Genomic DNA, 288,358 nt, shown 5'->3' with positions numbered 1-288,358 from the left:
TATTTCCTTGCTTCCCATTAGCTTCCTGAATACCATTACAACTTTTGCCTCACTGTCCCACTGACGATCTAAGGTAAAATAAACTAAACTAGGATTTCTTTAAATACATTTTTTTTTTTCAATTTAACACCTGAATAATGAAACTGCTTCTCTCCCATAAACAAAACAACAAGGAAAGCATCTCCTCGCAGCTCAACTCCCTCCATGGAGCTATAGTATGCCCACTGAAATTGTGTATGAATGCATAAAACCCTGCCAGAGGGTATATAGATTTTGTTTATCTTGATTCCTTTTGTTGTGTTTTACAAATTGTTCAAGGCCCGGTGGGCCCAGTTTTTGAGAGAAGAGAGGACTTTTGAGTCTTTCCGAATCCTCATTTTTGAGTAGGGGGAGGCTACCAGGAGATTACTTCAGCAAAATCTCCTTCATATTTGTCCAAGTGGGTGTGCAGTATCCCTGGGCTCTGGAAATCCAGTTTATAAGGCTACCTATGCCAGTCGAGGTTCAAAAACAAAGCTGAGGGTGGAAAAATATCCAAAAAGTTTCAAAGGCAAAAGCTGCTGTCTGAAGTTTTCTAACATTTCTGTAGGAAGTAGTGAGGGAGTAATGCTGAGAATACCCTGGAAATTATACAAAGGCGACTTGAAAAGCTCCAGCATGTCAGTTTTCAAAAATCCTCCTGAGGCTGCGAGACTGTGAATTCTCATGTATGTTGATTTATGCAGTGATTTGCTTTGACCCCAGGGAAAGCTGCTTTATGGTTTGGACATCTATGCCTACCCACCTTCCCACCTATCTGCAAGAATCACCAAACAAACGTGCAAAGGGAAAATAAATGAAGAAGAAAGGGAAGCAATCAAAAAAAAAAAAATAACTACTCAATTCAAAAGTTAAAATATATTTTTGTCTCCATCTGAGCATTCCATGCACAGTGGGCCATATATTCTATCATAAACTTTCTTCAAAGCTGATTATTTTTCTATGTATGTGTCTATACTTAGGTTAAAAAAAAAAAAAAAAAGACGTGGTCAAAATGAATGCTCCAGTAGAGACCGAGAAGGGTTTTGCCTGAACAATCTTCCCCTACCCTCTTGGTCTACCCAAATTCTAACTGTCTTTCAAACCCAGTCTAATTTGCATACTTTCTAGAACATTTCCTGACTGCTCTAATTCACAACTTGGCCATCTTTAAAGTCCCTATATTGCCTATTAATGAAACACATTTTGATAAATAATCAAGTTATGACTAGCTAACATTAACTTCACTTTTTAACTTTGTTATTTTAAATTTTTGACTATGACTTACAGTGACAATTACATTTTTAGGCTTCTTGGTCATAAGATTTAAACTTCTGTAATAGAGTTTGACTCAATTTTTTGGTCTTTAATTATAGGCAGTTTTTAAGCCTCACTCCTCTCTCCTCCTTATTCTACCTTACATCTGAACAAACTGGTAAGAAAAACAAGGTGTTCTCTTTTGTGCCAGCAGGAAATTCAAATCATTAAACTCCTGCTCATACACAAGCACCATCACATGGGCCCCACCCCTTAATCATAATAAAAACCCCAAGCCAGTCTTATTCCCTTGTTCACTCGAGCTATTTCAAACCAGCTTAGGCAGTGTGTTCTGTTCTACTCAGAGAACATTATTATGTAAGTTATAAACATTTTTATAATCTCTTAGGGTGTGTCTAAAAACATCTGGAAAATATATGGCTTGAGTTTATCCTTCCTGTGTAGAGCGATTACAATATCTTCCCTGGTATCTAGTCTGAGGACGATGCATAAAGAGAGTGTTCAATATTTACTTGTTTAATGCCCAGCTGAATGAGTTGCTTTCCCTTCAATTTTCTTTAGCAAGCTGGAACCCAAACTGTGATGAGGGGATATTAGTCAGTTATTCACCTCATTCCTCAGGTTACCCAACTGCTAAATGGGCAATCAAAATAGGCTTTTGGTATTTTCTTTAAAAGCGATCATATAATAGAAGAGAAAAACTAGGGCAAATATTCAAAATGCGGGCTTCTCATTATACTGATTTCACTGCTTATGCCTTGAACCACACACATGCTCAAAACCTCTTGATGCCCCTCACCCACCTGATAGGATACCTTCCCCATAAGCTTACACTTGGCATCTGAATCTTTCAGTCAGCACTCCCAGAAGCTACTGGCAATCAATTAAAGACCAACAAGATAGAGAATATGTTTGCCATGTTGAGTATAGTCCCAATTTTAAGGTGTAGTAAAACAATTTTGTATATAAGAGTGAAGACACATGAGATGGAGGTTGAAATTACTCACATGTCCACTGCAAAAATATATCTTTATTAATAGTCATCTTTTACACTTTTTCATTTAAAAATACTAATATACATTTGTGTAATTACTTATTTATAACCTATCTCTTTTGAAAATAATTTGAAGTGTCCTTATTATTATTATTATTATTATTATTATTATTTTATTGTTAGATCTTCACCCACAACCCCAGGAGATAAGTCAGTTGAATTTGACATACATGGCTGCTGAGAATTGCAGAAGTCATGACTTGCCCAGGATCAAATTGTTAACTTTCTGGTCTTTGATTCCAAGGCAATAATCTTTCCATTACGTTGCACTGTTTTCTCAGTACGAACACCAACATGAAAAGTAAGGTATGAGATGTCTAATATGCAAGTTATATGGAAAGCGTAAGTCATGTAGCTACCTATTTTCTGTTCATATAATGCTTATGGCATCCATTTCCTGTTGATATGAATACTCTCATTACTTGGCTAAGTAGCATGAGTTTCAGTGGCTCCCTGTTGAACTGGATGAGGATGTCTTATGCAAAAACAAAAACAAAATCCTATACAAAGATTCCTATTATAAGTTCCTTCCTATTAAAAAAAAGTATGTGTGTGTGTGTGTGTGTATTTCTTCTTCAGAAAGCTAGAGAACTGAAATAGAGGGAGGACGAGGAGAGGGAGAGGAAGAGAGAGAGAGGGACACACACATATATATACACACAGAAGAGAGAGAGAGAGGGAAATGGAGGAGAGGGAACGGGAAGAGAGGGAGAAGAATGGGAGAGGAAGTTTGTAGTACTTTTTGTCTTGACTAATATTTATGCAAACCTCTTCCTCTCAGTTATCTATGTGAGGGAGATTGATATGAGTGACTGAAGTAATCCTAAATCAAACCTAAAAACAAACAAAAATAACAAACAAACAACAAAAAGAACCCATGTATTTTGATCTCGGTCACTTAATAACTTAATATAAATAAATTTCACAATGAGCAAAGGAAGTTACATTACATTAATTCCCAGGATAAGAAGTCTATGATTGGTAAATTTGTTGACAGCGCTATGCAATCATTCTAGATTAGATAAATCAACTCAAAATGATTTCAGTGTTTTAACCAAGTTCTGGGTAAACACTATTCTTAGATTTAAATATCAACTCCCTGGGGGTTACAAATCAAAAGACAGATACCAAATCTCTCTTGGCTGTTACTCTGGTATCCAACCATCTTGTCCTTCTCTACACTGAACTCATCTGGCCACCATCTACTGCCCATGGCTGGAAACTACTTTCCCTGCTCTGTGCATGCACTGGACTGGTTCATGCTTTGGAGGAGTTGGTTAATGATAATGATAATGATTTAGATTGTAGTGGGCAGTAAATATACAATTTTTGATCATTAAGTGGTTTCATGAAGGTAGGAGATTGTTTATTAACTGTGTGGGGAAAGGAAGGTGATTGAACCATGCCAAAAAGTACATGCAAAGAAAATGAAAACTGAAAATAATAAAACAGTGGGTTTTATACTTGGAATGTCAACAGTGGGTAAAAAACAAAAGGAAAGAATAAAAACTTGATTCCTTGGCAGGAAAATTACATGTATGATGTAAATATGACAAAGCCAACACATTTCAAAATGATACAAGGAGTGAATTACAGAACTCCTCTTGGGTCAATGTTTTGACTATAATAAAGGCAGGAATACCGAGAGACTGCTGAAACTACTAGCCACAATCATTAGATTATGGTCTCTTTATTTGGAATGAAAACTATACATTTTTAAAACTATGATTATTCAGATAGACCATGTATTTTGTTGCCCTACCTACATTAAGGTTATATTTGCAGAGGATATTAGATAAAGTGATATGGCAAATGCGACTGATAAAATGGGGAAAAAAAAACCCAAAACTCAAGTCTTTGATCTCAGTTTGTATATCTGAAATGCTGAAATATAAAGCTAGAAAAATTACATTTGTACATTTTCTGCATTTCGCTTTACTTCCTAATGTGACTCTAACATCCATTAGTACGTGGCTGTATTTCATAGCCAAGAATCACCAGGGCCTTACAAGTAGAAGATGCCCAGTAAATGTCTATAGGTGTCAATGCTGTCAGATACAACTTTTTGGATTAAGTTTACTAATATCTTCAGGACTGCAAGGATTTTATTCATCATTTTTTAATAGCTGTGACAGATTTAGGGAAAATTCCTCTGCAGCCAAAGGAACCACTCACTACTCAGGATGTAACCTCAAGACGCAGTGATAACATTATACATTTTCAGAGGAGAATTTTAAAGCTGTCTTTGCTGTTTCAGAATTCCAAAGTAAATACTCAGAGAAACATCTCATTTTAAGGAACCTCTGCCCCCTAACCTTACTTAGAATCTGGCAGTTGGGGGTGTTCAAGCACATCCATCCAAGCTACTAGTTCTCAAAAATGCAGTGCTTCTCAGAAATGCAGATTACTGACCCCACAGCAGGAGACCCTGAAGAATCTGCTCAAAGTGAGTCTGATGTGAGTAACTGATGCTGAAACAAACATCAGTCAAGACTGTTTGTAAGTGTCTTTGAATCACTGGGGCAATTAGAAAAATAGTAATGCTACTGTCCACCCCAAAGTTTGTAATTTACTTGGCTCACGGAGCATTCCTCCCATCAACTTTTTAAAAGCCCCAAAGGTGGTTCTAAAAGGCAGTGAGGGTTGAGAATAATTCCACTGAATGTCCATGCCTCCTGACAGCCAGCACTATCTCTCTGGAAAGAATTTCATTACCTAAAACACAGAAACATCTGTCTCTGTGGAATCAACACTCTTAATTGGATAGGTGCTTAAATAATGAAAGATAACTTCATGGAAAGGGGCTGCTGAGGTGTAAGGTACCCCCATGAGAAAGCAGCCTTGAGAAACCAGCCTCCTCTCTCACAAATTAAGCCCTGGAGAGCTAGTGTGACTGTTTGCCTTGATCTAACCACCACTGTACCCTCTTCTGCCACCACTGAATGATCCTAGGCTGGCTGACCACACCCCTAACCTTCCTACTTTGTTATCTTTGTCTCAAGGGCTTCATCTTTGCACAAATTCAGGAGGACAATTAAATTATGTAGTGCCAAAGGTTCTGCTCAGGCAGTGAGGTTTTTTGTTTTTTTGTTTTGTTTTCTTACCTCCTATATTAATCCTCTCAAGCTTTTACTTAGAGATTCTAACCTCCTTAGCAGGTCTCCCACAGGCTACTGAACTCATCTTGTCTGAGTCCACAGGGGAGGTAAGGCTGGCCAGTCTTTGCCCCTTCCTCTAACTTTGCTTGACTGACCATAAAGCAGGTCATCACTCTTTTGCACCTAAACTACTGCTAATATATCTAACCTTGTCCCTTTTACTTTGACTTCTCTTCCAACCTACATCCTTTCCATTAGTCAAACTTATTAAACACCACCTTTTATTACATCTCTAGCTTTCTCAAAAATCACTGAGACCCTGTTTAACTATATATGCTAAAGTCACACTCTCTTTGTAGCCTGAGAGTTGATACTCCTTTTATGGAGACTCATTCTGTTCCTCCAGCCAAGACTTTCCTGAAAAAACGGTGGCCTCATTCCTACTGTCCATCAGAAACACTGAGGTTCATCTTTCCTCACTCACATGCTTGCCCCTTGAAGCACATTCTTTCCCTTGTGCCTGATAGAGTGTTACTAACCCTTCAAGACTCTGGTCATGGTCCACTTGCTCCATAACACTTCTGATCCCATTCGTCCACAGTGACTTTTAAAGACCCATAACACTTGTTTTCTTACTATTTATTTAACTTATAATACTCTATTCTGTGTTCAGTTCTCTGGACGTGGCCCTAGTGATTTGCTTGATACAATGTTTTGCTGGCACTAATATATACTGAGGAAGGAATTTCTAACTCACTAACTGGCAAAGACTATATAAAAGTTAAGCCAAATAAAGTTCTGGGGAAACTTGTAGTTAAAGCTAAAGGAAAATGTTATGGTTGTATGATAATATATTTTCATCTGTCATTATTCAAGCCCCAAATGGAGAGTCTAACCAGGAAATGTGTTTTTCTAAACAAAGGAAACTGACCTCATGCAATTACCTCTCCTCTCTCTATGCCCACACTGGGCCCAATGAGAGGTCTGAGTTCAAACACACAAAAAGTGCTTTGAAATGTCACTTGTTCACATCTGAGAAAATACTGCCTTCTTTGCCCCCTACCAGTGTAATCAACTGTAATTTCAAATCAATATCTTGCCTCACGACAGATTGCTTTGTACATCCAGTCTTCTTCTTGTTCTTTTTCTGCCTCATTACTTATCTCCTTCACCTACTGATATTAGTTGTTCCAGATACTAATGCAATTTTCCTGGCAGTGTAAAGTAGATTCAACTCCTTGACAGTCAGATCTGAGTTTTCCAGCATGTTATAGAAAACATTTATTTTCTGGTTATTTGTTCTAGACTTTCAAGTACATTATTAAACTCGGAAAATAGGAACTCATCTTCATATTGAGGTGGGGATGCTGCTCTAAAGATTTCTGCTGATCCCGCACAGAGTCATTTCAGGGTGAAAGAGCATCTAACTCTACTATTTTAGGACATATTGGGGATAAGCCGAAAAAAGGATTATCTTTTGCTAAGTTGATCTTCTGCATTTGCATTATTTACTATTGTCTAAATATGTGTGGAAACACTGCCTTTCTTTCCTTGAAGAATTTCTCATCCACTTCTCAAGTTTTATTGTGGTCTTGAACTGATTTGGCATTTTCTCAACACTGATATTTTCTTTCCTGGGATAAGTTCTTCCTTTTCCTCCATAACCAAATCCTACCTGTCAACAGGATCAGCTCAGTCTTGCCTCCTTCATGAAGCTTTCCCTGATTACTCCGTCTTTCATTCATTTTTCCCTTATCACAACCCCTGCAGTTATTATGGGACTTCTCTCAATCCCAGGGTTTAACATTTGATCATCCTGCCTTATCTTGTTCTTTTTTTTTTTTTTTTTTTGAATTTTTAATTTATTTATTTGACACAGAGAGAGACAGCCAGAGAGAGAGGGAACACAAGCAGGGGGAGTGGGAGAGGAAGAAGCAGGCTCCCAGCGGAGGAGCCTGATGTGGGGCTCGATCCCAGAATGCCAGGATCACACCCTGAGCTGAAGGCAGACGCTTAACGGAGGAGCCACCCAGGCACCCTGCCTTATCTTGCTCTCTGTCACATACTTTATGTCTGTTTTTCCATTTGAACTATGTTTTGCTTACCCAATCATCAGTCACAGTCCTGTCAAATTAGTATCTGTTGACTTTGTGCATTGGTACATAGCTCTATAGTTATTACACTAAATTAGCATTATTATGCTTTATATTTATTTCATGGTCCTAAAATAAATATCAAGCTCACTGAAGGCAATAAATAGTTCCTTCTTAAATATCTATTCAATCCTACTGATTTTTCTCTCCCTCCACTGTTTTACCTTCATCTAGACTACATCATCTCTCATCATGAGAATCACAACAGCCTTCTAGAAGGTTTACCTATACTTATCTACTATATTCCCCATCTTGTCTCTGGAGGAAAATTCAGAAACAAATTTGACTCTATTCCCTCCCTGTTTAAAACACTTGATGGACAATATGAATGAACACATTCTAAGTGAAATAAGTCAGACATAAAAGGACAAATACCGTATGATCCACTTATATGAGGTATCTAAGGTAGGCAATTTCATAAAGACAGAAAGTAGAATGGAGATTACCAGGGGATGAGGGAAGGAGGGAAAGGAGAGTTACTATTTAATGGGTACAGAGTTTCTGCTTGGGATGATGAAAAGGTTCTGGAAATGGATAGTGTTGATTGAACAACATTGTGAATGTGCTTAATGGTACTGGAATGCATGCTTAAAAATAATTAAAATGCCAAATTTTATGTTATATGTACTTTATCATGATATAAGTTTATTAAATAATTAATTAACAACAATAACAAAAAACTCAGAGTTCTTCCCAAACTTTTAGGATAAAAAACATATATCTTGTCATAGCCTTAAACCTTGGATGGACTGGGTTCTATGTACTTCTACAGTCACCCTCCATGTCTATACTAAAGAGTCTGTGGATCACTTCTGGTCTGTCAAATATGCCTTGCTTCTTTCCATCAAAGAAGCTTCCCACACAATGCTCCCTATTTCTGGAACATTGCAAACAACACGTTCTGAACACTGCCAGCTCTGGGATGGCCAGTACAAATCCCAGTTCCATTAGTACTACCTCAAAGAAGCCTTTACTGAGTATCCATTGCAGACTAAACCCCTCTATGACCCACACTTTGAGCACCATGACATTCCCCTTTGTAGCCCTGGTCACACTTGTAATTGCATTTCACTGCTGTACTACCATACCAGTACCATACCATACCAATGAGTACTGACTGGTTCTTCCCCTAGACTGTACATGCCAAAGGATCACGGAGACATCTCTTATTTTGCTTCCATGTAGTGTCTGCCATATGGAAGAAGCCCATTAAATATATATTAAATGAGTGAAGCTAAAGATTTTATCATGTGCTCCCTCTTTTTTTTCTGTGGAAGTCCTAGCTCCTGTTGGTATGACAGCAAGTAGATCATTTTTACTGGATCTTAATTTCCAAAATGTAAAATAATAAATATAGAACAATTTTTTTCTTCTAACTCTAAAAAGTGAGATACAGAACTGTTTTTGGGGGGGCAGAGTCTGCTTCTTGATCTCACTTCTCAGGCAAAAGCTACAAAGAAAAGAAAGGGCATTCCCAGCAACTTGTCTGCACCCAGAAGTTTGTGCATAAGGCACAATGATCACAATAGTCATAATTGTAAAGTGTTAACAATGGCTACAGCAATGCCTAACACATACATATTGCTTACTACATGCAAGGAACTCTTTTAGTTGTCATGACAATGTTGTCAGGTTATTGCCACTAGTAATTAGCGGAGCTAAGATTTAAATGCACCAGCTCAGATCTAAGTCCAGAAGGGAAAAAACATTTATCTATATATCTCTTTCCATTCAAAAATGTTTGGGCATATATAAAAAGAATACATAAAATGAGGCAAATGTGTTTGAGAATGTTCTCTAACTCACCATGTAATTCCATTACATTTTAAGGAATAATTATTGCTTATCTAACTCAGTTATGAATTAATCCATTGTTCAGAAATAAATATTAGAAAATGTATTAAGCACCTAATATATGCCTAGCCACTGTGGGCTAGAAATAGGCATATACCTAATCTCTACCTTCAGTGAGCTTATAAAACAAAGTTGGATAAATTGGATTCTCACATGTGAAACAACTGGAACATACAACAATATATTGTAATATATGACCAAATGCCATATGAGAGGCAGCATATATGGAGGTTTGAAAACACAACCTATGGTCTTAGTTTTGTAACTTTGATGTGTATAATATCATATTACCTGTGTGACATGGATACATTTCTCTGTCCTTGTCTCAGTAACACTGCACAAGTATTCATGCCAAAAACTTAATTTTTAAATCCTTAATGAAAAGCACTCAACAAATATAAAATATTGCCAGTATCACACTATTTGCAGGCTGACAAATCTACTGTGGCAGTTCTATTTTCTACACGTCTACATTTTGAATTTTGATATCCATTTTTGCACTTCCCAAGATCAGGAAGCGGGTGGCAAGACCTTTTCCACATTTCTGAAATAAAGTCATCCACAATTAAAATGGTTTACTGGAAACAGATGGACTTCCCACAGAGATTAACCCAATTATCTTTGGTTTAAGAGCCAGAAAAAGCCATAAGAACATTATCTTACAAGACAAGAATTTTATCGTGATGCCAATCTCATTACATGAGTGAATGGAGGTGTTTCGTGATAGTTTCCCCGCATAAATATTCTTAATAGATTTAGTTTTTCAAACTCTTGGCTGCTCATTATTTTCAAATGAAAGAGCTTGACAGATGAACAGTGTTGTGTATTATGGAAAGCCAGAGTTCCCTCTGCAAAAATAAGGGAACTACCCTCAGATAGCAGGAAGAGCTTCACTACCATACATCCTCCTAAAAATATTCGAACTTGTGTTACCTGTATTTCTCTTAGGAACAAAGCTTATAGGGCTCAGTTATTTTTTGTATTTGTAAAATACAAATATTTTAACAGTAATAGGCCAATCCTAAAACTATTTGAAACTTCAAGGTGCATCCAATTAAAAAAAAAAAATTCCCTCAAGGAAAGATTGAATTTTTGCTACCATTTTTTTGGAGGGTGGGGGTATGGGGGTATGGGTGCCAACTGTTAAAAATGAAAAGCTAGACTCATAAAGAGTACTCTTTATGTTTGTCTATTCTTTATGTTTGTCTTCATATATTCAATAAATATGCATATTTATATATATGATCAAGTATATATGAGGCAGGAGAAAAAGCCTGTGTTTCATATCAAAAGGGAGAACTGATTTGTCTATAATGTGACAAGATGAGATGACCAAGCATAAAAGAGAACCAACTTTGCATCTAAAACTGATCTTCAATAGTGGAAAAAGAATGCACTGGCCCTTTAGGAACTAAGATATGAATGAGTTTTTGTACCATCAAGCTGCTGATTTCTAGTTGTGATAGTACTACAACAAGCAGAATTTCTACGTCAGCATTTCTAAAACTGGTGCCATTAATACCAATCACATAGAGTTTTGTAAGTACCAAATAAGATAATGTCTAAATATTTTACAAAATATAAAGTGATCCTGTAAATGGTTGATGTTGTTGGAGTGATAGATAATTCTCTCCTTCCCTCACTCAGGGCTTGCTTATACATTGGGTATAGTAGGCACAGTAGCTAAGGTACATAAACACTTTAAGGGGCCAGTGAAGTGTATAACGGACATTTATTTTAAATCAGAAGAAAAATGAATTAACAATAATAAATATACAACAATGAATCTGTTCTGGGTTAGTATATTCATTTTATACCAACAGAGTCAATAAATATAATGCATATTGTTGGTCAATTGTTTTTGTTTTGTTTTGTTTATAAAATGGAGGAAGAGGCTCACAAAGGCAAACAAATTTACGGCACAAAAAAGTGGGACCCTGTCCTCACTCTATTTGAAAATAATTTATATATTTGGAGCAGTCTTACTTCTTCTTTTTCTTTTAAGATTTATTTATTTATTTATTTATCTTAGAGAGAGAGAGTTTGCAAGCAGGGGGAGGGACAGAAGGAAAGGGAGAGGGAATCTCAAGCCAACTCCCCGCTGAGCATGGAGCCTGATTCAGGGCTTGATCTCATAGTCCTGAGATCATGACCTAAGCCAAAATCAAGAACTGGACGCTTAACCTACTGAGCCATCCAGGCACCCCTGGAGAAGTCTCACTTCTGAACCTCTCAGAATTTCTACGTTTCTTTCAGCCTGGGATGGAGAAGAGTCAGATGTGAAAATTCTACATTCACACCTGGAACGAGGGCAGAAACACATACTAACTTTCCCAAAAATGTAGGTAAGAAGAGTTCTCCCTGAGATAGTCTGATGGTTCTTGTCTCTAAGTAAGAGTGGGACCAAAAGCATAATTCATTCATTCTTTTTTGAATCATGTAACTTTCTTGGAAACACTTGATCTTTCTTGGCCAAGGATTCTCCATTTGTTTATTTGTTTAAAGTTTAAAATGAGGACTAGATAATGACAGTTTGATTTTGATTGCTTTCTGTTTCCATGTAGGTTTCACTGGTGCTTTGAAATGAGTCTGTTAAGTTTTCCCTAAACTATATAGTAGCTGACCACTATCTACTATCTGTCTGCTCTACTACCTATCCATCCATTATTCATCTCTTTCTCTCTCTTGCTTTCTCTTTATTTACCTATCCATATATGTCCATCTATCTATCATTTAATGATCTATTTAATTTTCCTGGTTTAATGTAGAGTAATATGTAAGAAGTAAAATAAGAAATACTGCACAAAACCATTTATAGGTATATTTTCTAAAAAAAGAAACTCATATACCCCCCAAATAACACTAAAATTTTAAAAATTTAGTGGATGTGTACATTTTTAAGGTTATAGATGAAACACATAAAATTGGGTAATTATGGAAGAGATGAAAGGGGACAGAAGACAAAGGAAAAAATCAAATAAAATATAACAAGATCAGGTTCTTACATTCTTACACCATAAATAAATGAACACAGTATAAGTTTTAGTGTCTCTACTGGGTCTTGAGAATAATAAGAAAGAAAGATAGTATTGTGAGTCAGAATGGGTAAGGATTACTTCAGAAAGAATGCAGAATTTGAATTATGTCTTGAAGGAGAACTGCAATATGTGGGCATAAAAGGAGGAACAAGGTATGATTCATGAAAGGGAAGACCAGAGCAAAATCTGAGGGGTGGGTCAGTGTAAAGAAGGTTCAGGGGCAATTACTAAATGTATTGCCATTCCAAGTATGAAAATGGAGCCCCAGGAACACTGTGGACAGTGAGAGTGGCATTAGAAAGGGCTTGTCATCATTGTGAAACCATAGGGCTTTTTCAAATAGAGCTTTTGTGGACAGACACATAGATAATGGGGATGTTAAAATGGGCCATGTCTTTTTTCTGAAGGAAAGGGGAAAAAAATCTGCAATCCTTCCTCTCCTCTTGCTATAACAATTCGGGGAAAGAAAAGAAGTCTATCATTCAACTGATTCCAGGGAAAAAGACAGGCAAGGTCATGTCCTCTCACACAGAGAGATACAGCCGCAGAGAGACCTGGCCTGTGATCTGCTCCCCATTAGGGTGGTGTGGCTTCTCTTAATAGGGCCCTGATCATTTTTCAAGTAGCAAATCTGTCCAGCAGAAGGCGGTGAGCTATTGTTATCATTTATTCTGATCCATGGAACCCAGTTGATAAAAAGGTTAGAAATGCCACCTCCAGACATGTACTACATCAGATGTGCTTAAAACTGCAATTCAGATGGAGCTCCAAATAGTTTCTGCCTCTCCTTGTCATCTCTTGGGCAGGAATAATAACCTACAATAACAGCAGCCTTTTTTGCTTCTAGGTTAGTACTAAAGGAATGAATATAATTTACAACCTATTTAGAAATACACATATCTACATACAATAGCAATACAATAGAATGCCTATAAATATATTGAGCTGATCAGTATGAATTAATACCGGATATTATGAGAAATGAAATAATCAGGAAGAGAAAGTAAGAAAGAATAGACTTTTATTTAAATTTCACATATTATATGTTCTATTCTCGTCCTCTCCTATTTTTTTTTCTTTAAAACACACTGACCTCTCTTAAACTTTAAATTATTAACTACTTAGATATACATTCCACTGTACACAATAGAAAATATATTTTCTAGGAGTTAATTAGTATTTTCTACTTTATATATACGTTCTCTTTCTCCCAAAACATTTCCTAAATCCAAGAACTTGTTCTATAAATTATCTTTATTATGATTCCTGGAGATAGGAGTAGGCAAAAATTGAAGCTTACATAATACATTTTTCTACAGTATCACATACTCATTTCATAAGCATTTATTCCTAATCTATAATGTTGTCTAGGTCCATTTAGCGTGAATATTATGCTGAATTCTGCACTATCTTGTCATTCCTTGAAGAACATATACTCCAATGGCTGACACTAGACTAATAAAGTAGAACAGAACTATATAAGAGAGCAGGCAATAGATTGAAGGCTTATGAAAACACACAAAACCACCTGATTAACAAGAAGCAACCAATGTAATCAGATTGCTCAGAAAACTGCCACTTTCTGCTTGGTATTGTTGCTCCACAAAATGTCAATAAAAAAGAAGCTGACAAAAGAAAAGAAATACAGAAATAAAAGAAAAAGGAAATAATGTTCTGTTGTCAGCGCACTGCTTACCCAATCTTGGACACTTTCTCTATTTCTGCAGAGATGTGAATTGGATGTTACAAGCACTAATCCTCAACCCCAATGGGGTCTTTAGTCAACTACGATTTAGTTACCTTAGGCAGACTGGTCAACCAAGGCCTCACAATGAAATCAGATTCTTTAGGAAAGATATACAAAACAATAGTTGAAATCCAGTATAAACAAACAAATAACACAAGCCCCAAACAAACTAAAACAATATAAACAAAACAAGGGCAGCAGGCAAGTAAAAACATTGAAAATAATAAATAAGGTGGAAGCAGATACCCATTCATACATACAAGAACTGGATGCCTTCCTGTGTGATCCCTGCCTAACTCTGAAGAATTCCCTTTCTCGGGAGCTGGATCTGGCTAATATACCCTAAGGAATTTTCTGGAACAGAAGCTTCTATGTTTCTGACTCCATGGTTTTTTTGGTGATGGGGGTAGTGGTACCTGGTCTGGTTTATGTTTTGTTTGCTGTTTCTTATTGCTTTTATTTCTTATTTTTATTTTATAACTGGCTGTTAGAATTCTGTATTGCTGGATTCTACCCCTAGAAGGTTAGAGGGCAGAACCCCCAGCATGGAAGTGATGTTAGAAGCTAAGGAGCTTTCAGATGCCAGTTGATACAATCCATGAAGGTTTTATTAGTTTCCACAGGAAGTCAGTCAGTTCCTACACTAATCTGGTTTATGTCCACTCGTATTTTCTAGAAGAACACAGGATTACGCCAGTTAGGTTATATATAAGATTTGATCACTTAACCATGGTAAAGCACTGTGAATGCAAACTAGAAACTTATTATGTTAAGTTTGTATTGAGTGGGTAGCTGTGGAAATAATAAAGGAAGGAAGAGACTGTATATGCCCCCAAGTTATAATGAGAATATTTGATATTGTTTTTCTTTCTTTCTTTCTTTCTTTCTTTCTTTCTTTCTTTCTTTCTTTCTTTCTTCTTTTTCTTTCTTTTTCTTTCTTTCTTTCTTTCTTTCTTTCTTTCTCTTTCTTTCTTTTTTCTTTTTTTTGTGGGTGTTTAAGGAAACATACAGGAAGTAGCAAATCCAAGGTCTGGGGCTGAGACAACCTGGAAAAAGCCAGCAACAATGACTGAGGAAAATCAAGAAGAGCTGAGATTTTAAGAATACAAGCAATTCTGTTTTGAGATTGATGTCAAACTGAGAGATACAAAAATAAACTGGGAATGGAAATTAACAAATTTAGAAAAAAATATGAAGAAAGTTAAACTTGATCTAATATGTGAAAGAAGGAAACTTGATTCACAGCTTGAAAGTTATGTAAAACTCATGTATGTTGTCTTAGAGTCAAAAGTGAATCAAGCTTATTAGGGACTGGGAGTCACAGTATCCTTCACTATAAACTTTTTCTTCGTTGAATCCTTACTGAATCAAAATTGGAGTAAAGAGTGGTAGAGACAAGACTTAGTCAGTAAGGAGATGACAGTAAGAAGAGAGCCTACGTGGCCTCTGCTGAGGAGATTATTCTGTATGAAAACCTAGTAATGCCTAAATCATTAGCAAAAGTTAAAAACTACAGTCATCAAATAACGTATAATTTTTCCACTTTGTGTGTTGGATGAAGGGGAGAGAGACAGGAGCTTTGTAAATGGCTATGAATAAATTAAAATTGTTACATTTTAGGTATGCTTTTTCAAATTCATATGACTAGTTATATTAATAAATATCTCCCATAAAAAGTGAGATCCATAGTCCTGGAGCCAGAAGAAAGCATCAAAACAAATATTTCTTAATTAGATTCTTGGCTTTACCAATGACACCCTCTACTTCCTTGGAAAAGTCATGTAGATGGCTGGACTCCATTTGTGACAAGGTAATAAGAACAATAATACATACTTAGAAAACTCCCATGAGTGTTTGAAGAACTAATTAGCTAATATTTGCCAAGTACTTTGAAGATGGGAAGTGCTAAATAGTATTACTATGCCATGCTTGTTGAAGACTAATGAGCTCAGAGGGAGATGGTCCCACCAAATACAAGCTTTCTGGAAAGAGCATAGCATCCTTCCTCCTCCTCAAGTAGGAGATGAGAATAACATGCATAAATCATCTCATCAAACACCTGAAACATGGTAGGTGCCCCTGAAATTGTAGCAATTATCACCATCACCATCACTATCCTCATCACCCTTGCTCTGCAATCAATGTCCTACTGATGCTGGAATTTGTTTGAATCCAGCTGTTGAAATAATCAATAAGGTATGCAAGAAAAACAGCAATATTTTTTGAAAACAGAAAAAAAAAGTCTTTAGTAAATCAACTTGTTCTATCTCAATAATACTTAAATTTATTGTTTTCTACACTTAGAATCCAGAATTCCGGCTGACAGGGGTAACTGACCTCTATGTTGGCACCCTATAGATACAGCCTGCAGCATATTTTATTCTATAGTCCATACTGTTTTTGGTAAGATTTTAAAGTATTTTAGGAATTAGGTCTATACTGCTACTGTCCATCACTTTAGAAAAGTATGGACCTGAACTCTTGCTCAAAATGCAATGCACAAAGTGAAGAAAAACACAGATTACTGGTCCTGGGAGATTCCCCAATCTCCAGACTGTCAGCCCCATCTGAGGACTGATCAAGTCACACATTGTGTTGATTACTGCCCACAGATTTCTTTATCTTTCACAATCTGGCTCCCTCCTCCACTACTCAAGACACTCATTGTTTGGTTTTTGACGCTTACAATACCCTTAGCTGTAAAATATACTTTTCTCTTTTTTTCTAATTCGCCATCATTCTCAATCTTCCTGTGCCCTTAAACATATCTTTTTTCTTTCTCTGACATTCTTGTTTCTATCGCCGTTCCTTCTCTGTTTCTTCCCATACTTTAATATAGACATTTCCTAAATATCTATCCCTGTTCCATTTTTTTGTCCTTCTGCACTGACTATATAAAAAAAATATAATCCATTCTTAAAAACTTAAAATCACCTGTATGGGAAATGCTACAACCCTAAGCTATTTCTTGAACTCCATCTCTAATATTTCACAAAAACTCTTTATCTAGGACACTTTGCAAACTTTTTCAACTCAATATATTTAAGAGTGAGTATATAATTTTATCTACAAATTCTTTCTTGCTTGCATATTCCCTTTCATGTAATGACACAACACTCCTTCCAGGATCTCAGATTTAAACTCTCATCTTTGTATCATTTTGATTTTTTCCTTCTCCTTTTCTATAACTTTGTCTCCAATTCAATACTTTCAGCCTTCCTTGTCTGCTTTCCATTTTAACCACCTGAGTAACATTATTACCTCTTTTTTATTGTGTCCTTTCAGTGGTTTCCTGACTGGTAAACCCACTTCCAATCACTGTGCAGTTCTATTCATCTTACGCTTTCTTCCCATATTAATCTTCCTCAATGGGGAACTTTAACTATGTTTTTCCTTCTGGGTCAAAAATGCCATGGGCTTCTATTACCTTTGTTCTTACTTTACCTCCCATATACCCTTTGCTCTAGGCAAACTAAACTCTTTTCTGTATCCTGGAAATCTTCAGGGTTGTGGCCATTCTGTGCCTTTCTCTGGGTGTTCTACCTGCTTAGAATTTTCTAACCTTTTCTCTCTACATCTCAATTTGTATTCATTCTTCAAGGTCATGCTCAAGAGCCATGCTCCCTGAAACTCTACCATAAATCTACTCATTGGGAAATAATGACTCTTTACTCTAAAAAGCCTGCTGGGTAGCCTTGGCTAGTCTATTGTAGCCACAGTGGGGGGGGGGGGGGGAGGAATCCTGGATTTTTTTTGTCCCAAAGGTATGGACTGCATGAACCTCTCTTCAGTTGCAGTTGCATAATTCAAATGCAGATCTAGGTTTTGGTTGGGATTATAAAGTGTAGACTATTAAGCTTGCTTAGATTTAGGTTTTAAAATCCAGATATATCTAGCCTAACCAAAAACAGGGTGTGCTCTTGAGTAAGCAGTGGAGGCCAAATACCCAGAAAGCAACACACACTTGTTTGATTATACTTGTTTTCTTTGTGGATGTACCTTTCCCAGTGTTCTTGCCTAAATAGTGACGGTAGTAGTGGTGGCAATTATGGAGGGGAAGGGAAAGGAAGAATAGGAGATGTCAGATTATTTGGTCAAAGGTAAACTTTTTTCTTCTTGGCTTTCTGCAATTTAGCATCATCCTAAAATAACAAATTATCACTGGCACTCATTAAGAGGCTCTGTTGTTTCTTGATAATGTTGAGTGGCAAGCATGTGGTAATGGGAAAAGACATGACTGGTATAGATTAAATCTTCAATAAATAACTGCCAAATAAATTAATAATCTTCCCCATTTATTTTTCCACTGTGGTTAGGGCAAAAGCAAACAACACCTGGAAAATAACACTGGATTACCTTAAACTGAGTCAGCTGATTACCTCAAAAACATCTACTATTTTGGATGTGTTCTCCTTTTTGGAATAGGTCAATGTAGCTTGATCTTCAACTATCAATTCTTCTAATACACTTTTTCTTGGTTTCTCATTTATCTTGACCATCAAAGGCTCTTTGGTTCCTTTATTTGGCATGGGAGGCTTTCTTACCTTTGGAACTTTGCAAATTTCAAGTTAGTTTTGTGTCACGATCCTCTTTACCCTAGAGTATTTCATTCTTCCATAGGACATCAAAATGCATAACTCAATAAATTATATCTTTATGTGTTATATATAATACATATATACACACACGTGTATACACACATATATATGTATATATGTGTATGAAATATGTATATATACACACACACATATGTATTTCTGTGTTTAAAATTTCACAGAATTCTGTATCTGAAATAACTAAGGAAGTAGAAATGGGTTAGTGGGTGATGGGGGTTTCTTCCACCACTATTAGAAGGGCAGCCTACCACACAGGTGGTAAAATAAATTTCGAAGGCCACTGAGCATTCAGTGTTTGTTCAATTTATCATAATTATAATAACACCTGGGTCCATTGATTATATATTCACTCACAGAATCTGGTGGGGGAAGAAATGCTTCTGTGATCATTTGGAGGATTTTACACTGATCTTAAAATATTTTATGGAACTTAAATCAACTCTCTTGTTTTACAGATGAGGAAACAGAGGGCCTAAGATGTAAAGTGAATACCTTAAGGACACAGAGCCCATTAGGAGCAAGTCAGGAATATAGAACTGGAAATTATTTTAAAATGCAGGCCTGTACTATTCTCAAGGCAGTTTACTGAATTTAGAGTAACCAAATAGGATTGGCTGTGGTCATGTCGTTCTAAATACTAGTATCACTGAACTATTCAGGAGAGATGACCTGGCTAATGGTCATGCACCTGGGCCTTTCTTTGCACATGCCATTCATGACACCTGCATTCCCTTACATCCCTTTTCTGCCTGATGAATTACAAGAAAATCCCCAAGTCCTAGATCTAATCCCCCCTCCTCTCTGAAGGCTCCCTAGATTTCTAAGACAGAATCGATTGTTCATCCCTAGTGGTTTCATAGCCCTGCCTGACATCTCTACTGCAATATTGTGTCATTATGATTTGTACTTGTATCGTTACACTAATGGACTTTCAAATCCTTGAGATCAGAGGCCTTGACCATCACATTTATTAATTTCTCCAACTAAACTCTGGCTAGTACAGAGCAACTGCCCAAAGTATACTTGCTAAATGAAAGCACTGAAATTAAAAATGAGAATAATTAAAAGAGATTTTTATTATTATATTATTCTGCCACATGGTTTGCCTGTTGTACCCATATACACATACTGTAAATCTAAGCCACTAATTGGGAGTTACTGGTGAAGGAGTAAGGGAGAGAAATACCTATTTTCTTTTTCTTTCCTTCTCTCTTCTCTTTTCTTCTTTTCTTTTTTCTTTTCTGGTATAAATATCTTAGAAGTGGACCAGCATGAATGTTAAGAAATTAGAGGGACACATCAAAAGATTTGGGTCATATCTTCATTACATTTGACAAGTCCTTTGCCCTTTCTGTTTCTCAGTTTTCCAAAGTCTCAAATGGGAATAATGCTAATGTCTCAGAAATATGTAATGAAGGAGAAATTAGATATTATACATGAGGCCATTTAAAAATATAAAGAAGGAGTGATCATTAGGCTTTTGTTAAGATGACCAAGACTGTAATGATGATAATGTACTCCAGAAGATAAGGAAAAAGTCATGATCTGAACCTCTAACACTACCCTTTTTATTCAGCACTAAAATTTCATCAATAATTTTACTGAATATCACTGCCCAAGAACTTCTGATTTCTTTAGTTATTAACAACCCTATCATTTAATATTTCATTTTGTTCAATTGTTGTCTTATGAACATGTGGAAGTTGTCATTTTCTACAGTAGACACTGGTAAGAATCTGGGCTCTGAATAGGGCTGTAAATTTACTTGGCTCTGTAACTATATGTACACTAAAAAAAAAAAAAAGCTCATTAAATCTTAGACACTATCTGTCAAATGGGAGTAATAATCAAAGATGCCTTATAGGGTTCTTTTTATAGTAAAATGAAATATTGATGGCTTTGTATAACACTTGGCACTAAAGTAACTAATTAAAAGAAAAAAATAAAAAGTAAAAGATTGTTATCTACAACCTTATTATATATCTAGAATATCTTCTGTATCTTCTGTTATCTACCATCATAGTAGAAGTTTTAATACTATAACAACATCTTTGAAATACTTGCATAGTGAGGAAAGCACGGGATCTGGAAACAGACCCAAGTTCAAATACTGGTTCTCCCTTCTACTAATGTATAAACTGGATGATAAGTGAAATAAATACTACATGACAGTGTCCAGATAAAATAAGCAGTATATGGGATCACTTTATACAACATCAGGGACATAATAATAATAATAATAATAATAATAACAACAACAACAACAAATACTGTAATAATAGTAATATTTAACACACATGTGGTGAGACTTATGATTTCAACTTGTAGTCTAAACACTGTACATATATTAGCTCGTTTATTTCATGCAACAACCCATTTTACAGATAAAAGAACTCAGGAACTGGGAGGTTTAGTGATTTGCCTGGAGTCTCACAGCTAGCAAGTAGGGGATCCACATTCAAAGCCAAGTCCTCAGACCCCAGAGTCCATGTAGGCAGTGAACACTATGTTGTTATCCTCCCAATAAATGATAGCTGTAATTGGTTGAATCTCCTGCAATATTCAAATATTCATAGAAGGGCTAGCCCCAGCCTAGTTCCTATTCAGGTAAAGCATTCTGGAGAGTCCCTTATCAGTAGGGATTAGATGGACCTGAAGTAGAGGGCTGCCCAAATGCTCCAGAGTTAGGGAGAGATGAAATGGGGGCTGGGGGGGGGGCGGAGGTGGGAAGGTTACAAGAACCCAAAAGCTAACTTTGTATTCTAATTTCTCTCACTCTTCACTATTATTTACCCCCACAGATTAGAAAGTAAGTGAGAGCCTTTCAGACTGGGACAAAATAATTCTCATAGAATTGGCCTAAGAAGCCATATATCAGCCCTAAGCACCTGACTCACCCCTGAGATGTGGCCATGGACACAGTGGGACCAGTTCTTACCTTCTCCATCTGCCCAGACACTGAACAGTTTGTGGAAGAGAAGTGGAGGGATGTAGGAAGAACAGGCAAGAGTCAGAAGTTGGCCATAGACCATTTAGAATAGAATATTCCCTGCCTCAGTATTTGTGGTTTTTATGTTCCCCTATTCCTATAATTGAAATATTGTCCCTACAATGAAGAGTCCGGGGCAGAGTGCTTTGCCAGCTGAACATGCAGTCTACAAGAGAACAGCGGGCTCTATCCCGGCGTGAGCCCAGGCAGCACTGCAGAGTTGGGTTGAGGTCCGCTGGCCCCTTGCCAAAGGGTCCAGTGCCTCGGCCACCGTCTCTGGTTTGCTCCAGAGAAGCAGGGGCAGTGTAAGTATTGAGGCAACTTCAACAATAGGCCGCCCACGGATAAGTGCAAACACTGGTCTCCATGATTAATATAGATTTTCAAAATACTCAGTTCTTGAGGGAAAACACATTATTAGTGGTAGGAGCAGCCAGAGGAATAATAAACTATTTAATTTGAGTTTGCTTTTAGGTTCGAAGCCCATGCACTAACACAGCGCATTCTTACTGATGTCTCTCGCTCAGGTTTTCACTTCTTTAGTGGTGACCTGCTATTCAGTCTATTAAATCTCCTTCCTAAATCCCCAAACTCATTCGAGGCCTCCATCACTTTCTCCCTCCCCCCTCCTGTCTTCAAATCTACCTTTTTAAAGCCCCTTTTCTTCCATTTGTTCTCTAAACAAAACTCTGCAGCCGTTGCCACACTTCCTTTCCAGATGCTGCTAACGACAAATTATTCCCCATGGGTTTTAGCTAGGATTTCACCCCTGTTCCATTTGGCTCTAAGGACACATTTGTTGAACTCAAAAGCCTTTTAACTGCCGTTGTTTTTTTTCCCCTCCTCGGGAAAACTCATAACAGCACACTGTTTCTCTCCCCAGAGCAACTGACAGGCCCCAGAAATAATGAAACATTGAAAAAAAAAAAATCTATCAAGCAAAGCTTTGATAGTTGACCTATTTGGTCACTGTCTTTAACAACAACTTCATATTATTTTTCTTTTCTACTTTTTGTTTCATTTAAAGATCTATATTTATATTCATCTGGTAAATAATAATGATAGGTCACCATCTGATCAATACTGAATTACAGTGATCCTGAACTTCAACTGAATATTGATTTATGTTTTAAAAATCTGAATATTTGTTTTATAAATACTGAGCTGTGTTTTAATAACTGTTTTTCCCCCAATGTTCTCACAGTATTGTGAATAGATAACTCTATAAAAAGTTCGTTGTTGTTCCTGTTGTTATGTATTCATTTTGTTTTGTTTTGTTGTTCTGCATTTTAGGTACAGAACAAAAAGAAAACCATAATAAGGAAAGAACGACTTACTTGAATAAGAAATTATTGGAAATAGAGAAGGTGCTGTTCATGTTCACCTTCTGCTGTCATGGTTCTGTGCAGCTCCTATTACTTAGCTTTTATTTTCTGATGAAAACCTCACTCACAAAATTTTAGCAGTCATATTAATTTGCCTATAACTGGAGGGAGGGCTAAAGCACAAACCCCAACCGTAGACATAATATGGATCTGTGACCATGGGCTTACGGATTCTGATATAGCCGGATATGATCCTGCTGAGTGACAAATTCAGGGCCTGAGGTCAGTATTGTCAGATACCTGGCTTTTTCTCTAGGGTTAGAACATTCAATCATATATCATGTATACAATGGGCAATGATAGTATGGTTGTATCTTAAAGAATATTTAATTAAAATATCTGTAACCTAAGCCCCAGAGATTTCCAGAAATGACATGTTGTTGACCACAGCAGAATGCTTCATACAGATTGAAAGAAGACTAAGAATGAGAAATTGGGTGTTGTGTTCTATATTCTTCTTTTCTTTCTCTTTAATGCAAGCCCCTGGAAAAAAGAACTGTGACTTCCATGGTCAGTGTTGGCTGTTATTTCCATTGAGCCTAGAACAGAGTTCTGTCACAACAAACATTCTGTAAGTGTTGATTAACTGACACAAAGGAGAAGAGTAGTATCACTGCTAGTATCACTGCTAGAAGAGTAAAACTTGGTGATGGCCAAGATAAAACAGGCAAGTTAATCACCAAAGGGAATAAGTTAGAGCTTCTAGTGGCATAACAGAACAGAAACTTGCAAAGGGAGTCCCTGATTGCTTTAAGGATTATTAGTCTCTTCCCCTTACTTTGGGTCACATAGAAGCACAAATACGGTAGATGCTCAACCTACCTTTGACACACCGACTCTTAAGTTTATCTCAATAGTCTTTTTCTAAGGTGAGTGCTTCGATTTTCCTAAAAAACTTTGCAACTTGATACATATTAATTATTATTTATTCTAATGACTTCCCAGCACCAGAAAGTTATAAGAAGACAGACTGAATTAATATGAAAACAACCTCGAACACTTTAAAAACATTAAAATGCTTTAAAATATCTTAAGACATCTCCCTCACTGGAAGCATTCAAAGAGAGCATGAAAACCTTATTAGGGATGAACAGAAGTCTGTGGTATAATGAGGGGTTAAGTAACCTGCAAAATCTTTTCAAAATCCCACAATTCTATAAGCCCCAATTAGTCCAACCTGAAATATGAATGTTCTAAGGTATGATTCACCACTCCTTATAGCCCCACAGTACAATGAAAATATGTAACCTTCAAAAGTCCTGCTTTCACCCCTTATTTTTACTTGGGGGGGAAATGGTTCAATGGCTGACTCCTAAGGAAATGGCCTAGGACAAGGAACAGCAAGGTTTTATGAAGAAAAAAGGGATAAATGGAAAGGTCTGGATTATGTACTTAAAACTTTTTTAATGAACAAATGGATTTTACAAAACCTCCTGAAACATAAAGTACATGAGAGGATGGTAGATTGATACCCAGGGATGCAGATGATATTAATGTGTTCAGAATCAGGAGTCCATAAAAATATACGTATTCAAGCAATTCAAAATCAGGTAACTACTGAACACTTTATGAAATAACAGTAACATGTTAGATCCTTGGGACACAAAGATGATTTGAACAGGGTCCATCATTAAGATATCCATAGTCTAGCGGGGAAGTAACATATGAAAAAAATTCACTGGAGTATTATCCACTCACCATGGTACCCCAAGTGGTGGTAATAGTGTATGTGACATGTAATGGTTGCTCAAAAAACATTTGCTAAATGAATGAAATGCTAAAATTAGGCACAAACATGGTCTTGTGGAAGCAGTAGTAAGCCTAATTAAGAGCCAGAGGTATTCTTTAAAATGGAAGCAGTGTTTGAACTGAATCCTAAAGATAAGTTGGAGTTTGATAATAGAAGAGAAAAAAAAAAAAAAAAGGATTCTGAGCAAAAGGAACACTGTGTGAAAAGGCATGGGAGTTTGAAAGTACACATGAATTAAAATGACAGCAAAAATTTCATTAGAACTGGACCATCGATACAGTAAGGGCAGGGGCATAGCTGAGGTTAAAGGGATAAGACAAGGTTACCTGGTGAGAGGTCTTGAATAATGTTAAAATTGGATTTTTAGTTGAAATGCAGTGTAGAATTGTTTGCACATGATTAGGAGCTGCACTGGTCACAGCGAACAGGGGTTAAATGTGTCTAATGTAGCAAGATGGTGGCCATTACAGCTATATTTGCTGTCATTTGAGTTCTCTGCAGGCCACCTGGGCTACACTGAAATTCCAATCAGCATAAGGATCTCATTTATATACTAGTGATATGGCAGTGTGCTCAGATCCATTCTATCAGATTTTGCCTCACATCTTGTCATTGTTATTTTATGAAAACAAAGCTGGAATATGGCAATCTCTTGTTCAAAACCATGAAGGGGTCTCTGTGGCCTTCTGAGTACACTGCAAACCCCTTGACATGGCTACTCCTAAACAAACCTTTTCTGTCTCATTCTCACCAATGGCCCCTATATAACAAATTCGTACATTGCTTCTTTGTCCAATGATGAAAAAACAGGTGTCAAAGGATAATATATTTCTCAAATATAAATCCTTCTGTAAACTCCCCAAATCCCACAAAAATAGTCTTTTTTTCTACCCCAGTTTATATAAACAGGCGCTTCTGTCACAGTTGTTCCGTTAAGCCATCTAGAGGCCTTCTGTTGTAAGCCATCCCACATCACTGAGGACAGATAAGTAAATGTGTCCACTGTTTCCTGGACACTGGACAGTTATTCCTAAGTATGAATAAAACAAGGTGAATATAGAAAGCTCCGATCCAGACATATGGATGAGTCATTTTAAAGAAGCAAATCCTGCCTTCTAGGCAAGGTATAGACACCTGGAACTCCCCTGAGCCCCCTGTCTTTTTCTTTTGTTAGGAGAAAAGTACATTCCTGGTTTATCTCTCTAATTAAATAGCAACTTCTTCCACAGCTCTGGAGGTGGTTACATCCGAAAGCAATAAAACCCAGGATTCCTTCACTCAAAGAATCCTCCTAGTTATCTGTCTTCTAGGTCACATATCACAGGAGTAACCCTTAGGGCTGAATTTTTAAAAGGCAACCAGGCTTTTCCTGTGAAGATGACAGGTGTGTTATGTATTACATTGGACAATGACATAAGAATTTCCAGCATGAAAGACTCCTCCTATCCTGTTCTACCCTCTTGAAATGATCAAAGGTTTAAAGAATATTCATGTCCAATCCCTTAATGGTGCTGAGGCTGAAATATATGTGGGGATACCCAGGAGATTTTAAAAAAGTGCTGCGAGTAAAGTTCTCACTGTCAAAGCGTGGTAAAGCTTGAGTGTGGGATGATGTTCTTGAAGTGAAGAAGAAAGTTCAAGACTGATATTGGCTCCCCACAATTGCCAGGAAGTTGAAACTTTCTAAGTTCTCAGGCACTGTTCATGGACTTTTACCAAGATCTACCCTTAAATATTGTTTCTTAGAGTTTTTCCTGGCTTCTGAGAGCAGGCTAGGATTCCCTTTTACATGCTCTGACATGCACTAGTTTCCAAGCCATGTACTTGGATAGATTGTAAACTTCATGAGGGCAGAAACTCTCTCTACCTTGTCTGTCAGCATCAAACACATGGCATATGATAAGCACTTAAATTCTGTTTGACAAATGAAGTATTAAACAAATTAATGATGTAGGTAGGTTTTCCAGTTAACCATAGCTATTTCCAGCTTGGGATAAGAGGGAAACAATTTTTTTTTTTCCCCTAATAGAATCTCTAGCATGATTTTTTGTTCTATCTGTAACATGAAAATAAAAGTGCATTACCACCAAAGATATTGAGGGCACCTTTGGACATAAGCTACACAGTAATCAAGAGGTCATCACTTCAGAATGACCACATGATTCACATAAAGCTTTACCTATGTGTTCTCTCTTCCCCACATGGGATTTTTAAAAGTCCCCAAAAGTTTGATCTAACCAAGGGTTTCCTATAATTCGGGACACTAGAAATACCTTCAACTCATACATACCCAACTGGGGATCAGACATAAACCATCATTGATAAGAACCCAGCTCTACCCCACACATACATAGCTCAAGGGGCTGGCTGGTGTTCATGAAAGCCAGGCTAAAATTTTCCTTCTAGGACCTTGAGTAGCTGCAGCTTCTTCATTTGCCTATAATTCTGTGATTGCTTTAATTGAATTTTTTGTTTTGTTTCTTAAAAACACTTGAAAAGAGATGCTCCATATGGAATTCCTCCCTTTATTTCTGTATTTTAAAAAGTCTGAAAAATTGTATGGATTTGCTTATCGAGGAATAAAACCTCTACTAAAACCTAGACATTTGTCTATTCTCATCAATAATTACATTTACTGCTACAGAAAGATTCTACTTCATTGTGGGTTTATTGAGTCAAACGACACAATTATTTATTGTATTTAGAGAATAAAAATAAAAAACAATTAAAAAAGCAAATTTTGTGATATATTCAGGGATTATCTAGCAGATGAATCCTCTGAATCTTTAGAATCTCTACCAATAACCTCGATAATGAGAATTGTAGAGCCAGATTTAGAGAAAGTGGATTTAAAATTTCAGATTTTTGAGGTGAGGAAACTGAGGAACAAAGATATTATCAAGTTGAACAAAGTTTGCTAAGTTATTTTCAGCTTCGCTAGCACTGAAAATCAGATGATGTCCCACAATATCCAACGGTTATGAGGCTATGGAAAGTTCAGTGAGTCTTTACCAGATGCCTTTGTATGAAATGCTTACCCTTGCACTGACACTGATGTCTCCAGGGTGGCTACCAGAAGGCCCTGCATCCTAGGCCTCCACCTCCACCTCTTCTTTCCTTCTTTCCACTCCTTGGTACCCTTTATTTTGCATTCCTGTCATGCTGGCTTTCCACAGTTCTTGGAAAGCCCTAATCACCTGGCTCCCAGAACAGCAACATGCTCTGCTTAGAACCTTCCCTCAGTGCCTCTCTTGATCTAGTCAATGCTTAGTCATTACGTACATCTCCATTCTTTCCAAACATTTTATATCATGGTATAAGTAGAAAATGATAAAAAGAGCAAACGAACAAACAAAAACACTAAAGCAAAATGAGAAGACTGCTCACAGTAGGGGTAATTTTCTCTGGATCTTCATCCAGCCTTAATCCTATCCAGTCACCCTGAGAGCAAAGGATCAAATTCTGGCCACATCTTTAACTCATTTATGCTCCACAGCCCAGAGATAGGAAATACTGCTAACCATTCATCCCTCTCTACTATGTCAAAAACAAATTATACTGTCTCATGGCTTCTTATACCTCTTTGTATTTCACAGAGACAGGACTTTAACTTTAGGCTATCAAGCTCATGGAGGCAGGGCCACTGCCAATTTCTACTCACTGTTTTAGCTCTAGAAACTTTATGTTCTTAGTAATTATTGAATAAATTAATGAAAGGTCAAAAAACCCAGGGTCCTACAATGAATAGATGGAAGATGTGGAATAAAAACCCAGTATGTCTAGATTTACAGACAATATCATCAAAACTATACTGCTTCTACTCCAAAGTTTTAAAAAATTATTAGAGAAACAATAAGATATATAGTTTCAATATGAATTTTTACAATCTGGTTATTCTTCAGTTATTTTGGAATTTTGGATAACCAGAACACACCATCTGTGAATATCTCCAGCCCTCAATATGTACTTGTACAATTTAGTTTTGCTTTCTCCTGCGTCCCAGGCAATGTGCGCATCTACAAAAATGTGTGTCATGAATAACTCACCAGGCATGCACTTCTGTCCATCAGTAATTGGACTTTATTAGTAGCAGCAATCACTAAGCAAGTGTGATTTATATCCTTTTCTCCAAGTCTGAAGACTGGCTTTATTGGAATTTACTCCCAGAACTCCTACTTAGCCTCAGTATGAAGTATGGAAAGTTTACCCTTTTTGCCCTCCTCACCCTCCCTGTTTTTCTGCATGATTATTCTGTTGAGAATAGATCTTCTCCAGGCCCTAAACCACTCCAATCCCAACCATTCTATCAGTACTCTCCTGCTCTCTAAATCTGACTATGACAGCAGAAAGAAATATATAGGTTAAGGTGTAGATGACTGATTAACATAAAACAAACATTTTTAAAGAACACATTAAAAAGACAATGCTTAATACAAAGATGTAAAATGGACTGAAATCTATTATGGATTTGTGCTCATTATGGAGACTGGTTTAGGGATTCATTTTGGGGTCTGGGGCTGCTTCCCTAATGCCTGTCAAATCAAACTGCACCAATGGTTGACTACCAGAGGCCACATCAGTGCTATGCATGTCCTAGAGATAATAAAAAATCTTGCAGTGCATTCCCCAGACTCTTCAATAGAGCTCAGATCCACTGTATTCCTTCTTTGTCTATTGGTTACTTTCAAATTCTCTTTTACACTTTAATTAAGCTCCTTTTGGACTCTGAGGAGTTAAAGAGCTTTGCTGAAGAATAATGACAGAAATGAGTAGAAAAGGAAAAACTCCTTTTGAAGAGAACTTTTTCTGCTTTCTTTTTATTATCATTATTCCATAGGAATTCCAGCTGTATCCATACTCTGTGTCTACATATACACATGTGGGAAAAGGGCAAAGATGGATGTTGGCATGAGCAGAAAATGCTCCTTGGGGTAATGAGATAACTTTAATAAAGGCCATTATGTTTAGGGATGAGCATATGTGTGTGAAAGAGAAAGAAAAATAGAGACAGAAAGATTGCAAAAGGAGAGATGAAAAAGATTAAGACAAAGAATGAGAAAAGGGGAGGGAAGGAGGAGAAGAGAGGGAGAGAGCCAAGGATGGGGGAGAAGACAGAGAAAGAGAGGTTAGCACTAGCTCACCTGGGATGCCCCGAATGGTAAATTTATAATAAGGAGATGAGGCTGCTGAATGATTTACTGTTAATCCCATAGCAAGAGCAGGAGGAGGTGAAGGAACAAAGGTTTACAGTCCCTTTGGAGATTTGTTTCATCTGCACATCAGCCCACAATTAATGGCCATTTAGCTGTTGTTCTCCTGCTGGACACTGGTGGATTGATTCAGTAAATAAAAGTGACAGAGCGATGTCCCACGGAGGCAGACGGCAGAGTCTCTGCACCTGTTATTTGTGAATCTCCGCTTGCCAGGTCGTTGACCTTTAGAAGCTGGTGAAAATTAATAAGTGAAAGCACAAAGCTGCTCGCTTAAAAAAAAAAAAAAAAAAAAAAAAAAAAAAAAAAAAACGGTCAGAGGACCCAGGCAGCAGGTAGGCTACCTTTCTTAAGAACTGGCCAGTAACCTCTGAAGAGTTATCACCTCCTAGTCTTCAGACCAGCAGCCTCCATGGGAGGTGAGACTACTGGTCAAGCACCTCTCAGCCAGTTTCACAAAGTGGTCCAAGAAGGCCCAGGGAAGTGGAAACATCGAGATTCTCTGGCAATCGAAAACCACAGTTCATCCTGCCCGTTTAGGGTTCAGCCTGCCCTGTTCTTCCTTGAGGCAGTCTGGGGGTAGTTGGGGGTGGGTGGTGAGTGGCCCAGCCAAACTGGGCTGGCATATCTGAGCAGCTGTGCTTGGCATGGCTATCTGGTGAGCAAACAGCTGCAGTGGGTAACTGATCATTTGCAAATAGTTAATGACAGATTTGTCCTTTGTGTTCACTGCCATAGGAGGGGAGGAAAATAAACGGGAGGGAGAGTCAGGCCAGGGGATTTTATGGCTGCTGCTACTGCAACTGCTGTTGTTATTGTGGTTGTTTCGAAAGTGATAGGAAGGTCAACTGAAGTTAACAGGGTTTGCTTCTTTCCTGGGCAAGCTGCTTCCAGATCATAGGCAGTGGGCAGACCATGGTGGTCAAGGAACATGAAACCTATAAGGCCTAAAACAGGATGTGTCAACCTGGTATACTTTTATTTTCTTCTTTCTTTATTTCTCTCTACTCCCATATTTTTTTGTAATTTGGCTTTTGTTTTGTTATTTATTTCTCAGTAAATTGCAGTCATTTAGCAAGCATAATTAGCCTTTGTTTGCCATGCAGATGAGGAAAGGGCTGGATTTAGTTAAGTGAGTTACTGAGCATTAAATAGTGCACTTGATCCACCTATGAGTGTTAGTTGAGGGATTATAAAAGACATCTGCCCTCATATGCCCCTAAATAGAGTCTCAGTATTAACAATGCATTCATCTGAGTTAAGGCAATCCAGGTTTATAGAGTCTTCCTTTAAATGGCTCATTCCACTGGGATGCAACTCACTTGTTTTGCTGTAGTGCATCTAACCCATCAGCTGGGCCTAGAAACCCTGTCACCAAAACATGTGCTGAATCTGGGCACTTCCATTTCCACTGCCATCAAACTAGCCAAGTCATCAATGAGTCTTCCCTATATTTTTTGCATTATGCTCCTAACTGGTTTCACATTTTTCCTCAATTACCTCTCTTCCATCTTCCTCCACCAGTAACCAGAGTGATCCTTTAAATCAAATCATGCCATCAGCTGAAAAACCTCAGCAGTTCTCCCAAGTACTTAGAATAACATCCAAATTACTTACCTTGACCTGCAGCCTGAACCTTAACTCTTCTACTTCCTAATCTCAACCTGCTCACTATTCTCTAGCCCCTCACAGGCTTTCTGGCTATTCTTTTAACATAGAACTTGTTCCTTCCTCAGCAGCTTTGACCTTGCTATTTTCTCTCCCTGGAGTTCTCTCCCCAAGATGTCCACTTGGCTGAATCCTTCTCAACATTCAGGCCTCATCTCAAATATCATTCTAGGGAAAAGGCCTTCCCTGACCACCCTGTGTAAAACAGACTTCTCCCTGCAGTTACTCTTACAATGCCCTGATTCTCTGAGTATCCCCAACCTGAGAAAAATACATTACACAAAGTGAGGTTCAATATGTCCTATGTAATGAAGAAAGTAATAAAATTAGGAAAATTACCTTATTGGAGTTGAACAAAACTGGCACTGAAGGATGGAGAAAAATAATTAATCCTTCTCATGGAAAGCAAGCAAGGAGGGGAAAGAAGGAAGATCTAGGATATGGAATGTATCAGAAGGAGGTGGGTGTAGAGGGGGGCTGGCTATGAACCACATTGAGAGGAGGAAAACTTAGAAGTCTGGGGGCCTTCAAGAGAAATATATAATGTGTAAGAGGAGATAAAAGGTGAGAAGCAAGCAGAAATAACATGTGAGAATCACTAACTTCTTTTTAAGTACAGTTTTTGTGTTATTTTGTTTTGTGTGTGTGGCAAAAGTAATGTATATTCAAACCTTAAGTGTTGAATGGCTAGTCAGTCCTTCTTACTAAGCCAGAGTTAACAATCTCTAGGTTATGAAAAGTATAAAAAAATATCCAAGTTGTTTTCCAGACTTCTTCAATCCCCAATTTTCCATGTTCTTTAATGGCATTATCAACCAACAATCTAAATGGGAATAGGCTCATAAAACCTGTCCCAAGCCAAGAAGGATGGGATCATTTCATGGCTTACAAGTAGCTCAACTGCATCATCTACCCCAAAGTGCCCTTAAAAGTAGTTGTGAGATCCTGGCTTTCTAGTTCAATAATGCCAGATGGTTTATAGAACCCTAGAGAAAGTGAGAAGCATCTCTGTAAGCCTCAGAGCCTAATATCTGGTAATTATCAAGGCTAACTCAAGAATACGTATAGATGGAAAAGTAATTTTTTAAAATCCAAATCAGCTGAGGGCTGAGCTCATAAGAAAACAGAGTAGGAAATTATTTATTCTATATAATATATGATGTGTAATAAATTTTTCAACTATTTCATTATTACGGATACACTGACAAACTACACACTCACACACCCACACATACCTACATCAAATAACGTTTATTATCATACTATGATTTCCCCTGAGAATGCTGGGAATCTGAAGGTTTTGATTTGGCTTGAGCAATGTTTAAAGGCTTTATCAACCACAGATTATCAGGGAGTTATTTTGAAGGTAGCTGAGGTGATATGTAGATACAGTGAGCTGACATGAGGAGATGGGACCTAGTGATTTTTTAGTAAGAAAATATATTCCAAAATATGGCAGGAAATAAGCATCTTTAAAGTTTCTGCTTTAATATGTATGGGGTAGGACCTAAAAATGGGCATTTCTAACAAGTTTCCAAGTGATGCCGGTGTTGTCATTTTCTAGGTTCCAGACCTTAAGAATCACTGGTCCTAAGTTCTAACTTGACAAATGAGGTAACTAAAACCTAGAAAGACTTAAAGTTTCTGGAAAGATTCAAATATATGCGGGATAAAAGCATTTATCCCACAGATATTTATCAACCATTCATTAGTGCTAACCATTCATTAGGAATGTTCTTCCTATCCTTCCCACTAATAGAATGTGGCACGGTGACCACCCAAAATTTTGAGAAGTCTATTGTGCTTTTGCTAAATGCCCTGTATGGATACTTTTAGAGGACTTCCTTACATCTTTCAGGTTAAGTAGGGGAAAAACTGGCACCTGGTTACTGACCCTAGTGGCCTGGCCTCCTACCATTGACTCATATGCAGACGGACATGTCTGTGCTCTGCCTGCTCCGGCTCCAGTACATTCTCCTTTCTTGGATGCCTCCACCTTGGCTAGGGAATTTGGTTGACAAAAGAAACTTTGTTTAACTTCCTCTTTGAATATATTGTCCTTGTTTTTTATTGCAGAAAACTTAGTCAGAAAACTCGGCTAAGAGCAAAGAATATGACCCAGAGCCCCAGATGTGTGATAATTTCCCTCCCTATAGAAATCTGTAGAATGACTTGACAAGTAGCTGGGCAGGTTGGGGCACTTGAATTGGCCCCCAGTGGAAAGAACATAAAGGCAAGGTTGTGGTCAGCAGAGCTTATGCCTAACTAGGGAAAGTGCATCCAAGGAGGCATCACTGTGGGGTTTCCTATTAGGATAGCTCCAGACAACAGGTCAATTATTTCTCACTCAGATGCTGAAACCAGAGGAAGGGGGAGATCAAAGGGTTACAGTAAGAGGTTAATGACTGAAATAAGTTTAACAAATAAAGAGAAAAAAAATGTTCTCTACACACAGCATGGAGTCAACCCGTAAGAGTCACTTTAAGAGTAGGTCACAGAGTCAAATGCTCAGAGCTGTGCTGTAGAAGGGCTGGGCAATTTTATAATGAATAATGGCATTTATATAATATGATGGGTTAGAGCTGGAAGCTGAGGGCTACTAAGATCAACAGTAAGTACTGACCCCACCACCCATGAAAGAGTCTTATTGTTTTTTGACCAGAGTAGGAAGCTCAGTGTTCATGCAGGCTTATCTCTAGATCTGCATTAATCTGCTCTCATTACCCAGGCTTCCTTTCTGATTAGCGGGAGGTCAAAGAATCTGGACTTGGACATGCTGACTATATGGCCGACTGACATGGGTGGCAGGGGCAGCACAGCCTTCGGACTTAAGTTAGAGAAAGTCTGGGTCAATGTCCTTACGGGCTTTACAAGACTTCACTGACAAACTGCAGGGTTGGGATCAGCTGATTGGAGTAAGGTGGGATTCTTTACAAAAGTCTTCCAGAGCAAACGAGTTTGCACGAGACTCTGACACAAGTATTCACATACTTTGACACAGAGAGAGGGACTGGAGTGGAGTGTGTATGTCTTTGTGTGTATCGTATGCATGTTGCGATTGGAGAATGAAGAAGTAGTTTACCGAGAAAGAATCAGAAAACTAAAAGCATTAGAGCAATGACAAAGGTGATGCTGCTTTTGTTTTTGAAAAGCAAACGGGGCCTTACACATCCATAGGAGTATTGTTCTTTAAAAAATGTGAACCTGAGAGGATGTACATTTCTCAATATCCTACTTTGTTCCAAAGATAATTGGAATGCCTCTTTGGATGTTGCCTTCAGAGGTGGTAATGTGTTGCTTTCAAATATCCCTTATTATAACGAAGTTTCAACTTCTTTTAAAGATAGACTTAAATGGAAAAAAAAAATCTGTTTATCCTGTCTCTCTCTTAAGATTGGGATGAACTTGGGCAAGTCACTTACCTTCTGTGTGCCTTAATTTTCCCCATCTGTAAAGTCAGAATAAAATAGTTATCTGCCTCCTAGACTCTTGGGGAAATTAAATGAATTAATATGCTTTAAAGCCTTCAAATAGTGCCTGTAATATAGTAAAGCAAAACAAAACACTCTGTAAAAAGTTAGGTAATACTAGAATTGAGACTGTTGAAAAAAATACAGGTAATGAAACTGAGCAGTACATTTTTTGGTGCAAAACAATGAGGCATATGTCATGAGACACAAACTTTTGGCATTTATGTGTATAGCACCACTCTCCTCACTATTTTTACCAGAGCCTCTTCTCCTGACTTAAACATCACCTTAAAGGGTAAAAAATTCTCTAGCTTGGGGGAAAATACTCCCAACTTTGCAAATTTATACTCAATACCCTCTTCAAATTCATTTGGGAAACAGCTTCATGGGATGCTCAGAATTCAAATTTTTCCCTTTTCTCACAGATAATAACATAAAATTCAGCAGAAAACAAGCTTATTTGTTGTTTTTGCTTCTCTTTAAAAGCCACTGTGAGTTAAGCAGACCCACTATTTAAAAACTTATCTACCATGTAAAAAGGAGCCAAAGTCACTGTCTCCATTTTGTATAGGGAATTCAAAAGAATGTCCTCTATGTTTAATGAAGTATTGCTAGGACAGAGGGCTAAATCACAAAATTTCAGTTGTCCAGGCTACTAAACACCTTAGCAAATAACAATTTAAAACCAATGTAAATCTCATAAGCAGTCAGCTATTTTATATACATGTACATACACAGTTTAAAGAGAGAAGTAAAAATAAACAACTTAGATGAAATTTGGCTGGCTTTATAGTATATTCTGACCTAATCTCCTGCAGTAATAACTTCAAATCCAGCCTAATAGAATAGCATGAGTAACAGCATTTTATCCCAATTAACTCAGCTTGGCACTAAATAAGCTTGGGTATCTTCTATAAAATTTTAAATACTTCCTCTTGACCACCTGCACACATTCTCATGATTTGCAGTTATTTGATTTTAATGTTTTTATTTTGTTTCATTTCATTTTATACTTTTGCTTTCTAATAGAGAGGGATGAGAAGTATGGAGTGGGAAACTGTTCCAAATATGCCCTAAATCCCATTCCCTTTGTATAGCTCTAAGTTTACTCAGTGGGAGAAACAATTGGTGAGGGCTGCAGAACTGAATCATGCTTTTGCTAACCCTTCCTCTTTCCTTTTTAAAGCTAATATATGAAAATTTGGCAAACAAACCTCTTACGAAATTAAAAAAAAATGATTTGGGCACAAAACTTTTGGGATACAGACTGCTAAACTTAATGGTCTGTAGTATCCTTCATGAGAAAGGAAGTCAGTATCCTAGAACCAAGCAAGGATACAAGCTATAGAAACCAACACAGAAAGAAATCACACTACGACTTTTCCCAATTTAAAGAAATGTCAAAGGCAAACATATAAATGGAATGCAATCAATATGAGTAATAATAAATAACTATCATGGGTACTAAACTTTCCATCAAAATTTTGTTTTAGCGTTCTGACATATTCCAACATTTAAATAATTCTAAAACTTTTAAAACATATAAACAGGGATGAATTCAAGTACTGTTGTTTTGTTTTGTTTGCAGTGGGTTGGAGGGTGGGTAGGTGTCGAAAAGATGAAAGAATAACACACAGACAAAAAAATATTAACATGTCATAGCATGCTGGCAAATTTTCCAAAAATAATTTCTACATATTTGAAGATTGCATATGTTAAATACAAAAGATATTAACTAACCCCTGTGAAGCTGATCCATTGCATTTATACTTAACTTTTCACTAAGTATTTGAAGGAAGATGATTTTTTTAAAAAATCCAGAATGTTATGGCGCTGATATCTTTCCAACGTTTTACTAGTTTAACAAAGACTATCTACCAAAATGCCAGCAAAATACAGCATTTATATATTTAATGTTTAAATTTGCCCCTCTAAACTTTTAGGCGTTTACTATTGTTTCTGTGAGCTAGTTTGTTATGGAATGGATCAACATGGAGAAATTAGGAAAAGAAATTGAGAACAAAGAATAGAATATTCTCTGTTGCCTCCAGTTTTCCCTCTCTGTATTAATAAAGCAATAAAACCCAGTGTGGAAGAAATGAACACAGGTAGGCTGGAATCTGAGTCTTGACTCTGTACTGATTGGTTATGTAATTCTGAACAAGAAAAATAACTTCTCTGAGCCTTACTTTAATTCTGCTTAGTATGTGGGTTTGGAACCTAACATTATTACTCTTTCACATTTTAATTATGAAACATTCCAAGAATATAGAAAAGTATACCAAATGATATTTCAATCATAGACCTACTACACATATTTAACAAATGCTAATATTTCCTTTTATAATCTGTAATCATAAAGTCGATCAATTTTAACTTTACAACTCAAAGATTTTTAGCAAATTTGCAGAGTTACATAACCATCACCAAAATCCAAGTTTAGAATATTTTCATTACTCCCCAAGCAGCCCTTAAATGCCTTTCATAGTCAATACCCAATCCCAGATGTGCTTTTTCTGGGCATCTCATCTGTGGAATCATACAGCAAATGACCTTTTGAATCTGGCTTTTTCTACTTAGTACAGAAATCAGCAAACTGCAGCCCTCAGGCCAATCCTACATGACTGCTGTTTTGTAAATAAAGTTGTGTTTCCAATAGCTGTACCCATTCGTTTCTATATCTATGGTTACTTTCCTGCTATAAGGTCCGAGTTGAGTAGCTACAGCAGAATTTTAAAAATATTTTTGCAACAATATTAATATTTGAGATTTGTCATCAGTTTTATTTTGTGTTCATTCCCAATGTTTTTGTATTCAAGGTATAATTATTTTATATAAGAATTTGGAAGTTTTTATTCTTTTTCTCCTCTCTGGATTATCTAGTATTTCTAGAATTGATAGCATTTACCTATAGAACTATTTATGGAATTTGTTTGTGAGAAATGTCTTTTACAGCATAGTTCCTCAAATTTTTTTTTCTGGTTATTTGTCAGTTTAGATTATCTCCACTAGGGTTAGTTTTGACAATTATATTTTCCTAGAATGAAATCCATTTCATCTAGATTTTCAAACGTATAAGTAGAATTATACAAAAGAATTAGTGATAATTTTTTATAAAGAGATCCCTTTTTGTAGTTTATTCAAAATTTCTCTGTTCAATTTGTATATTCTCTTATTTTGTCACTATTTAAACTAGAATTTTGTATTTGGTTGATTTTTAAATGTCATCTTTTGATGAAGTTGTTAAATTTAAGCTTTATGTTTTTCTAGTCATAATGTCCGCTTTTGTTTTTATTAATATATTCCTTCTGCTTCCTTTTTGTTTGATATCATGTTCTTATACAGATTTTTGAGTTGTATAGTTAATTTATTTTTTTACTCATTCATACAGATATTTAATGCTAGGAATTTTCTGCTAAGCATTACTTTAGCAATATCCCATAGATTTTAACAAGACTATTTTATTGCCATTATTTTCTAGAAATTCTGACATTTAGTTTTAATTTTCCTTTTTTCTCCAGAGTGCTTTTTTTTTAAAGATTTTGTTTATTTGAGAGAGAAAGAGAAAGCATGTCCGCACAAGCAGAGGGAGCAGGAGAGGAACAGGGAGAGGCAGGCTCCCCGCTGAGCACGGAGCCCACCATGGGGCTCTATCCCAGGACACTGAGATCATGACCTGAGCCAGATGCTTAACCGACTGAGCCACCCAGGTGCCCCTCCAGAGGGTTTAATAGAGATTTTATATAGTTTTGGAAGAAAGACATTTAAAATTTGCTGTTAATTACTATTTTTTTTTTCTGATTGCTATTTTCATTTTTAATATATTAAGGTTTTCCTTGTAGTACAAGAAGAGCGGGAATTATTTGTAAATATGTTCACATATACCAAAAAGGAGGTGTACTCTCTATTTTTGGATTTTTAGGTTTGCTATATATTTAAATGATATCAGAGGAATTGAATGGAAAATAATTTAACATGAAAAAATATATTGATATAATCCAAAACATGAAAAGGTTTAAGGCAAATGACTATAAGATGGCTTCAGGAGATATAGAAAACTATTTGATAAAGTCCAGATACTTTCATGTAAAACAACATATATCCGTCAATATAGCAGGAAATAAATTCTTAATATGGGAAAGGGTATTTACTATTTTTAACTGTTTTATTTATTTTTTAAAATTTTATTTATTTATTTTATTTGAGAGAGAGTTAGAAAGAGAGAGACTGTGTGCCAGGGGAGGGGCAGAAGGAGAGGGAGAGAATCTCAAGCTGACTCCACGCTGAGGGCAGAGCCCAACTTGGGGCTCAATCTCAGGACTCTGAGATCATGACCTGAGCCAAAAACCAAGAGTTATGTGCTTAACCAACTGAGCTACACAGGTGCCTGATTTTCAACTATTTTAGATACAACTTGCTTAATCACTCTCGAATTTGTCATTATTACTATGTGTGTTTTTTTTAATTTTTACATCCAATAATATATATTTGGTACAATAATGTCTTCATTAGTATAACTGCTTTAGTTCACCCTCACTTTTGAGCATGATTATTTAGTAGAATTCAGAAATGAAAGGATCACTCACAAGTTTAAAAATTGATTCTAATGCAAATTATCCTACAACTTAATTGCTCCCTCTTCGGAAATAATCTCTTTCTGTCTCTGATGCATGATAAATTTTCAGGATTTCTTTTTTGGTTTGTTCCTTCTTTTGTTTTGGGTTTGGCCTTCGCAATTTTTACACTGCTATTTTATGCCACTATGGTGCATGATGGGGAAAAAAAGAAACCCAAAAATCTTGGTATCCACCCAAATCTTTTATTTCCTGCTTCTATGGAAATAATATTACAGCCATGTATGGATAGTTCATATTTCCCAGCTTTCCTTGCAGTTAAGTATGGCTAAGAGACAAATTTCTCTACAATAGAACAGTTTTTAAGAAAGTAGGTATGGTAATGTACAGCACTGTGACTATAGTTAATGATTCTGTATTGCATATTTGAAAGTTGCTAAGAGAGTAAATCTAAAAAGTCCTTATCACAAGAAAAAAAAGTTATAACTATGTATAGGGACAGATGTTAACTAGACTGTGTAGTTATTAAAGAAAAAAGGAAGAAGAAGAAGGAGGAGGAGGAAGAGGAGGAGGAAAGAAAAAAAGTAGGTATGTCTTCAAGAACGTAGCTATGGATGGCAATAAGTCTGTGCAAAGGTACAGAAACTACAAAAGAGCAGAATTAAAAGTCTATAGATTGCCACATAGCAGAGAGCCACTCATAAACCTAAGAACATTTCTGGATGGTTTTGTGAGGAGAAATAAGCTACAAAAAGTTTGAGCCATTATATTTTAGGATTTATTTATAGAGCACATTAATCTACCCTAACTAATAAAATGTATTTACATAGGAATTGTTTTTATTTATCCTATTCAGAACTCACCGTAATATTTAATATGAAGACCCATGTTGTTCTTTAATTTTTTAAAAGTTGTAAACCACTATAATTTCAAACACCTGTCCTTCATTCTCTTTAGCCCCTTCTATGAGTGTTTTAGAACATGTGTTCAACTTCCTCCTTTTCTTCTCCAGGTCTTCTAACTACTTAATTTGAGACTCCTCAAAAGTAGAGTTAGAGACAAAGTGTAAATAAATTGCAACTGGTTTGTTAGAGAATGGTTCCCCAGGAAACATGAATAAGAGTGAGGAAAGCATGGGATTACAAAGGGAAGTATTAGGGACTGAGTTGTGTCCCACCACCAAAAAAAAAAAAAAAAAAAAAAAAATTATATGTTGAAGTCCTAACACCCACTACCTCAGAATGTGACTGTATCTGGAGCTACAGCCATCAAGTAATTAAGGTAAAATAAGATGGATGGGACCTAATGTAATATGGGACTGATGTCCTTATAAGAAGAAGAAATTAGAACAGTGACACGGTATTATTATTATTATTATTACTACTACTACTACTACTACTACTACTACTACTACTAGGGCTGCCATAACAAAATACCACAGACTGAGTGGTTTAAACAACAAAAATGTATTTTCTCACAATCTTGGAGGTTAGAAGTTCAAGACCAAGGTGTTGGCAGCTTTGGTGTATTTAGAAAGCTCTCTTCTTGGCTTGCAGATGGCCTCCTCACTGTGTCCTCACATAGGATTACCTCTGTATGCATAGATACCTGGTGTCTTGTCTCTAAATTTCATTTACTGGTTGACTGATTGATTGATTGATTGATTGAGAGAAAGAGAGAGCTCGTGGATGAGCTAGGAGGATGGGCAGAGGCAGAGGAAGGGGGAGGAGAGCAGCAGACTTCCCGCTGAGCACAGAGCCTGACACAGGCTCCATCTCTTGACCCTGAGGATCATGACCTGAGCCGAAACCAAGAGTCAGATGGTTAACCAACTGAGCCACCCAGGTGCCCCATAAACGTCCTCTTTTACAAAGACACCAGTCAAGTTAGATTAGGGCCCACTCTAATGATCATATTTTAACTAAATCACCTTTTTAAAGGTGCAATCTCCAAGATGCAGTCACATTCTGAGGCACTGGGAGTTAGAGCTTCAACATATGAATTTTGGGGGACACAGTTTAGCACATAAAAGACATACACAGAGGGAAGACCATGCAAAAACAGTGGAAGAGGATGGCCACCTACAAGTTAAGGAGAAAGGCCTTAGAAGAAACCAACCCTACTAACACCTTGATCTTAGACTTATAGATTCCAGAATTGTGAAAAAATAAATTTCTGTTGTTTACACCACCTAGTCTGTGGTACTTTGTTATGGCAGCCACCACTGACTATTACAGGAAGGAAGCCAATACCCGGTGAAATCATAAGCAGATTACCACTGTAAACAACAAAAGCTCAATACTGTTAGGAACTACAAAGGAGGCATTGTTGAACTTGACCCAAAACATGGGGTATTTATCTACCAAGCCACTTAAAATATATACTGAAGTGTCCTCACAAGGACATTAGTTCCTTGACACTTGCAGCATTTTCTGTGTATGATCTAGGTACACTGTAGGAGCCAAGAATGCCCTCAGGCAAAGAGCCACAGGAAATTGCAATTAAAAAAAAATTACCCACATAAATGAATAGTGTTTGTGAAGGAGATGTAATGGTGGACTGATAGTGTAGGCTTCACTACTCTCTAAATGTTTCATTAGTTTATCTTTCTGTTGCGTTTGGGTAAATATTCAACTATTACCAAATCTGTCTTATAATTCTCACCACAGCTATTTTTTTAACTTTGTTCATTACAAGAATAATATAACTGATAAGGAAATTCAGTTGTTTCTGTGGCATGCAAAGTAAGAATGTAAAATCAATACTCCCCCCAAATAGATAAAATATCTATAAATGTAATGGTTAACCCTATTTTCACAAAAGAATGAATATTATATCTAAATTTATAAAAAAGGATAAAGAATTTTTACAGAGAAAATTACACTTAAATACAACATAAAATATTCTCAAGACATAATATACCATGTATATACCATGCATACAGTTCTTACTACTATAGTACTTACTTACACCTAGAATATATCAAGAATATCAAGTAAGAGTCTGGAGTAGGTCCTAAACATATGTATAATAATAAAATAAAAATAGGTAGCTGATATGAATCCTCAATTGCAAATGAATGATAACAAAATGCTAGATTCATATTAAGGAAATGAAGATATGACTAACAGTATTTTAAAAATTAATGAAAATTATGACTGATAACTTATACCATTTTTGTCTAATATCAGGCAAAACAGCACCACTACTATAAATAGAAATATATCAGAGCCAGTGAGGGCACTGAAAAATCCTAGGTAACGTGCCATATAATATACAACTTATGAACTGTTTATATGAATATCATTTCACCCATACAAATTTAACCTAGGGAAGGTTAAGCATGTCTTTTGATTTGATAACTCCTCCCTTACAATTCATCAATAATAACATATCAAATAAATCTAATTATTTCTCACATCTCTCTTTTTACAAGCTGAAAAAGCAAATTCTTATGATTTTCCAGGAACCTTCTGGGATATCTAAAGGACAGTTTTAAATGCAAAAGATATCCTTTAGGATTTTATTGGGGGAAGGCAAAATACCAAAAGTTGTCAGGAGATTTGGACACTTGATTAATATAGCATCATGGGTTGCTATGCAATAATACTTTTGCCCATTTAACCAAAGTGACAATAAAATATATTTTTTAAAGTAATATGATTTTTAAAGAGCCATAGTCTTTCCTAAATGAACAATTTCTGCTTACTTAAATAATCAAGGATATAATAAAATAAATATAAAGCATAGAGAGTTATTTTGGTAGGACACAGAATCTCTGTAATCTAGGCAGATGACATAGAAGGAAAAGTAGATCTTTTATAGCCTTTTTTAAGGGCAGACCGATTGTCCAAAATTATGTATTTATTTTAACAGAGAGAAAACCAGATTCTAGTTTTCATTAGTATAATATTTGATATTAATGCTCTTTCTGAAAGTCTTAAAAGTAAACCCATCAGAGCATGGCCAACTTTGACCATAATAAGTAAAACTGCCTTTTCACAAACCGTGTAACTTTCTATGTCTATATACATCTTTTACAGTACAACTTTTCAAAGTGGCAAAATAAGCATATGCATTATGAGACCTAAAAATATATAGCCACTCTTCACTAATAAAAATGAAGCAAAATATATAAACTTAAAATTATAATTAGCAATTAATGTTTCAGTATTCTATCTTACAGATATAAACCGAGTATTGATTTACTAACTCAATTTAGTATCACTTCAAGTTTTTCGGTTACCCAAACATCCTCAAAATTATTTTCAAGCTGACATATTTCAAAACACAACTGTTATTGAAATAAAATGTATCAGAATACTGATTCTATTTAGTTTCACAAATTTACATTTTTAAAAATCTTAAACATTTAGTAAAAGTAATGCTAGCTTATTCAATCAGTAAACCTATATAAGTTTAGAAATAAACCAAAGTAAAAAATAAATCTGGCAATTATCTTTAACCCCGACAAATCAGACAAGATACAGCTGTTATTATTATGTTTATATTAAACTAGTCTCATTTGCCAAAGATTCACCTAAATTATATAAACTTGAATTCTTAAAAACATTTCTGAATTATACGAATAATTTTTATTTTTCACATTGAAAGTATTGGAAGTTTAATATCTTTATTTTCCTGGAAATTTAGGAATATTAAATTAACATTAATAATTATTTATTTCTATACTAATTAGAACATAACTCCTTTAAAAGATTATATAATTTCTTGGGAAATACTTTTAGAGGTGTATATATACTATACATGAGTATAAGGGGAGGTAAAGGTCTTTCTGAGTTATAGACTTAGAAATATACAGAGGTACAAAGAGGAAGTTTATGACTTCAATTCTAAAATTTAGCCATGGATCAAGTATAAACCCATAAATACAAACTTATCCATCCAGATATACATTTCTTGGTGGGCATAAAATTCTTATTTGAACTCAAAATAAACAAACAAAGAAACAAAAAAGACTAACAAACCAGATCCTCTTTCTCTCAACAGATAGAACACCTTTATAGACTGTCAATCTATTTGCAAATATTGCCAAACGATTGGATAATGAAGCCAAAAAATGCTGGTGCCAGAAATCAAGTAATCAGAAGGAATCAAAATCAATTCCTTGTCATGAAGCAGATGAAGAAAAGTCAGGAACACAGGATAAAAAGCTGAGCTCACAGTTGAGCCCCAGACCACCCCAGTCAGGGACAAAGCAAAGGGACTCCAAGATGCCTCATTACCTAGACTGAGTAGGGCTATAAAACCAAGGGCCAGACCTACCTGAATCCTGGCACCACACCAAGACAAACTGCAACAGACAATTAAGGAGATCTTTTTACTCAGGCTGTTACAATAGAGAGAATATTCATTAATGAGCAACTTCTCAAAGAAAGAGAGCTCTTTCTGGAGTCAGGAGGAAGAACAGAGATAGGCCTTTCTCTGAATATGTAAGAGCAGCATAGTCCTTTGTAGTTACCCATTTCTTAGAACACAAAAAGTGCAAGTATTCCTTGACAACTGCTCTTTTCTGGGAATATGAGTCAGTTGAAATTCAACATTGTTGGAGTTTTATTTCTTCATGTAACACTGAATTTTCAATTGTGTGCCTTTTTGGGTGATATTGTTTATTCTTTGAAAGTCCTGTATGCCATAGTATATGAAAGTTTCTTGACACAGACATTTCTTAACTGTATCAACCTGGGTCCAGGGGTTTTATTCACCAAAGAACATTTTTAAGATTAATTTATTGGCTTTGGTTTACTCACTGCATAGATAGCATAAACTCAAATCAAAAGCAAAGCAGTGCAATGTCCTGGGGTTTCAATTTCTTATTCTTTTTTTTTTTTTTTCCTCCTCCTCTTTCCTTAACATTCAATTCCTAAGATAAAAAAATAAAATGCAAACTTGCTTGTATCTTTGCAAATCTCCTTGTATAGAGTTCTCTATTAGAAATATTCTGCAGGTGGTATTCCCTGAGAAAAGGTTTATTAAGGAGTTCTAGAAACAACACTGGTTGAAGGGAAGAGAAGGCAGGATCAGGCAGAGGGAGGAGTCAAGCTATGCGTTCCTTTCAGAAGACTTGGCTGCTCCTGTAGGAGTTCTGAGGTGGGATGATTCCACAAATTTGTTTTTCAGTTGAGAAGCCAGGGGCTGGCTCTCTGCCCTTATGCACAGCCACTGGACATGGGTGAGCCCAGGAAACAAGCACGAGTTTGAAAGAAATGTCTCTCTTCACCTGAGGAAATCCCCAAAGGAGTCCGACAGGTGAGGGCTATCTACTGTAGCAGGGTAAATAAATCTAATACCTAGGGGGATCTCAATAGTCCAGTGCAGTGTCCACAAAGTATTTTCCCAAAATGATGGGGAGAGTTTGGAGCCCTGGGATTTACACAAAAGATTTAGTTCTAATTGAATCACTCTGCTCTGGTTCAAGCTCCTATTTCCTGCCCCTTGTGTGGGAGTGGTAGAATCCTAGTCTATAGTGTTTAAGCCCTAGAGTTTATTGCAAATGTTAGGGATATCAGCTTCTCCTTAATGCTTTGTCTTGATTTCCCCCCTTCAATTTTAGCATCTTGGTATTTTTATTTCTTGAGAGCTCAGCTCTAAATTTATATTTCATTCATAGTTATTTTTTATAGTATCTTTCAGATGATTTTATTACTTTGTGTTCCTAGAGTTCTAAAACTCCATCTTGCTGTGTGGACTGTATGCCATTAACTCTGTTTCTTGGTAGATATTGTATTTGTTGCCTGTGAATCATTTCCTGTATTTTCAGTCAGAGAGAGTCTGTCCCCATCAGCTCTTTCCACCATGGTGATCAGTTTTTTCTTAACATAACAATGTTTACCTCTGACACGTTATGATTTTAATTGTGAAATGCTACTCAAATTTCCTTTTCTTGCCAAAGGATTCCCTCAGAAGTAATGTGCCCCATAAAGTTTAGCAGACACAATATTTTAGAGATTTTTACTGGTAAAACCAGAATTTGAAGTTTGTATGTTTGATCTTGACATATGCAATTACTGCTAAATAGGAAATCTCTGTAACATCAACATCGATTTTAAGTAAAACAAACAAACAAAAAACAAAAACAGGGCACTATTTATCTCAAAACCAAGTTAGTGTTAAGTCATAATCACATTTATTATCTATTCTTTGTATACACTGTTATGTATGACACCTGTCTTTGCGAATAAAATCCATAATCCTGGAGAGCAGATAATGTATTTTCAATTTTCCTTAGTCTCACCCACATTATTTGGGACAAAGCCCAAAAATATATGGGTATTTAGTCCTTATGGAGTCACAGAAAGATGTAGAGAGGTGAGAGGGAGAATGCCAGAGTGAAAGGTTGCCAGATTCATTGGCAAGCATCTTGGCAAGATCTTACCCGGGAGGCAGCATGACAGTAGATTCTGAATCAGAGGGACACAGGTTTTCATCCCAGCTCTGTTGTGCACTAACTGTATAACCTTGGGCAAGTGCTTAAAGTTCTTTAACCTCACTTTTTTTTTTTCACCTGATAAATGCAGTTAATAATACCTAACTCATGGGTTTTGTGAATATTAAATGTGATATGAATATAAATCATTTATAGCATCTCGACAGAATTAGGCATTGTAGAAAACATACAAAAAACATGTTTCCTTCCTTTATAGCAGTGTTGCCCCATGCATGTCCCTAATTGCTGTACCCAAATCAACTCAAATGCTGTTAAAAATTTAGATTCTTTGACACACTCCCCATTTTGTATCAAAATCTTTGTGGATTAAGTCTGGGGAATCTACCAACCCCAACAAGGTGAAACCCCACCTGGATCAAAATAGTGAGGGCTAGAATAAAACTCTTTTTTGGTTAAAAAAAAAGTTAGAGAGACAGAGAGAGAGGGAGAAAGAGTGAGAGAGTGAGAGGGATCGAGATATGTGTAGGCAGACAGCAGAAGAGGTCAGCAGGAAGTCCATGACCAGTGATCACCTCTGCAGGACCAGAGAGAAGAACTGAATGGCTGAGCCCCTGCTGTTACTTGGCTCACTTGCTAAACAGCCCTGCCCAAGGCTGAAGCCTGGTCCCTAACAATCCCAGGAACAATTTGGAAATTAATATAATTGGTGTTCCAATGGATTTAAAACAATTTTGTTCCATTGTGTTATTTTGGCTTTTTGAAAAGTTTATTTACTGGAAAAATTCTTTATGGATGAAAGACAGGGATGAATAACAGAAACTGCAGAGAGAAAACTGAGTATTCCTCTGGAATACCGCAAACAGTGTGAAAATATCCAAACCATTCTCTCTGGAAGTGATGCTGCTTTTGTTTCTGGCCTTTATACTATTCAGGGTAACATTTTCCATTATGGAATATCATCCTGACTGAGCTCACTCTTCCACAACTATACCTTTCTAACTATAGACTACAATACACCTAACACCATAGCTTTCCTTCAAACTATAGTAGGTTATAACAATGCAAAATACTAGTGTGCTATAGTCAAGCTGAACCTTAAAGCCTGCCTCTAAGACAGGGATAATGCTTCCTGAACATGAACAAGGGAAGAAACGGGTTTCTATTTCCAATATGTTATTAGATGTTTCATAGGTACTAAATAATTGAGTAGCAACGAATCTGATAACTTACTCAACAAGAGGTGTATTCAATGTTATTAAAAGCCAGCGCACAGTCTTACTGTGCACACAACTCAAGAGAGGTGCAAATGAAGACTTAAACAAACAAACTAACTCCTGTTCTTGGAGCTCTGTCTTGCCTGATTAATCAGTGGAGATCTGGCCCTCACTACAATTGCCAAGAACCTTATAGCAGCACAAATCATCCCATCAAAATGCAGAACAAGCAACAATCAGACTTAGGAGGCTGATTTCTTCTAAGCCAGTGGACAGTGACAATAAGGGTGGTTTTGCCATGCTGAGAGCCAAATAATCGGCTGCTCACCTCCTACCCTACTCTCCAAATGTGTTTATATCACTAATGAAAATGAGTCCAGAGACTTCCCATGGGCCAACATTTTGCACATCTGAAAAACACTATACAATTCAGCTTGAGCGACAACTCTCCTCAGACATCACACAGGGCTGCTGGAATAGGAGTAGAAGCTTGCAGGTCAAGAGAGGCATGAATTCTTAATGCCCCAGGAGTCCAAGGACAGAATAGCAGGGGCAGTTTCATGTTCAATTATTTATCAAGTTCATTTATAAAAATAAACCCAATATCTAGACCAGTTGGTGCATATGAGAGAGTAGCATGTTTATCAATAAATAATATGGACAGTTTAGCTCTTCACAAAATTTTCCTCCCCTTATAATCTTAAGGATAAAACCTGACTCAATCTGGCAGCATACATGTCTGGTGCCATATATTTCTACTTTATGAATAGAGCCGCAAGCCACAAATATGCATGGGGTATAAAATCACCACCCATATATGAAGAAAACTTACTTATTCTTCTAAATTAATTTTTACATAATAATAACAATGATAGGAACGTCAATTTAATGAATGCTTATATAAGTATATTTCAAGTAATATAAAGAGAAAAATATACCAACTATATGCATATACATGCATACCTACTTACATGTATTTTTAATCCTCATTATAACATTGTAAAGGAAGATATAATATTCCCATTTTTCAGATGAGGATTAAGATATTAAGTATTTTGTCCAAAATCAAATAATAAGGGAGTAGCAAAGCTGAGATTAGATCCTAGTACTTCACATTATTTAACATGAACCTAGTTTTTGGTATCTTTAGCTGTACAGGCTAAGAGAAGGTCTCTTATATTTGGGAGGATGGGTCAAACATCACATTACCCTCATGTTTAACTTGTGGGTAGTAATAATAATACTGATTTATATTCTCTTTTGTAGTTTATAAAATACTTTCATGTATAACACTCATTTAGTTAAAAGTTGTTAAAAGTATCTATAGTGTGCGAAGTACTGTGTCATATGCCAGATATACAAGTGGGCGGAGAGATGACCCCTTCCTTTTTAACTTAGTGAGTGAAGAGCTATGATAACTATTATAATTAAGATGACTATACACAGTACTAAAGAAGTGAAGTAAGTGTCCAATAAATTATCTTAGTGGTCAGGAATCCCTTCCTAATACCTTGTGCTACGTTTTATAACACAAGTGGGCACTAGATAAATAAGAGGACGGATGTGGGGAGGAAAAATAAACAACTTGAACATCACATATAGTTTGTGCCACACAAGTGTGGCATAGGATAATGTCTTTATTCAATTGCAAGCGATGATTCTGACTTGAACAAAGTTTGCCTATATGGATGAAAGCAGGCAATGAAACTAGAGGTAACCAGAAGCAAGACTTTTTAAAATGTGATTAGTAAAAGAAGTTTGGGATTTGAGCTTTGTCCTGAGGAAACTTTGATGTAATTTACTTATTTATTTTTTTTAATTTGATGGAATTTAAAGAGATTGTGGGACATGGCTAGATCTCTGCTTTAGAATGATCATCATGACATTACTGTACAGATAAAGCAGGTGAAGATCGGAGAGCACAGTGAAAGAGTTGTTTGAAATAAGGAATCAAGATAGAAAGTTACTGTATTCCCTACAAGAATAAAAGTCTTTTTTTAAGGTAGTGCAGAGGAATGCCAAGGAGTGGACAGGCATCTGATAACCTTAAGACTGTAACATCACAGTTATGAATGAATGGCTGTGGAGGATTGCATGAGAGAAGGTATTTTTGTCATAAGCTTCTGGCCAGGGAGACTGAAAGAATGGTCACATTCTACGTTAATGAGAACATCAGGACAATGGTTTTGTGAGGTATGGAAGCCAAGTCGATATATTACTGTCATTTACATATAAGGAAACTAAAACCTCAGAAAACTGAAGCTAGGGTGGTCTACTATGCTATGCTGTTTCCATTTAAATTTAGTCCAAATAAGGTGAGAAGATACTTAAATGACAATATGTCTAAATAGATTTGTTTATGCTCACAAGTCAGTGGATGAATACCTTGTGATAAAGTCAGCACGATCAAACTTAAATTACTTCTAAGAATCTATAAGATACAAAGTATAGTTCAAAGAAGCACTAACCAATTCTAGAATTCTAGAATCATCTTTATTCATCTGAAGTTAGAGATAGAATACATTGAAAAAAATCCAAACCTTACCTATATTAGGAGGGAATGAGACGGAAGTGGTACTACAAACCATTAATCACATCAAAGATTGCCTTCCTCTGCTTTGGCTACACTTTTCCTGTGAATTTATATATATATATATATGTATATATGTATATATATGTATATATGTATATATATATATATATACATATATACATATATATATATGATTTTTAAGGGAACTAAAGCAATGATAATTTATCAAGCTAAGATATATTGACCCTCGGTCCAATCTCCTTAATTGAATAATAAGATGAATTTAAGAGTTATACCACACAATCTTTATTCCTTGCCTTTAAAATTCTTCTGATTTTACAGAAGAGACAGAATATATTCCATTCAGAATGAGATAGGTGAGCAGAAGAGAGAGGCAGAGGGAGACATTCAATGAGGTTGGCATAGAGTAAAAATTGGCTGATCTTAGAAGCCCTAGATTCTAAGAATGCAGCATCCACGAATGACCCTCATTAGAACCTAGTAAGGTGTCAAGGAGCCAGGATGGATTCAGGAAGGTCATCCTTGTTTCCACAGACTACTTTTGCTAAGATACCCTTAGCAAGTGACAACTTCTCAGCAATTAGATACTATTATTTGGTATGTATGTGTTAAAAACAAAGAAAGGTCATTCCTAGATGAGGAAAATACAAAATGTATTTCCTATATGTTGGTTTTCTGATCAATCTTTGTTCTTCATCCTTTTTATTTTATATACAGCAAAATAATTTTCTTTGGCTGTGCCATTCTGTAAGATTTAACACATGATCAGATTTTTGAAACCAACTACCATAATCAGGATGCAGAACAGTTACATTACCCAAAATAATTCCCTCTTGCTGCCCCTTTGTACTCAGTCCCTATCCTAAGGCCTGGCAACTGCTAATTTGTTCTTTATCCCCAGAGTTTTCTCTTTTCCAGAATATCATATAAATGGACTCATACAGTATGTAACTTTCTGAGACTAGACTCCTTTAGTCAACATAAGGCTTCTGGGATTCACACATGTTACATGTATCTATGCCTCATTCCTTTTTTGTTTTGTTTTGTCTTAAGAACAGTTTTACTGAGTTTCTAAGACCACACAATGCCTTTATTTAATGTGTACAATTCACATTTTTTGGTACAGGTTTTTGCATGAACATGAATTTTCATTCCACTTGGATAAACACCCAGAAGTAAAATCTTGGGTCAAATGGTAAATATAGGTTAAATTTTATAAGAAACTGCCAAATTCCTTTCCAAAGTGAATATATCATTATACATTCCCACCAGCAACATATGAAATTTCAGTTACTTCTTATTCTTGTCAATATTTGGTATTGCTAAGGGTTTTTAAAACCATGATAAAAAGTGGTACAATTTATAGCTTTTACTTTCATTTTCATAATGATAAATTATGTTGAGCATCTTTTAATATGCTCATTTGTCATTTTTATATATTCTTTGGTGGTCTTTTCAAACTTTTCCCCCATTTTTTATTAGACTGTTTACTTTTGAATTATGGAGTTCTAAAAATATTTATATGTAACCTGAGTACAACTCTTTTGCCTGATAGGAGATTTGTAATGTTTAAAAAAGACTTTGTTTATTTATTTGAGATAGAGAGAGTACATGAGCAGGGGAGGGGCAGAGGGACAAGCAGACTCCTTGCTGAGCCTGCCATGGGGCTCAATCCCAAGACAGGACCAATCCCAGGACCCTGAAATCATAACCTGAGCCGAAGTCAGAGGCTTAACTGACTGAGCCACCCAGGTGTCCCACAAATATTTTTATCCGATATGTAGATAGTCTTTTCATTCTGACAACGTCTTTTGCAGACAAGAATTTGTTATTTGAAATTTGATGTTCAATTTTCTAATTTATATTTTACAAGTTTTTCTTTTGATTTCATATAAGAATTATTTATCTAACCCAATGTTGAAGCTATTATTATTTTCTTTTTTATAACTTTATTATTTATATTCTATATGATCTATTATGATCTGAGTTTATTTTTGTGAAAGTTTTGAGCTCTAGATTAACATTTTTTAATTCTTTATTTTTTCATTTGAATGTCTGATTGTCTCAAAACAATAATCAAGAAAAGTCTTTCTCTATCAAACTGCCCCTGCATTTGTCAAAAAACAATTGAGCATATTTTTGTGGTTCTAATTCGAGAACTTTATTGTGTTTCATTGATCTTCCACAGTGCTACACTATCTTGAGTATAGAAGTTTTATTAAATAAAAAGCGTTAGCATGAGTGCTCTTATTTTGTTCTTTTTCAAAAATTCTTTGGACTGTTCTAAATTCTTTATTCCCCACATAAATTTTAGAGTCAGCTTATCTATATCTATTATTTTGTTATTATCATGACCTGTAACATACCTATATATAATAGAAATAGAAACTATATCTATAAATAATGTTATTCTCTTTTCCTTTTACTTATGTTATACTGTACCAGAAAAGGGTAATGTCCACTTCGATCATCCCTCTCTCACCTAAATTACCTCTTTCTTCCCTAGATCTAACTACTGTTTTCAATTTTGTGTGCATCAGTTATATTATTGATTATTGATTATCTATGCCTTTATATACAGATGTATGTGCCACATATAGTATTTGATGTATGTGTGTATATACATATAATCACGCATTATCACATATATAGTTGTAGAGTATTCTTCAACTTGCTCTCCACTTCCTCTAATATTGAAATCTACCTATATGAATATAAGCCCTAATATTGAGCTCTATCAATATGAATATATCCTACAACATAGCAATCAAACCATATGAATATATACATATATATTATAGACATTTAAGTTATATATGTGTGTGTGTGTATCCGTAGTCTTTCTAAGGATTTTTAATCTCTTTTCTTTTGCCATTCAACAGAGAGAACATCAAAAGAGAACATACTGGAGTTTCTGTCTCCCATCCCAGAATGTGGAGACAGGAGTGTCCCTCCCACTCGTGCAACGTAACAGAATTCGACTAACTTCAAGTTAAGGTTTTTCCCCAAACCACGGAGAAACAATCATTTGTGTCCAAAATAAAAGCAGGTATCTTTCCTAAGTGCACAGAAACTGGGGGACTTTCTCACCTGGAGTAAGTTTAACTTGACACTGGTAGGACAATTTCAGCTATCATATTTGACAACTTTGTGAAGGCACAGTGTGGGCTTTCAGGAGAGTCTGAAACCCCTGGGGCAGAGAAAGTGGAAGAGTCACATCATGCAGGGTCTTTCTCTAGGAACACCCACTGTGTGCTCAAAGAAAAGATCAGAAAGAGCCCTATAATATTTATGTGGTATAGACTTAGAGAAAGAAAACAACAGCTGGGCTGGAGGAACAAGAAACTCTCCTTGTATTATTTTCAAACTCTCCTACCAAACAAGTGTTGTCTGTGGAAGGAAGAGCAATAAGCACTGCTAGGTTTAGAGCATTGGTAAATCCTCTTTGCAGTTCAAGAAAGGGAACAAGTAGAAACTCCTTACTCTTGGGAGAAAAAGGATTTACACACTGGGCCTAACCAGAAATATTCCTGCTAAAGCAGGCAATATGCTCACAATATCCACTATTTTTTATTAGATGGATTAGTCAAAGATACAGATAAAAAAAATTACAAGCTAATGAATTGGGAAGGAAGAAATACAACCAACTGGTGTGCCAGAGCCTATCTATACTTGGTTACACTGGGTGCCTAGATGCAATGGTTAAATTTTCAGGAACTGTCTGAGCTTCTTCTTAGACACATGGGTGGTGGGAAATCAACCAAAGTTGAATTTACATCATGAAATTTGACAAATCCTACAAATCAGGATTCAATGTTTGTTTAACTTTCCTGATAGTCAGTTGATAAAATTTTGCCAGCACACCATTCAGCAGAACTATCTCCGTTTAAAGATAATATAATAGTATATCTAGAAAATCTAAGAAAATAAATGATAAAATATATAAATAATAAGTGAATTGTGTAAGAAAGCAATATATAAAATTAACCTACAAAAATAAATAATCTTCATATGTAAGAATAATAATGAACTAAAAAATACAATGGAAGAGAAAACTCCACTTATATTGATAACAGTAAATTAAAAACTTAGAATAATAAAAAAGTAAAACCTATTTGAAGAAAACTTTGAAACATTACTGAAAGCTGGAAATATAGACTTGAATAGAAGAAAGATGTGTTTTTTTCTTGAATGAATTTTGATTTTCTCCAAGTTGATATATAAATTTAATACAAATTTAGTAAAAATATCAAAGACTTTTTTTAAGTAGATCAATTGATTCTTTTTTTTAAAAAAGATTTTATTTACTTATTTGACAGGGAGAGAGAGCACAAGCAGGGGGAGCAACAAAGGGAGAGAGAGAAGCAGGCTCCTGCTGAATAGGGAACCCGACATGGGGCTTGATCCCAGGACCCTGGGATCATGACCTACGTCGAAGGCAGACACTTAACCGACTGAGCCACCCAGGCGTCCTGATAAATTTATTCTAAAGTTTATATTAAAACATAAACCTGGGAGTGCCTGAGTGGCTCAGTCAGTTAAGCAGCCACCTTTTGATTGCACATCAGGACATGATCTCAGGTTCTGGGATCAAGCCCCATGTTGGAATCTGCTTGAGATTCTCCCTCTCCCTTTGCCCTCTGACCCTGAATTTGATCTCTCTCTCTAAAATAAAATAGAACTTTAGGGGCGCCTGGGTGGCACAGTGGTTAAGTGTCTGCCTTCGGCTCAGGGCGTGAGCCTGGCGTTATGGGATCGAGCCCCATATCAGGCTCTTCCGCTATGAGCCTGCTTCTTCCTCTCCCACTCCCCCTGCTTGTGTTCCCTCTCTCGCTGGCTGTCTCTATCTCTGTCGAATAAATAAATAAAATCTTAAAAAAAAATAAAATAAAATAGAACTTTAAAAAAAAAACCAAAAAACATAAACCAGAAAGAATATCTAGGAAAAGAAGAGTAATGAATAAAACTAATCTTGTTTTATATTAAAATAATAAAAATCCCCTATAATTAAGCCAATGTGTTCCTGGAAGTTGGATAGACAGGTCAATAGAACAGAATCAAGAATCGACATGTAGATTTAAATACATATAAATATTTGGCATATAGTAAAGATGCAGTTTCAAATAACTGGGAGAAATATAGTCTTATTAAGAAATATTAGTCTTCCCAAGGCTGGAAATGTGTCAGAAAGCAAGAAAGTGCTCAGAAACTAATGGAAACATATAAAAAGAGGTAAACACTTGCTGCATCTGCGACAATTTGAAGCATTAAAAATAATGATGGTAATGCTCATAACACTAAATAAATCTAAAAACATATATGTGAGTCACACACATGCTATCAAAGAGAAAAGAGATTAAAAATAAGGAGAGAGCTCTGAATTTAAAAAGATTCACAGTTAGTAAATGTAAAACAAATGCCAAAATTAGAAAAATCACTGTGCCACACTTACCCTCCCTCTACCCATAAGATTAACTGTTTTTCAGGCCTGACATATTAATAGACACTAAAAACCATTGGTTATTTGGGAAGAACACTTTAACACAGTCTCAAAATATAACTCCACAGATTCCTTTTAAATTACAATGAACAATGGTATTATTATTCTGGGAATTTCTGACAGATGCTACTTTTAAAAAGCAATCAATTTAAGTATGATCAGTAGCAAGAAAAAAAAAATGAAATTACAAGCCTCCTAATGTGATAAAATAGGAAGCACATAATATCTATGAGGACCTTTGTTTTAAAAATGTTTAACCTAGATGTCAGAATGAAGAAACAATCATTTCAGACAAGTTAAAAAGATAGGACATTTTACCAACAATTTGTCAGAATTCTTCAAAAAATAGTAAAGTTATAAAAAACAAAAACTACTGGGGTACTGGTTGAGATTAAAGGAACATAAAGAAGCTTGACAACCAAATACAAATACATGGACCTTGCATGGGTTCCAAAAAGAGCTATATAGATATAAATTGCATTTTTTGAACAATTGATGAAATATGAATATGAAAAATATATTAGAATCTGTGGATCATATTGAATGTCTTACATATAGTAATGTTAACATGGTTATGTAGAACATTATATTTGTACTTAAAAACAATATAATAAAGTATTTCAAGATAAATGATCTTGTGATTTATTTTTAAATGGTTCACCAAAAAGAAAGAGAGAGAAGGATCACAAATATGGCAAAACTTTAACAATTACTGAATGTAACTAAAATGTAGATAGTTCTTTTGGGAGGGATTAGTGTGGTTTTACTTTTTTTATTTTTATTTATTTATTTAAATTCAATCAGCCGAGGTATAGTACATCATTGGTTTTTGATATAACGTTCAATGATTCATCAGTAAATGTAGATAGATCTTAATTAAACTATCTTTTCAAAATTTTTGTCATTTTGGCATTTGTCAAAAAAATGGAATTAAATATTTTAAAATACATCTCACTGTTTTTTTTCCCAGAAATTTAAAATAAACAAACAAAACACTTGAATTGACAGATTGAAAGACATAACATATCCCAGAAATTAATGACACAAAATAATTAACTAACAAGTCAGATCTTCACAAAATCCTGGATTCAGGGGTAAAGAAAAGTTCTTAGAAAATCCTGACAGAAGATAAAGAGAAAACAAAGTCTGCTATCAAATAATAATATTCATCCCTATAAAAAATGTAGTAAAGCCTAGAAATTCTTCAGGAAAAACAATAATAACCCAAAGTTTATACGTAACCAAAGAACAATTTAAGTATAAAGGTAAAAGATAAGCATATTTAAAGATTCAATATAGTTGGAACAAATACTTCCTTCCAAATACCAGAATATAAAAGTGAATCAGCCAAGTAATAATAGAAACAATGGCAAAAGGACTGGTGCTCAGTATTGAACTCTAATTAATGTAAAACTAAGACTAACACAAGAGTGGGCAAGAGAAGATTAATAAACAGAAAGATAATACAAGTTTCCTTCACTATCTGACAGTAGAGTATTCCCAAGAAATCTTTTGTAAGCCAAAATGGCATGAAGCTAAGAAGCAATTACCATTAATTTATATGGAAAAAGTCTTGAACATTCCCAGACCCAAAAAATAACCTCTCTTAGGCTTTTCTGATATCTTAGGACACATCTTGTTAATGGATGCATCAAATCAATTGAGATAAAACATACATGTTCATAGGCACAATTCAAAATTCCGGCAGCTTGATGCTGAGATGTTGAGTGCTCTTGGGGAACAGAGCTTGGTGTGGACACTCTTCCTGTTTAGGATGTGAGCTTGCTGCAAAATAAATGCTGAATACTTTCTTTTCTTTCTTTTTTCTTTGTTTCATAAAAGCAGAACTCCTATCAGGATTTCGTTTGGTTAGTGAAAACAGGTACCGATAGACCGTTCATAAATGTGAAGTGGTGTAACACAAACATTCAAAAAAGTAGGGATACCTCTGTATGAAATGTGAGGGTCAAAAATGGCATGAAAATTATAAATAGATATACTGGAAGATAGAAAGAAAACCACAAGAAATACCATAATCAAATAAAATTGGGTAATGGAACAGAAAGTAGGAATAGAGGATCAAAATTCAAATACTGGAATTTATCAGAATAAGCACAAACATACTCAACAATACAAAGGAAACACAGACAACATACTAAAAAGACAAAGCACATCTGCATACCAAATAATTAATAAAAGTAGAATGAAAAAATATAAATAATTATGATTAAACATTCATGCCAGTAAATATAAATGTTCTAAGCTTTACCACAAAAAATGATTTTCAGAATTGATAGAGCATAATTCTTAGAAATCATGAATTCAAGAGATTCTGTAAACCTCAGGACTTTGGAAATGTTAAAAGACAACAGCATGGGAAAAAGCCTACTCACAAATGAAAATGAAAGCAGTGAATGAAATCATTCTATCAGAAAAATAGAATTTAGGTAAAAAGAAAATGTTTTAAAAAATGGAGTAAGCTTTACAATGACAAGAGTATAGTACACAAGTAAGATTGATTAGTTATGATGATCTGTATAAGAAATAACATAGTATCACGGGGCGCCTGGGTGGCACAGCGGTTAAGCATCTGCCTTCGGCTCAGGGCATGATCCCGGCGTTATGGGATCGAGGCCCACATCAGGCTCCTCCGCTATGAGCCTGCTTCTTCCTCTCCCACTCCCCCTGCTTGTGTTCCCTCTCTTGCTGGCTGTCTCTATCTGTGTTAAATAAATAAATAAAATCTTAAAAAAAAAAAAAAAGAAATAACATAGTATCAAAATTCATAAAGCAATATATAGAGAGATAGACAAAAACACATTAGATGGCTTTAGTTCACCTCTCTCAATTCTCAAAAGATAAGAAGGAATAAAATAAGATCAAAACAATGATATAAAACTATATAAGATCAAAATAACATGTTAATATGGTAGCTGTAATTAATTATATTGAACGGCATTTTTTAAAACCAGAAAATACAAGTATTGACATAATAGTGAAAAACTGACCCATATTAAACCACAGAAAAAACTTTAGAAGTCTTCAAAAATAGAAATAATACAGAGTTTATGCTATGATCAGAGCTCATTAAAGCCATAAGTTAATAACAAACAACAATAACAAAAAAATGTATACCATATCAAAATGTTTAAAAAAAATCTTAAAAATTATTTGTGGTAATCAAGAAATCAAAAATGAATTTCATAATAGCTAGAAAACAAGAAAAATAAACATATTAAATAGCAGAACCTATAGAATACAGTTAATAAATACATATGGCCATAAATATTTTAATAAAAATTGATATAAAGTGGCATGTTAACCTACTTGCATCCACAGATAGGTCAAACTGGCAGAAAATCAACAAGGAGATGGTGTCTTTGGGTGACACATTAAACCAGATGGACATAACATTCCATCCAAAAACCAAAAGAATATACATTCTTTAAAGTGCACATGGAACATTCTCCAGAATAGATCATATGTTAGGCCACAAAACAAGCCTTATTAATTTAGGAAGATTGAATTATACTATATATCTTTTCTAACCAGAATGGTATGAAACTAGACATCAATTTCAAGAAACAAACTGAAGAAACACAAATATGTGAACACTTAACAATATGATCCTAAACAACCAATGGGTCCATAAAGCAATCAAACAAATTTAAAAAGAATAAGATAAATGGAGACAAATGAAAATGCAAACACAATGGTTCAAAATTCTGGGGACACAGTAAAAGCAGTTTTAAGAGGGAAATATATAGTGATATAAGCCTACTTCAAGAAACAAGAAAAAGTTTGAGTAAACAATCTATTATTACACCTAAATTAACTGAAAGAAGAATAAACAAAACCCAAGATGAGTGGGAGAAAGGGAATAAAGATCAGAGCAGAAATAAATGACATAGAAACAAACAAACAAAAATCAATGAAACCAAGAGCTGGTTCTTTGAAAAGATAAACAGAATTAATAAACTCTTAGATTCATCAAGAAAAAAAGAGAAAGTACCCAAATAAATAAAATAAAAAATGAGAGAGAAGTGAAAATTGACACCACAGAAATACAAAGGATTATGAAAGAATACTACAAAAAATTATATTTCCACAAGTTGGACAACCTAGAAGAAAGGTGTAAATTCCTAGAAACATAGTCTTTCAAAAACTGAATGGAGAATAATTAGAAAATCTGAACAGACCAATTACTAGCAATGAAATTGCATTGGTAATCAAAAAACTATCAGAAAATAAAAGTACAGGATCAGATGGACTCACAGGTGAATTCTACCAAACATTTAAATAATTAATACCTATTCTCCTCAAACTATTTCAAAAAATAGGAGAGGGAGGGAAGCTTCCAAATTTATTCTATGAGGCCAGCATTACCTGATAACCAAAACCAGACAAAGACACCACAAAAAAAGAAAACTATAGGTCAGTATCACTGATGAACATAAATACAAAAATCCTCAGCAAAATATTAGCAAACTGCATTCAATAATACAATAAAAGGATCATTCACTATGATTAAGTGAGATTTATTCCCAGGATGCAAGGATGGTTCAATATTTGCAAACCAATCTGTGACACTACATCAACAAAGGATAAAAAAATGAAGGATAAAAATCCTACAATCATCTCAATAGATGCAGAAAAAGTATTTGACAAAATTCAACATCCATTTATGATAAAAAAAAAAAAAAACACTCTTAACAAAGTGGATTTAAAGGGAACATATCTCAACATAATAAAAGCCATATATGAAAAACCCAAAACTATCATCATACTCAATGGTGAAAAATGAAGAGCTTTTCCTCAAAGATCAGAAATAAGAAAAGGATGTCCACTCTTGCCACTTTTATTCAACATAGTACTGGAAGTCCTAGCTATAGCAATCAGACAAGAAAAAGAAGTAAGTGGCCTCCATATTGGTAACGAAGAAGTTAAAATGTCACTATCTGCAGATCACATACAATACACAGAAAATCCTAGACTCCACTAAAAACAAAACAAAACAACAACAAAAAACTACTAGAAGTAACAAATGAATTCAGTAAAGTTGCAGGATACAAAATCAATACCTAGAAATCAATAACATGTCTATACATTAATAATAAAATAGCAGAAAGAGAAATAAAAAAAAATCCAACTTACAATTGTACCAAAAAGAATAAAATACCTAGGAATAAATTTAACCAAGGAGGTGAAAGATCTGCACTCTGAAAATCATAAAACACTGATAAAAGAAATTGAGGATGACACAAACAAATGAAAAGATACTCCATGCTCATGGATTGAAAGAATTAATATTGTTAAAATGTTCATATTACCCAAAGCAATCTACAGATTCAATGTAATCCCTATCAAAATACCAAGGATTTTTCACAAAACTAAAACAATTAATCTATCTGCATAGAACCACAGAAGACTCCAAATAGCCAAAGCAATCATGTAAAAGAAAAACAAAACTGGAAGTATCACAATTCCAGATTCCAAGATATACTATGAAGTAATCAAACAGTATCGTATTGGCAAAAAATAAAATAAAAAAATAATAATAAAACAACAAAAACAAAAAGTAGACAAATAGATCAATGGAATAGAATAGAAAGCCCAGAAATAAGCCAATGCTTATATCATCAATTAATCTATGACAAGGAAGGCAAGAATATACAATGGGGAAAAGACATTTATTAAAGTCTCTTCAATAAATGGTGTGGGAATGCCATATGTAAAAGAATGAAACCGGGCCACTTTCTAGCATCATACACAAAAATAAATTCATAATGGATTAAAGACCTAAGTGTGAGACATGAAACTATAACAAGTCTAGAAGAGAACAGAGGCAGTAATTTCTCTGATACCGAACACAGAAATATTTTTCTAGATTTGTCTCACAAGGCAAGGGAAACGAAAGTAAAAATAAACTATTGGAACTATATCAAAATAAAAAGATTTTCAACAGTGAAGGAAACCATCGACAAACAAAACAAAACAGCAACTTATTGAAAAGTAGATATTTCCAAATGATATGTCTGTCCTATAAGGAGTTTATATCCAAAATATATAACAAACTTATACAACTCAATAGCAAAAAATAACAAAAAAAAAAAAATCTGATTAAAAAAATGGGGGACCTAAATAACATTTTTTCCAAAGAAGACATACGGATGGCAAACAGGCATATGAAAAGATGCTCAACATCACTAATAATCAGGGAAATGCAAATCAAAGTCACAAGATATCACTTTGTACCTGTGAGAATGGCTAGAATCAAAAAGAAAGAAATGCTGTTTTGTTGGTGAAGACGTGGAGGAAAAGGAACACTTCTACACTGTAGGTAGGAATGTCAATTGGTATAGCCACAGTGGAAAACAGTATGGAGGTTCCTCAAAATATTAAAAATAGAAATACCATAGGAATCAATAATTCTACTACTAGATATTTATCCGAAGATAAGGAAAACATTAATTCAAAAAGATATATGCACCCATATGTTTACTGCAGCATTATTTACAACAGCCAAGATATGGAAGAGATCAACGTCCATCAATATGTGAATGGATACACACACACACACACACACACACACACACACACACACACACACACACTGGAATATTACAAAGCCATAAAAAAGGACAAGATTGTGCCATTTGTGACAACATGGATAGACTTGGAGGGTACTATGCTAAGTGAAATAAGTCAGACTGGGAAAGACAAATACTATATAATTTCACTCGTATGTTGAATCTAAAAAAAAAAAAAGCAAATGAATAAACAAAACCCAGAAATCTATAAATGCAAAGAAAAACTGACAGTTGACAGAGGGGAAGGGGGGATGGGCAAAACGGGTGAAGGGAAGTAGGAGATACAGTTATGGAATAAATAAGTCATGGGAGTAAAAGGCCCAGCATAAAGAATATAGTCAATGATATTGTAATAGCATTGCATGGTGACAGACGGTAACTATACTTATGCCGAGCATAGCATAGCACATAAACTTGTTGAATTACTATGTTGTACACCTGAAACTAATATGACATTTTGTGTCAACTACACTTGAATAAAAAAAAATTGATTTAAGCATTTATTATATAAAGTCTTAGAAAACTAATTATATGTTACAAATAGAAAAAAATCTCATATAAACAAAAAAAATCATATATTAACACCAAAGTTAATGAATTAGAAAACAGAAAATCAATCACTTTGGTTCTTTGGAAGACCTAATAATACAGACTTCTCAACAGGGTTACTATTGGTGTTTTGGGCAGGAGGTCATTTGTTTTATGAGGCTTTGTGATGCTAAATGAAGAAGTAAATACCACTAAATATCACCCCCTCCGCCCCGTAGTTGTTGTGACAGTCAAGAAGTCCTACATATTTTCAATGACTTCTGAGGGAGGGAGTTCCCTCAGTTGAGAACATTAAGATAAATGTTTTGATAAAATAATAAAGATCAGAGGGACAGCTGATGCATTAACAAAATAAACAAATTTAAGAAAATAATCAGAGATACAGATACAAAGACAAGAAAATTAATCCATGTGTTAGTTTGAGTTTGACCAGAGGCAGGTTCTCAGACAAGGATTCTGGTACAAGTAGCTTATTTGGGAGTCTCATAGCATCGGTAGCATAGAGAAAAAGCAAAGAGAAAACAGTCTACAAAGAACTTCATCAAGACAGCTATCACATTGGGGTGGTAACTAGAGCTTTATCTGAGAAACAGTTTAAAGCCCAAGCTTCAGATTTACCTCACACATGTGGTGAGGGAACTGGAATACATACACACTGACTTCTCTCAATCATTGTCTGAATGGTGCTCCCAGCAGCTATTAATTAACTCCTAGGCATTTCTAGGCTCCATTCCACAGCTTAGACAAACCTTCATGGAAAAAGATGCAAATGATGACCAGAGAAGTACTGAGGGATAGAGGCAGGGTATTATATGGCTGCTCAATAGACAACTTTGTTCAAATCTGCATAAGAATGTGAGAAATACGGATCATTTCCAGGAAAAATATAAAATTATTAAAGCTGAACCTCCAAAATAAAATCTTAAAAGACCAACTGCCATAGAGAAAAAGGAGAAAATAGTCAAGCAATTTACTACCCCCATTAACAACTCCTAAACTTAAAAACAAAACAAGAAAAATAGACTCCAGTTTCAAAAGAACAATTTAACCAAATCTTTAAGGAACAGATAACACCAATATGATTTAAAAAGAGTGTAGAAGAAAAGCAAAGAGTCAGAAAAGCTTCTGAGTAAAGCAAAGAAGATATCAGTGAATGCAAAGAGGTATTATGTTCCTGGTAGGTATACTCAGCTTCCTAAACATGGCAATCTCCCCAAGTAATCTATAAATTTAACTTAATCCCAATTAAAAAATATAGCACAGTAATTATCAAGAAAAACTACAGAAAAGTAAAAGAAAAATAATGCAGAAAATTTTAAAGCATTAATAGCCAGGAAAAATATGAAGGTAGAGAATAATGATTTGTGACTCTATCATAAAATATCAAAACACCTTGTAATTAAAATTGGTTGTTATTAGCAGAATAGGCAGACAAAGAAAGAAATGAGAATGCCTGGAAATATACAAATGATCATGCACACACATATATTCATATACACATACAATTACATACATATATACAAGCATATGTATACATAGCGTATACATAGCATATACATAGCTAGAAGTACATAACCATGCATGTATAAATAATTAAAATTTGTGTGCTGGTAAATGTTTAACAACAGGTTCACAGAGGAGAAAAATGTCTTGATTTTTAGCATTTGCCAATTTTTCTGTAATGTAAAAATTTCCACCATGGCAAAATCCAAGCTATAAATATGATGTTACCAAATACAGAACTGGAAAGAGATGTGTAGTAGCAATCATTATACAGTATTTCTATCATACCCTTCTATGGATGTAACCTCAAGAGCATTAGTAATAGTAAAATATTTAGAAAGAGATGAGTTTTTAATATTTATTACTTCTGTCTTTCCTTATTTTTTTAATTACTTGTTAAATTTTAGGCCAATATAATTTAATTTTAATAATGACTTTGCTTAAAAACTGGCTTTATAAGGCTTGGAAATTTAATAATTTGCTCCTCAGAACCAGTACAAACCACATCCAGCATATCACAACATACACAGAAATTTAGGATGTGATGATTTTGAGAATAAAATGAGCTATTATATGTAAAGTGTTAAGGGTAGGCCTGGCACATAGTAAATGTTCTTACATACTAGCTTTTACATTACCATTTGGTGTATGGTAAAGATGGCATTTCAAATTACTAGAAAAATAGATTATTCACTGTATGGTTCAAAGATATAATTGACTGGTCATCTAAAAAATAATTATCTTGATTTCTATTTCAAGTTAACACTAAAATAAAGTCCAAATGATTAAAAATTTAAATGTAAAAACAAACAAACATAAAAGTATTAGAAAAACATAATAGCTTTCTTATTGTGTTCTTGGGATGTGGAAGAAATTTGGAAGTACTGTCTCTCCAGAAGCCATAAAAGGAAATATTTATGAAATTCAATTCCATAAAAATCTAAATTTTGTGAATAAACCACATATAAAGTGAAGAAATAAAACAAATTATAAAAATGCTTGTAACTCATTGCAAAATGGGATTAATTTTCTTGGTAATTTTTAATATATAAAGTGATTTCCTTAGTATATATGCTGCTGAAGTGAGCACTAAAGGGATTTCTTAAAAATCAGTAAGTAAAACTCCAACAAACCAGTAAAAAAAATGGGCAATGAAACAGTTCAAATTCACATTAAAACAATGATATACTATTCATAACCTACCCAACTAGAAAACAACACACTGCTTTATTACTCAGTGTTGGTGAGATTACCAGACGAGTATAATTTGACAACATTCAACCAAATTTTAAAAAAGAAAAACATGCATGCTGTTTGACCTAGCAGATGTAATTCTATTACATTATCCTACAAACATCTTGTTATAAAATATAATTTATAAAATATAAAATTTATGTAAGAATAAAATGTAATTTACATAAGAATGTCCTTTGCACATTGTTGATCATAGCAAAAGATTAGAATCACATAAGTATTACATTCGCATAATGGAATTCTATGTATTTACTAATGAAGTGGGGGGGGGGTCGAAGCAAGGTGGTGGTAGAGTATGGAATCTCATTTCATCTGGTCCCTTGAATTTAGCTAGACAACTATCAAACCATTCTGAACACCCATGAAATCAGCCTGAGATGTAAGAAAAAAATATCTGGAACACTACAAGTAGAAGAGTGACTGCTTTTTGAAAGGTAGGAGTTGTGGAGATGTGAATCTGGGGGAGTAATCAGAAGATAAACAGAGGGAGGAGGGAGTCTCCATAAGCCAGCTACTGGAAAGTGATATAACCCTAGAGGCAAAATCAGAACCCTTAGAAGTCTGCTCCAGTGAGAGATATCCCTGTCTGAAAGGCGCTCAGGGGATTAAAAGGCAGAATTCTAGGTGAGTCAGCGCGGTCTCAGGATCCCAGGAGTCACAGAACTAATGGGGGTAAAATGGTAGCTGGTAGAATGCCCAAGCAGGGGAGCAGGGAAACTCGTTACCCTCAGTGAGCCCGGGAGGGGACTCTCATCTCGGGTCACCATAAACTGCCAGCTGGACCGAATGGATGACCACTGTCCTCCTGGGCACCCTGCAAAGGACTGGAATATTTGGACCATCTGCCATTCTCTGGGAGGGGCAGAACGGGTGCACCCACGAATGGGCAACAGCTCTCAGGGCAGCAGCCTGTAAAAGACAGTCATGCCCAGGAGTGGCAGACCAGGTATGTGCATGATCCTGTGACTGCTCTCAGCCCCAGGGCACTACAAAGGGCAGTAACATGGGACCCTCGGACTCCCCCTAGTTGGATTGCTGTAGGTACGCACCACAGAAATCTGTGGAGTTAGGCACAAACAGAAGTGAAGACCTTTTGCCCCACATTTTACTGAAGAGGGGGGACCACGATCTTTCGGCTCTGGGGCTGGAGATTAGGGCATGGCCATTTTTATTTTGATCCTCTAAAGAGGCACAAAAAGTCATCAGGGAACAAAAGCCACACCAAGGACCAGCTTACACTGAGCCCAGCCCCCAGGCAAATGGCAGTGAAACTCTGCCCAGGTAAAGACACCTGAGAAGCAGTACAGCAGGCTCCTCACCCAGAAGACCAACTGGGAGAACAGGTGCACAACTAGTTTATGGATCCCATAATATGGTAAAACTCAAGCGCTAAAGGAAAATAGTATCTAGAACTTGAGGTTTTTTTCTCATGATTTGTTTATCTTTCCATCCAAAATTTTCCATTTTTTTCTTTTTTTCCCTTTTTGACTAGTTTCTTATTTTATCAACTCTTTGTTTTTAAGTAACTTTTTACCTTTATTTTTAACATCTACATTTTACATTCATTTTGGGCCTTTTTTCACTCTATTCAATTTTATTTTTGTATATAAACAAGTTTTGCTTTCTTTCCAATTTTGGGATTTAGCGTTTTCTAACACAGAGACCAAAATTCACTCAGGAACAAGTGGATCACTCTGCTTTGTCAATCCTGTGAGATAATATTCTCTCTTCCCCTGCCCCCTTCTTGTTTTGTTTTGTTTTGTTTTTGTTTGCTTTTCTGTTTTGGTTTCTGACTGCTTTGGATTTGTCTAGTGTGTATTTTGCTTGGGTTGCGGTTGATATTTTTGATTCTGCTCACTCGCTCATCCAGTCTTCTCTGGGCAAAATGACTAGAAGGAGGAATTCACAACAAAGAAAGAACCAGAGGTAATGTTCTTTGCCACATATCTAATTGATATGAATATAAGTAAGATGTCAGAGATGGAATTCAGTATAATTATAAAGTTAGTAGCTGGGCTTGAATAAAGCATAAAAGACACTAGAGAATCTCTTAGTGCAGAAATGAGATCTAATCAGACCAAAATTAAAAATGCTATAACTGAGATGCAATCTAAATTGGATGATCCTAACAGGTTGAATGAGACAGAAGAGGGAGTAAGTGATGTAGAAGATAGGCCGATGGAAAGGAAGGAAGTTGAAGAAAAGAGAGAAAAACAACTAATAGCCCATGAAGAAAGGCTTCGAGGAATCAATGATGCCATGAAATGTACCAATGTCAGAATTATTGGGGTGCCTGAGGGTGAAGAGAAAGAAAGAGGGTTAGAAGGTATATTTGAGAAAATCATAGCTGAGAACTTCCCTAATCTGAGGAAGGAAACAAACATTCATGTCCAAGAGGTAGAGAGGACCCCTCCCAAAATCGATAAAAATAGATTAGCACCCTGACATATAATATGAAGTTTGCAAATTTTAGAGAATAAGAGAACACCCTGAAAGCAGCTTGAGACAAGAGGCTCCTTATCTACAGAGGAAGGAACATCAGACTAACATCAGACCTATCCACAGAAACCTGGCAGACTAGAAAGGGCTGGCATGATATCTTCGGGGTACTAAAGAAGAAGAACATGCAGCCAAAAACACTTTATCCAGTAAGGCTGTCATTCAGAATGGAAGGAGAGATAAAGAGCTTCCAGGACAGACAGAAACTGAAAGAATATGTGGCCACTGAGCCAGGCCTGCAAGAAATATTAAGGAGGATCCTATAAGCGAAGAGAGAGCCCAAGAATAACATAGACCAGAAAGAAGCAGAGACAACCTATAGAAACAGGGACTTTACAGGCAATACAATGACCTTAAATTCATATACTTCAATAGTTACTCTGAATGTAAATGGGCTAAATGCTCTAATCAAAAGACACAGGGTATCAGATTGAATAAAAAAGCAAGACCCATCCACATGCTGTCTACAAGAGACTCATTTTCGACCTAAAGACACATTCAGTGCAATCTCTATCAAAATACCATCTACATTTTTCACAGAGCTGGAACTAACAATCCTAAAATTTGTATGGAATCAGAAAAGACCCCCAATAACCAGAGGGATGTTGAAAAAGAAAACCAAAGCTGGGAGCATCACAATGCCCGACTTCAAACTATATTACAAAGTTGTGATCAACAAGACAGCATGGTACTGGCACAAAAAGAGACACATAGATCCATGGAACAGAATAGAGAGCCCAGAAATAGAGCCTCAGCTCTATGGTCAAATAATCTTTGACAAAGCAGGAAAGACTATCCAATGGAAAAAAGACAATCTCTTCAATAAATGGTGCTGGGAAAATTGGACAGCCACATGTGAAAGAATGAAATTGGACCATTCTCTTACATCATACACAAAGATAAAATCAAAATGGATGAAAGACCTAAATGTGAAATAGAAATCCATCAAAATCCTAGCAGAGAACACAGGCAGTAACCTCTTTGACCCTGGCCACAGCAACTTCTTACAGGACACATCTCTAAAGGCAAGGAAAACAAAAACAAAAATGAACTATTGGGAGGGACTTCATCAAGTGATAAAGCTTCTGCACAGCAAAGCAAATAGTCAACAAAACTAAAAGCAACCAACAGAATGGGAGAAGATATTTGCAAATGATATATCAGATAAAGGGCTGGGATCCAAGATCTATAAAGAACTTATCAAACTCAACACCCAAAAGACAAATAATCAAGTCAAGAAATGGGCAGAAGACATGAACAGACATTTCTCCAAAGAAGACATACAAATGGCCAACAGGCACATGAAAAATTTCTCAACATCACTTGTCATCAGGGAAATATAAATCAAAACCACAATGAGATACCACCTTACTCCAGTTAGAATGGCTAAAACTAACAAGACAAGAAACAGCAAATGTTGGCAAGAATGTAGAGAAAGGGGAACCCTCCTACACTGTTGGTGGGAATGCAAACTGGTACAGCCACTCTGGAAAACAGTATGAAGTTTCCTCAAGAAGTTAAAAATAGCGCTACCCTATGACCCAGCAATTGCACTACTGGGTATTTACCCCAAAGATAGAGATGTAGTGAAAAGGAGGGGCACCTGCACCCCAATGTTCATAGCAGCAATGTCCACAATAGCCAAACTGTGGAAGGAGCCGAGATGTCCTCCAACAGATGAATGGATAAAGAAGATGTGGTTCATATATACAATGGAATATTTCTCAGCCATCAGAAAGGATGAATACCTACCATTTACATCAATGTGGTTGGAACTCAAGGGTATTATGCTAAGTGAAATAAGTCAGAGAAAGACAATCATCATATGGTTTCACTCATATGTGGAATATAAGAAATAGTGCAGAGGATCATAGGGGAAGGGAGGGAAAATTGAATGGGAAGAAATCAGAGAGGGAGACAACCATGAGAGACTCTTGACTCTGGGAGACAAACAGGATTGCGAAGGGGAAGGTGGATGAGGGGATGGGGTAACTGGGTGATGGGCATTAAGGAGGGCACGTGATGTGATGAGCACTGGGTGTTATACACAACTGATGAATCACTGAACACGACATGTGAAACTAATGATGTACTATATGTTGGCTAATGAATTAAAAAAAAAAAGAATGAAGCACCTTCCCATGTAATTATATACAAAGATTTATAAGATTTACTGCTCACTATAATAATTCAAAGTTCTAGATAGTATACATAACTTGCTACTATTTGTATACATATATGTTTATATATACACGTAAGTTATATATATACACATATGTACATATATGTATGTATACAATGTGTATATATATATATATACACCTTTATATGCACAAATTATCTATGATCATACACATGTGAACTTGTAACCTAGGTTAACTCCTAGAAGTAGAACTAGATGACATGGGAAAACAATGGAAGGAAGACCTAATCTTTATGTTGTACAACTTTTTCATCTTCTGAATTTGATATTGTGATTATTAACTCTTTAAAAGTCAGTAGAATAATTTTAAAAATAGATGGGAAACCCACTTGGACTAAAAAAAATTAAAAGTAAATTAAGTAAAAGAAAATTGGGTGGTTATTCTGGGTATTTTCAGAAGTATCTGTATATTGCTCCATAAATGCAATTTATCTTGAGATAAAAATCTTGCTTGAAAATTCAGCATTGTTTATTGCCTTTATGGGTAAGAATTTCCCATTATTGTTGATGATCAAATACAATGACAGTGATGTCCTAATGTTCAGAAGGCATAATTCAGTTTGGGGACAGTTAACTTTTCTCTCCAGAATTCTCTGTGCAAATCTTAACATGAGCAGAATTGATTTAAATGTAATATTACCAAGAGGCAAAGAAGAGACTTTATGGTCTCCACAAGTACTCTTACTGTGTAATGTTGTATTTTGTAGCACAGATTATATACTTAGAAGTTTAAATTCAGGGAAAAATAAATCAAAACTCCATCACTACTGGCTAATGGAAGGAACCCCATCTGGTGAATTGGTCAAATGTAAATTGCAAGCCTACGTCCATTTCTATTTCCATCATCATGTAAAAAATCATATCATGTAAAAAAAATAATCACATCATGTAACTAAGAGATACATCATCACAGTCAAATCTCCCCCAACCCCACCAACCCAGGTGTAAAAGCTACAGTTGTTTCCATTTAGTACCAAGTAGTTAGAATTAGAGCTAACATAATTCCGAGATTAGGAGAAAAATTCTCAAAGGTAGTTATTATGATTAAAAACATTAATAATAGAATTTGATTCTCTTCATAAGCTCATTTTTCTCTATTCTCATAAATGAATTTTTAAAACACCATCTGATTTTCTTAGGCATCATTCTATCAAAACGACATATTACTTTGTGGAATTAATGAAAAGCAACAGTTCCAACAGATGAATAGGGAATGTCCAACAAATCGGAATGGACAAGCTGGTTTAAGCAAAAATAAGAATTGTCCCAATCTCATTTTTATCCTGGTGAATCTTAATTAGACTTATGGTAAGCTGCATTACTGTTAATAAGGATTAATGTCATAGTGATAAGCAGAGCATACAAATCAATAAATGCTGCCGTATCAATATATGAACAGACACACAAATAGCCATTTCAGTTCTTAACAGTGAACTCATTATAAAGTTAAATATTTGCTATGCTAAGGATTTGAAATACCTTGAGAAGCAGGGGGAGTCATACTTGTACTAAAGGGCAGTGCAGTGAAACTTCACAGATAAATGTAACCCTTAAATGATTTACAAACTTGCCCATAGGGTTATTTTGCAACTCTGACACAGTTTGGAGTCTTGTCCTTAGTTATTTTGGTAGTAGAATGATGATTAGCCAATCAATCAAATGAGTTTTTATTAATTATTACTACAGATTGAGTATTGAGTTGTTTCCCTCTCTGAGGGAATAGAATAGTCACTTGAGGTTATAGTATTGCTAAGGAGGAAAATGAAAAAGAAAACATAAAACAATTATAAAGTAACATGTATCCTTTAGGGTTAAATTTGGATTCAAGGAAAAAAGAGCTAAAAAATAGTGACTTAAACAAGAGAGAAATCTCTTTTCAAAAGAAAGTAAACGGGGGCTATGTGTTCCCTGTGGTAGAAGGAATCCAGGAGCTTTCCAGTTCTCTACTCAGTCATCCCTTTGATTTGGTCCCGAATTTCTTGGTCCTGGAAGGGTCCAGTTCCAGGTAGTAGATGGTGTGAGAAAGTAGAAGGGTATGCCTCTTTACTTTGAGGAAGTTCCTTGAAGTTAACATACACTATTTCTCCTCAAACCTCATTGAACCACACATAGTCACATGGTCCGATAAACCTGCAAAGAGTTTGGGAGATGTAATCTTCACCTGGTTAACAATGTAAATGAATAAGAATTGAAGGCTGTGTTACTAAGGAACACAAGGAGAATGCACATCAGGAAGCAGCAGCTTTATGTATATTTCATCAGTTTTTCCACTAACATCCTTTTCTTTGTTGCAGGATCCAGTTTAGAATATAACATAACATTTAATTGTCATGTCTCTTTGATGTCCTTGAATCAGTGACAGTTTCTTTGCATTTGTATGTAATGAACTTGAATACTTTTGAAGGGTAATTATTGGTCATATTATTTTGTAGAATGTCCTTCTGTTTGGTTTTGCCTGATGTTTTCTCTAGATTAGAGTGGGGCTATAGATATTTGTGAAAATATCTCAGAGATGAAGAGCCCTTCCAATTGCATCATATCTGGAAATACGTATCAAAATGACTTATTCCTGGTGATATTAATCTTGATCACGTGGTTGTGGCGGTGTCTGCCAGAATGCTCCATTATAAAGTTACTAATTTTTCTTTCCATACTCTATTCTTTGCAAAGGAGACACTAAGTCCAGCTCACAGTAAAAGAGAGAAGAACTAAGCTCCACCTCCTGAAGGGAGGAGTACCAAATAATTTGTGAACATAGGTAAACTACCTCAGTTATTAATACATATTATGGGAAATTACTTTAAATATATGCAAATTTCCTAACTCCCCTTCAAATGTCACTTACTAATTTTAGGTTTCATCAGTGGATCTTGCCTGAAGTAATTATTACTGTGATGTTCTAATGATGTTTTCTATTTCTCTCATTCCTTAAACATTTATTTATTGAAATTCTTCTGGGAGGAAGGTTGTCACATAATAATTATTTAATTTTTATTTAATTATTCAATTATTATTCAATCATCAATTTATGTAAGTATATGTTCATGTATATTTCAGTTATAATCCAGTGCTTTCCATATTTACTTTGTTCAAATTATTGTTGCTTTAGCCACTGAAGTTCTTTCAGATTGAATCCCATGTCCTTTTGATATAACTTCTCCTTTTTTATTTGCACTTCCTTAACTTCTGGAACTACTAGATGCTGCAGAATAGTCTGATAAAAGTTTTCTCTGCCTAAACTCTAGAATTAAACATCTGTGGTTCCTTTATTTTCTAACCAAGATCTGAACACTGAATGTACTTTTGCTACTTGGGTGTTACTGCTTCTAGTCTCTCCATGGATAAAGATAGGACATATGTATGTTTACCAATCTATATATCCACACTCTAATCCAGCAATGCAGGGTTCACTATTGTCTTCTGTCCCTGCTTATTTATAACTTCTATGCTGACAGTGACAAAACTGACTCTTATTATCAATAAATTGTTTCCTCGTTTAACCCTGGTAAACAGAGTAAACAGGTAAGATAATATGAGATTTACTAACCTATTCCTCTGTGAAAAGCAAATTTACCAATTGGAGTAGAGTGTTCATATATATGGTTATTTTTTCATTTAGCCTTACCGTATCCAGTCAGAACACTGTTTACCAAACTGATTTAGTTGAGCTGCTTTCCCCCCATCCTTTCAGTAAAATCATGCCATATATTTGCAATTCAGATAGTCATTTGTCATAGTCCACACTCTATTCGAAGAATCCCCAACAATCTGGTGACTTGTTTTATTTCTTAATTTGTATACAGTAAATTTCACTGTTTGTCATGTGTACTTCTAAGGGTTGTGACAAATGTGTCAAGTCACAGTATGAAACAAAACTATTCCACCACCAAAAATCCCCTTTATTACTCTTTTGTAGTCAACCTGTTTGTAGTCCAACCTGACAACCACTGGTCTGTCATCCATTCTTAAAGTTTTGCCACTTTCAGAACGTCATATAAATGGAATCACATAATATATAGTCATTTGAGTCTGGCTTCATTCACTGTGAAAAATATATTTATGATTCATCTGTTTTTGTGTGAATCAATAATTTGTTCTGCTTTATTGCTGAGTAGTATTCTATTATATGGATGTAGCAATATGGGTACTCATTCATCTGTTCATCTGAGTAGAGAAAGGTTCTCTCTCTCATTTTCTGTTAGAGATTATTTAGAATTGGTATCATTTCCCTCTCAAATATTTGAAAGAACTCACCACTGAATCACTGAATCCATCTGGATCTTTTAATTTATTTTTTAATATTTTTAGCTATAAATTCAATTTCTTTAATAGACATAGGATATATCAGGTTAGTTATTTCTTTTTGAGTGAGATTTGATAGTTTGTTTTTCAAAAAAGTAGCTCATTCAATCCAACTTGTCAAATTTATGTTCGCAATGTTGTGGCAGCATTCTCTCATTATCCTTTAATGTTTGTGGGATCTGTAATGATGTTTCCTCTTTCTTTCCTAATATTGGTAATCCATGTCTTGTCTCAATTTTGTCCTGATCAACCTGGCAATAGAGTTCTTAATTTTGTATATCTTACAAAAAAAAAAAAAAAACAAGTTTTGGGGTGTCAAAGATTTCTTTATTGATTTTCTCCTTTCTATTTTATTGGTTTCTGTTTCATTTTGTGTGCTCGCCTTCTTTCTACTTCCTTTGTTTGTCTTGTCTTACTTTCCCTCGTATTTCTAAAATAAGCATTTATTTTCACAACAGCTTAAATTTTGCTATTGTATCTTTGATGTTAATATGTTTCTCACTGCTCTTAATATTTTATCATTCTAATATCTTCTATCTCTTTGTTTCTTTTGCTAAGTCACCTGTAAATCTTACTACTATAATTTTGATGATTGACTCTCCATTTCTGTTTAGTATTTTCTTTTGTGTTTGGATTTTAGAAATTTTATTATGTATGTTTTTTCTATTTATTCTTCCTGGGGTTTGTAGTAATTATTTAATTCATGGTTTGAAGTTGTTTTTACTTTTGAAAATTCTCAGACATTTTGTCTTCAAATATTGCTTCTGCTCTCTCTCCTTTTCTTCTCATACTGAAATTGAGTATATGTTACACCTTTACATTGTATATCTTATGTACTATCACAATGTTATTTATTTATTTCATTCCTGTGCTTTATTTTGGATATTTATATCTCATCTATCTTCCACGTCACTAATTCTCTCTTCTGTTGCATCTAATTTCTCACTTACCCTATCATTTAGTTGCTACTTTGTTACTTGTGTTTTGTTTTTTTTCAATTCTAAGATATCTATTTTGATCCTTTTTGTAGTCTTAACTTCTCTGAAAAATTCTTAGTCTATACTTTTAGTTTCTTGCGTATAGTAAGTATAATTATTTTAAAGTCATATCTAATAATTCCACTATTTAAATGACTAAATTTCTCTCTATTATCTGTTCTTTCTTCTAGGTTTTGATAATATTGTTTCATCTCCTTAAACACTTGATTATTTCTGACTGACAGCCAGATATTAATTGTGAAAAAAGAGATAATTTCAAGAAGCAGATAATAGTATCTTCTTGTAGACATCTCAAAAACATTTACATTTCTTTTTTTTTTTTTAATCTTATAGATATCTAGCAATGCTAATCAATGTGAATTAAATCAGAGATATTTTTCTAATCTGGATTTCAATTCCTAAAAGAGATTATCTCTGTTCTATATTCATTCTTACCACATAGACCCACAGCCCCCTCACTCCCCAGTGTGAGGCCCTAAACTTTAGTTTTTGACCCCAGCCTCTTTAACTCATCAAATTTCTGTTTGGTTTCTCAGCCTTTCAGTTTCCTATTTTTGGTATTGGTCAATACCTTAAGAAGTAGTAGCTTCAAACACTTGTTTCTCCGTGCTGGATTTTCTTTGTCTTCTAGATCTTGGTCCTGCAATTTTCCAGTATTTTGACAGTTTCCCTGTGCCTTTAAAATGTATGTTTAAAAAATATTTTGTTGAGATTTTATAGTCCTTACTGAAAAAACTGATCCAAATTACTTACCCCACTATTATTAGAAGCAGAATTTTACATATAGTATGTTACAAATACATATTATTTTTCTTCCTAAAGTGTTATTTGAGTGTTTAACTTTATCTTTATCATACAAGGCAACAGTCCAAGTATATATCAACCCCTACACTTTTCTACCATTCCAATCTCATGTTAATATATCACATGGAGGGGCACCTGGGTGGCGCAGTTGTTAGGCACCTGCCTTCAGCTCAGGGCATGATCCTGGCATTCCGGGATCAAGTCCCACATCGGGCTCCTCCACTAACAGCCTGCTTCTTCCTCTCCCACTCCCCCTGCTGTGTTCCCTCTCTCGCTGGCTGTCTCTCTGTCACATAAATAAATAAAATCTTTAAAAAAAAAATTAAAAAAAAATATATCACATGGAATTTTAGTTACAGAATTTTACGGAAAAATTAACCCCAGAATTGCTATTTTTATCAAAAATAAATTATATCCATTTTTAACCATTGTTTTCTGTAGCCTATTTTTCCCTTACAGTTTTACCTTTCTAGAATTTGACATTAATAATTCTTACAGTTAAAAGCTAGAGACAGGGAAAATTTTTCAATTTTTGTCTTCCTTTAAGTTACTATTTTATCCTTATACTTGGACAAATAACTTAGGGGGATGTGAGTGTCTAGGCTTAAAGTTTTTCTTTTAACACTTCAACTATAGGGGCACCCGGGTGGCTCAGTCATTAAGCATCTGCCTTCAGCTCGGGTCATGATCCCAGGGTCCTGGGATCAAGCCCTGCATCAGGCTCTCTGTTCAGTGGGAAGCCTGCTTCTCCCTCTCCCACTCCCCCTGCTTATGTTCCCTCTCTCGCTGTGTCTCTCTCTGTCAAATAAATAAAAACCTTTAAAAAACAAAAAAAAAACCACCCCAAAACACTTAAACTATATATATATATAATTACATATATTTATATATTATATCTATATTGTATATATTATGTTTTGTATATATTTTATTTATTACATGTATTTTACATATAATATATATTTATATATATTATATGTACATACATATATACAATACATATAACACATATTTCTATTTATACTATATATAATTTATATTATATTGTATACAAAATATACAATTTATATTGTAAATATAAATATCTTTTATGTTATATATATACATGTGTGTGTGTGTATATATATATATATATATATACACACATATACACACATATATCTCTACTCTGACCTATTTTTATTTTCTTCTTTGACTCTGAGGTTTTAAAATGTGATTTGGCTATTAGTATTTTTTGTTTTTTGTTTTTTATTTTCACATGTCACTTGGAGATCCCTGTCAATTAGGCTACTTCTATCTTGATGCATTTCTTGGTAGTTTTCAAATATTATTCTTTTCTACCCTTATGGATATGTATTAGATTAATATTGGCATTGAAATGTATATCCTTAACTTTTTTTCATATTTTTTATTTCTCTATTTCTACTTGATTCATTTTTGTGCTATTCTTTCATCTTGTCTACCATAATTTAATATGAGACTTTCCTTGTTCTATTTGCTCTTCCTATTCCATCAACTGAATAAATACATGGAAGTTTATCTGTTGTGTTCTTCTACTCACCTATTCAGGGTTTTACTGTTGTTGTTGTTTACATCACCTATAGCATCTTTGAATTTTAAGGTATCAAAGTGATTATTTTTAAATTACTTATTCTTGATTTAGACATATTCTCTTTCTTATCACTCTGTGTATCTACCACATCTCATGCTTAGTTTTACTCATTTTAAATCCTTGCATAGTTATTCAGTTAGATCCTTTACTAGGGTACAAGTTTTTCTTATAATTTTCTCTTTCAGAGTATCAGTTGTTTTTAGATATCTTTTGGTTCCTCTATGTGAGCTTACGCATGTAACTTAAGCAAACCTGTAAGAATATCAGTTTCGTCTTATGAAGTGTGCCTGGACCATGGAATAAAATCGACTGGCAGGGCAAGTTGTCCTAGTTGAGTTCAAGAATATTGCAGAAAGGAATGCATATTATCATATGGATGCCTGCACTAGTGGTTCTTTAAGATCAACTGCTTCTCATTCTTACCAGGGAATCTCATCAAATAAGGCATGGCTCCAATGCTGTATCCCTAGTTTCTTCCAGACATCATGAAATATTATTAAAACTGCTTTTCTTTGGGGGATCAATGTACTTTGACCTGCTTAGTCCGACTGCAACCACTATAGAATCCCCACTGCTGTTAGTTGACTATTAGGCTCCTCATATCAAAGGCCCCTCTGCCTTTTCCACCATATAAAGAAAACTTATAGCATGTATTTATCATACTATCTTGCAACTTAACTCATGAATCTAGGATGTTCTTTTATGCATAGCTTTATTCATTCCCACAAATGTCCAATCATATTGCACACTAAATCCTGCACCTCACTGTAAATTATGAAATTGTGCCATTAGGCTTATTCATAGTTTTATATAGTAAATATTTGTAAAATGTCTGTCTGGTATTCAGGTTAGGGGCTGTACCCTAATTAATCTGACAGATTCTTAATATATTAGTTGACAATTTCATCTTCCAGAAAGCCAAGGAACTGAGAGGAAAACCATGGCTCTAGCCCTAATTATGCATAGTACGGAGGAATAAGTTGGTGAAATGGAAATGATAGGGACCTTGGGAGAAAGTAATCAAGACAACTTTTAAAGCCTGATAGCCAGGGAAGAAATAGAGATTTTACCTTAGACTTACAAAGACAAACTGCAAACTGTTCAAATAAATGGTAGGTAACTTTACATATCTTTAATTTAAAAACAAAACAAAACTCAAGGGGCACCTGGGATGCTCAGTTGGTTAAGCATCTACCTTCAGCTCAGGTCATGATCCCAGGTCCTGAGATCAAGCCCCATGTTGGGCTCCCTGCTCAGCTGGGAGTCTGCTTCTCCCTCTGCCCCTCCACCTCACCCTGCTCATGCTTGTGTGCTCTTGCTCTCTCTCTCAGATAAATAAATAAAAGCATTTTTAAAAAAACCTCAAAAGAGTAACAAAATTCTCATGGGTAGATCTGTGATTATTCTACTAAATAGTACAGAAGACCCCTTTTAAATGATACTCTCAAGAAGAATGAATTGGGAATAGCTTATGAGGATAATGAAGTTCTAAGATTTTTAAAGATCGTGTTCCACATCGCAAGAAGAAAAGCAACAAGATAATTTTAGAAGAGGGTAATATGTATCTGTCTGATATGTGCAGATATGTGTCTGAATGTTGTCTTAAATGTGCATTAAATGATGTTGAAAAAGATGAAGCTCAAAATGAGATAATTGGGGCTGAAAAGTCTTGCATCTCCGAAATTTGATCCTAGATATATGTTCAGAACATGAACATTTTAAAAAATGATCAGCAATAAAAAAGACACATAAAAATATAAAGATGATTAGAAATAAATAAATTTTATTGCACAAGGGTGAGATAATCATTTCACTGATCTTTTTTCTAAATATATTTTTAAAATTACTTTTTAAAGCATATCTGTCTAAACTTTACCTTATTTTGATGTCTATTCTTGATTGTTTTTGCCATCTGAATTGGATTTTATTTTTGATCTAGTGTATTTATTGAAAGATGATCAATTCACCTCTAGGTAGATATTAGTTTTTGTTAAATTCTTTTGAAAATGCCTTTCGTGGGAAGACTCAGTGCTGAGAGCTAATGTGACTACTTACAGAACACAGATGCTTTACTTCTGCTTCAAGGCTTTAATCTAATAGAGCTTTGGTGCTTGTCTATGATTCCTTTTAGCATTAACTCTTCCTTTCCATTTTCACTTTCTTCTAATACAATGAATGCCAAGATTTTTAAGTTGTGTGTTTATGACTGTAACCACGTTTTTCTGGTATCACCAAAATCTATTTGGTCACATACTTGAGGAACACTCACAATGTGGCACTAAAGACAAAATAGATGCATTTGGCTTTACAGTGTATTAGAGAAAAAGAAATGTGAAGAAGCCTATTCTATAACTTTTGTTGATTGGGCTCTCACTATTTAGGATTACTCTAAGGCCATGCTTTGTCATTTGTTGGGTGATCTGGCTAGAATTTATTTGAAATGTCTCTATGAACAGAATCTTTATCTAGGCTTCCACCACATTATGGATCCTGGGAAAGGCAAACTGAAGAAAAGGTCTATTTCATTAATGATTCCTGCTTATAAACTATGAAATAAAGTCTCCTTTGATGTCATCTTTTACCATTTTTTTTTTTCTGGAAACTTCTATAAGTCAAGGATTTAAAGAGGCAAGTTAGGCTTCATGCATGACAAGATTTTTTTCTCTTGCCTGATTAAAATGAGAGAAAGAGAGAACCCTGAGAGTATTTTTAATACATCTTCCCCTGACACTGCATAAATCTAGGAACATTTATATGCTAATCAAGTCAAAATAGGAATTATTAGTGACTGGAGAGCCCCAACATGGCTGTTATTTTCCCATCAACATATGATAACAGCTCTGACGCTGAATTAAGGAGCTGAATATTATATAAGCCCCAAAAGGTTATAGTACATGACAGGTTTAAGCAATATTAAAACCTAGAAACACTGCCCCACCTATTACATATTTATTTGGTATTACAAATTGTAAATATTTAAAAATACACAAAGATACAGTGTGAGTAAATTCTTAATGTTTAATGAAATTATTCATGATATACAAAGAGTCAAATAACTCAACAAATACCATGAAGGTTAATGCATGCGAATGAATCTGAAGAGTCCAGCAATGAGACTAACACACTGTGTTCTTTCCTAAGATGATCATACAATGGAATTAAAGTAACCTGATTTTCATGGTTAAGGATATCTCTGGGGATAAAAGAAAGCAACTTTCACTGAAAATCTACTAGCAGCTAATCAAGATCCAATGTCAGGTGTTCATCTCACAGGCTAGAATCCACTGATACTTTGTACTGTTCACATTTTAATACCTTTTAAAGAGAGAAACCTGGTACCTTTTAAAAGTCAATATATTTAGCTTGTCTTTTGGCAGTTTATTTTCACCTCTTAAGAGGTCAGCTGTTGGTTGGGAAGATCTATCACATATAATCTCAGATGAGCTAATGATGAGAAATTCAAGAAAAAGCCAACAAAAAGAGCTGGTGTAATGGGCCCAGTGGGGACATTTTTACTTTGATTTCTAGGGTTTCTAGTGTTCTTATTTGTAATGATCACAAATCATAATACAGCAAGGCTAAATTTACACTTCCCATTTTTAATGCTGCAATGCCCACACAAGAAAAACCTTGTCTGCAATGAATGGGTAAGAAGAATTTCCCTGGCAGACTCAATTTGCATCTACATTCAAAATGCCATTTTCAAGTTCCTATCCTAAGTAGCAATAGCAAAATTGCTCTAATGTTTACGGAGCCTTAAGGAACTGAAACAGACAAGACAATTATGAATAAGGTTTCAGCTAATGCCCTGTGAAAAGTTCAATATTTATAACACAAGATGAAAATTATTGGAAAAAATATTGGTTGAAAATGGAATGTTATAGCTATCCCCAGATAGTTTAATTGCAAGAATTTCACCTTTTCAATATTCATCCATCTATCTACCCATCCGTGCATTCTGACTGTGTACACACATACACACACACACACACACACACACACACACACACACACATATATATATAATCAGAATTCTTATTCTTTAATTGGGAAAAAAATAATGTTTATGTAAAACTCCACTTTCTAGAATCAAAACAGTCATGTTGTATCTACATGTGTTTTTCATATTTTCTAAGAAGATGCATCCCTTATCATTCAATTAGGTATATGTTATTTTCAATGTAATAAAATTAATATACTTTCTCTTAAAAGAAACATTATTGATTAGCAAAATTCTCACTTAATTGGAGAATAAGTTTATTTTTTGAATGCCAATCAGACAGAAGTTACTTAGGTTTCATTAAATAGGTAAGATTTTATGAATCTTTTGAGACACAGTTTTCTTATTAAAAGGAAGACAGAGACTTGATTTTATGTAAGACTTGACTGGTTTACCAAAAGTTATCTATCATTTCCTTAAAAAAACAATAAAATATGGCTTAAGATTCCATCTAGTCTCTACATTTTTCAGGTGAGTTACTGGGTATTTAGTGTAGATTTTATAATTATTTGATTACTAGTACTTGGGTAGATACAACTGGGAAGACCTATTCCCATCCCATTTGATGACTTCTTTAGCTCCCTATGTAATATACAAATAAGTAGGTACAAATAAATATAAACTCGAAATGTTGGGATTTGGTCCAGGGGCCAGACAAATTTGAGTTTGAATTTACTTGCAGAAACTACCAATCATAAGGAAGCCAATTCACTTAATCATTCACAACCTCGGGTTTCTGATATACAAAGTAGCAGTAGCAATACTACATCACTTACAGACTTGCATTAACTAAATTTCTAACAAGTACAGGGCTTGGTTTCTAAAAACAATGCTATAAATGGTCAATTGATGTGCTAATACTTTGGTAATGGTCAATAATTTTACTGAAAAATGGATTGTGAAAATTAGTCATACTGCCTGTGGACTCAGCAACAGGAAGTTGGTTCCACAATGCCAAGCAGAATGTAATAAGCAGTCATAAAGATCATTTTTTATCCTCAAACTTTTCCTAAATCCTGAATATTTAAACCAATATTATTCTGTACAGTTAGATGAAAACTCAGAATAAAGTTTTCTAAATGTTGCAAAGAATAATCCTGTCATGTTACAAATGTTTTCTGTACTGTTCCCTACTATACTTCAATACCTAGCAGAATCGGAGGTACAAAGGAAGTACCAAAAAATATTTGTGGTATAAATTAATTGAACAGAGAATTTTTTTTCATGGGTTAGTCAACCAAGGATGTGTTCTGTTTTTACTTAATATTCAGAGTATAAATCAGAATGAGATTAAAGTCCAATCTTTTGTGGGGCTCATACATAAACAAAAAGAATGATTAAAAACTTCCAATAGGGCCAGCAACACCTATTAGATACATTTCTGAAAAGTTAGCCCAGCATTCAAAGTGCTTCACAATTTATCTTTTGCTAAATTTTTAATCCTTATTTCCTACCATTGTACCACATCCAATGCATACTATTTTATCAGACCAACATTCATTTCCTCTGTGACTTTCAGCCATGTTTTACTTAGTACGCAGAACACCCTTCTTAATTCATGTATATAGAAAAACTGCTTTCATAATTAAAAGTCCAGATAAAATATCATTAGTTCTATGAAGACTTTCTAAGTTCCTGCTGAAAATTAATCATTCCCTCTTCTATAATGCCATAGGCATTTGTACCTATATCTAATGTATTTATTATTACATTTTATTATAAATAGTTTTATTTGTAATTGGGACATAGCCATAAACTCCCTTAAGATAGGATCTTTGTTGATATGTTCATGTTTGCACATCCTGCACTTAACATATTTACTGCTATTTAATTTTGGTTAATAAAGTTTTTGATTCACTGAATTAGATTCAGAAAGAGGAGAGAAGTAGAAGGGAATGGAAAATGAAGTAATACTTCAACATTTTACAACTCTAGATACTCAACTAAAATTCTGGTTGCTTGCAGGATGATTCAAATTCAACCTTTTTCAATTAAATTGTGAGTTTTAGTGGGTAAATAACCACTCCATCATACTTTTCAGCAACAAGGTGATGGGATTGAAATGTAAATCGGGGCATCCATCACACTTCCTGCTGTTCATGGCAAAAGATCCTGCACCTCTAGATTTCTCAGAGTAATGGATATGTCCTTGTTGTCTTTCTCTTTACTGAAGGAAAGTGTAGCTTTGCTCTGAACAATATTCTCAGCAATTGAAAGTCATTAAAATTAAAAATAGTGATGAAAGAAACGAGCAGAAATAAACAATGAGCAATCTACACACTAAAAACAGTGACATAAGGTGGAGAATAATGGAAATGAAAAAAAATATATAATGATGACTGGTTGACAGATTGCTGTCGTTTTACTCTCTGGGGTTTTGTCACAACCTTCAGTAGGGAGATAACATTGAACATCTGGTGGACAACCAGTGCGGAACCTCAATGAAGCTGAGCGTGTGCAGTAGAAGAGGAATGAGCTTGGGGCTGTGGCTCATCTCACACATATCTAAGAAAATAAAATGAGCCAAGATAGTATTAAATAATAACAGGTACCTTCTAGGAAAACATTTGAATTATGATATACAGATCTTTCTCTGGCACCAAACAGTACAAAAACCAACTGAAAAATGCTACTCTTGTTTTTGTCATATTAAAGCTATCAGACCTTGGGCAACATTTAACTTCAGTAAGCCTTAGTTTTCTCACCTATAAAATATGGAAAGTAATAATTCTCAATATAATAAGTTCTACTATTCTATCAATTAAGATGATATTGTTGTCTATGTTTTGCAAACTGCTATATTAAGATAAGATAACCATTGCTTTTTTTTTCTTGTAATTATGTTATCACCCACCGCTTTGCTTGAATGTATATAGTTATGTATTTATTGGTGTTTAAAAACTAGTCTCTTATATTAAACATCTTTGTTATTTAGTGGCCTCAGCTGTCTTTCCATCAGCAACTTCAATTTTACTCCAGGTTTTCCTGACTGATTTTTCTGATCCCTTCTAGCTGCCATTACCTATCATCAGTTGTGTCCTAGTATAATAACTGGCTTCTCTGTCTCTTGGGGGGAAACACGGATTTGTAGCATTTCATGATTTCTTTTAGTGTAAACCCTCCCACTGTGACTGACTTCAAGCTACCCACATGACATGCTACAGAGCTGGAAGACTTGTGCACAATCATTTCTCACCAGCTGGTAAGAGTTACTCTAGCATACCACTGCCTCATACTCAATACAAACTAATTTTTCCTAAGACTCGATGAAAAATTGGGAACTTATCTAATTTCTTTCTCAACTTGCTGTCTCTGAAACAAATAAACTCTTTCAGGTTTTTATCAGAAAATGCTGAAAAATAACTGAAAACTAGTGAGAATAATAAATAATTCAATATAATAGGTACCAAGTTCCAAAAAACTTGAAGATAGTTGTGTCTGAATTTCATTCAAACATAAATTAAACCAGGCGAAATTTTGCTGAAATACCTGGAGCCAGATGTTTCACTGAGTCCCCCAATGGATAAAGACCCTGACTGTTTCTGGTGCCTTGATCACTGTGTATCTCTACCAGTCCGAATTAGAGCAATCTGCCTAATGAGAAATCTGGTTCCAGGGCAAAACAGGAAATTAAGCTTAGTATTGGCACTGAGTGGTCCAAAAAGGACGGAGTTCTGTTTGACCTCTCAGCAGTTTTCACTGAGAGAGCCTCAGGAGACAGAACCTAGAGAGAGGGGCAACCTTCTCACAAAGAAAATGCCCTCCTGTGTGAGGACAGTGATGAGCCTCATCTCCAAGCTGTTCTAATGTATGGTTCATTCTGTTTTCTATCAGTAACTCCCTAACACAACTTAACCTACCTCCTCGGTCAAGAAGAGAGTTTCCTATGCAGACTTCAAAAATTTCTACTCCAGAATTTAGGTGAATGATCTTGACTTTTGGTAGCATTTTTCACCTTTATTATGGCCTCTTTTTACTATAAGTCCTGGAATTTTTTCCATCATTCCTATTTGACTTCTTTTTGCTCAATTTTCTTTTGAAACTTAAAGAAACATTTTCTCATGAAACATATTCAAAAGCCAATTATTAAGGTTGACTCTAGCCTGTGTATATTCTCTCTAGTGACTTCTTTGGCAGGCATGATCACTTTTGTGTTTCTTTGCATCACATTTTCTCTATGGAACATGGAATAGATGTCAGCACCTTAAATCCTTAAAGATAATGAATCTTTAGGAAATCCCCACTATGATTGTTTTTCCTTTATTTTCAGGACATATATGAATGGCATAACATACAACTAGTGAGTAGTCAGAACTTTCTTGATCTGTCCTTTGAGTTCCTTTCCTTTTCCAAGCTGAGCAATTCCAACTCTCCCACTACGTACTCCTCTTAGAGGCGGCTAAACATCATCACGTTAGATGCAACAGAGATGAAACAGACTATATTTCCCCCTAGAAGAGCAATTAAAAATTTGCTTTATGCAAATAGCATTTTGTGTCCAGGACTAAATGGCAAATATATTGTTAGTTCAGACTCTAGACAGTGGAGCACAGAAATGGCACACCTTCTCCTGATCGCCAAAGACCAAATGGAGATAGACTTTACTAATGTAATTTTGCTCCATGGAAGCCCTTTCTGGCTCACTTCCCACAGAGTAGCAACCGGAGATGAATCACAAGCTGGCTTTACCAAGAACACAACAGATCACATCCTCTTCTTTATATTTCTGAAATGAAGCTAACAACTCTTGTAGAATGCAAAAATCTTAATGGATACAACTTTTTATACAAAAGTATCAAATATCCCATTGAATTTACCCATCTCCCATTGAGAGGCATGGGAGATTGTGTTTCATTAGAACAATCAAGAATGAATGTGGCAGTTAAAGCAGCCAACTTTTTTTTAACTCCTTGTGGTCTGCTTCTGAATCTAGATAAAATAAAAGGGCAAAAATTTTATAAAACTTTTCCTTCCAACTTACACTTTCATGATTTTGCTTTAATCATTCAATACTTAAGCATTTATCATGTCTAATATATTTTTAAATTTTGAAACTCTGAAGCTTTATGTTCACATATGTTTTCTCATTGGATCCTTGCAATAAACCCTGTGAGGAAACTTGGGCAGGCACTAATATGGCCACTATTTAATGCAAGAAGGAGCCCACAATCAAAAGCCACCAATGCTAAATTCAAATTCTAAGCTTCTTTGTAGATGTTCAAACTATAACTTGGTTTTAGGTGTTTACTTCTCTTTTTAGTGTATTGATTCTACTGACGACCTCACATGGGAGGCTGTTCTTAAGCTATCTGGTACTGACTTAATTATTCATCTACGTGAAATTTTGCACATTCATTTGACTTTAACTTTGAAGCAATCCCATTTTCTGAATGCTGGTAAAATCATCCACAATATACACTTTAAATTAAGAGCACCCAGCGGACAGTGAAAGTTGATGAGCTTTTATAGAAATTTGGGAAATTTGTAGCCATAAAAGTAGTATTAGGGGAGCATCTTTCTTGACCTAGAATATGGCAAAAAAACAAGAAAAGGAGAATGGTGTGTTTTCTCTCCACTGTAGTCAAAAGATGTAATGCCTATTCCTTCTATAGAGTATTATTTAGAAGATTGATAAATACATTAAAAATGTTTATCTACTCAATAATCAAAGGAAGAGAAATTAAAACACCATAAAATAATATTTGTAACTTTCAAACTGATGATCTTCAGAGAAAAGGGCTATGTCTATTATCCTTCAAGCTGTGAAGAAAATTTATATAGTAAAGAATCACCTATTTATTGATATAGTTGAAAATTCTGGCAAGAAAACAAGTTCTACCTAGTAATATATAGATTTTCAATAAATAATTTCTGATTGGTTAATTATAGTACACTTCTACTCAAACAATTAGCCATCTCAGAAATATTTGTTGATTTTATGTACTTGGGAGGATGATGTATACTCAAAAACATCAAATAAATATACAAAGCAATAAATAATAATTATACATGCATGATATGGGTAATAGTATTCTAGGTTTTTAGAAGAGAAAAAAATTACACACGGACAAGTGGCCAGAACAGGCCTTTCTGTCTGAGTGATATTTGCTGTTTTTACAAGGGACAAGGGTACAGAAAGAAATGAAGAGGGAATTCCAGGGGTAACACAGCTACTGGGGAAGGAATGTGGGAATATTTGAAACACAGTGCATAGTTAATTTGAGTGAATGGAGCATTTGAATATGACAATGGATAGGAGATAAAGAACTTTTCCTTCAAACTTACTCGTGCACCATCATTATCCTACCTCTAATGTGTTATTGATGAGATTTTAAAAATCCATGATAAAAACATGAGCGCCTAGATTCTTCTAGTTTAGTTTATTTAAATCATGACCTTGAGTAGTTTCATGAGTGGAAACCTAAATCATTTTATTTTCAGTAATTGAATCTTATGTTGAAAATTAACTGAGTGACTTTTCATTTCATCTATTCTTAAACTAAAAAAATATGTATGGCAAGGATTGCAATGAGAAGCTATTTGAATGGCCAGTTATTCCTAAAAGAGCTCAATAAGTTCAAAGTGACTATTGCCACAATGTATCATTTATGTTTATATTTACTTTCTGCCTTGGACTTGATTGTATTTAAGTGCTTTTCGGATCTAAAGTATGTGCCTCAATACTTCCTTCAAATATACTTCAGATTATGCAATAAAATTAAATCCAGCTGCCCCACAGAATGAACCTTAGTGCTAGAGAGAACTAAGGCTCTTAGTGCTAAGGGCATTTCTGCCCCCTGGAAAAATGAGGATATTTAGAGCAATGCATTCTTCCCTGAGATGCTACTGTTGTAATTATCAACGTGAAGCTTTTTGTTTCAAAGATTCAGCATATTTAAATATAGTTAAATTTGTAATTTGTTTTGTTTTCTTATACTTTCTGAATCTTCCAAATGACCATACTCACAAAGAAAATAATGGCAGAAGCTATAATGTGTATAAAATAAGCCTATTCTTTAAACTCCCAGGTACAGTACATTTTAAATTATCCACAGACCCAATCCAGTGTCATTTTTCATGAATTTCAAATGCTTCCAGCTTGGTTACTAGCAGCTTTTATATAATCTCTACTCTTAGATCATTTCTTATCATCTGTCTAAGGAAACAGTATTCTTCAAGACAAGAGTGATCTCCTCCACCTACAACCAAAGGCTTTTTGACACCAGGATTTCTTATAATATCTTTCCTTCTTAGAAATTCTTTTTTTCTCCTTTATTTGGTAGGAACTATGCACTTTCAATGCAGAGGCCTCTCTACTCCGCTGCATCCAATACTGATAGAATCTATTGTTTATAGATACACAGCTCTTCAGAAATATATGAGAACGACTTAATGTAGTAGTTTCAACTTTGCATAATATTGCATTTTATCTCTAATTAACATTATGAAACTTCTGAATCATCTTATATCTATTACATCTTATCTTCATGGGTAGCTATCATATAATCCACATTGATATCAATGCCTTGTTTCCTTTACTTCCTAAATTACATGTCTATGAAGAGATCTGTCCATTTTTGTGACCTTCTTTCTTGCCCTAGCTGCTTATAATTCTGGAGACAGTAGATTCATTTTGTCCTCTAACTAATAAAACTGTGCAGGTTACTTATTGTTACATGATAAACTAACTCAGTGACTTAATATAATGCCAATACTTGGTTTTATTTACAAATTTTCAATTTGGGCAGGTTCAGTAGGGATGACTCATCTCTGCTTTACATGACATCAGCTGAGCACTTTGACTGAGGCTGAAGTATCTATTTTCAAATGGTTCATGCACATGTCTGGAAAGCTGGTATTGGCCATAGCTGAGAGCTAGGCTGGAGGTCTTCGTTCTTCTGCAAATGGGTTTCTCCATGGGTTTTTAGAGCTTCCTTGCAACACAGCTGCAGTACTCCGAGTCCTATGATCTACAAGAAAAGTTATCTAACCCTACATATATAGCACATAATGAGACATAGAATAACTATGGTAGACCCTCCCATTGAGAAAGGGAAGAATTAGGACATACATAAAAGGCACTGGTTCATAGCATTTCTGAAACCTAGCTAGGCACATGCTGTCAGTTCACTGATTAGTGCTCAATCTTGTTCCCTGGAAATGATTCACCATGGTGCTTGGCTCTTTACTATGAATCCTTTACTTTCTATCAAAAATATCCCATCTTTTCAGGTAAGTAGTTTCTTAAGCTTCTTTGGATATAGTAAATTAGGGGCTCCCAAATCTCTTTTAATTCTGTACTATCTCTATACTTTTCAGTCCATGCTAGCTAATTAATTAAAAATTGGCAGTTTCTGTGAATCATATTATAATTCACTCCATTAGATAAAATCTATCAGTGCAAATCTCATCAACACAGGCTCTTAATTTTGGGCCCCAACGAGGCTACTTAACTCTATTACTTAAGTCCAAGGCACAAATTTAAAACCATTAGAAGCTGTATTAGGCATTCCCTTAAATGTTTCTGAGGTTGGGGGAAAAACAAAACAAAACAAACAAAAAGCATCTTATAATCATATCATAGAAGCTTTTAACATTAGGCAATCCTAATCGAGTATTACACTGGGTTTGGTATTTGCCCTGAAGTCATGTCTAACTTTGAGAGTCTATTTTCTGGTAGAGATCAGAAATGGGAAACAGTTCTATTTTGAGCCTTAAACTTCTGGTTCCTTTATATTTCCTCTAAATTCTGCTCAATAACTTAACAGTTCCTTCAATTCTCTCCTCATAGTTTATCCTAGGCAGCTAGAAAAAGTCAGTCAGCAATTTCTATGTTCTGTTCTAAAAATCTAACCAGTGAAATCCATGAATTCATTAGGTCTCCTCTGTATCTCCAATGATGCCACAGGCAATAGTATTGACAAACATATAGCCACTTCATAAAGGGGAATCTCTTATGTCTAGCCTCCATTCCACATGTTTTAGGTTTTTGTTACAGTGGTACTCCATTTCCAGGAACCAGTTCTGTTCCAGTTGTCCACTGCTTTGTGAGAAGCATTCTCAATGCTTGATTTCAAACAGTGATTTTACTTTATCTGATCATTCTGTGGCTTAACTTGTACAGGGCTCAGTTGACATTGAGCTGATAGCCAGGTGATCCACTGGGTACCTAATGGCTTCACTCATATGCTTAGCATCAGAGTAGCGATGGCTGAAAGAATGGGCTGATCTGAGCCTCTCTCCCTTTCCATGTAGTCTCAAGGCATTTCTAAGTATTGTCATCAGGGTAGCTGGACTTCTTACTTGGTGGCTTAGGACTCCAAGATAGAGTGTTCTGAGAAACAGTAAGTACTTACTTAAGGACTAGACCTAGAAAAACGGCACAGTATTACTTCTGCTATATTCTCTTGGTGAAGCAGTCATGGAAACTGCCCAGATTCAAAGGCAGGGGACATAACCACCGCTGCCCCCCACCCCCAACCCCATCATCTCTCAATGGGAACAGTATCAAAGAATCCATGGCTATCTTTAATCTACCACAGAGAATACACACATACCAATATAATTCCTAACAAAGGTCTTTCAAAGAGGATTGATTTAGCTTGTACAATCATCCATAAGCCTACAAAAAAAGGTGGCAGTCTGGGTTATACATCTGCATGCATTTTTACTGGAGAAGATTAAGAATATATTTTGATCACTTAAGTGTTTTCCCTTTTTTTTCCCCTCAAAAATGACAAATATTTGAGGGGAAAAAAACATAACTTTTAGGTGGTAACACTTGGAAATTTCTATTTTACTTGATTTTTGGACATGTGCCAAAAAAAAAAATATCCTTAATACACCTTTTGTTCTTTGTCTCTTTCTCCTCATGGCTCTCCATTAACTATAGGAAAACTTTCCCAATCTTCTTACTCTGAAGGTCCATATTCATTTTCTCTGATCATTTCATTTTTTACGCTTTCACCTCCTATTAGTTTCTCTAAGGCTGACAAACTTCATATGTTATTCTTTGCTGCAAGCTAAGAGATCTGTCTCTTCCTGAAACTTTTGATCTGCTATCTCTTGCCTTGAAACCATCAAGCCTGCTGTTTTTATATCTTAATTGGTTTTCTTAATTTACCCATATTTATTCCCTAAAAGATGGCAGGATAATTTTTTCAATTTCCTCCAACTCTTACAGATTTCACAACGTTTGCATTTATACTATACTTTAAAAAAGGCATATTTCTTTTCATTTCCAATATTTCCTAATAAGGCTGCATTAACTTTTGCTCTGTTTCTCTCTAATACTTGAGCGTATTAACTTTTACTCTGTTTCCTTCTAATACTTGAGCATGATGACTATATAGATGAGTAAAAAAAAATGTAGAGCAGAGAATCTTATTTTTTTCCTTGTTAAAAAAAAGTTTTGCCTGACCAAAGCTTTATTTTCAGATGTTATTGGTTTCTTTTTTGTCTTGAACCTTAGTTTATCAAATCTAGAAATTGTGTGGGATTCTTGACCTACTATAATCCGGAAATATATTTAGACTGGGCTAAATGCTTCGGAAGAAAATAAGACTATGACCTCCTCTGAACTCTGTCCTATTTGTAGAATAAAAGCAAAGAGCAGTGCAGAAATGCAGAAACAATGACAGAAAACCTCTGAAGTAAACCTCAACTCAAAAAAACTTTTCTATAGATAGGGAAAGCCCATTTTATGTTATATTTTTTTCAAGTCCTCTATGGATTACTTCACTGTAATCCAGTATAATGTTATCAAGGACCAGAATAAACTGTTTTATGATTATTATATCCAGGCTGTGAGACTGGGACTAGAGAAAGGGAAAAAAAAAAAAAAAAAGCTAAACTAACCCTAAAAAAAAAAAAAAAGTCAAATTTCCTTTAAGGATTGTTGTCATTGGATGATAATGGGAATCAAAAGGAAAGGTCACTGTTTCATGAGACTATTTTATGTTATCTCTTTTCCCTGATAACACACATATGCACATACACACACACACACAGACACATTTACACATATACTTGAAATGTTTAAGTTAAAGAATAAGGAATGCTTTTATCATTGTCATCAACATTAGAAATTCATTAAGGTATGCAAAGGACACATTGCTGAATACTGAGGATATGCTATTGTCAGGATAGAAATTAAGAGACATTTGTTGAGCATTTGCTGAATGCCCAACCTTATGCCGGGCATGTTCATTTGTGTTACCTTCATTATAATATGGCAATATTATACAGAAAAGAAACAGAAAGAGTTTGCCAAATAAATAATATAGATCATAAGTGACAAAATCTATAGAAAGTCAAAAGAAGGTTACCTTGATGAGTACTTACTCATAAAATATAGATTTTATAAGAAGGAAATGAAGCAATGCAAAATACCAAACTGAAGGGAATGACATTAGTTTGGACCCCACATAAGTCTGCTGGAGATCAAATGGTAGATCTTATTTTTTTTTTAAGATTTTATTTATTTATTTGACAGAGCTAGAGACAGCCAGCGAGAGAGGGAACACAAGCAGGGGGAGTGGGAGAGGAAGAAGCAGGCTCTTAGCGGAGGAGCTGATGTGGGGCTCGATCCCATAACTCCGGGATCACACCCTGAGCCGAAGGCAGACGCTTAACCGCTGTGCCACCCAGGTGCCCCGGTATATCTTATTTTTGAAGCAAGACCAGGGCCAAGAGAGGTGCTTCCTCACATTATGCCACACAAGATCTTCTTCTGGAACCTAAAGAATACTTTCTTCTCTTCCAGTTGAGCTACTAAGGCAATGATCTTCAGAAGACGATGTTAATCCCTGGATAATTGTATTTGTCAGGAGATAGGAGACGCCCTGAGGTAACTACTTTGACTTGCTAGTGTCAGGATTCTAAATCTTACCTTCATTTCTACCTACAAAACTTACTTTTGTGCAGTCATACTTCTCTTTTATTATATAATGTACCCAGATAGACTTTTATTTTTATAGCTGCCATAGGGACTATGCTAAGAAAATTATAATATACTGCATTATACCACATGAGGGGTGGTAAACTATGGCCCACAAGCCAAATCCACTGACTGTTTCACACAGCCCACAAGGTAAGAATATTTTTTACATTTTCAGATGGTTGAAAAAAATCAAAAGAATATTTCACAACACTTGAGAATATATGAATTTCAAATTTCAGAGGCCACAAGTAAAGGTATGTGTGTGTGTTTCAAACAAGGCCATGCTCCGCTGTTTATCTATGGTCTATGGCTTCATTTGTGTTACTACAGCAGAGCTGGATAGATGGGACTGAGCTATATGGTCCACAAAGCTGTATTTGCATATTTACTATCTGGCCCTTTACAGAAAAGTTTGCTAACACTTGTAAGGCATATTCAAGTGATTCTCTCAAAATTGAAAATGTTCCTAAACTAATTTGCAATGTCTACCTTAGACAATGGAAGGCCTTAATGAATTCTTCACTGGAGTTGGGTTGAGGGTACTCTCAGACATAGAACTAATTCTTGCACTTGTGGACACCTCTGGTGACAGTGACTTTGGGATCTATATATTTGTCAATCAGGTGAAAACATGAAAAATTGGTTTGGAATAGAATACAGACTATTTTAAAGTTTCCTTTTGAATCTGTATAAATTGACCAAAAGGAACGGATTGATGAGGATTCTAAATTCAGTGAGAGGAAACGTTATCAATAGTTTTGCAATAAATTTCCCAGAAACATTGATGTTGGTGGAAAACAACAGTATTTACTTCTAAAAACAAAACAAAACTAAACAAACGCGCACGCGTGCGCACACACACACACACACACACAAACCCTTTTGTTTGCTGACTTCAAGGCATTGCTCTAGGAAGCTTTTAAACTCCCCTGTTTTAGGTAGCATGCTTTTACCTAATGGCATAAACAGGATACTTTCTCTTAGTTCAAAAGTGATTATAGGGGTGCCCGGGTGGCTTAGTCGTTAAGCGTCTGCTTTTGGCTCAGGGCGTGATCTGGCATTCTGGGATCGAGCCCCACATCAGGCTCCTTTGCTGGGAGCCTGCTTCTTCCTCTCCCACTCCCCCTGCTTGTGTTCCCTCTCTCACTGGCTATTTCTCTCTCTGTCAAATAAATAAAATAAAATCTTTATTAAAAAAAGTGATTATATCCATTTCCTTGGGTGTGTTGCCTCCTCAAATTGCTTCTAATTCACCAGTCCTTGATCATTAGAATTCTCTTATTTCCCACAGGACTGAGATTCTGAACCTAACTTCCTAAAATAATTTGCCTATTGGAAAGATGTCCATGGGATGCTCAGATAGCATAGCCACCAAAGTCACTTTGGAATTTTCAACTGATATCATAACAAAACAATTTTGAAGAGACAGGCTGCCAAGCAACCTTAGAAAGTAGCACTGCCAGGGATCCAGATAATATCAAGGTGACATTTGTAAGTACAGAAAAAGTAGTACAATGAGTTCACATATTAACCACTTATGAAAAGAATGTTGTGATGTTGCATTTCCAACCTCCAAACAAATTCAAAAAAGTAAGTAAGCCCAATTATTGTAAAATAAATCAGATCACTACCATATATTATTATAATGTAGAGATAATGAGGGATAATAAAAATAGCTTATCATATTTCTATCTTGTTCATCTCAAACTAGGTAGATTATCTCTAAGTTCCATCAACTTATCCCACCATTCATTCATTGGTTCTCATTCTTTCTTCTGCCTGGAATTATTCACACTTTCCCTTTTCTATTATATACAACAAGATGGCTCTCAGACAATTGGGAACAGCTAGGGATTAGAAAAAAACAGAACCAAGTGGTAAATCAAAAGGGCAATTGTTCAGGTCAGGTTCTAGGCACGGGTAGGAAACTCAATAAAAATAATCTTGAGTAAAAAATTTATACTAAATAGAAATAGAGGTAAGAAGACAAGTTTAGGTAGGAGGAAGGATTAGGGATGACCAGAGAGTTGGTTCAGAAACATAATCAAGGAAGTCCAGAAGAAAACTACAGTAAGGACAAATGGACTTGAAGTTTACACATCAAGAGTGCAGATTCTCCCTTTGTAAATTCCCTGTATGGGCCTGGCAAATTCCAAAGAGTAAATTTTGTTGAGGCCTGCCTCTTACTTATGCTGAGGGACTTGATAAGCATTCTATTTAATTTTTTTTTCCTAGTAGTTTTGACAATTTTCTTTCTCTGATATATCATAAGATGCTCTCACATTCCAGACGCCTGACAAACAATGGTAGGATAACCCTTATGCAAGAAATGCTTTGCAGTTGTGTTAAAGAACATGGGCCTACAGGAAGACTAATTCTGCTACTTAGACTTGGAAAACTATTTTCCATTGGAATATTAAACTTAAAAAGAAATTTTTCTCATAATTACTGTACTGGAAATTATAGTTATTATTTAGTAGACTCAATATAGTGATTCTGAAATTAAACATCGTATCTTAAACTTCTGGCAAAAAAAATGGTGAGACATTTATTATCTTCTTCCTCAAATTAACTATAACAGAAATGCTATTTGAGAACTACCCTTCTTGTCAGATTATAGTAAAAGTGATTCCACATTCTGTGAAGCTTTTAGAGTCTGATTTGTGTTACTATGACATATAGGCTGGGGGAGGTGTTGGAGAGGTGGCTATAATTTCAAGGATGCTTCTGACCTTGAATTATTCTTTTTTATTCTACTTCTGGCCAGCACTGCATCTTCAAAATTTGAAACTGGGCCAAATACATGAATTAACAAAAATATACCAAAAGCCAAAATGCACTCACACCAAGCATCCATGAGATGGTAACTTTTTTCCAATTGAGGGAAATCATCTTGCTGGTTCTTCTCACCCTCTTTCATTTTCATTTCTCTACCTGCCTCCTGAACAAATCATCTCTTCTTAGCTCCTATTCCTAAAAGTACATATCAAAACACACTTGTCCAAGAAAGAGATTGTTAAAAAAAGTAAAATGATCTGCCTACTTTACGACACTCTGAGCTCTAGATGAAGCCACACTACTAGAAAAAGAAAAAGAAAACAAAAATGTATACAACAATAATATGTACAAGAAACAAAGATATGGTCACAACCTCAAACCATAGTGAGCATTGATTTATATAGCAACATCTGAACATGTCAAGGGATCTATGCTTGCATAGATTTTGAGAAAGATTCAGATATCCCTGCAATCAAAATAGGTCACTCTCCTAGTTTCTACAGACAACACTGTTCAGTATGGTGGTGCTTCTTGACTTGGGTGAGCTGGAAGAGAACAGAGTAATGCCTTAGAGGGAATTGAGATAGGTGAGATGAACCAACGAGCTGAGAAGTAGCAGAGCTAGAACTTAAACCAAGTTCTGTCTGGTACTGGGTATACATTCCTTCCACTTAAAAAGAAAATGGAAATTGGATGCAAGTGTCATCTTTTAGTTTCTATTTAGGTTATTAATGGCTGAGTTTTCACATATAGAAAACTGACTTTTGCCTGCTGAATGTCTAACTCTTTAGTTGTCTACCTCTTAAATGTGTTTAACTCTGCTTAACTCTTTAAAATGGTGTTACGAATGATGGCGGTGATTATGATGGTGGTGGTGATGATAACGAGGTGACAGTTAATAAGACTATGTTCACATATTTTATTGAGATTGTAAAATCTATCTTTTTGTTTAATATACAATTCAACAAGGTAGATATTACTATTGTTTTCCACTTTGTGGATGAAAAAAGTAAGGCCTTATAAAGATTACATATCTTTCTAGGATCATACAACAACTAAATGGCAGAGCAACTTCCTGATCTCAAGTCAACCTGACACCAAAAAGCATCTTTCTTAACACTATGTTAGGCTTCTACTTGCAGGTAAACCTTCGTTACTCTGATGCAAATAAGGGTTCATCTTATCCATTCAAGCTACCTAAAATTTATGTTGTCACCTCATATCTCAAAAGTCTTTACTAATTCCATTATGTTGGAAGAATTAAGAATAAATCCTATAGTTTTATTCTTAAGATATTGCACAATCTAAACTTGGCCTTTCTCTCCCTTTGATCCCATTGTATATACCTTCTGATACAGTCAAATGACCCTTTCACTGTTTCCTCAGGGCACTGTGCACACTTTTAGCTTGGCAGTTTTTCCTTACACCTTGTATTTTATCCTGAATAGTCTCTATTCTTGTTTTAAAATACTACACAGTCTTAATAATCTAGTTTTATAATCCCTCCCTTCCAAGAATTTTCATAGGCTAATCCATCCTATTATTCCACCCCTGAAATTACAGCATTTAATATCTCTGTTACTCTTTAGTTCCACTTAACTTCATAGAGCCTCAGGAATTATAAACATCTTATAGTGTTATTTAACTTTAAGAAATATATAAAAATTCAATTCATTTTTCAATTATAACCTGATTGAGGTTGGGGACACTGTTTTATGTATCTAGTCTTCCCTGTAGCATCTAGCACTATGGCTTTTTCCAGTGAATGAAGCATAATGATTTGTTGATTTAATTTTATATACAGAATATATGAGTTCAGAATTTGTAGGAAAAAAAATCTGTATTTTCAAATTTATATTTGTTAAAAGGTAAATATAACATTGCATTTGCTTAATTTTAGCAGCAAATTAATTTTGAAAAGAAAAACAGGTTATTAAGATTGTGATTATATTATATCATTATAATATTTGTAGCAGACGGCTTCTGGCATGGCTTCAAATAATCCCTTACTCTAGATATTCATGTCCTATGCACTTCTCTTCCCCTTAAGTATGGGCTAGATATGGTGTCTTGTTTCTAATGAATAGAATATGGTAAACGCAATATGATGTCACATCGGTGATTCATTTATATAAGACTGTGACTTTCATTTTGCTGGTAGACTTGCTCGCTTGCTGGCTTTGATGAAACAAACTGTCATGTCATGTCATAGAGGCCCATGGGGCAAGGAACTGAGGTCAGCCTCTACCAATTGCCAGGAATGAAATGAAGCCCTCAGTCCAACAGTCTACAAAGAATTGAATCTTCCTAAAAGACAGGTCAGTAAGCTTGGAAGTGGGTCCTTCCGCAGGTGATTTATAGATGAGAACCCAGCCCTTGACTACAGTATTGCCAGAGACTCTGAAGCAGAGGATTCAGCTAATCTCTTCCTGCGCTCTTCGCCCACAGTAACAGAAATGATACATGTGTTGTTGTTTTAAGTCATTAAGTTTTGAGATATCTTATTCATTAAACAACTTTATTTCTTTCACATATATTTGCATGGCTTAACTTCCATAAAACCTATAACTGAAACTTTTAAATCTTGATTTGTTGCAGTCCATATTCTCTGCCTGAGCAAGAGTATTATCAGCCATATATTTTGATTCTGAGTAAAACTGAGAAGAGTTTATACCTGTTATATCTCATTTCAAAGTTACAAAAATGCTGTGAGGTAGATTGATAAGGGGAGACAGATGTCTATATTATTGCCATTTTTAGAAGACACTAACACTAATAAAGGGTTAAGGTGTATAGAAAAGAATGAACCATATGTCTATAAAGTGAAGGTGAAGGTGAAATTATATTTTAAGGTATTCACATCCTATGAGCAACTGCCTCTTTCACAAATGTTTTTGGCTTCTCCTACTCATTAATGGAAAAATATACAGAAAGAAAATGGACTATAATTGTGTGTGTGTGCACATGTGTGCACATGTGTGCACATATGTATAGCTAAAACAGCATCATCATCGTTTTATTTGAGAATATTGCACTTCCCCTAAGTGTAAGCATCTAGCCTTCCACTCTCCAGGGAACTGAAAGAATCAAACCATTTGCAGCATGATAGGCTGGGTGAAATTTGAGATTCCCACAAATGATTTGTTCTCCTGAGACTAACCCAGCATTGTTGCAGATAAAGGCTGAAATGAAATATCTGCCCCTCCCTGGGTAACTATGTAAAATCACAGAGGAGTGCCAAGGAAGACTTTGTAGTTTTCCCCAGCATTTGTTTTCACAACTTTTTGTGCCACTGAGCAAATATTTAACACAGAGAAAAATAACAGCAATTTGTCCTAACTAGTAAGAAACTCAACATGTGATGCTAAGTTATACTAGCTTTCTGGAGACTCAACATATTGAGTTAATAATGTGTGTGTGTGTGTGTGTGTGTGTGTGTGTTCTTACACACTTAAATCAACAAAGAGTATATAACCTCAATTTAGGTATTTATAAAAAATGCCAGAAAAAAGTATTAAAACTAAAAAAATATTAAATGCAGCATATATGTATATGTATGTATATATGTGTGTATATACAGAAAATATATAAACAAATTATGTGTGTGTGTGTGTGTGTGTATATCTCCAATATGTTTTTTTTTAAGATTTTTGTTTATTTATTTGTCAGAGAGAGAGGCAGAGACAGAGCACAAGCAGGGGGAGGGGCAGGCAGAGGGAGAAGCAAGCTCCCCGCTGAGCAAGGAGCCCAACGCAGCACTCGATCCCAGGACTCTGGGATCATGACCTGAGCCAAAGGCAGACGCCTAACCAACTGAGCCATGCAGGCGTCACTCCAGTATGTTTTTTAACCAATAGTTCATTTATTAATCCAGACATCATTGCTGGGGCTAAATATGATCAAGAAATGACAAAGCTCTCTGGAACCTTCAAGGACTCCTTAAGCACTAAGTAATGAGGAATCAGTACTAGTGTGGAGCTGGCCATGTGAGATATGGGCAGACACGATGTACTTCTTGGGTCTTACATTAAAGGGCTCAAACCCAACAGTATCATTCCCTTTCAGCATTATTTCTTACTCTTTGTCCTGGAAAAACTGTTTCTAAAATAATAACCACCTCCCCATCTACCTCCCCCCAAAAATTATATGTTTAAGTCAGATTTCATGCTTTATTTCTTTGTTTTTTCTTATGTTAAGGGTAGGACCTATAACATATGTGTTTTCTACATTGGATCATGCCCTAAATTATTCATTCAGCAATTACTTTATACCTTCTCCAGTACTTAGAGAGCCTTTCAGAGGGACAGCAGTCAAATTTGGGAAGGTGGTTTTGTCAGTACTTAAAACAGTAGCCATTATGCTGAGAATTTTCTACTTTACACCCTACTCAGAAAATGATTAAAATAATTAAATTCTGGATTGGACCTCAATTTCTTACTTACTGCCTGAATTATGATAATCCCTGCAGCTAGCTATACCTTCATTTTATGGGAGAAATAGTTCCTACAAATGATCAATTTTTGTACATCGTCTCATAATTTATTGCTCTGTGAAAATCTACTCTTTGGAATAATTTCTTTTGGAAATTCTATCTGATGAATAATTATTTTCAACTTATTTTGTGTTTAATGATCTATGTATTAGGGGACTCTAGCTACTATACAAACAAATCCTCACATATGTTAGTTTTAACGAAATAAAAGAGTAACCTCTTACTTAGGTAAGGGTCTGACGTAGGTGTTTCTTGTTTGCAGGCAGCTCTCCCCTGTGGGTTGTGACCCAGAGACCCAGTATTCTTGTACTTCTTGGTTCCACCTTCCCCTACTGACTTGTGAGTTCTGTCTGAATGCCAGTCAGTGGCTGATATGAGAAACAGGGAAGAAGGTATACCTCCATTCCACTCCTAGCCACATGGTTACCCCTGAATACAAGGGAACTGGGAAATATCTCCAGCTGTGCATCTGCTTCCTGCCACAGCTCGTTAGGGAAAGAAAAATATGGGATGGGAAATACAAATATTTGAAAGTCACTAGCTCTCTCTGTTTTTAAACTTCATCCCACAAACATGAGTATTCAATTGTATACATTCTTATACTGGATTATACTTAATTTTCTTGGTGCTTGATGGTTTCTGTAGGAAATTACAAGCAGCTATAAGGCAGGAACCATGATTTACTCAAGGTACCTCATACAGTCTGGGGCTTGCTGAAGGCACTTTCCATTACTGATAGAGAAGCCCCACCCTTCTAATCCTTTGTACTCACACCGTGTACCTAGGCTTCAATGGCAAGTGGCAGCTAACAAGTTATTCTCTCCATTCTAACGAGAGAGTTGTATTCTCCTCAAAAACCTTGAGTTTACCCATGGTAGTCTTCAAGTATTCTGGCTAATAACTCCACAGCTCCTAGAATTCCAAGACAAAATTGCCATAAGCATGTGCTCAAGTTGTCAAAGTATAGGAATGGCACACAAAGTCTTTGTGCTTGTAGTAGGTGTAGTTTGGTTTGGTTTTGTCTTCTAATGAAATATGTGCATAAATAAGGCAAAGGGAAGTTTCTGCATTATGATCATAATGTTACTAACAAACATACTTTGCATTTTCATAGTGTTTGTAGAGTGTTTTTTACTTTCAAGGCACTTCCATGGTGTTTATTATATTTACTTTTTAAAACTATCTGGTGCTATAGGAAAATGTGTATTATTATCTCCAATATAGTATGAAGACATTTTAGCCCAGTGTGGACAAGTTAATTTCTCATATTAATATAAATTAGTGCTGACACTAATACTAGAATGATGTTTTTGGGTTCACGAACTACTTGTTTTTCGCAAAATGCAACAAATTATGAGCTCTTTGACAGTAGGGTTATATGTGCTTCAATTTTCATTACCTATTTGTACTTTGAAAAAACATGTTTTAATTAAAGAACCTATGTGTATGCGGACAGTGGTGTTAGTGATTACAGTTTAGCATGTCTACCACCCATTTGATTTTTCACCTTTCCCCTCATGGGCACCCAGAACACATCTCCTCTTGAATTACTTTAACAGGTCCAAGGAGGACATGAATTACAATACTGTGAATATATCCAGTGTTATTTATAACACAGAATTTTCTTGCTGCACTATGGGATGGTTCCTAGATTTTTTTTCTCTTGACCTGAATGCTAAGATCAGGAATGTGTCCTAAATATTTTAGTACCCTTTAGAACTTTATTATAAAAGTATAATCAAATTGGGAAGTTTTCTCTCTTCTTAAATTGCAATGATTTTTTTTGCTTAATGAGTGCCATGTGTTTACTCTTCCTTTGTGAAGTAAGACTTATCTTTAATGTTCTAATTTTAAATTGAGTTTCAAGAGAGCCTCAGCTTGTTAATTAGTCTTCCAGGATTCAGTGGTCAAGGTTGTATTCCCTCAAGCCAATCCCTTCACCATTTTAGAAGCAGCAGTTGTATTCTCCTCTCAGCCTTCATTTTCCAGACTAAGAGTCCCTAACTCTTTAGACTGTTCCTCTGAGGATATGTTACACACATAAATCAGGTTTCCAAGGAAGCTAAAAGAGGTAATTATTATTTGCATTTTGGGCATTTAAAAACTCAAAGCTCAGAGGTGAGGATACTTAATTCTAGCTACTTCACCAAATTATAAATTTCTCTTGGGAGCACAGTTCCTTCTGTTTGTTTTATCTACATCTTTACTCCTTAAGATTCTGGCGATACAACCATACAAATAACCCTGACTCTAGGGTTCTTAATAAAAAATACATTAGGACCCACCAATTTACTAATCCCAACTCTAGTTTCTAGGTCCATTTTAGTCAAGGAAAGTACACTTGTACTATTATCTAGGGGATTATATTACCAAAAGAAGGAGAATTTTTGGAACACTGAGGTGACAAATTTCCTTTTGCCTTCTACATTACAAAAAAGTATTTTCATCTGAATTATATGGATCCACACCCACCTCTCTTAGGTTAATAGGTACAATTCAGGTATACTGAGAATAATCATCTTTCCCAACCTGAATGGTTTCCTATGGTTTAGTTGCTACCAAAGGACAAAGCAGAAATGCTTTTCAAGGTCTTTTTTAGAGTTTAAACCAAATTTAAACCATTTTTTTTTTCTTCTTTGGCCTGAAAGTTACATTTTAATTACAGTGCAATAATTTGAGGAAGACTGGTAATAGGGAAAACTTTTAGACCTTTTGTTCTTTAGTGCAGTCAAGGGAAACCTCATTAGAGAGGATTTTCTTAGTTAGCAGGGCTTCGAGGTTAATGAGCTGTGAGTGATAATATATAGTAGTAATCCCTCCTGGCAGTAACAGGTTGTATTTTATACATTCCTTAATCTCAATAGGAAAGGAGGTGATGGGAGAGGGTGAGAAGGAAACCAATTTAAGGGGCCTGGGGATGTTCCAAAAATCCCACTCCTGGTATGAATCATAATTGAAAACTTCACATATTTAAACCTGAGAAGCTGAAAGATGAGTGGGTAAAAAACATTTCTCCATAAACTGATTTTGGTGACAAAATGGTGTCCTGCTGTGATTCCAAAGATGCACTGAATGAGGTTCCCCAAATCTGGCATCACCAAGGCTAATTTCCTTTTGATGTCACAAGAAAGAGCCAGCAAAGTTTAGAGTCATATATCTTGGATCAGTTTGATAGAGATGATGGACAATGAAACTAGAAGAGGGCAGTGTTAATAAGGGGATGTCCCGAGCTGAACGCAATTTTGGCGGTACGATTTATATGACATAATTCCGCAGTGGGTTAGCTCTGAAATGGACTGAGATGCTTCATCCGGTGGCCTTATTTTCAGAGTCAGTATAGTGGTCCTTAAGAACTTTTTATGCTCATCCTATTTGGCACTTTCTTTGTGTTGGGAACCCTCTAGAAATCAATTCAGTTCACACCTTAAGTTTAAAGAGACAGAACTGCCTTTCCGAGCAAGGTTCAGATTTCAATTGGCTGAGCCACAACGTCATCATATTTGTGTGACATTAGATGCCTTTATGAAAAGAAAGCAAAGGAAAGAAGGAAGAAGGAAGTTCCCCTTCTCCTCCTTTGCTAGGTTCGCTTTCATAGGTTTGCATTTTAGAACTGCCATCAATTATTTATACTTTCAAAGAAATAAAGTTCAAAATCCTTGTCCTGACATTCAAGGTGATCCATGATTTGATACTAATTGTTCCATTTTATTTCCCATTTCTTTCCTTTGTTAGAAACAAGCTAGAATACTGATTTTCTCCCAAACATACAAAGCCCTTTTCCACCTTCACTCATTAGGTTACTGTTGCCTGGAATATTCTCCTTCACTTCTAGTTATCTGCCTCCTATTCTTTAGGATCTAGTCTAAAAATAATCAATCAATAAAATAAACCAATATACTTACATTCTCATGAAATCTTCCTTATAATTCTATTTAGAAAAAAGAGAAAAAAATTCTCCCTTCATTATCTCATGAAGTACTCTTCTTGTGGATACGTATGAAGATATTTTGGGGAAAAAATTGAAAGTGCTTAATGAGTCAAAGGCACTTCTCAACTTACTGGTGTTAAAGCTCCTTTTTCATAAAATAAATGGTATTTTAACACTGAAAACTTAAAAAAAATCATCTTAGAACAAAAGACAAATTTATGATTCCCATAGATTTTATATCATGAAAAAACAAACGTATCTTCCTTCCTTTCTTCTTTCCTTACTTATTTTATTAAATTTTATTCATTTGTTCGTTCATTGATTTTACCATGAATGTATGAAGATTTAACTACTCTCCAGTCTCCTGCAAGATTCTTGGATGAGTTTCTTAGAGAAGAAAATTTATCAAGCTGAGAAATTACTGAGAACATTATCAGTGTTTCTCTCCCTTGGTATGTCTTGGAGAAACCCTGCCAAATACTTCTTCAAATATTTGAAGCCCCTTGTTGAGGCTTCACATTGACAGAAAATTCCTTTTTTTGTATATTTCTAAGAATGTGATAAGACAAAAGCTTTTTTTTTTTTTTCCAGCCCACGGCTAGACACAAGAGACACCAAGAACACTCTATAGATTGAAATGCATGCCTACTTTGCTTTACTCAAGGAGACTAGTGAGTATCAGGGTCTGTCAGGGCCCTCTATCCTGCACTCCAGCTACTCTTACTCAAATCTCCGGAATGCAGGGCTGAGCCTGACTATGCTATGCTTCTTTATCTTTCTAAGACCTAAATTACAAAATCAATTGCTGGTCTTCTACCATTTACTTGAAGTAGCTCTTCTCTTTCAAACCATAGAAAACCTTCTTTATAACACTCAAGAGTTTATATTAACTCTGAGTTATTATCTCTGTTTTTCCATGTTGATTTGGGACTTTTGGTGATTTCTAAGACACACCTGTAAGTGACTGCTTCAGCAGGAGTTGGATCGATGACTTAGTCATTTAATTTTACAACCTTTCTTTTGTGTTCTCAGTATTTCCTGGGTCAGGATTTAATTGGGAGAATAGGCATTGATTGTTCCTTTGAAAGGAAAATTATAGATCAATAGAAAGTATATATATATATATGCCATTTTTCTACAGTTTTTAATGGGATACAGTTTTTGAGATGAAAATCTGGATGGTTAGGGCAATTTCTTCCTTTTTCCTCACAGTCATAATTTTGACCTTTTTGGTGCTCAAGAATAAAAGAAAAAGGTTTAGTACGCTTAAATTAAATAACATATTCTACACAAATCTTACATTCTTGATTTAGAAGAATCTCTCTTTAAGAGAGGGACATTTTGGCAATGGGATAGAATTTTGTTACCATTGCAGGCATGTCCTTAAAGAATTCTTATTCCTTCAACCACTCTTGGATAAAGTAGTTACCTAGCATTTTATAAGAAAAAATTTAAAAATAAGTTCCAGAACACTTCCTAGCAGTTAATGTTAATAAGATCTTGCTCCTTCAGTAGATCAACAGAATATTTTACAGGGTACTGTATATTGCTGAGCACACTGAGAGTAACTGCTAGAAGCCACACTTCACCAGAACTCAAAAGACTGGTAAGTACAAAACAGAAGAGATAAAGACATGTATGAAGCTTCCACATGACCTTAAAAACTGTGTATGTTCTACCTATAATCCTTTTCTTTAGATTCCTGTATCTGTTGCCATGCCTTTTATCATAAATAAAATCTCGTAGATACTCTATACACGATATATTTTTTTCTTTTATTCATTGATTAAGTTTGAATACTGATCTTGATGTCACCTTAACTTGAAGTATAAGAACAAATATGGTTGGAAAAGGGAAGGATGCCAAGGGTGAGCCCATTGTGCTATTGGTTCTGGGCCAAATGCTTCAGGTTTATCTTAAGCCTTTTCCCCCTCCAGTGGCAATAAAACTATTACCAGAGTGGTTTTCTTAGACATAGAGGAAATGAACCTATAACATTTCTTGAAATTAATCCATTCCCAAATTTTGTTGTATTTACTTTACTTAAATTACCAGCATTAACAATTAATCTGTTCCCAAATGCCATTTGGAATCATGTCACTAAGTTTTCTGGATTAATTCTAATTTTATTTTATGTATTTGTTTTTGAAAATACTGCTAACACTGTATATAATGAACTATTAACGTAGAATTACTTGAGTTCTCTTTGATTCAATCCTCTTATTTACAAAGTGTCCATCTATTCTGTTCTAAATCACTTACCAGGTACTACAGCGAAGTAAAAGAAATGTTAAATGTAATGATTATTGCTAAAGAAAGAGATCTGGTCTTGAGTCCGGGTTTTAGAAAGGATTTCTCCTTCCCATGCTCGACTCATACTAACCCATAATCAATTCCTTTCATCCTGCTCTCCAGAATATATTTCCATTTCTGTTACTTCTCTACAGCTCTATCACTGCCATGCTCATTCGCACCACTAACACTCTTTGCCAGGACAAAATAAATAGTTTCCTGAATGTCCTACTTTATCCTATATCTGCCTTCTCTGCCCTATAGTATTTGTGTACCCAAATAACCAGTCATCTTTAGAAATTTTCAAAATAGATCATGGTCTCCCAGTGCCTTAAACTTTCCAGTCATTTAAATTAAAATCCTAACTCCATTCTTAGGCTCCATGATTGTTCTTCTGACCTCATAGCCTATAATATTGCCACTTAGTATGCACAGTGTCACTTCGGAGCAAGTCAGAATCTCTGGGATGAGGCCCAGGAATTGATGCATTAATAAGTCCTCCATGTGATCCTGATGCATGCTAGAATTTGGGATCATTGTCCCATAACCTTTTTTCCCTTGTTGGGTATGCTCCAACCCTACAGGATTTCTTTCTTCTCTTTGAACCAGTGAATCCAATTCTGTTTCTTTAACCCTCTATCTGCTTGGAATGTATCTACCCCTGAACTTTGCATGGCTTTCTCCTTGTCAGTCAGGTGCCTACTAAATGCTATGCCTTCAGAAATGTTCCCCTGACTATGCTATCCAACACTGTTCTCCTCATCCCTCTCTTCTACATTAAGTTCTTGTTTTCTTTCTTTTTTTTAAGTTTTTACTTAAATTCCAGTAAGTTAACGTACAGTGTAATATTAGTTTCAGGTGTACAATACAGTAATTCAACATTTCCATACAACACCTGGTGCTCATCACAACAAATGAACTCCTTAATCCCCGTCATCTATTTAACCCCTCCACCCACCCACCTCCCTTCTGGTAAATCAGTTTGTTCTGTCTATAGTTAAGAGTCTGATTCTTGGTTTGCCTCTCCCCCCCCAAAATATGGAATGCTTCATGAATTTGCATGTCATCTTTGCACATGGGCCATGCTAATCTCTGTATCATTCCAATTTTAGTGTATGTGCTGCCAAATCGAGCATGGTTCTTGTTTTCTTAATAATGCTTACTACTAATTCGTCTTGTTTCTTTGTTTATGTATCAGTCGTGATATTAGACTGGAACTGAGGTCCTAAAAATGAAAAAAAAACAAGATAGCCTAAAATGGGGTAAAATACTATATACAGCACTTGTAATAGAAGGTTAGAGAAAATTAGTTTGTACCTTGGGAGATTATTTCAGCTCCAGTGTATAAAATAAGTTTGAGAGGCCTAGAAAAGGGCTGTGTGATAGAAAGTTTGAGTGTGGAGGAGGCTGATGTGTTCTGGGTCTCACTCCTTTTATTAGGTAAGGACAGTCATTTTTTTTTTTTTTTTTTTTTTTTTATCCTCTGGCAGAGGATCCCACAGAATTCTCTTTGAGAGTTACTATGTGTTCCCTGCAGTGTGTGGGACTTTGGATTTATGTCTGAGAGAATCTCAAGTGTGAGAGATAAGCTGGTTATCTATTCTGACAGTGAAGCGAAAGAAAGGAAAGTGGTTGGCTGCCTTGGGCAATCTGTGCTCCTACACTTTGAAGAGGAAAAGGATGCATGATAAGCACTTCCTTTAGGCCACATGGTGTTCCCTTAAATCCCACCCAAAAGTTCTATGAGAAAAGGCAAAAGAACTTAGCAGAAAGAACCAAAAGGTCCTTGTGAATGGCCACAGGCTAAGGAAGATCCTTTGAACAACCAGATGTAAGAGAATTTATCAACCACATAAAGGGAAAAACAGGTCTCCCAAGAGTCTACTCGAGCAAGAGTCAATTTTACCAACCTGCCCAGCCAAGATAGAATGAACTATGTCACATTATTAGTCAGACAAGGACTCCACTCACCATTCTGCTTCTCCCTTTCTAGTTCTGATCCTGGAAGGATCAGCATAAGTCAAAGTTAACAAACTGGAAGAAGAATAAGCTATTCACAAGCCAGGGTCATGCAGATACCAGCTGCAGTGCAGATGATACTCTTCCTCCATTATGAAGGACTTGGCCTGCAGCCTACTGGGTTAGTAAAGAGGAGTAACCATAATATTGAATAAAATGTAGGCTTTGATACATACTGTATTTGGACTTACTAATTATCATAAGGTCTGATATATATATATATATATATATATATATATCTCGTCATGTTATCTTCAAACAGGCATAATTTTAGTTCTTCCTTTCTGATTTGCATCCCCCCCTTTTTTTTTCTTGCCTAGTTGTTCTAGCTAGGACATCCAGTACTATATTGAATAAAAGTGGCAAGAGTGGCATCCTTGTCTTGTTCTTGAACTTCGAGGAAAGGCTTGTAACTTTGCACCACTGAGTCTGATGTTCGCTGTGGGCTTGTCATAAATGGTTTTTATTACATTGAAGTACAATCCTCCTATATGTTGTTGAGAGTTTTTATCATGAAAAGATGTTGATTTTTTCCAATACTTTTCCTACACCTATTGAAATGATCATATAATTTTTATTTTTCATTCTACTAATGCGATATATCACATCTATTGATTTATGTATATTGAATCAGCCTTGCATCCCAGGGCTAAATCCCACTCGATCATACTGTATGATCCTTTTAATGTACTCTTGAATTTAGTTTGTTAGTATCTATGTTCATCAGGAATATTGGCCTATAATTTTATTTTCTTCTAAGTGTCCTTGTCTGACTTCTGAATATATATTGGAAGGAAACAAAAATTAGTGTCCTGAAGAGATATTTGTACTCCAATACCTATTGGTATATTCTAAATGTCCTCCCATAGTTAAATGCATTAAAAAATGTGAGACACACACACACACACACACACACACACACACACACACACAGAGGAATGTTATTCAGCCATAAAAAAGCAGAAAATCCTGCCCTTTGCAACAACATGGATGAAACTGGGGGGCATTATGATAAGTTAAGTAAGCCAGACAGAGAGACAAATGCAGCATGACATTACTTATATGTAGAATATTTTTAAAAATTATAATAATAAAGCCAATTTCATAGAACCAGAGAACAGAATGGTGGTTCCCACAGCTTGGGGGTGCGGGGAGAATAGGGAGATATGATAAGAGGGACTTTTATTATGTAGAAAGCACCCCAAATCATGGAAATTAACCTATATTTCACTCAAGATAAGAGACTATATTTAAAGGGACACAGTGAAATACAAATAGTTAATATGCTTTCCAATTACATTCTATGAGAATAGGACTTGTTCAACATATAGGTTGTACTTACTTTCTGCTCAGCCATATCACCTAGGAACAGGGATCTCATCTATTATTTTGTTCACTAAAGTATCCTTAGCACAAGATCATGTCAGCTATTAAGGAGAACTTAATAAATAGTAGTTAATGAATGAATAAATTAAAGAAAAAATTCAAAAAAGAAAATACAACTGGTAGACTGGGGTTAAATTACGACTCTACCATTATGTTACTGTCATAATTACTAAGCCTCAGTTAATTTCGTACTAGAAATTAAATAAAAGCACCTACCTCTGAGGTGATCATAGGAATAAAATAAAAAGTGTGTATAAAATGTTTAGTACAATATCTGATCCATAATTATTATATGACTATAATACTTTATTTTAGGAAATAAGACATCTACATGAATAATATTATGTTAAAACATAAAAGCAGTAAATCTCTTAGTGATTAAAAAGTGATGCCAGATTCAATTTCTGAACATTTCAAAATAGAATTTGTAGACTTGGAGCAGAGAACAGAGGTATTAGGAAGGAGACAAGAGAAACACCCCAGGTGTCTAGTAATGCTGTGTATATAACCATCAGAGTTCATACTTTTATCATCTCACACCTAATTAACTCATCAGCTTCCTAAGTGATCTTGATGTCAGCCCCTACCATTTTATTTTCTTCAAAATATTGCTTCAATAATGGCACTCCCATAACAAAATATTAACCACAAAAAAAAGCAAAAACAAAACAAACAAAAGCCAATCAAAAATGTCCCACAGAAAGACTCTGTACAGAACGAAGTCAAACGCCCTTTTGTTGGTGTTCTAGACCTACTGGAACAGGCAGAATGTCCAACTTCAAGTGTTAATATTCCTTATCAAGAACGTTCTTTGAGTCGTATTCATTTCTTTACCGCCCCTTGAATATACGACAAACATTGATCACTTGAAGTGTGTGTTCATTTTGTATTCTCTTCAGGGAAAGATCTTCTCCACTCTTCGCCTGTTCAAATTGCCTCCTTCTTCAGAGTTCAGCTCAAGTCATCCCTCCAGGGTTCACTCTCTCCTCCCTTTGAAAAGCCATTCCTCTAATTGGTTATAAAGCTCTTTTTCCATTTATCACATGCATTGGGACACCTTGTTCATTGTGCTTTTATATAATCATTTCATTCTTGTAGTTTTGTTATGTAGAGCTCATTATTAATTTTTTTACATATTTATTTTATAGCTATTATTAAGAAGAATATAAATGCTTTGATGATAGACACAATATCTTTTACTTCTGTGTATCCTGCCCAGCAACTAATACAATATTGTGCACATGATCTGTTTTATAGAATTCTGCTGTGATGTGGATATTGTGCATCCTGGTTGTTTAGAGTAGTGTCCATGTTAAAGCTGTCACTATGTCTTATCAAGGAGACTGATACCACCCACCCCTTGAAGCTTTGGATCACCTTAAGGAAAACCAGAGGAGATGTATGTTCCACAATCACCCCAGCCAGAGTAAGGAGCATCGTCTTAAAATATTGACTTATCCTGAATCAGTAATGAGAATATTTCTAACTGAAAAGGAGTTGAGTATTATTTGAATTTTTCTTTATAATTTAATTGGCTTGCAAGTATGAAGAAAAAATGGGAGTTCGACCAAAAAAAAAAAATTACACTGGTCACATAACCCCAAATAGGCTCTAAGATAGACAAGGGGGGATAAGAAGGGGTTCAGGTCATTTATAATACTTAGAATGAATTCTTTAAACATCTCTGATAGAACCAGTTGAAATAAATTTGGAAATAAAGTATAATATTACCACACAGTTGTATTGTTGGTGACAAGAGAGCTAAAAAAATACAGAAAAAATAACTGGCTGGTAATATTTTAAAGGGTAACCAATACTCACCAGCAGCTGCAGTAAGACATTAAGTAATAGAGCACAGTAATGTTAACTGCTCTCCTGGTAAGAGTGGTAAATGAAATAAACCTCAGCATCCAGGGTATCATTAATCTATAGTGAATAATGGCAGTGGTAGTGTAAGGAGATTAAAAAGGGCATTGTAAACATTTGTGGCTGTATAATATACAAATTAAAAATGTGAGAACGCTTGCAGCTGCATAATCTACAAATTAAAAAGTGTAATAGCATGGCATTAATTACTGGCTGATCAATTCCCCCATAATTGCTGGCATGTAGATGAACAATTATAGGTCCGAAATGTTATTTGAGAAAGAGACATTGACCTTGGAACTGTAAGGAATGATACTCTGTTATAAGGTAATACAGGATCCTATCAAACTCAGTTCCAATATTTGTAGCAGCCGCCAGCTCAGCACAGGGCTGTAATCACCACACTATTTCTTTCGATTATGGTGCCAGAGGGGTTACACATTGTTTTCTCTTTTTGAACGGAAACACCCAGTGACCTTCAGCCTTCGGAAAATGGGACCATCAGGCCTCATTTCCAAGTTCAAACAGTTTTAATAAAAATGAAATAGCAGGAGATAATGTACTTTACCCTTCTAGGCCAAAAGAACAGTTTAGAAAGTTGGAAAGACAAACTTCGTTCAGATGTGAACATTCCAACTGGGACTGTGGCTAAACGTTTCCAGACCAACCATTTTCAAGTTTACCACTGATAGTTAAGTAATCAAGGACTCAAATATTTGATTGATATTGGAAATCAGAACATTCACCTCTATTCATTTGCCCTCCTTAATAACAGATGACATAACAAAGCTATGGTCTTGTTGACAATTTACTGTTATGACAACCAAGAAGATAAGTGAATTGAGGTTCGGCAGAGCAGTTGCTATATCAGACATGTGGTTTCAACTGAAGCTAGCTCTGTGAGTGCCATTTCTGACACTGAATTGCAACTTCACATCCAGGAGTTACCAACACTCTCAATCCCCTTCATTCATTTACTACATGTGGCAATCTGGATTTTGCTCACTCTTCTTCTATTAAAATTGTCTTCATCCAGATCACAGTAAGTGCCAGCTCCAAAGGCCATTTTTCACACCTAATCTCATCTGACCTTCTTGTGGAATTGGACTCTACAAACCACTCCCTTTATCTAGAAACCCTTTTTTTTTGAGTTTTGTTGACCCTCCTTCATGGCTGCCTCAGTTTTTATACATTATTGGCTTCAGTGATACTAACATTATCAACTTCATTCCTCTTCTTTCCCTCCATTCTTTCCCAGTGCAGTTCCATCTACTCCTAACATATCTGAGGGCTAAATCTCTGGTCCAGACCTCTCTAGGCCTCACAGTCTACAGCCAAAACCCTACCAAGCATAAAGAAATGGAAGGCTCAGCCCCTCAGATCCTGCATGTGCACCCTCACACCAGACATGGAGTTAAAATTACCCCGTCTCCTGTTCCCCTGATTGTGACTGACAGCCACAGTGCCATGCCCACCCCATTTTTTAAGCTCCCATACCCCTCGTGCCAAGTCAGTCATCATCGCGTTTATATCGTCCTCTATTTTTTTCTTGAATCTTTCTCTATCATTCTATCGTTGTTCTCTTTGTCCTTTTTCCACTGTTTTTGTCATAGCTTCATAATTTCTTCCTCCTCCACTTTAAGTACTAACTGCCCACTACACACGTCTTTCAGCTCATTCCCTATAGGGCTATCCACAGCTATCACTGACCCACTTGTAACTTTTCAACTGCTCTGTATCTCTACTGAATAAAGCCAAGCCTTTCATCAAGACCTCTGATTCCTTCCATAAACTGGTCCCTGATTAATTCTCCAACTGCACATGCTACTGCTTTCTAATCTTGCATGTTTTATCCAACAACAATTAGTTACAATAATAAACTCTTTCAACAAGGCCAGCTTTATTAAACCTCCAGGCCTTTGCACATACTGTTCCCCCTGCCTGGATTCCCACTCCCTCCCCTGTCACCTTAAAGAGTTTTCATTGTCATTTTTCAAGGATCAATTTAGAGATAATTTTCCCTCAGAATCCTTCTTTGTCACCCTCAATAGAGCCATCCTTCTCTCATTTCCTTATCCCCACAGATACTTTCATTACACTTCTCAAAATGTGCTGTTTGTCTAAATGGCCATTCCCCCTCTCCTGTGTCTTTGTAAATGTGCTTCCTATCACAAAGCCTGACATCTGGTAGGCACTCAGTAATTTTTATTTTATGAATTGTACTGAAGTTGGTAAAACTGAAAGAAGTGCTTGAAAATTAGAAATAAAAAGGTAGACAAACCGCTCCTCCCTTAGAAGTACTTTGCTGATATTAAAGCAGTCCCAGTAAAGATAACAAAAATAATAATAGTAATATCACATACTAATACTAGTAATAGAGTAACTAGTCATAGTAATACAAATGTTAATTACTTCCTATGTACCAGATGTTGTGCTTCTTCTTTTTTTTTTCTTTTTTGGTATGAAGTATCCCATTTGAACTTGACAACAGATAAGATAACTGAAACTCTAAGTTAGAGAGTTTAAAAAAAAAAAAAAATCCTGTTCAGAATCACACTGTTAGAAAGTAGTAAAGCTAGGAGTCGGTCCATAGCTATCCAATTCCAGAGTCTGTTCTATTAACGATTAATAATCCCTCCCCCCTCAATCCCCTCTTCCCAGTACTAGTTAAATTATATTTTCATCGAACAGCTAATTTTTTTATTGAAAATACCAAAACAACATGTTATTTTCGATTTGTTTAGACCCAGAACATTTATGTCTGTATAGATATACTCCTAGCCTACAGATATTCTTTTAAAAAAATTCTAAATACCTTGAAAAGAGACTGACCTCAATGAAACTTCCATTTGAAGCATTTTAAACAATAACATATCACACATACACACCAAACAAATTTTCAAATAGTACCAGCTCTTTCTCCCAAAGTAATATTCATCAATTTCTCCACTTGACTGTTCCATCTATTCAATACAATTATGGAGACTTGAAATACACAATAGATATTGATTCAGTTTCTCATATGAGACCATTTAAAAATAAGAACTTGGGAGGACATTTTGAGTGAAACCATTTACATAAAAAATAAAATCCTGGCATATAGCTTGAGGTCAGTCTTAAAAGAAGCCATAAAACATATAAAATTAAAGAAGCATTTTCAGGAACTTTTAATAGACTTTCCCCTTTGTGCTAATCAAAATAATTAGCATTTCTATTATTCCTTTGGAATCTCACTATAGAACTCTTTGCTAAAAAAGAAATTCAGTGGTTTAAAAAATGATTAGCATTTATATTATTACAGGGGCAACACATTAGAACATTATTTCCTACAAATTAGAATTCAGAGTTATGAAGGCTAGCATTTCTACCACTATGCTGGAAGTTTATGTAAACTTACTCACCATGGAAAGGAATCCACTGTGGAGTTCATGACACTGGACCTACAGAAGAAAAGAAAAATGGAAAAGCAAAAGTGAGAAAAGAGTGCTTTTAAAGTATCAAAATGAACTTGTTATAAGGTGCACTACCTACAGACTAGCCTTCAGTGAACCCTCAGTATGGCCCCAGAACGTAGTTCTATGGGACCAGCTGCACAATCTTGCTTCTGCTCTAGAGAAACAGAGCATTAATAAATCTAAAGAGCAGGAGAGGAAGAATGTCAGACTTCCAGTTCTTTATTGATTTCTCCACGGGAAATATTTTAAAGAGAAAAAAAGGTCAAATTTAGAAAAATAATGTGTTGTTTAAAAAAATCATCAGGTAATCTGATTATTATAATTAAATACTTTTTATTAAAAAAATCTGTTTCAGTGAACAAACTAAGTCAGTTTGAGTGATACAGTGTAGATACAATTTCCATCAAGAAAATGACAGTTCTTCATTTCCAAGGCATCTTTGCTTTTGATTTGCTTAGTCTTTTAATACATTAGAAACACTTAGAAACGTCTCTATAAGGTTTTCTAGTACCTCTCCATGTTCCTTTACATTAATCAGGTCACCAGAGAAAGGCCCAGACTATTCTTCTTTCCCTGCCCTTAACCAACTAAGATGCAAAGAGAAGGTGCATGGACAAGAATGGATCAGGGTCAAGGTCACTGAATGGAACAAAGTATCAGAGTTACAGTCTGTCTCTCTTTTGGGGTACCGTCCTCTAGCTTCCTTTTTCAACTACCCTAAATCAGGGCAACATGGGAGAAGCCTTCACCTGCTTCGGCAATAGGGAATATGAGAAAGATCTGGGAGAGGCTGCCTGTGCTAGGGTCATAACGAACTCTTTTATCCCCCCAAAATTGTTCTCTTCCCCTCTTTTGATTTTTTTAAAATCACTTTTTGTTTTGAAATAATTTTAGACTCATAAGAAGTTGCAAAAATAGTACAGAGAGTTCCCAAACTTCCCATGATGCAACATCTCATATAACCAGAATACATTATTGAAGCCAAAAAACTGGTTATTGGTATAATACTATTAACTAAACTATAGATCTTATTTGGAGTTCACCAGGACTTACATGCATAAACTTTCTGGGTGGGTATAGTTCTACAAAATTTTATCACATGATAAATTTGTATAATCACCACCACTATCAGGAAAGTAAAGTGTTCCATTTTGTCTTTCTTTTTTTTTTTCCTGAGATTTATTCATTTGAGAGAGAGAGCAAGCAGGGGTGGGGGGAAGGGTAGAGGGAGAGAGAATTTCAAGCAGACTCTGCATTAAGGGTGGAAGGGGGGAGGGGGCTCAATCTCACAACCCTGAGATCATGACCTGAGCCAAAACCAAGAGTCAGACACTAACCAACTAAGCCACCCAGGTGTCCTTAAAATGTTCCATTTCTATCACAGAAAAGAAACACCCTCTAGTTACCTATTAAAAGTCAAATTCTTCCCCAACCTTAACCTTAGTAACCATTGTTGTAATATAGTATTCCCTTCATTTCTCCCTCCCGTCATTTCTTTTTTCCTTTATTCTTTCCAGGCCACCAAAATCTTTTCCCAGGTTGTTAAATGGTCTCTCCATTGTCTTTTGTCTTGTCTTCCACCAAGCTAATTCCCACACTGCAATGTGATAGAACTATTTAAAATACATGTGATCCTGTCATACCACTATTTTATACCCTCTTAGTGACATCTTCAAAGTTTCAGGAAAAATTGTGAATTCCATATTTTTTAAAGGATTTTATTTATTTATTTATTTATTTATTTTAGAGAGTGAGAGAGCATGAGCAGGGGGAGGGGCAGAGGGAGAGAGACAAACTCAAGCAGACCTCAGGCAGAGCCCTATGTGGGACTCCACCTCACAACACTGAGATCACTACCTAGCTGAAAGTAAGAGTCAGATACTTAACCAACTGAGCTGCTCAGGTGCCTGCCCCTGAATTCCTATTTCTTCTCAATTTAGCCCTTCTCTACACCTCTTTCATGATCTCCTATTACCTTCTCCCTTTATATGCTGAATTCTAACCCTACAGAAGGTCTTCCATTTTCTCAGTTGGATTACATCCTCTCTGAACCTTCTATCTCTTGCACATGCCAACTACACTTCAAGGAACATGCTTCTCTCTCTCCTTTTATCTGAATGATTCCTAATCTTACTCAACTTCTACTTCTCAACTTCTATTTTATTTCCTCAAGAAATTGTTCTCTCACCCTCCAAGTTTGTGTTAGGTACCCCTTCCATCCACCCTCATAAGACCTTGTACCTTTCCTGCCATAACATTAATGAAACCCCATGTTCCAAGTGCCAATTTAATTGTCTGTATTCTTCATTTTGCTGTAAACCATAAGAGTGGGACTATAGCTAGCCCATTCATAATACTATCCCCAAAGTCTAATTCAGTGACTGAAACACAGAAGATGTTAATAAATGTTTGTTGAATGCATTAGTGAGGGATGTAGTCTGTCTAGTCCACAGATGGAATGGGCAATAACTATGGAAAAACATGTGGGACTAAAGTGCTGATATGATGGGCAATGGGGGACAAAGTTAACATTTTTCCCACCACTACATTTTTCCATGTGTTAATACTAATTATATATGTGGTGATAATCCTTTACAATTATGATCTCTGCTAGGTCACATTTTAGATCACCATCTCAAAATGTTGAATAAAAGCATACAGTATAATAATTCTTAAACTGCCTGCACCCAATTTCCTGTTGTGAAGGAACACCTCAATGAAGCTTACCTTCTCAACTGCTAGTATATTGACATCACATTTGTGCCAGGTTGGAACAGAATGAAATCCACATATTACTAAATTTGTGAACCCAGTCCTCATCCTCAATGTGAGTCAATAAAGTTAGAAAGCCTTTCACTTCGGAATACAAAACACCTCATTGCACATTTCATATTCCATATTTCTAGACCAACTTATTAGAGATGCGTACACCATTTGCTGTTGCTTTGTGACACTGGCAAATGCTTTTAAATCTTCTAAATGTTTTTTTTAAAATGTGTGAAATGTGTTCTTTTCAAGGACGTGAAAGTGAACTGAGGCCAAGTGGCAGTGGGCGTGTTGGCTATAAATCTACTCAATACATAAATATATGCATATTGAATTTTTCATCACTAGGCCGACTATAAAATATCTACCTTGTTGAATGTGTTATTTGTAATGTGCAAAGTTCGCTAAGAGAACCATAACTTTTGCATTCTTATTTTGTTCCGTGACATGCAAAAGTGAGTTTATTTTTCCAAAACATAAAACTAGACTTTTGTGAATATTATACCACACCAGATTAAGAGCTAGATGTAAAGAATATTTTAACTATTCAAGAATAGATTTTGGTATATTATTTTATGTTAATTGTAAAGATTTTTTTTTTATTTTTCAGCATGCTTAGAGTTTACCAAATTTTATTGTTCCTTTAATCTTCTGAATGAATGTAATAGATATGGTAATCATTTTTTTAAATATTTAATGTAAAAATGATCTATTTGCGCATGCTATACATCTATACTCCCCATTATACATGTCTGTATAAACGCTGAAATTTGTAATATTTAGACATTCAGTAGATGAACTGGTCTACTATGGTTACTTGCCACTTGACTCCTTATAAAAAGCAAAAAAAAAAAAAAAAAAAAAAGGCTCTTATTTCAGTTAAGCAGGTCTCCAAGAAGTTGTCTCCTCTTAAATAAGTAAAAAGATAAAAAAAATCAGTGAGGACAGAACTGTCCTTTGGAGAATGGACCTTGTCTTTAGGTTTTTGTAATCTACAACTGATTTAATAAGATTTATTATTTTTATGATTTATGACACACTACTTGTAGTTGAGAAATAATTCAGCATTATTCTGGACAGGATATGAAAAATGACTTTTTTTAGCCTTTAATAGAAGCTTATTCTGCTACTCTTTTAGGCAAAGAAATAAGACTGCTAATCTTAGGCACTATTTCTCTGCAGATGGTACTGGTCAGATCTCGTTCCTTTGGATGAAAATGTGAATTTTATACCTTTATTATAGTAAAAGGATTGAGCTGCAACTTAAAAAGGAGTATATGTTTCCAGGTAAATGGCAAACTGTTTGACTTCCACTCTGACTACAGTACTTGCTAGAAGCAGTTTTTTTCATAGTTGGATATGAAAAATAAGAAAGACTCAAAATGCATAAATTGTAGCAGATGCTTCCTTAACTTACCTTAGTGAAATAATTTTGATGGGTGGTTATGAATTTGTAAGTAATGTTTACTTCTGAAATGCCATAATTGCTTTTGGAACTATTTGAGGCATTTTGAATTGTATCTGTTTTTATTGTAATATGGAATTGTATTGCCATTTTATGAAGTGGCATCTTTTTGATGCATGGAAGTTCTGGATACATTTGTTATCCATCATGAGGAAACCAGATAAGTAAATATTACAACTATAACTGAAATGCTTCTTTTTTACATGAATAAATGAAAACCATTTTGAATCTGAAGGCAGAAACACTCTATCTGCAGACTGACAAATTGCGTATTTGTTTGGTTTCAAAAAACTAGTGTCTGGCTTCTATACTGTGACTGAGAGAAATGTCTGTCTCCTGCATGACAGAACCCCCGAGATGGAGGAGCTCTCTTCTTTGCAGAGGTGGAAGAGGTCAACTGAATGGACCGTAAAGAAAAAGGGCCCTTGTCTATACAATTACTTTTGAAAGGAGTAAGACCACACAGTCTTCCCATCTGAAATGTGGTAGCTTATCTATACAGCTACACTCCCAAATCCCTCTCAGTTCTCTAATATTTTCTATAAACATTTATTGAACACATAACTTTGTGTAAAATATCAAGAATTAGTTTGCTGTTAAGATTCTTTGACCACTTGTAACATAATTATGTGATCAATCTACCTTTAATATAACTCCCAAACATTGACCATGTAGAGTAATATACGTGTGTTTTAACCTAAAGATTAAACAGACAGACTTGGATTTCTAAATCACTAAAAGAGTGCAACTAGCCTTTGGAGAAAGAGCTACCTCACAGAAAACTGGTCAAGTGATTCAAATAATCAGGTGTTTAACTTCTGACATGTACTAGAAGTTAAAAGAGCTTTTCTGGGAGGCACACTTGAAATTAATTACAAGATAAGGATTATATCCAGTACAATGACTCGTTCTTGTTAAGGAATGTTTGGACAATATACAAAACAAGTCATATAATGCAGACATTTTTGTTGTCAGATAAGACGTGGATCGGGTAGATGACTGGCCACAGGGATAATTAAAGCAAAGGGAATGGAATACCTTTGAAGACAGAGAGACCATCTATACCAGTACTTCTCAAACTTCAATGTGGATATAAATCTCCTGGGGAATTGTGATAAAATCCAAACTCTGATTAGGAATTTCTTGGGTGGGACCCAAAACCATGTTTTTCCAACAAGCTCCTCAGTGATGCCAATGGCACTGGACTATTGACCACACTTAGAAAAGCAAGATTATAATGTTACAAAGAACCCAGTGAGGAGCGCAAAATGAGTTAAGTAAATTTGACATAGAAACTTTGTTCCATTTTCTTTGCTACTATTCCAGTGTCCATCCACAGTCAGAGTTTATCTCTGTATTGATGACAATATCAAATCCTTATTCTTCAAGTGCAATGGCATTATTACTTTACTTTTTCTTAGGCATGGCTTTATTCATTCATACAAAAACAGAAGATTAAAAACAATGTTATTACCATTTTCAAAAGGAGGATCAAAGAACTTATTACAAACTACATAGACCGGTAAAAACAATCTAACTTCCGGACACAATACTAGAAAATTATTAAAGAGCTGGCTTGTAAGTGCCTATGAAAAGGCAGGTCCCTCTGAGCATTTACTAAGCACAATCACGTTCCCATAGCCTACTTTTTTCTGGCAATAGATGTGACAGGTATAGATTTCCACAAGACATTTGACAATTTCTCTATCACTGAATTTAAGAAAAAACTTAAAAAATACAGATTAAATGCAAGAAAATTTGTTTTTTACCAATTATTATTTGAAAAACCATATAAAAATGAGGCTGATTAATTGACTGAGGTATGTTGGGTAGAAGTTTCTAAAATTAGACTAACGGGCTATGTCTGTTCAATTTTATTTAAAGTTTTGATAATGTATTAGATAATGATTATAATAAAGAAGACATTGGCATCAAAAATTTATATGGCACTGAGCTGTGAGAGATAGCAAAGAGATCAATAGGCTAAAGTAATAATTAATGTATTGAACTTACGTATAAATAACATCAATGAATGCTTTTGCCTGATAGTCCTTAAGGCCAATAATAAAGTTTAAATACATTAACACATAACAAATGCATAATTTTATGAGAAAAAATTACCAGGTTCTCAGGTCTTTGCTTCTAAAAATTAAGTATCACTCTTTATACAGTCTAAGACATGGAGTCAAGAAGTGTTTTATAGGTGAGCTGAAACTTGTCCAGAAAGTGCAGGTATTGGTAGACAGATGGAGAAAAGGGGCAAGTGACAGTGCTTGTTTAAATTAGTTAAAATTAAAAGGAATGTACTGAGGAAGGTTGTAGGATTGAAAATGTGCATGGTCTTTGTAGAAACATGCAAGAGACTATTCATGAAGAGGTGCAAAGGTTACACTGGAGTGAAACAAAACAGAGCATCTTGAAAAATTATAATATTGTCACATGTTTAATATCGCTTTTTGGATCTTAATTTCTTCCTGTACATGAATTATTTTCAAAATACAGCTAATAATTTTTACCAACTCATTAATATAAATCTTTAGTAAAAGAATAAGAATCTAAATGAATAAATGACATAGGATTTTTTTTTTTTCTTCTTCTTGAAGAGGTGCTTGTTAGACAGTAGAAGAGGATTCTTTGGTACTTCAGTCTCAGGGTCAAGGGCAGGGACTTGCAGTCCAGGAATCTCTTGCCTCACCATCCCGCAGATATGGAGATCATCATCACTCTGTTCACACTTGCCTGAGCCTTTTGACTTATTTCCAATTTCTCTCCATATCCTCACTTGTCCCACCTTGGCTTTCTTTGTTGAATATAAAGTAAACCGGATTAGGAGGACTGAAAGTGTGTGTGTGTGTGTGTGTGTGTGTGTGTGTGTGCTTGCGCACACACATGCACGCCTTCTGAATGAAGTACAGCTTCAAAGTCACAAATGGCACATTAGAAAAAAGAAATATAGTAAAATGAGTAAAATATATTCTCATTCACAATTTCCTAGAGGCCCCTTGGTTGTTAATTGAAACTTTTGTCTACTTTATTGAACAATAAAAGTGGCAGCAACTACTCCCAGGTGTCCTTCAGTATTAAAAAGAGGATAAAGGGTTCCTGGCAAAGGTGACAGAAATTAATGCAGTGAGCCCAGCTATCAAACATTCTGATATGTGAATTGCCTGATATTTCTATAATGCTGTCTTATGATTGGAAATGTTATTGCTTCTATTGAATCAATAGAAAATGTTAAAGCTCCACAGAACCCCAATTACAAACTAAAGCTGGAAGGTTAACATCTGGGAGCAGCAGAGATAGAAACAATCTCTATTGTCATACCTTCCTGACAAGTAAATGTCAGAAACATAACGCCTTCGCCTGGTCTCAGCACGGAGCACGTGTAAAAGAGTGATTGTAAGGCTGCCTCAAGTCAAATCGCCTGTCATCTCAGCTTTGACATGGAATTACTTTTGTTTTATGCATCTATTAACCTTGAACTATCAGCATTTGTTTTAATGTTCCAGGCTGAAGTGACCTAAGTGTTCTTCTCTCATGCAGAGGGGCTCTGTGAGAGGACAGAGCATGTGGCCCAGGTTGGGACTGGTCTCTATGGGAAGGCAAAGTGAATGAATCTGGAAGGACCATTTTTCTCCCAAATGGTAATACCCTTTTTCGAAGTCCACCTTTGGAAGGGCAATTCCTTTGGGTTTTAAACAGTTCCTCTGTCCCCAAGGGTTCCATGAGAAAATGCAAACATCACGCATTATAGGGAGGATCCCACATGATCAGTGATGATACAGTTGTCACATAATGTATTCAGAGAGGTCCCTGGTACAGTCAGTAGGGGAAGGGGCGGAAGGAAGAGAAGGTCTCAGTTTCTCACGGTGGAAGATGAGGCAGAGAAAGAGATTAAGTAACTAGACTTTGATCTGAATTCTGATGTCTTCACATATCGTATCTCTTTTCATTCTTCCTAGACCTTGCATATTAAATGCTTTACATCTCCCACATTACCTTGTCTAGAACCCTTTAAAGAATAGCCATTTCATGTTCCTTTTAACGTTATACTAGATAGGACAAGTGAGACAGTTTTATAACTGGTTCCAGGCCTTCTGTTCTAGTGCTTTTTATTGTTCCTGCTATTGTTGTTGTTGTTGTATCCTGAAACAACTTCAGTTTCATCTGATTCATGGTATCAAATCATGAAGTAAGACTTTTTCTTGTACTTTTTATCCACCAGGTGTATCTGATTCTGATTTTGGGTTCTAGAAATCCTACTTTGCCCTTGATTCAATACTTCACATACTCAAAAGCATATCCTGAGAACATTTTGCTCAAAGCTTATTGTCAGGGATAAGACTATTGTGGGGTTTTTTGTTTGTTTTGTTTTGTTGTTGTTTTCTTTTTTTAATTAAAAAAAGTTTTTTTTTGAGGTCTAACTTCTTCACCTGAACTTTCAGGTTGGATGCAGCCCAGTATTCCTACGGAGTTACTCAGGGGAAGGTTTTATGTGAACTAGATCCTATTTTCAACACATCAACTCTCAGAACAAACTTCTGATTTTTTAACAGATTCCCATCAACCTTTTGTTAAGATACTTGTCTACCTTTTAATATTTGAATTCTCAACTCATTTGCAAAAAGAGATGACTAACATATTTTGCCTTTCCTGGTTCAGGATCACGTGTCTATTCAGTTCCTGAAGTTCTCCTTCATTACTCACCATGGCAGCTCTATTGTTCTCATCAATCACAAATTCTGAGCACCAGAGCATATAATCATTCTCTTAAATAGCAAATATTTTTTTGGCATATATTATGTGCCAGCCACTGCTATCAGCACTTAACACCTATTATTTCATGGGCTTTCCATAAGAATCTTATAAGACAGAAAGTCTTATGGTCCCCCATTTTATAGATGAAAAACTGAGGCACAAAGATGCGAACCCCAAAGTCTTAGAGTTAAAAAGTCATAGAAGCTAGACTGAACCTATTCTGCTCCAGAACCTGTAACTGTAATACTCTGCCAAACAGCTATCCCACTAATTGCCTAAGGAGCTTCAGGTTAAAAAAAAAAAAAAAATTAATAGTTATTGAACACTTACCATAAACGAGGCATTGCAAGAATTTTATGTAAATATTTTATTTAATCTTCACGAACTTGTATTTTACAAGTATACAATGAAGTAAAATGATTTGCACCTGGACACACACTTACTAAAACTGATTCCAAAGTCCAAGGTCTTTTTGATCTAAGTGAAGAGTCAGTATATTAATATAGATTAAAAAAAAAAGATAACATTTGTTGGTGTACTCATTAGTGATGCTGTGTGGCACAGAGGTTATGTGTTAAAGCAATTTAGGATTTTCACCCCAAAAGCTAGATAAGTAAGCAAAGCTATACCAGCCTTTCTCAACGAGCCCTGTTCCTGGATACCATGACAAAGGTCCCTGCTGACTCGCAGAATAATTTCCTGTAACCTCTCCTTTTCCAGAATCATTATCTATAACAGTGTTTTACTTCAATAAGTCTCCCTTTCCAGGAAGATCTAATTTTATAGGAGAGACAAGCATTGCATGGAAAGATAAGGGAGTTGGTTTTTTTTTTTTTTTTTAAGAAATTTTATTTATTTATTTGAGAGAGAGAGAGAACAGAGGGAGAGTGCGAGGGAGTAGCAGACTCCCCACCGAGCAAGGAGCCCAATGTTGGGGCTCGATCCCAGGACCCTGAGATCATGACCTGAGCCAAAGGCAGACACTTAACCCATTGAGCCATTAGAGATGCGTTTAGTAAGCTCAATTTTTTAAAAACAGATTTCAGTATTCATGTTGTGACTGTATATTTTTCAGTCTTGATTGCCCTATAATCAGACCCCATATTTATATTTCTTTCTTTCCTTTGTTAGAACACCAGCTCTTGTGAAATGTTTCAGATGAGCTCAATTCTAAAAGCAAGGTGGCTGACACCAACCCCTATCGAACTACAGCAACATAAAAATCAAACTGTAGTAAGTGATTTCATTTTTCTATGAACAACTATAAAAATACTGCCCATCAGTCTAGAAAAGTACTGTCTTGGTGAAATAATGCCTGTGGCCCAGAAATGAATAATTACTGTAGTATTTATTCTGCAAAATTCCCTTTGAAGTTAGTAAAGTTTACACTGAAGCAAACTGGAAAACTAGATCTGATCATGACAGTAGTTCTCTGTTTCAAGCCAGAGGATATTCAGGAAGATGTGTACTGCAAGAGTGACTGGATGGGTGTATCACCAGATAAGGCAATTTTAGCACACAATGGCTGGGATAAATGTAAAAAGACACAGTGTTACTTATATCACAAAGCTCTAATTCACATTTATGCCAGCAGTCTCACGCACCAAATTGCTTATTTTCTCCATTACACTGGTGGGCCTTGGGATCAAAGAACTCTAAGTCTTGCAGGCAAGTTTATGAAAACCCAGAATTCCAAACAGTTTGAGGAGCATTGTCTTCCATGGAGGTCACAGTGAAATAATGTTTTACTTATTTGTTTTCTCTCTTCTAATTCAAACAGAGCACTGATTGTGAGGTAAAGTATTGTCAGATGATTGAGTTAAAATCCATCAAATTTGTGTTCAAGGTGTGTAAAATATATACAAGTATTTATGCACATGTTTGTATATATACACATATACACACATGTGTACATATAATACACATGTATATACACACATATATGCACGTGTATATATATATACACATATACACACATACATACACAGATTCCATATGGACACATCACAGTGGGGTAGTAGATGTAGGAAAGTCCGTCCCTTAGACTCAACTCCCTATAAAACCTGCTTTTTAATTAGGGGACAAATGCATACACATGAAACAATCAGAGAACATTCCAAAATAATACATAGCTGCATTATATATTTAGTGACACAGACTTTCTGCTTCAGAAATTCATAAAACGTATCTGATCCAAGGCCTTGGATAATAAGAGATGTGGCATAAAAGCCTGGCTGATTATTATCCTTACCTCTGCACTTCTTAGCCCAGTATATGACACCCTACCAGTATAACAGTTGCTTAGGAAGGGAAAAAAAAAAAAAAAAGCCCAATTACATAAAAGTAATTGTTCCATTTATTCATTAAACAAATATTTATTATTAACTGCTATAATGGGTGAGGGAGATTTTAAAAATGAATATGGCACAATCTCCTCCCTCAAAAAGCTTACATTTTAGTGGTAGAGCCAGACAAGGAACTAGAATCCAGGGTCCAATACCTGTACGTTGTCATAAGCATAGACTGTTAGAGCATTTAAAAACAAACTTTGCACTAGCTACACCTGATCTCCATATGAACATTATGTTTACAAAAAAAAAAAAAAAAAAAAAAAGCAACAACACTAAAAGAATAAAACGAAGACCCAGGAGAATAAGGGCTTTACAGTGTCACTTCTACTGTAAGACATCTAGCCTTCATGAAATATTCTCACACAAAAGGTTTAGGGAAGACTGAACTTCTGTGTTACAAGGAACACAACAACAACAACAAAAGAACTCTTTAAATAATGCCTGGCTTATCTTGATATGACAAGCTTGGCACAACAATATAACAGCCAAGAAATGAGACACTGGATAAATTAATAAATGGATGAATGATGCCTCTCTCCTTCAATACACAACCTTGTAACAGTTAATGTTACTAATGTTCACTCCTTAATAAGTCATGCATTGCTTTTTCTTTTTCTTTTCTTTTCAATCTCTAATATTGTAATTTAAACTTCGCATCTGTTTGTCCTTGTTTTCTCTGGGTGAGCTCTTTGAGAACAAGTTCTGTTTTATACTATTTGGAATTTTATTCAGACCATAAAATAATACTAACATACAATAATTATAACCCATCTCCTGAGAAAGCACACACAAAAATATCCTAATATATCAAGAATTAAAAGAGATCAATGTACAAAACCCAGTTTCACCAAGCATAAAACTGTGACATGTGGCCAGGAGATGATGTAAACCTCAGTTTTCTTCATGTGTTTAATGAAGGATATAATATCTACCCAATAAAGATTTCATAAAAATTACACAGAATGACATCTGTAAAAAATCCCAGAGAAATGTTTTGCCCAAGAAATGCTCGACCTCTTTCTTTGGCATCCCACACATTCTTATGCACATATGGAATGGAAGTGGTGTTGCAATAAGGGTCACCACCTCCTGATAACAAATGCTGTGCAGTGCTCAATCCACAGGTGTCATACACCAAGAACACAAAGTGAGTGATATCCTCTGGAATTGTGAAGCAATTCTGAATTATTGGATTTGTTGGTTGGATTCTGAATTATTGAAATCAGCAATGGTCATTTAAATGGCAGAACTGGGGTTTGCTCCAATGATATGAATAACAATTTGGCACATTTTCATTTATACAAGGACCACTGATAATAAATCAGACACCATGTGTATCATCAGTGCCATGCACTATAGTAGTTTAGAATAAAATATCCATTTTGATGAGACGCAGCTAGATGGAGCCAATTTTTGTCATAAATTTCTTTATATTTTAATCCTTCAGCACTTACACATAAATAATTTCCTGGCACTTTAAATTTTACTCTCTTTTCTTATTACTAAACATATGTTATATATACTCCTTTATCTTTCTTTATGCCACTTTCTTGACTGGTATATTCTTCCACATCTTCTCTGTTTTCTGAAGTCTTCTAGGCTTTCCAAACTCCAATCTCATTGGGGTGCCTTCTTCATTCTACCCCTATAAAGCTTATCTTTCTCTGGCCAGCCTTAGAACTCAAACATCCATATCTTACTCAGTTCTTAAACAACATTTCAAGGCATCTCATTTATTCTATTTTTTATATATCTATTTTTTTGTAACAGCTATGACCTGCTTAACAATATGGAGCACAAATATAGTTAAGGCGCTTTAATACTGGAGGAAGGAATGAGTCTAAAAAGGCTACCTCCAACATTGCTTCTTGCCCTCATATAAAGAATGATCCTTTAGAACTTGGTCTTGCAGCACTATCTCCCTGACTGTTTCATATCTCTGCATAGGCAATGTGATTTCTTAAGGAAAAAGAACCCCATTCCTTCAGGACTAAGTTCCAATAACAGTGTGCCATGGTTGGATTCCCTGTGTATTATATGCCCATGCGTACCCATATTCTGTTCTGTTACAAGATAATCACAAAATAATGGATCATTCTTAATTATCCTGCTTTAATACATATGTTGGAGGGTCTTGTTTGTCAAAGGGACTGGATATAACTTCTGGTCTTAGTCACTTCCTTAACTGGAACTAGCTCTCCTCTAAGAGCCTCCTACATCTTTATCTTAAACCTAGATCTAGAATTAACATCTACATTTTAGGGCAAATTGCATCCAAGAGTTTCACTGTCTATTATTTCTACTGGGCTTTAGGGAAGGTCTCTCTGCTTACTGGCTAGCTCTACTTCAAATCTTGTGCATTAGGAGCCAACATTCTTCACTTCTAGGAGATCTTTAGGAAAATGAAACTCTTTAGAAAAATGACTCACCTTCTTTGCAAGGGTCAGTTTCATTTACCATGAGTCTTAGAGAGTGTCAACCTTGATGGAGTCACAAAACTTTCTTTTAAAACATAATCATTAAACAGTAGAAACCTACTCATCCTACAGTAAGAAATCTTATCACACACACAACCCTTCCTGGAGCAAAAAAAATAAACTTTTCTACATTAAAAAAAAAAGCAAAAAGAGAACTGTAAAATAAAAACAACAAAGAAAAAAAAATATATACCCTGTCTACCTAACTAAAGGCAACCAAGTATCATAAGCATCTCCTTTGTATCTCCAAAAACTAGCACAGCAATTGGCAAAAAGTACTCTATTAGGATATACAAGCATATAATCATCAAAATTAGGTATGGAAGAAAACTTGGAGACAAAAAACTTGAAATCAGACTTGAGTTGTGACTCAAGGTCATCACACTAGTTTGTGTCAATGAGGTAGACATGTTTCATTGATAATGAAAATATCTAGTTTACGTGGTGTTCAGTTAAACTATAATGTCCTCAAGGATAAGGGTCTTGACATCAACTTCTCCTAACTTCCCTATAGTGATTAATCCAAGTATATATACTGTGGATATACAGTGGTCACTTCACAAGTTCATGTTTAAAGAATGAAGGGAAAATGTGATATTCTTATATGTTGTTTCATTATTTCCCATACAATTTCTATATGTCATCTTGAAGATATGAACTGAGCTTAATATGAAACGTTACAACTTGATTATAGGTATCAGACTTTGTTAAATTATTTCTTACTCTTGAATATCTACATAAAGTGAAAATGCTAGTGGCAGGCAGAAAAATTATGACATCTAAAATTCATTTTCTATCTTGTTGTCATATTTATTGCCATTTTCAATGAATGTAATTATTTTTAAATAGCTTACACCATTTCCATATGCATCATCACTGAATTGCAGAAAAAACAGCTAGCATCATTCAAGGATAGACCTGGGTATAAATTACATAGGAAAAATATGTCATTGGCCATCTCTCAATCTTCCCTTTCAATGCCCCTTAATCCTTCCAAAAATAGCCTTTTCTTCATACCTAGCACCTGTTTGGTATTTATTGGCTGCTTGAAAACCAGTTCTGTACTTAGTAATGCCATTCACCTGAACATGATCTCCACCATGGGGCGACTGAGGTGAGGTTCCGTAGAGGTTGTGAGTTAACCTCAAGTCAAAACAGAACCATCTGCTCCACTGTCCTGCCAAACCAGAAACTGGGACATTCAGAAGTTTTCCCTATTGAAAACTCTCATTATAAATATTTGTCTCCAGATTCAAACCTATATCAAGATGAGTATAAAGAGTTCTTAGTAGCTAGAAGGCAGCTGAAAATTCTAGGGATCCTATAAACCAGTTTAATTTTTTTTTTTTTTGATTATAGAGATTACTACATCTATATCCCAGTGGTTTTAAACTTTAACAATTACCAAAACTGAGCTCACTCTGAAAACATGAATAATATTCATATGATTGAAAGCAACCAAGGTTTATAGTAACTTTAAGGGCTATTAAGCAAGTTCCTATATGAATCCAGAGAGTGAATTGTATAAGCATTTAGAATGTGCTGATGATAAAGGGATTCATAAAAGTTGTTATGCTGATTTTATGTTGATGGATGTTTGAATATAAGGTGAGTTATTAACCAGAGGCAAGTGAAACTAATGTTTAAGTGTTATGATATATGTGTAATTGAAAGTGAATTTTCTTGGCAAAATGGGGAGCACAGTGAAAGAGAAAGAATGAGTGAGTTCAAATAAAGATAATAACAGAGATAAATCCATTTGCAATGCCAGTACAAGTAGCCAAGTTTCCCATAACGTCAAGAATGTTAACCCCTAAAAGAATCTAGTCCAAAAATATTTGAAGTGTTATATAGATTTGTAATATGTTAGGTGGATAGCACTCAATTCTGCTTCTTAATTAGTCTGTGCAGTCTTCCTTCTTCCTCCTCTTCACCATGCATCTTTTTCCATTCTTTGCAGCCTGTTGCCTCCTTGCTTGCCTCCTTTTCTTGCTGCATATTAGTAAAACTATTGAGTGGGTCATTAACCTTTTCTTTGAATGCTGTCCTAATTACTAAAAAAGCAGGGCTATGCATCTCTACTATGGCAATTTGTTTAGCGTTTGAACTCTAAAAGCTTAGTCCAATGGCTCCACAATATAACCTTGGACCTAATAATGGTTGAAAAGTAGACACAAAGATCTATGGACACATTTCTCATTCCCTTCGTCTGTTTCCTACCTTCCTGGTCCTGTTCCCTTTTCTGTAAACTTTCACTTCATCACAATACCAGAAAGAGTAGGGAAAAACTGCCCACCTGACAACAGATATCCAAAAAGACATTTCATTCAGACTTTCTCTTCTACACTGTTCATAGTGGTGCTGTCCACACTCATCATACACATTTTCTAAGTATTTTTTACATTATTATCCTATTCATCTCATCTGTGCAAGTAGTTGTACATAATTTTGCTCCTTTACTCCCACCCTTGCTTTTATGGGTAGAAAAATAAATGTTAAAGCTGCAAAGGATATTTTTCTCCTTCTTTCATATTTCATGCTCAAGTAATCTAGTATGAAGAAAAGAAGAGTAAGGGAATTACTTTTTAACATTTTGAGCAAGGCTTGATAAAATAAATGTGGTGATCAATGAACTCACAAAAACTCTGAGGTGGTGTTGTTATTATTGGTTGGTTAGTTGGTTAAAGCCAAATAGGCCTATACTAAGATGGAAGAAAAAGAAAACCTTAAAGGCACTTACTAACACTTGAAGAAGACAAGGTAACTTCAAAACATGTTAGAAGAAAGCAGAATCATATGGATCTCTCTCACAAGGGTATATTTACTCACATTTTACACTGTGGGAAAAATCCTTTCCAGTATATGGAAAGCCTTTCAGCATTTAATCAGTTTAAACCTTCCAAATTAAAAACAACATGTGGAATCTAAAAAACAAAACAAATGAATAAACAAACAAAAACCAAAATCAGACCTGTAAATACAGAGAACAAACTGATGGTTGCCAGAAGGAAGGAAGGTAGGAAGATGTGGAAAATAGGTGAAGGGCACAGCATAGGGAATGTAGTCAGTGATAGTATAATGGCACTGTAGTTTGACAGATGGTAGCTACTTGTGGAGAGCACAATGTAACATATAGAGATACTGAATCACTATGTTGTATATCTGAAACTAATATAACATTGCGTGTCAACTATACTTAAATTAAAAAAATTAAAATAACGAAATGAAAACAACAGCAACAACAACAAAGGGGGAGAAGGCAGTTGAAAACTATACCATAGAAACACTGACCAAATTTTTAAAAATCTTGAGGAAAAAGCTCATCTTCCCTAAAAACATGATTAACAAATGCCAAACAGAATATGTCCTACAATAAACACATTTATACCACTTTACTTTCACCTCACACCACTCTATCCCCTGCCCAAACTAATAGAAACAAATGGAAAAAAAAAAGTGAATCCTGGGAATTAGAGGAGCTGTTTTGTTGTTTTATTATATTAAAATTCTATAATATATTATTAAACAGATAATGAATGAGTCAGTTTGGATTTGTCATACAAAACTATCACTACAAACATTTTACGAGGTACTTTCTTAGAACAAGTGAATTCCATAGATATGGATTATGTTTTTGTTGGTTTGGTTTTGGGTTTTTTGGTAACTTCTCTCAAGGTTTCACATAACATTCTTATCATTAAATGATAAAATATGAGTTAAATGATTGCAGTGCAGATATGTGGATTCATAATTAGTGGAAACCTCTATGATCCAGCATAAGAAACTAAGTGATGAATTTGAATTCTATCGTGCACAATTTTACATATTCACACTATTCTAATCTAAGTATCTTACTAGGGTTTTGGAAGTGTTGTAAGACTATCAATACCTTCCATTTTTGAAGGACTGAAAAGGGACTATTTTGGGCTTTTATTAATCCTGGATGAGTACTTAAAATGCCATTGGTATGTGCAAGGGGTTTGGGAGCAAACACTCTAATATTTTGTTGAGGTTGAATGGCAGCATGGTGTGGGACAGGCAGCTGTTTCAGCATCAGAAGAATCAAGTGATGCTCTAGCTTCACCATTTAATATTTGCAAGGCTCTGGAGAAGTCCTTCTATGAATCTCAGTTTCCTTATCTAAAGTCTCCAGTTAGCTTTCCTTTTCTACCTATCAGCCAGAGTTGTTCTGAGGATAAATTTAAAAAAAAAAAAAGTTTTTGTTTTGCTTTGCTTTATTTTTTTTTTATTGAAAAACAGAAAGTAAGGCATTACTACCATCAATGCACATATACTTTGCTTTATAATATCTTAGATTCATTCATATATTTTTCCATCTCTTAAAAATTCAGAACATAACTTCAGGCTACAGTGGCTCAGAAATTGTTTATTTTCAGGAACTGGAAAAGGCATACACTTAGAAGTCATCAAAAAATAGAGATGGGATGGGATAGAAAGAAAGTAGCTGAGATCTTCTGGTACCTGGAGAAAAACTGTGCCTTGTATTTGTACTATATGCATGTGGTAAAACAGAACTGCAAAGAGGAACCCCTGTTTCATGCTTAAGGTATCAGTTTGAGTTGATAAGAGAGATAAAAGCTTGCTCCAAATTGACAAACTTTCAAAACCTCATCCTGAGTCTCTTTAATCAACCCAACAACCTCTTGTCCTTAAATAGCTTTACATCTAGAGTTTAATAGTCACTTGGAGCAAAATTATCTGGTCAAGAACAGAAGCTATGAAGACTTTGTCTCAACCAGAATAAATAAGGCCTAATGTATACTTTGCAAAAACAACTAACAGTAAAGGTAAAAGGGGATCAATAATCCACAACCTTTTGCTCTAAATGACTTTAAGTAGTGACTTTAGAAGGTTTTACTTCTAAATTGAATTGATATTTGTAAAGTAGGTTTCATGAGGAGCCCCAGACTTAAGAATACCTACTGAAAGCTATGTTAACTCTTTAAACTAACCTGGTTAAGAACTATTTGCCGGTGAAAGAGCTGTGACATAACGAGTGGAGGACTAATAGTGTTGGGGAAAGTATACTGTATTTTTCAACCGACACTGTAAAAAGATTCTGGCTGCCCTGGTACATTTCAGTGAGAAAGTCCTCTCATTTTCCTATATTTCTGGATCCATTGTTAATCATTTTTATTCTACCCAGGGCAGAATGACCTTAAATAGACTAGGGGAAAAAAAGTACCATATTTTTACTAGCAAAACAGAGAGTAAAACACCCTTTAATTAAGGGAACAGACTGTGCTAGTAATAAATTTAGCTCAGACTAACTGTTGTTCTCCCTGAGAATCACCAGGCTGTCTGTAAGCTTGTATGGTCATATTTGTGGGCTTAAGGGTCATGCCAAAGCTGGTATCCATCAGAGAACTTATTCGAAGATCTCTTCAACGTGAGACTAAAGCAGTGGTAAATTTAAAGTCAACTGCTGTTGTTGTAGTTCCAACAAACTCCAATGTTTATCATAATGGCATTGTTTAAAAATAGAATATAGCCAGTCATGGCTTGAAGTAAGTGAGTAGTTGACAGTAGAATTAAATTCTTTTCACTGCAGGTGTTTTATTGCTATTATCTTTATCAGCCTCATCACCATCATTACCATCATAATCATCAAGCTTTTACTATGTACTGATCTAGTGGAGATAAAAAGAACAGTAAGTAACATCCTCTGCCTCTGAAGAGTCTATAATTCATTTTGATGAGATAGCACATATGCATAGAAGATCCAGTAATAATTCTATATAGAATGGTATCAAACAAAATATATAGTTTACAGAAGAAATATCACTGGGAACTGAACTAGCAATGGTCAAGCCTACATTCATCATTTATGCATCCATTCAACAATATTTATTGACTATTTTATCAGTTAGAAATAAATTTGGCTGAAATTAATGGAAAACACATGATTGGTTAAAATAAATAGGATTTTTGTTATTCTCCCATAATAAGAACCAATCATAGGTCTAAGTATGCCATCAAGAACTCAGATTCTATCAGTCACTGCATTTTTTGTGGTTTGGCTTCAGTCCCATGACTGCTTCCTCTTGCTCACTAGATACTGCTATATGTCAAGATGGAACATCTGCAATCAAGGCAGGGTGAAATAGTAGGGGGCAATGAATAGTAGATCTTCAAAAGTGAGGAGAAGAGAATGAAGTAGAAAAGGAACAAACACAGATGGAAAAGAGATGAAAAAGGAAGATAAGGAACTCAGAACAGGAGTTAAATGAGAATTATTTCAGCCAGCTGAGGAGTATAAGCAAAAGATTAGATGGAGAATAATAATGATGTGTTTTAGATAAGTTAGAAGGAATGTCTACTGCACAACAGGAGTGTCTATTATAGGATATCAACTTAACTAAAATTATTTATATATTCCGCTTTGTAAAAGCGGCACATCTGTGCTCTCCAGTTGAAGACTGCTAGGTAAAGATGAAAATAAAATGAATGGGCCAACCATGAGAATAACCCAAGGAGTTTTTAGAATTTGATTTAAGGATAGAGTCAGGGGTGGCAGGCAGGCAGGTAGCGGTTAGAAATACATAGGTTTCAAAACAAAAACAAAAACCCAACAAACCACATAGATTTCAAGATTCAAAGTAAATAACGGGATGAGAATCTTTTGTTATTGATAAGAAATACTAAAATGCCAGGAGTCAAGCCAAAGCATATCGATGAGGGGTGATCAGGAATCTGATTAGTTTGCCACAAAAAAAAGTTTAAGAGTAAGTCATTTTTACCTAATAAAAAGCAAAAATTATACATATATATATTATATATGTATATATATATAAATATATATATAATATATATATTATATATATGTATAATATATATATATATAAAATTTTAAACCCATGATCTGTAGGTGAAGATAAGAGCAGCATATTGACCTGACTAGAACTGTCTCAGTAAGTACAATATGACACAGATTCTATTATAAACCTATAGCAAAACTATTCTCTAGGTTTGTTTGTTTATTTAATTTGGAGTCAGACAATATACGTTTGATCTATATTCACTTTCAAATGGGCCTAATTATTCTCCACCCTATACCTTATTTTATTTTGGACAAATATTTCTGGCTCACTTTATACATTACATTTGTAGAATCTACTAGAAATCTTGTGACATAGGGATATATATTAAGGGTTATATGAAATCTGTTCTATCCAACCATATCTAATAATTCACTAGGGCCTAGTATTGCTTTTTTCTGTTCTATAGAGATGCAGTGACTTTTCATGCAGTCATTTCCTGCAATCTGTTAGAAATTGAGGGTAATATGAAAATGTATTAATTTTGTCCAATGGCTAAGATGTTTTCCTTAGTCATCCCAGTCTCTTTCTACCTCCAAAAGACACACACACACACACACACACAAATCTTACCGCTACTCTTACAGTGTAAAGCAGGCAATTTTTCATTATGCGCTCAAAGTTTTAGACTACTTACTTGTCAAAGTCCACTGCAAGTCATCTTCTGAACTTCAGAAGAAAAACACTTCATTGCCTCTATAAAAGGACTTTTCCATACCTTATCAGAATATCCTCTGCGGTGGTTTGCCTGCTTCTGAGATTCAAACCTGTCACTAAACACCATTTTATACTGACATATCCAATGGAGGTTATAATTTTTCTTTTCTCACATACAAAAGATCTCCAAGATAGAAAAAATAATCACACAATTTTCTTCTTTATTCTAGAACTCTGTCAGTTTTAGTTTCATATTTATATTTCTGTTAGTTACAGTAGCCTAAGTTTATTTTGTTACAGTAGAGTTCCAGACACTCCTCTAGTGGAAAAAAAAGTTTTAATAGAAGCCATGGGACAGTCAAGTGTGTTTATTTTCTCTTACCTTTGATTACCTACATATGGGTGACATACATTAACTCACTTACTGAAAATTATCTCCCCTTCACCTGGCAATATAAACTGGGAAAAAAATTTTTATAAGAGAATAAAGAATTAGGTGAAAGTTAAAATCATCCTCCATTCCAGTTCTAAAAAACTGGGGATTAGGAACAGTCCATTCAACCTAACACATTTACCGAAGACCAACACCAAGTCTGGAATTTCTAATAAATCTAATTCAGATTACAGAGGAAGAACTTTCTAGGATTTATAAGCCTATCTGTATACTATGAGAGATTCATAATCAGATCTGATCTTCTCTGTTATTGTTATCTGAGATTTTGTTATTGTTTTAGGAAGGGAGGAAAGTATTTGTTTTTTACTTCAAAACAGAAGACCTGAGATCTGGAGCCCCTTTTTCCATTACCATATGGAACAATGGGAAACTTATTTAAGGTTATGTATGCGTTTGATGATAATTAAGAGGCAGGATGATTGTAACCGAGCAAACAGATGTCCTTTCACATCCTGTGTTACATGAAGGTGTAATACTTCCCCCTGAGTGCAAGATAGTGGGGGAGTTCTTCCCTAAGGCAAGAAAGAAAGATGGGTGCCATCAAATAGTCTGCCAATTTGTATTGACCAGCTACTATATGATTAACTGTGTTCCATAGTTCAAGATATACAAGACATAGCTGGGGGGCAGGGATGGGGGTAGATATATGAAGTAATCAGAGGGAAAAAATGGACAATGCAAAATGAAGTATCACAGTGCCTGGGCATAATTAAATCATATAATCAGTGGAATGAGCACAACCATCATTCTAGCAGTGATCTTTGGAAATTCTATCATAAATTTAACTTCCAGTCCTGTCCAATTTAGTCCTCCTATTCAAAAGCCACTAAACCCAACTTCAGTCAAAGGGGGCTGAGGGTAAATACATGAACAATCAGTCTGAGCTGAGTTTCATAAAGGAATGAATGTCCTCGTGGTTGTTTAATTTGAAGCATGTGCCAACTATAGATCGTATGTTCCCCTACTATGTATTTTTAATATTATTTATTACTAATAAAATGATCATGTTTTGGAGATAGCTGCTCTGGGATTGGCACTGCATTCGGTGTTTTTTATATGTGTTATTTCACTTGTTTTTTATTTCTACAAGGTATTTTATCTATGATAGTAAAAAAATAGCATCAGGATGATAAAGTAACATGTTCAAGTTCATACAGTAAGTAAGTGAAGAGAAAGATTCTGAACCCAGACCTGTTTGACCCTAAATCATGTGTAAAAGATAAAATTCTGTACCATTCTAAAACAATTAAAAGCGGTTCTAATTTTGTAATTGTACTTATGGTAACACAAGTTTATATATAACAGTGATATTAGAATATTGGTTCTCATCATTTTATTAGTAGTTAAAGCCTAAAGTCTGAAAATAAAATTTTATCTTCTAATAGAATTTTCTGATCTAAGGGGTTCATCCAGACAATAACTGCCCATAAATTTAGGTTAAGATAAAGAGAGTGTAGGGGCGCCTGAGTGGCACAGTGGTTAAGTGTCTGCCTTCGGCTCAGGGCGTGGTCCCGGCCTTCTGGGATCGAGCCCCACATCAGGCTCCTCCGCTATGAGCCTGCTTCTCCTCTCCCATTCCCCCTGTTTGTGTTCCCTCTCTCGCTGGCTGTCTCTATCTCTGTCGAATAAATAAACAAAATCTTAAAAAAAAAAAAAAAAAGATAAAGAGAGTGTAAGATATTACAATATTTTCCAAACCCAGGCATTATCCTCTCACCTATCTGTCTGTCTGTCTATCCATCCATCCATCCATTTATTTCAACATTCAATTTTATTTCTCATTATGATCCCATGTCTTAAATTCTGTGCATAAAGTAACTCCTAGATTTTTTTTCTTAGAAGAATTTTGATCCTTAAAAAAAAAAAAAAATTGCCCCCGAAGCCAAAATGCCATGCAAGTAGCATATTTCTCTAAAGAAACTGGCAATACAGCTTCACAGAGTTTAGGGAATTAACATTTCAGAGTTGTGTCATCTCCCTGGGGCCAATTACACTGATAAATACCTGAGGTTAAGATCCACACTCTGCTTCTTGCCATCCCTTCTCATGCAAACCTAACATTAGTCCAAATAAAAATAAGTAAGATTTAAGGGATCTGCTCTATTGTCATGTCAATTTCCAGTTAAAATTTTTAGCCAAAATTTTTTCATGAGTGAGAATCTGCCCAATAAAGTTGTGTAAATATTTTCTTCATTTTTCTTTCTTTCACTCAATCCCCTTTCTCTCACTAAAAAGACTTCATCTTTCTGTTACCCTATCACACACTGCAATGCTTTTAAATGGCAAGCAGAGATAACTGCCATTATAAAATATGTTCTCACTAATGATTATGACAATAGCTCATGGACTACCTAAGATGACAGCACAGGTTTTCTGAAACCATAAATCATATAAGTTGTTCAGAATAATTTTGATGCTCTACTATTCATTGCCCTTCTATCCAGAGTCAATTGAAACAAACAAAATCTACCTACAATAGAAATAATTAGGTAAAATTAAAAATTCCTCAAAATATGGTGACTAATAGAAATATGTCATCCTTTCAATCAGCCCAACAAAAACTGCCTCAGTGAGTCTTTTTTTTTTTTTTTTTTTTTTAATTTGAAACAGATCCCTTTTCTTCGTCTATAAAGCCATGAATGCAGATTTGTGTATCTTATGGTTGCCATGAATTTGGAAGCTGTCACTGCATCCGGGAGGGCCAACTGTGACTTTGCAAAGCCGTATTTAAAATGTAACCAAAGCCAAGAATTCCTCTAGAATTAGTGAGGTATATTTTAGGTTCTGAGAGATAAGTATGCTCAGGGCTTAAATAAGCAACCAAACTTTTCGGGATCCCAGTAGAAAAATTACCTTTATTTATTTGTGTAGAAAAGGACAAGACAGAGAGAAGAGAGAAATGGGGAAGCTTGTTACTTATTTCACTATGCTGGGAGGGCTCTCAAGAAAAAAAAAATCAATGTTAAAGATTAACCATGATTGTAAATAAAAATTATATTTTTCATCTCTCTGAATAGATTATATTAGGACAATGTTTTTGTTCAATCTCCAGCCTTTTCTTCTGTTTCATGTTATCAAAGAACTTGTTTCTCTTGGGAAGTCACTCTTTAGGCTATTTTCTGCCTGAAACAAGTCAAATAGGAACAGGCACTTCCCAGAGTAATTGAGAAAGGAGATAACAGAAACATTTTCTATTTACCTCAAACTTCACTCTGGGGCTCTGAGTATACACATGAAATAATTGTTATTCAATGGATTCCAAGGAGTATGTTGGGGTTAATTGGAGTGCCATAGGAAAGACTGCATTTAAGACCAGGCCCCAATTTATCCAACGTTAATGCGCATCCCTGCAGATCACCTAAGTTGGCTTCCACAATTTTCTTATCCTATAGTTTCATTTTTATCATTTTATACAAAGCCCTGATCGTGAAATATCCTATCATACCTCTATCTCCATTTTGATGCATTATTTAAGTCTTTGATCAGCTCCCATTTTTTTCAATGCATAAAGGATAGATGCTTTTTCTTCTAAAAAGGTGGTTGGTTTGCCAAAATAATTTATTGAGTAAAATTAGACATACACTTCACAACTTACACCACCGTTAAATAAAACAGGTTAAGTATCCAAATATAAAATGTAAGCCAAAAGAAAGCTAGCAAGAAATGTATATAGCTATGTATTCAATCTTAGGATGAAGAATACTTTATTTAAGCAATGACACAAAAATAGATACTATAAAGGCAATATTGTATAGTACTTACAAATATATTCTCAGATGTCAAACCATTCTGTCTCTATTATTGACAAAGTACACAACTTCAGGCAGACTATTAACCCCTCTGTACTTTGATTTGCCTCTTGTAAACTGGGGATAATAATAATAGTAGGACTCTCACCATGGAGTTGTTAAGAAAACTAAAGGAGACGATGAATATAAAGTATATAGCATAATGCTTGGCTAATAAAAAGCACTCAGTAAATATTATTACCATTGTGTTTATAAAGAAAAAATATTGAATAAACTTGACTATATGGCCACATAGAGGAAATTAACATGAAAGTGATGCATAAATACACATGGCTGCCAGTGAATTAATGTTCTTAAATATAGAAAACTCTTAATAATCAATTAAAAATTTTGAACATCCAATTAAAATGATTAAAAAATAGAAAAGACACAAAAGAAGGAACATAAACTTTCAATATTCTTTAAAGATTATTAACTGGAAATCAAAAAATGTAAATTAAATTATGAGAACAAATCATTTTCACCAATTGGCAAATATTTATATTTTTAAGTTATAAAAATAATTTTGGCAAGCGGGCAAACTGTACTTTTAAATGCTATGGATAACATATAAATTGATACATCTTTCCTGATGCACAATGATATGTTTTCTTATTTGCACATTTCCTTTTATTAATAGTTTAAATGTTTCTTTAAAAATTTAATGTATTTTATTTTTTATTTATTTATTTTTAAGATTTTATTTATTCGTCAGAGAGAGAGCACAAGCAGGCCAAACGGTAGGCAGAGGGAAAAGCAGGCTCCCTGCTAAGCAGGGGAGCTGATGTGGGACTCAATCCCAGGACCCGAGGATCATGACCTGAGCCAAAGGTAGACGGTTAACCCACTGAGCCACCCAGGCATCCAAAATGTAATGTATTTTAGAAATTGAAATTATCTCTCTATATATCTATGTGAAATATGTATGTATGCAATATCTATACATATATAGTATTTCTCAATATAATTTGTATATTATTTGAAAGAACTTATTTTTAAGATGGAACATGATTCTAAACCACCAACTCTTATTTGTGGGAAGCCAGTCAAAGAAGGAGTAAGGAAGGCAAAAAAAGTGAAACAAAGGACAGGAAAACTATTCTCAATGATTATTTTATCAATTTTTATTAAATATGGATTTATTTATTTATTGGTTTATTATTGTTGCTTTTATAAGTTTGATATATCCTTAAGCAAGATGCCCTGGGAGAGAAGAGGTGATTATGCCTCAGAAAGAACATTAAGAGGGAACACTTAAAGAAATTGAGAAAAAGAAAGGAAGAATTTGGAATGGGAGCAATATGGCAAAAATGGAGGATCCCCAGAGAAAATGACAAAGGAAGAAATCTGGGGTGGTGGAAGGGGCTTAGACTTTAGAAACAGGATTTTATAATGTTCTGCTACATATTCAGGAATTTCGTTCCCTTTCTCTGAGTGCAAACTTTGAGAAGTATTTGGCTGAATATAACTAAATATCTTGTGTAAGTTATGGTTTTGGTTAATCTTAGAAAAGGGGAGAAGCAAAGAGAATAAATACACTGCCAAGATAAGTGGTGACTTAACTGAGAAGAGATCATCAAAACAGAGAAGGGAATGAAAGGCCGTAGAAATAAAATCTCCAGGGAGTTTATAAAATCATTGGCATTTCCATAGTTCACAGGCTAGGACTGAAAGATCTTTGAACACTCAGATAGGTATTACCTAAATTACTCGGGCAGGGTCCAGACATCTTAAGAAGGCTAACAGTGTTGCCAAGCATGCAAACAACTAATCAATTAACAAAAAACTGCTAACTTTCAAGCAAGGCAGAATATAATAAGTGCTATGTACTTATAGTGTGATGGGGGAGGGGCAAATACTTACAAGAACACCCCCCATTTTCTAGGTCAATTCTGAAAGTAGAGAGAAATTCTGAGAGAAAAGAAAGCAGATCCAGGAGCTGATCCAGCTTGAAGATGCTGTCAGCTAGATGGATAGGCTGACAACAGCATTTCAAGGACAGGCTTATGCCTGCAGGAACAACTTTGTAGGTCCAAAAAGATACGGTTTAAAATAGCATTGTTAGCTTTGGTCTGAAGAGTAATTAAAGACTTGAAAGGTAACCAAGGGAGTATATACAAAGCCCATCCCTGGGGCGCCTGGGTGGCTCTGTGGGTTAAGTGTCTGGCTTCAGCTCAGGTCATGATCCCAGGGTCCTGGGATCAAGCCCTGCATCGAGCCCTGCTTGAGCTGTTTCTCCCTCTCCCTCTGCCTGCTACTCTGCCTGCTTATGTGCTTGCTCTCTCTCTCTCTGTCAAATAAATAAATAAAACCTAAATAAATAAATAAATAAATAGATAGATAACCTTTAAAAAAGAAAAAGCCTATCCCTGAGGATCCCCCAATATGGAGATGGTTAAGAAACTTTAAGGTTAAAACTTAAATTCCAACCAACAGAGAGTCTTCCAATACAGAGAGTCTTCAAATTCACAATATTAAAACACAGGTAGGTAACATGCATTGAAGTAATCACACTATTTATATTCTCTGAAATGTAAATACTATAGATTTCTCATCCTTGCCAGAGAGGAAAGTAGAGTTGGGGAGGATAGGAATGGCAGAATATGAGGGCACAGAGGCTTTAAGGGACCATGGAGATGGCTGGACCACCCTGTGTGGAGCTGATGTGATGAAGTAGAAAACTGGTGCCATTGGATTCAATCTCAATTCAATTCTGCTATAAGCCCTAGCTATTTATTTTGCCTTATTAATTCTCTAACATTAAAAAGGAATATTATACCCATCGCAGGGCAATGGTATAATGGTGAGAATTAAATGATATGCAAGGTGCCTGGTACAAACGAGTTGTTCAATTAATGGATGCTATTACATACTGTGAAAAGAAAGAGTGAGCATACAGAAAGACAAATTTTTGGGCCTTCCTTGTTGCTTCTGCAGGAGACAGAGTAACCTTTTGAGGTTACTTTCTGCTCTTTGATCCTCAGTTTTTCACAAAGGCAGTACAAAGGCAACCTATTCTTCCCTTTGCAAAGACAAGGAAATAAGTACTTTAAAACAGGACTTTTTTATAGCTTTCAAGACATAAAACAACAAAGGAAAATATCTTCATCATTTAAGACCTAAAGCTTTATCCACAAAAGTCAGATCAGTGTGCTGTTTCTCCCCATATTAATCTTGGAAGATTCAGACTTTTAAAAAAGATTAAAAAAAGAAAAAAAAAACATTAATATATCGTTTTGCTTTGGAGCAGTAATCATTTTGGCCTTTCCTGAGTTCTCCTTAGCTGCTCCCAGCATTGCTACCTGTTGGCTCTTTCTTGCCTTTTGTTGCAGTTCTTTCTTCTCCATGCCCTGGTGTTTGTCTGAGACCTCCTACACTCTTACTTAGCTTCTTTCTCTTCAATCTATGATTTCTTTTGGACTGCAGACATTCTATTTTTATTTTACCTTAAGTTCCCTTGGCTGATATCACTTGTTCAGCTGCTTAAAGGTACAGGAGCGAATCCACTACTTCAAGAACAGAAACTCTGTGTGTGTGTGTGTGTGTGTGTGTGTGTGTGTGTGTGTGTAAAATGTTGGAAATTGATGATGTTACATATTATGTACTATCCTTAGAATCAATGTGAAAACAAAATTTTGGAATGAAATGTTCCTTCAGGTATTTGGCAAAAAAAAAAAAAAATTTTTTTTCTCAGGGTCTGTTGGACAAATATCATTAATGTTTCAATTGTAAAAATGTCCCTTCCATTTACAGTATTTTAAGTACCTGGCTTTCAAGACCTGTAATCTGTGTTAGTCTGTCATATGCAACCTCATTCTTTCCTTTATGAATTCCTTCTTTTCTAGTCAGGCCTGTTTCTCAATGAATCTTCTAGAAGCAAGGCTAATTTCTGCTTTTTGCCTTTCCTTACCCCACTACTTTGAATTGTCCATATGTCTTTCTATTTAGCCACTCTTACACATTTTAGACAATGTGTTTCAGGCCATGCATCCTCCATAAACCTTCTCCAACACAGCCAGCCTACAGTTACTTGTCCTTAGCTGACCTCACACAGCACCATATGCTCAAGATGATTTCCTTATACCGGCACATTATCCACCTTGGCATAAAGATACGTTTTCTACCTGGTAAGAACCCAGAAGTGAATGAATCCAATCTTCCACTCAGTAGCATGAGCATGACACTGGCATCATATAAAACTGAAATTAAAGTCCACCTCAGCCACTGACTGTTTTCTTTAAACTTTCTGATTCTTCTCACTTATGAAATGGTAATAATGCCATAGTACAGGATTGTTTTGAGATATGAAAATGATATATAACTTATGAACAAACAGTTGATCAAGAAATGTCAATGTTTTGTATCAATACACCTGCAATTAAAAACCCCAATGATGCCTGCAACATAACCCTGAGAAGGACAGCCATTATATTCATGGTGCTACCAGTATAAGACCTAGACTGCAAAAGTAGAAGTCCCTAAACTAAGACTCAATCTTTAGGTGTGTCTCACACTGAATTGTGTGTTATACTGTCTGTTAGTTTATCATTTATCTAAATATTTATCCATTTTTAACAAATATTAATTTTATCTTAATCCATGCCAATATGCGCTAGGTACTCAACACGAATATCTAATTATTGATCCACTCACCTTGCTCTCTGTCACCTATGGATATGTTCATACTATTCTGTACACTACACTGCCTGATTTTCATGCATTTTAACTTATTGATGCCAACAGAACACACATTATCTGAAGCTTGCATCACGTTTCTGGGATATGTTTAGGGAATGCCTGGCCCCTGAATGGAGGCATAAACTCTAGTCTAGTCAGTACTTTCAGCTCCCCCTAGCCCTATAAGTACATGTCTTCATATTTAATGTATTTTATTATTATATGTTCACTGGATGAAAAATTAAATAGCCTCTCCAAGAAGAGAAAAGGTAAGATCAAGAATGGAAGGTCAACTAAAGCTGAAAAATAAGATATACTGTATTTGACATGAAAGAAGACACCTGTGACCCTACATTCCCCAAAAAATGCATTGTGTAATCATTCATTCATTCAAGTGCCTACTTCCTACTATTTTCGATAACTGAATGTGATTGTCTAACATACATGAACATTCACTGATGAAAGTGACCTTCCAAGACAATTTGTCTGTGAAAAAAATTTTCCTTTGTGTGAAAGCTAAACTTTGCCACATAAAAAATACAAGCTATAATCCAAATCTAAGTTAACTGGTATGACCTACTGAATTTGCCACTAAAATAACAGATCTTCAGATAAACTCTCACTTTATTTTCAATCCTTAGTTTGGGATTATTCTCAGAATGTCAAAGATACACTTGTAAGGTATTTAGCCTTATATATAATCTAATCCACATACATTGTTTCCTGTAAATTCCCTCTTTAAGCCTCCAAGTAGAGAGAGAGGGAAAAGTGCTTAATGAGCCTTCTTTAAATATAAATAACAAATACAACTTGCTGCTCTTCTTTGAAGAATTAAAATTGATTTTCTCTTTCTGGATGAGAGACTCATTGGCTTGAGTGAACACACAGTGGCTCCTATCACAAATGATTTTGAAAAATTTGCCCTGAAGAAAACAAAATGTGGCTATGCCTGAGATACTTTTTCAAGAATTGAACAAAATTCAAGCCATGAAAGGGTACAAACTTCTGACAAAAAGAAATCATGTTGGAAGGGTTTGCCTTGTGGGTCCAACAAAGTTCTTCCAAAACTCTTGTTTTGAGGTTGCAATAGGCAAAAATGCCCTATACAATTCTACAACAGCCTAGCCAACACTTAATGTGGTGACTGAAGTCACTGGTGAAGAAAGTCTTGCTTACTGTTAGCAGGATGATTCATCTGTAAGAAATACAATTTTTTCTTCTATTCTCACTAGTTTTAGGGATCTGGGGCTGAGCATCTCTGTTTCAGGAGTAAAACTGCCGAGGAAAACAATACATGTGGTCAAAGAACCATCTTGGGCCAGAGACCTTGGTTTTGTGAAAGCCACTTTGAAATGGACTAAGAAACACAGTTCCTAATCCATCAAAAGAGAGTGATTGCCCAAGAGACTTCTAGATCAATAACATTTCTCTAAGTATCAATCCTATGTCTCTTCCTTTTATGTTGCAAAGTTCCATAAATTTCTAAATCTAAGTATAGTTAATAATTGCAATACATTGAACATTTGGGCATTTGATGAAAACTTAGGCTGTTCTTTTAAAACTTTTCCCCTTTTTCTTTTCTTTCCTTTTTTTTTTTTTTTTTTAAATTTCGCTACCTTAGTTCCATAATAACTGGCAAGTGAAGGGGAATAGCATTTACATTGTTACCTGAAAAGTACAACCACACATTGTGCTTTGCCGCAGTGCCTCACATTTGGGGAAGGTTTTATCACTCAGTACAAATACATTTTAATTGTTCCCTGAACAAAGACATCCCAACCAAGCTCTTTGTCTGGGTGTGCACTGTTGTATTTCTGAAGTATGAATTCCTGGCAAACAGTGCACCCACCTGGCACCAAAGAAAAATTACATAACAATGAGTATGCATTTGGCCTCAGAACTCTGAGTTGCACTTGCTACCTTAACACTGCATTTTCTGCAGTGCATGATCTATGGATGACAAATGGTGTCTCTAACAGACCATGAAGCAAAGGTATCCAAATATTCTTTGTGTCCTCTTTCTCCTTCTTTTTCTCTTTTTTATTTTTCTTTTTTAATATTAGGAATTATACTCAATTACTTCATTTCACAGGTGATAAAATTGAGGCTCAGAAAGGCTAGTAAGTGACAGAAGAGGGCCAAAATTAGAAACCATGACCTAAAGACAGCTTTGATCCACAAGTATTGAAAAAGGGTCAGAACAACTTCTCCTGAGGCTCTGTTAGAGTCAATAACATTTCAATGAAAAACCCATTCAGTTAATTCTATAATAGACACTATAAAAATGTAGCAGGTAATAGCAAGGAAAGAAAAAGCAACCCTCACAGAAATCCGGAAAGGAGATTCTCCCTTTAATCTTCAAACTGGATAATATTATTCTCATGGAATTTCCACCATTAAAGGTGATAATATATTACAGATCTAAGGGACCCCTTCACACTCTTGGTGACTCTGTACCTATAAGACTAAAGACATTAAAATAATTTTTTCTTGAATTACATTTTCATTGAGATACAAAAGTTTCCTATGCATATCCTTATACTATAGGTAGACTGACTTTCCAACTTTAGTCAATCTTTATTGCTTAACTATAAGGATGTTTGCATTGGTCAGTTTGTGGTTTTTTGGACATACATGCACATGCATATATATATATACATATCAGAAATTCAAAATGTCATTAAATATGATTCCAGTTTTAATTTTTTTAATTGTATATTTTCTTTTTTTTTTTTAAAGATTTTATTTATTTATTTGACAGAGAGAGACTGCCAGCGAGAGAGGGAACAAAAGCAGGGGGAGTGGGAGAGGAAGAAGCAGGCTCCTGGTGGAGAAGCCTGATGTGGGGCTTGATCCCAGAATGCCAGGATCACGCCCTGAGCCAAAGGCAGACGCTTAACGACTGCGCCACCCAGGCACCCCTAAATTGTATATTTTCTGTATAGAAATCATCTTAGTAGACCTCTTCACTGTCTTCATTTTTGTCACTATCACTAAAAATGGCTTTATTTTAGTCTATCAGTTTCATAGAGAGCTTTCTTAGCCAAGCTTTCTTTTTCAAAACAAAAAGAATGAGGGATTACCTTCCTACAAATATCCTCATGACCAGACTATAGTGGCTAGTGGAGACACCCTCCAGACTTATTTCATAATGCAGTTCTCCAGCCAGACAGTCTGGATAAAGACAAAACATTCTTAAACAACCAATCATTGTAGCTATCATGGTGTCCTCCAACCTTAAAGGTAGTGAGATTGAGCCCTGTTTTCAGCCCCAAGTTATAGTTAAGATGGGACAGAAACAATTCTCACATAACTCTAGACATACACACACACACACACACACACACACACACACACACACACACAGAGTCAGGAATAATAAACAGAGACTGTAAGCCATGTAACAGGTAAAGCAAAGTCAGGGCTATAAACATGGCTTCCTATTATTCAGAGAACAATCCGAACATTCATTCGTTTCGGTTATACAAATAAGTGATACTGCTATAACTGCAAGTCAGGTCATTCTGCTTCCAAAAACCTTCCAATACAAGAGAAAAAAATGTCAACAAGTTTGAATAAAATATACAAGAGGGGAAAATGGGGCAAATTTTTTAATACTTTATAAAATAAAACTGTAAGACCCATCAAGAAGTGGTATAAATATGATACAGTCTGCTCTATTTTGTCTAGTGTTTATTCTTTCCCTGAAGTCTTGTCCCTATGCTCACTGTTTCAATTTTAATTTAGACTCCCTCTTATCTCCTCAAAATATCCTTTCATCCAAAGATCAAAGTTAATTTTTATTATTAACTCTCCTTTTATTTAATTGGCAAGTGTAGGACAGTGCCAAAAATATTTACTAGTCAAAATTCCCAGTGCATTTTGATTTTGTAGCAGGTCTTTATGGTTATATGGGTTAGAGATTGGATTCCTTAATCATATTCCTTTTCTGTTTTGGGTTTTTCTTATTCCATACAGTGTTAAAAGCCCACACTGCATGTCAGCCTACTATAGGGTCATACCCACTGTGGGCATCCAAGGAACTCTCTGGACACCAATAAAGATTAGATGAATAGGCACAAAGCTATTGAAAAGGTCAATCTGTATTCATCACACATTTTTTGTCCAAGTTCTTTCTTTGGTTGATGTACAAGAATAAAAGGATAAACAAAACAAAACAAAGCAAAACAAAACAAAAAAACAGAAAAGGAAAAGCTTTCTTAATATTTTCAACTTTTTCAAGAATAAGTTGTTTTGCTTTACTGTAGTTTGAAAATATGTCATTTTGTGAGATTGATCCAATGCTGGGATAAAGAATATGTTCTGAAAATCTCTTTTAGAAAGATTTATAACATTAACCTCAGGCTATTTTAAGTCCCCCTCGATCTTTATGAAAACAGCCAAGAGATCCATTTGTTTTCCAAATAGTAGAAAGTCTCTGTTACCTTTTGTCAACCATGATTGAACAAATGACTTTGGGTCAAAGTGATTCAGTTGTGAAGTGCCTGGGGTCTTGCCAGCCCCCTGGAATACAGACTCAAAAAGCAGTCACTTTGGACCTGAGCTGCCCATTGCAGCCAGGGGCTAAGTAGTCCTATTCAATTTTTCTGGGATTAACACTATTATGGACCATCTTAAACTCAGGATTAATAGGAACTAGTACAGTAGCTCTATGTCGATACATGGCCAGCATGCCTGGTCAGACTACTCAGTCTGATTTTTCATTATTGTTTTCTGTCTATGCAATCAATTAATTATGTGATAATTTCAGTGAAACACTCTGTGTCTTGATTGTTCTTTATTTTCCTAAAGGTTCTAAGATCTGTCCAAGACATTGAACTAGGACAACAGACATCCTATTTAGCTAGTAGGAAGTTAGAATTTAACTCTACAGTCTTGCTCAAATCCAAATCACTTATGCCATACCTCTATTCTCAAAGAAATTCTTCTGTCACGTTTTACTACCATTAGGACATTTTTCTTTACTTAAAACAAGTTGGTGAGCTTAAAAAATCATTAATGTGCAACATTTATATGACGACCTGCTTCTTCCTGACTTTGTTCTAAAGCCTTGCCCTCCACATCACCCACCTCCCAATGAGGACTTCTCTGTGTGCACACACACACACACGCATGCACACACACACAAACACCCCACTCTGGCTACAGTCCAGCAGTCTAGCCAATTCGGGATTCTTTATGAATCTGAAGTCTCTCTCCTTGCCCATATTCTATCTTCATTTGGCCCTTGTTGTTAACATGTCTATCTGAGTTGGTACCAAGACTACCTAATATATACCAATGATGAAATTATTTCTCAAGACACGATCAGTTTATTAATATGTTTAATGCACTGCATATTTATACTTGACTTCAGGAAGTCCACAGTCTGGTTTTGGCATTTGTCTTAGGGTGCCCTTGAGTATATTTTTCTTTTAGTATGTTACATCTGGATGTGTTGTGCATTTTTGATTGTCAGCTCCCAGAGGACAAGGAACTTGCCTACTTAACTTGCTCTGCAGAGAATCACACACGTATCAGTACTTAGCAAGTTTTTTCTCCTGCTGCTACTGATGATGATTAATACTGTTCTTCTCCAGCATTCTCCAAACCATTACAAAATACATTAATTATTTCCATATGTACCCAGGGAGGAAAGAAAGTATCATTATCGACATTTAAGGGATGAAGGAAATGAAGTACTGTGTATTTAGGTAAAGTGTCCAAAGCTTTACAATAAATAAGCAACAAAAATCAAATAAAACAAACTTGGTTGTCTCTTCTTCCAGTTCCTAAGATTTCCAATTCAACTCAATTTGATTTAACACTTTAATGAATCTTTATGCAAAGTATTTTGTTAGATGCTGTAGAGGCAATGAGTAAATATGGTCTGATCTCTTACCTCAAAGAAGGAAAGTAAGAAAATAAGATATACAAATAAGTAACAATTAGGTATCACTTTATTTCAATTTAGGTTGGATTTAAGCAATACTGCCATATGAAATATATACTGCTAGGATATGAGGGATGCAAATAGGAATAAAATATACTCTTTATAGGTACTCAAAATGTGGCAAAAAATGGTAGGAAACTGGAATGTTCTTCAGTTTGTGATAGGTCTTATTCAAATGCTAAAGAGGATACAGAAGATAACAGCTCTGTTTAGTAGGAGACAAGGATCTGAAAAGGCTTAGGTGAGAAGGTGGCAACTGTAGACTCTGAGACACAGAAGTCTGGTGACAGACTGCAGAATATATAGGAAAAGAAAGAGAAAGCAAGATAAGTCACTGGGGAAGGGGCATCAAGTTGCAAGTGGGAAGGCATGTTAAGCAGCTATTGTAAGGACAAGGTGTGAATGAGGGCCTGCATTACAGAAGTAGTAATGGGATTAAAGAAAAGAAAATTAATTGGACAGAAACTTAGAGGTAAATAAATGTGAAGAGAGAAGGCAAAGAGAACCAAAAGTCACCAAAAACTTCCTGCAAATAATTAATTGCCAGGTTAATTATGCTACATTAAGGTCAAGAAGAAGGTAGAGTTGTTGGGAAAGGTCTGGAATAAAGTCAGATTTAAGCTTAATTCTGAATGATGCCTAAGGGCTGATGTGTGGGAATTTTCATGGTAGTCCTCAGTATTTCCTTGGCACCACAAGTCTTCTCTATTTTCACTGAACCACTGCACTGTTTTCTTATGACATGAAGAGTCTTGTTCAATTTTACCTTAGTTTCTTAAATTTCTTCTACAAACTTCCATTTTTGTGGTTACTTTTTTCACTTTTTCTTACTCAAAACTCCTCACAAGATAATAGACTACATTTTTACTCCCTCAAATATTAAAAAATCTCTTAAAATTTGGCATTTTTTTGTGACGCTTTTCTTAAGAAAGAGGTTTCCGATAATTCTTCAATGTATAATAAGGGTTAAGCACTGTTCCAAGCTCTTTACCACTAACTCTTTTCATTCTCACCATAGTTCATTGATGTAAGTAACATTAATAGTCCCAATTGAAAAATGAGAAATCTATGTAACTTCCCCAAGTTTTCACAGGTAGTATATGACAAAACCTGGACTTTTTTTTTTTCAAATCTTTATTTGAGAGAGAGAGAACCAGAGAGCACAAGGAGGGGGAGTGGCAGAGGGAGAAGGAGAAGCAGGCTCCCTGCCAAGCAGCCTGACTCAGGGCTCAATTCCAGGATGCTAGGATCATGACTGACTGAGCCACCCAGGTGCCCCCAAACCTAGACTTTTAAACACAAGAATGCACTATATTCCCAGCAGCACGACACTCTAAATAAGAAAACTTATTTTATCATCACAATCAAGTTTGGTTGTAATAACTATAAACTATTTCTTTCTAAACATGGAGCTTTGGTGGAAGGTTACTAGTGTGGGAATCCAGTTCCACAAAACACAGGGGGAGTAAAGTGTCCATTCTTAGAAATGGTCAAGAACCAGAAAATTCTGAAAGGACATTAAACAAGAATTGGGACCACAAAAAGACTAACAACTGCTTAACAAATGGAATAGGCTGGTAAGAAAGCATCCATAAGGATACTTCAGATGATTTGCTTCCGGCTATTCCCAAATTTCTCCATGAATTTCCTTGGGATTCAAATTCTTTAGCAAGATGACTATAACTTCGTCACAAAACTGTTCTTTCACTGACCCCACATAAAGAAAATGAAGACTAGATACTGCCTTAACAGGAAAACTGGGCTGCTATTAGGGAAAAGCAGAAGATGTTGAAAAAGAAAAACTGACACAATGAAGCTTTCTATCCACATTCATAGTTGTGATACAGAAAAGAGTGTCCAAATTATTTATGATATTTACAGCCAGAACAGTCAGAAGCTCACAAACTATTTTTTATGATTCAGTGTCAAAACAAACTACTATTTGTTTTCCTTACAATCCTTACATTATTTTTTACATTGTTCATTTGTTTCCTTACTTCAACTGATGACTATGGTTCATATTAGATGTATCAAGAATTTATAGTTTATAATTTTGCTAACTGAATATCCCCTTCCGTATTCTGGGCCAGGAAACAAGCCTCAGCATATTTAAAATAATTGGAATTATCTAAGTCGGTCCCCCTACCACAGCGAAATCAAACTATAAATCAGTAACAGAAAATTAAGAAGAAAATCTCCAAATACTTGGATATTAAATAACATACTTCTAAATAATCTATGGGTCAAACAGGAAGTCTTAAGTGAAATTTTAAAAAATACATTGAACTGAATAAAAATGAAAATATAACATGTAGAATCAAAACTTGTGGAATGCAGCTAAAACATTACTGAAGTAAAAATTTATAATACAGTGCTCAGTTTATAAAAGAGGACAGGTCTCAAATCAATAATATAAGCTCCCACATTAATATTTTTTTAAAAAAGGAAATGAACCCAAAGCAACCCCAGTGAAAGAAATGATATAAAGCACAAATCAATTAAATTGAAAACAGAAAACAGTAAAGAAAATAAATAAAATAAAAAGCTGGTTCTTTGAAAAATCAATAAGATTGACAAACCTCTAGCAAGATTGACAAAAAAGAGAGCCAACACAAATTACCAACATCAGGAATTAATTAGTAATCATCACTGAAGATTACAAAGACATATAAAGGATAATAAAGGAATACTATAAACAAGATTATACATGTAAATTTGACAACTTAAATGAAATAGACCAATTACATGAAAAGCATAAACTACCAAAACTATTCTAATATAAAATAGGTGATCTGAATAATCCTATGATGATTAAAGAAGTAAAATTATAATTAATAAACTCTTAAAATGGAAATCTCAAAGCCCAGATTGTTTCACTGGAGAATTCTATCACAGGTACACAATCTCTTCCAGAAAAGAGAAGGGATGGGGGGTGTCAAACTTAATTGTTTATGGTGGTATTACTCTGATACCAAAATGAATGAATGAATGAATGAAAGAAAGAAAGAAAGAAAGAAAGAAAGAAAGAAAGAAAGGCAACTATAGCTCAATATCCCACATGAACACAGATATAAAAATTCTCAACAAATAATTAAATCTAATGCAGTGATATATCACACAAAGTGGGGTTTGTTTCAGGGAGGCAAGACTGATTCAGTGTTCAAAAGTCAATCAGTCAACCCACTTTATTAATAGGCTAAAGCAAAAAATCAGAAGTCTTAGCCAGTGCAATAAGGCAAGAAAAAGAAACAAAAACATGGATTGTAAAGGGAGAAATAAAGCTGTCCCTATTGGCAACTGACATGATGGTCTGTGTAGAATACCTCAAAATAGTAAAACAACAACAACAATTCCAGAGCTAATAAATGAGTTTAGCAAGCTAATAGGATACAAGATTAACAGAGGAAAAAATCAGTTGTATTTCTATAAACTAGCATTTTTCTATAAACTAGCAATGAACATGTGGAAACCCAGAATAAAACAAAATTCAATTTTCAATTATTCAAAATAAAACATTTTGATATAGATTTAACAAAACATGATCAGAACTTGTATGCTCAAAATTACAAAACACTGGTGAAAGAAATCAAATAAATGGAGATGTACTGTGATTGCAAACTTAAACATTATGACAAGTCTCTGAAATTAATCTATAAACTTATAATTCCTAATAAAATCCCAGTAAAAATTTTCATGTAAATAAGCTTATTCTAAAATTTGTATGGAAATGCAAAAGAATTAGAAGTTAAAATGATTTGGGGAAGAAAAAAAATAATAAAGTGAAGGAATCACTCTACCAGATTTTTAAGACTTACAACATAGCTACAGTGTTCAAGACAGGGCGCTATTTGTGGTGAAATGTCACCACAAAGATCAATAAAACAGGAGATAAAATCCATAACAGTAGATCCACATAAAAACACCAACTTATTTTGACAAAGATGCAAAAGGAATTCAGTAGATGAAGCATAGTCTTTTTAATAAATGGAGCTGAGACAATCAGATATCCACAAGCAAAAAGAGAAAAATACAATTGAATCCTAACCTAAACATCACACCTTACACCAAATATAAATCAAAATGGATGACAGATTTACATGTAAATGTAAAACTATAAACTTTTAGAAGAACACATAGAAAAAAGTCTTTGGGACCTAGGGTTAGGAAGAGTTCTCAGATATTACATAAAAAGGAAAAGCCATAAAAATATACTCAATTGGATTTCATCAAATTAAAAATGTTTGATTTACAAAAGCCCTGGTTAAGAGGATGAAAAGTCAAGCTGAAGATTGGGAGAAATATTGCAAACTTTATAACTGACGAATATTCTATATCTAGACTATATAGAGGACCCTTGAAACTCAACAGTAAAAACAAAGAAACAACAACAAAAAATCCAAATGGAAAATGGGTAAAAGACATGTACAGTCATTTTATCAAAGAAGATATACATATGGCAAACATGCACATTAAAATATAGTCAACATCATTAGGTGTTAGGGAAATGCAATTTTAAAATCATGAAGAGTTATCAGTACATACATTTTAGAATAAGATTTAAAAAATATATAATGATAACACTAAATGCTGGTAAGAATGTCAAACATAGGACTTATCATACATTGCTTGTAGGAAAATACAACTTCTGGGGAGGAATACAATTCCTTTGGAAAATAGTTTGGCACCTTCATCTTAAACATTTATGCTTATATACACACAAAAGCGTGTACATGAATGTTCAAAATTACTTCATCTATAATAGCCAAATATTGGAAAATACCCAGATGTCATTCAATGGGGGAATAATTAAACAAACTGTCACATCCATATCATGGAATAGAACTAAGCAATAAAAGGAACAGACTACTGATATACACAGCAAATGGACTATGTCTTTAGGGAATTATGATGAATGCGGAAAAAAGGTTCTATCTCAAAATGTTACACACTGTATGATTCCACTTATATAAATTATCCAAATGACAAAATTATAGAAACAGAGACTAGAATAGTGGTGACCAGAGACTAAAGATGTAGGAACAGTGAGATGTACTTGAGTATAAAAGGAGAACAAGGGAGATCTTTGTGGTAAGGGAGCAGTTTTGTGTCTCAATAGTGGTCATAGTTAAACAAATCTGTATCTGGTAAAACTTCATAGAAACACACACACACACACACACACACACACACATACACACACAAGTTCATATACAACTGGGGAAATCTGAATAAGTTCTGCAGGTTGTGTTAATGTCAATTTCCTGGTTTGATATTGTACTATACATGTATAAGATGTTACCATTGGGTGACAGGTACCTCTCTGTACTATCTTTGCAACTTCCTGTGAATATTTATTTATTTATTTATTTATTTATTTATTTATTTATTTATGTTCTAGTACTGGCAAAAACAGCCAATAAAACATTAAATGCAAGTGGTAAAAGTGGGGGTGCCCGGGTGGCTCACTTGGTTAAGTATCTGACTCTTGATTTCAGTTGAAGTCATGATCTCGTCATAAGATTAAGCCCCGCAGCAGGCTCTCTGCTCAATGCAGAGTCTGCTTATCCCTCTCTCTCCCCTCATTTGCATGTTTTCTCTGTCTCTCTCTCTGTCTCTTACTAAAATAAATAAATAATAACAATTTTTAAAAAAAGAAGTGGCAAAAGTGGACATTCTTACACTCTTCCTGATTCTAGAGGAAAGCATTCATTTTTCACTAGTATGTATAAACTTAGCTATTGGTTTTTCATAGACACCTTTCTTTTTTTTTTTTTTTTTTTTTAGATTTTATTTATTTATTTGACAGAGAGAGACAGCCAGCGAGAGAGGGAACACAAGCAGGGGGAGTGGGAGAGGAAGAAGCAGGCTCCCAGTGGAGGAGCCTGACGTGGGGCTCGATCCCAGAACTCCAGGATCACGCCCTGAGCCGAAGGCAGACGCTTAACCGCTGTGCCACCCAGGCGCCCCTCATAGACACCTTTCATCAGTTGAGGAGGTTCCTTTTTATTTCCAGTTTTTGAGAATTTTAATTATGTATGGGTGTTGGGATTTTTTTTTCAAATGACTTTTTTGCATCTACTGAGGTGATGAAGCGCTTTTTGAGCTTAGTTTATTAATATGATTCATCACATTGATTTTCAGATATTAAGCCAACCTTACATTCCTAGTATATAAATCACATTTGGTCATGGTATATAATCTATTTTATATATTTGCTAATATTTTGTTGAAGCCTTTTGTATCTATATTCATTAGGGATACTTATCTACTGTTTTCTTTTGAAGACTTTATATAGTTTTGTTAGGGATAGCACTGACCTTTTAAAATGTGTTCGGAAATTTTCTATCCTTCCCCATTTTCTGAAAGAGTTTACAAGGGATTGATATGATTTCTTGTTTCATATTTGGTAGAATTTATTACAAATTTGGGTTTGGCCTTTTCTCTGTGGGGAAAGTTCTAAATTTTCTTCTAAGAACTGATTTGACTGAATCTCATATATTATAATTTTATTTCATATACACTAATTTCAAAATATTTTCTAATTTCTCTTGTGATTTTTGTATTCCATTCATTGGTTATATAAAAGTACATTATTTTTTCAAATGTTAAGGTACTTCTCAATTTCTGTTATTTATTTCTAATTTGATTCCATTACAGCAGTAGAATATACTTCGTATGATTTTAATCCTTACACATTTATTGAGACTTGTTAAATGGTCTAAGATATGGTCCATCCTGAAGAATATTCCATGTGCACTTGAAAAGAACGTGTATTTTGCTCTTGTTGAGTGAGACATTCTATAAATGTCATATAGACCTAACTGACTGATAATATTGTTCTTTTATATCCTTGTTAATTTTACCTATTTTTGTTCTATCAATTATTAAAAATAATGTATTTAATTTTCCAACTATTATTGTTTAACGGACTATTTCTCTTCTGATTTCTGTCCATTTTTCTTTCATATATTTTGGGGCTCTATTGTTAATTATGTTCACTTATAATTATTATATCTTTCTGATGAATTAATATTTTCATCATTATGAATATCACTCTTTGTCATAATAATTTTTGAGTCTTTGTCTCATAAAGGCCTTAGCAATGCTCCTGACATTTAGTAGACATTCTATAAAGAGTAAATAAATAAATAAATATGATATAGTTATTTAATAAATATTTATCACTTTATACTAAGAACTATTCTGGGCACTAGACTATTAACTATTATTCAATATCAGCTTTGTTGCTGATATTTCATGTTGTTATGTACAGGTGTTTTTCTATATTTTTCTGTTTATTATGGTGAATATATCCACTAACATGCTATAAGACTGTAAGTTCTCAGCAAGGAACTCTGTTGTTTGGTTTAAGGCTTACTCATTTTTTTTTTTTTAATGAATACTGATATGCTAGAAACTGTGATTTGCTTAACCAATATCTAATATCCCACGAAACTTTATTTTATTGAGGCAGCTATAAGCTTTAGTAAAAGACTACATTTTCCAGCCTCCCTTATAGCTAAGTGTGGACATGTGACAAAATTCTGAATAACTAGATATAATCAGAAGTTGTAGGGTTGAACTCTAACTTGACATCTTTAAAAAGGACATAAACCTCACTTATGTTTTCCTTGTTCCCCTGCTATATGCCTGGAATACGAATGTGATTAGTTATCTTGTGAGTCTGCAAATGGAAAAACATGGATGCCAAGGAATATGGGGCATAAAGACAAAAGGAGCTTGGATCCATGTGGCTTAGTGTTAAGACGTAACTTTAGATTTTCTATGCAGGTGTCTATTACATGCACCCAAATATAATTTCTAACTGATACAAATGATGTCCATGATGTTGCTGATAAGGAACAAGCTCCTGTTCAGGTCTGCCCAACTGACATACAAGAAAGGAGAAGTGAAACATATGATATACTAAATTTCACAGGTTCTGGAGCCATCCAAGTCTGTGGAACGTTTATTTCTCTCCCAAACATTCTCTCTTGCCAGTGGGCCCCAAACAGATTTTGACATAGCTGCAGAAACTCATCTTTTCTTACATTTAAAGGCTATGTACCTGGAGACCCAGAATAGAGTGACTAAGAATAGTGGCCCTATACAGGATTGCTAGAGGAGGTCACCTTTTCCAAGGCATTATTCATGGAATGCAAATTTACAAAGAAACATATTCACTTAAAAAATTTCCTAGATATGCTGACCTTCAGTCTTTGTTGAGCACCGATTTTTCCTGAATATTTGCTATTGCCAATGCACTACATTTTGACAGTGATTCCTATGACCTTAAAACAGCCTTTACTGTCCTGGAACTGCTGGCTACTCAGCAGATACTGATTCTGCCCTCATCTCTAGATGCTCCAATGATGCCACATCTGCACATTCAGCTAGCTCCTGCTGACTTTCTATTCTTTTCCGTTTTGGCTAGCTAAAAACATGATCAAGTTAAATTTTTTTCTATAAAGGTCTCAAAAATGACTAATTTGTAAAATCTATTTGAACCTTCCTTAACTGCTAATTGAACTCTGTGTGCAAAGGTTGTACAAGGCCAGAGGTGTGAAGTGAGGTACAGCCTCCTCACAATAGCATGCAGAATCAGCCCTTTACCACAGTCCCTGCTAACATAGATAACATATAACTATTTCAGTGCTTCATAGTTTTGGGCATTTGAGCAATCTGTCCTCCCTTATCTTCCTAATTGCCCTCTCAACTTGATCCCCCCAAAACAGGCGGCATCTGAATAAAAGTTAACTACCACCTTGGCAGATGAAAAACTTGGTTAGTTCTAATGAAAGCAGGGGAGTGCTGTTGACATTTCTTATTTCCAGTTCTTGCATGGCAATAAGGCGTAAGGACTGATTTATCAAAGAGAGTGTGCCCATCAAGCATGAGCAAGACAGAGAGAGAAAGTTCACGTTGCACAAAATGAGCTGCTAATTTCTTTTCCATTTCACTGACAATGTGCTCTATGAGTTCAGAGCAGCTGGGATGAGAACAATGGATGTTCCCAACCTGTGCTCCATTTAACTTCTGCAACTCTACAAGGTCAAACAGCAAAAGAGAGAGAAAAAAATATCTCTCTCCCTCTCCCTTGCTTTCTCTCTCTCTTTTCCTCTGTCTCCCTATCTCTCTACCACCCACCTCCCTCCTTCTTTCCCTCCCCCTCTCTGCCTTATAGTGTGGCAAAGCTAGGAGACCGAGGGACTATCTAAAAGACACATTCGTTTTTGTTTTCATTTTTTTTTTCTTAAAGAAATCCATTTCTAGCCAGAGTTTCTATTGGCAAAAGCTTAAATGCCATTTTACTGTCATTTCTACCATTAAATTAATATGATTCATATAAATTCTGGTTCATTATTGTGATTGTGTGTGTTGGGGTGGGGGAAGGTGAACATGAGTACTCTCATTTAAAGAGATGTGTGCTATGTCTGTTGCCTAAATCCTCACTGACAAAAAATGAATTCCAAATGATTTACTCTGCATTGGCTTTACTGCTTCTAACAGAGAATTTAAAACCTTTTTTTTTTTTCCAATTAGCAATGGAAATTGAATAGCCTTACTATTCAATATGCTTCCCTATAACCCAAACTGTCAAAATGGCAGAATCCTTTGGGATATAGGCTTCACTTCTCTGGTATGATTCATGTAACTTGGATCTCAATTAACACTGGTTTGTGGCACTCTGAGATTAAGGAATGGGAGGGAGAAGAACTAGGAATGTGAACTAATAATCACCAAGAACATCTTTCCAGGACAGCAGTTCAGGAACCATCTCCCACTATTAGAATTCATATTTCACCATACTACACATGGCATTAGATTCTGAGAACTTGAATTCTCTTTCTTTTTCTTTACAGATTGACTTTTCTCATGTTGTGATCCCACTTGACTTGAAGCTTAGACTAACCTCTATATTTCAAAGCCCAGACTTATCCCTATTTACCTTCCCTGGTCCATTTAAGAGGTATGGACTGGACCCCTCGAGTTCTTTACTTTATCTGAGCATATCTCTACCAATCATAGCCTGTATACAACTCAAGTGTTTAGGTAGCCTTTTTCTATCCAGGAGCAGAGAACAGGGACCATGAGTGACTTTTCACTGTATTCCCAGGACCTAGGGCAATTCCTGACATAGAACATGGTTTCAAAAATGTTTGCTAAGTGAGAGGTATAGACTTTGCATCCAGCTGTCTTTCTCAGGCTAATGATTTGCTCACTATAAAATTTGCTTTCAGAAAGGCATATAGGCCTATTTAGAACAGGTATTTATCTTAATCTTAAGTTTGTACTCCATTCCTTTCTGTACTATATTTAAGGTAAGAGACCACCCACTATAAACTTACGTTACCAAATTCTGATTAATACATTTGTTTTCCCCGCTGTGTAAACATTGGTTATTGTTCAGTACTTTTTAATATTTATAATAATTAATTTAACAAATAGAATGAATTGAGAAATTAAACCAGTATTTCTAAGTTTTTTTTTTTTAAGATTTTATTTATTTATTTGACAGAGATAGAGACAGCCAGCGAGAGAGGGAACACAAGCAGGAGGAGTGGGAGAGAAAGAAGCAGGCTCATAGCGGAGGAGCCTGATGTGGGGCTCGATCCCATAACACCAGGATCACGCCCTGAGCCGAAGGCAGACGCTTAACCACTGTGCCACCCAGGCGCCCCAAGTATTTCTAAGTTTTATGTCAAACTGTAAAACATATTTAGAATCATTTAATATCCAAGACCAATGATTCAGGAATAAATTAAATTGGAAATACCTTGAAAAGCTAAAGCACTGTCTTCCAAGAAGTTTATTCACTATCTTTTTCTCCTTTTTCAAGAAACTGCTTTTGTCTCTGTGTCCTACTTGAAATGAGGATGAAATGTTCCCTTGAAAACTGTCTACCAGCATGCAATAGGAATTGCATAGTTAATCTCTTTGTTCATATCAAATGAAACTTCCCAACCTTGAATGCCATGTCCAAAATGATAATCTAAAATTAAAATGAGAATTATATATATACATATATATATATGCACAACAAACATATACATATATGTTTGTATATATATATATATATATACACACACATTTCAGCAATAAGTAATATGTATATCACAGGTCTCAGCAATAAGTAAATATAGAGGAATAGACTAATTCTGAGAAGATACGGCAAAGAAGAATGGCTATTCAAAGTAGAAATTCAAGTTCAAATCCTGATAGAGTCTAGACTATGATTAGGGGAAAGTAAAAATGGTAGCAGCAATCTAAGAGAAGAAAAAAGAATTCACCAGAGATATTAAACATGAAAGCTCTAAAAGTATGAATTATATTCATGATCTAATTCTTCTTTATGTATATGACTTCTAATTCCACTTTTGATAATATAAGTAATAACTCCAGTACCTTCAGAAAGTTTCCCAGTCCATTCCACTCCACCCTAATCTCTTAATTCATCAAGTTATTATAGTACATGGATTTATATTGACCTGGATTGGGTCCATGTCTGTTACTTACTAACTATATAATTTTTTCTGAAATTCCAATTCTTCATCTACAAAGGTAGCCTAGTAATATCTCTCTCTGTCAGCCAGGTTTCCGTCAGAGAAGCAGAACTACTATGAGTGATTCAGAATAAGGGATTTATTATAGGAATTTAAATTAATACCACTTAGGAGCTGGTTACACAGTCTATGCAGGGCTATTTTCTATGCCTTTGGTTCTGGGGACTGATGCTAGCAGTTTGGAAGAAAAGATATAAAATGAGGAAAAGCAAGGACAAACGGGGACCCACAGGATATAATGGAACCCATGTGGATGTCTTGCCACTACCCTTGAGTCTCCACTTCAATGATACAGGTTACTCACAGGAGAAGCTGGTACCTTCTTTCATGAAGATCTGTGAGTCAGAAAAGGTATCACAGGATCTGGCATTAGCTGAAGTGGCTGTAGACGTGGGCTACCCCAGGCCAGTAAGGTGAGCCAGGAGATAAGCAACATTATGAGCTGAAACAGTACTAGAACTCCTGTACCAACCTTATGATTGTTAAAGGAATACGGCCACTGATTCACTTCCACCTTTCAACTCTAATGCAAAGTCTCTCTTGTGTCCTACATTAAGTCAGAACTACACAGGGAAAATGTAGACTCAGCTTAGCTAACATGGTAATTCAAATCCATTAAAACATCCTGTCAACTCAGAGTGATGCTGGGTTAATGAAACAAAATGCATATGAAATCATTTTTAAAACAAAAATGGTACAAAATCATATTATTTCTACAAAGTTTTCTTTTTACAGTGAGCTGGTCATTGTTTTACTTCTATGTGATCTCTTCAATAAAACTAGCCATAATTCTAAAGGGTAGATTCCTATGCAGTGTCATTTGAGAGGAATCACTAGGCCTGAGTAATGTAAAATTTCCAACTAAACTGTCAACTACAAAAGGACACAGACAACAACATGGTCTGATCAGTATACTCTGATGATATTTAGCACAGAGCCTGATCCAAACCAAGAAAGAGGAGAAAGGAAAGGAAAGGAAAGGGAAGGGAAGGGAAGGGAAGGGAAGGGAAGGGAAGGAAACGAAAGGAAGAGGAGAAAAGAAGGGAGGGACGGAGAGAGGAAGGAAGGAAGGGAGGGAGGAAGGGGAGAGGAAAGGAGGGAGGGAGAAAGAAAGACAAATATGTCACATTAGGATGGGAAACTGAGTCGGAAAAAAAGGTGTTATAAAAATAACAACCACTGTATTTTATCCCATAAATGTTCTGGAGAACAGAACTTCCCTAAATCTCTAACTGCAAATTAAAATACATAAACAAAAAACAACTTCCTAATTTTTCTGGAGCTTTTAATTTCAGGTTAAAGCAGGAACTATAAACTTATAAGAATAAAAATACTATTGAGGTAATAGTACAGTCCATGCAAATGGACTCAAGCAGAAGTCACTTTATAAGAAAAAGACCAATTTTAATATCAGCTCCTTGATTTTTTTAATAAAGCACATAGATTTCTAAGTGTATAGGAAAGCCTTAGATCATGATATTTCTTTCCAATTCTTAAATCAAGGAAGTTCTGATCCATTTTTGATAAATGCCAATGTATCAGTAGGATTTTGAGACAATAAGAAAAGGATTTGGGCTCTTTTTACTTTCCCCAAGATTAAAACCAGATAAACTGCTACAGGAGAAGTCACCTTGAAATGCCCAACAATTGAGTCAAACTGAGTTTAAGGAAAATCTGCAGCTCTGAATGTCAAGGTCAAAAAGGATTTCAGTCATCACTTACTTTCTAAGTTATACTTACTTTTCCTTCCAGACCCTTTCTTTATAGCAGGATTCTCCTGAGCACCAGCAACAATTACGTCCCTTTCCTCACAGATCCCCAAGCTCCAGGGTTTGCTAGAGGTCTTAAGTGAAATTCTCTAGTGGGAAGAAATGGAACTACTATCTTAGCCCAGATGCTAGAGGAAGCATATAGACAGGAAAAGTATCATGGCATGTGACTACCAGCTCTCCCAGCATACACATTTCTGAGATCTCTATTGCCTGAAGTTACTCCAGTTTCTCCTTCCTGGAATTCTCAGTTGCAGCTCAAGGTAGCTCAAGACAGAGAGTATAAATGTATATGATGAAAGGAAAAGTATTATTGAAGGTAAAGGGAAATCCATCCAACTGTATAACTGGACAACATTTAGCACTCTGCCATATACTTTTTTAAAAAAATTAGATTTGTGAACAAATGAACAGAGAGAAATACACTGGAATATAAAACTGAGATGGACAAAGGAAGAAGGTAATCCAAAAAGCACTATCAACTATTATGTTCAGAAGCCAGTAGAGGAAGTCTGTTTAAATTAGCATATGAAATAACATATCATATGAGAGAAAAGATTATCAAAGAAAACTAATAAATGTGTATTACTTACAATAATTCTCATTACATATGTTTAAAATCCACTCCAAGTTTCACAAGGGCTGAAACCATGCCTGTTTTGTTCATTAATGAAAACTAGTGCTACTAAACATTTTAAAATAATATTTAAATAAATAAATTCAGAAGAAGAAAAAAATTCCAAACTAGACACAATGGGAAGCATCATACTGCCATTAAAATATGAACTATTATTTGGAAAAATAATTTGGGAGAAATAAGTACACATATTTATTCATTTTGTATTCCTTCTATAAAGATATATCTAAACATTCATCATGTTATAAGTAAGTATATGTGTTGGGTGTAGTAAGTAACTATGTGTTGGGTGAATAAGAGATCTAGTTCCTGCCACCATGGAACTTATGAGGAAAATATACAAAGCATGAGAACAAACAAAATGAAGGTGAGGTTTTAACATATGTAACCAAGTACAATTTTTAAATACTTGTATATCAAGAAGATACAATCTTTATAGAAGTCCATGAAACTATTTATATAAGAATTGCTATTTGAGGGGCACCTGGGTGGCACAGCAGTTAAGCGTCTGCCTTCGGCTCAGGGCGTGATCCAGGCATTATGGATCAGGCTCTTCCGCTAGGAGCCTGCTTCTTCCTCTCCCACTCCCCCTGCCTGTGTTCCCTCTCTCGCTGGCTGTCTCTATCTCTGTCGAATAAATAAATAAAATCTTAAAAAAAAAAAAAAAGAATTGCTATTTGACTCTTAATTTTGACTAGAAGGAGAAAGCAGAAATGAGAGTATATCAGTTAGTTATTACTATTGTAGCACATGGCCCCAGAACTCATGCATGTAAAACAATGTGCATTAATTAGTGTTAACAAATCTATGTGTGGGATGAGTGACTGCTCCTGTTTTTGGTGTGTTCATTCATTTATTATTAACTGTGCATCAGTTCAGTTGCCTCCTATTGACCAAAACCACACAAGTTCAACTCAAATTCAAAGCATGGGGAAAGAAGGACAATATCATGATGGAAGGAACTACAAAGGTACATAGGAAAGAGCAGGTTCAGATAGAAGGAAGAACTGGGGCTATCTTTGCAATAAATCTCAACATATGGAAAGAAGAGAAAATGACAGAAATACCAGAAGGAAGTAATCATGACATCAAAATATAATAAAGAGAGAAGCATAATAATGGTCATGACATGGCTTACGATTTAGTAAATAAATTCAAGTCAGTAAGAAAATATTGCACCCATTTTTTTTTCTATTTAAAAATGTTTATTGCAGTAAGAAAGTGGGAACAACCCAAAGGTCCACCAATGGATGAATGGATAACAAGATGTGGTCCACCCACACACAGGAGTATCAGCCACAAACAGGAGTGAGGTGCTGACACAAGCTGCCCTGTGGACAGACCCTGAGCACACAATGCTCAGTAAGGGAACCAGACACAACAGGCAACACAATGTGTGACTCCACGTGTGTGACATGCCCAGAATAGGCATATCAATGGAGACAGAAAATAGATTAACAGTTGCCAGGAGCTGGGAAAGGATGGGGGCTAAAGGGTATGGGATTTCTTGGGAGTGGGGGAGAGATGATGAAAATGTTCTAAAATTAAACAGTGGTGATGGTTGCACAACATTGTGAATAAACCAAAAGTCACGGAATTGCACAAAAAATAAATAAATAAAAAATAAAAATAAATAAAAATGTTTATTGAGCCAAGCATTGTTTTAAGCACTGTAGGTATATGAGGAAAAAAAGAGAAGTAAAGTTTTTCCTCTATTTTTCTTTGAGGAAAAAATTAATAAATAATTACAGATGAGATAATTTTAGATACTGCTAGAAAGAAAATCCAGGAGGACAGTGGAATGGTAGGTGTCCATTTGTGGTATAAGGAGGTTATTTTAGCTAAAGGAATCTAAGCAATTCTCTTTAAGGAAGTGACACACAAGCAGAGACTTAGAAAACAAGGATGAAGACTTGTCAACAGATGAAGGTAACACAGAAATCAGTCAGCACCAAGTTACTTAGAAAAGAAAGAGCTTGGCCCATTCACAAGAGAGAAAATGGCTTGTGAGGCTATAGCTTACTAAAGTGAGGTGGTAAAAGAGGGAAAAGTGAAAACAGGCATAGCCTTGGGAACCAGGTAAAGGCTTTTGGCTTTTGCTCTAAGTGTAACAAGAAGCCATTAAAATATTGTCATCAGGGCGGCAATGTGATCTGATGTAGATTTTAAAAGAACACTTGGTTATTATGAGGTTGAATTAATAAAGAGGGAAAAGTCGAAGTGGAAAGACTATTGGAGAAGTATAGGATGGACAAGAATAATAAAAGAAAGGCCAGTAAGGAGCTAGTTCTAGTAAACTACAGTGAGAGTTGGTGGTGGGACAAGCTACAATTAGACTTTGTGAGGAGGAGAGAAGTGGTCAGATTCCTGAACTATTTTACAGTAGAGGCCATTAGGTTTGCTAACTGACTGGGGGGGGGGGGGGAGGTGCTGAGAGGAAAAAGAAGTGTTAAGAATGAAGTACTGAGATTAAGTTGAGATGTAGACAGTCAAATGGAGAGGTTAAGTCAGCACTGGGTAGATGACTGATCTCAGGGAAAGACCAAAGAGAGAAATAATTTTAGAGTACCTTCACAGAAATGGATCTGGATAAAATAAACTGAGGAAGACACTGTATAGAAAAATAAGAAGTCTGATTAAAAAAAAAAAAAAAAGCTGAAATATTTAGAAACGTAGACATAGGTAGACAGAGGAAAATGTCTTTTTTCCTAAGGGGCAATTGTATCAAATGCTTAAGAGAAGCTGGGCAAAAAGGAGCTTAAGATGCTGTGTGAACCTGGGTATCAGGCACAAGCCTCCCGGTGTACAGATGTCCTCTAAAGTTAGTGGGCTGTAGAATTTAGGGAGAAGGAAAAATAACATTTGGATCATAAGGTGACATTTAACTTCTAGTTTTGCTTTAAGCTGGAGGTGAGTATCCAATGGTGAGTGGTAAAAGACAAAAGGAATGATATATTGTAAGGGACTGCCTTACAGAGATTAAATTCTGATAAAACACTTGCAAATCCTCCTGATGAAAAGAAAAAATCTTAAAACATTCATGTCAAACAGGAGATTTTAGCTTTCATTCAAGAAGAAACAGGAATGGGATTTACCCCCCAAATGAAACAGTCAAAGAAGCAAACAAAATATATGAAGCACTGGTTATCTGGCAACAACCAACAGTGATGATTAGGAAACAGAAACTGTATGAGTGAAGTGAACACTATAATTGCCTTAGCTTACTGCTTTGAGAGACTTTTCAGGACATGGAACTTCTCTCCAAAGGGTATGGTTACAAGAATAAAAAGATAAGCAATAGACATGGAAAAATACTTGTAATCATATATCTGATAATGGACTTGTATCCAAAGTAAATAAAGAATTCTCAAAACTTAATGAGATAACAAGACAATTTTTTAAATGTACAAAATATTTAGCACTCACTTTCCCTTTACCAAAGAAGATATATAAATGGCAGAAAAACACATATTAAAGATAGTCAACATCATTAGTTATTAGGTAAATTCAAGTTATATACACAATGAAATATCACAATACACATAATACAATGGGTTAAATTGAAAAAGTTGGCTAGGATGTAGAGGAACTGCAGATCTTATGTGATGAGCATGTAAAATGGTACAAATTCTACAAGGAAGTGATTGGTTTAATCCTTAAGGCCAAAGATGTCATGTTAATAAATAATAAAAAGTAAAACTCCTTATGTGATTTGTAACCTCAGATAAATAAAAATGAAAAAAAAAAAAAAGTCAGAGTCATTGGAACAAATGAAGTGAATTCCAGAGTTGAAACGTTAACTCTTCAATGTTAAAGCATAGGCCTGAGTCAGTCCAACAGCTGTGGGTAAAAATCTTTACCACCACGGCTACCTCATGCAAATCACTAAAACTCAAATCTGCAGCTTCTTCATCTTGGAAACATAATATATTCTAGGCATTATAAAACTTAAACAACATGGTACAAAGATCTTAACATTGTGTTTGACATGTAGTCTCCATTCAGAGATGTTAATCCCCTTCACTTTCCTGGCTCTCTTAATGTGCTCAAATTGCCGAAGTCAAAATATTAGATCCCAGGATCCTATGTGAAGTTTCTAAAGAGTTCTTAAACTGGTGAGCTTTAAGAAAATCATAAATAATGTCAAATCTTTGTGAACACAATAGCAGTAAAGGTAAACTCTCCCAGCCATAAAGGGGTAAGCACGACATTAAATTAGATCATCTTCTAAAAGAGGATATTAAAATTATGCCATAAAGAAATATTTTATAGATAAAATTAAGCCATTTTAAGTTAGTAAGTGTCCAACTGGTTATCTTCCTAATGGTTTAATTGATTATACCTTAAAGATGTGATTTATGATCAATGCCAAATAGTAGGAAAGTGTGAATCATCATGTTGAAAAGTTCTAGTTCAGATGTTGACAAGAACAGCTTATTGATTAATTATTTCATTGAGAATATTAGGTGTGATATGATGTGGAAAGTGTTGAAATTAGGTACCTGTGTATCATTCTGACCCACAGAACCATCTCACCAGTGAGGTATTTTGGAAGCCAAACACCCTGAATTTATAAACAGCAATAACTAATACATTAATTGTAGGTGTTTATATTATAAACAAAGTAGAAGAAGGAATATCTTCCTTGCTAGTATCGTGCAGAAAATCTAATGATGTAGGGCCACCTGGGTAGCTCAGTCGTTAAGCGTCTGCCTTCGGCCCAGGGCATGATCCCAGGGTCCTGGGATCAAGTCCCGCATCGGGCTCCCTACTCTGCTGGGAGCCTGCTTCTTCCTCTCCCACTCCCCCTGCTTGTGTTCTCTCTCTCATTGGCTGTCTCTCTCTCTCTCAAAATAAATAAATAAAATCTTAAGAAAAAAAAAAAAAGAAAATCTAATGATTTAAATGACAAAAATGGATGTGAAGTCACTTTTAATCTAAAGTTCAAATGCTTCCAAAATCCTTACATCAAGGCCATTATGAAATTCAAAGATAAACTGAATTTGCAAAAAATAATAATGGTGAAAGCACAGTATCCAACAATCCTCTACAGTAAAAATGTAACAGTTATTGCACTTGGGTTGAACAACTATTGGGTAGGGAGATATATTCCTGTATCATCAAATGTGGAAAAAAATGCCAAACATGTTGAAACTCTCTTTTGTTGCCTTCTACCATCCCGTTCCTCAACCAGTCTTATTCCAGACTTAAACTGAGAAGCAGCAGAGGAAATAGAAGAGAACTAAATCACAGAGTGGGAGAGATTTGTTTCAGTCTAAAGAAATTTTAAAATAGGTAACCTTTTCTGAAGCCAAATCTAGCCCACTAAACAGGTATAATAAACCACTATATATTTGATATAATATAAAATATCTCCTACTTTCTAAAAATTATTTCCTCTATTAACCTGCCACAGTGCCTGGAATTTCTCCAATTAGAATTTATATTTGTATATTAATGGTTAGGCTATAGCAATGAATATCTCAATATTAAAAGGCAATTTACTCAGAAGAGATAATATGCTATGCCTTGGATCTGGACATGGATATGTTTATATAAAGCCGATCCTAGAAAAAATAAGTTGTACCATAAGAAATTTCTGAGGGATGAAAACTATCAAGGAGAGAACAGGAACTTTGGAAGTTGCCCCAAGACAGCAGTTGAGTAAAAAAGAGTCCAGGAAGATGGAAAAGTATAACACTAGACCTCTGGAACGGATGTTCTAAAGGGAGAGGGTAGAATTCAGCACAAGAAAGTGGGGAAACTCCAAAGAAAAATTTTACCTATATCATATTGTAACTGCAGTACTTCCATTGTTCTCTCATAGGTCTTTGATATTTATGATTTCTGAGTCACCTACAGCACCCTGTTGTTTTACTCAACAAGGATTTATTGAATACCTACTATCTTCCAACTGCCTTAAATCAGATTCCCTCAAATTTGACTTTATGACAAGAAATTTGGAGGAAAATAACAAGTATGGAAATAATATTAAAAAACATACATTAATGAGAAAATTAAATAAGGTTCAATACTGTTAGGGACTCTCTGAGAAATTGTGGATTATGCCTTTGAATCATTGCTCAAGGCCAGGGATATTGGGCCGTGTTTCTAGGGATGATATTGCCCAGTTAAATCCCTGCACTTCCAGTTATGCTGGCTAGTTATGAATCAAGATCTTGGGGTACCAAAGTATCCTGGGATTTATCAAGCCTTGCTACAGATGATCTCAAAGATAGAATGGGCATCAGCAGTGTCTACTACACTGGGAAATTCCACATTTATGGTCTGGGAGAAATAATGGAAAAATAGTCATAATAAAAGCCCAAACAAATGATATATAAACTGTGATTCAAGTCCGTAGAGAAGAGGGAGGAACATGTTAATTATGATCAAATAAACTAAAGAGGGCTTCCTGAAAGAGGTGAGATGTGACCAGCTCTTAAAGGTGTTAAAATGAATTAACAATCTTAATTGAGTAGTAGAGGTGGAGTGACGAGTATCAGTATACTGATCTAGTCTATTTCTTACTAATATGGAAATTGAAAGAGAATTTGTTGGATCTTAGAACTTTTATAATTGCCCCATCCTGGATTGTGAAGTTCAAAGAACACCTTGATACAAATTAATAAGATTATAAATCCGGAACTGAAAAAATCACACACACAAAAAAAGGTCTAAATTTTAAGCACTGAGTCTTTTGGGTTTTGTTGTACTTAACTACACTTTGTATGGGAAACCCTGATGTTACCTAAAGGTTTCCCAAATTAAAAATCAGACATTTTTGAGACCATCAGCCTAAAGGCTAGAAGTGTTTACTTCACCTTAAAAGCAATTAAAGAATATATTAACTATATGTTCTAACCACATTTCTGAATGACTCAGGGTGAATTTGTCTTTGGAAAGGTTGCTTGCTCCATTAAAATGTGATTTGGATCTCTGAACATGATATTTTTCTCCTAATAATATTCACACTTTTGTTGATATATATATATGTGAATATATATCCATATTTATTAGAGCAGACAATTCTCTGTCAAACCTATTTTTTTCTTGCTTTTTTGTAACCTATATGAATGGGAAGAAAACATGCAAACTTTCACCTTATGACCTAAATTATGAAATAGTTTTATAATTGTGTATATTTTAATTTATGTTGTTATATAACATTCCAACAGGTATTATGACATTTAAATTTAAGGTACTGAGTTTCAGATAATCAATCTTTATATGAAGTACCTTTCTCCAGCACTCCAGACAATATTTCTATTTTTGGTAAGCATAGTTGTGTTTTAATTATAACTAATGTGCAAAACACTGGAATAGGAATAATATTTTTAAAAAATCCAAACTATCCTATACTAGTCTACATAATCTATACAATTTATTCATTTACATAACATTAATTGAGATACTATAAGTCAGATTCTAGGCAATAGCCCAAAATTCTAATTTTTATCTTAGGATAAAACAAAATAAGACAATATGTAAACAGTTCCAATATATATGGCACATACTATGTGCCACATGTACTATATGTACTGTATGTAGTGTTTATAGTTTATTTGGGAAAATAGAGGGCACTAACTCAGGCTAGGTTTTGGTGATGGGAAATGCCTAAAAATTTCTAAGTGTCAAAACAAGTCAGAGTGGCATTTTATCTGGATATTGCTGGCAGTTCTTCTGAAGATAAATTGAAGGGTGAAAATCTGGAGACAGAGAGGAATATGACCTAGACTGAGTATGTGTAAGAAATAATAGGAATGAACAGAAGAGAATGAGTGAAATGGATCATAGAAAGTCCTCAAGAGGAAAAATTGGCAGGACTTGATTACTAATTGTGGCAAGAACAGAGGCATTATTAGAGGCCTGAGTAGATTTAGGATAAAGGTCATAGCCACACATGAGTCTTAAATTATTAGCATGTGTAACAGTGTGATGGTGATATATACAACTAAGATGAAAAACTACATCCCAAAAGAGTGCCTTGAGGAGGCATTATTATAAGTTTGGCATTAGCTTTGTATTTGGACCTTTACATAAAAATATTTAGTAGATATATACATATCTGAAACTTTGGGATTTAAATCCATGAGTAGAGATGAGCTCTTCCAAAGAAAACTTAAAGAACAAGTGTCCTATCTCCAAACTATAGACATTCAGCCTCCAGGTACCATATTATAGGCACAATTTTCTCTATGTCATTAAATAAATTTTCTCCCCTAGGAAGAAAGCCACAGACTTCCTAAGTTTATGAATTCATTTGTGATTACTTTTTCTCTTATCCCTCTCATCCAATCCATCAACAAATCTAGTTGGTTCTGCTTCCAGATATATATGCCATGTCTACCTACTTCTCTCCATTTCCACTTTGACACCTTTATACATCTCCACGTATTTTTATGTCATAGTAAATACCACATTTCCTTAGGAAAATAGCCAAGAACAACCCAAATGCGTATCAACTGATAAACAACAACCACACACATACACACACACACACACACAGAACATCCCAAATGCCTATCAACTAATAAACAGACAACCACACATACACGCGCGGGCGCGCGCGCGCGCACACACACAGAGAAATATTAGCCAGCAATAAAAAGAAATTAAGTACTGACACATGCTACAACATGAATAAGCATGGAAAAAATTATGCTAAATATAAGAAACTGATCACAAAGGGCACATATTGTATTAGTTCATTTATATAAAATGTCAAAAAAGGCAAATCCATAAAGACAGAAAGTGCAGGGCTGAGAGATGGGGAAGGGGCAAAAGAATGATGAGTGACTACTAATTATTACAGGGTTTCTTTTGAGGGTGATAAAAATGTTCTAGAACTAGATAATGATGATGGTTGCATGACATTGTGAATGTATTAAAAACCATAAGAATTTACACTTTAAAATGATTAATTTAGTGTTATATTAATTTTCTTAAAGCAATAAAAAATTTTCTTAATTTGGAAAGGAGGGTGATAAAAACCTTCACTAGGGTGATAACAGTAAAGAAAGCGGGGTAATAATAATTATATGGCAAAATTTTCAGGAAGAAATGAAACAACTTGGTGACAAATTGAAAATAAAGCAAGGGAAGGAAACTAGCCAATACAATTGCCTTACTGGAACGAAGTAATTTGAAAAAGAATCCAATTGTAGGGAGAAGATTAATTCAGTTTCAAATATGTTGAGATTTGCACGAATATGAAGTTTTTTAAGCAGAGATGCCCTTAGGCAATTGAACATATGGGACAAAAGTTCAAGCTTCTGGAGTCACAAAAATGAGAGTCATCAACTTAGAGGAAGCAGGAGGAGCCATGGGGATAACACAGAAAGAAGAACAAAAAATTAAGGACTGGAATTCTTATGGGAGTATCCTTCACTTAGGGGATGGTCTTACACAGAGATCTCAGAAAAAAGAAAGTGAAAAAGATGGCAGAAAAGTACCTTAGCAAGGAAGAGGGGAGAGTTGAAAGAAAGAATAATGGCTAATACTGAAGAGCTGTCAGACAGTCCGGGTAAGAGAAAACAAAGTGAAGCAAACTGTTAAGACTATTTCATTAAGTTATATAATTAATGAAAGGTAAGGGCATGCCAAATTTGGATCCAGAGGAGGCAAGGGATGACTTAAACTACTTTGAGATTGGACTTTTGAAATGAATGAGAATTTTACCTAAGAGAGGCACTATGAATGGCCATGGAGAAAGTAAGGGTAAGGGAAAAATCACTGAAACTTAGAACATAAACAGAGTGCACAGAACACCAAGCTGGGGAAACGATTAGAATGGACAAGGCAGACACAAGAGAGGCCAAAGTGACATGACTCAATCCATTCTTAAAAACTGAGTTTAAGGAAGATTGTTTTAGCAATTGTGTTAGAAACTCTCTAGGGACTAGAGCTTGAAGAAAGTAACAGTGGGGGGGGCAGGGAGATGGAAGTAGCATATCTAAATAGTAAGATAGGCATGGGTACAATATTTGGCAATGCACACCATACAAACAAAGTCAAGATCTCAAGTGCAGAAGCAGATATGATGTAATTTTCTCTCCATAAACTACCATATTTTTGGCTACACATTAGCAGAATATTGATTTACAGAAGACATTTTGTGGACTTCTGCCTCCCTGATGTTAATGGTTTGTGAATGCTTCTGACAGTCCATCTTTTTCCTACTTCCCCTCTTCCCTACTGTCCCACATGAAAAGACAGTCTGTCAAAAAGTGAAAATGATTTTATATTTACAAGGCAAAGGGACCTTTAAATGACCTTAGAGGTTTACATGAGGTAGTCACAGCTCCAGGACGATCAGTAAGTTTGCTGTTGACAGATACCACTTGATGGACTGGAAATCAATTTGATTAGATGTTTTTATGGATTATAGTGGCCTTGGCTAATTACAAAAGATTGTCTTCCTAGATCCCACAGTTTTCAGAGCTGACTTTGAGCAGATGTACACAGGATTAAGCTGCAGGCTTGACAGTTCTCCCTAATTATCTGTCGCAAGGGCAACTCTTGGATCATCTTGACACTTATGTCAAAAACAGTCTGGACTTTTATTTCTTAGGCCACATGCCTTTTTGTCATAGTCACCTATGTTTAGGTGATGAGGCTGATCACATTATTATCAGTTACCTAGACTTGGAAGACTGAAAGAGACTACAAATATGAATAAATGGATATAAAGTTTTAAAAATCTACCTAACACAGATAATGTGACCATTGACATGAAGGAAAATCAAATGAATTTGGGTAGACTCAGTCATTCAGATACAACTAGAAAATGTGGGTTTATAACATGATTTTTTTGTAAAAGAGGTTTAAGATGTCTTATTAAAAGAAGGGAAAAAGCAAAAACAAAATTGTGCTATATGTCTTGATCAACAACATTCTTCATCAGGCCTAATCATAGGTAGGTCTTATGAAAATTTACATTCTCCATCAGGGGACTAAATTGTGTCATCTCTAGGAAGATTTTGACCAATGTATAGTTGAAGTAAATGTTTTGTTTTGCACAAGGTAACTATTTCAAAAGAGAAAGCAATCCTTTGAAGTGGAAATTATTATATATCTGTTAATTTAAGATAGTACTGCAGCTGAGATAAATTAAAATTAAGATATGACTGAATATGAGGAAGAAGCGTCCCTGAAGTATGAGTTAATTTGCACATGGGTAAGAGAGCCAGCATGAAGACAATTTTGTGTGGAAACAGTAAGGTAGAAAGAAGAAAGAAAGGATGAAGGGATGGTAGAGGAGAACAGCTAAAAATCCCATCCTTATTTTGGCTGCATGAATGGGATCTGAGGCTTTGGACAGCAAAGTTTTAGACTGGAACTAAAGAAATTGAAACCACAAAGATTTACGTAACATGGATCCAAACATTTTTGCTGGAGCCCATGAGTGGCAAAATGTATCACTGAATGGGGACAAAAATTCTTCTTCCTTATCGTGTACAGAACCCAGCGTATGCCTGGCAACATGAGAGGTTTGGGAGACTTCCTGGGAGCAACTGCTGAGTGAGGTGGAAAGTAAAGGAGACAGTGATACTGCTTAAGCAAGAAATGCCGTTCATAATGACAGACTCTTTATATATGGCTGGCATGGCAAGTGACTTTGTTGAGGGTTAAAAACTTATGCTATCATTTATTCAATAAATGTTTTTTATAGCACATGCTATGTATACTCTTCATTTAGGTATTAGGGATTAACAGGGAAACATAAAACAATCAAAAATTCCATAATCTTGTGAAATTTGAATACTGTGAAAATGTGCACTAAACAATCTTGTGACATTGGTGAATATTAGGTTACATTAACAAAATGTTAGAAAACATAAATTATATTATTATCCCATTGACTAAAAAAATGATTTAATCTGTATTTTATTCTAAAAACTAATCACTAGTTCTGAAGAATTTACTCATTGAAGAAAGGAAACTTATTCAAATGATATGTTAGGTTCTTACCTAATGGTAAGATTTATAATTTTTGTTCAGATAATTAAGAATTAGAAACAGAATTACAATGCAGGCCAGTGATAGTAGGAACAAACAAAGCAAAAATATTTAAAAGCTTATGAGTTACACCATAGGCTTCCTTAGAAGGGACAGTGGTTTCACTGAGCCACTTTGGATTGTTCTTTCAGATGCTAGATCATAAAAACAGATGACGTGTAGAAGAAACTACAACCACTGGCCCATAAAATGGCTGTAATCCCATCAAACACCAAGAACAATTATAGTCCAAACTTGTATCACTAGGCCTATCAAGTCATAATTTGTATATACCTATTTTAGAAACTGCATCATTTAACCTCACTCACAAAGGTGTTAGGAAGATTAACTAACTAGATAATTTCACAAAGTGCTTAGATAATAAAAGGTAAAGGGATAAATGCCAAGGATTATTGCTTTAGACCCTCTGCCAATGCTAAAAGACCAAAGTTAATGTTTTGTTTCATTTTCCACTGTCTAGGTAAGCTCAAGTTCATTAGTTCCAAGAATGGGGGTGGTGGGAGGTAAGAAGTGCCTCTCCAGGAAAAAGAGAACATAGATTCACATCCCAAGAGGAGTCAAAGTCATGGGATTTTTCAGAGTATTTCTTCACTTAAAAAGTGTCAGAAGACAATTTTCCATGAGTTTTTCATATTTCTTCATGTCTTACAAGTAGAGGCCCTTATTTGAATTGCCTTTATTTTTAATTATTTTTTCAAGGAGGTTTATATACTCAAGAGCCTTGGAAGAAAGAGATTTTGTCTCCTTCCAGAGCCAAGAGCAGGTTTGCTTTCAGTCTTAGACGATAAAAATAGTCCCCCTCTGGAATAAAGGGTAGGCATGACTATTGCCCATTTAGAAAGATTTGGATTCTCTATATTCAAGGTTCCTCTCCTTCAGTGTAACTCATCTGGACCTATTTGTGTCATCTGGCTCTCTTTGTCATTCTGTGAGAACTGAGGCTTAGGGAACTGGTGCAAGAAAATGCTGATAATCTGGCTCCTACTACGGCTCTAAGTAACAAAGTTTTGTGTCTCTGACCTAGGAGTCTCATGTCTTCTGCTAGCATCCATGAAACTGTGGCAGGCTAGATAAAATCTGAAATGCTTGACAGTTCTTGAATATATATAATACATATAGTATTATGTGTATAAATATATATATTATAATATTCTAACATATGTATTATATATTATATACATATAATATAAACATATTTATACTATATGTATAAATAATATACATATAATTTATACATCTAATAATATATAATATATAATAAAATCTATTATATTATATATTTATACATATAATAATATATGTAATATGATGTATATTTTAATTATATATTTTTAATGAATATATATTCATTTAAAATAAGTATCCTGTGTTGGTAAGTCTCTGAAAGGACTTGAGATTTATTCTCAACATTGTCCTTAGACCCCTGTAGAGAAGTAATCATAAGTCAGAGAAAGTAATTTTAGAAGTTGAGCAAAACAACATGTAGCCATGAAGCATTATTCTATTTGATGTGGGGGATTAGCTCATCAAGGTCTGGCTCAGTCACGCTTTCCTCACGCCATTCCATTCATTTTCCTTCTCAACCTTGCACAGTTTCTCACTGAATGATTGCTACCGTGACCTGTTCCTCTTTCACCCTAAGGCTGATAGACTGTGCTTCCCAAAGCTCATTCTCTGACTCCTGATTTATGACTCTAATAGCACTTCACTGAGTGAGGATTTATGGCAATTTATGTCATTATACAAATTACACAAATTGCCATTAATTGATGTAATGTACTATAAAGAACTGAAAGCATGAAATAAAAATTATTTGAATTTCCCTTCTACATGTTTGCAATACTTTTATCACTTAATTTTTCCATTCAATTAATATAAATGTATACTTTTAGAAGAAATGGCATTGTTTACCATATCCACCTTACCCCCTCTTAATTTTAATTATTTACTTACTTTTCTTGTTAAAGTACCTCTTCTTTATTAAGGAATTTTTAAGAAAACTAATAAAAATCTCTAAAAGATAAGTCTGCTACTGTATCTAAAGTTAGAGAAGGAAAGACTGAAGGTTGAATGTCATATTTAAAAAAAGAAAAATTTTATTCAGGGTTATTGGGTATTGAGTGAAAAAAAAAATCAAAGCATCAAGGAAATCAGGCTGTGTGAGACTTTATCTGATGGATGATATGAGTAAAACTGAAGTTCAATGTCAGATCTCTCCCAATTTCCATTTCCTCTGCTTCTCCTTGTATTAGCCCTGACTGTTGACTTCCAGGACAGACATGTGAATTTGGATTCTGATCTACCTGTTTCATGTTTACTGATGACAGCAATAATTTGGAGAGGTAATCCAATTACCGTGTCTCAGAATAGTCCAGGATCACCTTATGTAAATGCAGCTGTTCTTCTGTTGCTAGATAGCCTAATGTTGAAATGGAGATGAAACAAGAAGACATAACCAGCCGATCAAACAAGCATCAGTGAGTATCTACTTCACAGAACAGGTCTGGAAGTAGAGGAAATTTAAGAGAAGAATGCTGGAAGTGGAAGAAAGGGAGAGAAAGGGCTTTTGAAGAGAATATAGAATACAGTAAGAAAACAGAGACAGAAAGTACCTTAATATATGATTGCTCTGTTTATGATTTCTTCCTTACCCAATTCTACTTATCATGTCACATTTTATCCAACTTCACAACATGCTGACTTAGTCATGCCCCTCCCACTTACCTTCAAAGCTTAATTTCTTCTGTCTAGAATCCATAACCTAGTCTTACCAAATCTATGAAATCCTCTCCTCCATTATTCTCCAAAACTAACCTGTTGACAATGAGATTGGCTTGACTAAGTCTATAGATAAGATAGACTACCAGCTGTCCTTCAAAAATTTCCCTTATCTGCTTCAAATTCATCAATTGAAACACATATATCCTCAGGAAAAATAACAAATCAGACTACATTAAGAGAGATCCTTTCCTAAGGGCAGGATTGGTTAGAAGGAGAGAATCCAGAACATCAATGAATCTAAAAGGCACAGGGAGAAAAGAGAAAAAGACGAAGAATGAAATTTGGAAGTGATGAAGATCAACCTCACATTGTTTATTAAACCAGAGAATCTGAAACCTCATCTTGAATCTTCACTTCCTACATCAAATGTAGATATAGCTACAGGACCTACTAATCCCAATACCTTATTAAAAAAAAAAAAAAACTTGTTTATATTCAATTTGGACCCCCATGTCTACTATCTTAAGGGATCTGTGATTCGATTTTATGAACCATCAGTTTTATTAAGAGTCTAGAATAGTTACTTAGTGACAAATGGTATCCTCAACAATCAACAACACTGAGATGCTGTGGAGGCTGTATATATAAAGCCTTAGAAAATGGAACAGGTCAGAATGAAGCCTGAGGCAAGCAAGCATTCTGATGTTCCCACTTAAGGCCTAGATTTTATTGTTTATTGGTACTTTATGTTAATAGCAAAATTCCTTAATATTTCCAAAATGTTTCTAAACTGGGTTGACTTATAAGTACATGATTTCTAAGAAAACAACAGAATTATGAAGATTTGGGGGTTCTTTGAACCATCCTTAAGTAACAGAATTTGGACACAGTTATGAAGCTCAACCTTGTTCTTCCCAGCAGTAAACCCCGTCCTTCCTTATCACTGCTCCCAATTTAAAGAGTGTGAGAATGAACTGTAGGACAATGGGACTTGACAGACATGCACACGGCCATAGGTACAGAATAAGGAAGCACAAAAATTAGTTTAAGAGAGAGAGATCATATAAATCACACAAGATTTTTTTTTCCTTTTTATCAATTATAGGGTTTTTAACTTTGACACTTGATATTCTGGGCCTTATGTTTCTTTATTGTAGGGTCTGTTCTGTGTATTATTGGATTTCTATGAATATCCTTGGCTTCTATCAAACAGTTGCCAATAAAACCCTCCTCCCCCCAAATTGTGAAAGCCAAAATTGTCTCTCCATTGTCAAATGACAGGCAAAATCATCCTTGGTTGAAAACCACTATTGTAGGGCTACCCAACCAAATCTACACAATTACTAATACAACCATGGAGATTTTGAAGGATTGACTGTGTACCCTTGGTCAAGTCATTTTCCATTTCTGGGATATCCTTTCCTTTTCTATAAAATTAAGTACTCCAAAATAATTTTCTAGTTCTAAGACCAGATGAATTTTTTTTCTTTTATTTTCCCTTCCTTTTCTTTTTTAAAGATTTTATTTATTTATTTATTTATTTATTTATTTATTTATTTATTTGAGAGAGCGAAAGAGAGAGAAGGAAAGCATAGACGGAGAGTGACAGGGAGAAGCAGACTGCCAGCTAAGCAGAGAGAGCCCAATGCGGTGATCAATCCCAGGACCCTGAGATCATGACCTGAGCCAAAGGCAGATGCTCAACTAACTAAGCCAACCAGGTGCCCCAAGACCAGATAAATTTCTATTCCATGAAGGTGCTCTGTACATTTTCTGGTTGCAATCAGAAGATTCACTGACAATTTTGTTATGAGCTACCTGGAATAGATATAAAACTCATATTGTGGAGTCATTTCTTTTCTGGTATAACTTGGCGTTATTTGAGAAGGAAACAGATAGTAACTGACAATGGTATTTACATCTATTTGGATAGATTATGAACTACAATAGTAATGATCCCTTAGATGTGGGAACATAAAATTTATTCAGAATATTAATAATCATACAAATAGGAACACATCAAGTCAGGGAAGAAGTCTGTGAGCCACGGAAAGAGAGCTCCGTCAAATTCTATCCAACTCCCATTCATATGTCAAGCCATCCACAAAATTAAAGGGTACATCATTCTTTTTGTTTTTTAATACATTTAAGTCTCAATGTGTATTATGTTATTAATGGTCTTCCATTCTCTAAAACATCAATTAACTCTGTCTTTTGGATTTAAAAGATATAAACAAGATTATGTTATTCGATTCAGAGAAAAAGGAGCTCCTCAGACCCCTACCATATCTCCAAGGTCTCACTTAGTCACTAAGAAGGACACAGAATAAGAAGGAAAATAAAGCATAAGATCTGTCATTAAGAAGCTCAAATCCACTTAAAGTGATAGGGTTAACCCAAAGGACTCAATAACAAGTGATAATAAGATAACATATATTTAAGTAAAAAAATGTATTTAAGTATCATAGGAGGGCTTCAGAAAGAGGTGAGAGGCAAAGCTTATTCCACCAGACATACTATATTTGAAAAGCCCTAAAACATACTCTTGGATAATATCTGAATATCATTTTGCATTATATTTGATCATAAATAAGGTGGAATTAAAAATATACACATGTGTGTGATGGGGAGCTGCCTGACATACTTTTAAAAACTAGTAATATAGCTTTTCTAGATGTCATTGAATTCATTTGAATTGTTGTGGTCCTTTTGGAATCTGTTAATATTTTCTGACAATTTCACTTCATATAGTATGAGTTACACAATGTTTATCATGGGCCATTTTGAGTAGGAATGCTTTTTATATTCCCTGTGTTTGTGTGTGTGTGTGTGTGTGTGTGTGGCTTTTATTTTTTTATTTTATTTTTTTTAATTTTTTTTTTAAAGATTTTATTTATTTATTCAACAGAGATAGACACAGCCAGCGAGAGAGGGAACACAAGCAGGGGGAGTGGGAGAGGAAGAAGCAGGCTCCTAGCGGAGGAGCCTGATGTGGGGCTCGATCCGTAACACCAGGATCACGCCCTGAGCTGAAGGCAGACGCTTAACCGCTGTGCCACCCAGGCGCCCCTATTTTTTTATTTTTTAATTTAATTTTATTTACATTCAATTAATTAACACATAGTGTATTATTAGTTTCAGAGGTACAGTTCATTGATTCATCAGTTGTATATAACACCCAGTGCTCATTAGATCACGTGCCCTCCTTAATGCCCATCATCCAGGTACCCCATCCCTCCACCCCCCTCCCCTCCAGCAACCCTCAGTTTGTCTCCTATGGTTAAGAATCTCTTTTGGTTTGTCTCCCCATACATGTTCTACTGAACTGCATTTTGGCAGGATGTGGTGATATGGCCTAGAGGCCAGAAAGAGGAAGAATTGGTAAATGGAGTAGTTGTTAGGGAAAAATGAGTTATAATGAAGCGTTTCTTCCCAGATCTCTGTATTCCACATGATAGCTGCCGACTAGTGACTAAAACTGCTTATCGGAGAAATCTCATTCTTATCTTGCTTTGTTCTTAGTAACACACAGGATTAGCTTTTGTTAACCATAAAAAATATAGAAGTTGGCTTCTACTACATCTTCATAACTAGGACATCTAATCCAGAAATCTAATATTTCTATTTTTCATTCCTTTTCTAAAAAGATTTGATTAACTGAAGCCACATAACACCAGACTTTGATATCAAACACTGCGCCCCTCCTCGTCTAAAGTAATCATCAATTTGGAAGTTCCTCTTGAAACTACTAATAGTGTCTTTGAACCCTTGTATTTATAGAATATCCCAGTCAAAAAGGGTGACAACAGTTATATATCTCATTAGGTAGCTTTAAAGATGAATCATTCTCCCTCGTACAACACCCAAAACACATTACCCTCTGTCTGTTCAAATGGTTTTACTGCTCATGTCACAATCAGATGGACTAAGTTTGAAAGTAATTTTACATGGGTCAAAGGGGTATATTTGTATACTAAAGCAATTAAGAATGAATTAAATGGACTTAGAACATATATTCTTTCACTGAATATAATTTGATGATGTTACTTCCATAGAGATCCTGCTTCTGTTCTTGCTTTGCTTAATTGCTCTGATACTTACTAACGGCATGACTTGGACAAATCACATCATATGTGTGAATCTCTATTTTCTCATCTTAAAATGGGAGGGTTAAAGTAAATATTCACTATGACTGCCACCCCCAACCACATCAAAAAATTTTAAGTACAATTTTAACCTCTATTTTCATTAGTCTTGTATGTGTTAAATGGTAAGATTACCATTTCCCATGCATTGTTTGAAATGCTGATTAGCTATTCAGAGCATTTATTATTTGTTGAACTATAATTATCATTTCTATGAATATCTTACCTTTTCAGTTCAATTTTAAGTATTTTAGGGATAGGTTTAATATAATGTACACCTTATATATTTGTAGTGTCATGATTCATAGATAGATATATAAATGGCATTTGATTTATTTGGGCACTTGTTTCCATAACAGGGCACCTCTAGGGTCCAGGAATGGAAGAAAGGAACCAACATTTATTTAGCACTTATTATGACAGACACATATGTAAGGTAACATGTTTGGTTTTTTTTATATGGAAGGAAAATAAAGAGTAATAAGTAATACATTCAGAATTTACCACCTAAATGTCTGATTCCAAAAACCATACATATATTCTATTTAACATACCATTAATTTTTTTCAGAAATAACATTCCTTGACCTTACAATTTTGCTTAAAGTGCTTAATTTTGGGGTGTCTGGGTGGCTCAGTCATTAAGCGTCTGCCTTTGGCTCAGGGCATGATCCCAGCGTTCTGGGATCAAGCCCCACATCAGGCTCCTCTGCTGGGAGCCTGCTTCTTCCTCTCCCATTCCCCCTGCTTGCGTTCCCTCTCTTGCTGGCTGTCTCTCTCTGTCAAATAAATAAATAAAATCTTTAAAAACAAAAAGTGCTGGGGCGCCTGGGTAGCGCAGTCATTAGGCGTCTGCCTTTGGCTCAGGGCGTGATTCCGGCCTTCCGGGATCGAGTCCCACATCAGGCTCCTCCACTGGGAGCCTGCTTCTTCCTCTCCCACTCCCCTGTGTTCCTTCTCTCGCTGGCTATTTCTCTGTCACATAAATAAATAAAATCTTAAAAAAAAAAAAAAACCAGTGCTTACTTTTGTCAGTCTTAAGTCTAGTGTCATGGCTCTAAAATTAATATGTCACTGCCTTTCTCTTCTTTAACATACATGCATACATACACAACTACACCTAGAGCACATTCACGCACTCACTAGAAACATTTAGAATTTACTCCTTAGAGAAAGAAAAAGGAAATGAAAAACAAAGGTCATTTCACCTACTCTGCCTCTTCATCTCTCTTCATTTTATTTACCTTTTTATATTTATGATATCAGAAACCACTCGAATCATTACTAAACAAGAAAACTCATAGTGAAAACAAAACTAAACAATGTTTATTGATGAAAACTGACCAGCTCTTGAAATTCTAGAGCATAGAGGACACTTGAAAACTCATAAGCTGAAGAATGCAAGGAACTAAGTAAAGTTAAGACATCTTTCCAACTGAAGAAACAATTGAGACCTTGCTACAACCACTGGAAACGGAATTGTGAACAGGGAGTTTGCAACTTGTTATGATGCCCCTAGGTGCTTGGGTACTGACCAATGCAATCATAAAGGCAACCAACATCATGGGGTAGGGAAAAATAAGAATTTAAGAAGAATTCATTGATATCTCTCTTTGCTGACGTGCTCTTTCCACAGTGAAAATCCCTACGTCCTGACACCATAAGCTTTTTTACCATGGCCCTCAAACTGTTCTCATGTTTTATTGATATGCCAAATTTTTTTCTCATTTCTACCAGCAACTACATCTGGCCAGAGATTTTCATATCCCATTATGAAAGTAACATTTTGATTCAAATCTTAGACTCCCTAGACTGCAGTTTACTTAGAGCAATCATAGAGTTACATGATAATTTTGCAAATTTTGCTTTGCAAATAAACAAAGAGGCAGACAGGAATATAACAGAATTGTGAAGTCCAAAAGGTTGGAATAAAGTTATGCTTGGTTCTTTGCTTGCACATGAACTTTATCTCATCAGTAATATTGAAATTTTGATTCAAACTCTATTCTTGCTGTTTTACCTACTTTTGATGATGTTGAAACTTAAGTATTGAGCATGTATTTAAGAGTTTTCTTCTAAAAAACACATTGGTCTTAGTATCCGGAACTAGTCTCATTTAATGCACTAATAAGCCATGTAATCCTAAGTAATTTATCTTACAGGTGTCAATTATTTTATCTATAAAATAAATGCATTGAAATGCATGTTCCTTCTCCTTTCATCTCTAGAATGCTAAGTATCATCATTCATTCATTCATTCATTCATTCATTCTTAATTATTACTAAATCTCATGGGGTTTTTGCTTGTTCTTTGTTTTGTTTTACATAAACTCAGTACTCTCCTCCATCTTTTAAGACAACTTTGTGATGAAGAAGGAGGTGCTTATATCACTGAGAAGTCACTGCTTAGTAATGTAGGAAAAAAAAAAAAAAGGAAAGAAAAAGAGAAAAAAAAAAGGAAGAGAGTAGAGTATAAATAGTAAAATAAACATGCCACTATCAGTAAGTATGTCCCTCCAAAAACCTGATTTCAAGCTGCCCACTCATATAGTTCACCTTTAACCTTAAAGACACCCCAAATTCACTTATGTATCCAAATTCTTTGGCCTCTTCATTTCCAATAAGCTTTCCATCCATATGAGTCATTCACTCCCACTGTTAACAATCTTATCTTACCATCACCAATACCTATGAAATATGAAATCCTAGTATCTTACTTTCTGATCATCACCTCTCTCATTCCAGATCATTTATTCTAGTTCTTCACATTCAGCCAGTTGACTGTAACTTTTCCACTACCTGCCATCCCAATCACATCTTTATCTCCATTCTTAACCTATGTAGGTTTTGTGGTCAAGCAGTAAAAGCACACTTGTAAATACCTTTCACCCTTCTGTCCTCTGCCCTATAAACCCTACTTGAAAAGTCTTGTTACATCGAATGAACTGCTATTCTATATGTATACCTAAAAACTGAATATTATAGAAGATCACATAACTCTGCTAATTTTATTTGAATTTATCAACACATCAGGATAATCTTACTGTATCTTCCTAGTAATTTCTTTCTTGTGGTGGAAAACTACTATATTGTATGTCCTATTTTCCTTTCAAATATCCAAAGCCCTCTATTCAGTCCATCTCTCACAGCTCATGACATCATCTCATTTTTCATTAAGAAAGCAGACAAAAAGAAAAATGACCTTATCTGTCAATCAAGTGGTCCATCACTTTACATATACTTCCTCCTAGATTACTTTGTCTTCTCCTTCATTATAATGAAATAAATGTTGCTGTCTCTATCTAAAGCCAATCCCTCCAAATGGGACATGAATCCTTTTCATCTTCTAGTACTCAAGGCTTAACATTGACTACAATTCTCCTCTCACACACTTCTCTTATATTATCAGTTCCTCCCTTAAAATGGGATTCCCCCCCTTAATTATAAAAACATGCCTAAATGTAATATTTTCAAAAATCCTCTTTGAGCTCATTTTCTTCCCAACCTCTCTACCTCAGCCTTTGCCTCCTCTATGAGTAAAACAAATAAAATGTTTTCTTTACTCAGAGTCTCCATTTTCTCACCTCCCATTCTTTCTCTATTCACTATTATCTGACTTAAGTATCCACTACTCTATAAGTAGCTCTTAGCAAGGTCACAAATGACTTTGTACATATCCAAGTGATAGTCTTCTATTCTCATCAAAATGAACATATTTCAACATTTGACACAGCTGACCACTCCCTCCTTCTTGGAATACATTTTTTCCATAAGTATATTAGACACTGCACTCTGTTTTATTTGTTAGTTTCTCTTATGCTTTTGTTCTTTCTTTCTTCTCAATCTACATTTCTGCCTCCTCTTTTACTTAGCAGCTTAATCTTAAGAGTGTTCAAGGCTTAGGCTTTGGACTTTTTCTCTAGTCTATGTTTAAATGAGGTCATCTAACTCCATAAAATTTAAATACTGTTTCTATAATGTTGAGTCCTCAAAAATAATTTCTAACTCAATTGTTTCTTTAAAAATTAAACTAGCATGTCCAATGAATACACAGCACCTCCTTTTGGATATATAGGAGCTCCTCCAAAATCAATTTGTCTAATTCATAACTCTTGGATTTGACTCCCAAAGCTGCTTTTTCCCCCCTGTCAATCTTTATTAACTCAGTATGTGCTACTGCTATCCACCCTGCTGCTAGGACTCATTATTAGATACATTCTCTCACCACTACTCCACCATTACCAAGTCTTATCAACCTATTTGTAGAATATATCTAGAATCTGTTCCGTTCTTACCATGTACATTACTATATAACTCTCACCCAAACTATCACCACCTGCCATCTGGACTACTAAAATGGCTTTCTACCCAGTTTCTCTGCTCCTTTCCACAGTCAGTTCTCCACTGACTTTACACCAAAGCCAGAATACTCTTTTGAAGGCATGGAACTAAATATATAAGCCCCTCCCCAACATACTATACAATCCAGTGGCTTACTATTTCAATTAGAATAAATGAAAAAATTTCATCCATTGACTACATAGCTTCTAAAGTCCTACATGACCTGGAAAATGTCCTCTCATCTGACTTGATCATCTACTGTCCTTGTTTTCTACTCTTCAGTTAAGCTTTCTTCTTGCTTCTAAAACAAATGTTTTGGGACCATTTTATTTGTTTCCTTTTCATCCCCACCTGAAATGTTCTTCTCTGGCATTTTGCAGGTCTGCCTCCTACTTACTCTGATACTACTTTAAATGCATTAATAGTGAAAAGGCCCTTTCTGACTAGATGATCAAAGTAGTTAACCATCACTATTTGAATTTATCTCCTCTATTTTTGCTTGACCATCATCTGCCTTCTCCCACTAGAATGTGAACATTTTGAGGGCATGGATATTGTCTTTTCTATTACTCTAACTCTCGGCTAGCATTAAATGCTTATGGGCTGGATGAGTGAAAGCAGAGCTTACTATAAATATGTATAAAATGAAGAAATCAGGAAGTTCACAAAGTCATCTAAGCTGGGAAAGGAGACAATGTGGCAGAATGTTACCATTAAACAGAGGTGACCAGTCAGGGAGATATGAAAGTCTGGCATTCTCTGTGAAAGAGAAAGTTTTCAGTATGGTCTGAAGAGGGAACGTACACAATGGAGTAGATTACCCAGGAAAATGTGGACTCAGTTTGAAAAAGTCATCATGTTAACATATTAAGGTGTTTTAACTTTACCCTCAAACATTGGGACATAGGCACAGCTTTTTACATAGAGTTGTGACATGATAAATTTTAAGCATATCAAAAATGACTAGGGTAGTCATCATTAGAAAAACTGAAATTTCAAGATTTAGCCAAGATGAAGACCAAATAGGAGGCTTTGGCATTGGTTTAGAAGGAGGTAGAGGAGGGGGCGCCTGGGTGGCACAGTCATTAAGCGTCTGCCTTCGGCTCAGGGCGTGATCCCGGCGTTATGGGATCGAACCCCGCATCAGGCTCCTCCGCTATGAGCCTGCTTCTTCCTCTCCCATTCCCCCTGCTTGTGTTCCCTCTCTCGCTGGCTGTCTCTATCTCTGTCAAATAAATAAATAAAATCTTAAAAAAAAAAAAAAAAGAAGAGGAAGGTAGAGGAGGTTTTGAGGGAGACAGAGATGAAGAGGATGAAGGATCAGCCCCTACTTCAGGGCCTTATTTGAGTTTCAAAATGTTCCCATGTGAGTTTAATTTATTATTCCTTCTAGATAACAGTCATCTTAATTTCTGATCCTATGAACCTAACAGATATCCCTGGCTGATGATTAGTCCACAAATTTGAAGATTGCTAAAAATCTCAAGCTGAAACTATGAATTTGGCCCTGCTATTTACCTGACTGTATTTTAGTCTGAAATATCCTACTAAGAAATGAAAATGACTAAGCACCATATTCTAAAGAATAAGCATGCACACATAGGAATATACAATGTATTCTATATACACCTGTGTGTGTGAGCATAAATAATATTTAAGGATCCACATCACCTATAAGTATCTAAATATCAATTGATATGAATGTATTAATCTATGTATATTTATAAAGAATATTTATGCATGAATATAGTAGATACATACTGGAGAAAAATACATATAGAAAGGTCAAACAAAAATATTAAAGAAAATACTCCTTTCCATCCAAGAACTTTTAAAAGCTTGAATTTTGAGTAAAATGAAAAATTTGTTCTCTTTTAAATAGATGGGGAAGAACACAGTTTAAATCTTAAGTGAACTAATCTGATGAGAGAATGAGGTATGAGACTTAGAAGGTGTGGGAGACAGAGGAATCTGGAGCCGTTGATTGTTGTACAATGACAGGCACTGAAACTTTGCCTTAGATTATTGAAAAATGTGAAATTCTGCCTTGTGTAATTGAGCATGAGAAAACTCATTTCCAGCTTCTGTAGGTGTTTAAATTGCATTTAGAGTATGGACATAATTGTGTTTATTTGCTCACCTAACTATTCACTTAAGACTTGCAAAAACTGTAGTCCACAGAGTACTAAGGAGGAGATTTGGGAGTAACGATGAGAATTCTTAACTACATTTCAGGTAGAATTGTATGACTATAATAACATGTTAGAGATTAACAAAGCAGATTAAAATAGTGATACATCCTCCTCCTAAGCACTGTGAATTGATGCCCATTTTACAGGCATAGAGAAGAGGGAAGCTGGAAATAAGCCAAAGATAGGAGTGGACAATGAAGAATACCTGCTGTATACTTTCAGAGTGTGACATATTTTTCTGGTCATTTTAAATTGTTGTTCAATCCCAACATGGGAATAAACAGGTTTGAAGGGTTTCTAAAGTAAGGACAAATAAAATGTCTGCTTTTCAGCAGTTGGCAAATAATAATTCCCCTCTCAGAAAAGCCTTCAGCAAAAGAGCAACTTAGCATATAGACAGTCTCCCAGTGACCTACCACTTAGCTGAGAATAGGTCGGGGAAAAAGCATCCATGCCAATGAAACCTGCCTCAGATCTAAAACTTCCACTCTATTAATTCTTTTCTTTGGCAAACATAGAAATGAAAGGCGGAGGGAGGAAAAGCTGAGAAGACAGTGAAGTCTAAGAAACAAAGAGCAGTGTCTCTCTTTATCCAGGGCTTTGCCACAGCCTCCCTCATTTCCTGGGTATTGTTATCCAAGAAACTAGGTAGAGTGCTGTGCAGGCAAATACAAGATTATCTCAGACAGTGAGTGGTAGTGCATCAGAGTTAATCTATGTGCAATGGATCAATAGCATGATCCTTAAGATAGAGAAGTGGCCAAATCAAATGGGCTTTCTGTTTTCTTTGTTATTTAGGCTTTGAACCTCTATTTTTAAAATTTCACTTTGTCTTGCATCTTAAAGGTGTTCATGCAAGGAAAAGACCATGCATTTTAGTCTAGGCTAAATACCCCTGGGCGTAATAAAGGCAAGTCAGTGCTAATTTGTAGCCTGGCTTTTTTAGACACAAAAGCACAGTTTGAGATAGACTGAGTTGTACAGCACTTGTTAAGTATCAAATAGGAACTGATTTTTTGTATCCTTTGGAGATGTATTTGGACTTTGAAAATATTCCCATTTTAACTTCTATAATCCACCTCTCTTTTGGGTACTATCCTTAAAAAAGAACCATATTTATATCATGCACTCACCCTACAAATGATGGATGAAATTCATCTAGACTAAGCAAATTTAATTTAGACTTTATGGCACTTACCACTGACAGAATTCAACTGAAGAAAATATTGTGACTCACTTTATATGTTTCTTTACATCTCTTACCTTAGAATTTGTATCTTTCTCTAGTTCCTTTGTGGTTCCATCAAGGCAGATCAAATAACTTGTGATCTACAATCATCTGTTGGCATTCCTAGGGTTCAAACTGCTTAGAAGAAATCAAGCAATTTTGCATTTATTCACAAACTTCTCCAAATTCTCTTTGAGAGATAATAACCAGTTCATTTAGGGAGGTAAGGGGAAACAGAGTATCTATTACATGTACAAAGGAAGTTGCTACTCTTGAATTAAAATGGAAGGTCTCTAGGAAGTCCTCTTGGCCTGAAATTTTACCACAAAAATCTTTTACATATGAAGTCACTGGGCTGAGCAATACACTCCACTCTGTCCTCAGATATGCCATACCCACTGTGTATTCACTAGAATGTTTCAATGTCTTGAAGGAAGAGATTTAGCCATGACTTTTAATAATCTATTTAAACCTTGAAGAAACTTTAGTTACTATAAGAGCAGAGTACTTCAAACACAGAATTTAGTAACTTTCTTTCTTTTTTTTCTGACAGCAGTGGTTCTCAAAATTTGATCTCCCAAGCACCATCAGCATTACTTGGAAACCTGTGAGAAATACAAGTTCTCAGCCCCAGTGCAGACCTAGTGAATCAGGAACCCTGGGAGTAGGGCCCTGCAAATAGCATTTTAACAAAATTCTCCAAGTGGCACACTCAAGTATGAGAACTTTAGTTTAAAAGCACAGGGACATTTTTAACCGCAGGAGTTGATTTATGTTTGCTTTCATTTTAAAATGTTTCTTATACTATCTGAGGTATACACTCTCAATGGAAGAATATTGCCCCCAAGAAGTGAAAATAGTTTTGAGGTGAAGATGAGAAAAACAAACAAACAAATAAACTTAGATATTACAATAATTATTGCCCTTAAAAGCCAACAATACATGAACAGGCATACTGTATCTGTGGTCTTAAAATTTTATGAGGGAAGAAAACAAATAGGAAAAAAAATTCTAAAAAGTCTCCTTAGGTGGTGTCAACACTAGAACAACAACAACCAAAAAAAAGATTAAGAATCCCTAATCTGAGGAAACTCTATTTGAAACAAATTTTATCCCTAACCCCTTCTCCTCCAGATTCCACAGACAAGATGCTAGATTTTGGATTTCTGCCAAGAATGCATTTAATATAATGATAGGTAATTAATTCCAAAGTAAAGACTTACATTACATATATCAAAAAATTATGTGTATATGTGTATACACATACACACACATATATGGCATATATAAAAAATAATCATTTTCCAGATTAGGAAATCAAAGATCTGAAAGACTGAATTAATTATAATTAATCCATTCATTGACTCTAAAAGAATTTGTTGCGTGCCCAGCATATGATACAAACTATTTCAGGCACTAATGATTAGTAATGAACAAAACAGACAAAAGTCCCTGGCCTCTTCGAGCTCACATCCTAATAGGGAGATACCCCACAAAAAGATAAATAATTAAAATGTATAGCTTTGAGGGACATCTGGGTTGCTCAGTTGTTTGGGCACCTGACTCTTGATTTTAGCTCAGGTCATGATCTCAGGGTTGCAGGGTCTGCCCCTCCCTCCCTGCTTGCACATGTGCTCTTTCTCTAAAGAATAAACAAATAATGTACAGATTTTTAGATGATGACTTGTTAAGGACAAAGAAATAGAACAGTAGCGTCAATGTTGGATGGGGCAAGGAGGATGAGCTTTAAACTTGTTGGGAAGAAGATTATTAAGGTTAGGTAGGGAGGGAGGACTCTATGGAACAGGCAAGAGTTTTAGACTCACATCGGTGATGACAAGCTAGTAAACAAGAACTGTGGGGAATAAATTAATGTGGCATGTTCGAGGGACAAGGAATGGAAAAGTCTGATGACTATAGATTTTATGAAAAGTAAAATAGGTGATATTAGAGAGATATATTGGAATAAAAATATAGAAGTCTTCAAAACCCAAATAATTGTTGACCTCTCTAAAATAGATTAATTAGGTTAAGGCATGAAAGAAATATGATTCAAATGGTACACTGATTAAATAAAAAGTAGTAGGCAAGATGTGTTAGAGATAAGGTAGGCAGAAAGAGGAGTCAAATGTCCATCAGAGCTTATTAGACTATAAACTCCTAAGAGGGTAGGATCTGTGTCTACACAGCAGTTAATTTCCCACATCTAGGATTTAGGTATTTAGCAAATATTTGCACAAAATTGATCTATATACAAATAACTAAAAGCTAGAACTAGTATTCTGGCAATGAGGAAAACATGGATACAAGAGACCTTACAAATCAAGTACTGAAAAGATTCAGTGAATGAACGTGTGAAACAAAGAAATAAAAGGACATTCTAATGGCTTGAGTCTGATGAAGAATTATGAAAACAAGTATGATTATATTAACGGAAATTATAAACGTTAAAGAGAGACTGGGGCAAAAAATAAACATGATATCCTAATTTTGAGATTGTTTTAGGACATCCATAGCGGAAGCTTCATGAATGTGGTTGGAAAGGAAATTCTAAAAAAAGAGAGTTTGGGGGTTACTTGTCATTATAAATGTGGTTGAAATTATGAGGTTGATATGGCATGTGGCCAACTGAAAATTACTCTTCTATCACTTGCAGAAAGTCAATTTTTTTTCTGGACCTCAGTTGTATTGACAAAATAATACCTTCCTATTTTAAATTTTAGGATTAAGACTTCATAATTTCTCATAAGAATGGAAGACCCAGGATCCAAACATTATGAACAGTCATATATAGATAACAAAATAGGGAAAAGAGATAAAGAAAGAACAGAAATGTAAATGTATCAGAATACTTCCCTCCCATGAGAGTCAAGAAGAAAATTTACAGAAATGGAAGATGACTGGGAGAGTATATACGTCAGGGACAAAGGAGGAACAAAATCAGGCCATAGGCATTTGGTTACTAAGAAGTTACCAAAGAGCTTTGTGAAACCAGCATCAGTTAAGTGGTGGGGCAAAAGCCAGACATAAGAGTGCAACAGAGCATACAGCACGATGTGAGAGGCCTCATTAATCATCCTGCTTGCCTTGGCATACATCCATTATCTACCTCTCTGAAATCTTTGAAAGCCATAATACATTTGCTTAGTAAAGACCAAGAAAGATAAAGGATTTCACTTAAAATTCAGGACATCTACCCACCTGCGTTAGTAGAGGTTGAGTATGGGGTTCTTCAATTCCAAATAGTATGCTTTCTTTCATTTTGTATCACCACCTTCCTATGATATTTACATATTTAATACTCAGTATCTCCATAGTGAGAAACAAAGTGTTTGCATTTGAGTGACACAGGATGGTAACTGCTTTGGAAGTCATTATCCTAAATACAAAAATATTTTGAATAATCCTTCGATATGTCAAGGCGAGTATCATGTAAGCAACTGTTAAATATTTTTTTGTAGAGGAAGAAGTTAATTTAAAGCACTTGTGATAATTAATGACACTCAGGACAATTGTGACAAAACTCTAACTCTGATGAACCTATCAACCCATACTGTCCTTTCATTTTTTTTTTTTTAATATTTATTTATTTGAGGGAGAGAGAGCCAGCCAGCGAGAAAGGGAACACAAGCAGGGGGAGTGGGAGAGGAAGAAGCAGGCTTCCAGCGGAGGAGCCCATCGTGGGGCTCAATCCCAGAACTCCGGGATCACGCCCTGAGCTGAAGGCAGACGCGTAACGACTGAGCTACCCAGGCGCCCCCCATATTGTCCTTTCAGAGGTCAGAATGAGTCTTAGTTCATTTTTGATAGCCCCAGCTCCCATTGGTGTTTGTTTGTTTGTTTGTTTGTTGCCTTTAGGTGGCCCTGTGCTGCCAGCTCATTCTTAAGCCATTCCAGGGAATTTTTAGCTGATAAGCCCTCAAAGTATTAGCTCATTGAGGATATCTGCATTTCAAAAAGGAACTCTGGAAGACTAAACACTTTGAGATCCACAGTGGAAATGTACAAAGATTTAATCTCAAACATTGAAGACATTGAGGAGGAAAGGGATTTCGGAATAGTGAAGAATTTTGGCACCACTAAAATCATGTTATAGGTTACCCAAGTCTTCCTGAACAGTATGTTAACAGACTAGAAATTATTAATAGGTGAACAATATCTCACTCACCTGACCTTGAAAACGATTGAGGCCATCTTTCAGTAACTAATTCCAAACAGCTCGGCTGAGTTTACATAAAAAGTAATTTTCACTCTGGAGTTGTCTATTTAAAAAAAATAATTTTTTTCTATCCAATAAAAGAAAAATCTATAGCACTACCTCCTCAGTCAAAGATTCAAACTTCTCAGTACATTAGGCATTGGAATATATTCCACAAAGTCAATGGTATCTCTTGTTTTACTTTTCAAGGAGTTTCTGGCTTCTTAGATATCAAGGGAATTAATTTTCATCATGAATTTCCTGCTTCATTGGTAGGAGTCAATCATGTACAAAGTTGATGCAGCATCAATAGAAAGTTTTATAGCTTTAACATAAAATCTTCATGTTGTACTCATATCTTTAGGAAGAAACAAAATTTTTCTCTTAGATTTATTTTATTTTATTTTTTAAAGATTTTATTTATTTATTTGAGAGAGAGAGAGACAGTGAGCGAGAGAGAGAGCACAAGCCAAGGGGAGAGGCAGAAGGAGAAGCAGACTCCCCCGTTGAGTAGAGAGCCTGATGTGGGGATTGATCCTAGGACCCTGGGATCATGAGCCTAAGGCAGATGCTTAACTGACTGAGTCTCGCAGGTGCCCCTCTTTAGATTTATTTTAGAGGCAGAGTGGGCTATTTGTTTGGAAACACTGTTACTAACTTGCTGTCATTTCCTGCAAGTCACTAAGCTTGTGTGGACCTCAGTTTACACGTTTATAAATACAGAATTATCCTCAATATAAAAAATAAATGGGGAGTTGGGATAAATGCTCTCCAAAATTTTCTTCTGCCCACTTGAATATGTCGCTTCCTTGAACTCTAGCATTTCTAACAATTCTCCCTCTCAAAAAAAAAAAAAAAAAAAAGAAAGAAAGAAAGAAAGAAAGAAAGAAAGAAAGAAAGAAAAAAGGAAGAAGAAGGGAAGGGAAGGGAAGGGAAGGGAAGGGAAGGGAAGGGAAGGGAAAGGAAAGGAAAGGAAAGGAAAAGAAAAGAAAAGAAAAGAAAAGAAAAGAAAAGAAAAGAAAAGAAAGCTTTTAACTCCAGTGATCATGTGCCATTGTCTCATTTGCTTGTTCATCTTTTGTTCAAGTACTGGCTGTGCCTCGGAAGCAGTTTATGCCATCTAACACTGCTCTAAACCTAGATCAGAAATAGTGAAATAATTTCTGAATCTCCCAGGCAAGGCTAGAGCTGTGAAGTAAGAACACTGTTCTTCATTTAGAGTTCTTTCTAAAGTGACCTTCTTCTGATGCAGACCTTCTTGTCTACAAGAAAGCAGAACAGAACCTGGATATATCGTGACTGCACAAATTTGTTATGTCATGCCTGCCTTTTCTAAGGACCTTTTTTTTTTAATAAAAGATTTTATTTATTTATTTTACAGAGAGAGAGAGAGAGTGAGAGAGCACAAGTAGGTGGAGGGGCAGAGGGAGAGGGAGAAGCAGGCTCTTCACTAAGCAGAGAGCCTGATGTGGGACTCGATCCCAGGATCACGAGATCATGACCCAAGCCAAAGGCAGACACTTAACCGACTGAGCCACCTGGACGCCCCCTAAAGACTTTCATCTCATTATTACCACCCCTCTTCCAAGTGCCTACATGCCTCCCAGACCTTATTCCCAATTCCAGGTGCTCACTCACAGATGGTGCTTCATCTAGGCCTCCCAGGATGTGAATGATCCCCTTAAGGGGCCTACCTATGTGTTCCATTCTCGCAAAGACCCTCATTAATTATACTAGGTAAATGGAAATATGTTTCTAATATAATATAAATGGTGAATGTTAGAATAAGTCTTATTTACTCTCCCTCAAATGCTAAAATGGCAGCTGTGTATCACTTCAGCTTAAATGATTCAGTTGCTGAAAAGACCTAACAGTGTGGTCTGTGTATTTTTTGAGCCAAGTATTTATTTGTATAGGTTTATTGTAGTAGTATATGTGGCACATAGCCTTCAAACTCTCTTCCAGGTTTATCTCTTAAAACTCTGTACATTGCCTGTACCCTTCAGTCAAACTAGACTAATCACTGCTTTCAAGAACAGCTATCATCCATTTAGAACTCAGTTCTCGCATATACTCAAGTTTAAAATACATCTTAAATGTAACTTTCCTAAATCTTTACTTCCATAGAACTTTGTTTGTATCTATCTCATAGGATTGTGAGAATTCAATGAACTAAGTGCATGTAAAGCACTTAGCATAGTGAAATGGTAACCTATATTAAATTGTATCTTTTCTTTTCATCCCTTCAGCACTGAAAGACGTGTTATACCTATTATTCAAATTAATAATGAATTAAATTAACCTAGATTAACATTTGTTAATTGGTTAGCTCAATGATATAGAAAACAGCACTCAAATGTGGGGATGGTGAAAGAAACAACAATAGTGCAGATAAACATGGACAAAGTCAAAATAAATGTAGGGATTTAAGTAGATCTCTGGCAGATGCTATGGAGAAAGCACTCAAAGAAGTGACTGTCTTTCCTATTTCTGGATCGATTTTCTTTTTCAAAGGAATCTTCAATAACTAAAAAAAAAAAAAGGACTGTAGATATAGCTGCTTTATTTTTGCAATAGTTTTCTGCCTTTACATTTTTACAGAACTCAATCAACTTTTCAGCTTTTCTTTTAAAATCCTTTCCTTTTCCCATTAGTCTGTTAATAATTGTTGCTTTCCTGGCATCCCCACTTTGTCAGGTTATTATGCATTCCTCAGCATTGTGAAAAATGAAAAGTGGAAAAATCACATATTTTTCAGCTGACTTAACACTGCATAAAGTGCTGAAATTATTAATTGAACATCTTGATTATAAATTAGGTGGAAATAATGTTGAAGAAGCAGCCCCTAGTCATATAGGATTATTATTAGGGCTACACACTGAATGATTTGAATTTCATTCTGGTAATAGTAAATATAGTTAATACCAGTGAATATGAACTCATAGATTTTGGCTGAATATCAACCAAATCAAGCAAGCAACTGCCTCCACAATTTTGAGGTTTACATCCTAAAACCACATGACTACTACATCTTTGCCCCTTTAAAAAGTGCTTGAGAACTATAGCAAGAGTTTAGAGCCAAGCTAATAGCTATCTCCCTTCTGGAAACATTTAATCCAAAATTACAGCATTTTTAAAACCTCAGTAAAATTCACTCCGCTAATTTCAAAGAGGTGATAATCCAAAATGAAGCTTAGTGGACATTCACCTTTAAACAGTGCCATGGAAAATGTTTCCATCTTGGGCAAATTAAAGCATCATCTACATTTTAAGAAGTATTTAACTTGTTAAAGATAATAAAACAACTTCAACCTCCAATTAAAATATACCTGCATATCAACATTTAATGTTTAATTACAAGTTTGTTTTATCTATTCTTTGAAGTAGTCCTGGAAAGATCTCTATCTAGCAATATTTTGCACATTATTTGGGGTAGGCTCAGTCAAGGTAACAAATCTCAAAATTTCAGTGTTAGACAATAAAGTTTCAGGTCTTGCTCACATAACATTTCTATGTGGGTGTTCAGATTATCAAGAGAGCCCATTTCCACACAGTGGTAGGAAGCTGGTAATAGTTGCGTCAGCTTAGGCTATAATACCCAGTTATTCAATCAAACATTAACCTACGTGCTGTTGTGAAGGTACTCTGTAGATGTGACTAACATCCACAATCAGTTGACTTTAAATAAAGGAGGTTATATTCCATAATGTGGGTGGACTTCATTTAATCAGTGGAGAGGCTTTAAGGACAAACTAGGTTTCCCCAATGGGAGAAGAAATTCTGCCTCAAAACTAGAGCATCTGATCCTGACTAAGTTTCCAGCCTACAGACCTACCCTACTAATTTCAGACTTGTCAGGCCCACAGTCTCATGAGTCAACTCCTTGAAATAAATACCTTTATGTATTTTTCATTCTTACTTGTTCTGTTTCTCTGGAGAACCCTGACTGATACCACTACGGACCTCCTAACTCCTTCCATCCGGTGGCTCTACCATTGCCATCTTTCTCTTTTAAATGGCAGAGGAGAAAGAATACTGTGTATGCAAAGAACAACACACCTAAAAGCATTTATAGATTTGTAAGTGGTATATAGCATTATCTGTTTGTCTTTCTTGTGGCCTAAATGCTGGAAAAGCTGGCAAATGCCTCCTAGACAGGACCCCAGAATAGAGAGCAGATTTTGGTGGACAACCAGTGTGCTCTACTAAAATTTTCAGTAATATGATTTATAACAGATATTTTTAAAAGTGCATTTTAGGTAATCTTTATATTTCTTATTTTATCCTTCAATGGAGCATTGAAGGTGAATCTCACATTTGGATGGAGAGTAATGGAGGGAAGATCACTGTAGGTTGCAGGGACAGAGAAAGTTTGAAGAAAGGGAGAAGGGTAGGAGGAAGAGAAAAGAGGAACCTGTAAGATGTGAAGAAGAGATACACCTTTCTGGAAACTGTGATCTGATCCTCTTTGCCCATCCCCCTCTATTAGTAAATCACTATCTTGGTGAGCCACCACTACAGGTGGGAGTTAGCATAATCTTCAAGTATGCTTGAACAATAACTACAAAAAAATTTTATACACTGATCTAGATCTTAGAATAAGTAACGGAATGGAGAGAAATGAGGCTAGAATGGTATAATCACTTCAAATGCATGCTCAAAAATTTGATTTTCCTCTTTAGATAGTAAGGAGTTAATATAAACTTTTTATGCAAGGATTGATGTGATCAATGCCAATATCAGACATTAGATTTATCAGATTGTTTTATTTAAAATGGATGGGATGGGAAAGAGACATGAATTGGACTAGTTAAAAAGAAAATTGAAGTAATGGTATAGGGCAGAGCTAAATGATTGCTTTGTGGCAGGTGGCAGTGAGATTTGAAAGAAAAAAAATAGAAGTAGTACAAGGCAATAGTATGGATAGAACTTAATGTCTCATTGTATGTAGGGATAAGGGAAAAGTATTCAAAAATATTACTTGGTTTTAAATTGTGGTGATAGGAGGCTGGTGTAGCCTAACTGAAATTAGAGATATTTTACCCATTCTCTGGTATAAATTAACTTTCCCTGAATAGATGATCAAGATACTAGGTCCTACTTGGGCACACAGAGCGCCATGGGAGCCCAGAGGAGGGGGTGACCCTTACAAGAATGCCCAGTTTCCTTTGACATCTTCAGACCTCCTGTATTACTATCCCCTACTTCATCACTCTAGGAAGACATTTAATGTTCATTAAGGAGATATAAATAGGTTGCTCCCTTATCAACCTGGCAACTGGGTCAATTTCACACTGAGTCATTAAATGTCTTAAGAACTGGTAATCTATCATGTTTTAATGACAACTTTAAAATGGTATTTCAAAACCAAAAGATTTATATCCCATTAAGAGATGACTGTAATATACTAATGCAAGATTTCACTCACCCATTGAAGGCTGTATTTTATGAAGGGAGTAGGGGTGGCTCAGTAACTACCTTGCAATATTAAAAACAGCTGACCATTTTGGATATTTAGTTTAGAGCCAGCATTCTACCGAATTTGTGTTTTGGCAGACACATAGGTAGCCAATACGTGATACCTTTACTAATATCTGAATGGGATATTTTAACACATAAATGTGAACCCAAGGAGCTGGACCAAAAAGCAAAGCCAAAAACAATCAGCAAACAAAAAAACCAAGCAATATGCCAGTTGTTAAAAAGGTAAATTAAACCCATATATCAATGATGACAAAATAGTTGTATATGCAATTGATGGGAAAATATGTATCATAGGATCAGTTCCCATCTTTTCTCCTAAGGAATTATAATGGATGAGGAGAGACATTCTCATTGCTTGCTGTCCCTATTCTTGTCTTTGTTCAATCTTGGTAATAGTCATGGGGGTCATTTTAAGAAACAGCTGTCTCTGTATATATTCTGGTAGCAAGAATTCTCTAGAATTCCACGATCTTTGCATAAATTATTTTTATAATAAATAAATCTCTCTCTGCCTTAACTGTTCTTGCCACTATTGTTATTACTCTGTAGTTTTTATTTTATTTTCTTCTATCAAATCTTTATAATTGCACATCAGTGTAATATATCACATTGATGAGATTTATTCTGAGATTTCAAGAAAATTAGAATTCTTCATTTATCTTTCCATTTATGTTGATTCACTAAGTTAATTAACAATTGGTTTTATTTCTTTATGGTATCCAAATTACTGGGTTGTTCTCCCTCATGCTAATTTTTGCAGTCTCTGGTGTCTCTTCCTATACATGCCCCACCTCTTAATGGCAGAACAAGGCTTTGAGGCTTTTCTTCCTGTGTCTCCCACCCCCACCCAACAAGCCTTGCTTAATGACTGCAGAGTTTTGGTGCCTTTAATATCATGTTTTCTAAGAGTCTAACTATTAGACCATATGGTCAGGCAGTCTGTGATATTCCAGAAGATGGTGCTATCTATGTTTACCACAGTACCTGTAGTGCTGTCTCACAAGAGCTACTGTCACTCCAGTGTACTCCAATGCAGGACTCTCCTTCCCAGGCTTTTAATTCTATGTCTTTCCCTCAGAAAGAAGGGCATTGGCTAGGATTTAGGGGGTCTTTGGGCTCTTCCATTAAGGATCTGATTAAATATATAAATATATCTTTAATTTCAATTCTCTGTGTCTTGCTTGTTCATCTATAAATAACAGGAGAAAGTCTGAATGCAATTAGAACTATTTATGTAAATAACTTCTGGACATACAAATAAATAAAAATAAATTTATTTTCCACTTGGTTTTTCTTCTCAGGAACTTTTCCCTCTTCCCTAGATTTTGGAGTAATGAATAAAACGATCATACTTCATCTGAAAAAAAAATTGACTTATATTTGCTGGAAGCTCCAGCAATTTAGCAATCTTCAACTGTTCATTTCTTCTGGCTTATACATGAAAACTACAGTAGAAAGTAACAGATTGGTTTCATTAGATGTTCTAGATTGTGAGGACATAGTTGCAACTCAATATTTCTGAGTTATAAATGGAAGAGGGCAAAATTTATATTTCAGAAACAATCTAGCAATAAGACCCTGGACATCTAATTTAATTTAAACTTTAATTTCCTCACCTTTAAAGTAATCTGCTGTTAAAATGCATTCTAATTGCAGTATTCAGTAATTCTATGAATTATCTGACAGATGAATGATGCCACCTAAAAATTTAATGCCATTTTCATTAAAATATGTTTCTATATGTTATATTGTCTCATTCTCAAACTATGTACAAAGAGAATTACTATCCCTTTTTTTATACAAAGGAAGTGGGCCAGGAAAGTGAAATGAATGGTTCAGGCATATAACTATCTAGCATTTGGAGTAGATGTAATTCCTTCTTCTCCCTCCACTTTTTGTCCAATTTACTTTTATATATCAGTTCTGTAAATTTACTTAAGAAAGTGAACAGCAGAAAAAAAAAGGTTAATAGCAGTGATCTGTATGTAACTCATATTACTGATATAGTAATCAACTATTTTTATGCATCAGAGCTAACTAGGTTCTCTGGTGTTTAGCCTCTAGTAGAGATGCAAATGAATTAAAAAAAAATAAGTAATAAGGCCAAAAAACAAAAAACAAAACAAAACCAAAAAACTCAACCTCTCATCACCATTTTCTATTTGCAAATGTGTGACGAGAAAGAAAGCAGAATCATTAAACAGCCGAATAAGAAAACATAAAGGATAAATTCTAATTATGCATACAGTATTAAGCAAAAACCCTTTATCACTAAGGAACAATGCTTTGGGTAAGTTTTAAGATAAAAGCTAATGTGTAACAGCTAAATTTTGCAGTGCAGAAACTGATAAAAGTCATAAAACTAACACTTGTACTCTTTCTTATAATGCCGCATATTTCTTTACCTCCACATTAGAAAGTAATGCCAGACATAAAAAAACAAACTTTTAAAAATCAATAAAAACAAAAGATAGTCTAATAGAAAAATGGGCAAAAGACGTGAACAGGCAATTAATAAAAGAGGTTAAACATAAGGGTTTACTTCATTAGACGTAAAAGAAAAGGAAAAAACAAAAACTCATAAGATGCTGGTGGAAATGTAAACTGATATAACTTTGGAAAACTCTTTGGCAATGTCAAGTAAATCAAAACTTACACATATCTTACAGGCCCTAAATTTCACTCCTGGATAAATATTCAAAAGAAATCTGTACATATATTCACCAAATGACATATAAAAAATGTTTACAATGGCACTATTTGTAATAGCCCCAAACTAGAAACAACTCAATTCTCAATTATCCATCAAGAGCAGAATGAATAAACTGTGCTATAATTACACAACATAAAACTATACATAACAGCACTATTACACAATCACAAGTAATATCATAAATTAATTTCACAAACAAAAAGAAGCCAGACACAAAAAGTATAGAATATGGTCGTATTTATGTAAATTTCAAAAACAAGCAAAACAAATATATGGTATTAGAAGTCAGAATAATGGCTACCCTTGAAAAGAAAACAGTGATTAGGAAGGAGCCTGAGGAGGCACCTGGATGAAAATGACCTTACGTTTTTTATGAGTTCTGATTATACGACATCTTCAAATTGAAAACATTCATCTAGCTCTGATATAATTTATTTGTTTTTCTATGTCTGTTATACCTCAACAAAAAGCATACATTAATTTATAGGAATTCGAGTGTGTGTATGTGTCTGTATTTTTTCCAGGTATTCAAAACTACACATTATTGGGTACTTCCATCTTTGACATCAACACAGAGACATTTTTTCTTTGGGATGTAATTAAAGCATGAGCTGGAACTATGATGCCATCTCAGAGTTACTAGTACCCTTTACAATTTCATATTTATTTTTTGAGGTTAGGATTTGAAATATTAATTATTTTCCTCCAGATATTTAATCAATTGCCTCCCTTACCAGTGTTGCTTCTCTATTCTCCATCATTTACATCTCTTTGGTTGTCACATAAGAGGACAACTATAACAATATAATGTATTTTGTAAAATACACAGTTGAAGTTTGTCTTAAGAACTTTTAGTGTTAATTGATACAATTTAAATAATCTAGAGCATGGAAAAGTCAATAATGGGGAAGAAAATACAGTACTAAAAATAAGAACAACCAAGTATTATATACTTCCTGATATAAATATTTTATACTACCTAAACAAGTATAACTTTCAAAAAGACCAAACCCAAATCTAATGAAATCTCTTGACCAAACCTTGGTTAATTTTTAGAAAATGAAGGAGATACAGAAAATATGAAACTATACCATGAGAAACATAATCATTAAAATTCAGACTGTGGGACAATCAATAGCCCAAAGATTCAATTTCTTAAATAATTTTCAATGAAAAAAACATAGAAGCAATCTATATATTGGAAGAGAACTAAAGACATATCAACTATCACGGCAAATAGACCTTGAATCTACATTAAAGAAATAAAATTTTAAATATTTATTATGGTAATTGACATATGATAGGATTTCCTAATTTTTTTAGGTAGCATAAATGTCTGATAATATTTTTTTTTATTTTTTAAGATTCCTTATATTGTAGATATGCATACTAAAATATTTACAGATAAAAATATATAATAACAGGGATTTGCTTTAAAAGAATATGGGATGAGGGAAAACAGGAAACATAGTATAGATAAAACAGTATTGGATAAGAGTTGATGTAAACTGAACATAAGTGAAATGTTCATGGTTATTAATTATACTATTCTTTGTACTTTTTATTATGTTTGAAACTTCCCATGATAAATTTGAGGAATGACAAATAAGTTAAAGTAGAGAGGTAGATCCTTGAGTGCATTTGAACTTATATGACATTATCTAGAAAGATAATTATGACAGCAAAATATGAAGACACATATTAGATGATAGAATATAGAGATGTGAATCTTTGATTCAGAAACGTCATATTTTAAAAGTGATTATTCATAAAAGAGGGGAGACAAGGGCAGATGAACACACACTTGGTTGCAAAAGCCAAGAACAAAACCACATGTTTCTCCTTTTATGCCTTTGTGAATTAGTCACAGTATCAAGTTGTTAGAGAGGCACTTTAATTTGATACCTTTTGTGCTTTGGGGATACTTTTACTGGGTTAAAATTGCTGCTGTTAGAAAAATCAGTGTCAACCATGGAGTTATGTTGACCCTCCGGGCAAAGGTGAGATGAGAGGGTCAGGCTGAGAAATGAAGACAAGAGGGGAAACGTGCAAGGAGCGGAGCAAAATGTCAGAGAAAACTTTCTTTTTTAAAATGAGCTGGATATTTTTCCTTGTGCCCAGGAAGTCATGTTATGCTTTGTCTCAGGAGAGGAGTAGAGAAGAGCCTCTTGCTGCCCTCTGCTAGTATCCTGATCATCAGTGTCAACAGAGTAGCCCTGCTATGCCTTTAGTAGCAGCAGAGAAATTGAGAGCAGTTCCAGATCCGCACAATTACAGTTTATGGAGCTTGGCCCCTGAGAAAGCAAAAGATCAGCACTTTCTCCTTACATAGTCTGCAAAGGTTCACTCTTTCTCAGACACCATGCCCCTTTAAAATCAAAAGATTCTCAATAAAACAAAATAAAAATATTTTGGTTCTGGTTCGAGATCTGCCAATTTTCCTCTCAGAATCTGAGTCTCTCATTTGCAAATGAATTGAAATATATGATCTTGGGGGTTTTATTGAATTCTATCAGTCTTTAAGTTTACATTCATTGATTACCCCTGGTAAGTGTGGACAAGCTTCTTCACAGCTCTTCTTTTGGAGACTGAGAGCAGAGGGAAGAAGAAGGATAAACCCGAGGATGATTCTCTTATTTGTTTAAGTTGTACAAAATTTATTTTGGTTCTGTTCTGTTTTTGTTTCTTCACTTGTTTGTTTTATTCTTTTTTTTCTATAAATCTACATTATATATTAGATGTTCTTCAGAGAGAGTAGGTGATTGCTTTAAAAAATAGGGTAATAGACTATTCAAACCGTCTTACCTTGTGGCCAGAGAAATAACCCTCCCCTATTTATTTCAATGCTGGGTATTCCCTGATGTCTCACCCCTTGCAAATCCATCCTATGCACAGGATTACATATCTTATATGCATGTCTAATCACAACAAAGCCCTGCTCAAACACATCTCTGGCTCCCCACTTTCTAAAGGAAAAAAAAAAAATTCACCTGTGGTTCTTTGTAACTTTTTTTATAGAAATTTTCACAACTCATACAGCTATTGGTATAATATACTTTGCTAATTTGAAATACAAAAACCATAATATCATAATTATTTTTTTCACATGGTTTTCTTTGAAGGAAGTTCCCTGTCATTCTCTTGAGACCTCTTATTTCTGAATTACCCAAGTACCCCAAGGGTTACTCAGTCCAAAGGAATAAAATTACAAAGGCCAGGCTTAAAAAGAGAGACAACTGGGATGTCCAAGTAGCACTCTTACAGCATGAATTTGGTTGTGCCAGCTGGTATCCTTTTTAAATACAGGTCATATACAGAGGGCTATGGTTAAGTTCCTATGGTTCAGGTTTCTTTTAGCCCATAAATGAGCTACAAGATTACACTCAGGTTGCCCAAAGCCCAGGTTTTATGACAAAAAGACTAGGCACACAGAGGCTTCAAGCTTCATGTATACGTTATTTCAGAATTAGATCAGCCTCATGAATTCTGAGTCCGGGTCAACAGCCTAGACTCTGTTTCCTCATTTTGAGTTCCCCTTTAAGATCTTTCCCTGCCAGTGAACATTAGGCAGGTTCATGCAGTGAACTCTGACAAGTTTCTTGAATTTTAATTCTCATAGAGAGGAAAATGGTATTTAGTCCCATTCCTCCCCCAGCTATGTCCTCAGTTCCTTAGGGGGAAAAAAATTGTTCCATCTCTTCCCCTGAGCTCTGTACACCAAGATAAGGGGTCTTTTTAGACACACACACATAAAGAGTCAAGATCCATTCATACCATTTATGTAAGGGAGTTCCAGCTGCCATTGGATTTATACATTAATGGGAGGTATACAAGTGTGTATTTTTATTTTTCCTTCTGGTAAAGAACATCTACTCTAAGGTCAGTGGATAGTAAGATTATTTGTATAATGTTTAAAAATCATATTTTATCCAGTAGTTATTATAAGTAGCTATTTGTGCAATTATTGGTTACTATTTGTTTTTTAAGTAGATTAATAGTTGTGTGCATATGAGAACAGTATTATTCTCTTTTTTAAAGATTTTATTTATTTGAGAGAGAGCAAGAACAAGCATGGGGAGGGGCAGAGGGAGAGGGAGAAGCAGACTCCCTGCTGAGCAGGGAGCCCAACTTGGGGCTCAATCCCAAGATCCTGAGATCATAACCTGAGCGAAGGCAGATGCTTAACTGACTGAGCTACCCAGGTGCCCCGTGAACAGTATTATTCTTATCCTTACTTACCAGCACAATGCTCAGGCACTTGATATATGCTCAAATGTGTTTGTTGAATAAATTAATGAAGAGCATGCAGATCCCAAAGTGTTCTATGACATATAAACTATGCATCAAAAGATGAAGAAGAGTTAGCAAGTAGAAGGACTAGGGTGCATAAGGTATTAGATGTCTCTGAAGTATAGAGTTGGATGAGGATGGGAAGATCAGAGGAAGTGCAGAGAGAGAAGATCATAAAGATATTTATAAACATTATTATGAAGTTGGACTTTATCTTAAGGTCCATGGGAAAATTTTACAGAATAAAAAGCAGAAAACTGCATTTTGGAAATATTACTCTGGCTTCAATATGGAGGCTGTGTTGGAAATGACCAAAACTTGAGTCCACTTTATTAATTTAGGTAGGGAGTCATGGAACCCTGAATTAGAGTAGTAACAGAAGAGTAGTGGAAAGACTATATATTTAAAAGGTAGAACTGACAAGATTTTATATTTGACTATAGGTGGGGATGAGGAGAATAGGTAAGACAAAGTTAATGTTGAGATTTTTGCTTGGACACAACAGAAAGGATGGTGGTAGCATTTGTAGTGGCAAGAGAGGAAATATATGAGGAGAAGGCTGGGGTGAGAGGGGAAAGATTGAAATCTGTTTCAGACATTAATTTGAGACACACACACAGTTGGATCTATGTGTATGAAGCTCAGGTAAGAGATCTAGTGAAGATGCATATTTGGTGGAATTCAATAAATGGCACAGGAATGGCAAAAGTTTTTATCTTGTGTTTCTACTCTGAAATATTATAGCATTTTTCTGGAGTTCTGAGTTGAAAACAGATTTGGAGGCAAAATCGTTTCATAGTGAAAAAAAAATGTGTCTATTGATTAGTGAGGTTTGACACGTATATAGAGAAAAGTGGGAGTGGAGGCATAATGGTAGCGTTCATTTAACCTGATCTGGATGGTAACTAATGTCATGAGATATATGGGATTATATATAGCATGTATATAGAATAAAAGCAAAATTCTGAAGTATCCTAATATCTTAGAAACTTAGAGTAGAATTCTGATTCTGATTATTTAGGCAATGGACTAGAAAGGAGTCTTTTGTTACCAACTTATCATTACTGCAAGCAGAGTGAGATTAGAGGAGACAAACAACAAAATGCTCAGGAAATGTTTTGGTATTTTTATCTTTAATTGCCCTCCTTTTGTGACAATCACATCTAAACATTCTAACCCTTAGAGGAGTTAAAAAAAATCACTAACTAAGGCTGTATCAATTCTGCATAACATTCTATATTGACTGCCATCAATGTGATGCCAACTTGGTTCTGTAATCAGGTATCTATGAACATGTCAGCCACAATGCCTGGGTCTCTGTCCTCGTACTTGTGAGCTGCCTTTGTAGCCTCTTTGATATTCTGGTTCTCCCTTCTTTTGTTGAGTTTTTGTTCCCATCATGGGCACTGTCTTGTCAGCACTGGGCATAAACCACATTATTAGCTACCACACTAGCTTGCATATTTTCTTAAATTTTTCTATTAATAAATTAATTCAGCGAGGGGTGCCTGGGTAGCTCAGATGGTTAAGCATCTGCCTTTGGCTCAGGTCATAATCTCCCGGTCCTGGAATCAAGCCCCACATTGGGCTCCCGGCTCAGCAGGGAATCTGCTTCTCCTTCTCCCTCTGTTTCTCCCCCCTGCTCATGCTCTCTGTGTCTCTCTCTCTCTCAAATGAATAAATAAAATCTTTTTATAATTAATTAATTCAGTGTATATTGATTATCTCCTGTATTACAGGTCCTCTGTCACTTTGTTTATTCTTTGGGTACACCAGTCCTGTACAGTAAGTGAAAGAGAAAGACAAATAATCCAATAATCGCAACATTTCTGTAAATGTTGTCATAGAGGTGATAAGACAGAACAGATAAATGAGAATGTTACTTGTTTTCTGGAATCAGTGAATAATTTCCAGAATAAAAGTCAGTGGACTGAGGTTGAGAAATAAACAGGGATTATTTCTAGCTTATTCTCTGATCCCACTGATAGACCAATTAGATGCAGAGAATAAAATTTGGCTACATTTAACTGAAAACTCAACAGAAGATTAAACAAAGAAGTGTTTATGTAGTTTTCCCAAATAAAAGAAGGGTCAGTCTAGGACTGGTATGATGGCTACATAGTCACCAATGACCATTCACAGTGCTTGGTTTCCATCTTTGAGTTTACATCACATTACAGTATGCCTGCTAAAGACCCTACTGTCATCCTACTGTAATTCAGGCAACAAAAAAGGAAAAGAATAAAAGGGGAAGATAGGTACACCTCCTGGATGAGACACTGTGGAATATAGGAGAGGGATCAGTTGATGGGGAGAGAATAAGATTGTCAGGAAGGGAAGGAGCAAGATAGTGTCCATAATAGTAATGCTGTGATTTTAGAAAGAACAATATATACAAAGCAATATAACCTCTTGCAGTAAAATAACAAAACCAACAAGTACACAACATATCATAAAAACTGAAGAATGAGTTTTTTTGATTAGAAGGAAAATAATTATATCAATGATGCTATTTTTAATAGCTGATTTTTCCAAATGTATTTCCCCTAATTGGAAGAGATCCATGAAATCCTCACTCACTTAGGATTTAGACTGTATTTTGTTTCTGAACTGAAGAAACTGAAAACTTGGATGGTGTATTTATGGATTGCTTTGCCAACCTGTAGTGGCAATAACTTTTGAGACACTCAGCGGGGTTGATTTTGTCAAGTGTAACAAAGAATATTTCAAATATTAGGGGCTTGGCAAAATCTTCAGTGTGGTTTGCCAGGTGCTGCTCCATCAATTTTTAACACCCATTTTTTTAAGAGACATTTAATCCATACTTATTTCTTACTCCTTTACTTCTTAACTCATCAAAATGTTATATTTCAAGAGCTCTTTGATGTGTATGATACCTTTGGGCTCCCTCCCCCTCTTCTTCTAAACAGGAAGTTATGTTAGCCAAGGGAATAAAAGTAGGAAGAAAACCTTTGAATTTTAAAAGGGTGTTGGTTCTGGTCGCAAAAGCCTTAAGGTTTGAATCACTGCTGAGCATGATTGAAATTGTCATCTTGGAAAGGAGAAAATTGATCATGAATGGATTTTTATACAATCATAGATGCAGTGTGAGAAGATATCATGGATTATCTCATTCTATCTTCCACTGAAGGACTGAATTCCTCCCAACACATTATTGTCATGGCTCAGTATAAATACTTCTAATAACAAGAAACTGAGTGCCTGCTAAGGTCAACGTATCTTTTTTTTCCCGAAAAATCAAGTGGTTATAGCTTTAAACTCTTTCTCACTGTAACTTTTTTTTTTTTTCATCCTTCTCTGTGATGTATTTTCCCAACATCCCTCTCTGATAGGTGTTCCTGGGGTCCCTCTCTTACCTCATATTTCCAGCATTCTTCTGACGACTTGATCCCAGTATGCCTTTCTCAGACAGGTGTTCCCAGCATGTCTCTCTGACGACCTGTTCCCAGAATCCCTCTGACAGGTGTGGCTGGCATCCCTTCTCTGAGGATGTTCCCGCAAATCCTCTCTGAGGGAAGTTCCTGGCATCGCCCTCTAACGGAGTGTTCGGGAATCCACCTCCGCACTCCTCCCCACCTCTCTCTCTGAACCAGTATTTTTGTCATCCTTCTCTGGTGCAGTGTTTAGGCATCTTCCCCTCTGACAGAGATTCCCGGGATCCCTCTCTGACGCAGTGTTTAGGCATCTTCCCCTCTGTCTGACGGAGATTCCCGGGATCCCTCTCTGACGCAGCGTTTAGGCATTTTCCCCTCTGTCTGACGGAGATTCCCGGGATCCCTCTCTGACGCAGTGTTTAGGCATCTTCCCCTCTGTCTGACGGAGATTCCCGGGATCCCTCTCTGACGCAGCGTTTAGGCATTTTCCCCTCTGTCTGACGGAGATTCCCGGGATCCCTCTCTGACGCAGCGTTTAGGCATTTTCCCCTCTGTCTGACGGAGATTCCCGGGATCCCTCTCTGACGCAGTGTTTAGGCATCTTCCCCTCTGTCTGACGGAGATTCCCGGGATCCCTCTCTGAGGCAGCGTTTGGGCATCTTCCTCTCTGACGGAGATTCCCGGGATCCCTCTCTGACCAAGTGTTCAGGAATTCCCCGCTCCGTCTTACAGAAGTTCCCAGCATCCCTCTCTCTTACGTCGTTTTCCCAGCATTCCGTTCTGGCAGCGTGTTCTCAGCGTGCTTCTAAGAGTGTTTCCTGCATGCCTTCCTCTGAGGGTGTTCCCAGCATGCCTCTCTCTCTCCACGGTAATTTCTAGCCCTCGGTTTTCAAAAGCTCTGCTGAGCCACACAGAATCCATGTATTTCTTCTGCTATACTGACGGTCTTCCAAAGGTTTGAAGGCGGCTATGTTGTCTCCTATTTCTCATGTTCTTGAAGCATAAAAATGTCAAATTCATTGTAGTACTCATATGGCGAGATTTTATTTTCATCCAGTAACTACAAGAATCCTCTCCATGCACCAATGTTTGTCAATATTACTCTTGAATTTTATCATCCAGAATTAAATAATATAATCTAAATATTCCACCAACTAAGAGTTGGAAGAATGCATGCTTTGTTCTGGACGTCTTATTTCTTTCTACTCATGCAGCCTAAATTCTAGCACCTATCTCTGTTAGCGCGTGCGCTCTCTCTGTACCTATATCAGGAAAGGAACAAGAACTATATGCACAATATAGGACATTAGGGACTGCTTCCAGGACTTTATTTAGATCTAAAAGGGATGTTCAATAATTAGAAACTAATGGTGAATGAGAACACCCCCCCCACACACACACACTTTTTTTTCCTGAGTCTGTGGACATTCACAGCAGTTAATGTCTTGAATTTACTTTACAATTATAGCAGGTTCACTACTTAGTATAACAGCATTTGAAACAAACCAATTTAGGTGTTTTAGAAATTTATAAGTGAAGGGCAGTGAAGTTTACAGAAACCTATGGTACTTATCAGGTAGGGTTTATTTATCAGATTTTACAAATGCTACAAGAACTTCTCAAACACACCTTATTTTCTTGATCTAAATGTATGCTAATGAAATTCTAGTTATCATGATTAAAAAAGTATGTCCATAGTTTTGATTCATGAATATCCACTGTTGAAGTAATTATTAGCATCCTAAATTGTACACAGTGAGTCTTCTTGAGTTTCCTCAGCTGAAATTCTTCCCTTTCTCTTAGGTATTACCATAGCACTGTATGCATTCTAGTTATCATAAGTCAAATGTGGTGCAGTAGCAGGATCCTTATCTTACCGTGAAAATAACTGTAAATAAAAAGGAAAACTTTGAATCCAAACACCAGTATTGATAACCTAAGTAACTGTACACAAGTTATTCTGTCTTGTTGGCTCAGTTTTTTACAAAAAGAGAATAGTATCTACCTCTCAGAGGAGTGTGTACATATGTGTATGTGTGTGCGCATACCTGTGTGTATGAGGGAAGGAATTAATAAAGAAAATACATGTCAGCACTTAGCTTCCAATATTTGGTGAGAATTATGTTGTCACTCACAGTTAGATTTTAATATTTATGTTCTAGCTCTCCATGCCCAGTGATTAGTTTGTGTAGATTTAGTAAGCATCACTGTCTATCTAGCAACCTGTAGAGAGTCACCAACCCAAATATCCCTTTGGCTGTTTGCTAAAAGTTCTGAAGTGAGAGAAGCAGCGTTCTGATAAGGGCTCCTCTCTTGCAAACAAAACAAACAGAGGCTTATACATATATTCCCATCTCCTGCATTTACTTCCCATACTTCCTTCCTTCCCACCCCAACCCCCAGGAACTCCCAAGGTTTTGGAGAAATTAAAATCAGACACCCCTAGTAATTCAGTAATGTGACTAAGAATCACTACTTAGACTTAACCTTCAATAGTACATGCTACTGTAAATCTCTGGAACCAATTTCATTAAAACTTATGATCAAAATATCTACTAGCATTATTATTTAAAAATTTGGGACTTCTAATATATCTGACAAAATATATGACAAGAAAAATATGGCATATAATAAATAATCAGAGAGGAAAAAATTGTCACATTTTACATGATATAATTATCTTTCAAAAAAGCTAAAATAATCTATGGTAAAAGCATATCAAGGTGGACGAATACAAAAATATATAAAACATAACTGCATTTATATGAATTAGGAATAATCAATATAAAATACAATAAAATCATATTTGAAAGTACACACAAGGGGTGTCTGTCTGCCTCAGTAGGTGGATCATGCGACTCTTGGTTTCAGGGATTCTGAGTCCAAGCCCCACGTTGTGCATAGAGATTACTTTAAAAAATTGTTTCTTAAATCTTCAAAAGCAGAAAGTGCTGACAAAAAACATAACTAAGAAAAAACTTGGAAATCAAGAAATCAGACGTTACCTAAAAAAAAGAAAACAAAACAAAAAAACTACTGAACTTGACTGAGGGATATAAGTATATAAGTGTGTGTGTGTGTGTGTGTGTCTGTATATTAATATATATATGTATAAATTTAAAAAACAATGTTGTAAAGATGTCAGCTTTCCCAAATGAATCTGTATGTACAATGCACTTTTAATAAATATTAAGCAGGATTATCTTGGAAGTTGGTAAGGTGATTATAAAATTCATATGACAGGATACCCAAGGACAGTGTGGAAAGAAGAAATTTTGATTACTACATATTAAGTGGTATTATAAAATTATAAGGTTTCACACACTTAAGTGTGATGTGGAAAAAAACAACTGAAAGACCTTGCATATGGGTAATTGGGACAACAAAGATATGGAGTAGAATACTTGCCTCTGCAGAACATGAAGGGGATATCAGTCCAAAAGTACCAGGGAACGTAGAACAAAGAGAAAACATTTAAGATTTAGGGTGGGATTTGGGGAGTGCATAGATAGGTTCCAAAAGACACATTTTAAACTTGCCAACAACTGGGACGATGTTTGAGTTCTGCAGAAAAAATAAAAAGGATTTCTGGGAGAGAATGAATACCCTGAAATGGAATCGAATTTATGTTGCTTACTGAAAGACAAGATTAATTAGACAAAACAAAGAAAAAAATTTGCCCACTTTCATTTATGACATTCCAAATTACACCTCTTACATGTGTATTCCAAATTCTCTATACTAGACATATATCTCTTTCATAAAAAAATGTAATAAATATTATATAAAGGATAATTCTGGCGGTTCCAATCAAAAAACCAAATCTAATTAGGAATTCTAGACTTTCACAAATAGAGAGATGAAGAAATACCTGTTATGTTCAGAAAATAGTATCAAAGGGAGATAAATAAGGACTTGTCAAGCTTTTGCAAAACTGCAGAGTTGTCACTTTTGGGTAAATGAATTAGAGGAATGAATAAAAGGAAGAATGCTTCTCTGATACGTGCATTTATTTATTAGGCTATCAGAGAGAGCTAATCTCGAAGGATTCACTTAGTAGTAGAAATTACTGCAGAGCAGCAAGCTTACATAATCCATTATGAGTCTGAATTTTTATCCAACCACCTAATTAAAAGTTCCTTCCTTCTTAAACTGCTTAATGAGGGTTGCATCATAACTCCTAGAGTGAATCAGGGGTTTTCAAGGATTTAAGGATGAAGTAAGTAAACACATAGCATGAAATATCCTTAACCATCACACAGTTTCATAGGAATCAAAATAACACAAACATTGTTATTTATTGCAATAAAATGTAGCATTAACTACTAACAACGCTGTTGTCTCAGAGGAAGGTGCTCTTTTTCCTGAACTTTTCCTCCTTCAGACATATATTTTTAAATTTACTTTTCCCTATTATTACCATTTCCTCCTCTTACTCCATCCCCCATGGACAACCACTCTAATAGCTAAAAGTATACCTTTTTGTTGCTAAGTTTTCTCGCAAAATGTTTATTGTTGATATAAGAGCATGAGTGAATATTATATATTCTGCTATATAATACACTCTCAATCTGTTACTTATATCACTAGGCATCCATGTTGCTTTGTGAATATCTAGCCCATTGTATCTAACTGCATGAACCTCCACTTTTTAACTAGTCGCTCCCTAGGTCATGGATGATCTCCAACCTCCCACTACCATGTACAATAATATTGTGGTGAGCATCCACTTGTGCCCTCCCCATTTGGAATGTGTGCAAATTCCTTTGGAATATATATCTACTAGGTAAACTGCTGGCTCATAGAGTGTGCAGTTAATGAATTGATGAATTTCTGCCAGAATGCTGTCTGGAACAATTGCACCTGTGTACACTTCTACTCTAATATCAACTCATCCTGTCTTCACTTGTTTCCAAAATGGCTGGGAGTGGGGCTCGTTACAACTGGGGACTCTGAGGTCCCAGCAGGATTGGTTGGGAATGCTTCTGCAGATTTCTCTCCCCCTTTCGGAATTGACTTCAGAAGGGCAACAGGGGTGGAAAGGCTTCCAGGGCTCCCAGATCCACAGGCTGGGAATGACCTATCCCAAAGAGAAAGCCTAGTCAGATGAGCCGCCCCCTGGATTTCTTCCAAGTCCAAAACAGAGGCAGGAGCGTCTTAAGTTGTTTCTGGTTATACTATAGTCCCTCTATTTGATTACTAAAAGTAAATGCTCTGCTTGGGGCCCAGGCTGCCTGCTGTGGGGCACTCTCTGGGAAGCTGTGCAGTACCTTAATTAAGCCTGGGACCACTAAAAAAAATAAATTAAAAATTAGAATCTATACAAATATAGTGCAAAGGTGCTATACTGACAGGTGCAAAGTAGTATCTTTAGCCATTTTGATTGTGCTTCTCTGGTTACTAATGAGCTTGAGCATTTCTTCAGATGCTAATATCTTTTAGGACTTTCTCTTCCCATACTGCATATTGTGTCCTCTGTCCATTTTTTTTTTGTAGTTATTGTATTTTTTTTAAGGTTTTATTTATTTATTTATTTATTTGACACAGAGAGAACACAAGCAGGGGGAGCAGCAGAGGGAGAGGGAGAAGCAGGCTCTCTGCTGAGCAGGGAGCCCGATGTGGGGCTTGATCCCAGGACCCTGGGATCATGACCTGAGCCAAAGGCAGACACTTAACCTGAGCCACCCAGGCGCCCCAGTAGTTACTGTATTTTTCTTGCTTATTTCCAGGAAATCCTTTATATTCTAGATATTAGTCCCCTGCTATTTTTAGAAATAGAAAATGTCTTTTCCCATTTGTTATCTTTGCAAACTTGTCCATTGTGTTTTCCACTGAATAAACCCCAATTAAAAAAAATATATAGTTTATGGCTGGGGAATTTTTAATGTCTTTCCCGACAACAGGATCACAAAGATGTTTTTAAGAATTTGAAAGTTTTATGTTTTGTGTATAAGTCTTTAAGCCATCTGGAGTCCATTTGTAAATGGTCTTCATTAGGTATCTAAATTTACCTCCATATAGTGAGGCATAGAAACATCTTTTCCCTATTGATTTAAATAGCAATTTTATTATGTATTAAGTTGCCAAAGTTACCATACACAAGTGGTCTGTCTCTAAACACTCTATTCTGTTCTCTTAGACTATTTCTCTATTTTTGTGCTAATACCGCACTAATTTGTAGTGCTATGTCACTGTAGTATGTCATAATTTCTGAGAGGCAATCTCTCTACCCCAATTCATACTTTTTCAAAGTTGACTTTATTCTTTTATATGAATTTCAGAATGAGTTTAGTAAGCTTCTAAAAAAAATCCAACTGAGAATTTGATTGAGATTGCTTTTAATATATAGATAATTCATTAGAACCAGCATCTTAAAAAGTTATATCATTTCATCCAAAAGTATGGAACTAATTTTGATTCTCTTTTATGCCTTTTATTGGGATATTAAATTTTTCTCCATAGGAATTATATATTTTAATTAGGATAAATTTTAAGTAACCGATAGTTCATGCTGCTTTTATGAAGAATCCTTTTGTACAATGTTTTCTGGCGAGTCCATCACTATAACAGAGGCTCCACCTCCAATATTACATTAAACAGTGGTGATAGCATCACTTGTATACTGTTTCTAATCTTAAAAAAGAGCACCTAATATTTTGTCTTTCCATATTTTGCTATAAGTTGATGGTATAGAGCCCTTGCCAAATTAAGGCATCCATTTCTATTCTTCTTTGCAAAAGTCACTTTTTAAATCATAGATATTGAATTTTCTAAGTAAATATTTAATTAAAATATAACATACATTTAGAAAAATGGACAAAATCACAAGACCGTGGCATAAAAGTTTTATTTCTGTTTGTTTTTAAATAAAATTATTTGGAATTTTAAATAAAATTTTTATTTGGAATTTTAGGTTTACAGAAAAGTTGCAAGGATAGTACAGAGAGTTCCCAAACATTCCTTTAATTTTAAGATCTTAATTACTATGGTACACTTGTCAAAATCAAGGACCAATATTGCATAACTATTATCTAGTCCCAGCCTTTATTCAAACATCAGCAGTTTGTCCACCAGTGCTCTTTTTCTATTTCAGGATCCAATCCAGGATGCTATATTGCATTTAGTTGTCATGTCTCCTTGGTTTCCTCTGGTTGATGACAGTTGTTCTGTCATTGCTTGTTTTTCATGATCTTGATGGTTTTGAGGAATACCAATCAGGTAGGTATTCTGTAACATTTTCCTTAATTTGGGTTTCTCTCATTTATTTTCTTAGGAGTAGACCTGGGTTATAGCTTTGAGGAAAGAATACTACAGAGGTGAAATGCCTTTCTCATCACATCATATCGAGGATATATAATAGCCACATGCTGTCACTGGTGATGTTAATCTTGATTACTTTGTTCAGGTTCTGTTGCCAGGTTATTCCACTGTAAAGCAACTCCCTCCATTCTTCCTCATTCCTTTACATACTCTTTTCTATGGAAGGAAAACACGAAGTGCATCCTATACTCAAAGTGGGGGCAGGGATTAAGCTCTATCTCCTGGTAGGCAGTATTTACGTATATCACTTGGAATTCTTTTGTAAGGAAAATTTGTCTCTTCCTCCATTTATTTATCAATCATTTAATTATACCAATATGGCCTCATGCACGTTTGTTTTATATTCTGGGTTATATACAAAGTTGTTCCTTGTGGTTATTGTTGCTTCAAACTGAGCTTTGGCCATTGGGAGCTCTTTCAGGTTGGTTCCTGGGTCTCTTTGACATGCCTTATCCTTTACTTATTTTTAGTACTTCCTTACTTTCTGGTCCTACAAGATGTTCCTAGTTCATCTAGACAGTTAATTGAAATGTCTAAACACGTTGTGTTTTTTGTTGTCAGTTTGCCACATTTAAGAAACAATAGATTTTCCCTGTGGATTCTTTTTCCTCATCTTTCAGTTAAATGCATATTTCCTCCATTGAGTACAATGTGGGTTTCAGGCTCACAATAAAATTATTCTCTAATTACATTTTATTCTTTGCTCTCCAGAAAAGTAAAACCCTTAAGACATGTTAATGGTCTTGACTATAGATAGGAGCTCACCCCTAACAGCAGGGCCAAGCTCAGGGACTTGTCGCTCTCAGCACTGGTCTATGTGAGGCAAGAACTGTAGACAGGACACTGAAGTGAATCATTTCAGTCAGAGGGTAAGGTGGGTTTATGGGAAAGAGGTGAGATCAACATATTTGATTTTTATTGCCTATGTTTCCTAGTAATGACGACATGATACTCATTTGAGATGTGAAGCATCTCCCATTTCAGTATTTAATGTGCTGCCCCTTCTGCACAAGGGCATAGCAGGTACTCCTGCCAGGGAGAGAGGGGAGAGGGAGTATGGATGACTTGAATACAAATGTCCTGCCAGACCTCAGCAAAGAGAGGAAAATGGATTTTGGCATGGCTTTTCATTTTCTTTTCCTTTTTTCTTTTTATTTGTTCCTATTTTTTTAGGGGGTTGGTAACAAAGATTAAGTTCTGAAACAAGATAGTTAAAACAGTATAAAAATGGGCATCTAAATCCTGTTGTGACCCACAGACTCCTGGATAAGCAAGAATAACAGGAGAAAAGGAGGCATAGCCTTCAATGATAAATATTCCCCTTCACCTTTTTCTGTTTTATTATAAAAGTATAAGGAACTCAGGTTTTTCTGGCTTTCATTGGGTAAATTGGTCCAGTCTCTCAATTCCTAAAGCTTTTGGTATCTGGCTTATACCACACAGAAAAGTAGAGTTGTTTTCATAATTTATGAGTGTTTTAAAAATGTTAAAGGTAAAAAAAAAAAAAGTTAAAGCTACTTTCAAATATACTAATTTGTTTATTATAGCTACAACTGTGCACTGCCCTTTCCACTACTTCAGAGGGTGAGTCTTCAGTATAAATCAATGACAAAATTTGTTTAACTTATTTAGATAAAACTAATGACGATTTTATTGAATTTTAATAGCTTGGTTTCTTCTATAATGTAGTTCTATCATTCCAATATTCTTAAATAAAAATGCAATGATTATAGAAAATGATTATTTTTAAATTTCCAATAAAAATTGTTTACTCTTCCTTAATCATCCATCATTCCTTAATATCTTTAACCATATACTGCTGAAGAAGAGTAACTCAAAATAATTATGGGAAAGATTTTACGTCTTTCCTTTAAGGAGATCCTGAGGATACCACTGCTGCTACAATTTCATCTTTTGAAGACCCTCTAAGAGCTTTGCTTGCCCACATGCATCCCTCTTCTGACTTCTGAAACGTGTTGTAGACTAAAATGGTGATATGTTTGCTACTTAATGATTAATACTTGCCTTACAACATACTTCTGATTTTGTCACGCACGGCTGTGTAAGGGTTTAATATGCATAACCTTTTTCTCCCCAGCAAGAATGTAGACTTGTAGCAGTGAATATCTATTGGACATGGTGCTTTTTCTTATCACATTAATGGAAGTAGGTTCTGCAGTGAAACCCATAGGGAGGTGGATAAATTTAATTTTTTTTTATGTGAAAACAAACAAGAGTAGGAACAACAATTTTTTATGAAGGCAATATAGGAGTTTAAGCAGGAAATTAATCCAATTTCTTTGAAATGTATCTGGCATTTAATAGTGACCTAGCATGAGCCCTCTGGCAAGTGTCCTGACTCAGCCAGAGCCAAAACTTAACCCACCCACAGGAGCATGGAAAGCTAAGATCCTGAGGAAAGGGAAGCATCCTCAAATGATTAGAAAAAGAAGCAAGCATTTTGAGGGAGAGTGGTTACAAACAGAAAATGTGGGATGCCAAGAGGAAAAAAGTGGCTGTAGAAAAGTTGGGAGTTTTCTTTCATGTGGAGCACTCTCTGGAGACCTAGGGTCTGCAGATCTATATTATGAGGACTTCAAAGTAGGAAAAATACACTCTAGAGAATGCACAAGACATTTAAGCAGTTGTGAGAAGAAACTTCTATTTACCTCTTAGATAAAACATCAGGAACATTTTAATACATTGATTGATATTGGTGCCCTGTCTTAGTATCTACTGAAAAGGTGATTCTGGACCCAATTCAACTGTGTGGTGTTGGAGGGTTCCTCCCACATCAATAATTCTCTGTATACCAGCAGTGTGCCCTACAATTCAACTGCATTCTGATACTATCTATATGGAGATAGGTCCAGATCCCACAGGTTCAGTCCTCTAAGAGTGCCTCCTCCCAACATCAGAAGCCAGTTGAACATTCAGGTTATCACCTGTGCCTTTGACTGACCGGCTCTAGATTGGGGATTCCAACAACCCCTACCTTAGGTTTGATTAATTTGCTATAGCGGCTCACAGAACTCAAGTGATATATTTAACTTACTAGCTTACTTGTTTATTATAAAAGGATATAACTCAGGAACAGCTAGACAGAAGAGATGCATAGGGCAAGGTATAAGGAAAGAGCATGGAGTTTCTATGACCTTTCTAGGTGCATCACTCTGCCCAAATCTGCGTGCTCACCAACCTTAGAACTCTCCAAACCCCATCCTTTTAGACTGGTTTTTCTTTTCTTTTTTTTTTTTTTTTTTTTTGGAGGTTTTATTACATTGGCATGATTGATTAACTCATTAGCCATTGGCAGTTGATTCAATCCCCAGCCTTTCTCCCCTATCTGGAGGTCAGGGAATAGGACTAAAAGTTTCAAGCCTCTAATCACATGATTGGTTCTCTTAGCAACCAGCCCCATCCTCAAATGGCCTAAAAGTAACCTCATTAACCTAAGAAACACCTCTGTTACTCTCATCACTTAGAAAAGCCAAGGGTTTTAGGAGCTCAATGCCACAAACAGGGACAAAGACCAAATGTACATTTCTTATTATAAATCACGCTATCACATTATATAAGAAAGTCATATGTCACATATTGCATGTGAGACAAGTGAGAGAATTAAGATATCCTAAAAAAGTAGTTCTCAAAGTGTGGTCTCCAGAGCAGCTTTCAGGATGGAGCCCAGCAATCTGTATTTTAAGGAGCTTTCCAACGGATTCTGATGTTTATCACCATCATCATCATCATTATATCATCATCATCTTACTAAACATATATACTCAGCATTCAAAAAAGGAGAAAAGAATGAACCTGGGCTTCCTAGGCTCTTCAGAAAAGGGAATTAAGAATTCAGTAAATTTTCTTGACATCTGTACATTTCCAACATTTATAATTATGTTTTAAGGGGTCTCTCTAAAGCAGAGTCAATCCTTGAGGCATGATCAGCAGCAGGATCAAACAAGACCTTAGTGAAGATATATCTGGGTAATGCATCCCAGTGTCAACCAAAGTATTGATATTTTTATGTTTATATTCTGCCTCAGTTCTTTAGAATCAGATTGATACAACTTTGAGCATTAGTTATGCTCTCTTTGTGACCACTCTTAACTCCTACTCTTTCTAATCATTTGAGGATGCCTCCCTTTCCTCAGGATTAATTAGCTTTTCAGGTTCCTGTGGATTTTATAAACTCCATGTTCTACCTTTTCTCACATCTTCAGCTTCAACAAGTTACTTCTCTGGGTCTCAATCACCTTGCCAAGAAAATGGGAATAATTATATCTATTTCATAAGATTGGTGTGAAGATTAAATAAGATTACTCTTTCAGTAATTTAACATAATGCTATATATAATTATGGTATGCACTTAAGAAAAAAAAATGTTCTCTTACTGCCCTTTCTAGGATCTGAAAAAGTATGAGATTCATTTGGTTATTGCTGAGTTCGAAGTGATATATAAAATAAAAAAAATATATATGAAATTTTCATATGGTCTGTGCTGTATAAAGTTGGAATAGCTTCAACACTATGGAGTATTAAAGACAACTGTCTATCGTCTCCTTGCAGAATGGCTGCCATAGCTGAGCTGCTAATTAAGCTCATAGTGGCACATCATAAGGAATAGATGATGCTTTTGGCCTTGGGGATACTTCATTTCATGTGGTAGTTGGACATTTTAAAGTGATTTTTCTTAAATAAGAGAAATAGAATATTGCAGATAAAGTTGAAATTCCTTTTATTACATTCTCCTCAGGAGTAATCACTATCATAAATTTGCTATGGATTCTTCCAGTCTGTTTTTACACTTTTAATATATGAATGTATATATAAACTCTATCTTATATTGCTCTGTGTGTTTTTAAAATTACATAATCTCTATCATACTATATGTATTATTTAGCCAGTTGAATTTTCACCTAATATATAGAGATCTAGCCTATCCATGTTAGGTATATATTGCTTATTTAAAAACTTGCCATATGGAATTTTGGTTGCAGAAATGGAAGAAGAGCCACTTTAACCCTTGCAAAAAGAACCAAACTAACTTCAAATTCATGCATTTTTGGAACCCTTTAGAGAGCTTGAGTTGGAGAGCAAACAACTGTTCTAAAATCTAAAAAGAGTTGATCTCTATGGAGGCAGAAGTGATACAAGCAGGTTCTCATGCTGGGCAAAAGTAATAGACATGTAAGGAGTTAAGCTAGAAGAGTTGATAATTTAGTGAAGGCCAAGCATGAGTTGATGGGACAGTGTGAAACCCTGAGAACAACAGAAATTGCAAGGTCCATACCCTCTTACAGGCTTTCTCCACAGTTACCACCAGACAGGAAGTTCAAAAATCTAAAAATATTATCCATGTGGTATAAGGCTTAAAAAAAGGGAATAGCAGCCATTCAGGAGGGATAAGCAAATTCTGCCTACAGCCTTCTCCATCTCCAGTATGGAACAAACCCTCAAACTGTGTGGGAAAAGATGACAGGTGCTACTGTTGTAAAAACTGCCCCCCAAAATCATTGTAACTGGGAGAAAAGAACAGGAGGGGAAAAGGGAAGAGCAGGATGGTGAGCTGGAGCTACAGCTACGGGTGAGGGAAGGACAGAACTGAGAAGGCCATACCCCCAGGATTTGGAGACACAATGCTTCCTTGTCAGAGGCTTAATCAGAATAATAGGAAACATACTTCCTCATACCCTCTACCACCAAGCTACCAACCTTCAAAGACAACAGAAAACTGCTGGAAGAGAGACAGGACAGGAAAACAGAATAAACAAAGAGACCCACTCTGAGGCACAGCACAAAAGGAAGACCCAATTTCAAAACTAAATAGACACTGCTTTGGTAAATCAACACCTGCACAAATTGAAGCCTGTGGTGGTACACAATGGTGAACTATAGCAACAACAAATCTCAAACCCAGTCCAAATCCTATCTACACTAACTCAAAGCCTGCATCAAAAGATTAACAGAACTTTTGCTGATTCCAGGCATAAAAGTCATTAACTTCAGTCTCTCCTATTTTATATAATATGCCCAACTTTCGACAATAAATAACAAGGCATAGAAAAGGCAAGGAAAACATGCTCAGAAAAGGCCAAACAATTACCAGAACTTAACTCAGCTATAACGAAGATGTTGGAACTACCTGGCAAGAAATTTTAAGTAAATATAAGTTATGTGTTAAAAGCTCTAATGGAAATGCTGGACAACATGCAAATTAGAGGGTTGACTTCAATAGAAGAGAGTGAAATTATGAGAAAGAGAGAGAAGAAAGTGCTAGAACCAAAAAACAGAGCGCCAGAGATAAAGAATACCTTCTAGGGAACCACCTGGACATTCCACAGAGCAGAGGAAAGAGAACAGAGGAAAGAATCAAAGAAGTTGAAGATAAAGCAAATAAATTATCCAAACGGAAATGCAAAGAGAAAAAAGAATGATTTTTTTTTTAAAAGGAAAAAAGAGTTTGCAAGTTGTGGGACAGTATCAAATAGTCTAATATACATATGACTATACTCGCAGAAGAAAAAGAGAGAAAATAGGTCAGAAGAAAATATTTGAAGATATAATGTCTAAGAATTTTCCAAAATACACACATTTTGGAAACCCAAAGAACACCAAGAAGAATAAGATAAATACCATCCTAGCCTCCAAAAAAAAACTTCCTAGGCATACCTTATTGCTGAAAACAAAAGACAAAGGAACTATCTTGAAGACAATCAGAGGAATAAAAGGAACATTATATTTAGAGAGACAAGGCAAAATTTAGAACCAACTTCCTGTCAGAAACCTAGCAAGTCAGAAGACAATGGAATAATTTTCTATTATCACTTTATTCTTTCTCAGTTCCAAAATGACCATAAATTTCTTGATATATGAAAATAGAACTAAGCCCTTTATTTTTCTTTTGCTAGTTGGTACGATGTTAAGTTTTGTCAGTGAAAGGCACCAGAGAGATGTTACAGGAGGAGGTAATTCTGGAATTCCGATGAGTTCTTAGCAGGTTCTCACAGTGTCCTGTGCTCATGTCCTGAAGTGTAGGGGGCTTCTCCAGCATACGGCTACTGATGTGAATAGTGACAAGCAACACCCAAGAGCCTGGAGCTTCCCCAGCAACTCCCTGGGGTGGTTTAATAGAAAAGTGCCTTCAGTGAGATACATTGCTATGAACAGCCTTTCCTGGCACCCTAGAGGCCAGGAAAGGTCCACATGGTGGATTTCCATCACATTCTGCCAGGGCAGCACCATAGCTACTTCTCTAACATTCAGTGAGCTAGAGTCATAACCTTTCCAATAATTCTATATCTTAGTCCTAGGAAGAAGGCTCTTCTTTGGATGTTCTCTCTCAGCCCAAGAGATAGAAGCTATTCCTTACACTTCTTATTCCTATACTCTTTATAATTCTCTTAATTAAAATTAAACAAGCCAAACTTGTTTCTCTGATTCTCCAAGTTAAGAATTTCTTATCTCTAAGTTAATAAGTCTTTATAATAAATGCTACTTGTTCATATTACTGTGTGGTTTCTGTCTTGTTAACAATTATAATACAATACTGCAAAGACTCAAGTGGCCCTCCTAGGCAGCTCTCCTCCACAAAGGACCCCTTCCACAGTTTGTCTCTTCATTATTAAGTCTTTCACTTCTAGGTGTTCAGAGAGACACAAAGAAACAGAGACAAATAGAGGTAGCTTAGAAGTGGTTTACATGACTTTTCCTCACATTTTATGTCCCCATCTAGATGCCAAGGAGGCTGAATAATATAGTATTTCTATATTCCTAGAAAGAAGGGATGAACTTGGTAAGCATTTAGCTAGTCTCTGCAACAACATATGAAACTTCCTATGCTCTAAACTGAACGATATAATACCTCTCTCTACCACCCATGAATCTTCCCCATCCTTCATCTCATCTTCAGTAAATGTCATGACCATTCACCATTTGTTTATCAGGCAAAGACTCTGTGGTCATCTGTAATGTCTGGCTCTCTTACACCTCAAATTAGTGAATTCTGTTACAAAACTAACTAACTTCATCTTACCCAAGCCGTGTGAATCTCTGGCCTGGACTATTGCAATGAGCTAATTCCTAGCTGACCTCCCTGCTGCCACTCTTTTCTCTGTAGTATATTCTTCTCAGAGAAAGCAGAGGCATCATCTAAAAACCTAAGAAGATGACATAATGATTCCACCCTCATCCCATCAGTGGTTTCCCATCTCACTTAAGACTAAAATTTAAAGTCCTTTCATGGCCTCCCAGTTCCTACATGGTCTGTTCCCCAGTTACCTTCCCTAGCCCTTCTTCCCCTCTGACCGCATAGGAGTTCTTGCAGTTTCCATCTCTAAGTTTCTTCTCTTATTGTTTACTATTCCAGCAATGCTCATTTCTCTGTTATTTTAATTGACACATTTTCTACATTCAGACAAAAGTTTTACCATCTCAGAAAATCCATCTCAGTCATCAGTCTAAAATATCACCTTCTATTTTGATTGATTTAGATTTGTCATACCACTAATCATTGCCAGACATTACTATATTAATCTCTTAATCACTAGAATATAAGCTCCATGAAACAAGGACCTTGCTTTCTGTTTGTTCACTATAAAACCAGTATGTCTAACAGTTCTGCGAAATGAAGGGCTTAATTAATATTAGTTGAGTGAATGCATTCATGCTAGACTTGAAGAGAAAGCATTTGTCAGCCACATTTGGAGGGTGGATATATGGTGGAAAAAGAAAACAACACTGAAAAAACCTTGAATCTTTTGTGAACAAGGAAACAATGTATGGCACAATTTGGAAACTGTCCAAGTTTCAATGAGGTGGGAAAATCAAATGCGAAAGTACTAATGATAAAACATGAGGACCAGGAAGTAGACAGGGATTACTTACAGAACTGGGGAGTTTGGATTTTATTACAAGCAAAGTAGGAAGTCATTGAAGTTTGGCTTTAGTAGGAAAGCTACCAGGTCAGATTTATGGCTTAGGACTATCATATTGGATGCAATTTAAGAATAATTGAAAGAGAAGGGAAACTGAAGGAAAAAGACACCAATTTTAAACAATAGTCTAGGTTAGATATGACTGGCTTGGACTAGGATGATGGCAGTTGGGATAAAGAGAAATGGAGGGGCACCTGGGTGGCTCAGTCAGTTAAGTGACAGCTCTTGATTTCAGCTCAGGTCATGATCTTGAGGTCCTGGGATTGAGCCCCTTGTTGGGCTCCCCATTCCTCAGGGAGCCTGCTTGAGGATTCTCACTTTCCTTCTCCCTCTGCCCTTCCCCCAGCTCATGCTCACTCACTCTCTCTCTCTCTCTCTCTAAAATAAAAAGAGAGAGAGAGGAAAAAAAATGGAAAAATTCAAAAGATACTTCAGAAATAAAAATCAAAAAAATATAAATTTGCCAGTTTTATTTTTTTATTTTTTTTATTTTTTTTATTGTTTCTGCCATTGTTTTTAATGTGGATATGAGGAAAATGTTCTGTTGATCTTCAGATAAAGAACAGGTAAATTTCATCTCCCTACTTAAAAAAACAAAAACAAAAACCCCAAAAACCCAAACTCAGTTTCTAGTTCTTGCCCTCAATCATAGAGAAAATGTTAATAATTAGTCTCTTTAAATTTGATAAAAACACAGTCTAGGTTGAAAATAAAAGTTTTCTTCTTTTCTTGGGGCACCTGGGTGACACAGTCAGTTAAACATCTGGCTCTTGATTTTGGCTCAGGTCATGATCTCAGGATCATGAGATTGAGCTCCAAGGTGGGCTGGGCATGGAGCCTGCTTAAGATTCTCTCCCTCTCCCTCTGCTCCTCCCCCCATCTCTCTCTCGCGCTCTCTCTCTCTCTCTCTCATTCTCCCTCCCTCTCTTAAAAAAAGAAAAAAGCTGTTTTCTTAAGAGTCATGAAAATGAAGACTGTCATTCCATTTGTTAATTTAAATGAACGATGTCTGGTGCGTTTAGTAGGTCAAGGAACCACCCTTCCTAAAGACTGCCCAAATACTGCATATCGTGCTATTTAAAGTGTTCTAAGGCTGAACAACATTCACAAACCCTTGAGAGTAAAACAGATAAATGCCTGCCAAACACTAGGGCCTATTTAAATATTATTATAACATGCAATGTAATTGGAACAATTCAATCTCCTGGAAAATGCAACAACCTGTTTCCCTGCTTGGTACCAAGGAAAGTGAATGTGAACTGCCCAGGATGCACAACTTTTATCTGTGGTATTCTGCAAACAAAGAACTGCTACTACATAAAATGTAAGGGAAATATGTTAATGCAATTTTACATTCATAATTGCTGCTTTGTTCTTCCTCAAACATGGATCAGAAGACCATATAATTTACCTTTATAAGTATAGAAGTATAGAAGACCATACCTTTGTAAGTATAGATAGGTGGTTAGGGTTGGGAGGGAGTGGTAGAGATGCTGAAGCCAATCCCATCGTTTTAGAGACTGTAATCTGAAATCAAGCATGATTTCAATAACAAGATCCTCTTTTCCTATACTTTCAAAAGCTCCCCTGCAAAACTAGCTATGAAAATTGCGGGACCCACTGCATAATTAAAATGTGAAGTCCCTTGTTCAAAAATTATTAAGAATTTCAAAATAGCAACAGCAGAACATTAAACCCAGTGTGAGGCTCTTTGGAGCACGGGGTCCCATGCAAGCCCTCAAAACCAGTCCTACTCCCATATTTGAACAAAGAGAGTTTCTAATTTTGATCATTATTTGTAAATGACAGCTCAGATGCATTTTCCTTTCAATTTAGATAGCTCATCCTATAATTCTGTTTCTGCAGCCAGGCAGACTGTGTCCCTACCAACACAAACTGATCTAATGTGATTGACCAGAAACCTGGACATTTCTTCATCCCACTCACTACAAAAGCAAACTTTAATAGATTCTTACAAATTGTATCATGTAAAAATACTCTCATCTCTTTAATAAGACTCAGGTGCAGTACAGATTTGTCATACTGAGTTATCCACAACCTCTTTCAAATCGTTGGAAAAAAATGCACCATCACTGCTGGTTCAGCAATTTTAATGGGTATGACCAGTCACTCCAACGTAAAACACTGGTTGATTAAGGGGGGAAGGTGTTAAAAGTCAGATAAGCCAGTGTTGTATTGAATTTGCTGATCAATGCAATCAAATGGCTAATCTAGAAATCCTTTGTTATGCCAGGGTTGGTGATGTCATTGGCTACTGCAGCAGTTTAGCAGGGGCCTGGTGAAGGCGCCCTTGGTGGTGACACCATTTCCTACTACTGCCCTTCCCACCAGCTTGAGCTCCTCCTTCTCTCTTCCCTCAGGGCTGCTTATAATTTCAAGCAGGTAGATTCTGCTTCTACCTATACCCCGGGCTCTACAGCCTCGATTCCCCCCCCCCCTTTTTTTTTCTTTTCCTATCTTGTTACACCTCTCCAGTCAACCCTCATATTAGCGCCATGCTACCACTCCTTTAAGGGCACGTGTTTACACATACACACACCATAGAAACACACACACACCAGTCGTGCACTCAATTCTCCTATCTAACCAGAATTCTGAATGTGGGTTGTTGAAGAGCAAGGGCTTAGGATGAAATTCAGATACAATTTCCACATACTCACAAAGGACAGCTGGTGGGTATAGCTTTTATTCAGCATGAGATAAAGTAGAGAAAATCAGCCTATGGAATTATCTTTCTGCTACTTTATCATTGAAACCCCAAACAGCAGTTTTGACCACTATTATTTTCCTGTAACAAGCCTCATTTAACCAATGTAATACTGCCTTTGAAGCCAGGCCTATTCAATGTGAGATAAAGTGGAGATGAGTCAGTTACTTAGTGTCTTTGAGTATCATTGATAAGGTCTTGTTTTTTTAAAGTAAAATTATTCAGCAGCTTTTACTAGGCAAATCTAACTTACCACACTTTTCTGTCTTCTTTTTCTTTTAATAAAATTTTGTTAAATTCACACTATCTCTGAGTCATTCTGTCCTTCACTTGCAAAAGTCAATCTCTGTGGTTCATAATTGAAATTTCTTCTTTTTCAAACTATTAACCATTCTAAAATAATCACTTTCAACCTTTGTTTATTCCTTTCTTATTCATAAATAGGCAAAAACATCATTCCGACTTTAAAATAAATCAATCATTAATATTCATATGAGAGTTAGATTCCTGATAGTATGCCGACCAATTCCTTACAAGTAAATCATTTATTTAATCTTAATTTGTATCCTAATTGCTTAAATAGATTTGCTTGACTCCATTACTGTGATTTTTTTACCCTTATTTATGCAAAATATCTTTTGTATATATTTATGTGTATATCAAATAAAAGCCTTTGAAAATGCTAAACCACAAATCTAATTATATCATTATTTCTGTAGTCATGCATATATACACATACACCCTCAAAACAAAATGGAGAATTAATTCAATCTTATGTTTGTTTTGGTTAAATTCGAGCATGAAATGTAACATATTTTTCATATCTCAAGTTCTGCTAAATTCCTTAGTTTTGACAGCAAATGGACCAGTTCTATTTCTTTATTTCCAGAACCAGAGGGTGGGGGGGGTGGTAGATGAGGTAGAATTTATTATGACCTTGGTTTCTCAAAATTACTAGGCTGATAAAAATATTTATTTGAGAAAATAAGTAACGAAGGACTGGAAATTCTCATATTACTTTCTTTAGGATCAAGATCATGGTTTTAATTGAAACTCCTCTGGATTCTGTAAGAGGTACTGTCACAGATGAAGATTATTGTACAATAAATGCTATCTGTCTTGTCAGCAGGTACACACAAAAATTTTGTGGTGCTTGCCTATCAAACATTCATAGAAGTTGTCTTCTGCTTATATTCTGATAGCCAGTACTGAAGATTTTTCTGATGATATTCCAAATTTTACTTATTTATTTTTTAGTAATCTCTACACCCAATATGGGGTTCAAACTCACAGCTCCAAGATCAGGAGTCCCACGCTCCTCCGACTGAGCCAGTCAAGTACCTCTAGCTGGTAACATTCTTAGTAAAATTTTCTTTGCGTAGTCCCATCAACTAATTTCTACCACGTGATTATAACTGGATTCAATAAATCAAATGAAATAATTCATATTTCAATGTATTATTGTATCAAACTTCCTTTGCAGAAGCAAACAAACTCATGGTCATATTTGAGACCTATCCTCGTTTTATGGCTAAACATTTGGGGCTGAGCTAAGTAAAAGAGTTAAATTTTTCCTATAACATTTGCCCCACATTTAACTAGTATTTTTGTCTTCTACTAGATTTTTAATTAGGATATTTCCCAGATTTTAAGGTCTTGCTGTGGTATGATATGGCAGAAAGAACCTACCTTAGTCCATTTGGGCTAATCTAACAAAATACCATAGACTGGGTGACTTAAAAACACAAATTAATTGCTTAGAGATCTGGAGGCTAGAAAGTCCAAGATCAAGGTGTCAGTAGATTTGGTGTCTGGTGAGAGCCCACTATCTAGACAGCTTGCTTTTTTTTTTTTTTTTTTTTTTTTTTTTTTTGCCATAACTTCATGTGATGGAAGGGGTGAGAGACCTCTTTCCTTTATATAGGCACTAATTCCATTCATGAGACTCTACCATGGCTAATCACCACCCAAAGTCCCCACCTCCAAATTCTATGACTTGGGGGTTCAGATTTCAACATTTGAATGGGGGGGGGGGGGTAATGAACATTCAGACAGTAGCGGAGACCAAGAATTAAAAAAAAAAAAAAAAAGTGATCCATTCTGGACTGTAGCCCAGAATCTGTGCTGTCACCAAGGATATCATATAAACTTTCTAGTATTTAAGCCCCATTTCTGACAAAAAGGCATATGGTACCCACCTCATTAGTTGTTGATGAAGAGGATCCAACTGAAGAAAATGTATTAAGGTGCTCTTACCAGCTGTGAACCTAATATAAATGTCTCCAGAGGCCATTATTAAAATATGAAGAAGGGAGAAGTGGTTGTTCAGGGAAGGGGACTGGCCATCTAAAGATACTCCATCAAATACATTAACAGAGTATCAACCCATCCAACTGTCTGGGCTCTTAGAATAGGAATGAGAATGAACCGAAGGCCAACTGGTGCATTAATAAAGAAATTAATTTAATCATAAAGTCTTTTCAAAGCCACAAAACCTGCATTTGAATTCTGGCTCTCTTATTAGCTGTGCAATTGTATGTAAATTATTTAGGCTCTCTTTGTCTCATTTAGTCCATCTGTAAAATGGTAGTAATAAACCTGCATCACAGGGTTATTGGTGAAACTGAATGAGTTAATGTATTACAAATGCTCATAACAGAGCTTGACACACAGTGCTCTGTGCTGGTCATTTTTGTTACTACAAATTAGCACGTGTTACAGAGCATATGCCGTTTGGTTGAGACCGTGACTGTTGAGAATCAGGCCACAGCTAATGGGACAGTAAAATACAGAGTTTATATAGTCCCAACTACTTGTTTTCAAAGCAATGGGTAATTTACTTAATAACTGTGACAAACCTAAGTGATAATTAATATCATGCAATAGACTGGGTATTTTAAGCCTGGGAGTAAAGAAAAGAATTCAAGAGCTGACATCAAAAAGGCAGGTCTTCAAATTTTAGAATCCTTGACTCTCCGGGGATGGGAGATGAGATACAGAGCAAGGTAATGTTGGGGATAGAGAGGACTCACTCTCCCTAACTCTGTTCTGTAAACATTTCAGTTGGATTGACAGAACCTTAAAGACAGTACAGACATTAATGAGAATTAACACACATAACATATTAAATGAAATAATGGCTATAAAGAGCTAAGAACTTAAATAAGGCTTTGTCATTAATAGTTATGTGGGTGGTCCTTATCATTTGTGCCTTAAATTCTATAAAGTCAGGAATTCTATCTCTTCTGCTCAATGCTACCAGACCTGCATGATGATGAATAATAAAACACAAAATACAACTTCCAAAAAATACTGGAATACAATGAAAATCTTTGTGGAAGTGCCTTAAAGGCAGTTAAATTCCTTAACACGTAACAAATGCCCTAAAGACCCTTCCTACCTTTTTTCTTATACATTCTCATAATCTACTCCCTCCAAATGTCTTATTTCTCTTTTTCAACTTCAGGCCAAGTTGGCTCTTTCTCCCTCCTACTCTTTCTAATCTGAACCAACATAGCTTTTCTCAGCATTTTACATTCTCTCTTCCAGAATTCTCCTTAGAAGATAGAAGAGGAAAAGCTGTGAAAACACAGGCCTATATGGAACAAAGTACAGAATGAAAGAAGACCTAAAAGCATAAATTCCATTCAGCAAAGACATATTTTGGTAGTTTGGACTAGATGTTTGGAAATGAATTAAAACCCAATGCCTATCCCAGATAAGAACAGAATGCACAAGTGGGTTAAGCAGGAACTCAGGAGATTATTTCATATTGCAAAAAATCTGAAGTAAAGAACCAAAGCCTCATTAGCAGGATTTATTATTTTAACTCAGGTTCAGATTCAAGTGATTCTTCAAGAGCTCCTTTCAGTCTCCTGGCCTCTGTTTCCCAGGTCATTCATCTCTTTCTCTCAGATGTTTTACTGAGTCCCCACCTCTCCCTTTGACACGCTCAAAAATGCAAAATTGCTCTTTAATTTTTCAATTGTGATTATTTTTCTTTCCTTTTGGGTGTGTTACTATAAGGGAATCATTCTAAAGTTCTCCATCTCATGGTTACTCTTCTTTTTAAATACAATAGCCACAGATTACTTATTATTGCAGCTTTTAGATGCACCTGAAATCATGCTTCTCTCCTAAGACTCCACAAAAAGTATATTTTATGTTAAATGACTAAATTGTTCTGGAGATTAGTACAGAAATTAATTCAGGTTTTAATTTTCCTCTTTATAAGCCATTATAAGTCCCCTCCCTAGAACAATATATTCTATCAGGAAGAGTCCTTTAATAACCTTAACCTAAATTCGAGAGGAAGGAGGAAGAAAGAAGTTTTGTAAAGAGAGAATTTTAAGACATCACAAAATGACCAACAGGCAGAGAAATGCTTTTAGGAAAACAAGATCTCTCACCTCATGCACAAAATATTAGAGCCAGAATTAAAGAGGAAGAGTAGCTCAGCTTCCTAATTACTAGCCTTGGGCCTTTTACAAACGGAGAAAAATGGATTCCCCTGAGGTTCCTCACATTTGGTCCTTTGATCGAGTTTAGTTACAGAAACCTGAATGCTTAGTGCATCCTGAATGTTTGTTTTCATTTAATTTTCAGCCAAGACACTGGACATTGATTTCCTCTTGCATTTTATTTAAAGTGAATTCACGATTGTGGGTGGAAAAACCAGAGCCAAAATCTTTGCCCTGAGCATAAACCAAAGTAAAATCAAAGCATTTCTGAGAGTGTGAGTTGTTCTGTTAAATTTGCTTTTAAAAAAAATCATCAAGCAATTGCATTGCTGAAATGGATCAGACATGGAGGCAGAAATCAGACGAGAAACTCGCGGTGTGTCAACTTGTGCGGTATAATTTTCACATCAAAGAATTTCAAAATAGGATTTTTGCAAGTATTTTAACTTTTAGCTCGCTGACTCAAATCCTTTCTGGAAGTAAGCAGGTTATAAATTATAACTACATAAATAAATAAATCTCCTGGTAGTATCCAGATATCACCCAGTTCAAGGTTTGCCCACCTCATCCTCATCCCATCCTGTGCGGTTCGCTTCAGAGCTTTCTTCACGTCATAGCTCCTTTCCTTCACAAAACTGGGTGGGTGTGTGGAGAAGAACAGGCATGTGCTCAAAGGTTTCGAAAAGAGGACTGGAGGGCTAAGTAACACTGATAGTTTGGTGTGAGGAAAGGGTTGAATGTGTTGAGGAGATGAGGCCAGAAATGTAAATTCAGATGAGTTTGAGAAGAGCTTCTGTGCTATTGTAAGGATGTTTTCCTGTGCACAATGCCATCCTAGAAGCTGGATCATTTACAGTTGGTTTGTAGCTTATTTCTGTTCTGAGCTATCTGTATGAGCTGCTTAATTATTCTGACATCAGTTTATTCATCTATAAATGATGGAATTTGGATTAAAGCTCTATGTTTCATGTGTATTTATATATAATATATATAATACATTATATGTATTATGCACCTACATGTGCGTGCGTGCACACTCACACACACACTCACATTCTGAAGGAAAAAATAAGTAAGTGTTAATACAATTATAGATTTTGATTCTTAATAATTATTTGGAATGTAAACATCTCTGCAGTGGCTAAGATTTTCAGCTGCATCCTTCACCATACAGTTCCATTTATTCTATTTATGCAGTATGTCCTAGGTTTTCTTGACCCCTTGCTCTTCCTCACTCTGTGCCCTCTGCAACAATTCTGATCTCATAACATCTATTAAAATCACGGCCATCCCTCAGACGCCAGCATAAACTCTCCGTCCTCCAAGAAATCTTCTAGGTATCCTCACAGTAAATTTAGAATCATATTTCCTCAGATTCCCAGGGTGCATTTACACTCCTTGTACCTACTCTGTCTTCACTTAGAGCTCCTCGTGAGTCACCGTTCCTTACCAGATTATCAGCTACTACAGGAAGGAACAGTTCCATGCTCATGTCTGTCACCTTCCCATACACTTTCCCTAGTAACTCCAAATTATTCTGTGGTTAGAAGTTGTTCAATAATACTCTGTGAAACAGTACTGAATGCATAATTTGGATCATTTGATAGAGAAAGCTACAATGTTACTTATCAGTGCTTACATACATTCAGGGCTTCACTGAAATTAATTTTTATGCAGTAAATAGGAAAATATAAATAAACCGCGTTTACAGGGGCAAGAAAAAAATTCTTAACAGATTGTGTTAGGGGGAGTGGGTGCATATTCTTCTCCAGAAATTTCCCAAAGGTCTGTTCCCATTTTATGAACTAATCATCCTGCATTTTTCTATCATGGTGCATCTTCCTCATCAAATATGAATTTGTGCAGGGTAGTGCTTATACAGAGTAACGAAATGAGAAACCCGAGGGCCAGTCTTCTAGAACCAGATCTTCCTCTCCATTACAGTTTAGATTGGGCATGTACCTATTGAACTACCACGTCCTCTTCTATAAAATGGGAAAAGGAATTCCTATGTTTTCCATTTGATAGGGTTCTTTTAAAAATCAAGAGATGAATGTTCAAAAACAAATCACAGATTTTATTCCATCCATTTTTTTTGAGTTCCTGAATATGTAGTGGAGATCAATCCTCCATAACTATGTACATGTTGTTTTCTGTAAAAATCCATTCTCCTCTCTTATGTGATTTATTCTAATTTTCCTTATAAAACGCAGCGCAATGATTATCTTCTCAGGGAGACTTCCTGGAAGCCCACACTTGCTGTATGCTCTATCATAGCTCTTCTTGTGCTGAATCATAATCTATGATTTAATTATCAGTCTCCCTCATGATGATGCAAAATCCTTGACTGCAGGAGCCAAAACCTGGATAACCATGAAATCTTTAACACATTGGTATTTCATAAATGTTTATTGGCTGAATAAACTTTGAATGACATCTCAGATTTGATCCAATCTCTTATGAGCTGGGTACAGTGATCTAGTTTTTAATTTTGTGAAAGCTGTGATCTGGTTTCATAATATTGCCAGTGGTGGACTTTGAATCTGAGATCCGGTAGAGAGCCCAATTCATATTTGTTTATAAGGGTATCTTACCTCCAGAAGGTTTGCCTTTCTCTATTTTGTTCTATAGACACTTCACAAAATATTTCGTATGAATAATAGTGAGGGAAAAAAAAGAAAAAGAAAAGAAAAAGAAAGAAAGAAGCAGCTTGGGCACAGGGCCTGCTTTGTAAAAAGGCATGCTTAACTTGGTAATTTATTTTTCTTAAATTTCTCCCTAATCCTGTTTCAATATGCTAATCTCCCTTGTTTCTTGATCAAGCCTGTTTTCGAATTGTTTTATATACAATAGCCTCCCACTCTGGAGAGGTGACTAAACTTTAATGGCTGCCTAAGGTCCCCCCACACAAAGTACTTAAAGACACAGAAATATGGGAACAGAATAGGCCATAAAGATAAAATGCATTATTAAATGGCATTATTGTCATTGTTATTATTCTCCCATCGAACAAGGAGATGAAGAGCTGAGTTGCACACCATATGGTAATTGCTTGGAAGATAACCACAACTTACGGTTGCACCTTCAGCATCCGATGACATTGTTTGCTGCATTTCAGGTGCCAGTGTGGCAGAAGGCCAACCCAGGAAAGATGAACTGGCAGAGAAAGAATGACAGACATTAGGCATAAGTACTTTTCATGTCAAGCCTTTGGCATGTTCATTGTCGAAAAAATCTGTTCTCAGAAATGCCTTCCAAAATACGCAAGTTATGCTATGAAGGCATATGACAACTTCTGCCATCCAGGGATATGTTAATATGGACCATCCTGGGAGGTGCCAACTCACAGCCAAGATAATGGGTGATTCCAGATGTCTGTCCAATCCCATTCCTAGTGCCCAAGGGAAGTTTGGAAATTTTTTAAAAATGAACATTTATATGGAAGTTTTTAGTGTGCAGTGATATTCTCTACCGGTGGTCAATTTTGAAAGGGAAAAAGAACATGAACCTTTACATTTTAGTATGTACAATCTTCCATTATTAGGATCTGATTTAAATCATAGATTTGAATTGTCTCCCTTCCAGTAAGAAGGTAAACTTTTTCAAAAAGGAAGAGTCCTATTTTAGATAATTTAAAAAATACCTTAGTTTGAACAGTGTTGTTCAGATCACTAAATGTTATTTTCACACATGACATTATTTTACTGAATCTTCCCAAGAACATCACCCTATAAACATTTCCCATTTTCTTTCCAGATGAACCACCTTAAGGAAACAGAAAAATGACTTGCCCAAAGTCACTCAACTGGATTTTACTGGGGGTAGAACCCAAATCTATTTCCCATTTTCAAGTCAAATGACCTTGAGTAATCTGGCTTATGTCAGTAAGATATCACGTATTATAATTTTCTTCTGGGAACCAATTTGGTAGCTCCAATATTGTTAGACTTGGGAATCTAACAAATGGAATGCCCTTTATAAATTATAAAATATATTTACGGGCTTATATATCTGTTTGATTATTAGAAAAATAAATAAGAATGATTATCCCATATTTCAAAAAGGAAAATGAAGTGCTCGAAGACATCAAACATGCCTTCGCATGACTATTACTCCAGCTGATCTCTTTGACTTAGTTCATATTCCTGCCTTAGAAGAAATCAGCAAATCAAACTCTCTTCTCTACAGTGAGCTAGCCTTTCAAAATGTAACAGGACCTTAAATGTAGAAATACTTTTGGAATTTATTCAGAACACTAGAAATCTCAATCCAAAAACACAGCTGAATATTCATGGAGCGTTTTTATTTATCCAAACTTATCCTTGGAAAACACAATTTTGGAACGATAACCATAATATCTTGGGCAGCAAAATTATCTTATATATAAACGTTTGCTGCTGTCATAGCTGTTGTTGTGTTATATGTACACACAAATACACACGTGAATATGCATATATGAGATTAAAAACACATTTAGAGCTCTAATTCTATTTCGTATGAATCTTTCACTCTTTCCTGGCTATGAAAACTTTCCTAATGAAGAAAGAAAAAATAAAGTGTCTCTGTACTGAAGGAATTTATTGACTTGCTTGCCACTGTGAACTCAGTCCTGGTCAGGGCACTAAGGTTGTTAGGGAAAAAAATAAAAGATGTTTCCTAAGGATTGTGCACTTTCACAGGGAGAATCAAGGCATACTTATAAGAAATGCAACATAGGAGTACATGCTCAATAAGGCACTACAGTTATTTTAATAAATAACAAAGAGTAGCAGATTCATTAGTGAACATGCACATGTAAGACTAGCTCCTGACAAATCACCAAAGCCAGATAAATTGCTCTCCAGCTGCCTGGCCTTTGGGGTTGCAGGAGCCATTCAGTAGCTATTTGCCCAAGTGCACAGAGAAGTCCAGGGGAGTAGTGCTTCAAGGTCTCTCAGAATGGCTGTACTCCTTCTTTGCGCTTCGCTGGAGACTCAGTTGTGTCCCACCCAAATTCATTACACTGAAGCTCGAACCCCCAGTGGGACTATATTTAGAGATAGGGCCTATAGGGAGATAATTAAAGTTATATGAAGTCATAAAGGTGAGGCCCTGATTCAATAGGATTGGTAGCCTTACAAGAAGAGATACCAGAGAGCTCTCCCTCTCCGCCGTGTAAGGAAACACAGTGACAAGGCCCCTGTCTGCAAACCAGGAAGACTGCTCTCACCAGGATGCAGAACAGTCATCACCTTATTTTAGATTTGCCAGCCTCCAAAACTGTGAGAAAATAAATCTTGGCTGTTTAAGCTGCCCAGTCCATGGTACTTTGTAACAGCAGCCAAGCGGAATACAACAGACTTTGTCACGGGGGCACCACGAGGGCCTGAAGGACTCATTGGCTAAACTCCTGTTTGCTTACTTCACTCCAGCCATATTGACTCCTTCCTTTTTTCTCATATATGTCAGGCAGACTGATGCCATTGGCCACTGTGTATTCTGTATCCCCCATAACCAGCACAGCTTACTTCCTCACCTTTCTCAAGTCTTTTTGTAAATGGCACCTTCTTAGGAAGACTTCACCGACTACCTTAAATTGCAACCCCTGTCAATACTCCCTATCCATTTTCTCCGTCTTTCTCCTTTGCATTTATCCAACTTACATTCTATATATTTTACTTATTAATTGTGTTTTTCTCTTTTCTCACTGGAATGGAAGCATCAAGATAGCAAGATTATCAATTGTTTTGCTCATTGCAAAGGCCTCAATATCCGGCACATTGTACATGCCCAATAAATACGAACCATGTTGAGTATAACGTTATCATAGAGTTTGTAAAATTCAGAAGGGATAAGAAAAGGTTAATAAGGTTAGAAACCAGTGGCAAAGGAACAGATGTGGTGTTATAGTATATAGTTAATTCCCTGATTCAACAAGCAGTTCTTGAGCACATACTGTATACGTGGTCCTAGAATTAGTGACCTTTAGAAACTCACAGTCACAAAGGAGAGAGAAGAAACAAGGATGAGAAAAAGAGTAGAAGAGAGAACAAACAGAAAAGCAATGAAATGAAAATAAATGTAAGATAGTATTATTCCCTCTTCTCAGTCACAAATCAATTAAAAGATCATCCCTTGCTATTATTATTTTCTTTTTATAATTTTATTAAAGAATATACATTGTGTATGAACAGAATGGCAAAGAGAAGAGAAAAGGGGAAAGGATGAAACAATAAAATTATCTTTGGATCATCTACCAAGTTTAGATTTATTTCTTGACACATATGCAAAACCATAGTTAAAATGACAGTAAAAGGTACAGGAGGAAAGGGGGAGGGAAGAGGAAACCATATATTTTATAGATTAAGAAACCATCAAAATGACTGGTCAAAATTAATATAAAAAGACTAAAAGCAAGAAAAAAATGGAACATCTGGCATACTGAGTCAATAATTGGGATTTCCTCTAAAGGCATCTCAAGAAAGATAATTTCCAGAGTGGGAAGTAAGGTTATAAAGGAGAAGTGGATGCTCACAGAATTTCATTTTATTCACTTAGGAGGGGATAAATTAGGATTAGCATAAACATATCTAACACACCATATACTCTCCTTCTCCTTGATATATATTTGTTGTTTTTCTTTCAATCCTTGTCCTTCTGGGAATAGAAAGCTTTATGGAGATAGAACAGAAAGAAAAGCTGCTTAATGGGGCACACTACAGCAAACATTATTGATCAATTTTGTTTTACTTGTAAGAATGATTGAATGTGCAAGTAATTCAGATGTCATTTTGTAGCCTGAACATTTTATTTTCTAGAACGTGTGTTTTTTCCGAGAGAATTTATTTGAGAGAAAATAAAGAACCAGAGATGATGTATTGAACAGGAAAAACATACCATTTGAAAAGAAGATTTGTCTAGGTCACCCTCTTGATTTCATGGCACCATCTTGTATTATCAGTGGTGAAATTTTGCCAGCTCAAGGCTAAAGCAAAGATTCTCTTTCAGCATTTCCCATTTTCCCTTCCTTCCTAAACTCTTTATTCTATTCCATCAAACCACTTCTTTCTGTCTCTTCTGGCGCTTCGAACTTCTTCCTCAAAACTTGCTGTAATAAAAAGATCTGATAAACTAATTTGTATTAGGTTGTAAATAATTGATAAGCTTTACTTAAAGTGTGGACACACTCTGCGTCCACCTTATCCATCTGCAAATACACATGCAACCATCCCCAAACAGTTATGTATTGTAAGAGAGGAATATAAAGAAAGTCAGAGTGATGTTCCAGTAATAGGCAAAACTGTGCAAGGAGAAAAGTACCCCTTTCTCTCTGCACATGTTAGGTTAGTGGAGACTGACTTACTGTTGCTGCTGAAAGGAAATTATACAAGAATGTCCTAAACCATCTAAGAGTATAACCAACCTCTTTCTTCAACCTTTTAAAATTCCAAAATACTTTATCTTTGTGCACAATATTGAGACAATTGTTTGAAAACAAAAAAGAAAAAATTAACATCGAAACCATGCCTGACTCTAGATTGAGGCCAAATAGGCAATCACTATGAATGTGGCTTGAAGGAAATTCACTCAAAAACATCTCCCCTGTCTCTTTGCCAAATTATCTGCTATCATCCCATTAGAAACCGTTCCCTTCAGGTTACAGAACAGTTTCTAGTTAAATTGAAAACTTCCCCGAAATATGAAACACAGGAAGTCCAATCAATGATTAGCACTTTATGTGACTGGGGTTTAGTTCCTTTTCTAATACAACTAGCTAATATCAACTTCCTCAAAAAAGAAACCCACAGGTGGAATGTGCCTGGAAGGGAGAAGGTAATGAGAGGTTTAAGACAAGTGGTATCCTGGGTTCAGCTTTACAATCCTGAGTATTTAAGGAAAAGTATTGGAACCCAGGAAGAAGTGTCACCAGGACAAAAGATTCTAACAGAAAGCAAGTGAAAATGTTTGCTGATACTATGATAATATCTGAGCAATGATTGTTGTGATTAAGGCACCATCTTTGTCCTCAAAGATTGTTTCTATACAAAACAGCAAGTTCTTTGATACATATATGGATTGGTTTTCATGAAAGCCCTGAACTCAATACAGGTCAGGAGATCTGGGCTCTCCTTTACTAGTTGTGAATCCTTGAGCAAACCGGAATCTGTAACTTTCCTGAAGCTCAGTCTCTTCATCTAACAACAGGGTAATAGCGTCTTTCCATCTGGTAAGTTGTATTGTTATAAATACAGTCTACATTTTTGTAATCTATAAAGCAGTATATAGTTGAGAGCTATTGTGACATAAAATAAATCTTGACTACTTGTTTTATGATGTTTCAACCCTCAAAACCCACCATTAGCATTATGTGCCCAGAGATGATACTGGATATCAATTATTTCCTATAGGTTAATAATATGAGACTGGGGAAGAGAGAATCACAACCACAAGAGTCCAAGAGATTGAAATAGTTTCCCTGGATGGTGTTCTTCATCAGTGAAAACTTCCCTGGAGATTCAGGAATTATCTGGTCTTAAGCAATGGAAATGACTTCAATTTGCAATAAGAAGGAATTGAGAAAAATTTCATAAGAAGTAAGAGCATCTGGATTTCTTTGGGATTGGAACAGAGAGTGCAGGAACACTGCACCTTAGAAGGTCTTGAATCCAGTTTATGTGTTTTAATGTTATCCTATAAGCAAGAGAATCCTCTTGAACAAAGTAATGACATAAGGTACACAAGATGGTTTGAAATAGATGGAGGCTAGAGAGAAACAGAGAATATAGTGTGGAAGCTCCTGTAATTGCCCAAGGTTGGCCTAGTAGCCACTTCAACTTTAATAGGGGGTGGGATCATGAGGAGCCAGAGTCGTAGGCAGAGAATAGCAATGAGAATGGAAAAGAGACTTAATTAGATAGAAACTGAACTGACTGAACTGAGAGGGCTGAATGAGGGGGATGAAGGTGCAGTAATTGCAGAATCAGAAATGCAGCACTCTATGTAGCCATCGTCCCACTCCTCTGTCTCAATTCTTTGTTATGTAGATGGTAACAGTGAGGTTCAGAAAGTCTAACCAATCTTCCTGCTTAGCAGGACAACAATTTTAGGTACGTTTTCTGCTTTACAGTTTATGATTTTTCTACACTTCAACGACAACAAATTCCATCCTGGAACAGCAGGAATAAAGAACCATGTTTAACCGAATTAGGGTCATATAAGGACACTGTGAATGAGTTTACATAATACAGGCCTATTTTGATGGATAAGGAATACTTAGGTAGAAATTGCCCACAAGCAGATAGAAATGAGAGATTAAAACTCAGATGAGAGATTGGCAATAAGAATATGTCAATGAGCTTAATTTAAATAGGCTTTGGATTCCAACCCTCAAAAGAGTCTCTCTGGCATTTTAGAACAATATGAACTTGATCGTGACAATGTAAAAGGAGGGTGGAGCACAACTGGCTGGAATGTTTCTGAACTTGCTTAAAACCATTGAGTGTCTTCCTACTATTCACAAGATAGAGTTCAAATTTGTTAAAATGAATTCAAAGGCTATCCATTATCTAGCCCCCTTCCTATCATTCTAGGCTTATCTGTTACCACTCTCTCATTCCCACTCCATGACCCAAACATAGGAAACAATTATATATCTGCCCAGTATGGATGGATAAAGGAAAAATTCCTAAAGGTCCTGTCTCAGTTTTGACTGATGTATGAAGTGAGCTGAGAAACAGGACTGGGACTTGGTTGAAGGTGAGAAGAGGTTCCATTTAAAAAAAAAAAAAAGCACAGAGGCAAAATCATGGGACATGATGAGAGAACATCCTACTCAAGGAATTTCTCAAGAATCAACAGGACTACTTTTCTAAAGTGAAAGTGATCGGTGAAAATAGGCAGAAGATAAACGAAAGGCTTGGTATACTGTGAACCATTTTCAAATTATTATCTGTGTTTCTTTCAAAGAATAATAAACTCAACAGAGATCATGTCTTATTAATTTGGGGTGTTGTGTTCCAAACCTAACATTTTTCTCCCCACAAACTATTTCCTTTTAAATATTTACTATCAATTTTGAGAAGAAAACAGATTATTTCAATTTCACAATTTTTAATTCTTTAGAATCACTTCTTCAAATACCATGATGATTTGATGTTTTGAAGATTTATTTATTTGGGGTCTGCTATGGACACCATGTTTTTACCACTTTTGTATTCCATTTTCTAGGTTTTATGTTCTGTCCCTAGGAGTACCACCTTGCACTGATTTCTACCATATTTTAATGGGTATTTTTATAATTATTTCACTCAAGGGAATTCAAAATTCTATTCCTAGGTGATATGTTTTATCACTTCACTAGACTATGAGTTCCTTGAATTATTTCTCTGTCTTTTATGTTTTCTACATCCAGGTAATTGCACAGTGCCTAGAATATAGCAGGAATTCAATAAGTGTGTGTTTAATAAAAGAATTTAAGAAACTATGGGATCTTATTCTGCAATAAATTGTAGAGACAATAAGTGGTATAGAAAAGAACCAAAGAATCATCTAATTAAAAATTAAAGAAACATTTGTTGATGTTGTACTCAGTGCAGAGGCTGCTTTTAAGCAACAAGCTTGAGCAATGGAAATTTGAGCAAGGCAAAAGGGCGCACAGTACTACGGAGCTGAAAGCAAACAGGCTCATTAAGTGATCCACCTTGAAATAGCTATAGGCCCTAAATGACCAATTAAAACCAAGCACAGTTCCTTGGATTACCAAAAAAGAGAAAATTCCATATGCCCCCCCCCCCCATACTCTCATTCTGGCCGGTAACTATAGCCCTCCCCTTCCACCCCGTGGCAGACAGTCTCTCCTTTGCTGTCCTGCCTGTTGCTCCCTTACAGTGTATTCAATAAATTTTATCTCATTTATTCTGCCTTGGGTGAATTCTTTCACCCCCTGCACTGCTGGCCCTTATGCAATCTGAACACCCCACATTCAGTCTTGTACAAGTTACCAGGCCCATTAAGAAACAACAGTACAATATCACAGGCTTCCATTAGCTTAACATTTAGTAAAAATTAACAAAGAAATTTAGGAATAGTGTGAGGGCACTGGGCTAGAAAGCAGTTTACTATAAATTACAGCGAAAAGTAAGTGAAAAAATGAAGTAATAACCAGAGTGAAAACATTCCGAATAGGGCTATTCAACCCGAGAAAGGGGTTGTACCCCTGGGAATTCATATGGGATTTTTTTTTTTTTAATTTATTTGTGAAACAGAGAGAAAACGCAAAAGCAGGGGCAGCAGCAGGCACAAGGAGGAAGGAGGCCCCCGCTGAACAAGAAGCTCCATGTGGGACTCAATCCCAGGGCCCTGGGATCATGACCTGAGAGGAAGGCAGCCGCTTAACCAGCTGAGCCACCCAGGCATCCCAGGAATGGTTTATTTAATGAGGATTAAATAAGAGGAAACTATCTGAAATTCAGTAATTTCACATATTTTCAATCCAACTGAAAGATAGATAGATAGATAGATAGATAAATAAATAAATAAATAAATAAATAAATAAATAAATAACAGAAAGTGTGATAGACTATTTCCCAAAATAACTACTTAGGAGTTCCTGAACTTCAATTTTTGTCCCCATGAGCCTGCAGAAAATACTGTTCAGCTTACTTGGCCAGTCAGCTATAGCCTTAGAAATAAGAAAATGACTGGAGAGAAAAGGCAATGTCAAAAGCTGGGTTCACCTTTTTGGGTTTTATTTTTCTCCAAGATATTGGCTCCCAAAATTGTCACTAACTTGGAATTTCCTTAATGTTTTCCTACAGATTTACTCTTAATATTTTGTTTAACATTTTTAGTTGTTCTCAGCAGGAATCATAGTCCAAAATATCTAGTCTGCTATTGCTGGAAGAGATACTCCCCAGATGATGTTTTTAAGCCCTTGAATTTCATAGAATTCTGGTGCCAAGAGTTCCAGCGACCAGACTCACTGCCTTAGGATAAGGATATCCTACCTTTGGGATAAAATAATTAGTTAGTGGCACTGAGAGAAAACTAATTATCTGCAGGCAGAAACTTCCCCAAGAGTCTATCCAGAATTAGAATTTACTTTCACAGCCATTGTCAATAAGTAGTAATTCTACTTAGATCTCACACATTCTCTAACTTTAATTCTGTTTTTGGCAGAAAAACCTTTTGAAATCTAAAGTTTTTACCTCCTCCCCCCATTCCAGGAAGGAAAACCAGCGTGGGGGCAAATGTTTTGTGCTCAGTGCCCTTCTGGCTCAGTGTTTTCTCCCATGCCTCTTGTTCCATCTTTGTATCTCCTGAGTATTCGAGACATTTCAGTGCCTACACTTTCCCACCATAGAGTCCATGTTCTGGAATTTCTTCCTTTCCTTCAAAGACCTTGTTCTGCCCCTAGTATTTTTGGAGTTTGTTTGATTTTTTTTTTTTTTTCCTTTCTTATGAGTGACTATTACCTACATTGCAGGGGACTAGCATCTTTGATGCCTGGACACTAAATACCAGTAGCAATCCTCAGTCATTCTTCATGGTAGATATTTTGAAATTGTCAACCTTTCCAACCTAAACTGCAGGTATGTTTTAAGATGATGTTTAGGGGTTGGAAGAGGAGATTAGATATTTAATTAGACTTTTAAAAATGAAGAGCTTTCTAACTGGGATTGTAGATTCTCTTGTTTCTCAAAATCATAGTGTTTCTCAACTCAACAAAATGAAGAGGAAAATAAAAACTTCAAGGATCTTTTTAAAAGTATTAGAGTGATATGATACCCTATTATCCCCAGTACTTCAGCAACAGTTTTTATATAATCCAAGTATAAAATGGCTTTTCTTAATAGGAAGAAAAGGTGACACACCACTGCTAAGGCCAATTTCTTGAAGCATGGATGACTAGTGGTCTATGCTAGAAAAATATGCTGGGCTTGCAAATATTATTCTTGCCTTTCTTTTTCCTTTCACATTTCCATTTATAAATGTATATAATTTGCTGGGTAGAGCAGACCAAAGAGTATTTTTTGGCCAAATTCCCATCTGTTTAGAAATACATCCAGTTTCCCAGGAGTTTAGTTGAGGTCAGATAAGGCACAAGATTGGTTTAGTTTAGTGGTCAAAATAAATAAATAAATAAATTTAGTAAGTAAGTACATACATTCAGCTTGATGTCCAATTTGTTATACATCATGGTTATATGAACAGAAAAGTAATAATTTAAAGACTCCAATATGTACTACTGGCCAAAATGGATAAAAGACTCAGCAGAAAAAGAGATTTGCTATATCAGCAATATTGTTTCCTCTCCCTGTACTGAAAACAGTTCAGTGTTAGCTAGTATAAAGTGAAAAGTGGCCTTGAAAAATGTATTCCAACCTAAAGAATAGTTAAAGATTAAAAATATAGCAACATTGTAAATAGAAAATGAATTATTTTATTATAACCAATAAAGAAACATGCATTTAAAAGGGTTAGTTACTACTGGCAATGTAAGAAGGTAATTGGGGGAAGAAAAAGAAATCCTTTTTTTCAATGGCAATCATAAAAGATGTAGCTCACAGAGGCGAATACAAGTGTACTCTGCCAATCTGAACTTAGAAATTAATAACGAAATTTATACTAAATTCATCATAAACCTCACTACCTTTTTAAGGTGAAGCTCACAAGCAACATTCGATATTTTAATGTAAACATTACATATTTATTATTGTACGTTAATGCTCTTAGGTGGTATTGAAATAGGAGAGACCATTCTTCCTTTCCTTGCTATATTATTCCAAATTTTAACTATTATTTTGAATTTTGACTAACTCTTCACTGACAACCATTAATTCAAGTTGCAGTTACTATGTTTACCTCTGGCAAAGTCATTCTACTTCTCATTGCACCACTGAATTTCTTGTTCTAATGTTTCATAGACTAAAAACCTAGATTGCAAAGTTGTTATATATGTGTGTAATCTTAGAGTAAATAATCTTTGAATCACATCATGGTCCGAGGTTAATCTACTATGAATAGAAGAAATGAGTGTGCACACTTCATGATATTTACTTTGGATGCTTATACACTTTAGATTGAGTTTTTGATTTTTAGAGAATGCAATTTATTAGATAAGAAAGATTTGGGAAAGTGGAGAAGGAAGATTTTCCTTTCTAACAATAATAGACCAGGTAATTCAAACCAATATCCCAGCTGACTGCAACTAGATATACTGGACAAAATTTAAATGTCTATGAAGTGTTTATGTGGGGTGTGTGTGCATGTGTGTGCAAAAAGCAAAAAGCACCCGATAGCTAACAAAATTGTGAGAAATTCTCAACTTGGTGCCAGTGGAATCAGACAAGGAATTTGATTCCTGCACTTGTGTATGCTTTTCCTTTAGGGGAGTGTAGGTTCCAGAGATGAACCTGGGAAGTAAAGGAACATTTTTGACAGGCCAGAGAAGCCAGGGATATAAATATTGATACCCACGCATTCCAAGGAGAGTGTGATGATCCTTCTTTTGATTAGGATCCCACAAAACAACAGCATCCAAAAAAAAAAAAAAAGAGTGAAACCAAAAAGAGAGAGGTCCTTTCAAAGGCTGCAACTCAGGTTCATATACCTCATTTTCTCAAATTAGACAAAGATGGTCCTGGATTTCTAGTACACCCTGGTGTCTAGCAGGAGCAAAGGTAAATCATCTTTGGAGAAAAGCATCAATTTAGGTATCAATATAACCGTAAACGTTTTTCCTAATGCCATCTCCAGCATACAATTAATAACAGTAAGACTCATTTGGAGATTTAAAAATAAAATGTGAACTTTTTATTCAGAACAAAAGCTATAATAGGGGTGCCTGGATGGCTCATTTGGTTAAGCATCCAGCTCTTTATTTTGGCTCAGGTCATGATCTCAGGGTTGTGAGATTGAGCCCTACCCTGGGCTCTGCACTAGATATGGAGCATGTTTAAGATTCTCTCTCTCCCTCTGCCTCTCCGCCCGTCTAAAAAAAGAAAAAGAAGAAGAAGGAGAAGGAGAAGAAGGAGAAGAAGGAGAAGGAGAAGGAGAAGGAGAAGGAGAAGAAGAAAACTATAATAAAATGTTTTGAAATGCTCTATATATTAGAATTATTAGTCAAACCTTTACAATCTCTGTCCCTGAAATGATGGAGAATTTTTCCAGACAACTGGAAATTTAACAAAAAAATTAAAATCATATAACTAAAAAATGCAATAACTGAAAACAGAAACAGGGAATGAGTTTTATGAAAGACTGGACACAGCTGAAGAGATAATTAGTGAACTAGAAGATAATACCTAAAATAAAGAATAGAGAGAAAAATAGATTATTTTTTTTTTAAGATTTCATTTATTTATTTGACAGAGAGAGAGACAGCCAGCGAGAGAGGGAACACAAGCAGGGGGAGTGGGAGAGGAAGAAGCAGGCTCATAGCAGAGGAGCCTGATGTGGGGCTCGATCCCATAATGCCGGGATCATGCCCTGAGCCGAAGGCAGACGCTTAACCGCTGTGCCACCCAGGCGCCCCAGAAAAATAGATTAAAAATACAATGAAAAATGTACGAAGAATGCAACAAGAAATTTTTACTCATCTGAACTTGGAGTCCCAGAAAAGGAGGAGAGCACATGGGACAAAAGTAATATAATGATATATAAAGGTAATATAAAGATAGGCTATAATACATAATTACTTCCAAAAGTGATGAAAGACAACAAGCCACACACACAAGAAGTCCTAAAAAGCTTAACCAAGATATAAATCAGGTTAAGGCATTTGATCAAAATTATCCACCTTTTAAGGGGGAAAACCAGAATTTTACCTCAGGTATTCTTATTTCTATGCTTTTAATCACTTTTTAAATATGATCTTGAATTCCATCATATGGCAAAATGGAATGAAGTAGGTAGAGATTGAAACTTACTTGTTTTTTGTTTGTTTGTTTCTAGGACCCCACACAGAAAACATAAATAAAACTTAAACCAGGATGGTGTCTATGTGCAAAAGCAAAGAGAAACGAAAACAGGATAATCTTGAACATATCTTCAAGAAAATGAAAGTCAGAAAACAGACTCTCTGAACCCCTGACCAACAGAAGTCCATCTGTCCATCTCAGCTGCAGGTTTCAGAGGAGTTTTGCAAAACTCCAGAAAAATAAACATGCTAATGTTAGACTGCATATATGTTACGGGATGAATGTTTGTGTACCCCATCCCCAAATTCATATGTTGAAATCCTAACCCCGAATGTGATGATATTAGGAGGTGGGGCCTTTGGGGAGTAATTAGGTCCTGATACTGGAGCCCTTATGAATGGGATTATTGTCCTTTTACAGACACAGAGAGCTCTCTTATCCTCTTTCTACTGTATGAAAGTAAAATGAGAAAACAGGGGTCTTGCAACCCGGAAGACAGTTCTCACCAGAACACGACCACACTGGCACCCAGATTTTACACTTCCAGTCTCCAGAACTATGGGAAATAGATTTGGCGTCTACAAGCCTTCTAGTCTATGACACTTTGTTATAGCAGCCCAAATTAAGACAATATTGGCTGATAATGAACTCCAAGCAAAGTTGACTTTTAGTTAACCAACTAAGAAAAGCTGAGTTTAAAGATAAACCATTTTTTATGATACATGGAAAGCAAGGAAAAGAAAAATCAGCCTTTCTCCCTAAAGCCAAAGCTGACTTAAGATACCAAATCCATACCTCTTTTTCCTAGCCCTCAACATGGGCCTGCCTGGACTTCCAAAGTGGAACTTGGTTTTAGGTCTGTATTAACATAACAGCTATGTAGAAAAGACTCGACAGATGGGAAATAAAAATATTAAAGAAGCACATAATACTAAAAAAAGGGAATTATCTGGAATTACCTTTCTTACTGAAATCACTATCACTAGCCTTTAGGCCCATGGTATGTTCCTTAGAAATCTTACAGTTTTGACTCGATCAAAAAAGGACAATTAATTTAGAGGTCACCATTAAAGTTAGGTGGTGTTGTTAACAGTTTCTGTTACTACATGACAAACCAGTCCTTCGCCCCAAATGATGAAAAGTCACCATTTTATTATACCCAAATTCTGTAAAGAATTTAGGCAGGACTTAGTGGGGCCAACTTATCTATGCTCCAGGATGTGGATGGGATGATTCAAAGGCTGGAGGCTGGAATCAGTTGGCAGTACACTTATTCGTGTATCTGGTGGTTGGTGCTGGCTGTTAGCAGCAACCTCAGCTGAGCTGCAAGCTGGAACTCCTATTTACGGTCTCTCCACACAACTTTACTCTGGGCCTGTTTACAAAAATGACATCTGGATTCCAAGAGTGAGAGTCCCAAAAGAGCAAGAAAAAAAGTATGTGACATTTATTCATGAGCTGAGGCCATGTTTTGAAGCTAATAAGTATAGGTGTTTGACTGATTTAATGTCAGAGCATCACTTTTACTTTCACCATACTCTCTTAGTCAAAGAGGCCACAGAACTCTGTCCAAGATCAATGAAACAGGTCACAGACTCCATCACTGAATGGAAGGAATGTCAAGGCCACATGGTAAGAAGAGTATTTGCAATGGCAGATATTGCTATAAGCAGTATGCTACAACATGCTGGTATGAAGGTAGAGAATAGGGAATCAAGCAATGCGTTCCAATTTTATGAGCCTTGCTATTTACATATCCCTCCAAGAAAGGAGACAGATTCTAACTCTCAGTTCTTCTCCTAAAATATTGGTCAACTCACAAAAAGTAATGATTAATCTAAATCAAGCTAGAAAAAAATTTCAGTGTTACCAGTAGCTTTAGTATTTGGCCAAAAGTTAGCATGTGGCTTAGAGGTCACTGGCTCTTCTTCTTCATAGTCACAGTGTTTCAAATTTGAAGGTTGCTCAAAAGTAAGCTAGGCAAGGATAGAGCAACTCCAGGGAGAAGAAAGAGCCTGTACAGAATCTTAGGATGAGAGATAGAGGGGAGAGCAGGAAGGAGTCAAGAAAAGAAGGCCAGTGTGAGTGAGCACAAAGAGTGTGGGGTTATGCCTAGGGCAGCTCAACCCAAAAAGTTACCCAGGAGCCAGGGGATTTAGTCTAGGCTAATGACATAGGTCTTTATCTTAAAGGTGGTGGAAAGCTACCAGACTATGGGTAGACAGTAGGTGACACAATTTGAAAAGATCATTTTGGAAAAAAAAAAATAGATAATAGATAAGAGTGAGAAGAGACAGTATGGAAACACTGTGCCCATTTAAGGGGTGTTTGTAGTGGTCTGGTGAGAAATGATGGCAACATGGACCAGCACAGTGGCTGAGGAGGTTAAGGGAGGTGGCCAGATTTAAAGCTGCTTCAGATAAACTGATCGTTCTGGGCTTCAGAGGTGAGAGGAAGTTTCTATGTGAATATGAACACTGAGTTGAATCTTAAGGAACAGGTAAAAATCAAATGTATGTGAAGAGGTAAGAAAATCTCAAGCAAGGAAAGCAGCTTCTGAAAACAAACGCATACTGAAATGTGCTCCAGCCATATTCTTGAGCTAATAAAGAGAAGCATTTGTGTTCATGTGACTTGAAAGGCCTTGAACATTAGCCTAAATAGACTACGACAGGCTATAAATATTAACTTAAAAAGATTCTAACACAATTTGGTTAAAAGTGTCCAATGATCATAATTTTTGTTTAATATAATACCATAACACTTAAAACTAGGGTTTTGGAATTAAATAGAACAAGCTTTAATCCCCAGTTCTATTATTTACCAGATCCGGGACCTCAGACAGTTTATGTAATCTCCCTAATATATATATCTCTTAAATCTAAGCTATTTTGGGGAAGATTAAATGAGATAATGTATAATTAATGTAGTATCTGGCACGTAGTACCTGTTCATAAATGTTAATTATTACTGTTTTAACTATGAGTACGCTTACTACTGTTGCTTATTATCTTAAATCTTTGGGAGCTTATAAAATGCAGAAATAATATCTCATTGTCACCAGAGATGTCTTAAGAGTTGCATCAGAGATGGCCTTTGCAGGAGGCAGAGTCTGAACTGGACACAATGTAATGACCATCACATTGCTACCTAGAAGGCATCAAACCTACTGTAGGTAACAACCGATGATCTGTACTAGCAGACTACCTCTGCCCCCTGCCATATGAATCACACTAATTCAACTTTCTTGTCATTTCCCTTCTCTTCCCCAGGTTTCCTCAGAGCACCATATGGACTTGGTTAGTCTCATGAGCATTAATTCAATTCCATAAATGCTAATTAAATATCAGTGCCCCTGGCACTATGAGAAAATAAGAACTAAAGCCTTGGTTCCTGTCCTCTAAGAAACTATGATACCATTTATTCATGTTCAAAAGTAAACCACTGGAAAACAAAAAAAAATACAGAAGATAGGGGGTAATATTCAGTGGAATACCATGAAGAGACATGCAGTGATATGCAAATACCATGTAGGTCCAGTGAATGGACAGAAGTTTTGTACACTTGAATCTTAAGATTCATATAAGAAAATAGGGGGAGATTAGTTGAAAAGGGGAGGCAGTGGTCACAGAAGTCATTTCCTACTCTCCACAGGCCATTAGGTCTCATGGCAAAAGCAAGTTGAGACAGGACCAAAGATGATTCACACTAGTGCCTTTAGTGAACCTTGAACAACACATCATACCAAGAGTATGGACAAAGTTAATGTAAAACTTCTCTGATCAACTTAGGATATGTTTGGGGAAATGAATTTGTTGTTGCTGCCTTTGGCAATCTAAGGAAGATGACTGAGACCAAGGAAAAAGACTGCAAATGACTTTCTAGCCCATAGCTTAATAATTTCAATGAACTTTGATGTTTGTCAATATTCCAAGAAATATGTATTAAAATTGTAAAACTCTTTGGGTGTTCTCAATTTTTTTAAAGTAAATTTTTCTTAGGGCTTTCTGAGCAGTACAGCACAGACACGATCCCTTTTCCACAAAGATGGCTGCCTCTAGCGCCTCACACAGAAAAATGCAATTAAATGAAAATCTAATTTTCAAGTGCATCTCGCAGTTTATTCAAAGTGGAGAATAACTCACATTATGAGCTTTCAGACGCCAGGCAGAGCACATTAATGCTGCTTTCCTTTAATAATCCATTTCTGAAACTTGATTTTTATTTTATTTTACTTTATTTATTTATATATTTTTTAGACAAACTTGGAGATATGAAGAAGCCTATAAGTAATATGACCAGGTTTAGCTCCTCTTTAGACAACCTGATGAGACCAGCAGATCCAAAGTACAATTGCAGAAAGAGGGCTAATCTCTCCTTACTTTGTGTTCATAGCTTTTACCCTGATAGGATAGGATCTGATTTAAACTCTGCCACTTTAAATCAGCTTTCAATCTTGCATCTAACTCTTCTCATGGGTTTTAGTGCCATATTGCAATGTTAAAGTGTAAAACTCTGCATCTGCCGAGGCATTTGGCTGGAAAAGCAAGTATGTCAATGGCCGTCCCTCGCTGCCATCACACATATGGAATTTCTGTGTTCAGCTCTGCCATCTGGTCGTTAGGCCTAGATTCACTCTTCATTGAATAAGGACCATCTACCATATCAGCGCCTCTTACAATATGCTATCCTTTTCATGGTGTTATTTTGCAGTTCTTCTCTCATGACATTCTCTCTTCCCTACAACCCTTTTTCCCCCACAAATGTTCTACAAAGAGCAACCTTTCATGCCATCTGAAAAAAAAAAAAGAAAAAAAAAAGGAAAAAAAAAGCACACACAATGCGATTGATGCAATTGGAACAAGAGCAATCAAAATTTCCAGTAGTTGCAAACACAAGGCTAGGATTTTCATAATTACAATCACTGTAGACTGTACCCTGAATGTGTACAAGATAGCCTATAGACATAAAACAACCTTACCCAAGAAGAAACACTTACCATTATGAAGACTGTGGGTTAACTGTCCTTGCCATTCCATTTCCCTTGTTTATGACATAATAATGATCATGAGATTGGATGACATTTTCTTTTCCACCACAAGGATATGGCTCCAGGATGGTATACAATTTCTTTAATGATGTGCACTCTGTTACCGCTAAACTATCCCCACCTTAGAGATACAAATACCTGACTACTTCATTTCCTCCTCAAATTCTTAATCTTAGCAGGAAAGAACAAAGCCCTAGCCTGAAAACAAACATCAACTTAACTTCAAAAGTTTAAAGAAAAACCCTAGGTTAACCCGTCAACATGAGTCACTAGATAATCAGAGACAGAACTGGGCTGAAATATCATTAACTTGATAGTTAGTAGAAAAGAAATTTAAAACCTGTAGCCAGATTCTATGAAAAAGAAGGTGGTGGCTTAGGGCGGGCTTTTAGGTTAACTGTGTATAACTCAAATTTTCTTTTCTGAAACCTTTCTAAACTCCATCCCCAGCTCCACCCCATCCTCAACCACCAATCTCCCCGAATGCCCCATCAAAATTTAACCAATATGTATTTCATTCTATCAGGGATTTGCTAGAATAGCTGCTTAAACTTTACGGCACATACAAATCACCAGGGGTTCTTGAACTACAAAATCTGGGGTGGGACTCAAGAGTCTGCATTTCTAACAACCTCTTAGGTGATACCAATGCCGCTGGTCTGAAAAGGATGCTTAAACTTATCCAAATGTCTGTTGCTCCCATCCCTGATCTACCTTACATCAGGGAGAAAGCAATTTCATAAAAGAAGACTTGGAGCCATGTTAATTTAACTTGATAAGCATCTTCTACATACCAGGCATGATAAATTAGCTATTTTTCAACATTTAAATCTCACAGGCCAAATCCTGGGTGACGGCTATTGTTTTCCTATTTATAGATGAAGAAATCAGAGAGAGATTGGCAAAAGCAGGATTCAGCCAATTTCTGCCTGACTCCAAATCATGACCTATTTTAAAACTCCATTCTTCCTTACCCAGTCACAATGTGCTATTAAACGTATCATGCCACACGGGGAGCCTGGGTGGTTCAGTCTTTAAGCATCTGCCTTCGGCTCAGGGCTTGATCCCAGCCCCACATCCGGTCCCTGCTCTTCTGGGAAGCCTGCTTCTTCCTCTCCCACTCCCCCTGCTTGTGTTCCCTCTCTCGCTGGCTGTCTCTCTCTCTGTCAAATGAATAAATAAAATCTTTAAAAAAACAAAAACCAAACAAACAAAAGAAAAAATGTAACACGTCACCCAACCCAGGGCTCCTCTCATTTAAAGAGAAGCTTCTTGGACTTCCATGCATGTTATTATTATTTTTTTAATTTCTGCATACCTGACACTTTATACAATGCCTGTTACAATCAAGGCATGTTTGTTAAATGAAATAAATGAGCCCACAAAAGGCAAGATTCACCCGTAAGGAGTGGGAAGAGATGGAGTATAATGGCTTTGAGTAAATGTTCTGAAGTCACAGAGCCTAAGTTTGAGTGTTTCTTTCCACTTATTGGTTGTGTGAATTGCCCGAAGTCTCAGATTCCTCATCTGTATAGTACAGAAATACCACAAACTGCAAGGAGTTCTTAGCACCATGATACCACACATTACAGCTTCAACAAGGGATAGCTTTTATTATTATTATTATTATTATTATTATTATTATTACTATTATTAAAAAGTAGCCTTGTTATGGAATAGTACACTGTAAGGAGTAGAAGGAACTAGAGCACTGGATCTCCAACTTGGTAAGCATTGTAATCCACTGAGGAATTTTTAAAACTACTGATGTTGGATCCTATTAGAGTTCTGATTTAATTAGTGTAAGGAGTGGTCTGCACTGGGCATCAGCAGGTTTGCGAATTCTCCTGGTGATTATAATATTTTTAAATTATAATGCTCATGCTGCATTCTAGATTGATTAAATTAGAATCTCTATGGTTGAGACCTAGGCATCTGTACTTTTTAAAGCTCCCTAGATGATTAAAAAGTGGAGCCAAGTTTGAGAACCACTGTCTCAGATAAACTTCTCCAGTGGTTTTAAAACCTGGCTGCACATTAGAATCATTTTAGAAAACATATTGATAATGAGGTCCCATCCTATAACAACTCATACTTAATCTTTAGGGGTGAGACTAAATAATTGGCAGTTTTTAAAACTTCCTACAGGTGATTTTTAATATACTGGATTTCAATATACTGGATTGAGATCCAGTATTCCAGTGGTTCTTAAACCTTTGCACGCATCACAACCACCTAGAGGGACAGTTAAAACACAGATGACGGGGTTCTACCACCAGAGTTTCAAATTAGGTAAATCTGGAATTGGGCTGGGACATTTGTCTTCATTTCCAAGAAGTTCTCAGGTAATGCTGATGCTGATGGTCTCATTAATAAAATAATAAACCATGAGTGCATTCAGATATAAATAAAAAATATATGTGAAATTTTATGAATTACAAAATATACTGTTACAAAGTAGCATCTCACAGAATACTTATGAATTGCAAAAGGGGAAAAAAGTAACTTACTCAGAGAAGCCTGGATGACATCACCTTAGTTAATGATGTTATAGGACAAATATCACCATTTGATTGGATGGACAATGAGAATTTGGCAACACTACTGTGATTTTCCTGCTATGAAAGCAGAACTTGAATCCAATCACAGGGAAACATCATACAAACTTAAGTTGAGGACCATTTTATAAAACAGCATCAAAAATAATCTTCAAAAGCATCAAGATCCGAAAAGTCAAACAAACAAACAAACAAACAAAACCAAAAGAACTCCTGCAAATTAATGCAGCTTAAGGAGATATAACAACTACTGGGCTCATGATTCTGAATGGATAATTTTTTTTCCAGGGAGCACATTACTGGGGCAATTGGCAAAATTTGAATAGATCTGAGGAGTAGATGGCAAAAATGTTATCAATGCTAATTTCTGATTTTAAATACTCTATTGGAGGATAGGCACTCAACTCAGGCACTACACACTAAAATATTTTAGGGGGATGGGAATATTGAGTTGTTAACTTACTATCAAAATGTGTAGGAAAAAAAAAACCTCCTTTCCTTGTACTGTAACTGAAACTTCTCTGTAAGTTGTGATTTTTTAAAACAAAAATAATTTTGAAAAAAGTTAAGCCAACTTTCACTCTGCACAGGCCTTTTCTGCATCTTAGTAGAGACATAGAAAAAACTATTCCCTGAAAAATCCTAATCAAAATTGGCTTATGTTGCTTTTTTAAAATGGCTCTAAGTTAAACTCCTGTAATTCAGGTGTCCTGAGGTGTCCTTCCTTATTCCACACTCAAGTTTCAAAAAAGTTTAACTCGGGCCTGAAGTAAGTAGTCCTTGTGGCATTTTCTATGACTTCCTTGCATGTTTCTTTACAATTGCTTCATGTCTATAACTTGGCATATTTCTTCACATTCCTTTCTCTAGTCTCATATTCCGCTTTTTTTCCTAAGTATCTGCAATTTCTCCCTATGAGTCACGTATAATAACCTTTCTATGTGATCAACTTGATATTTCTACCCCACAAATGTTTTTTCTCACCTGGTGAAAGCATGAAAAGTCTTTCTGGCCTATTTGCTTTCACCTTGATCTTGATTTTCACCACTGATAGGGATTTTCTCACGTAATGAATCTCATTTTTACTATTCTCATTATTTGCTCTATTCTTTTTAATCAAATCATGTTATATTTATTCTTAATCCTATGATTTCAGTCATCTTCATTCATTCATTCTTCTATTCATCTATTCATTCATTCCACAAACATGTGTCACATGCTTTTAAAATGCTAAAACATTGTTAGACACTATAAAAGTATAAGAAACAGCATGGTCCTCGGCTTTACAGCCCATGGTCTAATTGTAATTCTATAAGGCAATGAAGGGTGAACAATGCTACCCAGTGTTGGTTGTTCTTTATGATTCTATGGCAGTTGGTATATCCTGTGTTGAAGGGAAGAGCTCCACAGTGGAAGTTACATTTGAGTTGTTCTTGAAATATAACTGAGTTTGAGAATTATAGAATGAGAGCATTTATGCCTCTTCAGAAAGGAATGAATCAGCATGAGGACTCAGGTAAAACTGGGTCTCTGGTGTGGTTTAAAAGAAGAGAATAATGGAAGACAGGAGAGCCAGAATCCAAGGCTAGGGTTAGTGGGTAAAGCTTGTCCTAGAGACAAGTTAAGGTGTTTGGACCTGAACCCATTAAAAAAAAAAAAAAAAAAAAAAAAAAGGCCATAAAATAAGATTTTAAACTGAGGGTTGATGTAATCAAATTTATTTATTAAAAAGACTGCTGGGGAGAATGGATTAGAAATAGAATGAATGGATTCAGTAGACATACCAAGTGACTCTGATAAGCCTGGAGGGAGAGAGAAGATGCGAGCTTTCAGAAAGGCAGTGACAAAAGGAAGAGGGAGAAGGCAGCTCACCAGAGATATCAGGAGATCCTCTGGTGATCAGCTGATTATTCTAGATACTCCTCCACTGCCTCTGAAAACATCTTGAATTGCTTTGTGGATTCCTTCTGCTTGAGATTTGTTTTCAAAGTTGAATTTTGAAAGCTTAGAAGGTTTGCTATTGATATGCTTGAGGAGGTCAAGCAAAAATGCAAAGGAACATGAATAAAGCATGAATGCTACTGAGATCAAAAACAGACAGTGAATGCCTGAGTCAGAACTGCTATGGTAGGACTGAAGAAAAGCAAAGGGACCCAAGAAGAATTGAGGAGAAACATTGAAATTCAGGATTTATTAGATATGGTGGGAGAGTGAAGTCCAAATGAATTTCATGTTTGGCTTTGGACTGACAATTCCTATTTCAGTGTCCAGAATTTAGGATAGAAAATAAATGAGAAAAAGCCAGGCGAAGGCAGATGAAAGAATTAATTCTATTCTGGACATCTGAATTTTAGCCATCCATAGATATCCAAATGAATATGTTCAGGTGTAAAGCAGATGTCTATGACAGAAGACAGGAGAATGTCTGTCTAGGAGATTTAGATTTAGAAATCATTATGCTATCAGTGAGTGTTGAAACCATGACAGTAGGTGGAATTTTCAAGGGATAATGCATGAAGAGAGAAAAACAACATTGGCACGAAAGCAAAACATAGAGAAACCCATGAGTAAGCATTAGGTAGAAGGGATCAACAGTCAGAGATGTTATCAGAGACCAGAGGAGTGCCACGAGACAGCCACATCTTTTTCCCTCCCATCAGTACTTCCCACAGCATCCAGAGTCATCTTGAAAAATAACACACACTCAAAGAGGTCATTCTTCTGCCTAACACTTCTCAAGGCTTTCCATGACCTTTACAATAAAAACTACTCACTTTCCCAAGTCCACAGGCCCTACATAATGTGGTGTCTATTTATCTCCTCAGCCTCATCTGCCAGCTCTTGTACTCTTTCCCACACCCAGTCACTGGGTCCTTCTCTGGTTCTGCATCCCCAATGCCTATACTATACTCTATACTATATGCCAAGTGAGCTTGGCTCCATGCTCTTCACCAAGTGGGATCATCATGGTAGTGCATGTTTCATATCACCATTCCCTTCAAAGAGAGGACTTCAACTGCCAGATCGAAGCTGGCCCACTACTGTCAAACTCTCCTTCAATACCTTGTTGGTCACGTTCATAGAATTTACTACAGATAGAAGTTAGTTACCAATCCCTCTATTTATTTATTTGTGTCTTTTACATCCACTTGAATATGAGCTCCATTTGAGAAGAACTTTGCCTTTCTTTTTCATCTTAGTATTTCCATCACCTAGCACAGAGCTTAATATCTGCACATATATGTATAATTTTTGTTTCTAGCAGACATATATTTGTTTTTAGCAGACATCCTACCCTGTTGAAGACACTGTGCTAGAGGCAGTGAGGGGCATAGGAGTGAATATGATTACATCCCTGTCATGAGAAGGTTACAACCCAAACAGATGAAGTAAAAATATACAGAAAGGATGATACTAAAATCTAAAGAAATGTGGACCATTAAGGAAGTACCAAGGTTCAAAAGTGATGGTTCATACTGGAAAGTCAGAAACCTTTATAATGTCTGGATTTCTTTAGTTACTGTATATATATATATATATATATATATATATATATATATATATAGTTACTATATATAGTTACTGTATATTTATATATATATATATATAAAGTGATTTTGTGACATATGCCATTAATATATTAGCTTGAATTTTCAAAGCATAATCTCTCGACCAACAGTTTTCTAATTATTTTTCTAGCCAAGAAAGCATTGATTTGAACAGAAATATACACACACACACACACACACACACACACATATATATATATTTATTCTTATATATATTCTACATTCTGTGTGCGTGTGTGTGTGTGTGTATTCTTGGACTAATTTTTCTTACAGTGAATGTTAACTTGGGGGGGCATAAAGAAGAGAAAGGATTAAAAAAGAAAATCTAAAAGCAAATATTTGCTATATTTTTAAAGAAAATTGACGTGTTTCCCAGAGTTTAAACCTTAGTGTTTTTCCTTCTTAGTCTTAAAATTGTGTGACTGGAAATCAGGATCTGTAGGCACTGGTCAGGTACTACTTGACATGGACACACTGGGTGGACATAAACTACTCTTCTTTACACACCAGAAAAAAGCTTTCCTATCATAATACCATTAAAAATAAAAACAAAAGAGGTGAAAGTGGTTTTAAAAGTGTAATTCTTCTGGTTTGAAAAAGCCATTTAGTTCTACTAATTATTTAATTAAAAAATCAACCTACATTTATTTGACACTATGTGACTGCCAACTTACATAGTGGTTTTTGGAAAACCAAAAATAGAAAAGAATAGACAAAAACCTTAATCTCAAAGAATTATGATTCATTCATCAGTCAACAAATATTTATCCATTAAACATCCAGCAAATACTTAAAATTCAGCTGGAGATAAGACATATAAATGGAATCGCAAGAGTACATGAAATAACATAATCAAGCATGTAGTTTAACAGTCGTTTTAATTGTTTTAGGAATTTAGAAGAACGGTAACTCTTCCTTGGGCCTGAGTTTTCTGGGACAGCTCCATGGAACAAGACCGGGGACAGATATTAAAGAATTAATAGAATTTGAGTTGACAAAGGAGATAGTGGCACACATTCTAACAAAAATGGATAACATAAGTGAACGCTTCAAGATTAACATGCGTATCATTCCATACATTGCCCTGCATATAGTATTTAGTAACTATTCATCAGTAAGAGCAAAGAATAAATGTTAGATCAGTCAGTGGAAAACCAAATGTGAGGCTAAAGAGTTTGAACGTGATCCAACAGACAATGCGGAATGTATTCAATATTGCTTCACCCTAACCTTAAATGTCATTGAATCTAAGTTGGGATATATCTTATATTTCTTGCCCTATTATGTTAATTGCCTATTGCATTGCTGCCACTTTCAATACACTTCAACCATATTTTTTTCTTTATTCTAAAGGATATCCTTTGATCTCCCTTAAATTTAAAGAAATCAACAAATTAAGTTTTAAATGATTAATTTCATTGTTTATAAATTGCAACCAAATTTCATTGTTTATATAAAAATGATGTGATATGGAATTACACAGGTATAAATTTCCACAAGTATATAATCAAATACATTTTAAAAAATCCTTCCAAAGGATGAAATTTAACTTTCCTTTATGTTATTATTAAATTGATTTAAGTGAGTCTAATATCTCAACAATTTTGAAATGATTGCTTTTCAGTGACCGTTCTCATTTGTTAAAAGACCTGTTTTTCTGCAATATTTTTTTCTTCAGTATACGTTTGCAAAATCCATTTAACATTTTTCACCTTTATCCCCCTTTTATTATCATTATCTCACACTGTTCTTTTCATTTTTCTACAAGGTTGTTCCCACATTTGATTTTGTGACATATGCCATTAATATATTAGCTTGAATTTTCAAAGCATAATCTCTCGACCAACAGTTTTCTAATTATTTTTCTAGCCAAGAAAGCATTGATTTGAACAGAAATCATGTGCTTACAACTAAAATAGAAAACAAGTAAATGGAGCTGTTTTGTTATGGTAGATGTCAGGTGCTCAGCATCCTGCACAAGGTCTCTGTTCTTTCTGCCTCCCACTGCTGTCCCCAAGAAAGCTCCTAAGATTTCCTAGAATCTTGTTGACCACAGCTGGAAAAGCCACTGTTATAGATGCCAGTTCCTATTAATCACTGCCTTCATTTTTACTGCCTATCACTGAGCAAGTTAATCTTAATCTTTGGTTAAGAAACATAATCTGTATGCTTTCATTTCCTCTGGAAAATAAGGCAGAAAAATGATAAATGTACCCTGACCAAATACCAGCCACCAACCCTCCCCCCACACACATCCACATATGTTATAGGTATTTTGTTTGGCTTTGTTCTATAAAATAAACATTAAGATATCAATATGTAATAGAAGTTTTCTTATCCAGCATATTTGAGACCTATATATGGTTAAATAATAGAAAAAGTTGAGATAAGCGAGAAATCCTAGAGAAGATATTGTATTCCTTGCACATTTTAAGTACATGCACTGGTATTCATTTGCTAATTTTTCAATGTAGAGCCAAAGCCTTTTCTTGGACTGTGAGTTTTCTGACTAGAGTTCTGTCATTTTCTTTTTGTGTATACCACGCTCATTATTCATTATTGACAATTACCAGTGCTAATTCCTTTAAAATGGAGAGAACACTTATAAAGTGACTAGATTTGTTTTCTTTTCTTATAGTGTCTCTCCCACAATTAGACAGTACTTTTTTAAGACTTGCAGTTATCGATTACAACTGGTATAGTTAGGACTTAGCACAAACTCAACTGACTCTGGGTTAGTAATGTAGTGCCCATCCAGGGGAAAAGATAGGTTTTGGCACCTACTGGTCACAGGCGGTACTGGCACAAGTCCCCTCCTCAAACCCTGGCAACCAATGATATTTTCTTTTTTCTATCTTCATGGTTGTGCTGTTTCTAGAATATCCTATAGTTAGAATTATACAATATGTAGTCTTCACACTGGCTTCTTTTACTTAGAAATCTGAACTGAAGTTTCTTCCGTGTCTTTCCATGGCTTGATAGTTCACTTCTTACAGTCACCAAGTAATAGTCCATTGTATAGATGTACCACCATTTATTTATTCACCTGTAGAAGGGCTGACATTTTAATCTTAAATTACAATCAATAGATCATTTACATCTTAAGATTTACTGTGGTCCAGCACTAACACCCGTTTGTTCCCTTAAAAAAAAAAATCTGTATAAGAATGATACACTCCATCACCGCCCCCCCAAATCATAATTTTCTCTTCTTTTACTTTCAAATATATTTTGGATATAAAAAACAGATTTCAACAAGGATTTTAAGCTAATCACTCTCATAAATAACAAAAATGTTTGATCCCATATTCCATCTGGCCCTGAGAATGGTGAGGAAACAATGCATCTCACAAATATAATTAAATCATTTATCCATCCAAATAATAATAATTGAGTATTTGCTACATTCTTGTCCCTGAGCTAATAGAGATATATTGGTGAAAAGTAAACATTTTCAATCCTCATGTTGAGGAATCTATCTGTATGACTAGAATGGAGATCATAAAGTTAGCATTAATTAGAGAAGTATGTCCTTTTCTACATTCCTATTCTTGGTTTGAGTTTTATTATTGAAATATGATTTTATGGAAAGATAGGTAAAGCCACATGATTGAACTTGTTCACCCATCACTTTTCTTTCAAAAAGAAACTAACAGTTTGCTGATCTCCTTTCAGACATTTAATTGTTTTATGTTTCATAACTATGAATATTACTGAATTCCTATACAATTTTCAGTTCCTCATTTTCTTCATTTTTTAAAAGAGGTAGTTATTAAGATTTCTACTTTTCCAATTTGATTTTGTGAGGCACTAAATCTTTATCTTACAATTCAGAATTTTTAAAGCTGCTTATATGGCTCTTCTTTGTAAGTTGGCCTTTAGAATCATAAAAAAGAAAGAACAAAACATCACTTTCACCCTCAATATGTGATGAACTCTTCTTGATTTTCTCCCCTATCTTAACTCAGACAATTTCTTAGACTGTGGGCAAATTAAAGCTGCTAAATAACTTTCTTCTCTCGTTGTATGCCTTGGATTTTAAATGCATGTGGCATAATCAGCACTAACAACGCATGTCCTCTGCACCCCCCACCAATTTTCCCAGCACATCTCACTAATTCATCACCATCCAATCAATAATAGCCCCTGCTGAGCGGGGCGAGAGAAGGATGCCTTTCTTTTTCCCATAAATATTTGAAATTGGCCTAATTATAATGTCCTGTGCTTGGATGCAGTGACAATAGCCTTTCATTTAGACGAGAGAGATACACAGGTGGAAAAGTACCCAGTTAGGCAGATTAAATAGAAATGTTCCACTGAAGTGTGTAACTGCAGAAACCATCATTGGCCTCTATTCCAATTGCATAAAACAACTCCTGTTAAAGTAGGGTGATACCAGACAGAAATGAGCTATACAGAACTTTGCTGCCTTTTCTTCCTCTCTGCCTTCTTATTCTTTTCTCCCTTCCTATTTGCAGCCCTCATTCCTCCCTACAGGAACTTCCTTCCTCTCTCACCTTTCTCTTTATTCCCCTCCTTCTTCATCTCCTCCTTTTCTCTTTTCTCTTCTTTTCCTTATCCTTATTCTTTTTTTGTAAAGACTTTATTTATTTGAGAGAGAGAGACGGAGAGAGAGAGCAAGTACAGAGGGAGAGTGAGAGAGAGAAGCAGACTCCCCGCTGAGCAGAGAGCCCCACAGGGTCTCGATCCCAGGACCCTGAGATCACAACCTGAACTGAAGGCAGACACTTCACCAACTGAGCCACTCAGGCACCCCCTTATCTTTATTCTTGGATCTGGGAGCAACATAACCAGGAGAGTGATTTGGGAAGATCAATCTTGCAGCACTAAGAAGCATGAGCTTTAAGGAGATTAGCCTGTATGCGTGGAAATGATTAGAAAAATATTGCAATTTTCCAGGCTAGAGATGACTAGGTTCTGAAGTGGTGGTCATGGGAAAGGTAAAGGGAGGAGAGTTGTGAGAGGTGTTGTAAAGACAGACCCAACAGCTTCACAGTTATAGGGGAGACAGCAGCACACCTTCAGAACACTCAGGGAATCATTTGCACATTATAACCGTGAATTTTTCAACTGCTAATTCGGTCATTGCAATGTGAACTTCAGCAATCTGCCCTTTATATGCATAACAATATCATAAATAAATCAGGGGAAAGCTAATGAGAAAATATATATCAAAGAGCCAAGTAAGCTCCATGCAGAAAATCAACAACAGTTTGTAATTCAGTTCAATCATGTGCTGGGTAATTGCATATTATGCAATCCAAAAACATGTGCAATTTCTATTGTAAAATCAGATTGAGTCCTGAATGTAGGCTATCTGTGAACACAGACTTCTACGTAGGGACTATGGTGAGTTTGCATGTTTAGATGTGCTGAAATATACACTTGAAAAAAAAGAACAACAACAAAAAAACCTTCTCTCCCGTGACCTCTTTGGAAAAATAATACCATTGGGCATCACGCCTTGGAAACCCACATGGCACGGTTAATGAAAAGCCAGGAGTTTGGAGAGAATATTGAATTTGAAAGTCTCTGAGAGTGTTCCCCAAATGGGTTGTTAAGTCCCTGTGACAGAGAACATTAGTGCTAGATGATGACAGTCATTCGATTCTAAACACAAACCATATTGTCTGTGATTAAAGGCAGATGCCGGAGGAGGGCATCCAGGGCATTGTGGTCAGAGCTGCATTAGAACTATCCCTTGGCAATTTCAAGGCTGTGACCAAAAGTAATAATAATAATCATAATAAAAGAAGACAAAATTTGCATTCTTCCACGTATCAAAAGGTAGTTATCCATGACTTTTCTGAAAGCTTAAAGTCCCAATTTTCTTCATATTTGGGGGAAGATACATAACTCTTGTTTATACGTATTTTTTTCATAGATACAGAGACTACAAAATAAACGAACTGCAGGCCACAAGATGTCCAAAGCAACTGTTCGGAGTACACACGTGAATGAGGGCCTATTTGCCTACTGTAAATCTGTGTTAGGTCTCTGTTTATGTGGACTGTTGAATAGAACTGGGGAAAAGACTGGTCATTAATCTGTTTTTGTCTCCATATATTTTAATACAGAAAAAACACAACTATTTTCTTATATCAATGAGTACTTTTCCCATGAGTTTTTGTGGTATTTTTGGTGAAATATCCTTTCCTTCTTTTAAATTCTTATAACAGCTTCATTGTATCATTTATGAAGCATGTCACATTAGATTTATTACAATTATTTATATACATCTTGCAACTGTCCCACTAGACCATAAATGACTTTGGGGGGAACACTATATCCATCTACCATTAATTGAATATTTACTTATATGTCCAAAATTTTATAATTATATTAGATAGGCTTTCTATGTAATATAATAGCAGATCCAATAGACACACTGTCTTCTCAACCTTACAGCTGAGGTGACTGAGCTGCAGAAAGGTTAGCCTGCCCAAGGACCATGGTTCGTACATAGTGAAGCTGCCATTTGAAACCAGTCAAGCTGACTTCAGAGCCCATGTGTCAAATGAGAGGAATGAGGAACAGAAGACAAAGCTTAAGCTCCCTGCCAAAGGAGGGAGTCTAATTACACCCTACTATGTCGAAAAAACATTGGGCTCTATTCTCAGCCTACCATTGGGCTTTACTCTCAGTTTAAGGGTTAACCAAAAGAGTTTCTCCCTCCTCGCTTAGCACATATACTCAGGGGACTACAAAACGAAGCATCTTTCATGTGAGAAGATGAATGGAGAAATATCTCTAAGAATTCAAAAATAGAATTTGTAGTCCTGAGACTGGAACACAAATTCATATCTCCTGGGTGGTACAAATAAACTCAAGACATGGATTTAGTTTAATGTCTTTGATGGTCACAACATATGGTCGCCCCAAACAGACAAAAGTGCTTCCCAAGAACACATCTTCATCCTAGGCTTCAAATGGTCAACATAATTTTCTAAGACAAATGAGCTTATCACTCTCAAGGAATTGATACTGTGAGTGAGGACCAAGAGAAACAACAGTCAGAAAAAATTGATTTAGAATTATCAAAAACACAGATTTTAAACAACTGTTTGCTATATTTACATAAATAAAATATGAGGTTAAAATATCTATAGTGAACAGAAAACTATTAAAAAATGATCCAGACTTAAAAGGAAAATAGAACTTAGGAAATAAAAATATATAATTAAAATTAACACCTCCCTAATGAATTTAACTACAGATTAAACATAAATGAAAGGAGAACTAGCTTAACAGAAAATAATTTGAAAGAAAAATATTTATTCTAAGAGGTAAATTTGTTGGCATAAAATTGTTTATAATATTCCCTCAACGCCCTGTGAATGTTTTTAGGCTCTGTTGTGATAGCCTCTTTTGTTATTAATATTTGTTATTTGTATTTTTCTATCTCAATCAGTTTAGCTAGGATTTTATGAATCTTGTGGATCTTTCTGAAAGAACAAACTTTGACTTTGTTAATTTCCTCTATTATTTGTCAGTTTCTTATTGTGTTGATTTCCTTTATTTTTATTTTCTTTTACTTTGAATTTATTCTATTATTCTCTTTCAATCTCCTTAAAGTAAAAGATTACATCATTGACGTTAGCATTTTGCTACAATTAAAGGGCTGGTATCCAAGATCTATAAAGAACTTCTCAAACTCAACACCCAAAAAACAAATAATCAGTCAAAAAATGGGCAGAAGACATGAACAGACACTTCTCCAAAGAAGACCTATGAATGGCTAACAGACACATGAAAAAATGTTCAACATCATTAGTCCTCAGGGAAATTCAAATCAAAACCACATTGAGATACCACCTTACCCCAGTTAGAATGGCAAAAATCGACAAGGCAGAAAACAGCAAATGTTGGAGAGGTTGTGGAGAAAGGGGAATCCTCTTACATTGTCGGTGGGGATGCAAGTTGATACAGCCACTTTGGAAAACAGTCTGGAAGTTCCTCAAAAAGTTAAAAATAGAGCTACCCTATGATCCAGCAATTGCCCTACTGGGTATTTACCCCAAAGATACAGATGCAGTGAAAAGAAGGTCCATAAGCACCCCAATGTTCATAGCAACAATGTCCACAATAGCCAAACTTTGGAAGGAGCTGAGATGTCCTTCAACAGATGAATGGATAAAGAAGATGTGGTCCATATAGACAATGGAATATTACTCAGCTATCAGAAAGGATGATTACCCAATATTTGCATCAACATGGACGGGACTGGAGGAAATTATGCTAAGTGAAACAAGTCAAGCAGAGAAAGACAATTATCATATGGTCTCACTTAAGGAATAGCATGGAGAACATTAGGAGAGGGAAGGGAAAAATGAAGGGGGGTAAATCAGAGGGGGAGATAAACCATGAGAGACTATGGACTCCGGGAAACAATCTGAGGGTTTTAGAGTGGAGGAGGGCGGAGGGGATAGGTTAGCCCAGCTATGGGTATTAAGAAGGGCATGTATTGCATGGAGCACTGGGTGTTATAAGCAAACAATGAATCATGGAACACTCCATCAAAAACTAATGATGATGATTACTGAAAGTAATCCCCCCTTACCTGCAGTTTCATTTTTCATGGTTTCAGCTATCTATGATCAACCACAGTCTAAAAGCAGATGATCTTCCTTCTGACTAAATGTCAGAAGTTCAACAGTAGCCTAACACTAAGTCACAATGCCCACATTATTCACCTCACTTTATCTCATCCCACAGACATTTTATCAACTCACATCATTATAAAAAGAAGGGTGAGTACAGTACAATAAAAGACCACATTCACATAAGTGTCTTGTTATAATTGTTCTATTTTATTATTAGTTATTAGTTAGGTGTGTATGAATAGGAAAAAAACATAGTGTATTTAGGGTTTATTACTATGGTTTTGGGCATCCACTGGGGGTCTTAGAACATATCTCCTGTGGATAAGGCAGGACTACTGTAATTCCTGTAGTGCATGACTTAAGACGAATAATTCTGTTTGGACTTTGGTTCAACCAACACTGTAAAAATGTTGAACACAAGGAAGTGCAAACTGGTGAAGTGATATAGAAAATGCCTTCTCTCTAAGGAATGTTTTGAAGTTTTTTCTTTTATTCCACTTCTTCTGGTCTTCTAAATTTATATTTTATCCTTTCTGAGAAGGCTTCTTTGATGATCCTTGCACAAATTCACTCTATTCTTAAAGTTTTGAAAATAATGTCACTCAATCTAAACCTTTATCAAAATCTAGTTAGGTTATATATGTATAACCTCGCCTCAAGGAGTCAAAACTCTTTCCCTATTTTATCTGTGTCTTCACAGCATATACTGAAGTTATGGCTATAGCTCATTAAGTAACTTAGAAATATGCACTCAGAGAGTTAACTATCAATCAAGAAATGTTGATCAGGCACCTTCAATAATTTAAGACTTGAAAGGTGCTGGTGGTAATACAGCACTGAGAAGGATAAGCATTGTTTCTCCATTCATGTAACCTTATACTTGAGGGGAGAAGAAAAACATTAAACAAATAAATAAATTAGAATTCAAAGAAAGCTAAGCCACCTTATCTCATTCTCATTAACTCCCATATATGGCAGACACTCTAAAATCTCTTCCTTCCCATTGCAAACTCCCCCCAAAACTATCTCCAACCCAATAGTCTGCCTTGAAATATGCCTCCCTCACTCTCAGTGGCAATAAATTTCATTTCCTTTCCCTAGAGTAAGTCTGCTCTCTGCAATATAAATCAAGCTTGCTTCACCTACTTCTCCAATTCTCCACTTCACCAAATTCTACAATCAGCAGAATGCAAGTTTAGAAGGTGATGAGCAAGCAAAAATGGAATTTGCTTTGGTGTGTGAAAGGAGATGAGAAGGCTGTGAATAACCATACATTAGAGAACGATTTTACTCTGTTTTTAATTAATTAAATAATCCTGAGTATGCTGATTGCTACACAGGACAAGTAGAGAATATTTGTGAATGATTAACAGGTAGATCCTACTTTAGTCCCATGGTCAGAAAATACTTATTGTAGGAAGTGGTGCTAGATGAAAAGAAATATTTAAATGTTGAATGCACAGTTAGGCTTAGGATCTGAGGCTAGATGTATGAAGGTGAGTTTCATTAACATAACAATGGATAATATAAGCCAAGAGAATACATTTGATAACCTAACAAGAGACCATCTATTGAAAAAGGAAGGGGACTTGGGGAAAGAAGTAAGAAACTCCTGTATGTACTCTCCTTGGGTAAAAGAGAAGAAAACAACAACAAAAACAAAAAGGCACATTCAGAGATGTGTGAGCAAATGAACAGAAGCCCATGGAAACCAAAGGCAAGAGCTGTTTGGCAGGGGAGGGGCCAAAGTGCAAGCACAATTATGTATGTGGGATGATCACAGAAACACCAAACACCTTTACCCACACATGAAAGCATACTCTATCTCTTTCCTTTTACTTAATTCCTTATTTTCTTTATTTAAAAATACAAGATTTGGGGGGAAATTAGAAGAGACACTTTAGTGATAACTGCCTTTATATTATTTTCAAACAAAACAATCAAAAAACCACAGAAGAGGCACTTGAAAAAGGCTAGGAAACAAAAGAAAAGTAAAATAGAAATTTGAGGAGATCCATGTTAGAGCAAGACTAGATGCTCTGTATGATAGGCACAGCATATGGCCAAATGAATTTTTGTTTTGGTTAATGATGGTGACTGTAATATTGAAGAGTTTTGGCTGTATAGTAGTTGGGGAGAGGAAACTGATATTGGCTCAGATTTTATGTACACACAAGCATACTCACAAACTATTCTGGTCTCTGTTTCTAAATAATGCTTAGCAAATGAGAACATCTAAAATATATAGACCTGATAAAAATTCTGGGCATTAATTTTCTAACTGGATCATCTGGCAAAGTCTATGGTATTCCTTTTGGTGATTACTATTTTGTCTTATGAACCATCAATCAGAAACTGATCATATTACATTTATTCATTAAATTATATCAATCTAAGTGTGATCAGCTAGCTGTTTTCAATGTTTGAGGTTTTTTTCGCTAGTAAGACCACTTATGAGAGACATCAAATATGCAACTAATATTTATGGAAGAAAAACTGAAACTTGAGAAAATACTATCTATTTAACTTACTTGCTTCTGAAAACTAACAAAACCTGCTCGTACTGAACTTGGTGGGTGAACATCTGGGTCTAAATTATACAACATGAGATTGTTTTAAGGAAGCACAGCTTCCTTAAATACCATTAGATTGGCCAAATATAGCATTGGCCAAACATACTTGTGTTTTTAGTTTAGTTTTCAGAGTGCTGGAGATACTTTCTCCCTCTATACTGAAAAATAGGACCTCACCCTTATATCCAGAGAAAAAGGCAGAGGCTCAGTTTCACTGATGACTTACTGGGTTGTCTTCTGCAAATAAGACTTCCTAAGTCACTATACTGAACAGTGTACAATTTCAAACAACTATCCCAAATTACACTGAAGGGGAGTTGGGGGAGACATACAATCCTAAACAACTGTCCTAAACTGCACTGAAGGGGAGGTGAGCAGTGAACCTTTCGCATTTCAACAAGAGGTAAGGTATCCTACTCTCTCATCCCTATTTTCTAGCAGTCTTCTCAGATTTGCTTCATCCAGTGTACTTGCCCCTCACTTTGCAGGTATGCATCATCCCTGCCTACAAAGTAGCCAAGAAGTTCCAATGACTTCCATGAAAGAATCCATTGCCTTGGTCACTTCCTATATTTTGTGAATTCTATACCTTGAGGTGTTAACTGTTCATTTTGTTTAGCTTCTGCTGTCTCCAAAGAAGAGCTCTCTCATCTCTGTTTCCTACAGCCTCTCCTGGGACTGAATGGAGATGGTGGTAAGTTTTAGCTTCCATGAGAAGTGTTATTCACTGATTTTGAAGATGTCTTACCTTTGTTTTATGGGAATAAATTATAAACATAGCCTAAAAAAATAGATAAATCATAATTGTTGGTGACTGTCTTAGAAAAGAAAGGAACCAAGATCTCATTTAATCCTTTGCTGTTCATAAGCAGTGCATATAGTGTCTGGTGAATCAGGATTAACATATTAATTGTATAGTCCTAACTGACCTTAGTCTTCTTCAAACTGGTTTCCAACCTCCCCACCCATTACATTCCAATTTTGTGATATAATAACAATAATATATGCTAAAGTTGTTCAGAGAAGGTAGGGACTATAAGTCAATGTAAGTTTTAGGGAAGAAGTGTATTTGAGTTCATTCCTTCAAAATTAAGATAGACATACACAGGAAGAAGGCCATTCTAGGAGAAGGTTATAGCACACAGATTCTCAAGTAGGTACAAATGTGGTCTGATTTCATGACAATGACATTGGACTGAGGTTTTATTTTGAAATGTGTAAAGATTTAGGGGCCAGATGATAGAGGACTTGCAAAGTCAGACATGTTTCAGATTTGATGTCAAATAAGTTAGTCACTGTAGTAACCTTGTAAGAAACAGAATAACAATAATAATTGTGTTTAAAGAGTAGTTTTCCTCTATTTCCCCCTTTGAGGCTGAATGCTTATTTACTTTGTTTGGTTTTAATTATTTATGTATTTACTTATTTTGTAATTGATTTTATAATTGTCTCAAATACCCACTTTATTCCACTGTGTGAATGCCCATAAAAATCTGCAGTGTAGATCGGCAGGGTTTCCTTGATGGAGCTACTGAAGTTACCGTTTACAGATGCCTCCCAGCAGCCTTAATGATCGTTGCCAAGAAAAAGCTCAGCCTTCCCCCAATAGCAGCCACAGGGCAAAGGCAGAAAGGTAAGCTGTGCTGGTATGGAGAAGGTCCAGCTCTCTCAGAGTCTGCCTCACTAGCAAAGCAAAAACTTCTCCTGTGCCAATTCTGAAATGAATTAATTAGTTGAAGACCAATCTTGGGTGAACTTTTCTTTCCTTCCTTCTCTATCATTTTTTTCTCACAATAGTGCATGTGGTGAGACCCTCAGGGAGCAATAAGACACTTGGATAAGCCAGTTGTAGATTAAATATAGACTCCCTGTGGCAACTCTTATCTCCTGCCTTCCCTCCTGCTTGCAAAGATGCAGAGACGGGATTATTGCCACAGCTGTGCTTCCTAGAAGACTAATCAATGCAGCTATAAGAAGGTCTGAAATGCAGCAGGATTTTCAATTCTAAGGATAATTTTTTTTTTTTTAAGTGACGAAGAAAACTGTTCTAAAAGTTATAATGCTGTTAAATCCAAAAAACGTTTAAAGACAGAAAATAAGTCTAAAAATTGGCCCATTGTCCTATTTTGGGTGCATATCAAGCTGGGATTGATAAGACCTGTCTACAGGAGACTGAAAAAATGCAGCTAACTTCCCAGAAAACATTGATTCCTTACAAGAACTTTGTTCATTTAAGCAAAATTGGAATGGGGGCATGGTTACATTTAGAACTTACGGATACATCGCTAGAGATGTCAAATTCACCTTTTCTGCCTCTTCATGAATTCTCAGTTGGGCCCTGACATAGAAGCAATTAGGATAAATTCCAAGTCAGTTGAGATGCAAAATCATAAAGAGAAGTATAGAGAATGTAAAGGAAGCTCTGGGGAGAAAACAGTCTAAATCTTTTCCATAATAGGAGTAAAGATTTTTCCCCCATGAGGTTGTCTGTCACCACCCTTCTCTAGGGCTTGGAAGTCAAATCCCATTATCTGCTAGCATTCCCCACTCCTCAACAAGGTGGGATGAGACCATCCTCAAGGGATGATACTACAAACCAACCATGAATTTGAGGACAGTGTACAGATGAACAAGAAGCTAACCAGTTTGCTCTTGTAGTCCAAGTCAGTCAGTCAACATGTATGTACTGAGAATTTCAATGTGCCAAATGCTATGCTGAACAAACCAGACTTGGCCCTGTATTCTTGAAGCTTACTCTATAGTTGAGAATGTAAACATTATATACCTAATTATAACTGTAATAATTGCAATCCAAGAGAAGCTGAGAACGCCAAGATCTGGGGCTAGTAGAAATCCTGACCTATCGAGGTGGTTGTTAGGCTCCCTATCTCTCCACTTTTGGAATGGGCAAAGGGGGGGGGGGGGCACGTAGCAGACGACTGGGCCAAAAACTGAAAATGGGGTGACAGCTGACAAACTTAACGGAGGAGTGTACCTTCCTGTGTGGACACACATGGAACAAGGCAGCCTGGTGTACTCAACTTGGTGAAGGGGCAATTTAAAAATTTCCTTCCAGTGGTGTTTCTGCACCAGACCTCTGCTTACTGGAAGATGTAGAGGAAGGAATCTGGGCTCCTCAGAGTTCACTCTCCAGTTCTCTCTCCACTTTGCAAATTTGTTTTGATATTGTCAAGTGAAACTATTTCTGCATTGCTATGATTAGGGTATACTGATAAAAATGTGCAGCATATATCTTAGCAAAACTTTTTAAGTCAATTTAGGATCCCACTGGTTTTAATAAAAATATATGCATTCAGGTTTTTTTTCTAAATTTAATGAACGACATTAATGAGAAATAAAATGTTTTATACATTTAGCAAAAGACATTAATGGGGAGGAAGAGATTCATTATGACACTGCTCTGTACCCAGAGGATGCCATGTGAAGGTTGTTCTCTGGGTGACTAAACAAGGGGCACACTTACTTTAATGGCCATATTAAAATAGCACAAGGGTAGAATATTGAATAGAGTATCTTTAGAAGATAAATTGTTTAAGTTCTCACTTGGTGTTTAGAAAACGTTGGTTTACTTTTTTTTCTCCTTCTCTCTTAGGACAGTGAGTTTTTACCCTTCCACATAACCTAGTCTTTTTAACATGAATTCATCCTAACAATGAATCTAAAGAACAGTGTGAACTGAAGTGATCCTATTAGAAACGTTAAGATCACATCTGAGAGCCCTGGTAAGAAACGTGGATTTGCATTCTAAATATTCCTGATCTACTTGTTTGTTGGTTGGCTGTTTTATATTTCCCAACATCAAAATCAGAAGAGCCAGACACTCATTATTCAGAGAACTCTTCCGAATTCCAGTTTGCGGATGAAATAGATAGGGCTAACACATATAAAATAGAATGAAATTTATTCCCAGAGGCTAATGAACCTTTGTTTGCTATTGTAATCCACTGTGCTTCCTGGGTCAAATTAATCTTAAACGTGTGTTAGTATAAGATTGCTAAGTGTAGATTACCCTAAAGACAAGGGAGACATTTGAAATCCAGATAATTCTAGCTTCTAGACATAAGAAACACGACCAAAGAAAAAATAAGGGATTACTTTGAAGTCTACCCGAATCAGGTTCTCTAGTTCTCCTAAACATTATCACATATATAGATCACACAAGGAGCAGCAACATTCCAAAGAATCTGGACACTAGAAAAGGCCAGCTCCTATAAAATTCAATTTTACCAAATTTGGCAAAATTTTGAGATTTACCAAAAGGAGGAAATATAACTTTTTTTCCTTTAATGCAGCTATGATGACAAGAATCCCTGAAAATTCTTAGAATTTTTAGCATTGCAGCTTCAATATATATTTTGAGAGAAAACGGAGTCCACCAAATGGGTGACCCCTCAATAAATCTGCTCTTTTAAAAGATATAGAACAGCTTTATTAAAATATAATTCACATATCAAAAGAGTCACCCTTCTAAGGTATACGATTCAGTGATTTCTAATATATTTACAGAGTTGTGTAACCATCACCACTATCCAACTTTAGAACATTTCACCACCCCCCTCACACAAAAAAAGCCTGTACCAATTATAACCACTACCTATTCTCCATTACCCCAGCCCCTGCAACTATTAATATACTTTCTGCCTCTGTGCGTTTGCCTATTCTGGGCATTTTATATAAATGGAATCATATGCGGTCCTTTGATTCCAGCTTCTTTCATTTAGCATCATGTTTTCAAGGTTTATCCATACTGCATATCCATGAATCTTCATTCCTTTTTATGGCTGAAGAATATTTAATTATACACCACATTTTTTTTTTTATCATTTAATCAGTTGGTGGATACTTGAATTGTTTTTCTTTCTTGGCTACATAAATAATATGGCTACAGAAATTTTGCAAAGGTATTATGTGGATATATCTTTTTATTCCCTTGGCTATATACTTAGAAGTGGGATTCCTGGGTCATACGGAAACTCTATATTTAACTTTTTGAAGAAATGTCAAAACATTTTTCCAAAGAGGCTGCACTGCTTTAAATTCCAATTAATATGAAAGCTTTTATTTCTCAACATCATAACAATTTTTTTACATCTAAATTTGTCAAAAGCATTAACCTTCCATGTCAAAGGAAAAGATATTCCTCAATCGGTACCTGGAATTTCATCATTCATCACCATGTTTTCTAATAATTCCAACAGCCTGCCCTTCCTTGCCTTATTGTCAGGCTGTCCTATATTCCTCCTTCCTTCCTCTTAACCCTACACATATGCTAACGTGGTATGAAGGGAAAGGAAGAGAGAACATCTTGACCTCTTTCTCAAACTCTCTGACCTGAAAGTTAAAGAGGTGCTTATTAGTTTTATAAATTAAATAATAACTATGGCATTTCATAATATCAAGGTGATAAATACTATCAAAATTCTCCGTCTTTCCCAGAGCCACTACTCTAGATATTAAATCCTAAGAGTCTACCTCAGAAATCTATCTCCTAATGCTTCTTTCTTAGTTGAAGCTATACTCTTTCTCTCCCGGAGACTACTATTACACACTGGGTTGTTTCTCTACCACCAGGCTTCCACTCTCTCCAATTGCTTTTCCATATTGCTTTTAGAGTTACCTTCTGAAGCACTTTTAATAGTTTCTTGTTATTGGGGCACCTGGGTGGCTCAATTGGTTAAGCGTCTACCTTCGGCTCAGGTCATGATCTCAGGATCATGGGATTGAGCCCCAAGTTGGGCTCCCTGCTCAGCGGGGAGTCTGCTTCTTGCTCTTCCTTTGCCCCTCCCCCTCACTCATGCTCGCTCTCTCTCTCTCTCTCTCAAATAAATCAAAAAATCTTTAAAAAAAATAGTTTCTTGTTCTTAACAGGAAAATATCACAACTCCTTGCCATAGGATAAAAGATCCTACTTTGGGATATGTTCCATCACTAAATGACTTTCCTAACAACCCCAGCACCCTGTGACTGAACTTCATGGAAATTATCATTGATCACAAAACTTTGTTTTTGATGCTGTCTCTATGCTCTTACCTGTATCTTCACACTGCCTTTCTACTCAATTGCTCTCTTCTTAACACTATCTCCATTCTTCTCCTGGTAAGTCCCCACTAATCAAATGTTTGCTCTTCTGTCAATATTTCCATTTTTCAATAGGAATTAGAAGCATTATTCTCTGAGTCTCCAAGGCACTGTGATTATTTCTCCAGTTTAGCTACGCAGTTCACTTTGGCTTACCATACTGTGTTAGATTTTTTTCTATTTTTATATCCTTCTCTTCCATTGACCTATTTATCAAGGCAAGGAAGCATGTTTCATCAGCTTTTGGATCCCCAACACATAACAGAGTCCTTAGCATATCTTCTATTAGTTGGGGTCTAACCAGAGAAGCAGAAACAGAAGGATGGATAAATGAACAGATGGATCGACAGAGAGACAGATAAGTAGACTGATTGATTTATTACAGGAAATTAGCTTACACCTTATGGGATAGGGGATTGCTAATATAGTCTTCACAAGGCTATCCTTACATCTAACATTGAAGCCCGAAGTCCAAAGGGCAGATAGTTGGTAATGAAAGATTATGCGCAGCCTACAATCTGATGAAGATTAGCTGGAACTCATGAGGATGGACTGAACCCTGTGTCTCTCTTGTAGACTGTGACCTTGGTGATGAGGGTATCCTATAGAAGTCAGGGCTCTTACTCATGGAGCTGAACACAAACATAGTTGGCCAAGGAGTCAGAGAAAATAAAAGAAGATCAAGGGAGAATGCAGAGCAATTCTGTGTTAGCCTATTGCTCCAAAACAATAAATTAAGTGTCTTAAAACAACACACATTTATTATCTCATCATTTTGGGAGTCTTGACATAGTTTACCTGATTTCTTTGTTTCAGAATCTCACAAAGATATAATCCAAGTATCAGCTAGGTCTGTGGTTTTATCCAAGCCTCAGATATGAAATAATATTTTTCCCCACTCACATGATTATTGGATGAATTTAGTTTCTTGTTGTAGGACTGAGGGCTTAAGTTTCTTGCTGTCAACCAGAGGCTATCCTCAACCCTCTACACAATGCCCTCAGTTTCTTGCCATGTGGGCCATCAAGAGACACTATAGCAATATGGGTACTATAATTTTATGAAACATAACCATGTAATTACACATATGTAATCATGAACATCCTATCTCTTTTACTATATTCTATTTGTTAGAAGAAAGTTACAGGTCCTACCCACCCTAAAAGGAAGGGATCACTACACAAGAGCTTGAACACTAGGAGGTGGGAATCATAAAGGGTCATCCTAGAGTCTGTCTGCCACAGTACCCTTTCTGACCCCCGATGATCCATGTCCCTCCATATGCAAAATACACTGACACTCTCTCAGTCTTTAAGAGTCTCATCCCATTACAGCATCTGCACATAATCCAGAATTTCAACATCTAAATCAGGTCCAGTTGAGGATGAGACCTCTTGAATATGGTGGCTGGTATGCAGTAAAATTTAATCCTGGCTTAATATGAGGTTGAACACATTTTGAGGATCAGATGCAGAATTTTCTAAATTTCTTAGATTAGGTCTAAGGGTGACTATCTCACCTACTTAGGTTTGAATTCCCACAAAGTGGGGACCCTTTGTACTTAATGTAACTTACTCAATGGCTTATAGGTAGTAGTGATTCATAATGTTGACCAATTAATGATCATAAATAGCCAATTTGCTGATCATAGTCAAAAGACACAGTTGACTTAAAATTATAGCTGTACTTCATCAGTCCATTTTCACTTCATATTCTGTTATATTTTTCTTGCTTGGTTGATATCTGCTATTTAGTGGATTTCTTCTGTAAAATTCAAATCCCAACCAAGGTTTAAATGATGAGAAAACATCATGCTCAGTTGATTCCTCAGAAGTGCCATTAAATTCTATATTTTGAAACATATTTTTCTCTAAAGGTTCTGTGCTTCTTGCTGAAAGAAGGTACCAAATTAGTGTGACTTTGTATGAGAAATATCATTTCCAAGGCTTGAAATGTCTTACCCTGATTAGTTTACAAGTTAGGTCAGTGTCTAGAGAGTATCACATATAGGCATGAGTTGCATTCTTCATTAATCATTCATTAACCCCAAATATATTTACTGGATGCTAACTCTGGGCCAAGGTTTGTGCTGAGCCCAAGGGATATGGCAGTAAATGGCAGTAAACCTTCCTCATGGAGCTAACATTGTAATAGAGCAGAGAAACAATAAAAAAAAAATGAACAAAATAGATCATTTCAAATTGTGATGAAGTATACGAAGGAAACAATAAAATGCACTGAAATAGCGAAAAACTAATATGCAATACTTCTTGAGACGATGATTGAGAAAGACCATATAAAGACCAATATGCTGAATGAAGCCTCAAGGACATAAAACGTGAATCATTACTAAATGTGAATGTGCTGGGCATTAGGTTAAAGCTCATCAGACAGGAAGAAAAACATGTGAAAGGCTTCAGGAGCTGGAAAGGTGCTTGACTTGTTCATGGGACCAGAAAAAGAACAGTGGAACAGAGGAAGGGAGGCATTAGAGTATTAGGAGCTGAGTGGGAGAGGCAGGCAGACACCAGATATGCAGGGCCTTATAGGTCATTGTGAAGCGTTTGACCTAAAGCAAAGCAAAGTTATCTTAGGATATTAAGCATAAGATCTGCCTGACTTAATTAACATTTAAAAATTACTATCTTTGCCATATGGAGCAAAGTTAGAAAGTTATGAGTAGAAAAATGAAGACCATTGAGGAAGCTGCTATAATAGTCCTATGGCTAGAGCCATTTGACCTAGTGTAAAAAAAAGGAGTTTTTATTTTTCTATGGACAGTGTTTGCTGATAATTTAACAAAGGAGAAAGGGTGGAATTTGAGGGCGAGTCTAGGTTTCTGGTTATGGCAACTGACTGGTGGTGGTGCCTTACACTCGTGAAAAAGACTGACAGGCTGGGTGGCTGGTGGAGTATCAAGTCCTAAGAAAAAATTAAGAGTTCCAGTTAACATGTTAAATTCAGGAATCATATGAGAAATACACAGGGAGATGTCAAAAAGGCAATTCTATATGCAAAGCTAGAATAGATATCGTAGAAGAAAATTGGGCTGTATATACATTCAGAAGTCACCAGCATAGGGATAGTATTAGTGTGTAATAAGAACAGATAATATGTCTTTGGTTTACCTTTCCTAAGAGCTATGCTTCCTTCATTTTTGTATGAAATAGCACCCATAGAAAATGATAAAATCTGAAAAGCATGTTGTGGTAAGCTTAAGTAAATTGGGGCTACACAGGGTTTGGTAAAAATATATCTACTAATTTCCCTTTGCAGTATGTAATAATGGTAAGGGTCATAGGTTGGTTTCATTGGGAAACAAACTTTGAGGTGGAGATTTGCATGCAGGAGGTTTATTGGGGCATATTTTGGGGATGAATACCTGTAAGGGAGTTAGGAAAACAGAAATGGGCAGAAGGCTAACGTGATGTTTTAAATTGTGATGTGGTCCAGCAGAAGCCTCTGCCGATCCCACCAACAGAGAGCTCTGGAGCTGGAGGTGCTTCTCCGAGTTTTCCCAAATGGTGGCAAGAGGGTGAAGGCTTTGTATCCCCACATAAACTAGTTATGGAATGCAAACTCTCTCCGGGAAGAGGAAATAACTTCAGCCAAAGGAGCTCCCTTTGGAGGTTTGTTTTTAAGGAGGGCCTCAGCTAAGAGCCATCAGCAGGCAACACACCTGACAGGAGAACAGTCTGAGTGGGGGCAGGGAGGTTCTCGGGGGAGAAATAACACACCCGCTAAAATAAAAGCATTAAATACAAAGTATCAGGAAGATATTAATGGGAATTTGTATAAAACTTTCATATAAAATGTTTTCACATTTTTAATGAGAAGCTTGAGTGTGCTTCTGTGGATGTAACTTTTTATATTACATTATATACTTGTAATTGTTACATGTAATTGCTTTTTAATAATGATCTCCTTGAACTATTCATAGTCACCCCTGATGAGAAACTGTATAGTTAGTGATTAAAATGTTAAATTGTATTTTTTACAACTACAGAAAAATTTTCAAGAGTCTAGATTTTATTTATATATTGTAAAATAGTTATTTTTCCCATTGACCAGTGCAGTGTTGAATTTTTTCATGAAAATGTCAGTGGATTTCAAATACAACTGAACTTTTGCCATGAAAAGAATTTCTAAAGAATGGTGAAGGTTTAATTTGCAAAAATATGTATCTGTTGTTAGTAGTCACCTGGCAGCTGGCTTGGTTGTCTTAGAAAGGGCATGGTGTGCCCTACAACTGCTGTGGAAGCGGGTGCCCATGTGGTAGAGCACATCCTTGGTTGTGCTCAATGTACCATTAATCACAAAGCCCCACACCAAGGGACAGTGGGACATACATTCTGAGCCCCATTCCATTGAAATTGTCTTCCCAGAAACCCTAAAAATGGCCACTCGCCACAGGAAATGACCAAACAGTCCAGGCCACCCCCTTGCCCTGAACAGGCACTAGAGGACTAAAGGAATTCCCATCTTGTGGCTTGGCTAAAAAGTCACTGAGAACTGAAAACATCATTCACTATCCCTGTATTAAACAAGACTGGGACACAACATCAATAAAAAAAAGGCAAAAATTAAGTTGATTCTCATTATTTACAGCAGTTATGTTCTAAAATGTCTAGAAACACTCAGTTAGTGAATACTGAATTGTTCCAAGGGGAAATACAGAGCTAGGTTTCTGCAAGCCTCTAGTCACTACATTTTTATAGACTGATCAATATATAACCTTATTTTATGTATGTTTCTGTTTGAAGATTGTATTCAGTGGTGTATACATACACACACACCATTATATATATATATATAGTTGACTCATTAACATTGAACTCACGGCCAACAGCACTGCACCTCATGCCTGAACAAAGTTTCTCCAACACATGCAATTTCTCCATTAGGCACATCACAGCCGTGTCACATTTGGGAACACTAGGCAGCACTTCAACATCATGCTTGAGGACCATTTTAAAAAGCAAAATCACCAACAAAAAACACAAAAATACGAAAAACGTGGCACCAAACAGGCCACAAAAAAGGCATTTGTTTATGAGAGCAGAAACAAGAAGGCAGAATGTTGCCTTGTTCAACCTCAGCAGCTATCGTCACTCTGCACATGGCCACAAATGACCACGAGAGCACAAGAAGTATTGGTTGCGGGGGCTTACAGATAAATTGTAGCTGGTAAGCAAATGTGCAAATCCCAAAACTGTGAATAATGAGAAGCCATGTACTTACTCCTCAAAAATAAAATGTCAGAGGAGCGGCCTGGGTGGCTCAGTCAGCTGTGTCCAACTCTTGATCTCAGCTCAGGTCTCGATCTCAGGGTCATGAGTTCAAGTTCCACATTGGGCTCCAGCCTGCCTAAATAAATAAATAGATAGATAGATAAATAAATAGACAAATAAATAAATAAATAAATAAATAGTCAAACGAAACTAACAGTTTCTCCCCATGCTGCCTTGAAGACCCTCACCTCACTGGGCCCACTAATCCAAAACTATTATGTCATAATCTCTGCCCAATCCTAGCCAGTTCACCTTGCAAGACCATCTTCAGAATCACCCAGTCAAAGCCCTCTAATTTCTTCTATTTTTTTGTTTTGTTTTGAGACTTTATAAAGTTGGTGTTTTTCCTTACTGCATTAAGTCTATTAAACATAGCTTTATTTGATGAACTGTTTATTTCTTTGTGATGATCTTTTGATAAGCCTGTAGCCAGCACCATTTTCTTCACAACAGTGTTTCCAGAATATGCGGTCATAGCAAGTTTTTCTGTGGAATGTGGGGCCAGGAATCTCTAATTGCATCCTTAAAATTATTTAAATCTAAATTGAATAGAAAACTATGACATTTCAGTAACTACCCACCCCCTGCCCCCCAGACACACACTTCTCTCAGTGAACAGGCATTCACTGGAACAAGCTATTGACTCCCTTATTCTTTCTCTTTTGGTTTAAGGATGAAGACAATTAAAAATACCTGTGGTGGAAAATTAAAATAGTGCTGAGCAATGGAGGCAATGTGCTTAATTACTGTGAGATGGGAGATAGATGGTAAATGACTCTTGTGTCAATTTGAAGACATCAGCACTCATATTTCTCACATGATATGGACTGTGACCTGATCTCACATTTATTCAATTAAGACAAAGAGTAAAACTCCAAAATATTTTTTTTTTCATGTCTGCCAAATCAGCAAGACTTTTTGATTTACTGTGATAATTATTACTATTACCAGCCCAAATTCCAAGGGTCGAGTAAAAGGTGGGGTGATCTCAGAACCCTATATAAAAACTATACTAAGAATATGGACCAAAAGTAGAGAGCAAAGGCTCTAGTCCTATTCTAGCACTAACACCAGGCAAGTCACCTGCATTCTTGAGACCTTGGTTACTATGTCCACACCATAAAGAAATAGGATTAGATATCACTGAGGTTTCCTTCACCTCGGACTTTCTATGATTCATATTGACAGATTATGACTCTCCTTGTATCCTTGGAGATAGCTTTTTATACATATCCACCTTCCAGAGAAAATGGCTGCATGTGCTACAGCCTTGTTTTCTCATGGTCTAGGACTATGAAAACTAGAAAATCTGCCATATGC

At 35.7% G+C, this 288,358-nt stretch overlaps 1 long non-coding RNA gene and 1 other non-coding gene across 2 annotated transcripts; both read right to left on the bottom strand.

The window, feature by feature from the left end:
* Positions 1-109,355: 109,355 nt before the first annotated feature.
* LOC113253589 (U6 spliceosomal RNA) lies at positions 109,356-109,459 on the bottom strand. Its single transcript, XR_003315480.1, has one exon. It is a non-coding gene; the product is annotated as a U6 spliceosomal RNA (small nuclear RNA).
* A 7,512-nt stretch (positions 109,460-116,971) lies between these two features.
* On the bottom strand, positions 116,972-258,371 carry LOC130543928 (uncharacterized). The gene is made up of 3 exons (XR_008959702.1): positions 258,274-258,371; positions 240,450-240,531; positions 116,972-117,034 (listed from the first exon to the last, which is right to left on the bottom strand). It is a non-coding gene; the product is annotated as an uncharacterized LOC130543928 (long non-coding RNA).
* Between the last annotated feature and the right edge of the window lie 29,987 nt (positions 258,372-288,358).

Source organism: Ursus arctos, unplaced genomic scaffold (genome assembly GCF_023065955.2).
Source record: "Ursus arctos isolate Adak ecotype North America unplaced genomic scaffold, UrsArc2.0 scaffold_17, whole genome shotgun sequence".
Classification (NCBI taxonomy): domain Eukaryota; kingdom Metazoa; phylum Chordata; class Mammalia; order Carnivora; family Ursidae; genus Ursus; species Ursus arctos.
This window is presented reverse-complemented; position numbering and strand designations above follow the sequence as displayed.